Source organism: Girardinichthys multiradiatus, chromosome 4, assembly GCF_021462225.1.
Source record: "Girardinichthys multiradiatus isolate DD_20200921_A chromosome 4, DD_fGirMul_XY1, whole genome shotgun sequence".
NCBI lineage: Eukaryota > Metazoa > Chordata > Actinopteri > Cyprinodontiformes > Goodeidae > Girardinichthys > Girardinichthys multiradiatus.
The window spans coordinates 37407796-37696153 of NC_061797.1; the positions used below are offsets into that span (position 1 = coordinate 37407796).

General features: G+C 39.2%; 5 protein-coding genes and 1 long non-coding RNA gene across 6 annotated transcripts; 4 read left to right on the forward strand and 2 right to left on the reverse strand.

Annotated features, from left to right (window-relative positions):
* The first annotated feature begins 1218 nt into the window (after nt 1-1218).
* Nucleotides 1219-73753, forward strand: LOC124866626 (AT-rich interactive domain-containing protein 3B-like). Its single transcript, XM_047362503.1, has 9 exons — nt 1219-1254; nt 3478-4110; nt 42466-42540; nt 42703-42775; nt 64788-64971; nt 67436-67695; nt 70875-71135; nt 72817-72909; nt 73008-73753. The coding sequence occupies exons 1-9, from the start codon at nt 1219-1221 to the stop codon at nt 73205-73207; spliced, it is 1815 nt and encodes a 604-aa protein (XP_047218459.1). The 3' UTR covers nt 73208-73753.
* Nucleotides 73754-83200: 9447 nt separating this feature from the next.
* LOC124866588 (semaphorin-7A-like) lies at nt 83201-109868 on the reverse strand. The gene is made up of 14 exons (XM_047362440.1): nt 109569-109868; nt 107040-107167; nt 106889-106933; nt 106706-106798; nt 106498-106594; nt 106005-106112; nt 105066-105208; nt 104784-104962; nt 104235-104346; nt 102906-103092; nt 100222-100337; nt 99902-100047; nt 95946-96025; nt 83201-83780 (listed from the first exon to the last, which is right to left on the reverse strand). The coding sequence occupies exons 1-14, from the start codon at nt 109660-109662 to the stop codon at nt 83446-83448; spliced, it is 1863 nt and encodes a 620-aa protein (XP_047218396.1). The 5' UTR covers nt 109663-109868; the 3' UTR covers nt 83201-83445.
* Nucleotides 109869-124150: 14282 nt separating this feature from the next.
* LOC124866481 (synaptotagmin-4) lies at nt 124151-155181 on the forward strand. The gene is made up of 5 exons (XM_047362282.1): nt 124151-124246; nt 127420-128423; nt 141789-141960; nt 153067-153233; nt 153339-155181. Exons 1-5 carry the CDS (start codon nt 124225-124227, stop codon nt 153486-153488), a joined length of 1515 nt encoding a protein of 504 aa, XP_047218238.1. The 5' UTR covers nt 124151-124224; the 3' UTR covers nt 153489-155181.
* Nucleotides 139817-140592, reverse strand: LOC124866482. Its single transcript, XR_007037834.1, has 3 exons — nt 140381-140592; nt 139979-140280; nt 139817-139899 (listed from the first exon to the last, which is right to left on the reverse strand). It is a non-coding gene; the product is annotated as an uncharacterized LOC124866482 (long non-coding RNA).
* Nucleotides 155182-180552: 25371 nt separating the features above from the next.
* LOC124866474 (collagen and calcium-binding EGF domain-containing protein 1-like) lies at nt 180553-222949 on the forward strand. Its single transcript, XM_047362272.1, has 11 exons — nt 180553-181004; nt 183510-183590; nt 213806-213858; nt 215818-215952; nt 216201-216338; nt 218194-218327; nt 218537-218645; nt 218858-218997; nt 220235-220270; nt 220713-220748; nt 221521-222949. The coding sequence occupies exons 1-11, from the start codon at nt 180784-180786 to the stop codon at nt 221701-221703; spliced, it is 1266 nt and encodes a 421-aa protein (XP_047218228.1). The 5' UTR covers nt 180553-180783; the 3' UTR covers nt 221704-222949.
* A 45681-nt stretch (nt 222950-268630) lies between these two features.
* On the forward strand, nt 268631-272281 carry LOC124866438 (cytochrome P450 1A1). The gene is made up of 7 exons (XM_047362217.1): nt 268631-268780; nt 269113-269982; nt 270089-270215; nt 270318-270407; nt 270638-270761; nt 270899-270985; nt 271169-272281. The coding sequence occupies exons 2-7, from the start codon at nt 269143-269145 to the stop codon at nt 271464-271466; spliced, it is 1566 nt and encodes a 521-aa protein (XP_047218173.1). The 5' UTR covers nt 268631-268780; nt 269113-269142; the 3' UTR covers nt 271467-272281.
* The last annotated feature ends 16077 nt before the right edge of the window (nt 272282-288358 follow it).

The following is a 288358-nucleotide window of genomic DNA, read 5'->3' on the forward strand; positions in this document are numbered from 1 at the left end:
AACGCGATTTACCAGAAAAATAAGCTACACTCTCATCTATTCAGGAAGCCAACAGAGTGAGCATCCATTGTTTTATATCAGTAATAAAAAAGTAGAAATAAACACGATGTGTTGGAAAACAGAGTTTGGTGGCTGACTGATGTCCATCAGGTTAAAGTGAACATGACACAAGGTGGAAAAGACATGGATTCTTTCGGCGAAACAACACGAAACTGTGCAAAAACAACCTCACAAAACCAGGTTCATTTTGTATTTATTAATTTTTTCTAGGAGCTGTTGATTAAAAATTAAGTAACAACATTGACATGAATACGTTTCGTCGTTTTACCGACAAATCGATCAGAAAAGCTGTGAAGACAGTCGGATCCGCCTCTCTGGCTGCAGTGCGCGCTCCCGACACAGGGGGAACAGAATATTTCAGGGGAACAGAATTTCGCATAACACCTGGTTTCCGGAAGGCGGCGGCATAGAGCTGTGCAGCATTCCTCAGCTACCTGTTGCGGTAAACACTTTCCACCAATTTTTGTCACATTTCGTTTGAAAGATCTTTACATATGCAAAATGTATACAGCACATGCATTAAAATGTAAAATTGTAACTGCTAGCTTTTAAAATATACACATGATTGCATCAATACTTGTGGCAGAATTTATTTTTCGTTAGGTTCTAATTAACCTAGTTAAAAATTATATTTTATTATTGCATTGATGTTCTCCCAATAACCATAAACATATTCTTTCTGGTCCTCAATGGGTTAAGGAATAATACAATTACTCACAGATAAAATAATTTAATAACTCAATTATATCGAAATGGTAGAGACTTGTTGCTGTCGCTGGGCGGGCCTATTGCGGGTGTGCGCCATGTGAGGGGGTGTCAACTCAACTGGAGTAAAAAAAAAAAAAAAAAAAAAAAACGACAGGGAGTTACCTCAGCGCTTTCCGAGACTTTAGATCGGCTCATTTACCAGCCTGTTACCTCACCTATTAAAGAAGGAAATCACGAATTTCACAAAGGCAGGGGGGAAACAGACAGAAAACACGGACAAACCTGGAACTGGTTCAGGAAAAACGGCGGACAGCTCCTTTTCTTTCCTTCTGCCGCCGGACCAGTCGGAATCTGAGGGGCGTGCAAGCGTGCGTGCGTGTGTGTTTACAAGTGTTTGAAGGAGTGCCAGAAACGAGGGAAGAAGGGAGGATAAAGCCCGAGGAAGGAGGGATGGTGGACAATTCCAGCAATAGCAAGGCGCAAATGGTGAGTGGTGGCTGTGCTTGTTTGTGGCTCTGCGTTTCTCTGACCTGGCAGCGAGCTGAAAAAAAGCCATCCGACAGTTCGTTTTAACGCTTTTATTCACGCTGCCTGGAGAAGGAGGTGGCTGCTGTGCGCGTAGTTTCCCAAAGAAACAGGAGAGCAAAGTTTGGAGAGGTAACTTGACCTTATAGTTGGTTACATTTCACTCGTGTCTTATTATTATAGCTCTGTGAGCCAAGGCCAAAAAAAGATAATACATTATATATATATATATATATATATATATATATATATATATATATATATATATATATATATATATATATATTTGGCATGTTTGCATGTTATCTCGTCCTTATGTTATCCACATTATTGTGAGGATGTGGCAGCCAACTCGCCCTAATAAGGAAGAGGTGCTTCAACAGTGTCTGTTTTTTTTCTCCACTTGGGTGGTTGTTTGATTTTAATAATAATGTTAATCAACAACGAGCAATTAATAGTACTCTTCACGTTGACGCTGTATAAAATTGGCATGTTAAGCGTCCACCCCTTAATGCTTTCACGATAATATTTTTCCAGTACCAGTCCTACGGTCCTGGTCGTTTCACTTCTTTGCCATTTTTTGCTTTTTAAAATTTGGCTGTTTTTTTCGGCACTCCAGGTCATTTCAGTTTGAACCTCCATTTCTTCTCTTCCTACATCAATATCATACCTGTAAACAAGTCCTCACGTACCCATATTATACCTAATTTATGGCGTGTCCGTTTATTTTTCATCGTAGTTAAATATTTGTATTATTTATATAGATGAATGGTCAAAAATTCCTCAACTCTCACATCACAATTTTTTGATCACTCCCTGTTTCCACTGAAATGTTTTCTAATCCCAGTTTGGGGCAGATGACTCTTTGAAAACCTTACCTCTGATCAATTTAAACAATATTATTTCTTTGTGAACTCCTGCTGGTAGATATTATTTGCTGAAGTTATAATTACATTTCCTTCTAGAAGACATTCAAAGTAGTATAAAACAGAAATTACAGAAAATAATTTGTTGTCAAAGCAGGTACAAAACATGCCCCGTACCAGGTAAGAATTTAACTATGGTGGATCTGAGATACCCTGCGGGAGGCGTGACAATTCCCAAAGCTGCAACAAAAGGGGGAAATGACCAGCACCCTTGTCAAGTGTCCACCCCTGCTTTGACAACCATTTTTCAACACCAGTCCAGCCCTGATGGGTGAGGGTCATTGTGCCCATTCACCCATTTTTTTTTTTTTTGCAGTTTTGGTCGATTTGTAACACATTGTTTTTGGACATGAGAAGAAACCCGTTGCCATAAACCCCTTTTGTTCCTGCTTTGATGAATGAAGCTTCATTGATTGTATGAAAATTCTTATCCATTCAGGGAGCATGAATTATTCTACAATCAATAAAAATTAAGTTTCTATTATCTACTTACAGTTTCCTGTAAGGAAATGCAGTTATGAATCGAATAATGATATTGTCAGCACGAGGAAGTTAGAGTTGTCTTGGTTTGATCCAAACATAATCTGAAGGGACATAATCTGTCCTATTACCAAAGATTTAACTTGTGGAAGAAAATGTTCATAAAGTGGAATAGTCCACACCGGGATATAAGTAGTCAACAATAGGTGAAAATAGGATGCATCATAAAGTCCTAAAATAATATTTAACATTTTAATTATTATTTATCTATATAATTCATTAAAATAGCTATTAAGAGAGATTTTTCATGGTTAAGAAATCAGGGACAAGTTTACGAGGAGTCTCTGCCCGTGTCCTAAAAGTCTTAGATGTTAATATTTGTCTCCTTTGTGTATATGCTGTTTCCTATTTAACATTGATTTATCATCATCAGTCATTTTGTTAACACCAAGTATTTTGTAATGAGCCTAGTTTATTAGTTTCTATTATTTAGTGTCTGCATTGTTCTACTTCATTATGCAAAAAAAGAGAATAAGATCAGAGTGGAAATATTTTTAGTTTAGAATTTAGCATATGAAATTTTATTTGGCACTAAGGGACATTTATTTTTGACCCCATATAATAAAGTTACTACTACTAAAAATCTTTCAAAGCTATGTTTTCAGATATTTAGGATTTTTTTTTTTTGTATTTGTACAAATTTGTTGACATTTCATCTTTACAGAGTGATTAGATTTCCGTATCTGGTACTTTATGACTCTTTCTCTTCCCTCCACAGCCCAGCATGTCTCAGGAGCCCAGTGTGGCCTTCCCCCAGAGCACCCCTACCGGGGGGATGAAGCTGGAGGCAGTGATGGAGCAGCTCCAGCGCCAGCAGCAGGCCCGTCTGGAGATGGAGAGGAAAGAACGTAAGCTACGAGAGGCCCACATCATGTACGCTCAGCAGGTCGCTGCCCAGCAGGCCATCCTGGCGGCGGCCCGGGCCTCCGGGGCAAGCTTCATGGGCAAAGGTATGGCCGGAGGCGTTCCTGCTGGCGGCTTGCCTCCTCGAGTGTCCAATCAGAGCAGTGTAGACTCAGAAAGAGAGGAGGACGAGGACAGAGGCCGGGATTCTGCCGACGAGGATGACGACAACGAGGTGATGGAGGGGGACGAGGGCAGTGACGAGGACGAGGGAAATGCCAGTGGTCTGGAGTTTCTCCGCAAGCAGACCCTGGCTCTGCAACAGAACACCTCCCGCATCCCAGCCCGTCCATTGGCAGGCTACTCCATGTTGGCCCCCCAGAGGGCTGCTTCTCCACCTGTTAGAGTGAAGCAGGAACCTGATGAGGGCATGTCTCCTGCGGGACCAAACTCATCTACCTCTCCTAATGGACAGGCCGACTGGGGATTTGATGACCACTTCAGACAGGTTAGTTCCTTTCACTGTGTGGCTCCTCATACTGTGATTTTTATTTAATCTTTCCTTATGGCATATTGTGTTTTGCATTTTTCCTAGGCATGCCCACTAAATATTAAATGTGCTCTGCTAATATTGGCTCTCCAAACGTGTTCCTGTCTTTTGTTAGATTCTGTGAGCTTAGTTTGATTTCTCTGCTAACCCTCCTGCTAGGAAAGACTGCTTAATCTTGACTGTGCCGTGCACTGCTCCAGGAGTATCTTTGTAAAACGCTTGAAATCTCTACGGGGGGTGACCGCCGATTGGCTTTTGTGGTGGGTAAAAAAAAGGCTTCTTGAATGAGTCTTGGCAGACTGCCAGGCCAAGGTGCAATTTGTTCACGCTCACCAGTTTTCTCCTCTTGCACTCACATTTTAAGTGTGTGTATCTTGCTTTTTATCCCTACTGGCGCTTTGCTCGGATTCTGGTTTGGCTCTGGTCCAAGCAGTGCTGCTGCTGTGAGGCTGTGGGTGGCTGCCTGGGTCAGCTCGATGATTTTGGGTGGGTGGAAAGGTTGGATGTAGTACACAGTAGCAGCCACCCCGAGAGGTTCGGCAATGTGCCAAGTGAACTTTCCCTTCAAGGTAAATATCGCCTCAGCACAGTATTACAGAACACTGACAAGTCAAGAGGGAACCGAGCCAAGTGCCATGTGGTTGAACATCATAGCTGCAGAGGGAGCAGGTTAAACCGAGAGCTCAGGAGCCTGTAAGTGATATAAAAACCTGTAGCTGCGCAGAAATGGATACTGTAACAAGACATATCTATGATTGGACAGTGAGCTAAGTTGATTTAGCTCCCATGCACTGGTATTTTATTACTATCTATTTAAAGGCAAATATGCCTGACCGGTTTAAAGGCAGTAGCCATTTACTCCCTTTGAGAAATAGATTTTTCCATGGAAGCATGGGCTGGTATGACATTCTAATGGTATCATAACATTCAGTAAATATATCATGGTTCCATGATATTTCCACACACATTTGAAATAGGAATGTATTGAGTGTTCTGAATACTTTTGATTTATAACAAAAAAAACTGAAATTATTCCAACTGCTCTTAAAATAATTTCACATATTGATTATTACTCCTGTAATAATAACTGTTACATTTATTGTTATTCTGATTTAGATACATAGATTTCAACAAAGGTACAGAACAAAAACTTAATTTTATTGTTTTCAAGTTCTTGCACAATATTATACATTTATGCTGTTCCGCTATTTTTAGATTAACAATGGTAGAATAACAGGCTGATTTTGGCTTGTTATGTAGTTGAGCTTCCTGCTCGGTTAGCCAACCTGCAGTCTGCTACTTAAATTAAATTTAGACTGAGCAGACTTTTCCAGCTAATACTTGTGGTTTGGTGTTTGCAAACTGAAATATTTCTAAACAGCTAAATTTGTCTCCCGTGTGAGTTTAGGAGACATGTGTTAGCCTTTTTTCAGCCAGCTGATAGGCGGTGCATAGAAACGAGTGGAGACAGGGGCGTACATCACTGCATTACTCTACTCCATATAGCCAAAGAAACCTCTGGTCACTGTGGCATGCTCTCTGGCCTCCTGTTAACAAAAGTTTTAACCCTTGAAATGGGAGGATGAACATTTTAGGGGGTTTGAATCTGTAACCTTTATTAAAACCTTTCATGTGGTTGTTATGGTTTAAAGTGACTGAGATCCTTAAAAAAGTCCTGTAGTTACCAGTGTTTTTTGGGCTCCATGGAGCATAAAGTAATTTGGTGCTGCCCCTCCCCCAACTGTTGCTGCTTACTGCTAATCAGCTGAATAAGAAGGCTTCTGCACAAAAAAGACTGTCCTGGCCGTTGAGACTATACAACTGGTGAATATTGCAGACTATATAGAATTTGGTGGTCTTATTGAGATAAAGGTAAGTGTTGTTTGGAATACATCTGTCACTGCAAACGGCCAGACAAACACAGTTCTAAAAGTAAAAATGATCCATTATCATATATGCTACTTTAAGGCAGTGGTTACATTAAGTATCACAATTGTACCACTTAAAAGAAAGCAATAATTACATTCAATCATGGTTTTAAATATATTGATATTTATTTATCCCCACCTGGGATAATAAATACTGTGATTCTGTGAAACTGGTATTATTGCTCAAGGTTATCGCAGAGGGAGAATCTCCTACCTGCCCAACCCTAAAAGCAAACCTTACATTGGCTCCTTGCCATCTCAGTGTGACTTGTTAAAGAACTGAGGTGGGCTCTGAGCTGCCAATGGAGGTAGTCGCAGAGCTGAGTTGAGAACTAGCTGTGAAGTGTGGGAGATTGCGTGAACATTGCATTATTATATCCAACAATATTGCTGCCATTTGCTGCTTCTATAAGGCAAACTTCACTTGCTCAAGCACATTGTCTCAGGGTGAGCTACAAACCTTGCATGTACACGAAAGTGCTATGTTCATACTATTGAAAACCAACGAGGTTAATTGTTTGTGTTAACAGCAATTTCATTTGACGTGTGACTGAATTGAAACTTTTTTTTTTACTCTACTCCTAGCCTGATATTTGAGTTTTTTTTTTTTTCATTCTTTGACCTGTGTAAAGAGGGTTTGGGATTTTGATACTTTCCAGATCTTATTCTACGGATAACCATCGTTTTTCAACACTGGTGTCAGAAACAGAATACTAATGTTATACTTTGTTGCACAACGAAGACTGTGAGTTTCATAAAATTGTGAGAAATGGAAGAATTCATTGAAGAGCAAAACGACAGTTCTTCACAAACAGCAGACTTCCTTTTCTTTAAAAAATACCCTACTTTTTCAACACATTTTCTCTCTACAAAAGACCTGATTCTGATTTTCTTTATAAGTACATACAAATTCATTTTTGTACATTTGTTCTAATTCAAGAATTTGATGGTTCTGTAGTGGAGACAGCAGACTATGAACGGATTATAAAACTGTTGCCATTTTGTGTGTCAGAACATATGCTCCTAACATCTAACTGACAAAAGCCAAAAGAAAGTACATCAAAGTTCAGTTTGCTGCTTTGCCTAATCATACACCAGTTTTATACCTGCATATTACCATTTTGTCCCTTTATACTTCAATTTTATACCTGTAAGTAAACCATGTGCTTAAACTATAGCATATGATTTTCCCCCACTATTGTAGTTTAGTGCTTTAATTATTTATGGAGATGAAAGCTGTAAATTTTTTTTGCCAATATTTTGTCATCCAAATATCAGTGTGTGCAATATTCATATAGCAAATATACTCCTTGGAGTGCAATAATTGTTAACTAATATATTCCAATGGTTATGAACTTGCATTTACATGCAAATGGAATATTTAGCCATTGGACACAGTCTCCAGATGTGACAGACCAAAATGCTAAAGGTCACACAGTGATAGAAGCCCAGATGAGAAAGAGACAAAAGAAGAAAATAAGCATATATTGCAACTGATATCATCGTCACAATATTTATTGCTATTGCCATCGCAAAGGTTTCAAATATCATGCAGCCCTAATGGAGATGAATTGTCATAAAAGTTAGCAAATCTTATGTATAATTAAAATTTTAGTAGGTGTTATTTTTGAAGTCATACAACTACATTTTGATTGGTCGAAACAACTCAAACTGGAAAGGTATGAAATGAAGGTACTGAAATGTTTGTGGATTTACAGACCAAAGAATAGCAAGATTTTTCAGTTTTGATGTATTCAATGATCAGGGGACAATTTGTTTTCTTTTATTATTGAACGTATTACCAGTCAGAGCTGACCAAGGGGAAATTGCCCACTTATGATAACTGGCTGACTAATTAGTGTCTCTCTAGTTTAGACATACTTACGCAAATCTTGGACTAGTCTCACTTATCCTTTAAAATATGTGAGCTCATATAAGACCAATAAATCAAGTGTCTCTTTCACAGCAGAAGAGCTTTAGGTGAGTTTCCGTTAAAAGTTTTGAATTGTTGTATCCAGACAGATAAAATACAACGTTTTAGATCCACTAATGTACCCATTGTAACCTCTGCACAGCTGTTAAAATAAAAATGAAAACTGTTACAAACTTTACACTTGGCATCTGATCCATAGCTCCAGTTTTCTAAACAATTTTTGGGCCAGTTTTTTGTGGTCTGTTCATCCATGTGGGTGTGTTGTTCTCGCATGCTTGCAAGCACTGGGAGATTAATGTTTGTGGTCGCAAGCAGAGTGCTTAGGGGGAAGATAACCACTGCTCTTAACCATAATTCCAAATTTAACTTTGGAGCATAGACAATAGATAATGGGTCATGGTAGCCCTGCAGTTCAAAGAGTTTAAAGAAAACAGGTTTACCAAATTGGTCGGACTGGTCCCTGTTTCCCTCCAGGTTAAATACTAGATTATTATTTTACTGTAAGCTGGCCATGTTTTGTCTGAGCATTCCCTGAACAGTAGATTGTACCCGCTAACTTGTAGCTGACCAGTACCCTATGTGTGGCCTGGTGTCTTTTATTAGGAGAGGCGGCCAGGGCCTGGGGGTTGGGGAGGCTTTATGGGACGAGAATTGGTCTGGCCTTTTTTTGTTTCCTCTCTTTTATCTTTCCTGTCATTATGTCAGCTCTGCAGTATTTAATGACGGTTCATCTCTTCAGGCAGTTTCAGGTTGCACCACTGTAGGGGGAAGGGATCGGTGTAAGCAGAGGAAGTGTGTGTGTGTGTTTCTTTTTTTATGTTATCATCTTTTAGAGGCCAGAGTCAAATCTGACAGATGCCACAAATACCAAATATCTAAAATAATAGCAGATGATATTTATAATATTTTGAAAGACAAAGGAGAGATACAATTACTTGCTAAGGAGAGATTTCTTTATAGATTAACCCTTACTTTAACACGTGGGTGTGTGTCTCATGTAACCCGTCACATTGGATGGAGACTTTTATCAGAGCCACTTGGTGGATGAATGCTGTCCAGAGATATTGCCATGTTGCCGAAGCCAAGCCAATTATATTTAGAAAAGTCCTGATGTTATCCAGAACAAATGGGTGATTAAAATTGGTGAGAAGCATTAAGCAAGACAAAGTTTAAAGGGCAAATACATAATTGTTTTTTCCTTTTAACTTTCCTTAGACTTGTACTTTATTATAGTTCTATTAATTTCCATGACCAAAATTGAGAAGGTTGTGAAAGAAAAAGTGTGAAAGAGAAAAAAGAAAGCGCAACTCTGCCAAGAAAGTTGCTGAAGATTATGATACTCTTCAGTGATGCTGAAGATTATGATACTCTTCAGTGATGCACTGCAAACTCGGGCATAAACTCGGGCATAAATGCCAAGACAATGGCCGTCCAAGATGAGCATAGTAATGGCAGTCAGCAACTAGAATTTCATAAGATAAAGTGAAGTTTTACAACATGATTTATCCAGTAAGGAGGAGGCGGTCAAGAGAAATTTTGTTAGAGAGTAGTTCCCTGGAGACCTAACAAACTGGCACCCTATGGTGGGATTTAAAGGCACTTAGTCAAAAGCCCAGTCTGTCTGAATTCACAGTGGCAAATGACTCTTTGTGACAAAAACCTAATTCAAAATACTAAAATTCCAGGATCATTCAAATAGACATTGTAAATTCTGCTTTGATTCTGACTATCAGTGTTACCCTCATGTGCACAGGCATGCATCACCAAGTTCCTCTGAACTACTGTCTCCAGTATATCCTATTTTATATTGAAAGCAGAGTGATTGTTCAATTCACATTTCTCCACATAATCAGACTGTGTTTTACTCAAAGGTTTAACTTCACTACAGTGATGCAACTCTGAAATACATTATTCCAAGGACACAATTTGTCATGCAACTCAGACTCTAAGCCCAGTTAGTTTCACCTACAACGTGGTTTGGTCCTAAAAAGTCACTTCATGCTAATGCTTCAAGTGTCGTGGATAGAAAAGAAGTTAAACTATATGATATAAACTCAGACTACACCTGCAATCTAACACTCTCTCCTTCCATTGGCTTAAACACAGATAAGAAATTATTAACAGTTGAAGCTAATTATCATGGCTTAATATGCAGGGGGATCTTTTGCCGAGAGTGGTTATGGATTTAATGCAACATACGAACATCACCAGACATTTTAGTACTGACAAAAAACACTAACATTAATTCTGAGTAATAACTGCTCCAAACTAAAGCATTTTCTTATCTGACTTTATGCTCAAAAACAGGAGGTGCGGGTCCCTTGGTGGTCTGGTTGTTGACTCCCTGCTTGCTCTATCTATCCTAGCTGTGGCATGAACTATTTTGCTTCCTCTTCCCTCATATTTGAGTGGTTCTTTCCCTTAAAAGATTTTAAGTATTTTCAATTGAAAAACAGTTGTTGGTGGTGACGTGCAATCAGATACTGCGGACACAGAAAACACCATATATGATATCATCATCCATATATGGTTCTCAATTCCCGTTGTTAAGAGGCATGGCTCTTAAAGCCGTTATTAACTATCAGAAAATGCTTCTTAAACTGACTACTGGTTTTGGAAAAACTAAAGGATACGTCGATTCCGATTTCTCTGTTTCATACTCAATAGTTATAGGTTTTATGAGTTTAAAATGTATTTGCCTTGTAACTAAATTTGATGATGATATTGTTTTTTAAGACACGTTCCAACTGAAACAGTTTTTGCATGTCGAAAGATACAATGGCGCCCAGAGTTGAATTAGATTTGCCTAATTCTTTGAAACAATTTGACTGACAGCCATTACAAATAATCCATCTTGTAGCCAAGTAGTCCTGCCTATTTGAATGGATGTGAATGTCTTATACAGGGCAGCTGGGTGTGGACAGACATGTTAACCAGTGTTTCTGTGTCAGTGATGTATGAACGGTGACCTCGGCCCTCTCCTAAACAGCAGAGTAAATGAATGTCAAACAAGGGGATAGACAACGGTGCAGTGTAGAGCGAGAGATGGGCTGTGCAACCACAGCACCCAGTCTCCTCTGAAATGGGATTAAGGCTACGTGACCTTTGTAATGTACCCAGCCACATCCATGAGAGAAAAAAAGGCCACCTCTTCTTGCTATAATTTTTGTGTGGTCATAAGTATTTTTATTTTGCCTTTCCACATACAGATTAAACTAGATGTTAACACATGCAGTATAAAAAGGTAGTATAAAGAAACATACCCTTTATTTCTCACTGTCTGATAATATATCGCACTAAACTTTTCCTGTTTTAGTTAGGGTTCCCAAATTTATTTCTATTTGCTGGATACCATAATAATGACAGAAATAAGTTACTTTATTTAGAAATGGTTTTGTTAACATTTGGACATTTTTTATCCTGTTGTCTCAGATGGGTTAACCACCCATTTATGAAATTAATCAAAACTTAGACTCCCACCTTGTTTCAGTCTGTAAGTGTGAACACATCAAAAAACAGCATGTTCTTTGATGCACTGTTTTGAGGTTAGTAAATATCAGATAAAGGCCAACATAGGGGTTGGTAATGTAATATTTTTGTCATATCATCGTTTCTTTATTATAACATGACAAATACAATTATTTATAGATAGATAGATAGATAGATAGATAGATAGATAGATAGATAGATAGATAGATAGATAGATAGATAGATAGATAGATAGATAGATAGATAGATAGATAGATAGATAGATAGATAGATAGATAGATAGATAGATAGATAGATAGATAGATAGATAGATAGATAGATGGATGGATAGATAGATAGATAGATAGATAGATAGATAGATAGATAGATAGATAGATAGATAGATAGATAGATAGATAGATAGATAGATAGATAGATAGATAGATAGATAGATAGATAGATAGATAGATAGATAGATAGATAGATAGATAGATAGATAGATAGATAGATAGATAGATAGATAGATAGATAGATTTGAACACCCTGCAACTTTTCAAGTTTTCCAACTTAGAATATGGAGGAGTCTGAAACTTTCATCTTAGGTGCACGTCCACTGTGAGAGACAAAATCTAAAAAAAAGCAATGACTTTTTAAATAATTTATTTGTGTGTTACTGCTGCAAATAAGTATTTGAACACCTGCCAATCAGCAACAATTCTGGCCCTCAAAGATCTGTTAGTCCACCTCTAAAAAGTCCACCTCCACTCCACTTATTATTCTAAATTAGAAGCACCTGTTTGAGGTCGTTAGTTGCATAAAGACACCTGTTGGCTCATCTTCTCCAGAATTGTCCTAATAAGCAAAAAGAAAGAGGGAAAACCAAAAGAAGTATGTTAATCACTGGATGGATATTTATGAAAGTTAGAAAGATAGGAGTTTTTGAAACTGGACAGAAAGTGACTGCAAAGAATGTTGTTATTGTACCTCCAAGCCACGGTGGCTGAGTTTTTAGCTCCAGTAAAAAGGTGGTGGTTCTCACCCCTGAGCTTAATAAACTGGCCCGTCTGCTCCTTTGTCCATAAACAACAAAAACAAAACAAAAAAACCCATCTTGCTTAATATCAGTGTAAAAATAGCCTTTTTTTAATTTTACATTTGTCTTAATTTGCAGAACATATTAAAATATTTATATGCAAATGCCTAAAACAAGCTCCTTCAAACTTTTCACTTCTTTACTGAGATTTGCTTGCATTTGAAAGTGTATTTCTCTTCAGCTGTACCTGGAATCACAAATTATAATGCTAGCTGAATTATAAATACACTTTTAAAAACACATATAGCACATTTCTTCATCAAAAATGAATATTTAAAAGCTTATTTATTCTCAATCACACTCTCCAGCGATACGGTCAGATTACATAAAATTGTCCATTTATTCAGGTTAACTTTAATATCACCTGTAATGTCAAATCAACTTACATGAACAAATGACACAATAAATTAAAATAATACTAACACAATCTGTTAGAAATCACTTGTGTTTAAAGTTCACTGTGATGACTGCCAGCAGGAGCTCACTGCCGACAGTCCGGTCAGATTTCTCCGGGGAGGCTGGCGAGGCAAGCTGGCAGTTACAATCGGACTGGAAAACTCCGAACACGTCGGAGCACATTTGAAATTAAGCGATGTCTTAATAAATCAAGCAGATTTTTCACGTCTACACAGTTATATTCCCACACTAAAAACACTATAATAGTTAATTTGTGTCACAGAAAGTGTAATTTTTCAGTTTACTCACAGCTTTTGCCAGTGTGGTCCGCCATGGCTGCCCCTGCTTGACCAAACCGCTTCGACCCGCAATGAATCATGGGAAAAGATGGACTGCAAAGGATACTCACAACTCATCCTTCAAATCGGGCAAAAGAAGGACACATTTGTCGGCCGCATTTGACAGACCTTCTGCGCCGCGCTGTGACGTAATCGGCCCACAAGTACGGACTTGGAAGGATCCAGCCCCTGAATTTGGGACGCACCCTCGGCCTGCATATGGATCCTCCTCCTTCCTGTTTATTGACCTATAGTAGAGGAGCTGGAAAGAAGAAGGCAGCCCTCCTCATTTGTATAATGAAGGAGAAATGCATACGGTAAAGGAAAAAGAGAGACGGGGAAATGTAAAAAAAAAACAAAGGCATGTCTAAGGAAAAGGAAAAAGGAAATATATACATTTCTTGGTGAAAACGCATGTCTAAGGAAAAGGAAAAACAAAATATATACATTTCTTGATGAAAATGCATGTCTTAAGGAAAAGGAAAAACGAAATATATTTATTTCTGCTTTTATTTTTAATTTTGTCAGGATCGGTCCTCCATATTGTATTTGTGTTGTGGCTTTTGTATTTGGGCTAAGACCTCTGGGCCACCGAAGTTCCATGCAAGAAGACCCAGGAGGCATACAATGTAAGACAAACACAACGTACTCACACTTAAATTCCCAAAAATGCACATATACAAGCCCCAAAGTTTCTGGGAAGATATCCTTTCAACTGATAAGACAACCCTCAAGTTATTTGGCCAGCCACATCAGCTGTATGGTTATGGAACAAAAAACAAAGCTTTTAATGGAAAGATCACAGTACCTTTTATGACATGTGAACTTATTTAGGCACCAGGAACCTTGAAAGTGCGCATGGTACAATACAACTGAAAGTATAGTGAGGCATCCTAAAGCAAAACATACAGCCCTGTGTCAGAAAGTGCAGCCTTGGTCATAGGTCATGGGTCCTCCAACTAGATAATAAGGAGAAAAACAGACTATTCTAAATGGCCCTTCATGAGCACAGTTAATCGTGAACACTATAAAACAATTATGGAAAAGATTTGAGAATTGTATTGTGGAAACAACCCTTCAAACCTGAGGCATTTTGAACAGCAAACACCTCACTGCAAAGTACAGAGATCACTTGTTGGTGCTTATCCTGTTGTCTCAGATGGGTTAACCACCCATTTATGAAATTAATCAAAACTTAGACTCCCACCTTGTTTCAGTCTGTAAGTGTGAACACATCAAAAAACAGCATGTTCTTTGATGCACTGTTTTGAGGTTAGTAAATATCAGATAAAGGCCAACATAGGGGTTGGTAATGTAATATTTTTGTCATATCATCGTTTCTTTATTATAACATGACAAATACAATTATTTATAGATAGATAGATAGATAGATAGATAGATAGATAGATAGATAGATAGATAGATAGATAGATAGATAGATAGATAGATAGATAGATAGATAGATAGATAGATAGATAGATAGATAGATAGATAGATAGATAGATAGATAGATAGATAGATAGATAGATAGATAGATAGATAGATAGATAGATAGATAGATAGATAGATAGATAGATAAGTATTTTGCAAATTCTCCAACTTAGAAATTATGGAGGAGTCTGAAACTTTCATCTTAGGTGCATGAGAGACAAAATCTAAAAACAAAACAAAGACTTTTAAAATAATTTATTTGTATGTTACTGCTGCAAATAAGTATTTGAATACCTGCCAATCAGCAAAAATTCTGGCCCTCAAAGACCTGTTAGTCCACCTCTAAAAAGATATTTTCTCTCTGCTCTGTTCTTTCAAGCCCCATCAGTCGCAGCAGATTGTTGCTCATATTGAGCCAATTTCTGGTAGAGGTCTCTTCCTGTTAAAATGGAGTCTGTCCTTTCCACCTTCTCCGCATGCTTACTCTGGTTGCTGCATAATAAATTGAATTTTGCTGATTTGTGTTATAACAAGAATTAAATTGAAATTTAGGCATCTGCATTTGATGTCTATTGGAGCGGATTAATTTTATTATATATTACTCTTGGATATATCTTGGAAATTGGATATGTTTGCCATGTAATGCACGTGTTCTGAATGGGTGATGTTTAAATAAGCTGAAATAAATTGAACAGTATTGTAACTGTAATATCTTGGTAAATTCAAAACTACAACCTCTATCAGGAACCTGCATCTTTATGTGCTGCTATTCTTTTTTTTACGGTGAATTTTTATTTCATTAAACTGTTGAATTCACACTAAATGAACACTAAATTTCGACTTGTTGTAGTTCTTAGGAAGAAGATTGGACTCTGTTGGTCAGACCTTAAATAGAAACTGGAAATCTGTATTGACTAGTAAAAGCCTGACTGATGCATCTCTGTTTTAAACTGGTATCAGTAAATGTCACATAACTCACAGTCTTAAAGTTTAAGAGTGTTGGTTTTGCATGTAAGATTAAGTAATTACGTTTTTCTTTCTTTTACATTATGTGATGTAATATATGGAAGCATAAAGACATACTATTATTATTATTACACAAATTCATTGTTGGTTTGTATCGTTTAAGTAACCAGGTACATTAGCACTAGCTTTTCCAATCAGATCTGTACCCTGTCTTTCCGCCAAGACAAGTTTTTGTTTTACAAGAAAGCTATAAAAAGAAAACTAATAGTTTTATTGCTATAAAATTAACAAGTGCAACATGAAAAACGTTCTCCAGGAAAGACCTGTTGTACAACTCGGGTGAGGAATACATTTAAAGGAGAAAAAAACTCTTGGCCAGCAGGCCACATTGGACCAAATCTATTACGAGCCGCGGGAACACTTGGCACCCCTGAGCCTTGCTTTTCCTGTTCAGGCACTAAAGCCCGTCTGTGGAGACAGCAGCATTGCATAATTTAGCTGTCGCCCAGCAACACATCAGTCAGGAAGTGAGGAGCTGCATGGCTGCAGCATAGAGATCGATAAGGATTGTCTGTAAGCTTTAAGAGGCAGGAATGTTTGGCATTGTTTTCAGCTCATTTTCCACAAATGGGGAGGAAATTGCATTTAGGAGATTGACTCAATGCTGTTATTTTGACAATAGAAAGTGGAACAGTTCTGCAACTAGTGCACAAACACATAATATTTGGATAAAGCATTGTATGTTTTTTTAATACAACTTTGTCACAGTCTCTGTAGTTGTGCTGCAGGAGCCAAGAGGCCCTACTTGATGCAATGTAGACGAGTCAACTTGACCTGGTTTCTTGCTCTCCGAATGTTGTCTCAGATGCCATTACTGTCAGTGGCTTTTAAATGGGGTACTTAGTATTACTCTGTTTACTGCACTTCCTGTTATGTTGATGTAATCAGACTAGAATTACTGTCTGGCCTCTGCTTGTACAAATTGCCAGCAAATGGAGGCCGTTCATATGAGGAATAATGAGGAGAGCTGCGGTCCATTAAAACCTGTTGCAGTGCTTGTTCAGGACAAAGAGTGGCTATAATGTGTGAGACCTGGAATATCTTTTTTTTGCAAAACTGCTGAACCACACAGAGAATTGAAAGTCCTAATCCACAGTATTTACTTCAAGTACAAAAACACGACTGAAGAGAATATGTGCATGTAAAAGAGGTAAGTATACCAAGCATTGTAAGTATTATACATTTGTTCATTTCTTTTTAGGGAATATAACATAATTTCAAACTATAGGTAAGTGGGGAGATTTAAGTGACTTCACTTCACACCTGGGAGTCTATATGCACCTTTTTGATGGCTATTTAGATTAAACCAGTCCTTGTCTCAATTTAGCCTATTTAATATGTCGGAAATGGGACTTTCTTTAAACCACAGCCTGCGCCAACTTTAGTTTAAATAAAGTCAGGCTTTGTTAGCCCATTTTACCAACCCCCAACCACCATTCAACCACATTTAGATTTGATTAGTCATTACATGGATGCATTTTCACATTCAATCATCATTCAGTCTTGTATTTTTTGGACTCTTTAGACAGGTTTGAACATTTTAACTGCTAATCTATATGGGCGTTTTTAAACACTGCCATCTTTCAGGTTTACAGAAAGTTTTCCAAAACAGAGTAAATATATCGTTATGTAAATAAAATGCCTAGTTGATGTCTGGAGTTGAATGGACCGTCTGGTGGTGGATGATGTAATAGCAAAAGTAGCTCAAATAACCACTGGTTAAAACCAAGGTAGGGCTACACAATATTAGAAGAACATGTGAAATGGGATGATGTCGGTGAATGTTGCAATAACAATATGACATGGTGATAAATCAATAAATGTTTAACTCAATGGCGCTTTAAGTTCATTGCAGACATAAAGCCTAGATAGTGATTAGCCTATTCAGCTTCTGGAAAGAAAAGTCAAATTCTCTTTTCCCATCTCAACAATAAGGTTTTGTTGAAAGACTTACCTCTGGCTTTGTCTGTTGTGTTAGAAATGAAACAGTTTAGTTTCTGTTTAGTTTCTTAATGACTGTATCAGAACATTTTAATGCCCTCCTAAAATATTTGTTTGTGTATTAGCATTGAGAGCTTTTATGCATAGTGACTATATAATTAACTAATATTTATCGCAGTCCAAGCAATTCTTTGCGATTATTGATATTGTGAAGAGGGATATTGTGATTATGCTAAATGTGCAATATGCCGTGCAGCCCTAAACCAGATATGTTGCAATAGTATTAAATGCAGAATACCATCTCTAAATGCACATTACATCAAACCTTAAACCAGGTGGGCTACAACAGACCACACCAGGTGCCACTCCTGTCAGTTAAGAACAGGAAACTGAGCCTGCAGTTCACAGAGGCTCACCAAAGTTGCACAATAATAGATTGGAAAAATGTTTTCTGGTCTGTTAAGACTCAGTTTCAGCTGCAATATTCACATGGTAGATCTTGAGTTTGCTGTAAACAAAATGAAAGCATGGATCCGTCCTTCCTTAGATCAATAGTTTATGATAGTATAAAAGTTCAAATGATCTCAAACTGGTTTCTAGATAGATAGATAGATAGATAGATAGATAGATAGATAGATAGATAGATAGATAGATAGATAGATAGATAGATAGATAGATAGATAGATAGATAGATAGATAGATAGATAGATAGATAGATAGATAGATAGATAGATAGATAGATAGATAGATAGATAGATAGATAGATAGATAGATTTTTTTTATATATGGTAGTGTTGAAACTGAGAATGATATTCCAATATTGCTGGTATTCCAATATATACAATAGGCTATAGGCTTTCAAACAATGTGTAATTTAGGTGTAATCTTAGCTCTCTGGAGTGAAATGGGTGCCGCCTTCTGTAGAGTCTGGAGGGACCTCTCTGGAAAAGACATTTTTTGCAGCTCACTGCTGCTTTAACTTTTATAACTTTTTCTTATTTACAGCAGACATCAGCTGGTTAATCGCAACTGAAATGGGTTGGATTTTAGCTAAGCTCTGGTCTGCCTCAGGTGTCTGCAACTTTTACAATCCAAAGGGCCATTTTTGTCCTCAGTCCAGCTTAATAAAATTCGTTTAGTGCCACAAATATGACATAAACTTTCAAAGAAAAGACAACTTATTTTTTTTTAAATAAATACATACTTTAGGAAATTTGTCATTTATAAAGAACTACAATTTAATTTCTATTTCTTGATTTAAAAACACTAGCAAGTAGTCTCCAATCTAATGACAAGAAACATATACCATAAATGTTACTGGTACTTTAATTGTAATTTTGTTGTGGAAATTTTATTTAATTATTCCATACCACTTATACTTATTATTAGATCTCTATTTTAAAAAAAACAAAAAACACATATTTGATTCTTTTTACTTTTTATTTTTTAAGTTCGTTAGTGCCTTTGTGGACGATCCAAAGAGCCACTTGTGGCTCTAGAGCTGCAGGTTTTAGATTTAGCCTTTTTATCAAAAAGTTTAGTTTTTGATAAACTGTGTATTAAATTAAAAAAAAATGCATCAAGTGTTATTTTTAAACTGAAAAAAAGTATTTTTTTAAGTTGATATGTTAAAAACAAATGCAATCACACTGACATCAAACAGCTTCATCTTGTGCTGACCTCTTAACAGGCAAGTGTGGCTCCACTCCCCCATTCCAGAAATAGAGGTATTGAATTTAGTAGGGAGATGAAGGGGGTGTAGAAGTGTGGTTAGTGGTCTGGCTCAGCACGCTACACTGTCCCACCCAGAGGAAACATTCCAGACAGAATTAAAGAGTTAACTCTTCAAACAGTGAACATTCCCACTGGGGGCTCCCAACAAGAGACAGGGAGTTTGATGGGGGTGGTTGGGTGCATGTTCATGTGGTAGTTGTGCCTCTCATTGGTGATCTTTCAATTTATTTCAGCCAGTGTTGCAGGGGCTATAAAAAGAAGAAAAAAAACCAAAGTGCCTGAATGGGAGGAGCTGGATGGGAGTACCCCACTGCTGAGGGCAGAGAGTTGGTTTTTTTAGTGTCTGATCTCTAAAGCACACATCTGCTCACAGACAGGGGGAGGCTTCTCAAAGTGGCCGCAGTCCTTTAACCTCTGTCACACCATGCCCTGGTCAAGCTCGGCACTTACTGGCCATGTCTGTTTTTCCTGTGATGACTCTGCCATATGTACATAAAACTGCAGGATTCATAGAAAGTATACCTTTATAATTGCACAGATGACTGCACTGTGTAAATACTTATTTAGCATGATCTGAGAAATGTTTTTTTTAATATCTTTTCTCACATCATTTAGTCTTACTTTTGTATTTTGTATATTTGACAAGAGCTAGTGCTGTTCTTTTTACTATACAAACAAAAATGATCTAGCCCTATAAGCAATATGACTGACATTCATTGTAATGTCTAGTTTGATGTGATTTCAATATATTATGCTTTGAATCATTGTTGAAATTTCGTACCAATCATAAAATAATCCCATCTCTGTGTATGTCAAAAGATTTTGATAGCATATTGACCTTTTGAAAATAGTGTCCCAGCTCCCACATGGGATTTCAAATTTAGGAGCACATTTAATTTCTAGAAGTAGAGGTAACCTTAAAAAATAAAAAGATTTAACCCTTAACCTCCCCTCCCATAATTGGTAAATGTTTGCTCCATAATAGAAATACAATAAGCAAAGTAAGCTAAATATAGGTAAAATAAAATGCAAAAAGCAGAACAAAAAACAGGTATTACTGGTTGCAAAGTGTACCAAGGTTTTAAAAAGTTACTATTTAAAAACCCTTAAAATTTGATGTAATAGTGTTTTTATGGTGTACTTCATTTTAATTACATTGCCAGATGTGAGAGTAAACAGAGCTGTGTGGCACATAGAGCGCCCCACACCTCTTACTGCACACTGCCAGGCAGCTGGCTAAAAGAAGGCAGCTACACTTATCCCTCCCTGAAAGAAAAAACAAAACAAAACAAAGGCATTAATTACTCCAAAACTAAAAGAGAGCCATCCATCACTCTTATTAAGGTAACAGTATTTTAAAACAACAATAGCATTTTACCCGTGTTAGTCTATACAGAGCAGAATGCCAAATCAGTATAATATTCTGCTCAAGAAGCGATTGAAGATTACTGCTGAATATGGCTTGTGTTTTATCTATAGCTATAAAAATCTGTAAAACAATACTAAAACAAGTAAATGCTAAACATAAAATTATTTTAACCTATAATCTCTATGTTAGGTTATTTTAGCATTAGTAGCAACAATTGTTGCTTTTGTTTTAAATAAAAGCAGTTGGGTCATCTTTTGCAGTTTTGTTTGATCCTCTCGTGCTGTGACTCATCAAACTTGGTGTTTTCATCATGTTGTGAGAATATCATGCCAGCCCATGCGTAAATAAGAATCAATAAATAAACTGTAATGTTTGTACAGCAAAACCTAGCTAACAGAATAAATAATGACCTACAAGTCATGTATTTCGTGTGTTCATTTGTGCATTCAACCCTGATGCTAGCCACTAAAAGGACTTGAACTTACACTACCAGCAATTTACTCAACAATTTGGCCACACCTTCTCATTCAAGGGTTTGTCTTTAGCTTTATTCCTACCTCTAGGAACTCATTCAAGGCTGTTGGAAAACCATTTCAGGTGACTACCTAATGGAGAGAATGCAAACAGTGTGCAAAGCAGCAATTCAAGCAAAGGGGGGCCTTTTTGACGAATCTAAAATATTAAAGATGTTTTCAGTTATTTCACAGTTTTTTGTTTGCTACATACTATTATATATACTTTTGCTTGATGGTTTTGATGTCTTCACTATGTATCTACCATGCAGAAGGTAATAAAAATAAGGAAAAATCATTGAATGACAAACATTGGATTGGTTGTGTATACCAAAAAAATTAATGTGACGTCAGTATTACTCCTCATTTGCTAATTATTTGCTCAAAATGTGATCCTATTGTGCTTAATCTGTGGATGCTGTGTGGAGCAATATTAAGACCTCAGCTAGAGGTCTTAATATTGCTGTGCATGTTAACGCATCCTTTGATGCAGCTTGAAGTGATGACCTCTGAGTGGAGAGGGACAGTCCCAATAAAGAATATCTCTACAGAAATTAAAAACCAAAATATTCAGTCTCAACCAGGAAAAGGACAACATAAGACCTGAAGCTGAACTCACTCATAGTGTCCACCTTTTTATATAAAAAAAAAAAATCTCTTTACATTACACCATGCTATTGTTTGTTAAAAAAAAAAAAAACACGAGGAAAAGGCTCTGCGTGGGGGAGAAAACCAAACTTAACCCACATCATGATTCAGTAGCTTGTAGAAGCACTTTTAGCTGCAATAACTTAAAGTAATTGTCTACTGCATGACCTTATCAGTCTCTCACAATGTTGCAGTGGAAATTTGGCCCCACACTTCTTAACAGCATTGCTTCAGTTGCTACATGATTTACAGGCATTTGTTTAAGGTTCCGCTCCGCCACAGCATTTCAATCAGTCTTTCTTTCCAGTCTTTCCTAGATTTGTTAGTCATGTTAAAAAACCTTTTTTCTGTAGTAAGCCACAAGTTTCCTCCTCACATTTGACTTTATGATACTTTTAATAAACAGAAGAAGTATAAATCAACTTATTGGCATATGAGCTCAGGGCCTGTGGCAGCAAAATAAAACCCCCAATCACTGCTCTTCTACCACTGTTTTAAAAGCTGCTATGACTATGAAAACCAAACCAGTTGAGACTGGTCAGTGGCCGACGGTCCAATGCTTGACGCTCCGCCATTATTTTCAGACCTGTTCTAATCAGAACTGTCGACCCTTCTAATGAAACTACCCATGGCTAAAGTCAAGTAATCTGTTCCCTGCTAATAGTGCTTGAATCATTTAAATACACTTAAATTTAGTCTCATTGTTGTCCCCTGTCTCAAATAAAGCCTTTTTCTGCTGCATCAGTTATGTGTAACAATGCAAATTTGTTCTTGGCATCTGACAATATATATCATAAGTTTTTTTTTTTTTTTTTCCTTGTTTTCTTTTCTGAAAGGTTCGCACCCATTTAATACATCTCTTTCCTGGTTTTCTGGCTTTAGTATGCTGTAATATATGCAGTTCACAGCTGACATCAATGCAATCTAATGGGCTTTTGGTCTATTTTTTTAAGGAGCATTTGCATCCTTGTATGGGGGGTTAGCGAACGAACATTTTTGATTATCACAGCTTTCCTCTTAAGGGTTTGGTAACATGTTTAATACAGGTAGCAGCACCAGACAGGTGACATTTTCCTCTTTTTTGTAAAATGGATGGTAATCTTGTCATAAAAAGAGTGGTTATGCAACCATATAGTACAGCACATCCACTGAGCATTATCAGTCAGTAACATTGCACATCTCCTTTTCTGGCTAATCAGTTAACATGTTCATTATCCGGTATATTATGATTGGTTATAAGTCACTGTAATGATTAATCATTAACATGTGGTTTATCAGGTTCAGATGGGTAAAAAGATGAATGTGAACAGCAACACCTTGCAATTTTGTGTGAATACAAATTGCTTTTAGCTTTATGTTATACAAAAAACATAATGGATGATGCAGTCAACCTATTCAGCATTGGTCAGGTGTTGGAGGAGGTGTTTTCCTGTGCAATCCCTCCATTCAACATGCAGATAACTTATTTACCTTGCAGTCTTGATGCAAAGTAAGCAACAAATCATTTCAAGACACTTGAACAATAACATAATATGGGGCAAAGTCCATCATTTACAAGAGAAGCTTATTGTCTAATCTCTTTTTTGTTAGTATCTTTATTTCATATTTATTTTTTCAAAACTGACTGACTGACTATTTATTTTTCCAAAACTACAAACATATAATGCTTCTTTTAGGCCATTTCCCTTTTCCTAGAAACCCTTTAGTTTTTTTTAATGAATGTTAAAGCCTTTGATTTTTGGGAAAGTAAAGATGGATACTTTCACCTGTAATGGAGAAATGCATAAAATTAAGATTCCTGTGGATGCTTAATGATAGGTAGACAGCTCCTTTTTATATTTAATTAGGCTAAAAGACAAGATGTATATTTACTTGAAAAGTTGTGGATTTACACTTTAGGTGTTTTTTTTTCCACAAACAGATTCTTGGGGATAGACTTCCCTTTAATAAAAGTTGAGATACTTGGCTCCACTGTTATTTGATCAGTTTGTAGTAAACCAAAATCCACCTCCCTTACCTCTCTCTCTCTCTCTCTCTCTCACACACACACACACCAGCACACACACAAACAGCTACGCCAGTTTCATGCATCCTTTACAACCACTCCCACTAAACGTGTCTCAACACCTGCTCTTTAATGAAACCAACCAGCAGGGGAGGGGAGGGGGGGGGGGCAAATGAGAACCATTTGGCAGCTGCAGTGAAACATGGTCAAGGTTATGTGACCCATTATAAAATTGTTGCTCATATGCTCCTTGAGTTTTACATAGACTGATGACATTGTGATATATACAGTCACATTCTACTAGTGTAAACTCTGTTTGTTGTAGCAAAGATATTACTGGCATCTAAAGCCTTATATTTACTAACCTGGTGACCATAACGACATTGTGCATGATTAATTTTCTGTGTGAGTCTGATATGAAATGAAACAAAAAAATAATAATAATTGAAAATGTAAAAAACAAAATGTTTGCTTTTCTAGAATTAACTTTCTAAAAGCTAGGGATTTTTCATAACATAATTGTAGGCATGTCTTAGAATAGTAATTACATTTTGTACACATATTTGACCTCTAGTGTTGATACTTTATTTTTCAGCAATGTAAATAACACCTTCAGTTACTTTTTAAAGTACTTTTAAAGTTCACTTTTTTCAGCTGCAATGTCTTAAGATAAGGAGTGATGCGTTTAAAAAAAAAATACAAGACGTTTGCTAGATTTGGTAGTCTCAAGCTATCCAAATTTTATTTGAATTGGAAATTAGCTTTTGACATTTGAGACTTTTCCCTTTTTACTGTTTGAACAAGGTAGGCAGACAGGAGGTGGTTGCCTTCATTGTTGATTTTGCTATCTTGCATTGGTGCATTGGAAGAAGTTGTACTAGACATTTGAAAATGAAAGCCTTAGTGCTTTATCAGAGTTCAAACTGTAAAAGTATTAATGCTCTTTGGGGTTTTTTACATTTTACCATCTAACAACCACAAAATACAAGCTATTTTGTGGGGATTTTTTGAGATAGGACAACAAAAATTTTGAATTTTGTTTCAAATAAAACTCTTTAAGTGTGATCAGCATTTGCATTCTGCCCCTTTTACTCTTCTATCCCTAAGTAAAACCCATCGCAATCAATTGCTAATAAAAGTTACCTTATTAGTAAATAGGGTTCACTTGTCTGTATATTTAATCTCAGTATAAGCAGATCAAATAGGTCAAGGAAAAAGTAGTGGAGAAGTTCAAAGCAGGGTTTGGTATTCAAGTATCCCTGTTTAGTCCACCATCTTAAACTGGAAAGAATATGGCGCAACTGCATACATACCAAGCGATGGCCGTCCAGCTACACTCGCAGGCTGAGCGAGGAGTGTTGAACAGAGAAGCAGTGGTCTCTGGAGGAGCTACAGGGATCCAGTTCTCAGGTGGGGCAATCTGTCTGGACATATATTATTTGTGCACTCCACATGTCTGGCCATGACATAAGAATGGCAAGATTGTTGAATTATTTAAAGAAAACCAAAAGAATTGTAGCAGCTGGCTGCGTTGAAAAAGGAGTTTGAAAACTAACCAAGCTAAATGAAGGTGTGAAATTTTTCTGCCTTCCCCACCCAAAAAGCCGAGTTCCTTGGAGTAGTCTAGTGTGAAAGCCCCCTGAAATTGAAGTATTGGGCCATTATGGAAAATTACATGTGTGATGAAAAAAATAACATAATGTAAGCTGACCAGAGTGACTAGAATAATGAAGAGAAATGCATAACAATCCTTGAAGAAAAGCTTAGTGGCTGCAACAGACTTGAGGCTAGGGTGGAGGTTCACCTTCCAACAGGACAACAATCCAAAACATACAGCCAGAACAACAGAATGATTTAGATCAAAATATTCATTTGTCGGATATGCCCAAATGGGCAACAATTTTACTCTCTAGATGTACAAAGATGATAGAGACATACCCCAAAAGACTTGAAGCTTTAACTGCAGTTAAAGGTAGTTCTGCAAACAATCAAATCAGTGGTGCTGAACACAGATGTGTGCAACACTAAAAAAAACTATTATAATTTTCTTTCTACTTTACAATGTGCTCTACCTTTTTGTCTGTTGCTTAAAATTCCTGTAAAATACACTGAAGTATGTGGCTGGTACATAAATGTCAAACAGTTTGAAGTCTATTAATGCCTTAGCAAAGTGCTTTGCATAAAACACCATCCCTAGTGTCCATAAATTTGAAAATGGTCTAAATAACTGAACAACCTAATCCAAAAATATCACGCAGTAAGTGTTTCAGAAACACAATCCACCTAGGATGAAGGCCACATCAAGGAGCAAAGAGACACTTAAGATGTTTTTTGTAGCCTCACCAACTTTGAATAGAAAACTTTAATTTGTTGGTAAAATATTTTTTTCTTTAAGTTTGAACTGTTTTTGCACCCTGCGAAAAGGGGCCAACTGATTAAGAGGTTTGTGGAGTGAGAGTTATCTATTGTTAGTGGCTTTTTTTGGTTCCTCTCTGCTACTGCATTGGGTCAATTCCTGGCTGCATTCATAGGCCTGTAAGTGCCAACTGGGACACTGTGTCAAGGCACTTGGGTAAACACGGCAGCTGACTGGAATCTGGCACAAAGCCACACAGAGAAGCAGTTGGAAGTGCTTCAGAATGCTTTCCTTGCACTGTTGCCTCCTTCCTTTCAGTCAGCTTTGTACTGGCTGCCAAAATGTCCTGCAGTTTATAGTAGCATGTGGCCATGTTGTTTATCTTCGAACACAAGCTAAATGTAATCAAATGTTGTAAGATGAAGAGACCACCAGAGGAGGAAGGAAGAAAAAGAATCTACTGGCTCCAACCCAGGGAACGTCACATTACACTAACAGCAATGCTCACTTCCTGAATCACAGACAAAGAAAAAATACAATAAGTGAACTATAAGTGGTGTGTTCATCAAACATCATGTTATACTTCTGCCTAAATAGAATAATAATGAACAGTACAATTTTGTCATTAGTCTGATTAAATATTTTCAGGTAAAGATAATTGCAAAGCTGAGGGAAGTAAAGGGATCTTTACTTGTGTGTTATGTATTTTTTGGGGATTACATTTTGAGATTTAAGATTTCTTCACTATTACTGCAATAAATACTTAATATAAACAATGTAGTTTAACCTTTTGTCGTTTTTTTTCCATAATCGGTTTTAAAATGGCTTCTAATAGTGATATCTAAATTTTAAAAAGTTGTTTTATGTTTTTGATTTTAATGTTCATGGCTGTTAGCATTGTGCAAATTTTTAGGTTTACAACTCGGAGTTAAAAACTGCATAATTTTTAAATGTCCAAAATAAACCCAACTTTATCTGACCTTCAGGTTTTCCGGCTAATAGACAATCATGCCGTATGGAACGATGAACTACGTAAACTTTAGTCAATAATTTCAAAGCCAAAGTAGTAAATGATTAAAGATTGACATACAAATTTCTTATTTGAACCTCAGATTCAACACTGAGTTTATGCTTTTGACAAAAGAGATAAATGTTGGAGCTTTTATTATCCAGGTGCTGAGCAATAAAAAATATTTTATTAATAAAAGCTAGAAAAATAAAAGCTTACCAGATGCATGTTAAAGTTGGTCTAATAATGTCTGAAGCAGATTTTGATGCCTTCACCCCCCTCCCTCCCAGCGGAGCCGGCCTTGATTAGTCAGCCATCTGGTCAACAAAGACGTCTCAGGTTTTCCTGCTCTATAAATGTGATTAGAAAAACCTAAGGCTTCTCAGTGCTCTCAGTATAAATAGAAAACACAATAAGATTGGTTGTTTAAAGGTAGTTGTAATAACCCGTATCTAATATTTGGATATTTTGTTTGATTGGATAAAGTGGACTTAAATGTAAAATAATTGTATGTCTTGTCCTAATATAAATACTACATACCCATTTTATCTTTCATTCATAAAAATATAACCCTCTCCCCCGTAATGATTTCTTTTGCAACCTTAAAGCTTTGTGCACAATTTTGAATACTCAAATTGCAATATTTTATATAAGTTTGGTTAACGCAAACTCTGTACTGCAGATGCACCTTAACTGTATAATTCTTCTTTTGCTGCTGAAAAAGCACATTCTCTAAATTCTCTGTATTTTCTTCTCCTTTTACATTCATTGCTGCTGTAATAACCCTCCCTCCTTATAAGCCTGTTTCTGTTTCTCTTTTTAGGCCGGCTGAAGTGCTGCATCAGATGCTGTAAAATCTCTACGACCACCTCAACACTTTCCTTTTAATCCATTTTCTACAAATATTGATACATAAAAAAAAAAAAAGGTAATAAATAAGAGAGGCACCAATCAGTTAGCAATAATCTGCAAGTTTTCTCTCAATTGGCTCTGACAAAAAGAAATTCATTTTTATTAAATGCCCCCCAAACTTAGAACTGTGGTTTACATATGCAGTAACCAACAACACTTGCTTTGATGCATGCACTTTGTATTCTGCATAATTGAGAAAGCATAATTGGTAATCTTTTAATAACTTGATTTACCATTGAATTCAGAACTACTACTTCTATCAATGAACCTGTAGTGTATTTCTATTAATTTTGCTATACTCTTTAAAATTACCAAAATCGTAAACTGTCAGTGTGGAATCAGTAGGCCAGGCAATAAAGAAAACTGGACTTTGGTGTCAATCACGCAAAGCCTGATTGCTCTACCATCTAATAGATACATAGTTGTTAATACTACCTCGCAAGATCAATGTCTTTCACCCCACCTCAAGGCATGCAACTGCTTTTAATTTCTTCCCCTATGATGGAGGCTATGCACCGTGTAAGAGTAGTGGTGTCTTCAGTGTCTTTTTCCTTTGTAAGTTGTACTTTTACATGTATATAGTCTCTGTCATCAACAGACGTGTGGAGCTCAAAACACATTGAGATCAGTTCTAATCTCCTGTTGTACTCTGAGCATCCAGTAAAGATGTTGCTTCTTGGTGCCTCTGGAGATGAGCTCCAGATGCGTGACGGCCAACAACATCCAAACCTGGTTCCCTGGGGGGTGCTGGCTTGTCAGGATTGGAATGCCCCTGTACACTTAACGCTCGCTGAGAGGAAACAGATACCTCTTGCTTTATGTGGAGAAATTGCTCCCTATCGATTTAAACTCCTGAGAAAAGCTGTGAATTGCGCTTATGGTTTGAACATTTGATACTCCGGATTCATAGAGGCGGTCATAACACTAACTTTTCTGAAAGAGGAAGTTCCTCCACCCCCAGCACTTCTTTACCATGTCTCACAAAGAAGCCATTTACCCATCTGACTCCAGGCGCTGTGACCTTTGTCATTTTATATGTAATTAAAAGTTTTTTGTTGATTGTGAATGTATCAAGTTCCTGGCACTGGCAGTGGACTGAGAATGTATATAAAAACCTATCAGGTCTGTGTGATGTCTCCTGCTGCTATTAACTTTGGGGAGGGGTGGATGCTTGCCATTTGAAAGCTGTGAGATATGCAAGGTATTTTCAACGAAAGCTTTTGACAAAAAGGAAATTTATAATAGCAGCTTTAAATGCAGGGAGCCTGAAAATTTTGCGTTTTTTCTGCTTTGATGAACAGTGAGGTCATAAATTTGACTCTGTTGTAAAATGACTACTTTAAGCATTCTGGAGGGATTCTTATATCTGTTACTGTACACTTCACAGAACAGAAACTTAACATCCAAACCAAATTAACCCTAAGAGGGAACCGTGAGGCTGCTTTCTTGTTAGTAGTTGAAAAATCTACTCCCGTCGGTCTAGTTTCTGATGGCCCTGAAACACCAGTGAACTTAAAGAGCACCGTATTTGATGGCACAGATGTGATTCACTAAAATATTTGCTCTGCCTGTGAAAGGATCTTTGAACCAATGAGTGTGAACTCCTGGCCACACCACCCTATAAACGTTGCATTTGTGTGAGGCAAAGAAAGGGGCCATCTAGTGTAATGGGGGATGGGGCCTCTGCCTGTGGAATGTGGTATCTTGGTGAAAGGGTTGGAGCTGAACAAACGCACTTAGTTTATTTGGCAAACCAGACTTACAGGTTACCAGCAGAAGTGTTTACTCTGCAGCTAAATATCAAGATCTAGGTTTTATTATCATTCTGCTTGGTTGAATTTTTATCCTCTTCGTGTTTGTGGTTTAAAAACGGAATAAAAACAAACATTGACAAATTTATATTTTTTATTATTTTTCTCTTTTTTTATTCTTTTGTATGGTTGTCTACCTGCCCATTTGCCCGTAGGTGTCTCCTGTCTGCCCCCTCCCTCTTTCCTATGTCTTTCCTTTTTGGCTTTGTAATTGGAGTGATTAATGGAGGGAGGGGTGGTCTTGCCTGGAGGCTTGTTTTTTCAGTGGCCTATTGAGAGGTGCAGCACCACTGAGGCCAAGACAGGTAGCAACATGCTCCGTGCTCCGCTCCTGGACTTTTAGCCCTTTGTCCCCGACACTTTGTCTTTTCCCTCTAAAGTCAGAAATCTCTCATAGCTAAAAACATGACTGGACACTCACTTAGGTCCTGTTCCTCCCTGATCTTGGCAGCCTAATCTCATGGAATCTGTGGAAATTTTATATTTCTTAATATTATAATGAGAGTGTACTACCATGAACACATGTGACTGTTCATAGAAACTGAACCATATGTTCCTGGCTGCCATTGAGATTTGCTTCCTCCTTGTAGCACATGGGATCATGATTGGCCAGAGCCTTTAATGACTCTAGGGTATGGCCAGCTCACTCTGAAATTCTTTGCAGTTGTTAGCAGATAAGGGATGCCATCCGCTCAGGCCTGCTCCCTTCTATGCTTACCAGTTGGAATAGGTTCTATAAATGATTCCCGCAGAAATATTAAACCCCAATAATTTGATTTGCATGAACTATTTCTGACACCATTTGTGCTACTTTTGCCAGGCATGCTGTGAGAGAAACCAGATTTCCTTTAGCGCTGTGGCTGCAAATATTTACCAATTAATCTATCAACAATGTGGTTTATTAATAAATTACTCTAAATGACATATTTTCCTCCAAAGGGCATGATTTATTATATTTATTGATTTAATAATCCTTTTTGAATTATTTCTACATATAGAATGTTATAATTGCTCTATAACACTGGAAAAAACATAGATATGCCTTAGAGCTATATTCAAGAACATAATTATCAAATAAAAACAATTATCAATTAATAAAACTGGTAAAAATGTTTCCTGCCCATATGGATAATAGGACTGCCACTAACAGCCACAACTGTTTTTTGATTAATCAAAGAATTTTGCAAATAATCAGTTAATCTGAATGTAATTTTATTTATTTTAGTTTATGTTTTATTTAAAAACAAATAGCCATATATTGCATACCACAAAATAAAATGTGGACCAAAATGTTCACTTTAAATTATGAAATATGAATATTGTGCCAACTCCAGAATAAATGAAATGAAACACTTAACATTTATATATCAATACATATGAAAAAACCTGATTATGCAGATTTTTAAATATGATGCAGTAGATGAAGTCTACTGAGGGAGTTAGACTCCATTCAACAGGCTGACTATTTTACTAGCATGCAAAATGTGTTTTCATGACCCTTGGAATATCTTAGCTAACAGCTACTACATTTCGAGCATTCATTTGCAATATTATAATGATGCCCACTGATATTGTGAAAGTGTTAAATTTGTGATATATAATGCAGTGTTATTTATTTAAAATGGCAAAATGAGATTGTTGGCTTCACATTGTGTGAACATTAACACACAAAGCCACAGCATTAACCAAACGTGTGAAAACATTTCCTAATTCAGGAAAAAAAACAGCAAACAGACAATGTGTCTAAGTTAATAGAGTACATTCAGCATGATTTGAAAAAATTTAGGAAGCTTTGTCTTCACTGTCAGCTCTTCAGAAGCCCTTGCGTTTTGTCTCTTAAGCTGTGTTGCTGTAGTTCGCATTGAAACCTTGCAGGGGGTCCAAACCCCACTTTTTTCATCACCTAACTTGAAGTAGTCCTATTCTTTAGATCACTTTCTTCTGGGAAGACTTTGAAATACTTTTATAAGCCGGCTTATTTGACAGTGAAGCAGATGGTTTTATCTGCCATGTTTGTGGCTCAGACGAAGCCAAACAATGTCTGGAGCCAAATGCATGCAACACGCACAAACAAAAGGCTGCTGACTGCAGCCAGAGGATTCTCCTCACACACAATAATTTGGACGGAAACAGCTGTTGGTTTTGTTAAAATGTTTAGAAAGTCATATAAACATAAATTCTTAAAAAGTGTTGCCTACAAATACAGATTTTGAAGGCTACACTACACAGATGAGCGTTAACTGAAGTTGACGATATAAATGTGTTTTTGCTTTCTTTCATGTTTGTCTAATTTGCTGTAGTAGGAGTAATTAGCTTAAACTACAGATCCTATTTAATAGAAGTGGAACCTTCTTTTTAGATTTATCTTGAATCTTGTGATGACTTTATAAACCTTTTTACCATGTATAGGTTTTAATTGTAATTTAGCCTCTAAAAGTAGCCTGTTTTAGTTTGTTTTTTCATTCCGAGCCATTGTTATTGGCTGTGGTCCAGATATCTTCTGAATGCCATGATTGTGATTTAATGCTGCTGTGTCTGTTTGAAAGGTTTTCCTCACTGAGCTGTTTTGACAGGCAGCAATTTGGCTTAAAAAGATTAGTCTAGGAATGAGATGTTAGAGTACCTGTGGGATGAGCGGGGCTATCCTGTTATTGCTAGATCCTGTTTCTGGCGTACAGGAATGTTGGAGAATTTTACTAAAGTTGTTCTCCCACCTGAGTCCATTCTGCCGGAGCCCACACTGGGAATACAGCAGCTTTTGGTTAACTTGGATTTACTGCCTATGGTTGCTATAGCAATCTAGCTTGAGTGAGCATGAATTGTGTGTTCACTGAGAGGTGTGGCTGTTTACACTCTTTGTTATAGATGGCTGCAACTTGATGAAGGTTTCCCTTGGAAACCTTAGCCGTGTCACTTTAAAGTAAGGATGTCTTGTTGGAGGCACGGCAGTTAGGTCACCCTGGGAGCTATGATACAGCCCTCATCTCAGTTTCCCTGGTGTAGCAGTAGATGACTGAGGATGATGAATATTGACGTTAGCAGTGAGATTGCGTCCGGCGGGGGGCTGGGGACTTCCCTGTGTTTGCACATCCAGGGCTATTGATTTGAGCTGTGTTGAATAGCTATGGCCAAGGGGATTTGGTATGTAGCTCTGTAGGGTGGGGTACAGAGAGCCATGACAGTAGCCTGGGATAGTAAGCTTTAAGTCCTTTTAGGGTACGGCTAAGGGCTAACATGGCCTTACATGGCAAATACTTTTTTTTGACTTTTTTTTTGGGATCACAGGATTAAAGTGGTGGGCTACTGAACTGATGTTTTAAATCAGAGACGGTATCACTTGTTTCTACCATTTCTACTTGTTTAACTGTAGTAAGAAACTTCCTTGCTGCTTACATACTGTGCCTGTGGATGGCAACTTTATTTTAATAAAGTGTTTAAATCAACATGGTAGTGACTTTTTATCTAATTTTCTTGTTTCAACATCATTTCCTAAGTGAGCAATGGATGTCTCCTCATCTCAGTTGCTGAGCTGGTTGAGTGAAGGCAAATCATGTGATGCTTTTATTAAGAGTAAGCTTCTAGATCTTATAACAGCTGCACTATCAAATTGGAAAAGTGCTGTCAACATCCTGAACAATCAATGCCATCCAACCCCCTCTCTCCAAGCAGCAGCCATTAACCCCTCTTGTTCCAGCATGTCTGGCCTCAATAAAATGGTGGCTCTTCTCTGGACATTTTTCTATAATGGCAGAGTTCAATTACCTCCAAGAAATGCATCAGCATTCACGTTGGAGGGTATTGTATGGATTGTCTGATGGAGTGTGATCCAAAGAAAGTCATCCTTCTAAAGGTTGTTCACAGTAAAACATCCCAATAATGGCACACAAATACACAATGCAGTTGTCTGCATTTCACAGATATTATTTTAGTAAGTTCAACAAAGTAAGTATGTTATCACTGTGTGGCTTTCTTTTGCAGTCAGAGATGGTATTGCAAAAAAAGAGATGGTCTTACATCATGTAATGCACAGGAAGGGAACTAATCTTTCCTGTCTTAAATAGAGATGCAACAATAAGATTTTTCTTGGGTGACTCTGGTCTCCATTTTTCTTTGAGGTTTTATCTGCTGCTTTAGATTTTTACCATTTTTTTTTTTTTTTTTTTTTTTTGTGTTGCTAAAATCTGTTAAACATAAAAGAGGAAGTAGAGTCAAACAGAATACAGAATAAATTACAAGATTTCCAATCCCAGTGTATTAATCAATGCAGATGTTGCTAACCATCATCTGATTTATCTGAACTCAAATGTAGGTCAAAGTGCTTTCTTTATGTTGCTTCCTTAGACTAAAAATTGCGGGAGTTTTTGTTTTGTAGAATTCAATAGATCCGATCAATTTTGATATCCAGTTTTGATTGGCTGATCGATATGCTTATTTGGACTTAAAAAATGAATCACATGTGTATAAATACTTTTATCTCTTTTTTTCATCTCCTCCTATTGATGGCCCTCTCCAGCTAACATTTAGTGCTCTATGTTATTGTTATCCCTGATTTGGCACTGAGGTAGTTGGTCACGTATGGCCATAATGTAATTAGGCTACCCACCGCCTGACCAGTAAACCCTCTAACAGCACAACAAAAACAGAAGCTATGTGAACATTCGGCATTCATATGCATAGATACAAGGCATAGACTGCTATACATAGACTTAAAAGACATAGTTTTCAAGTGCTTATTGTGTAGAAGATTATTCCTTTTTGCCTTTTATTCTCATTATAGAATAACACTGGAAGTAGATGGTATTACCATTGCCATAACAATAGTGATGAGTGGCCCTTCTTTAGTTTCAACATTCTTGCATTTCGTGTTTTTTGCGAATGCAAATATTTCTAAAGACCGAATTTGTTTTATTTCTAAGTAAGTGAAAAGTATAGTAGATATCTTTCAGCCACCTGGCTGGCAGTGCACAGCAAGGTGGCATTAGCAACATAGCATTATTTAAAGCTGAATATAGCTGTAGATAATTCAAGCCAATTCAACTCTTCCTTTTCATTTCAATAAAATACCTTTTAAATCTTAGAAATATAAATGTAATGAAAAATCTTTCTGGTTTTTTAACTAACTCTTTAAAAAAAACATATATACTCTATTACCGGATAACCAACACACAACCAATTAATACTACATCTTTATATGGGGCTGCTCGATTATGTAAAATAAATTATAATCACATTTATTTTGGCCAATGCTGAGATTATAGTTAATTGGGAAATTACTAAATCAGATTGAAAACTTGTTGCCTAAATTGTATTTAAGGAACAAAATGAGTATCTGTTATGTTCATGTCCCTAATTTTACAAAAGCTACATGAGTCTTAACAGGACTGTTGAATGTTAAATGTTAAAGTTCACCACATTACAGTAAGAATCAATTAGTATAGCTTATTTTAACAAGTAATCAGTTAAAAGCCTATTCTCTCAAAGAACATGACAGCAAGACTTAAGTTTGCAAGTGAGAAACTGAATGAAACATTTAACTTCTGAAATAATGTCCTTTTGGACAGATAAGACCAGCGCAAAACTGTTTTGCCTTAATGCACCTCATACCACCTGAGTGGGTGATGGTGTGGACTTGTTTTGCACTCATAAGACCTTGGTACATAGCATAACAGTCATTGAGCCAAGCATACGCACGCACACACACACACACACACACTCTTGTTTTGCTATATGTAGTGAGGACCATGTGTTGACTCCCATTGACTTCCATTGATTTTCAGTCATTTTCAACCCTTTCAATGCCCTAACCCTGACAATAACCCTAAACCTAACCATTACCAGTGCATGCCTAACCCTAACCTTAACCTAAACTCAATTCACATCTTAGTCCTAAACCTAACCGTTATCAAAATAGGTCGTGAGGACCAGCAAAATGTCCTCACTTTGGTACAAACGGTCCTCAATTTGATGGTGAAATCAGGAAAATGGTTCTCACTGTGATGCCAAGACAGGAACACACACACACACACACACATATATATACTAGTCACACCCATACTGATTCTAAACTCTGAGTTTGTGTGTGTACATTAAGCTGAGAAGTTGTGTTCTGATGAGCGCAATTCAAATGTCATTACAGTTTTATTTGTGATTGATATTTGACAACGCTTGCATTAGGTAACCCACCTTTACTAAAATATTTTGTTGTGCTGCCTTCAATAAAACGGTTACTAAATACATCAGGCATGTCAGGTCATGTACATCTTCCATTAAACATGGAAAGGTGTGGGAATTGTTTTTTTAAGTCATTTCTGGGTGGAGCGGTGGATGTGATGAGGGGGCTCAGGTGACTGATCATAAGGAGCGGTCCAAACACATCAGTAGCCACTCTTAACTTTACAACGAGCAACATGGTGTTAACATTCCTCAGCTGACCAAGGTCTCATTTCAAGAGCCAACATGTCTGTTCCTAGTTAATGGCTCCTGTTATAATTACTTTGTGCATGTGAGCGTTTTCCACACAAGCTAAAGAAACAGAAGTTTCTTCTATAACACAAATTTAATATAATGTAGCGAACCATTAGCCATAATAAAGGACTTTATTGTCCATAAATCACCCAATGTGACTGATTTCTATATCTATTTACTCACTTATCAATAAAGTTAATTTCATCTGAAACATTCCAGGGATTTTTAACTGTTGTTACAAAAAGAATAAGAGATTTCTCATATTTTTAAGCTATTTGTTAAAGAAAGTAAGCACTGGAAATCTAAGATTTTACTTGATGGAAGAAATATCACGTCTAATATCAGTCAATGTTTACTCTAAACAAGAGAAAATAAGATAAAGCACGTCTAAAACTCTAATAAATACATTTAATTGTAACCACAACGTACTCATGAAGTGAGAATTAAAGCTTAAACTATAAGAGTTTAGGAGTGTGTTTATTTCTCATATGTCAAGAAGAAAACTTTTTGGCCGGTCGTCTTACGAGTTTAATGACCTGATAGTAATTTTGAGGAAGTTTGTAAAATCCATTAAAATCAGCACCTGCTCTGGACCAGAGTAGAAAGTGTCGATTGCCTCCCTTTTGTAGTGAAGTATCATTGGCTCACAGATATGTGGATCCGTTATCAACCATTTTTTTGGCTTTGAAATAAATTTGGACAGTTCTGCTGTGGACCTTTGGATTTGGAACAGTGTTGTTAATGCAAATATTTCATGATCATAAAGGTTATGTCAATGGGTCAATGGGAGTCAACACATGGTCCTCACTACATATGTAAAGGTTAAGGACACAAGATGAGCAAAAAATATAACAATTGTTTCTTACAGAGCTTTAATGAAAAGAAACAACACAGTGTACAATGCAAAACAAGCACTAATTTTGAGTCCAAACTGGTTGATTAATTCTTCTTGACGCAGTTGGGTCCTGCCTCTTTGTTGGATAAAATCTCTTTGTTAGTTTGGTTGTGAGGATCGCTCTACAGCAGGACTCGCACCTCCGGCCAGATCAGGTCAACCAAGACCAATCAGATATTAAAAGTGGACCTTCGGACAATGTGGGTGTTGGGTCCCATCTGAAGTTAGCTAGCCATAGATATTTCTTCTACTGAGACACCAGATAGCTTCACAAATGTCGCATTTTATCCACAGTATTTCCTCATATCATAAACAAACCGTCTAGGACTTGCTTTGCACATTGAAGGTATTTTATTTACTAAAATCAGTTTCACATTTAAAACTTTTACCCAAACAATCTGCACTGAAACTTATAATGATTTAAGTATGGATTATATGAATTGAAAGAAAATAAAATTGCTAACCTACATGGTCTCGTATTTGAGCCCAGGGCAGCTGCAGGTGGTTTTCATATAAACAAAATGATACAACACAAGATTGAAATGTCATAACAATATTATTTTGATGGACTAGCTTGATACTTTGAGAACAGTTCTTTTTAGTTTTAGTTTACAATAAATTGTTATCACAAAAGTTGGCAGACTTAACACTATTATGAGCATAGTAAATCTGAATTAAAATCAACAACTGCCAAAGAAGGATCTGTCCTAAAGTAATAAATCAATAATTGGCATTTGGCAAGTTTCTATTTTGGTTATTGATTGCATTTAAAAGATCCAAAGAAGAAAAGGTAAATGCACACAGTTAGGATTAAATAAAAAGTTAGACCAACACCAGTGTTCAGTGAACTCAAATGACTGGCCTGCATCTTTCCTTATGTGGTTAAGTGTTTCAGATATCCTGAAATACTTGAGCACATGAGCACAGGATAAAAATGATTCCTGAAGAAAAGCTAACAGTTTTCTTTTTCTTGATGTTCACCTCAATCATTGTTCAAAAGGGTTATCGTTAATTTCACCACAGGTTGTACAACCTGTCTCTTTCTAGACCACACAATCAAGTGTGTTTTAACCACTTAATAAAGTGTATGGGGAAAAACATCATTTTAGATGTGCTGTACATGGGAATTGAAGCTAGTTTTTCTTATCCAATTGCAACCACAATTCCTTATTTTTTGGTGGAAATTATTCACTAAATCCAACAAATACATGGACCAATTAGGCTGTTCATGGCTGATTTAAAAAATAAATATCCTGTTTTTCTTTGAGGCCTGACCTGCCAGGTTTTCTTTCCATGGTCTTTAGAATTAAAAGAAAAATATGCTGCAGGTTCTTTGCTGATGGTAGTGTTTTGAATCCATCAGAAAGTTAAGGAATTACAGGATTATTCTCATGTATGCATCAAAGCATATGTCCTTAACCTTTACATACATTCTAAGAAAACTCAAAAATGCATATCAAATTGCAGGCTTTTTGCTGGTGCATTTATAGATTAAACTTTATCTTACTTCTGACACATTTAATGAACTTGGAGTAAAAAATTAGTTTTTAGTAGCAGCACTGCTCAAGTCAAAAGTTGCAGATGCCAATCTCTGACCAATTGATTGGTGCTTAAAAATGACCAACTCCTTTAAAGAAATTACACAGCTTGGTATTTCTTTTAGCTTATCTGTAATGTAGTTAATGTGCAGTGAATATTTATGTGTTTAGTTGCATGTAGACTTGCTTTAACAGGCTTAAACGTCTGTTTCCCTTTCAGGGTCTTCCAAGAGTTAAAAATTAGGTTGAACTCACTTTTCACACCAGGTTCTTATTTACATTGCTATCCTTTTTAACTAATTAAACCAATTCAGTTTAAAACGTTAACTTTTACAGACAGCTTGGAAAAATCCTGAGTCTGACATTGACTGCACAGTAATACTCGGTCACTTTAGACCTTTGTTCTCATTTGATGTCACAACACCTTGACCCCTGCTCTCCCACAACAGTGTCCCTCAAGGAAGCATGATTGTGTATGTGTGTGCAAGTGTGCATGTGGTTTATGTATAAACACATTTGTGTTTCCTTAACATTTTCAAATCCAGTGACCCGGTAGCTACTGCCTTTAGTTTTGGACCTGCATTTGGTACTAATCTTTAGTTGCATGTTGGAATTATTATTGTATTCAAGCCAAGATTATGCCTTTGGTTTACAGAATTAAAAACAAGTCCTCAAAATTGTATGTCCTGTAGTTGTTTAATAGAACATAAAGCTACCCCCTTTTGATTACAAAGTTTACTGTGTGTAATAATAAATTTCCAGCAAGCATATTTCCTGTTCCTAAGTTTTCTTAATTTAGGGTATAAAAATCAATGACACAGTTAATACTTCAGAGTAAATCAGAGTAAGTAACAGCTAGATACGGCTAACTGAATAAAGGATCATCAATAAATAGATAAAAAACAATTTTAATGGTCTCCTTCCATGGAGGAAAGACTTCAGCAGTGATGTTAAAGTCCAGAAAGTGCCTCGAAAAGTTTTCATACCCCTTAACCTTTTTCACATTGTCATGTTGCAACAATAAACTTCAATGTATTTTATGTAGCAGATCAACGCAAAGTAGTTCATAATTTAGAAGTTGGAGGAAAAGATAGTTTTCAAAATGTTTACAAATAAAAATCTTAAGTGTAGTATGGATTTGTATTCGCCCCTAGTACTCTGACACCCCTGAATAAAATTCAGTGCAACAAATTGACATTAAAAGTTAATTAGGAAATGGAGTTCACCTGTGTGTAATTTTATCTCAGTATAAATCAAGCTGTTCTCTGAAGGCCTCAGAGGTCTTTTTTTCAAGAACATTAGTTGACAAGTAGAATAATGAAGACTAAAGAACAAAGCTTAAAGCACAGTTAGCTTTTAAAATGTACAGTGGTACAACTGCAAACCTACCTAATCATAATCAGACGGCTATGAACAGCAATAATAACAGAAGGAGGCAAGCAAAGACAATAAACATGTGGAAGTGCTTTTGGGCAGACATGCAAAAAGCTATGTGTGGCAGAAAACTAATACTGCACATCACTCGGTACACCATTCCCATGGTTAAACTTGGTGGTGGCAGCATCGTACTGTTGGAATACACTTCCTCACAGAAAAAAAACTACTATAAAAATAACTTTTCTGATTAGTTTCTCATGGTCTGATCAGTTATTACTTTCATGCTCAGCATCATACACTAGCTTGCTAACTATCAGAGTGAAAGGAATCTTTAGTTTTCCTTATAACTTAAAGGGTTCTCATTCGGTTACTAATGTGAGCATACAGGAGCAGAAAACCTCTTGCTTAGGAGTCGCTTTTTGCAAGTTTTTTTCTTATGCAAAAGTAAAAAGAATTAAGAATATGCATATCATTAGACTCATAGCATAATTGCCTAAGTCATTTTTAGACTTACTCCTGCCTTAGCGCTAAAAAATATAATGTGCTTGCAGAAAAAAAAGTGTTTTTCTTTTTTCTGAAAAACTTTAAATATGACTTGGGTAATTTTGGTATGAGGCTAACGATAGGTAAAAAGTGAAGTATCGTCTGTCATAATTATTTATAATGGTTAAAGTTTAACATAGGTGGTCAGATGCACCATAATGTATCTTTTATGTTTATGTGGTCAGCCGTTTGTAATCTTGTCACAATTATCTAATTATCTAAAACAATTATCTAAAAAAAGCTGTTTTTACATCAGGAAAGTAGCTTTTTTATTTACTTTTTTAAGACTTACACACTAGGCATAAAAATATTTGTCTTTCAAACATATGTTGAGCGTCTATATTTTAATTCAGATTTCTTTTTTAGGAAAACTAACATTATATGTAAGACATTGTTGGTTATAAAAAAAATACTTCCAATGTGTTAGGGGGCCGGTGACTGCTTTTCTTTCGCAACTCTTCATGCGTTTATCTGGTAACCTTGAAACACCCCATTTGCAGCGGTTGTCCACGTTGATGGCTGATGAATATTTGTTTAGGGAGCATGAATGTTGACAACAGTTAGACACACGAGAGTGAGAGGGTGAAAATGACTTGCTCTCAGAGGCCTTGACAACCTCTGCCCTCCTGGCTCTCATTTCAGAGCCTGTAATTGCCACTGACCAATAGGCTCCTGGTTGAAACTAGACCCTGCACTGCAGCTATTAACGTCACCCTCAAAAGGATCTTGTTTTGATTCCTGATGCTTTTATAGGTTTTGTCTTTAGGAGACATTCCTGGCCTGCACATGCCATGCACTCCTACCTGCCTTTTCTTTCTTTCTTCCTGTCTTGTGGGGCCATTTTGCCAATGCTCACCCCCCATCCCCCACCCCACCCCCCGCCCCTTCCTGCACTCACAAACATGAACCCATTGATGATTAGCCTTTGCGCATTTGTGTCTGCGTATGTGGGCGTAGGTGCATGCTTGCAGAGATGCACGCTAGGGCAAGTGACCAGCCCACCCTTCTCCGGCCCCTCCTGATAGCTAGCTACACTCTATGAACTTGGCCACCCGTCACAGCTGCGTTGAGATTGAAGGATGGGGGGCCCGTGTATCCAGCTGGGTCGGAAGACATAGGTGGGGGCAGGGCAGGCCAGATGCAGATGGTTTAGGTCAAATGGAGATGTTTGAGGATGAAGGGGGAGGGGATTTAGGAGATCAGGGGCACAATAACTCCAGACGTTGCTCTTTCAACCCCTGGATGAATGCATTCTTTAGCTTTGATGTTTGTCTTTAACTAGTTTTTTGTTTGGTCTTTTTTTCCCTTCAGTCCAGCACACACATTTTGCATTTTGATCTGCAAAACTAAAAGAATCAGTAACTCCAAAGATCATTTACAGCAACTAAAATATGCATCTATAGCACTGAGATGCATTGTTTTACTTCTACTCTAGCTTGAAGTCATTGAGTTTTATTCTTCTTTTTTTCATTTTCTTCCTTCAGTATATTTGTTCATACAAACAGCATTCTCTGCTTGTTTGTTTGGCATCACTTCTTGTCTGTTTACTGACCTTCATATGTTTTTTTTTACTTGTGTGCTGCAGAATGGCAGTGCTGGATGGACAGATGAAGCTGACAATAACAGAGGAAGAGGAGAAGCCTCCAGAGACTTTGCTAAGGTGAGCTTGTCAAAGTCAAGACAATGTTGGCCTAAAATGACACAATTCACTAAACTTTGCATTTAGACATCCTTGTTTTCAGTAGCAATTCAACATGCTAAAGAGACTGCACAAATACAACACACTTGTAGTGCCCTGATATTTTTCTGTGTTTTCCTGCAGCTGTATGAGCTGGACAACGATCCGAAAAGGAAAGAATTTTTGGATGATCTGTTTACCTTCATGCAGAAACGAGGTAAGAACAGCACATTAGGCAACAGCGACAGACAGGAATCAAATATTGTAATCTTTGGCTACTATCCTCCTAAGGTTAAAGGCCTTAGGGTGTCAGCAGGTGCCTCAGTTGATCTGGCATTATCAGAATGAAGTAGATCTGGCATTGGTAGAACGTCGTTGCCTGTGAGTCAGGCATTCAGGCTAGGCTGACAATGCACTGCTTCTGCATTTACTACAATACTCTTCAGATCCGCACCGATGATACAACAAGGCTTTCACACAAACCTGTTGCTAAGTAAGACATTTGGCTTAAGTAATAGCTGCCAAAGTGTGATTACACTGTGATTACAGTGGTGCATACAGTGGTGCATACTTTACATAAGGTTTTGGCAGACTGTGATGAGGGATAATGGGCTCTGGATATGCGGTTTATACCTAAATAGGAAAGTTGTGTTTGGTGAATATATATGTGTCTTGTAAAAGTAGTTATACACCTTGAACCTTTAACATTTCATCATATTATGACTATAAACATTGATGTATCTTATCAGAAATTATCTGAGAAGTTTTCTTTGCGTTTGTATTCATCCCCCTTCACTCAGATACCTTTAAATAAATAATTGTAGGTACCTGTCCACCTGTGTGTATTTTAATTTAGGTCTAATGCAGCTATTCTGTGAAGTCCTCAAAGGCTTCTCAGAGATCCGTAGAGAAAAAATAGCATTGTGAAGAACAAGGACCAGACAGGTCTGGAGTAAAATTATGGAGAAGATTAAAGCAGAGTTTGTTAACTATCCAAGCTTTAAACATCCCACAGAGCACTGTTCAATCCATCATCCAAAAGTGGAGAGATAATGGCAGAGTTGCAAAAGGCATGACTGTTTTTAATTATAGAATCTGAAGGAACTGCAAACATCCATGGCTCAGGTGGGAGACACCATCATTGACACCATCATTGACAGAACCCTTATTAGCTGTGCACTCCTTAAATTTGTAGAGAAGGCCTTGTTGGAAGCAAGCTATAAGACATTGTAGCGGATACAGCAAACACACTGAAGAAGGTTCTTCTCTCCTCAGATGAGATCAAAATGAAAGTTTTTGAACTAGAAGCAAAATGCTATGTGCGGTAGAAAATGAAAGCTGCGCATCACAATGAACACACTATTCTAACTCTGATTTATGGTGATAGCAGCATCATCCTATGGGGATGTTTTTGTTTACCGGCATGGGGAAGTTGGTCAGAGTTGATTGGAATATGGATGGAGCTAAATACAGCACAATACTTGAATACTATTTGTTAGAGGCTGTAGAAGACTTGACATTTCTAGCAGGACAACACCCTTAAAGGTACATCCAGCGCTAGAATGGAACGGTTTAGATCAAAGAATATTCTGGTATTACAATGGCCCACACCTAGAACAAATTGAGAATCTGTAGCGAGGCTTAGAAATTGATGTTCACAGATGCTTTTTTCCAAAATGATGTGGAGTTTTTGATGAACGAGTTCCAGAACAGGCTATAAATAAGGCTGTTTTGGAGCTCAGTCAGAAAATTAGCTACAGGCTACGTAGCTATTTTTTCAGCTTTGAAGCGTACTGCCCATTTTAAGCCTGGTTTTCCATTAAGAGTGCCACAAAAATTAGTTTTGGACCTCGTTTTATGCCAAACACTGATTCCCCCTTGGTGAAAGCCAGATGCCAAAATCGGTATGCTAATAAAGTTGTTTCATCATACAAACCTGTTGCCAAATAAACCCTAATTTACGAAAGTGGCACCCTCTGATCTGATGTTGACGCCCAGAGCTCTTGTTTGGACGGTCATGGATTGAGCACAGACAAAGGGACGAAGTCTGTCACGTCTCTTCTAGCATCTTTTTTCTGTGATTCAGAGTGTAGTTCCCTTACCATTTCCCTAAAGCTGGTTAGATCCTTTACACTTCTAAGTTTAGATTTAAAAAAATTGACTTGTGATATTTTTGTTGTTCAGAATTTTGAGTCAAATTACATTTCTGGTGTGTGTTACAGAAACTTTAGTGGAATCAGCTTGCATGGATCACGTTCCTGTATTTTCTTGTACAAGTGTTAGGTAGTGAGTAAGTGCAAGGGTCAACAGTTAGTAAAAAATACTACAGCTTCTGAAGATTACCTACAGTTTAACAAAATTGTGGGCAGACTTACATTTTTTATTATTTAGGTTTCATATTTTTAAGAGATTTGGGGTTTCTCTCTCTAAAGTAACATATTTGGTTTTAATCACAGGTAGTTCATTTGTTGAATAAACTATTTTCTTCCTTCAACTTCTCTGGATTCAAAGTTTTTAGTTTAAAATCACAAGATTTTATCACTTAAAGCTGTTTTGGAGATTTCTTTAAAGATGACATTTGCAAAAATAAATTATTGTTAAGTGAAGGTGAAATGCTTAGAAAATACAACTTTATTTTGTGAGGTTAAGTAAAATTCAGTAGACTCAAGACGGGAGAGACAAATGGTGAGGTGATTTTCCCACCTTCCAAAGGGCCTCTGAGTCTTGAAAGGAAAGCAACAGCGGAAGGAAAAATTACGAGGGATTCCCATTTCCTGCCTCTGCAGTTTAAAAACATGTGTGTGTGTGTTTGTGTGTGCGTGCGTGCGTGCGTGCGCGTTAATGGTTGAGGAATTTCAGCAGCTGTCCTAAATCGTGTCAGTGAATGAGGGGGGCTTTTGATGGGCTTTCGATCTAGATAAAGCAAAAGACTTCTACAAGTAGCCTCTTCAACCTTCACCTTTAGAGAGCCTTTCACAATAGTTCTCATCTTTTGTTGGGTACTTCTTTTGCATTCACATCTGAGCTCAGTTCTGTTTGTTGTTTGTAATTATTGAGCATGATCTCAGCCTTAAACAACTAGAGGAACTCATGTATAAATTAATTATTTGTTGCAGGAGCAAACATTAGCTAATGGCCTGACATGTACTTGTAGTATAAATGCATTACAGCTGCCCATGTTGGAAGAGTGTAACCCTGAGGAGTTACGGCGACTGTTCATTAGATCCCTTACAGGTTTTCTTGTCTTGATTTACTCTGCATGGAAAGAAAAAGCTTCAATCTGCCTTGTCACTATTAACTGCCTTAAAGGGTTTGATTAAGCTGAAGATGGATTGTCATGCTTGGATAGCTGGTTGCTGTGTCATTGGGCAGTGGGGTTTGGAGCAAGGAATGGGGGTGCATATTAGGGTTGGTGTAAATTAGTTTGCTGGATCTACGGGAGCATGATGAGGGAAAAAAAGACTGATCCTGCCAATTGCCTGTCAGCGCTGTCCACTCGAGATGATTAATGGCCACAGACTCTGATGGACAGAGCCAAAGAGGGAGGCTCCTGTTCATTGAAATCACCAGTCAAGAACAGAGGGGTGTGCTGGGAGGGGTAAATACAACAATTCTCCTCTTTCCTCTAGCCATAAAAATCCTTGCATGTCACTGCTTATAAAGGCAAGAGACTTCTCTTCCTTTTAGGGGGATGTGCAGGTTTAGATTAAGCTTAAGTTTTGTAAAGCCCTGATCTGTCGATGCCAATTTTTTTTTTCCAACTGTGATTTCACTTTAAGAAGAATAAATAACAATTTTCTTTTCTTTCAGGATTTTTTTCAGGATTCATTAAAAAAATACCAGTGAGTTACATCTTAATAATTGGGAGGAACGAACTGAGAACTTATTTGTTTTAAGTTAGGTTGTTAAAAACCAAATCTATTTATTGTAACTGCAAAGGAGCTTAAACAAGCCTTTTATATCATGATTATTCATTAATTATTTATATTAGGAGCAGAGCCAGCAAAACACCATGTGCTAGGGAGAGAGCAGTCAACGTTACACAGCACTGCAACTAAAAAAGGATTTAATAATTTTTTCAGTAAAAGGCCCTGGGATTACAGAGTTGCTCCATGCTCTCAGCCTGAATGAACTAAAACGGAAATAAAATTTCCTTTTCAGAATCTTCTTACACCCTTCTGTATTTCCTCTGACTTTATCTTTAAACTCCTCACTAATACTAAAAAATAGCAAGCTAAGTCTTCATCCTTCAGTTACTACTCTAACTTTGAAGAATGTCATTGCCCTGGTAGAGGTTATGTATGGTGTGTTCACTGACTGAACAAGATCGGATTTTTGGTTTCCAACCAGCTAATCAACAATTAGAGCTGTTTACATAGGACATAAGATGGTCTGGTCAGTTTCTATTCAGAAACTGATTTCTTCTACTTGGATTGTCTCTCTGTACAAATTTACTATGAGGTCAGGCCAATGTCAGCTTTTTACATTTCATTTTACTTAATTTACTACCGGACTGAAAGGTAATCAATGCAATTTAGAGGTGAAAATATTGCTGCATTCACTAAACACGTACAAGCAGCTTTACTCTGCATATAGATGTAAAAAACTCTTTATTGGTTAACATGGGTGAAATTAGTTTATCCCGTTCATTTACTGTGGTACTAGGAGATGTGGGTCTGTTCAAAGTTAGTTAAAAGCAGGATTTGTATGTTTTTTTTTAGGATAAGTAAGTGATTGGCCTGCAAAAAGATTTAAGGGAATACAAAGAAAAAATAGGGCAAATGGTAGGAGAGATAACAAACTTAAACAATTATGGTCTTACTTAATTATAGCTGCTGAAAATTTTTGTAAGAGTTGCTGTTTTCTCTCATAAAGGTTGCAGCAATGGCAAATGAGCAGGTCTTGTTTTTATCTAGAATCAAAATGGTGTAAGTCAGTTAATTGGTATATCAATAACCCTTGCCGTATAAGGTAACAAACAATGCCATGTTTTAAATGTAAAATAAAATTTCTTAATGACAAATAAATGTTTGTTTACCAATTTTCCAACATAGAAAAATGTGTTCTTTAGTCCAGATTTAGATTTTTTGTTGCAGCTGTAATAGGATTTGTAGTGTGGGAAAAGTGGCCTCCCAACAGGACATTAGAGGAAGTTCCCCAACTGTAGCCCAGAGACCCAGAGCTCTGTCCACACCAATTACACCATAAATGGGCTTGGGGGTGATCCATGTATGCATTATATTACTCCCCTGGTCAGCCTCACTCCGGCCCTTGTAACATGCAGGCTCTCTGCACAAACACCAGCCCACAATAGGAACATTCTCTGGCTCTTTGATATGGCCTCATTTTCCTTTAGTTAACACCCCACAACTTCTGGAAAGTGGCAGCACCTGGTTGGGTTCTACAATAAAAGCACAAGGTATTGTGAGTGTGTTGGTCCATTTTAGATGAAGTGTTGGTTTTTCATTTAAACTGTTTTCTTTTTCTGAGAGACTAATTTGATTGGTTAGGGGCAGCTATTAGGTTTGCAAGTTGGGGATCCAATATTCTGTCATAAAGGTAATCCTGGTAAGCATGTTTTACTCAGAGTGCAGCAATAAAATGTAATGAGAAACTGACATTTTCCTCTCTTCTTGACTTGTGTCTCCAGCCCCTTCTACCTCTACCCCCTCCAAATTCTGCTTTCCCCTCCTCTGTTTATTGTGCTACAGTTACAACCACTGAAACTTGATAACACCATGGGGGATAGAGGCTGCACTGCGGTCTGCTTGGTCAGACTCAGGATGTAGTGACTGGATTAAAAGACCTCCTCTCCTACACAGCATGATTAATGATCTCTAAATAAGTGGGGTCCAACGTTTTTGATAGGGCACCCCTGATGGACAGCAGACAAGGGAGTGACCGTCATGTGTCTAAATGTGTGAAAGGAGAGAAAACGGAGAATGAGGGATGAAGACGGCAGACGTGGAAACCACAGTACGAGACAAGGACAGACAGGGTACCAGGGTGACCAAGCAGAGGTTAAAGGAGACATCAGCCAGCCTGAGCAGAAACAAGGCCATGCGCTTTCATTTCCCTTTCAAAGCACTTTTGAAGCTCAAGTCACTATCAGTCAGACAGAAATATAATCACGCAAATGCAAGAAAAGCAGAAGTTGGAGTAGAGGTGTCCTACTTTAGGTGACTGTAGCTCAGTAGGAAGAGTAGTGGTCTTGCAATCAAAAGGTTGTGGGTTTGATTCCAGCTTCCTCCTGCCATATGTTGATGTGCTCCTATGCAAGGCACTTAACCTCAAGTTGCCTACCGATCTGCATATCGCTGTATGAATGTGTGAGCATTAGTGAGTGCGATTGGGTGAATGTGGCACTAGTGTAAAGCGTTTAGAATGGTCTGTGTGACTGGAAAGGCACTATATAAGTTCAGTCCATTTACCATTTACTTCCAGACAAGGGTGGCAACCTTAATGATACACCGACGCCAGCCACCACTTTTTAATCATTCCTCTAAGGAAAACTCCAAAAGAAGAGACAAACCGTCTCTTTTGAACACATCCTCCCCCTGCATTTGTGATCAAACATATTGTGGCTTCCATCTTGATATATTTGGGTGCTGACATTATCTTTAACTCTGTGGCACTCCACCCAGTGGCTGGCAAATTACAGCCCAGTCTTTGTGGAGCTTACATCTGCAAGTTTACGGTCTTCCTTCAAAACAAAAGGAAATAGTTTTCCTGATTTTGTTTTGTTTTTATGCTTGTGTTGGCAGAGGTTAAATGGAAATGGAAGACTTTTTATTTTCTGTTTCTTTACAGCCAAGGCACTGCTGTTTATATCCTTTCCGTTGTTTCCCAGCCCCCAATCCTATGCACCTCCTTGCTATTTCCTTTGCCATTTGGGCGGACATTTTCACAGGCACAGATTGCCTTAGTGCTGTTCATCTTTAATTGTGTCCATAATGTAAGGGTATTTTAGAGCTCACGCTGCAGAGCTAAAAGATTCTTAATCGCCATACACATAAGTCAGCAGAGAACAGGACCACAAGCAGATCCTGGCATGCCGCAATGTCATATAGTTTATTTATGCTTCCTTTTTTTATTTATAGTGGAATATGTTTGCAATCAATCTAAAAAAACATTTAAGAAATGGTCTTATTTAAGGCTTTCATAAGCTGCTTTCCCTAGAATACCTCCTCTGATAAACAAATTCCCAAACTTCTGCTATCTCTGCATATCTGCATGTCTTGCTTCTCCATCTGTGTCCTGTGTGTGCTCTTAAAGCAATGTTTCCTGCCCTCCACACCCCTGTGATGGATGGTATGAAATGCATTACAGCCCCCAGAGGAGCCCTACACCAGTACAATAGCTCTGAGCTCACTTCCAGTGCGAGCTCTGCAGCATCGTTCCATAAGCCGCACAGAAACTGAGATCTGAGTGCAAAGGAGACTAATGGAAACAAGGGCCCAAGTGGATGTGATGCACAGATGCTACAGTCTTTGCTAGGGACATTTACGTTGATGTGGAGTGATTTTTTTATTTTTTGTTTGTTTGTTAAACAAGGTTTGACAGTGCTGATCCTGTAGCTCTTAAATCGGTATTTAGAATTTGTCATTTAAAATCTGCCACAACCCGTGTTCCTATATTTATTTAATGTTTATTTTATAAAAAACAAAATCTTAACATTATGGTAGACTTCTGTTATACTTGTTCCTGTGCATTTTAAGCACCAGTGAATTCACCAAAAGATAAATGCATTGCACATTGTCATAGATTCCAGAAGTCAAAAGTAATTTGCATTGATGGGAGTTAAAATTTCCTCTATGATTGTGTAACCCCCACACCCCCTTTCTTTGTTTAAATATATTTGTCTTTCCCCTCAACATATAGCTGTCGATGTCTCTCTCTTATTGATCACTGCTGCAAATAAACCTGATGGCTTTATTTGTCAATCTGGGTGGTTATTGACTGGTGCAGTTAGCTGTTTTATGAAGCCAGCTTTAAGGAACCGATATGTCTCTCTCCTGTGTCGTGAAATAATCAGTCTTACCTGTAAACCCCCACTAGTGTTGGCAAAATAGAGTTATATTCCCATTGAATATTTTAGTTTGACCATAAATTTACATTTATCTCTGTGCAAGGTTGTCTTATACTTTGTGGGTTTTTCCAGACTTGTAAAAAAAAATCTGGTGCTACTGCCAGAGTTACTCCCATGATAATACATTGTTGCTGTCAAATAGGTTTTCACGATATTTTCTGATTCATCGTCAAAGACGGCCGTTTACAGGGTCAGGCTAGAGGGCTATTTTTCTCTCTTGATTTTCCAGTTACATGTGATTATAGAGCAGAGGTCTTTTTTTTTTTTTGCTTCTGAGAAACAAGGTAAAAGCTAAAAATCTGCACATAACGATACATACACACAAAAACAGTGAATGCATTCTTGCATGCGTGTTTTATTGGCAATGCAGCAAACAGAATTTCCCTGCCCTTTTTTTTTTTTTTGCATGTCCTGTCCATGACCTGCCGAAAACTAGGGCTGGACAATACTAGAAAAACGTGTGATGTGCGATTATATTTGTGAATGTTGCAATAATGATATGACTTGGGATAAATTACCAAGTAATTAAAGGGATAATGTTTGTGTGCTGTGAGTTAATAGCAAACAAGGACTCAAAATAAGTCTACCCAGCTACTTGATAAAATGAAATTCATTATTTCCATTTCAACAACAAGGTTTCTTAAGAATTTGAAACTTTTTTATGCTGCATTAAACAAATATATTACAGGCATAGAGAGCCTGAATGCTACGTATTTAAATAAGAAGCTAACTGATAATGCATACTGGGCAGTTGTTCACAATATGCATATTGCATATAGTAATATTCTGATAAACATCAATTTACAATATATTGTGCAGCCCTGCCGAAAACGGATAAGAGAAAGGTGTACTTCATGTTCTTTTATACAGCTAGCTGTTTGAGTCAAGCAGAAAGGAAAATACGAGATTATTCCTGGTTATGTGTAGGAAAGATGAGCTACATGAAATCACACAGTTGAAACCACACATAAACATTGACTAAAAATAGACACCTGTTTTTTTATTCCTCGCTCTCTGAAATTAAATCAGACTAAACCTTTCTTGTTTTAGGTCAGCTGTGATGATTCAAATTGTTTCTATTTCCTAAATGGCAGAATATGAGTTTTTTTCTTCAAGAAATATTTACTTTTTAATTTTAGAAGTTTACATACTATTGCATAGATCACATTATGCCTTTAAACAAGCCGAGAAAGCCCAAATGATGAACTCATCGGTTTTTAAGCTCCAAAATACATCACAACGTTTTAATATTGATCCCAGAGCACACCACACAGTGTCATTTGCCAGCCGCACCATTAGCTTGGGGTATGTTTTTTGACACTCAACATGCGTATGCGTACAAACAATTCCTGCTTCAAAAAAACAGGTAGAAAAGAACACTTTCTTGGAGGATCATCCTTATATTTAAGAGTCAGCAGCACAAACGGTACTCTGCAATCCATCATTTGTATTGTTAATATCTTCTTTCACTGTGGGTTTTAAACTGGTCAGCAACCATTATGCTGTGCACGTGCACATTAATATCAACTGATTGCAGTCATACTGCGAATGTGCCAGGTGCTTCCCCATATAGGAAGATTTTTAAAAACAGAGACAGACATGTTTTTAAAACCTTACACTCAGGAACCCATTTTCAAATCATGCCATTGTGAAAGAATGTGCAACTTTGTGGGTGTACACAAACAGCAGAAACACAACAAAACTTTTCAGTTTTCGTCAAAAAAAGTTGTCTATGTACAGCACCTAAAGCAACACCTCAAACACACTGCTTTCTTATGTGACGTGGAAAAGTAAAATAAATTTAGTCAATTCGATTCAAAAATACTTTATTGATCCCAAAGGGAAATTAGATGTTGTTGTAGCTCATATTATGCAGGTTTCTTCAAAGAGACGTTGTAGATGCTGATGGCTGTGGGCAGGAAGGATCTCCTGTAGCGCTCTGTCTTACAGCAGATCTGAAGAAGCCTCTGACTGAAGACACTCTGTTGTTGTAGGACAGTCTCATGAAGAGGATGCTCAAGGTTCTCCATAATGATCTTCATTTTATGAAGAATCATTCTTTGCACAATTATCTCCAGAGGTTCTAGAGGAGTCCCCAGAACAGAACCACTTTATTAGCTTGGTGAGCTTTTTTAAGTCCCTGGCTCTGATGCTGCTTCCCCAGCAGATGATGGCAGAAGAGATCATACTCTCCACAACAGACTTATAGAAGATATGCAGCATCTTGCTGCAAACACCAAAGGACCTAAGCTTCCTCAAGAAGTACAGTCTGCTCTGTCCCTTCTTGTAGATGGCTTCACAGTTTGCATCTCCACTCTAGTCTGTTGTCCAGGTGAACATTGAGGTATTTATACTCCTCAACCACCTCCACTTCTTTTCCCATGATGGAAATAGTGTTTGACTTATTCCTGGTTCTCTTAAAATCTACAATCATCTCCTCTGTTTCTACACCATGACGCAAAGCGGTCCACCGCTTCTCAGCTTCTTGTCCATCTCTGATCCAGCCCACGACTGCAGAATCATCCGAGTATTTCTGCAGATGACAGGAGTCTGTCTCGTACTGGAAGTCTGAGGTGTACAGAGTGAAAAGGAATGGTGAGAGTACAGTCCCCTGTGGTGCTCCTGTGCTGCTGACTACCTGGTTAAACACACGACCCTTCAGTCTCACAAACTGTGGTCTGTTTGTCAGGTAGTCTTTGATCCAGGAGATTGTTGAGGCCTCTTCCTGAGTCTTCTGGAGTTTCTGACAAAGCAAATCAGGTTGAATTGTATTAAATGCACTGGAGAAATCAAAGAACATTATCCTTTCAGTGTTGCTGGCTTTGTCCAGATGACAGTGGGTTTGTTGAAGTAAGCCTATGATGGCAATTTTAACTCCAACTCCACCGTGATAAGCAAACTGAGGGGGGTCCTGATAGTTTATTGTTTGTTTACTCAGGTGGGCCAACATGAGTCTCTCTAGGACCTTCATGATGTGGGATGTCAGGGCAACAGGTCTATAGTCATTGACGACGGATGAATGAGTTTTCTTTGGTACTGGAACAAGACTGGAACCTTCTTCTGGGCCAGGCTAAGGTTAAAGAGGTGCTACAGAATCCCACAGACCTGATCTGCACAGCCCTTCAGGACTCTAGGGCTGACACAATCTTGACCTGCATCCTTATTCTGGTTCAGTCTTTCCAGTTGTCTCTTCACAAGATATCAGAAAGAGAATTGTGGACCTCCAGTCTGGTTGTCTCTTGAATACAATTTCCAGATGCTTGAAGGTATCATGTTCATCTGTTGGCACATTCATGTGCAAGTATAAACAATAGAGCTGCACAATATATTGAATAAAACTGGCCATCGCAATATCAATGTTTGCAATATTGCAGTTGCGAAGGACTGTTTGGATGCAATATTTAGTTTTATATCATATTCAAAATTTCATGCAAGGAATAATATATTTTTAATGCTATAAAAAAATGCATCAAAGCACATGCAGTGCTAAATGTATTTATAGAATAAATAATGTGAGCTTGTAATGCATTGATACAATTTATGAAGAAGAAAAAACAAGCTGTTATTTCAGTATTTCAGATGATAAAAAATGCCTTGTTCTTACCTTATAAAGGGACTTAATGTGGTTCTCTAACCATGGAAATGGTTCCAAATTTTGTATTCGTGTATTACATCAGAATTTCTAATGGGTAGAGCAGATAATAAAGATAGGTAATGCAAATAAAAAATGCAACATATTTAAACAACCAATCACAGTTGGTACCCCAACCCTTGCATTTCATGGTAGGTTTTTGTGGACGTTTACTGCACCAAACTGTTTAAAACTTTTTCTAAACATAGTATTTATCTATCATATGATTGCTTTTGCAGTGACGTTAAGTACATTAATTGATTTTAAAGTTCCTAAACAAGTCAGTCTCGTAATCTGCCAAAATCAATCTGGAGTGGGAGTTCTTTGCTTTTCCAGGGAGCAATCTCTTTTACAGAGTTAAAGAGGAATCTAAATATTTTTGCATGTTTCTCAGGATTAGAATTTATTTAGAATCAACAAAAGATCAGTCAAATTGCAAATAAACTAAAGTCTTTTTCTTAAATAATTTCTTAGAAAAAATGCACTTCTGGGGGAGAAGCCGTCATGAAGCACTGATCATCTAATCATAGGTGGACTTAAGGTATGAAAAGAGCTGAAGCCAATAATGTATATATTCTATTTTGTTTAAAAAACCCCTCCTTTAGACATCAGAGAGACCTGTCCCTTTCAGAAATGTCAACAATCTATCACTTTAGTCATAAGGACTGTCATGACTGAGGCTGTTGTCAGATTCAACCTTTTTAAACATATATTTAGTCCACTGAATAAAAGACTTCACATTCAAAGCTGGACTTTTAATATTATCTATCACTATTTAAAGCTACGTCTAATCAAAGTAATTCCAAGCTAAAGATTTTATGTTTTAAAAAATCTTGGGATGTTAAAATGGTGTGGGTAAGAAGTTTGCTCTGACTAGATTTCTAGTCTGGAGAAACATTTCACTGTGATCTGGAAATAGAGAGCTCTGCAGAAGGTCTAATTTGAGGTCTGTCTGTTCGCTACCTTGGTGTCCAAAAATGGTGAAGGTTTCTGTAAAAAATATGCAAGTTCTTCAGAAAAAAAATGCGATCCTATACAGGGTGGAAATGTGCAATAAGGGAAAAAGAAACATCTTTCATAAAAATTATGTGTGCCTCATGCATGACTGACAAAACGAGTTTTAGTGGTTTCTGCAGGCTATGTCAAGGAATGAAGTTCTTTATAGTCTGTACTAAGGTTACACACCCATCCCGAAGGGTTGTTCTTAAGATAATTTAATTACCTGACATTATTGCAGATTGCTGAAGTTGCAGTCATACATGTAAAACACTGACACTTTGCCAGTTAATTCACATTCAACAAACTGTCTAAGACCCGTTTTAGTGTAAGTACTGTATGTTAAGCAAACTGGGCAGTAAATGTCCTTTTTTAGTCAACTACAAAAAGCAAACATTCCCGGGAGGAAACATGCATTTTTTGTAGGTTCCCTTACACCTCAGCCATCCTTCAGTATGTCCATCCAGCCATGCATTCATCCATCTCTCATTTGGCTCCATATCCTCTGCTGTTGATTGGGGTCGTGTCAGTTGATCTGCTGGATCTCAGGGGAACGAAGGGACTTGGGTTACAGTTGGGAGAGGCCATCTCACTTTTCGTGCCATCCAAACCTTTTCAGTCTCCCTCCCCCTCTATTTCACCAGGTGACCCATCTTTATGACCCATGGAGAAGGAGTCATGTTTCTCTTTTTCACTGTTCTTTTTGTGCTTTTAATGCAGCTAGAACTATTTAAAATAGCTATTTGGAAACGCTGTAAGGGTTTCACTGCTTAAAGCATTAAAAAATGCAAACCAAACTTATCCTCTTTATGGGTAAGAATGATTTACTGCCAAATTGCAGTGGAAAAGCTTCTAATCATGCAATTCAGTTGCTAATGGTGTCATTGTGTGCAGGCTGACAGGCTTCCCAATGATTTTACTAGACACAGTGAGATTTGCAGTAGCTGACCTTTGTTTGGAGCCTGGCCAGTTTTTCTCTCCTTTACACCACACAAGACAGCTCTTTTATTTACTGACTGCCGGCTCGTTGTAATAACTCCCAGAAAGAAACTCCCTGACTCATCATTCAGTTAAACAATTCACTTTTAGATTCTTTGCCAACAGCAATTTTAGGATTAATGTCAGCTCATTGTTAAAACTGCAGTGGTGCTTTCCGATTATACGATGTGGCACAAGATGGCTTTGTTTGGTTTGCCCTTGCTTGGGTCTCCCTTGCAACTTTTCCAAGAAATCTATCAACTAATTATTCAATTTATTGATTATTCAGGCAATCTAAATTTTTTGGAGCATATTTAATTCCAAACTATTGCTTAAAATTGAAATAATGATATTGATTAATGAACATTTTCTGGACACTTAAACGTAGTGAAATATTGTTTTCTATTCAGTTTTATTGGCTTAAAAATGTAAATGTTTAGAGGTGGACTTGCAGGTGTTCTTTGGAACATTTTCTTTATACATAACCAAATTGCTCCTCTTCTTAAGGCCATGAAATGACAGCTGGACTTTCTCCTTTAGGTTTTTACCCCCAGGAGAACAGAATTCATGATTTAGTCAATTATGGAAAGTTGTCCAGGCCCTGAAAAAAAAGCAGCAAAGCAACCGGTTTCCCTCTTTAGTATGCTCTGTTTTTGTTTTTTGTTTTTTCTTCTTTTCCAGATGTAATGGGAGGGACGTCTTCCAAAAGGTTTTTCTTTTATTTTGACAAGCCACAGAATACTTTCCCAAAATATGTAAGGGGGTAAATACTAAAAATTCAGCACTGTACAGTGACAAAGAATCACTCCAGGCTGCTTGAAATCATCAAAACCTTAACAACAATTTGCACGCTTAAACACTTTGCTTTATGAAGCCATCTAAAAATCTGCTGCACATCTCACAACATAAATTACAGGTATCTCATTTGTCCACTGAAATTGAATATTTTCTGCATGACTAATGACCATGAGCATGTTTATTAACTGCAAACATGGATTTTGAGATCGATTCTTTTTTTTCCTCTGCTGTGCAGAGTTCATCTCTTTTGCAATCAGAGATTATAAATCACTTACAAAATATATTCTAAACCTAATGTGATAAAAACCTGTCACAAACGTGTTAAAAGAGCCTTTGTGTGCTCTTCATACTTCAACTTATAAGCAATTTTGCAGTGCTGAATCAGTTTAATGTAATAAACCCGCGCATACAGCCAGATTTACAGATTGGTGCTTCCTACTTTAAGGAGATCTGCAATGTCTGCTGTGAAAATGAAGAAACTTAGAACAGCTAAGTGGAACCATGTACAACAGTGAGCTTCTTTTATTGGTACATTTATACATTTGCTGTTCATTTGTTCATAGGACTGTAGACCAAATGCTGACAGCTTTATTCCTTAGAAGTATAAAAAATTGTGTTTTAAAATATTTTAGTCATAAAATTCAGTTTCTTATTATTGTTAATGTGTGCAGTCTGAAGACTTCAGTGTTTAAAAAATGCACCGGTTTGGAGAAATTCCAGCTTTTCTCAGTTTTTAACACCCTGAAAAAAAAACCACCATTTGTGGGGTCTGTTAAGTGTAATAACTGGCCGTCTTTTTAGTAAATGCAGCTTTTTCCATTATTGACTATGTACCATTTCCCTCCTTAGTATTGTCATTGTTGACACAACTTGAAGTAAAAAATCTGCTGGATTTTATTCTTGAAAGAAACCCACATTGGAGCTGACATTCCTATTTATTTGATAAAATCAATATATATTTGAGGGTGCTCATGTGTAAACGTTATTTTATCTTTGTGAAGTAGTCTGGCATGTTGTTCCCGTTCTACAGTAATGTAAGTACACAGTACTACCTCATAATATCTTAACCTTTGCATCTCATGTCTACGTATTCATGTGGCTGTAACATTTCTAGGGTTGTTAAACCCGTGTGACCTGCTTCAATGCAAATTAAAGGTCATAAGGTAAAGGATTTGCTATTTTTGAGGGTTTCTTATCTTAATGTGGTTATTATTCAACCATCAACACACACACCTGTTATTTTCTTTTTTGTTTCTCTCACTATTTTCTCTTTGCCTTTACCCACCTTTGTACCTGTGTTAGTAATAAAAAAATTGTACATATTGACTGTAGCCCCTGTCACATACAGCCAGATCCTGGAGATTATTGACTGGCTTATATTGAAGAATTTAAGAGAAGGCCATTCCTCACCTTCTATGTGTGTGTGTGTTGCTGTGTGTGTGTTAACCAGCTGTAGCTTTAACTTCATGCTCAGAATAGCGATGTATCTATATAGTGTTACATTACATTTAACTTACCTTATGTGGAGGCGTGGATTTCTTAACACTTGATATGAATTGGGTTCACATGCAAGTGGTGGCTCTGGCTCTGCCTGCACTAAAGATAGCAAATTCCATGCACTCAAGGTTTTTTTTACCTTTTATGTCCTCAGTCATGCATTATAAATAAAACAAATATGCCCCTGGCATATAGCAGGGTCCAGACAATATGCTGGCCCAACGTACAAACATATAAACATAACAGTCGGGGTATGCCAGCATAAAGTAAACTCTCAGCATGTGGAGCCCAGACGCTCGTCTCTCCTGTCAGTGTCTCTTTGCTTGGTGTTTGAAGGATCTGGGCTGTTGTCAGTGGGTATTCTCTAGAACAACAGTACACACCCAACAGTAATTTTATGAATATTTTTGCAACATGAGGAAAGAAAAGTTTTTATTTCTTTTAACAATTCCTGGTATTGAAAGTAGAACAATGGGATGGATATAAGATGCCAAAACGCATCTTTAATAGCAGATGATTTTTAAGGGGCATATATCAACAATTTTACAACTTCTCCTGATAAATCTTCTTCAGGCTTGTAGCTCACGAGATTTATTTCCATGTCCAAAATTCAAAAATATGGTAAAAGCATGAAATGGAAAAAGCTTGCACAAAATTGATGATGTTACCTTTGAAACTCTGGCATCAATGCATAATACAATGGCCACTCAAGTTATAAGTAGTGATAACAAAGTGTCCAAATTGTTGTTCAAAAAGTAAAGATTTATATGACCTCTCCAGTCCTAAAAATGTCCAACAAGGAAAAAGGCAGGGGAGCTGTTCTCTGAGAGCAGTAGCTTGAAGACATAATAAACTAGCTCCCTAAGGAGGGACTTGGAGCTCTGAAATGAACATTTTATATTAGAGTTTATATTAGAGAGCCATGCAGTGATTTTGTAAATCTCACTTTCTTTCACATAATCAGTCTGTGGGACTTAAGACAATCTAAAAGATGAGAGACATTTTTTTTAAAATGGAAGAAGCTATCTGCTGTACTTGCCTGGTTTACAGGGAAAGATGAGAACGTTTGTCTGACGAATCAGTCTAGATGACAATTGAACAATTTGGTTTAAGGCATCTCTCATTGTAAACATGTGTGGCCAAATTATGACGCCACTGTCAAAGAGTCAACAGATTCAATAAAAGCATGATATAACATAGTCATTATGGGTCAGCCGATATGACAGTATGAGGAAAGGCTACCATTCATGGTAGCACCATCCTGCTCTTTTTTTCTTTTCAAAATTACTTATCTAATTTGAAAACCAATGGAGAATCCTATTTTGATTTAGATATATTTCACACTTAAAAATGTTTTGTTTTCTGGGTCCAAAATATAATGATGATAAATGTCCTTTCAAGAGTATATTAGGAATGCACTGACTTGAACCATGTAATGCAGTTTAAATTAGCAGCAGTGGCTTTGTGGGTGGTTATTCCTTCAGATAAATAATCCTGGAGACTGACAGATTTTGAATGCAGAAGGTGTTGCAAACTGCAACAGTTTTTGTTTCTCATGACAGGTTGGATTTGTAAATAGATGTGCATGCTTATATGATTATGGTTTGGTTTGATCTGCTTGTTGATGTAATGATTGGTGTGTAGAGGAAGAGGAGGAGGAAGGTGTAGATGGGTGGTGGGGTGTCGGACACTGCCATGAGGCCAGGGGCCGTTTGTGTTGGTTGACATCTTTCTTACAGCCATAATCCAGTCTTTCTCTAGCTGGCTAACTACTACACCTCCCCCTTTCTTTTTCTTTCATCCCTCTTTTCCATCCCTCGTTTCCTTTGCTGTAAAGGCAGCAAAGAACCCATTTTTTCTGTCTGATTTATTTCTGTTTTTCTGTCTTGGTTCTGACATAAAAATAATAGGAATGTATTATATCGATTTTTAAGTCTTTCAACGAGGTGAGACAACCAAACACCACGGAATGATTTGTTTTGTTTTCATTCACTACCTTTTTTTTTTCTCTTGTCGCTCTTCACAGTAGATGGCAGTGAAACCTCACACCGGCCAGAGCTCTCATTCAGTAAAAAATTCATTTCCTGTGTGTTGGCCGCTGTAAGGCTGTCGCCCCGTCTCTTAATTATTTAAGGAATGCCCATCAAGTGAAGTCAGCAATATTTAATTTACCACCACTGGCGTCGGGGGCGCTCCATATTGATTTATTATAGTGTCCATTTTAATGGGAACATCTGTTTTCAGCTAAAAATAGGGCATGGGTCAGATAAAATGGCCTTGTTTTTGATGGGGTCCCTATATAACATTTGCTTTAGTCGAACTGCTAACTTCTTTTGTTGATAACAAATTTCTTGAGAACTGATAAATGTAGTCATTCTCTGACTGACAGAAAGGCTTTTTACCTGGTTACATATTTTATGTTTTTCTGAGTTGTAAATACATTATATAAAGCAGTTTGAAGGCATGTATCATAGGTTAAGGGTATTGATCATTATCACACCCACGTACTTCCTATTATGAACCTTTCGATGGTCTGCTGCCTACTTTCTTCCTGAAGGCCAGCCCTGTGAAGACCAGCCGTGTGGCTCTGGTGCTCACCGTGGACGTTTGAGGAAGGACTGAGGGAGTGGTTCAGGGGCCCTCAGCCTCTGCACTTCCCACCAGAGCGAACTCTAACCCCTGGTGCCATTAATCACTAGGCTCCTGATGGTCCTGTCCCTGGGGGAAAATCAGTCCGGGGCAAAGGATGATGGGAGGTGAGGCCTGCAGCCAATTACAGATTGGCTCAGAGCAAGCGGCTGGACAAACCAGTGCTTCACAGAGAGAATAAGAATCCAGTAGTTTGCCTTCCAGAAGCATTGATGATCATATTGAGTTTCTGGCTTTTTTAACAGCATTTGGTACTTAGTTTTATGTGGGAACAAAAACAGCTATTTAGAGTATATACAGGCCATAGGTGGTGTATTTTAGTGATCAAAAGACATGTTTTGGGCTGGCCTAATTAGAGCTGAATGTCTCCAGGGTTAGAAACAGCAGATGTTGGACAGCAAAGCCCGGTGGTGCACTGGCTTTTGCAAATAATGGAAGTTTCACTCTAATTGACAAAGTGTTGCAAATGTGATTTTTGGTCAATTACGATATTACTGTAACTGCTTTTTTCAGGGCTTTCACATGGAGTAATATCAGGATTCAAAATGTGAATCTTGTCTGTCTGTTTGAAACCACTTTAGAGAAAAATATGCAGCAGCTTACCATACACACATTGCAAGCCTTGTTTTGTTTTGTATAAATTATGAAACTCTCTCTGTATGGTTACGGCCTCTTGAATCAGCTGAAAATGGATTTTGATTTGACAGCAGATGGTGACAAAAGCACAGGCATGAATTAAAAGCTAACTAACTGCTGGCCTGTCACTCTGGGGCCAGCGCTCCTGTGTCACATTTGTTGTTCTGTCATTGTTCACGAGCAGGCCAGTATGAAAACATGGCTTCCTGCTGACCTGCAGTTTAATTCACACATCAATAACCCGTGGCTGATCTCTGACCCCTGTAGTTGTACTAATTGTTTAATGCAGGATTGATGTCCAACGCTGCATTAGATAACTGACGAAGCACTTGCACCTTAAAGCTGGGTTTGTTCTGGAAATGTTATGTATTCCCGGATGCAAAGAGTGGTAGCTGTTCCTATCTGCCTAATCTTTCTAGCTTTACTGGTCACTGATGAAGCAAATTTTGCAACTAGCAAAAGAGGAGGGCATTATCAGAAGGAAAGATTTGTTGTAAAGTTGATTCAACATTAACATTTTGAAATATTGTTTTTTACATACTTCAAGGTCCTTTCAAACTATTTTGTTGAAGATTGTTTTATTTAAATCACTAGCGCTAATAAACCAGTATTAACATATTCAACAGCTTAAAGTAGTAAGTTATTTCTCCCATGAAAATGAACTTGTTTTGCTGTTGAATATATTTACCATTCACATTAACAACATCCTCATTCAACTACTATTCTTCTTCCTAGCTATATTTCTCTGATAGTCCAATTTAGGTGGTATTTATTTGTATAAATGAAACAACTACAGACGTTAATGTATTTTATTGGAATTTTCAACACAAAGAGTGGAAGAAAACGTATGCAATGTTTCAAGAGTTCTTAGAAATAAGAATCTAAAAAGTGTGATATGTACTTGAATTACCCTCCTTTACTCTGATAACCCCAAATAAATTCCAGTGCAAGCTATTGTCATCAGAGCTCATCTGATGAGTAAATAGAGCCCACCTGTGTATAATTTGGATCTCAATATAAATACAGGTGTGAAGGCCTCAGACGTTTGTTAGAGAACATCAGTGAACAAGTAGCTTCGTGAAGACCAAATAACACTGCAAGAAAGGTCAGGGAAAAGGTTGTGGGGAAGATTATAGTGTGGTTTGGGTCAATCCACCATCTAAAAATGGACATAGTGGGACACAACTACAAACCTTCAAAAACATGGCAACCCTAATAAACTGACAGGCCCGGCAAGTAGAGCATTAATCAGAGAAACCTTTTGGAAATCATGCAAAACACTCTGCTGGGGGGAAACATTAATGCATGCTGGTGACAGCATTATGGTGAGGGGACACTTTTCTTCAGCAGGGACAAGGGAGGGAAGACTGATGGAGGTAAATACAGGGCCGCAAGAAAACCTATTAGAGGCTGCAAAAGATGGAGATGAGGTGGAGGTTCTCCTTTCGGCTCTAAACCAGTGGCAAGTCTTGAAGTGTGGTCTTCACTGTTCTCTATTAAATGTGACTGAGCATTAGCTTTTTTGGAAAAACAAATCTGTCTCTATATGTGCTTATAGTAGAGTCATCCCCCCTAAGAGTTACAGTTGGATTTGCAAGAAAAGGTGTTTGGTTTCTGCAAGGTTCTGATTTTGACAAGGGTGTGAATACAAAGCAGAGTACATTTCAGAACTTTGCTTGTGAGAAATGTGAAAAGCATGCATCAGTTTTCTTCCACTTCATAATGAAGCACTATTTTGAATTAGCACATCATAAAAAAACTGAATAAAATACACTAACTTTTTTTTTTTTACAATTTATGTTACAACCACAAACTTCAAAGGGCTCTGCATTCTTTTACAAGGCACTGTTTGCATTTCCTAATTTTTAAATTGCATCTTTACTTTCTTGTCTGTTTGAATAATTAAACTCCATGAACTCTTTCCAAATACATCCAACACAAACAAACTAACTTCAAGTTAGTTTGTTTCCCCCAACACTGACTTTGTCTAAGGCATGTTCAGAGGGTCAACATCACTTTCCTGATCTTCAGTCCACATGACCATTTGCTCACCTTGGCCTCGGCATATGGCTTAAAGACATGTTACTAATTTAAGAAAATGAATCAGGGCTAATCTGTATGGCCTGATCTCTCTGCTATTTTGTAATGTCATTAATGAGTCCAGGGTAAGAGCAGCCCAAGGAGGGGCTAAAGGATTGGCTTGGCATTACCTATGAGAGCAAATCTGTACATCTCCCATGCGCTGGGTCTGGCACTTACACAGAGGGGTATGGATTTACTTGGCAAAATCCTTTAAATGAGCTTCATTATACCAGCCTACCCTATACACCCCCCCACCCCACCCCCCCCACACACACCCCAGCCACTGCTTCTTAAGGATAAGCAAGTTGTCACAATTCCCTGTCCCCTCCTCCCATTTAATGCTTGCACTATTGCACATTGCACTTTGATTTGATTCCTTCACATATGGGAAGCATTCAGTGCTCCTCCCTCCTCCCCCTCCTCCTCCTCGTTGTTGTCCCACTGCACACATTCCCTGCAAGCTTCACTGCAGATAAGCTGTTGACAAGATTAATGCATCTGTATCAAAAGTCCAGAGCCGCTTTGCTTTGTGTTATTTGTGAATCCCCTTTTCCAGGTCAAGCCAGATTGCCTTAACGGAGCTAATTTGTTTTCAAGCCAATTTTAATGGACGTGTGGCCAGCCAGCTCACCACCCTCGTCTTGTCATCATCCCCCCAGCACTTAGATCAGGACTTAGAGGTCAAACATATACCATGGTGTTTCAGCATTGATTGTTGAATGAACTAATGCCTGATGATTCTCCATGTTCTGCCATTCTGGCTGTAGAACAAGCCTAGACGTCTCCTAAACCAATTGCTATTCCTCAATACATTCTAAATTACATTAATATTTGATGCTATATTGATGTACTTTGTTTATCTACTTTCTGTAGGAACCCCGGTTAATCGTATTCCCATCATGGCCAAGCAGGTCCTGGATCTGTACATGCTTTACAAACTGGTGACGGAGAAGGGAGGCCTCGTGGAGGTGATCAACAAGAAGATCTGGAGAGAAATCACAAAGGGACTCAACCTGCCTACCTCCATCACCAGCGCTGCTTTCACCCTGCGCACACAGTAAGTCTTTGTCTGTGTAGAAAGGAAACAAATTACATTCATCTGCTGGAACTCAGTTAAGAACGTCAAGTGAGTAACCTTCAAACTGGAAGCAACACCTTTCCATGTTTGTGTACAGTATTAAGGTTCTCTCACGTGTGTCACAAGATCTTGTCCTGTTTTAATCAGTGCAGCTGTCTGCACAGACAACAGAGTGATCCCTGCTTTGCCCTGGTTAATTAATGGTCCTGTACAAATCTAAGGAACGGCTCTACTTACACCCTGCTGAAGTATATGCCTGTTTATATGTTTATATGGGAAAATGAACTCCTGTCCTAGAGTTTATTCGGATCTTTTTGACATTACATTGCACCCAGAGCTTATTGATCCTTGTGATCTATTGATGTTATTTGGGTCAGAGTACGCAGTGACTAAGGTAGGATTGGACGGACAGCTTAGCCAAGACTAAACCTCATGTTCTTTTGATGGAAACCCGTCAGTAGAAGTAACACCTCCGTCTCTTCTCCAGCAGTAGATATTCTTGAAGAACCTTCATGTATTCTTTATGTTGTCAGGTTGTTATACAGCATTGCTCCCCTGCTACTGGTTTTGCTTTTCATTGATCCTCAGCTCAGATATTGCACTATCATGAAGTCAGTGTGCATATTCCAGTGGTTCCTTTTATGGGATGGAAAACACAATAGAGCTCATATCTAGAGCTGTTGTGATGTGATCCAAGTATGTTTCTAGTTCTGTACCAGATGTTGCAATAAAATTAGTTGTTCTGGGAAATAAAATCACACTTCATCAGAAACGGAGCTTAGTGCAGACAAATTGGAGAAGAAAAAAGCCAATGGGGAAGCTTTTTAAGGTTTGATAACTAAGTGTGTAAACTGTGTGGGAAATGTTTCTTTTAAATTCATTGTTTAATTTAGATGATCAAATTGGGAGAGTAGAAAAACAGTTGATAGACCTACAGCCCCTTGCAAAAGTATTGATACCCTTTGAACTAATCCATGTTCTGTCACTTTACAGCCACAAACTTTGGGTTGACCTCTGACAGACTTCAGATGTTTCATAAAGAAAATTAGTAAACTAACGACATCAAGAACAAGGAACCCAGGCGGCTGGTCAGGGATGAAGTTGTGGAGATGTTTATACCAATAAATCCTCAATATCCCAAGCTTTGAATATCTCACGGAGCATTGTTCAATCCATCATCTTAAAATGTAGAGAATGGCACAGCAGCAAACTTGGTGAAACAGGACTGTCCACCTAAACTGACACCCTGATCAAGGTGAGCATTATTAGGATAAACAGCCAAGAGTCCCTAGAGGAGCAACAGAAATGCACAGCTAAGGCGGGAGAACCGGTTGCCATAAAAACTATTAACTGAGCACCCTACAAATATATCATTTAACAAAGGATGGAAAGAAGAAAACCATTGTCTAAAGAAAGGCATAAGAAGTACCCTCTGCAATTTGTCACAAGCCATGCAGGAGACACATTAAATATGTGAAAGAAGGTGCGCTGGTCAGATGAGACAAACTTAAGTTTTGATCTTTGTGCAGAATGCTCTGTGTCCAGAACTATCTCACCACATCATTCTAAATATACTTTTCCCACACTGAAACATTGTAGAGGCAGCAACATGCTGTGCAGATGCTTTTCTTCAAACAGGATAGGGAAGCTGTTTAGATTTGATGGGAAGATGGATGGAGCTAAATGCAAGACAGGACAGGAAAAGACTAAAGACAGGGGTGAAGTTTCAGCCTCTAGCAAGACAATGAGACTAAACATTAAACCAGAGCTACAATCGGATGGTTGTAGGTCAAAGCATATTCATTTTTAAAAATGGGCTAGTCAAAGACCAGAACTAAATCCAATTTAGAATCTGTAGCAAGACTTTTAGCCAACAAATGTATGTTCAGATGCTCGTCATCCAATCTGACTGAGAGTGAGCTATATTGCAAAGAGGAGTGGGCAATAATTTTATTATCTAGATGTGCAAAGACCTGCTGCTGATATAGCAGGAAAAGATGGTTCTACGAAGGTTAATACTCTGTTGGTCAATCACTTAACAGCCCAATACAATGCCAGATTCCAGTGTTTGTTTAGACGTTTATGGTGGTAATGTGACAAAATGTGAAGAAAGAGGTATGAATATTTTTAGCAAATCAAGTTTCCCTAGGAAGAAAATTGCTTTACCCTCTGGTGGATTGTGTTTTTCACCTCCAAAGCAACATTTTAGAATTGATTGAAATTATTGTTACTAGACATACTTTTTGTAAAGTTTAAGGAAATTGCTTTTTACTTACATTCTGTGGACAAGCTCAATAAGTTCTTTGTGGTCATAAAACACATTCTTTAAAGAAATATACTTGTGCTCCAAACAACTTGCATGCATGAGTGCATTTTTCGCATTCTTGTTTTTGATTCAGGGTTTTCTCTCAGTCTAACAGTAACTTTGTATTTTCTTGATAAGGTACATGAAATACCTGTACCCGTACGAGTGCGAGAGGAAAGGTCTCAGCTCCCCAGGTGAGCTGCAGGCCGCCATCGACAGTAACCGCCGCGAGGGTCGTCGTCCTAGCTACAGCAGCAGTCTCTTCCGCTTCTCTCCTTCTCCAAGCACGGCTCCCCACATCCTCTCTCCTCCCAAGATGCATCTGGCAGGCCTGGGCGCAGGGACTTCAGTGGCCCTCAATGGATTGCAAGCTTCTCCAGGATCCTCTCTGAAGAAAGGTTGGCATTTTCAGCTTGCACAAAAAAGCAGTTCTGTATTTTCAGTTATATACCAAGACAATTTTGCTTTAACTTCCACAGTATAAATCTGAGAACCTTACATGGGAAAACTAAAGAAATAGGTGTAAAAGTTATTTGAATTAGATGTTTTCTTTCTGTAAAAGGCCTGCCTCCAAACAAACGGGCGTATTTTAAACGTACATGTGTATAACTCTGCTGGAAAGGGAAGATGCTCTGCACATCAGGTAAGACTTTATAGGTTGGGTAAATGACTACTTGGGAGAGTTTAGCTGCTTTGATGTGGATAAGATTGACTGAAATGCTCTAGCTGGTCGTGTGCTGAGAAGATGCCTATTGATAGATAAATACTGCCCTCTATCACTGTGTTTGATAACTGCATCTAGGACAAACCTGAATAGACAGGCGCCCATATTGCCTCTCACATACAGGTCCTTCTCAAAATATTAGCATATTGTGATAAAGTTAATTATTTTCCATAATGTCATGATGAAAATTTAACATTCATATATTTTAGATTCATTGCACACTAACTGGAATATTTCAGGTCTTTTATTGTCTTAATACGGATTATTTTGGCATACAGCTCATGAAAACCCAAAATTCCTATCTCACAAAATTAGCATATTTCATCCGACCAATAAAAGAAAAGTGTTTTTAATACAAAAAACGTCAACCTTCAAATACCATGGTCAGTAAACCATTTACCAGTGGTTTTGGCACTGTGAGCAGGTGCCAGGTCGTGCTGAAAAATGAAATCTTCATCTCCATAAAGCTTTTCAGCAGATGGAAGCATGAAGTGCTCCAAAATCTCCTGATAGCTAGCTGCATTGACCCTGCCCTTGATAAAATACAGTGGACCAACACCAGCAGCTGACACGGCACCCCAGACCATCACTGACTGTGGGTACTTGACACTGGACTTCTGGCATTTTGGGATTTCCTTCTCCCCAGTCTTCCTCCAGACTCTGGCACCTTGATTTCCGAATGACATGCAGAATTTACTTTCATCCGAAAAAAGTACTTTGGACCACTGAGCAACAGTCCAGTGCTGCTTCTCTGTAGCCCAGGTCAGGCGCTTCTGCTGCTGTTTCTGGTTCAAAAGTGGCTTGACCTGGGGAATGCGGCACCTGTAGCCCATTTCCTGCACACGCCTGTGCACAGTGGCTCTGGATGTTTCTACTCCAGACTCAGTCCACTGCTTCCACAGGTCCCCCAAGGTCTGGAATCGGCCCTTCTCCACAATCTTCCTCAGGGTCCGGTCACTTCTTCTCGTTGTGCAGCGTTTTCTGCCACACTTTTTCCTTCCCACAGACTTCCCACTGAGGTGCCTTGATACAGCACTCTGGGAACAGCCTATTTGTTCAGAAATTTCTTTCTGTGTCTTACCCTCTTGCTTGAGGGTGTCAATAGTGGCCTTCTGGACAGCAGTCAGGTCGGCAGTCTTACCCATGATTGGGGTTTTGAGTGATGAACCAGGCTGGGAGTTTTAAAGGCCTCAGGAATCTTTTGCAGGTGTTTAGAGTTAACTCGTTGATTCAGATGATTAGGTTCATAGCTCGTTTAGAGACCCTTTTAATGATATGCTAATTTTGTGAGATAGGAATTTTGGGTTTTCATGAGCTGTATGCCAAAATCATCCGTATTAAGACAATAAAAGACCTGAAATATTTCAGTTAGTGTGCAATGAATCTAAAATATATGAATGTTAAATTTTCATCATGACATTATGGAAAATAATGAACTTTATCACAATATGCTAATATTTTGAGAAGGACCTGTAATTGTGGACGATTTGTGTCTCTTGTTTAGAGAGGTCATTGAGTTTATCTGTTTATGCTATGTTCTGAGCTTCAGCTGCTAACTGAAGTCAGAGGAGTTTAACTTGGAGCTGTCCTAAGGTTCATGTTGGGGGCCATGAACCTTAAGACACCTTGAGACCACCGTGCTTAACGATTGGTATGAGGTGGTTGTGCTGATGTGCTCTCTGGTTTTCATCATTCAACCCTTCCTAAAAAGCTATACACCAGTATTGTGTTTTCCAATTGTACTCTTGTGTACTTTAGTTTTAACGAGTCAGCTAAAACCAGTAGAGTCTAGGACGGAGCTCTTGGTTATTTTTATTTGTTTTTTTGACATTTCTTTGAGCATTGCAGAGTCTAACTTTGGGGTACATTTGTTAGAATATTCACTCCTTAAATGAGTGACAGCTGTTTAAAATATTAACATTGATTGGAAATGGCTTTATAACACTGGGCAGCAATAGTTGCTTCTCCAAGGTCAATGCTGTGTTAACACACCCCTAAATTCCCAAGACCAGCTGACTTTTACAATCCATAAAGGTCATAATGGTCTCAATATACCTATTATTTTAAGATAGGATATATGAATAACGTCACATTTGTTGTTCTGTATATTGATCAATCTTTAAACGTGTATGTGGATTTTTTGTGTTTTAATATGACTTTGTCAGTGCACGTTGGTGTCATCCATCCAGGTGTTTAGGACTCCATGTGAACCAGTTCTGCCCAAGGCTAATGGGAGCCCCCTCCTATTTAATGATAAATAACATGGTTCCCACACAGGGGAGGGCACTGTATGAACTTTGAAGCTTGCGTTCCACATTAAGAGGACTCCTGTTGATAACTGTCATTATGCTGTTGTTTTATTTGATGTGGCTTAGCCTTGGTTGGAATGTGACTCTGTTGTTGACCTCTAACAGCGTCTATGGTTTGACTTGAGTAATGGGCTGTTTAACTTGTCCTTTATTTTAAGTGGTTACGTATGATGAATATTTGTGCTTCTGCGATGCTCTGTGTGACAGAAACCGGTACTGTTGTGTCTTAAACTCTTTGGTTTTACATTTGGATTTCATGAACTAGATGCCAGTCTAAAATAAGTTGCAAAGCCCTCATAAGCAGCATAAAAATAATTTATTATTAATTGAAACAATTGTAAAAACAAAGGGCTTGAAGTATCATTTTATTCAGGATATTCAGTTTGTGGTCATTTCTTTGTAGTCCTACACCCCGAAACGAAACAGAAAGCTGCTGCTCACAGTGAACATGGATTTCTGTTCTTGTTTTAGCTTTGCAAAACTCAGGACTATGATAGACAGTTAGGCCTTTTGAAGTGTTTATGTCCTCTTGTTTTTTCTTCAGAAGACCTAACTCCAGCAATCATGGCAGTGAGACCTCCTATTGCGCTGTCTCTGGGTCAGCAGCAGGTGGCTGGTCTGGCCAGAGCCGCCACACTGGAGCAGCTCAGAGAGAAGCTGGAGACCAGTGGTGGAGGAGAGGGACCCGAGAGAAAGATGGCCCGCCTGGCGGAGGAGCAGCAGCGCCTCATGCAGCAGGCTTTCCAACATAACTTGCTGGCCATGGCATCCCAGATGCCCATGAACCTGCGTTTGGGAGCGCCCAGCATCACCACCAGAGGTCAGCGTTTCCAAGGTTGTGAAGAATATTTAGTTCATAAATGAATTTGTATTATGTTAAAGTTAAAAACTTGTAATTAGACATAATCCATATGCAGCATTGATATTCTGCTGTAAACTATATTAATATACATCAATCTCATAATAATTCTCATAATCTATCACATATCAGTCTGAAGAAAGAATGCTTTCCATCCTATTGAATGATTTTTCTCACAAATAAAAAAAAACAAGGATATTTCTCTTTATTTAGTATCAGTCAAAAATAATTACAAGTAAAATTTAAATGAAAAAATTTCAAGAATTCCAAAGAATTAATTAATTTTTTATGTTTAATTTCACAAGTTTCTATTTACTAATGATTAAATTGGGTAAAAAGAGACATAAACAGAGAATGTTAATTCTATTCTACACAGTACCTGTTAAACCTAAAAGAGGAAGTTAATAGCTGGGGGATTTTAATATTCAAAATATTAATTACATTGATTAAAGAACTAATAATTATTGGGGTTTACCATCCTCTTAGGAGAATAAAGAAAACAGTACTGGTACTAATAACTCCTGGCACTGACATTTGGATGTCTTGATTTTCTTCACTTTAGATTAAAAAACTCAGGGAGCTTAAATGGAGTTACTAGGTGATGCTGAACATGACCAAGGCATCGAGAAACAATGAAACATAAAAAATCTTACACTAAATTGACAAACTTAGCAAATACAATGCAAACGAAAACATCAACTTCTTACTGGTGGCTGTTTTTTTTTTAGTCCCCAAGCACAGCTTGACTCAGCTCTCAGCAGCCTGTTCCTCTGGGAGAGGAGTCGTTATCAGGCACTGATCAGCCAATCACAGTCATAAAAATCAAATTTAGGATAACAGGCATGCTATGCCATGTTACACAGCCAGGTAGACATAGATTCCATCATCTTTCTAAACCACACTATTTAGGGAGATACCAGAAATAAAACTAGCAGAGAAAGTAAAACACGATCTCATGACTGAAGCTGTTTTTACATTGAAAGTTTGAAATATAATCACTCTACTAAATCAAAATACAGGCTTTTTATTTGACCATTAATTGCATTAATCAGTAACAGGGTTCCACATCATCAGTAAGACAACTAACTGTGATTGTATTGTTGAGTATTGTGATGATGATGATGATGATATTGATCACAATCATTTCAATGTCCCTCTGTGCTATATACACTTAAGCATCTCTCCCACTAAACATATAAATCCAGTGTGGTCCTCTAAGACAGTGATAGTCTATCTAACAAACCCAAAATATTATTGGCATGTAGAATTTGCCTGCATGACATAGGAAAAAATTATTTCCTGGCATATTTTTCATCTAAGCATTTCGCTGCGATTGTACACACTGATATTGCCAAACCAACTGCAATTTAATATACTGTGCACCTATAATCAGCAAATTAGCAAAATAAGATTAATTACATTTGAATGACTCTTACATGTACGACATTCAGACACATTTCTTTTGAGCATTAGACCTAAAGGTCACTGTGACTTATTTGGAGACCCCTTAGAGAAAAACAGCAAAATGAATTGAAAAGAGAAAATCTGGTTTGAGTGTTGGAAATGAAACGATAACAGAGTTCTATGAATAGATGGTAAAGTAATCTGTGCTTCTCTGTTTGTTTAGATGAGAAGCAGCAGGACATGTCTCTGAGCATCTCCACCAATGGGAATGCCAGTATAACTGTATCTGTGGAGGTCAATGGCACCATCTACTCAGGTGTGTATGGGTGAAAACAGATCCTATGAACGTTTACCCTGGTAGTGATAAAAAAAAAAAAAAACGTGTTATCCAGGACATTTCTTGCTTTCCTTTAGGAACCCTTTTTGCCCAGAAATCCAGCGGGGCACCAGGGCCTGTTGTTGCTGCTAGTGCTGCCTCATCATCACCTGCTGGAACCAGTACAAGCTTTGGCTTCTCTGCTCCCCAAGCTCAGACCCTCAGCCCCACGCCCTCTTCAACCTGCTCCTCCAAGGGGTCTGGCTCTGCTGAGCTCGTCCCCGGGGGGTCCCCCTAACTGGAGTTTTCCTTTGTAGCTGCTCCCTTGGCCGCTATTCCACAGCAAGGCCCCAGCATGAATATACAGTACAATGAGAAACCGATAAGAATAAGAAACTGTTGCACAACAAATACCTCAACGACCCTGTCAACCTTTTGGCTGTCCAATCATGAACAGAGAGCCTCAGAATATTACACATACTCACATAAACCAATTACTCCTGCATAAATTGAACCATACAAAATCACACATTGTCATATACAATCTACATACTCATACACTTGTTAATCCTAGTGTACATGCTAAACACAATCAGCTCAGCCAAAACCCATTGACAGGTGTATTCACAACTGAACTTGAAAAGTTTTATTCTTAGGACATTGTGTTTGTTTGTTGCCATTTTGTTGTCCTTTTGATTTTGTGTTTTAGAATGATTTTGTTTTTAGTTTTTCTCTTTTTACATACCTCAAATCAAGTAACCTGCAGTGGTGTCTTTACCTCAGGAGCTGTAGAATATTTAACCTGAATCGACTTTATTTTTATATTCTTTTCGACCCAGTTGCAATCAGGAGAAGTCGGGTAGCTCTCACCAACGGAACCTCATGTACAGAGCACTCACCTCACAGCAATAGGCTTCCAACTCTGCCCATTCAGATATTTACCACACTGCAGCCTCGTTTGAACTCAGACTGGTGAATGATAAGATGATGCTGTGGATCGGCAGATTAAATACCTCATGTCACAACTACCCCCAGTAAAAGTTCTTTAGAAAGGTTGGAAGCACCAACCTATACAGGAGCATCTAATTAAATTCAAATATATTTGAAAATGTAATTTATTGAAGTAATTTAATTCAAAAAGGGAAGCTTACCAAGTTTCTAAACAGAGCAATATATATGTGAATTTAATGATTATGGCTTGTGGCTAATGGAAAAACCTAATTCTCGTAGAATCAAATGTTTTGAATTTCATCCCAGCCATTGGCCAAAATCATCAAAATTAACGGAAAGAAACACTTGAAATATATCAGTTCTTAGTGTAATACATCTATATGGCATAAGTGGGCTTTACTTTTTGAATTGAAGTGCTGAAATAAATAACGTTTTGATATTTATATCTATTGTGATAAACGTTTAATTCAGTTACTCACAGATCTGTCTTTAATGATTGAACGCACAAAGTTTTTGGGAACAGCAGCTCCTGTCCACCAAGACGCCCAGTATACCCTGTGCTCATGTCTCTACTCACAGACCTACTGAGGCATTCCAAAAACCTTCCACCTGAATGTCCAATAGGACGGCGTCATCATCAGTAAGTAGCTCCCAGACCTCACACTGGCCTCTCTCTGCTGGAGGCCGTCTCTCTCAGGAAGCAAAGTGACAACCGCAAGGAATCACTGTTAATTTAAAGAAGATTCATTCGTGAAGAATGCACAAGACTACGAGACTGTTTCAAAAAAAATACCTCATAAGACTCTCAGAAAGCGAGAGCGACACTACATACCTCGGCTGTAAAGCCAAATCCTGCCTGAACTGAAACTGACATGGATGTACTGACACACTGCGGGTGGATTTTGGGGAGAAAAAAAAGAGTTGGGAGGGGTTTCCTTTCTTTCTGCTGTATTTAATCATAGACCTTTTTTCATGCATTCTTGCTTTTTTCTGAGGGTGGGATTTTCGGGGTGGTCTGAGGGAATTGTTATATGCATTTTTTTCAGGGAAGAGGAACAGAAATGTTCGTTCCTCATTGTTGTATAGATTTGCAGGATTGTGTTAATCTGAGATTTGATTGTGAACAAAAAAATTGCAGTTAATTCTTTCTTGGCAGTTTTCGAATGAAATGCATGTGTACAATCAAGTGACCAGTGTTAGAACATATACATTTTCTGGTTATTGCACAGCTAGATACCAAAGACTGGTCCAGCTGGTCATTCTTGTATAATCCTGGTTGCACGTGCTGAGGTGCATTAAAAAACAGATCTGAGTGTCTGTTGGACTGCAATACCCCACCTAATCTTTCAACCTAACCTTTGAAATCTTTGAGAAAACTACATTGGTCCTTGTTTTTTCCACATTTTATTACATGCCTTCACTTCCTGCTCACAATTTAAACTACATTAAATCGAATCTGAACATGAAACAAGATTAAAGTGTTATGCAGAACAAAAACCGGATCGCATGTTACCTTGAGCTTACATAAATATAGATATTTTTTGGGCACTAAATGCAACACCTGTCTACAAGCTCAGGCAATGGCCCACAGTTTCAGTCCCTTCCAGCTAAACAGATGAATTATACTATACCATATTTTAAGATATATGTTCTCATTTGAATTACTTTTTCTAAAATATTGTAACATCAATAACGTTTAAAATTGATTTTCCAGCTTCACCTATGTTTAATGTGAGCCCCAGCTTTGATGCTTGGTTGTATTTTAGCCACTAAATGTGAGGTCCAGCATCTTTTGGTCATGCAGTTCATTTTATTTGACACACATAACTAACTCATAAAAGAGGGAATCATGGATGCTGCCTTAATGTAGTTGCTGGTGAGATCTGGCCAGTACAGGTTTCAGGCCGGTAACATTTGGTGTTTTTTATCACCAACTGTTTGGATCGATATTTCACATCATTTATACTGTTACCAGCTAAATCTTTGATATTTATTTGTATTGTTTTGTTTGTCCTGGTTAATCTTGTTTAGCTTAATCATCTAAGCTGTTTAACCAAAACATTTTTATCATTAAGTCCAATTAGTCAGTTTGCATAGTTTTTGGTTTGTAATAGTTGTTTGATAGAGTAGCCTCACTGCCTTGGTATGTCTCTGTTTTTGTTTGTCTGTGTTTGTGTGTGTGGATTCAGGTTTAGTATATTATTCAGTGAGCATTATTTGTAATAACATTAAAGATACTGCAGATTGCGCCAATGTTATATCTGCTAATTCATGAAAAGATGATCGGTTTGCTGAAAGATGAATCATTTTAAAACTTTTCTCCAGGTTGACACAGTTCCAGTTTGTTTACTGGGAGCTGCCCAGCACAACTATAATCGTTCCTGTGCTGCTTGAGGTTTCTGATCAGAGAGTGGAAAGTGTTGAGGGTTGGTCAGTCATTTTCCCCTCTCCAGTGGGTTAAAAACTTCCTGGCTCCTGAAAAGCTGGAGAAGTGTTCTGCATGTGATGTGCCTGTGTCATTCAACAGTACCTCAGGGCAAAGCTGCATCGAGGGACGAGTACAGACGGAAGCTGCGGTCATTTTGCTTCTTTGGATTTTGAGTTGTTTTTTGGGGGGTTTTTTTTATTTTATTTTTGGCTTTCTCTTGTCACTGACTGGAGGCGACTTCTCATCACTCAGAAAGCTGTGAAGGTGAAAGTCTGAGGAACCTTTAGTCTCTTGCTTTTGGTTAAAAAAAATACACTTTTCGAATGTTTAAAGACTAACCTGATCTGTGTTAAACAGGTGCATATGCAAGTGGTTATCAAATACCTCATTTATCATTTTTATGTTGTTTTGGCTTGTACAATGCTCCGTATATTAAGTCAACTGTGGGGTTTGTGCATATTTTTGTACTGTTATTATTATGGACATGATAATAATGATATTACTGATATTATAGTTTTCTTTTTGATTAATGCAAACAAAAAATGGAACAAAACACAAGAATGCTTGTAAAAACTGGTTTGTGCTGATTGTATTTAAGAGGAGCACTTTTCCAAAGTGGTTTTCACACATTCAGTTTTGTTCATATTAGTTAATATAAAGATATGGTTCTCAGGGCTTTAAACTTGTATGTCATGATAAAGTTTTACTTTATATCTTATTTCTGTGTGGCTGTTTCATTTCTTCTATCAGCAAATATGTTGCTTTTTTTCTAGATTATTTACACTTGCTGTTTATTGATTTCACCTATATCTACTTGTACATTTTTCTGTAATCAGGTCTCACACAGAATATAGAATCATGGGAAAAAAGTACACGATCTTTGAAGACTCATGGGGCTGCATCTTGAAACCATGTTAGACTAGATTTCCATTTATTTGGAGAAATTGGCTTGTAAAACCAATTACTAACCTTGAACTTTTTCCACATTTTGTCACTTTTCTACAAGCTGTGAGAACATCTTGTCTTTGTCGGTTTATGACAGGACTGTTTTATAAAAGAAGCTTTTGATTCCACTCAGGAGGTTCTCACAGAGATGGGACATATAAAAGTGTAAGCTGGAACGTGTAATGTATTGATAAGCAAAATATGTCTAATCTGGGAAATATCAGCCGAATCTGATACAGATATAAGCTCATGCGGATATTGGGTAATGGGAAAATGGCCCACACACATTCACATTGCGCTGGACAATGTTGCTAATTGATAAGAAAGACATGCTTTCGTGGTACTGCAATCCTGACTGCGTGCTTTGAAAGCATACAGGGCCCTGTAATTTGGCTAAACTGACTAATGTACATGATCTAAATGACAAACTGATCTTTAAAGAGGGGTTTGTTTTTATCTATTTATCAGACATCAATGAAAAGGTCAAAAACTCACTCAAACCATCGTGACTAGGTGCTACTTTGTTATGCAAAGAGAAGTGCAGGATGAGACCATGGATATGGGCTTTGTTAAGTGGCTCATTCTCAGCTATGATAAAAGTATTATTGTCACTCTCCAGCACCTTGTGAATCCTACCGTTTACCTGGTACACAAGGAAAATAAAAGATTATGACATACCAAAGCAGTTTTTTTTAAATGTACAAGATATTTTTAATGAACCAATAAATTGCAGGCTTTTGAACAAGAAGGGTGTGCTACACGGTTGCTAAAAAACATTTCTCAATCAATCAAATTTGTAAAGTAAGGTTTTGTGAAGTTTTTGTCTAAACACTAACTGGAAATGTACTGAAATATGTTATAAGTCTAATACTTCAGCAAACAGGAGCAAGTTGTATGTTAATTGAAGACGAGCTGTGTGTCATGAGTCAGATATATCTTTAGAAACTAAAGATGAAGCCAATAAAACCTTTCCTTTTGCCCCCTGAGAAACCAAAAAGCTCATTTTAATTATTAGATTTTTAATTAGCTTTAATGACTTTTTTGCATGACTGTTTTGCATGTTCAGCTCCATCCATCCATGTTCAGTTCCTGGTTATTAATTCTACCTTTATTCAGTAGTATGTAGGTTAGGATTAGTGTGTTTTGTGTTTGTTTGTTTGTTGGTGTTTTGTGCTTTATGTTTATTCCCAAGTTAAAAAGTAAACTTTACTTATATAGCACCTTTCACAAATAAAAATCACAAAATCGCAAAGTGCTTTACAATAAAATACGTCCATTCATTGCCTACACCCACTTATCTTTGCAGGATTGCTAGGGGGCTGGTGCTTGTCTCTAGTGGACTTTGGGGCAAGAGTTGGTCACCACTCCATCACAGGGCAACACAGAGACACACAAGACAGACAACCATGCACACACACACTCCTACCTAAGGGCAATTTAGAATTATCAATGACCTAACAGTCATGTTTTTGGACTGTGGGAAGAAGCTGAAGTACCCAAAGAGAACCCACACATGCACAGGGATAACATGTAAATTCCATACAGAAAGACCCCATGTCAGGATCCGAACCCAGGACCTTTTGCTTCAAGGCTTCAGTGCCACCAACTGCACCATGCAGTCCACAATAAAATACAAACAATGCAATAAAAGTACAAAAATGAAATCAAGATATAAATATAAAAATTAAAAGGAAATACATAATAAAATAACTAGAAGCTTGCCTGAATGAAGGTTTTCAGCTGTGTTTGAAAGGAATCAGTATTGTCAATACAATGTAAAGACAAGGAAAGCATATTCCACAGTTAAGATCAATGTTGCTAGGCTGACAATACATTTGATTCTTGCATTTATTGCTAATCAGCTAGATATTGGGCAAGAAGTGAAAACGCCCTGTACATCACAGGGCAACACAGAGACACACAGGACAAGCTACCATGAACGCACACACTCATATGTAAGGGCAATTTAGAGCAACTAATTTAACTAACAGTGATGTTTTTGGACTGTTGTCTTAATGTAGATGGACGCAAGGTCTGCTCAGTGCAGATTTCAAATCTCTTCAGCCTTCAAAAGCTTGTAACTTTTGGAGAGTTATCACTGTTTGGATTCAAATTGTACACCTTGTATAGAACTAATAGCTAAATGTTTAGGTTTATTTCATTGATTTGTTTGTTAATCTTGTTTTAAGGGAACATTTCTGAATTTCATTTGGGCTGTGTAACCGAAACCTTCTTATTTTAAATCTTACACCTGAACAGCCAATGACATACAATGTTGCCTCACTGTTCTTGAATGTTTTTTGTGGTAACTTTAAGGAGGCAGCAGATGGCGATGGTGCGTTATCCACAAATTCATAAAGAGATGATATGTTAGCAGAAATATCAATTTTAGTGACGATTAATCAATTTAAAACTTTTCTCAAGCCCGAGTGTATTTTCCTGTAATTGTGCTACACTGCTCTGCATTTTAATTCAGGTGTAGGGTTTGCACATATTTTGGTACTAATATTATGAATAGGGACATGGTAAAAATGATATTACTGTTGTTTTTTCATATTAGTTAATGTAAAAATACGGTTCTCAGGGCTTTAAATCTGTCAGGATAAAGTTTTACTTTACATCTTATTTCTGTGTGTCTCAGCTAACAGGATGTATACTGTTGTTTCGGATTACTTACACAAGCTGGTGCTTATCTTATATTTTGGCCTGTAGCAACACAAAGATAAGTTTGCTGAAACAACCAGATTACACAGCATCCTATCTGGGGTTGACACATTTTTAGTTTTAAGGTCAACAGGAAGTTTTGTGTAACAGCTTTATTGATTTAAGAGACAACAATATCTTGGTGCTTAGTTATAGAATATTTAAGAACATAATCAATTCTATGAATTTCTCAGTTTTTATTGTATTCATGTTTACTCTCTAATAGCAAATAAAGAGAAGTAGTCTCAACAACTTCCAACCATGTGTGCAATTAGCTAACAAAGGTATATTTCCACATTAAAGAAATTTCTTACCAGAACCAACCAAGGGTGACTCTAAAGCTTTAGTAGGTTCAAGTGGACTAAAATTAAGCATAATACTACGAAGCTACAATTACTGAAGTGATGCAACTCACAACAGCAAAATGTGAAACATTTTAAATTTTATTTCATTAAGCACATCTTTATACAACTGTGGCAATTATAAAGTGGCAATTATAGGAGACAATTTCTTCATTTTCTTGCTCTTAAGGATGTTTCACCTCTCATAACATGTGAAGAAAGCATCTGAGAGGTGAAACGTCTTTAAGACACATATCCTGGAGGCCAGCATAAGAGACAAGGTAAACATGACAAAAAAAAATTAATTCTGTTTGGATCGATATTTTACAGAAATTAATTCTGAACATTACTGCTTCACTACCATAATAGCCACAAAATGACCAAAGACGACAGAAAATATCAAGCAGTAATGGATATGAAAAAAAAGTTTTTCCTTTTTTTGTCTTTGTAGAAGAATAAAACTTTTGACACTTTAACACTGAAAAAATACAACCAACTCTTTAAAACCAAGACACACATTCCAGCAAAACAGCAAAACTTTGCATAAGGAACACAGTGGCTGTCCCATTATTTACAGCTCTGCTATCATAAACTTTGCATGAGAAATATATGGGCAGGGGAACAACATGACAGATAATAAATGATGCTCTTCTTTCAACTTCCATCATCCATTGAAATAATCTAGACTAGTGGTGACATTCAAAGTTAATTATCAATGAGGTAGTTTCTGCTTAAGTGCATATTTGTCCCGTTGCCTTTTCAAGCAAGAAATACTGAATCATCTTGACTACAATTTGAATATTAAATAAAGTTCAGATTTCTCAAGAAATTCTATGTTATGGCCTACACAATCATTACAATCAGCAGCTCAAGTACATCGCTTTGTATATGTAATGAAACTATAATATGTGTGTTTCACATTGTTAATAACATTTCAAACATTTCTAGAAATTATTAAAATCTGGTAAAGGTGCATTTGACATCTAGCAAAGACTTCCCAACCACTCAAACCAATAAACATCTTGTTTTGTGACAGGCTCCAATTAAATAATAAAAGACATAATTTACATGTGATTCCTGGTGACAGATTAGCTTGTATCTCTATTTCAAGTTCTGTGTGAATCCTTGTTGGAAGATTTGTACATAAATTATCATTGCCTAGTTTAAAAAGGTTCTTTATCCTAAATGATTTATCATTAAAAGACATTTTCATTTATTTAGTTTGGTGAACTTTGATAGAAGTGGTTTGAATACTTTTCACATTTATCTTGTGTGTTTTATGAACTATTAACAGAATTGTCATCTTGTCTTAGAGTTGCATTCGTGTGGTTGCTATGCAGAGATATAGTTGTTGTGTGAGTGGGAAAGTTGCTGAAGAGGAACTTGTGTGCGTGCAAAAAGCTCTGAGATCTGTTCGCACCCCAGCCAAACTCTAATGGTTATGAATAGTTTTGGAAGGCACTGTACCCTTTGTTACAATGAAAATGTGCAAAAGTGCACCTCAACTTAAATATCCCTTAGCCACTAAGATATATATACAACCATAGCATAATTTGGTCTTCTGTGCTTTTTCAAATGCATCTGGGATTATGCCAAGACTTGTGCGAGAAATATGCATACCATTTGGGTGGGACGATTTTCCCCAGACCCAACATTTGACTGTGGTGAGATCTTTAACAGATGGTGATGTTTAGATTGTGCAGTCAGAGGTCAATCCTTAAACTTATTCTTTGTTATATTCTTTCTCATTCTTTGTTAATATTTCAGACTGGGCAGGGTGGTGCAGTGATGTAAAATACATTCTTTTTGTACTGAAATGATGGACAGTATCTGCTAGACACAAACTTGACTAAACATTTTAGCATTGTCACATCAATAATGTCCTTCATCTTGGAGAAATATTCATACCACATTAAATAAATATATGGTACAAAGCATAAAGAACCTCTAAAAATAAACAGACTGGGGCTGCTACAAAAAGGTACTGTTACGTCTGTTTCACATTCTTTCAGCTCAGCATTTGCAGGATACATTCAAGAATTAATTGGTTATTATATAAAAAATTATCGCTCTATAGCTACGTTTACATGGACATAAGTAGCCGGAATAAATGGCCGATCGGACTGAAAATGTGTCATGTAAACATGTCAGTCGGAATATTCTGATTGGATTTGGCAGGATTGGATTGAAATTGTAATCCGACTGAGAGGGGTGGTTTACACCGATTGACAATCCGATCGACATGCATGCCTGTAGACGCTTGACAGGATCAAGTTATTCTGAATAAGGCAAGCTGACCTGAGTGCGCATGTGCCCCCCATGTTCCCCAAGAGAGTTTAGTAACGTGATTAGAAATGTGATTAGAACCTGGTGCAATTCCATCCTGGGCGCTCTGAAGACTAACGGGCGAATTGGTGCACTACTGCTTTGTTTGCAATTTTTTGCAAGACATAAGAAGTACTTCTGTTTTTTTTTCTTTTTTTGTGTGAAATTTACTAACTCTGCACATCTCAGTGGTTCTATTCTGAATAAAGGCATGTGCATATAAACGCACATCATGATCGGATTGATAGATGGAACTCGTACTCGTACTCTTCCGCTTATCTGGGACCGGGTCGCGGGGGCAGCAGACTCAGCAGAGACACCCAGACGTCCCTCTCTCCAGACACCTTCTCCAGCTCCTCCGGGGGAAGCCCAAGGCGTTCCCAGGCCAGCCGAGAGACGTAGTCCCTCCAGCGTGTCCTGGGCCGTCCCCTGGGCCTCCTCCCGGTGGGACGTGCTTGGAACACCTCCCGAGGATGGTGTCCAGGAGACATCCGGTATAGATGCTCGAGCCACCTCAACTGGCTCCTCTCGATGTGGAGGAGCAGCGGCTCTGCTCCGAGCCCCTCCCGGATGGCCAAGCTCCTCACCCTATCTCTAAGGGAGTGCCCGGCCACCCTACGGAGGAAGCTCATTTCAGCCGCTTGTATCCGGGATCTCGTTCTTTCGGTCATGACCCAAAGTTCATGGCCATAGGTGAGGGTAGGAACGTAGACCGACCGGTAAATAGATTGATAGATTGTGTGTCCATATAAACGGTGCAACCTGATTTTTGTTTTTTGTTTTTAGTCCGAATACATTTCAATCCCAGATTTTGTGCATGTAAACATAGCTAATGACTCAAAACTAAAACCAGATGCTTTTACCGAAGACAGCTACAACACACACCCAGACTGTTGGACCAAATGTCCGCCCTGCAGAGGTGATCCTTAGTTGGAACTGTGTCAGGACTTTTCGATAGCCCATTTCCTCTGACTCACATGTATACTCTCCCTCCTGTTTGGGAGTCATTCTGTCAATCAGAAGAATGCATTTGCTCTCCCTCAGGTTGCAGGAACTGGAGCCTTCAGGACTGTGCCAGGTGTACTGGGCATGATGAGATGATATTGGACATTGCAGGAAGTAGCTGGACTGAAAGGTAACAGTGACATCAGCATTCTTGGCTGCATGTCTTGCACTGCCTGAAAAAGAACACAAGAAGATCAGATTGCCATTAAGATGACTGCCTTTTTTGCTTTTTTTTCCTTATGCGATCTATTATTTATCTTGGAGCACAGCCTGTTTAGGGAGTTGCATCCTCTTTCAGGGTGGAGTGGACTAACAGGAGGAGTGAGAACAAGACATGTAGTGTATCCACAGTTGCTTTGTTTTAATTGTGTGGTCTTTTTACTTAGCATTTTACAGCTTTACATTGACTTGCAAAAGCATTCATGCCCTTTGTACATTGTCATATTTTGTCACATTACAACCATAAAGTCAGTCAATTAAGTCTCTTGCTCTCGGTGGAAGACACGTGTTTTCTCTCCCTGCTGATCCCTGCTTCTGCTTTTTGTCTGTGTTTTTCTCAGAGCCTCACTTTGCATATCCTCCAAACTTATAAATTATGGATTTGGTCAGCTGGTCTCTCAACGTACTTGATCAAAATATTTCGACGGGAAGACAGGGTAAAGGAGAAGCTTCTATTTGGATTCACAATTGAGACATACCAGTAAAACTCTTAAGGTGTTTGGAAATTCACAACTGCCTGAACCACAACATTTATTGTTTTTCTATACAATAAATGTCTGTCGCCCGAATGAGGCCTTGGCAACTTCTGCTAACTGACTATCGACAAAATATCTCCTGGATGTTATATAAACACGACGCTGTTCCCCAGCAGTCCCCTACCAGCTGTGTGCTGATAGGACTATGCGGCCGATTGTTAAAACTTCCACCTCTCTTCTCAAGGACAATGGCACTTCTATCAGTGTTGACAGTCTAATTCTTCCAAACACACTCAGTCTTATATATTCACATCTTCAAGATTTCACAGTACCTTTGCTAAATCTTTACTTATGTGTGTGTTGCTTACCCCTGGTGATGTTTTTTGTACTACTTCAGACTCTATTCTGCTAAGAATAGAGTCTGAAATATGATTTTTTTTCCTCCTCCTATCTTACTTTACCTGAATATGGGATTTCATTACTTTTCAAAGATTTTCAGATATCTCACAGGGATTACCAGTGAAAGCCAAATATTATTAGTATTTTAAAATTTGGACTAAAGGTGTTTTTACACCAATGACCCAGTTTCTTTAGTTTCAGCACAAGACACTTTCCATTACAATAGACTTTTAGATTGCTTAGAAGGATTCATAGACTTTTGGATTTCTCAGAAGGATTGTACAACTATTTCATACTAGTAAAAGCCAAACATTATTAGTATTTGAAAGTTTGGACAATAACTGTTGATCCAGTGATCCAGCTTATAGATTTTTAGACTATTAGAAAGATTGGATTAGCACCAGCTCTTACCAGTAAACTCCCAAGGATTACTAATGTCATTTGATTTGTTTTTCTGTTGTTGATTTTCCGTATCATTGTAATGTTTTTCCTTATGTACAGCGCCTTGAGTGCCTTGTTGCTGAAAAGCGCTATATAAATAAACTTGACTTGACTTAACCATAAACTTCAGTATATTTTATTAGGATTATACAGGATATACAAACACAAAGCAGAACATATTTATGAAGTTGAAGAAAAAAATTGTTATGGTTTGCACATATATTTACAATCTATTATTCTGATACAACCAAATAAAATACAGTGCCAACAACAGCATTTAGAAGTCAGCCTATAAGTAAATAGAAATCATTTAGTAATTTAATCCCAGTACACAACGATCAGCATCATGGTGACCAAGGAACACGCCAGACAGGTCAGGAATTGAGTTACAGCTGAGTGTAAAGAAGGGTTAGGTTATAAAACAATATCCAAAGCTTTGAATATCTCCTAGAACATTGTTCAGTCTGAAAAAAAGAATGGCACAATTTCAAACCTACCAAAACATGGCTGTCCACCTAGACTGACAGGCCTGGCAAGGTGAGCTTTAGCAAGAGAAGCAGTCAAGAGGCCCATGCTAGCTCTGGAGGAGCTGTTGAGATCTAAAGCTGAAAATATTACCCCAGGAGGGTTAAATTAAAATATTAGTATACAGTACAGACCAAATGTTTGGACACACTTTCTCATTCAAAGAGTTTTCTTTATTTTCATGACTATGAATATTGTAGCTTCACACTGAAGGCATCAAAACTATGAATTAACACATGTGGAATTATATACTGAACAAAAAAGTGTGAAACAACTGAAAATATGTCTTTTATTCTAGGTTCTTCAAAGTAGCCACCTTTTGCTTTGATTACTGCTACGCACACTTTTGGCATTCTGTTGATGAGCTTCAAGAGGTAGTCACCTGAAATGGATTTCACTTCACAGGTGTGCCCTGTCAGGTTTAATAAGTGGGATTTCAAGCCTTATAAATGGGTTTGGGACCATCAGTTGTGTTGTGCAGGAGGTGGATACAGTACACAGCTGATAGTCCTACTGAATAGACTGTTATAATTTGTATTATGGCAAGAAAAAAGCAGCTAAGTAAAGAAAAACAAGTGGCTATCATTACTTTAAGAAATGAAGGTCAGTCAGTCCGAACAATTGGGAAAACTTTGAAAGTGTCCCCAAGTGCAGTCGCAAAAACCATCAAGCGCTACAAAGTAACTGTCTCACGTGAGGACCGCCCCAGGAAAGGAAGACCAAGAGTCACCTCTGTTGCGGACGATAAGTTCATCCGAGTCACCAGCCTCAGAAATCGCAGGTTAACAGCAGCTCAGATTAGAGAACAGGTCAATGCCACACAGGGTTCTAGCAGCAGACACATCTCTAGAACAACTGTTAGGAGGAGACTGTGTGAATCAGGCCTTCATGGTAAAATAGCTGCTAGGAAACCACTGCTGAGGACAGGCAACAAGCAGAAGAGACTTGTTTGGGCCAAGTTTGAGATCTTTGGTTCCAACCACCATGTCTTTGTGCGGCGCAGAAGAGGTCAACGGATGGACTCTACATGCCTGGTTCCCACCATGAAGCATGGAGGAGGTGTGATGGTGTGGGGGTGCTTTGCTGGTGACGCTGTTGGGGATTTATTCAAAATTGAAGGCATACTGAACCAGCATGGCTACCACAGCATCTTGCAGCGGCATGCTATTCCATCCGGTTTGCGTTTAGTTGGACCATCATTAATTCTTCAACAGGACAATGACCCCAAACACACCTCCAGGCTGTGTAAGGGCTATTTGACCAAGAAGGAGAGTGATGGGTTGCTGCGCCAGATGACCTGGCCTCCACAGTCACCGGACCTGAACCCAATCGAGATGGTTTGGGGTGTGCTGGATGGACTGCAGGGTGAAGGCAGAAGGGCCAACAAGTGCTAAGCATCACTGGGAACTCCTTCAAGACTGTTGGAAAACCATTTCAGGTGACTACCTCTTGAAGCTCATCCACAGAATGCCAAGAGTGCGCGGAGCAGTAATCAAAGCAAAAGGTGGCTACTTTGAAGAACCTAGAATATAAGACATATTTTCAGTTGTTTCGCACTTTTTTGTTCAGTATATAATTCCACATGTGTTAATTCATAGTTTTGATGCCTTCAGTGTGAAGCTACAATATTCATAGTCATGAAAATAAAGAAAACTCTTTTAATGAGAAGGTGTGTCCAAACTTTTGGTCTGTACTGTATATTAATAATACTAAACATAGTAGCAGGTTGCACATTTCAGTGCGTTTGCCTGCTTAGTGCTGTAACATCTAGGCTTGCTGTATAACTTTTTTCATTTCCACTTATGTTACTATACTTGTTTTCTGTGAAAAAAGTAATAGCAAAATGGTCTCTACTTTGCATTCAGATGGCAATTCTGAGAAGACGGAGGCTAACTTTGTAATACGAAACACCACCTATTAAAGTATGGTTTTCTTATCAGACATGAGTCATGTTACTGTTAGGACATGTGACCAGGGAGTTGACTGACTGTGTACAGTGTACACAGCCAACCATAACAGCAGAAGTATCTGTCTCTGGGCTTCTGTTTACTGGTCTCAGTTTTATCCCACATTTCTTGTTCCTATAAGTTCTGTGTTCCGGTTGACACAATTTCCTGTTTTATTTAGACATCAATCTTTCTTCCTTTTTTTTTTGCCCTACTTTCAGTTTAAACATGTCTTTGTTAATTGCCTACCAGAGTTGCCTAATTCACTGATTACCCCCGGTGCATATTTTGCTTTCAGTAGTTCTAATGGTTTCCATTGTTGGCTATAGTGAATCAAATCTAGTCAGAGCCACATTCAGGTTTCTATTTTGTACTCTTGATAATTCACCTCCTACTTTGGAGGCAAGCAACTCCAGTCCTCTGGAGCCTTTGTCCGGTATGTTTTACATGTGTGCCTGCTACAAAAAATAAATAAATAAATAAATGAGGTGCATGAAATATTTCCATTAGCCTGTCTCAAAGTTATTCAAGGGCATGCAAATAACCCACTCATGTAAATCGGGTGTCTTCAAGGGGAGAAAAATGTGTAAATAAGCAACTTGATCAAAAACAAATTGGTTGGAAGGTATTTTTCCGAATCTTTAAAGCTGCCGGTACAGTTGGTGAGCAGCTCTGCTCACAAGAAGCTCTCTTAACACCACAAACTGTTAAGAGGATGAGAGATAAATTTATCTTGCTCAGGGCAGACACACGCTACACTTAGATATTCGAAGTCAAAACAGAGACCATTTTACAGAGACCATTTTGCCGTTATTTGTTTTTCAATTCAATTGAATTCAGTTTTTATTTATATAGCGCCAATTCACAACATACAGGTCCTTCTCAAAATATTAGCATATTGTGATAAAGTTCATTATTTTCCAAAATGTAATGATGAAAATGTAACATTCATATATTTTAGATTCATTGCACACTAACTGAAATATTTCAGGTCTTTTATTGTCTTAATACGAATGATTTTGGCATACAGCTCATGAAAACCCAAAATTCCTATCTCACAAAATTAGCATATTTCATCCGACCAATAAAAGAAAAGTGTTTTTAATACAAAAAACGTCAACCTTCAAATAATCATGTACAGTTATGCACTCAATACTTGGTCGGGAATCCTTTGGCAGAAATGACTGCTTCAATGCGGCGTGGCATGGAGGCAATCAGCCTGTGGCACTGCTGAGGTCTTATGGAGGCCCAGGATGCTTCAATAGCGGCCTTTAGCTCATCCAGAGTGTTGGGTCTTGAGTCTCTCAACGTTCTCTTCACAATATCCCACAGATTCTCTATGGGGTTCAGGTCAGGAGAGTTGGCAGGCCAATTGAGCACAGTGATACCATGGTCAGTAAACCATTTACCAGTGGTTTTGGCACTGTGAGCAGGTGCCAGGTCGTGCTGAAAAATGAAATCTTCATCTCCATAAAGCTTTTCAGCAGATGGAAGCATGAAGTGCTCCACAATCTCCTGATAGCTAGCTGCATTGACCCTGCCCTTGATAAAACACAGTGGACCAACACCAGCAGCTGACACGGCACCCCAGACCATCACTGACTGTGGGTACTTGACACTGGACTTCTGGCATTTTGGCATTTCCTTCTCTCCCAGTCTTCCTCCAGACTCTGGCACCTTGATTTCTGAATGACATGCAGAATTTGCTTTCATCCGAAAAAAGTACTTTGGACCACTGAGCAACAGTCCAGTGCTGCTTCTCTGTAGCCCAGGTCAGGCGCTTCTGCTGCTGTTTCTGGTTCAAAAGTGGCTTGACCTGGGGAATGCGGCACCTGTAGCCCATTTCCTGCACACGCCGGTGCACGGTGGCTCTGGATGTTTCTACTCCAGACTCAGTCCACTGCTTCCGCAGGTCCCCCAAGGTCTGGAATCGGCCCTTCTCCACAATCTTCCTCAGGGTCCGGTCACCTCTTCTCGTTGTGCAGCGTTTTCTGCCACACTTTTTCCTTCCCACAGACTTCCCACTGAGGTGCCTTGATACAGCACTCTGGGAACAGCCTATTCGTTCAGAAATTTCTTTCTGTGTCTTACCCTCTTGCTTGAGGGTGTCAATAGTGGCCTTCTGGACAGCAGTCAGGTCGGCAGTCTTACCCATGATTGGGGTTTTGAGTGATGAACCAGGCTGGGAGTTTTAAAGGCCTCAGGAATCTTTTGCAGGTGTTTAGAGTTAACTCGTTGATTCAGATGATTAGGTTCATATCTCGTTTAGAGACCCTTTTAATGATATGCTAATTTTGTGAGATAGGAATTTTGGGTTTTCATGAGCTGTATGCCAAAATCATCCGTATTAAGACAATAAAAGACCTGAAATATTTCAGTTAGTGTGCAATGAATCTAAAATATATGAATGTTAAATTTTCATCATTACATTATGGAAAATAATGAACTTTATCACAATATGCTAATATTTTGAGAAGGACCTGTAATTGTGGACGATTTGTGTCTCTTGCTTAGAGAGGTCATTGAGTTTATCTGTTTATGCTATGTTCTGAGCTTCAGCTGCTAACTGAAGTCAGAGGAGTTTGACTTGGAGCTGTCCTAAGGTTCATGTTGGGGGCCATGAACCTTAAGACACCTTGAGAAGGTTATTCAATGTAGCCACCTTTTGCTTTGATTACTGCTACGCACACTTTTGGCATTCTGTTGATGAGCTTCAAGAGGTAGTCACCTGAAATGGATTTCACTTCACAGGTGTGCCCTGTCAGGTTTAATAAGTGGGATTTCAAGCCTTATAAATGGGTTTGGGACCATCAGTTGTGTTGTGCAGGAGGTGGATACAGTACACAGCTGATAGTCCTACTGAATAGACTGTTATAATTTGTATTATGGCAAGAAAAAAGCAGCTAAGTAAAGAAAAACAAGTGGCTATCATTACTTTAAGAAATGAAGGTCAGTCAGTCCGAACAATTGGGAAAACTTTGAAAGTTTCCCCAAGTGCAGTCGCAAAAACCATCAAGCGCTACAAAGTAACTGTCTCACGTGAGGACCGCCCCAGGAAAGGAAGACCAAGAGTCACCTCTGTTGCGGACGATAAGTTCATCCGAGTCACCAGCCTCAGAAATCGCAGGTTAACAGCAGCTCAGATTAGAGAACAGGTCAATGCCACACAGGGTTCTAGCAGCAGACACATCTCTAGAACAACTGTTAGGAGGAGACTGTGTGAATCAGGCCTTCATGGTAAAATAGCTGCTAGGAAACCACTGCTGAGGACAGGCAACAAGCAGAAGAGACTTGTTTGGGCCAAGTTTGAGATCTTTGGTTCCAACCACCATGTCTTTGTGCGGCGCAGAAGAGGTCAACGGATGGACTCTACATGCCTGGTTCCCACCATGAAGCATGGAGGAGGTGTGATGGTGTGGGGGTGCTTTGCTGGTGACGCTGTTGGGGATTTATTCAAAATTGAAGGCATACTGAACCAGCATGGCTACCACAGCATCTTGCAGCGGCATGCTATTCCATCCGGTTTGCGTTTAGTTGGACCATCATTAATTCTTCAACAGGACAATGACCCCAAACACACCTCCAGGCTGTGTAAGGGCTATTTGACCAAGAAGGAGAGTGATGGGTTGCTGCGCCAGATGACCTGGCCTCCACAGTCGCCGGACCTGAACCCAATCGAGATGGTTTGGGGTGTGCTGGATGGACTGCAGGGTGAAGGCAGAAGGGCCAACAAGTGCTAAGCATCACTGGGAACTCCTTCAAGACTGTTGGAAAACCATTTCAGGTGACTACCTCTTGAAGCTCATCCACAGAATGCCAAGAGTGCGCGGAGCAGTAATCAAAGCAAAAGGTGGCTACTTTGAAGAACCTAGAATATAAGACATATTTTCAGTTGTTTCGCACTTTTTTGTTCAGTATATAATTCCACATGTGTTAATTCATAGTTTTGATGCCTTCAGTGTGAAGCTACAATATTCATAGTCATGAAAATAAAGAAAACTCTTTTAATGAGAAGGTGTGTCCAAACTTTTGGTCTGTACTGTATATTAATAATACTAAACATAGTAGCAGGTTGCACATTTCAGTGCGTTTGCCTGCTTAGTGCTGTAACATCTAGGCTTGCTGTATAACTTTTTTCATTTCCACTTATGTTACTATACTTGTTTTCTGTGAAAAAAGTAATAGCAAAATGGTCTCTACTTTGCATTCAGATGGCAATTCTGAGAAGACGGAGGCTAACTTTGTAATACGAAACACCACCTATTAAAGTATGGTTTTCTTATCAGACATGAGTCATGTTACTGTTAGGACATGTGACCAGGGAGTTGACTGACTGTGTACAGTGTACACAGCCAACCATAACAGCAGAAGTATCTGTCTCTGGGCTTCTGTTTACTGGTCTCAGTTTTATCCCACATTTCTTGTTCCTATAAGTTCTGTGTTCCGGTTGACACAATTTCCTGTTTTATTTAGACATCAATCTTTCTTCCTTTTTTTTTTGCCCTACTTTCAGTTTAAACATGTCTTTGTTAATTGCCTACCAGAGTTGCCTAATTCACTGATTACCCCCGGTGCATATTTTGCTTTCAGTAGTTCTAATGGTTTCCATTGTTGGCTATAGTGAATCAAATCTAGTCAGAGCCACATTCAGGTTTCTATTTTGTACTCTTGATAATTCACCTCCTACTTTGGAGGCAAGCAACTCCAGTCCTCTGGAGCCTTTGTCCGGTATGTTTTACATGTGTGCCTGCTACAAAAAATAAATAAATAAATAAATGAGGTGCATGAAATATTTCCATTAGCCTGTCTCAAAGTTATTCAAGGGCATGCAAATAACCCACTCATGTAAATCGGGTGTCTTCAAGGGGAGAAAAATGTGTAAATAAGCAACTTGATCAAAAACAAATTGGTTGGAAGGTATTTTTCCGAATCTTTAAAGCTGCTGGTACAGTTGGTGAGCAGCTCTGCTCACAAGAAGCTCTCTTAACACCACAAACTGTTAAGAGGATGAGAGATAAATTTATCTTGCTCAGGGCAGACACACGCTACACTTAGATATTCGAAGTCAAAACAGAGACCATTTTACAGAGACCATTTTGCCGTTATTTGTTTTTCAATTCAATTGAATTCAGTTTTTATTTATATAGCGCCAATTCACAACATACAGGTCCTTCTCAAAATATTAGCATATTGTGATAAAGTTCATTATTTTCCATAATGTAATGATGAAAATGTAACATTCATATATTTTAGATTCATTGCACACTAACTGAAATATTTCAGGTCTTTTATTGTCTTAATACGAATGATTGTGGCATACAGCTCATGAAAACCCAAAATTCCTATCTCACAAAATTAGCATATTTCATCCGACCAATAAAAGAAAAGTGTTTTTAATACAAAAAACGTCAACCTTCAAATAATCATGTACAGTTATGCACTCAATACTTGGTCGGGAATCCTTTGGCAGAAATGACTGCTTCAATGCGGCGTGGCATGGAGGCAATCAGCCTGTGGCACTGCTGAGGTCTTATGGAGGCCCAGGATGCTTCAATAGCGGCCTTTAGCTCATCCAGAGTGTTGGGTCTTGAGTCTCTCAACGTTCTCTTCACAATATCCCACAGATTCTCTATGGGGTTCAGGTCAGGAGAGTTGGCAGGCCAATTGAGCACAGTGATACCATGGTCAGTAAACCATTTACCAGTGGTTTTGGCACTGTGAGCAGGTGCCAGGTCGTGCTGAAAAATGAAATCTTCATCTCCATAAAGCTTTTCAGCAGATGGAAGCATGAAGTGCTCCACAATCTCCTGATAGCTAGCTGCATTGACCCTGCCCTTGATAAAACACAGTGGACCAACACCAGCAGCTGACACGGCACCCCAGACCATCACTGACTGTGGGTACTTGACACTGGACTTCTGGCATTTTGGCATTTCCTTCTCCCCAGTCTTCCTCCAGACTCTGGCACCTTGATTTCTGAATGACATGCAGAATTTGCTTTCATCCGAAAAAAGTACTTTGGACCACTGAGCAACAGTCCAGTGCTGCTTCTCTGTAGCCCGGGTCAGGCGCTTCTGCCGCTGTTTCTGGTTCAAAAGTGGCTTGACCTGGGGAATGCGGCACCTGTAGCCTATTTCCTGCACACGCCTGTGCACGGTGGCTCTGGATGTTTCTACTCCAGACTCAGTCCACTGCTTCCGCAGGTCCCCCAAGGTCTGGAATCGGCCCTTCTCCACAATCTTCCTCAGGGTCCGGTCACCTCTTCTCGTTGTGCAGCGTTTTCTGCCACACTTTTTCCTTCCCACAGACTTCCCACTGAGGTGCCTTGATACAGCACTCTGGGAACAGCCTATTCGTTCAGAAATTTCTTTCTGTGTCTTACCCTCTTGCTTGAGGGTGTCAATAGTGGCCTTCTGGACAGCAGTCAGGTCGGCAGTCTTACCCATGATTGGGGTTTTGAGTGATGAACCAGGCTGGGAGTTTTAAAGGCCTCAGGAATCTTTTGCAGGTGTTTAGAGGTAACTTGTTGATTCAGATGATTAGGTTCATAGCTCGTTTAGAGACCCTTTTAATGATATGCTAATTTTGTGAGATAGGAATTTTGGGTTTTCATGAGCTGTATGCCAAAATCATCCGTATTAAGACAATAAAAGACCTGAAATATTTCAGTTAGTGTGCAATGAATCTAAAATATATGAATGTTAAATTTTCATCATGACATTATGGAAAATAATGAACTTTATCACAATATGCTAATATTTTGAGAAGGACCTGTATGTTATTGCCCTCAAATTATTTCCCTCCACTGTGTTTGTCTGGAATAATGAGGAATTGAAAGTGGAACCGATTCTTTAAAGGTTGTTACAGCATTGTCTGATAATGCTCTACTTTAATGACATTTTCACAGAAAACAAGTATATTAACAAATGAACCAAAGAGGATTCCCTTAAGACAAAACCAGAACGATTACAAAAATAACAGTAGTTTTTCTTTTTGCAATAAAAGACAACTTGGAGGGAAACTGCTCTAAATGATGAATGGGCTTATTACTGGAGTCTAGCACTCGCTAAAGTTGAAACAGATATTTCAACCACTTTGCTTTGTATTATCAACACAACCTGTTTTTTTTTACCTAGTTAATTTCACATGAAACTCTCCAGACTGTTAAATGACTCAAACAACATGCCCTGTAAATTACTACTACAGCATGATAACAGTGTAGATAACCCAGTACTGGATCTCTATAATCAAAAAAAAAAAAAAAAAAAAACCCAAGCTGACAGAGGTTTACATCATTTAATCATTGCTTAGGAATGTTCAAGAATGATTCTGCACACGTTCGCAGTGGTCTCTCCAACTCCAGGAAACTTAAAGTTTATTTTCGGTTCCATGCGTAACAATAAAAGTTTTTTTTGTTTTGTTATTTTCTTCCAGTTTTTCATGGCGATAAGGGTGGCCTTTGATGCTATATGGATGTTGGGGGACAGCTTGTTATGAAGGAGGAGCTGCATAGCTAACTGCCCAGAGAGCAGCCCGGCTGACCAAGTTTGTAGCATTATGAGACCAGGAATCTGGCTAGAACCAAGAACCTGGGCAGCAGAACCGTTAGCCAGGCCCAGCATGGAGCTGACCTATGGGAAAAATAGCACTACCGCTGCTTTATCATGCTGATCTTCATCCGCTGGATAACAGGATGGATTAGTTACAGGTAGAAGTAGACATGAAGTATGTTTACCCACAACAATGCTGTGGATAGACAATAATGTTGAATCAGCACCATGCCATGACATATTAATGTTTTAATTCATGCAAAAGGATCCTCGACCAGTATGACCATGTACAGTACACGGTCATACTTCCAATAGCTCTGTGTTTGTTCACATACTTGTTAATGTTAGCTCACTGGTAGCTTTACTTTTCAAACTGACAAGCTGTGAGGCTGGCAATAAATCAACCAGCACACACCGCAATGCCAAATTACAGAAGTTGCTCCTGGCTGATCACATGAGCATAGATATGGGGAACCTTAAATAACCTAAGGCCGTATCCATTTGGATAAGTTCTGTTTTTTTTTAACAGCTTCTGGTTGAAGCTTGCTAAAAAAGAGAAATAACACTGTATTTTAACTTAAAACACCAATAGGCATATTTCTCAACTGTTTGTTTCTGACAAGTTAAATGAATTTAATGTTAAAATATTAAAAATACTTTTTTTAATGTGTCCACACCCCAGATCACTTGAACACAAAGCCTTGCTATTTTGTACATTTACACATGTCAGTTGTGTTAATAGTAAATAACACAGGGCAGTACCCTCCTAAATATGTCAGTACCTTCAGCTGAGAGTTGAAGTGTTGATCCTTGGTCTTCTGAGCAAATGGTGAGGTTCCCTCTGACCACATGAAATGTCCCACTGCAAAATATGTTATAGGACAAACTCACCATCTTTATTAAAGCAAATTGTAATGTACATGTTTCAGCTGCTGCTTTACACAAGGAGGTTGCTACTGTAGGTCACAATAATGTGCTTTAACAATATCTGTCCCCTAATGCTTTATGTTAATCATAGCCCTTCCTTGAGGTGGCAAACAGACTCAGTGGCTGAAAGTCAGCTCAAAGTTGTTAATAATCACAACTTCATCTAACACCCCCCCAGTCCCCTCCACCAGAGAGCTTGCCACAATCAGTTGCACCACATTTAATGAGTGCAGGTGTTCCTGTGTGGTTTCAGGGGGTCTCGCTCCATATATATACATAGACCGGAAATTACTATAGCTCCCCATGTTTGCACCATTGCAACAGTGCAAAGACTTCAGTTAAATTTTTGCTGTCTTACATCCAGCAGTTTAAAGAGCAAGAGGCAGCAAAGCTTGATTCTTACATGAACGTTCAAAGTATAAACTAAAGGAATGAAAAAATAACAATTTGTTTATTCTTAGTATGACATGAGTCACATGCAGTCACATTTTGTGGAAAACTCCAAGCTACCACATGATAAAAAAGGCCACAGTATTCATATGCCAGGAATGAATGTATTGCAATAAAAATCCCTTCGATCAGGAGTTGTTAATAGTGTGTACTTGAATAAAGTCAAGCGTTTGTTGGTTTTAGGCTTACATATTCTATAAGCCAATGGCTTATAGAATAAAAAGCATTGGACTGGATTTATCTGAACTGATTTTAGACCAAATTGGATTCCATTTACTTAGCTGTGATTTGGACCTGTTTGTGTTGTATTGTGTAATGTTTGTAACATTTGAAGTTTGTATATACAGGTCCTTCTCAAAATATTAGCATATTGTGATAAAGTTCATTATTTTCCATAATGTCATGATGAAAATTTAACATTCATATATTTAAGATTCATTGCACACTAACTGAAATATTTCAGGTCTTTTATTGTCTTAATACGGATGATTTTGGCATACAGCTCATGAAAACCCAAAATTCCTATCTCACAAAATTAGCATATTTCATCCGACCAATAAAAGAAAAGTGTTTTTAATACAAAAAACGTCAACCTTCAAATAATCATGTACAGTTATGCACTCAATACTTGGTCGGGAATCCTTTGGCAGAAATGACTGCTTCAATGCGGCGTGGCATGGAGGCAATCAGCCTGTGGCACTGCTGAGGTCTTATGGAGGCCCAGGATGCTTCGATAGCGGCCTTTAGCTCATCCAGAGTGTTGGGTCTTGAGTCTCTCAACGTTCTCTTCACAATATCCCACAGATTCTCTATGGGGTTCAGGTCAGGAGAGTTGGCAGGCCAATTGAGCACAGTGATACCATGGTCAGTAAACCATTTACCAGTGGTTTTGACACTGTGAGCAGGTGCCAGGTCGTGCTGAAAAATGAAATCTTCATCTCCATAAAGCTTTTCAGCAGATGGAAGCATGAAGTGCTCCAAAATCTCCTGATAGCTAACTGCATTGACCCTGCCCTTGACAAAACACAGTGGACCAACACCAGCAGCTGACACGGCACCCCAGAACATCACTGACAGTGGGTACTTGACACTGGACTTCTGGCATTTTGGCATTTCCTTCTCCCCAGTCTTCCTCCAGACTCTGGCACCTTGATTTCCAAATGACATGCAGAATTTGCTTTCATCCGAAAAAAGTACTTTGGACCACTGAGCAACAGTCCAGTGCTGCTTCTCTGTAGCCCGGGTCAGGCGCTTCTGCCGCTGTTTCTGGTTCAAAAGTGGCTTGACCTGGGGAATGCGGCACCTGTAGCCTATTTCCTGCACACGCCTGTGCACGGTGGCTCTGGATGTTTCTACTCCAGACTCAGTCCACTGCTTCTGCAGGTCCCCCAAGGCCTGGAATCGGCCCTTCTCCACAATCTTCCTCAGGGTCGGGTCACCTCTTCTTGTTGTGCAGCGTTTTCTGCCACACTTTTTCCTTCCCACAGACTTCCCACTGAGGTGCCTTGATACAGCACTCTGGGAACAGCCTATTCGTTCAGAAATTTCTTTCTGTGTCTTACCCTCTTGCTTGAGGGTGTCAATAGTGGCCTTCTGGACAGCAGTCAGGTCAGCAGTCTTACTCATGATTGGGGTTTTGAGTGATGAACCAGGCTGGGAGTTTTAAAGGCCTCAGGAATCTTTTGCAGGTGTTTAGAGTTAACTCGTTGATTCAGATGATTAGGTTCATAGCTCGTTTAGAGACCCTTTTAATGATATGCTAATTTTGTGAGATAGGAATTTTGGGTTTTCATGAGCTGTATGCCAAAATCATCCATATTAAGACAATAAAAGACCTGAAATATTTCAGTTAGTGTGCAATGAATCTAAAATATATGAATGTTAAATTTTCATCATGACATTATGGAAAATAATGAACTTTATCACAATATGCTAATATTTTGAGAAGGACCTGTACACACACAAATAACTGTAAAATTATTAGATACATTTCTGTTAAAAGCTTGGCATTTTATCCTGATATGAAATTATATGCCAATGTAATAACAGCAGTTAAACTTTGACTTCACCCAATCCCTCCCCATCATCATGCAGGAGGGGTGACTGCAGATGGTGATATTTAAGTGGGGGAAAGGTGACAAATGTAATGTGGGTTTTCCCCAGAGAAAAGGGTGTTGCAACAAGAACCACAGTGTTTTCTGAACAAACTGAAAACCATACCCAGTTCTTTGTTATTTACATTTTGAAACTTAGGTAAGCCATAGTAACCGATCTATGGAAACATGTTGAAAGTGAGGATGTTAAGAAAAGCCATGACGTACTGAAATCAGGAATAAGAGAAGTAAAATGTACCTGCCCTACCTTTATCTGTGCATGCTTTTATTGTTATTTCTGGTAGGTTCTGGATTTGTTTCACAAAATGTGTTGGTGATGAACACCAGAATTATACTGCCAGTGTTTGTCAAAACATTAAATCCTAGGGTCAGAAATCAGAGCCCATTCACATAAAAGACTGGATCTGTGCAAGCAGAAATTCGGCATGGTGTTAAAACAAAGCTTCCCCTGACAAACTGCACCCTTTTCAAGTCTGCTACACTGCATTTGAGTGGCAAACTTCAGGGTAGGTACAGAGTTGCATCTGCAAAGTGGTTCAAACAAAGTATATTACAAGAACTGACTAAATAAGAGCTAGATAATTTGTCATCATCACTGATGTTGAAATACTGTGCAAGAAGGATTCAGTTCAATGTGAATAACTGCTCCATGGAGCATGTGAGCATTGGTCTGATGGCACAATAACCATCATCTAAGCACACTGCAAAATGCAAGCTTGGACTCCTGTGAAATGTACACAGTACAATTTTTGAGTTTTAGGTGGGTCACGTGTCAAATTTGAATTGATGCAAAGTTATGGGATATGTAGAGCAGTTCTTTGAATGGTTATATTCATTAATTGCATAAGCAAAGCTCTGCAGCAATGGACATTGAAAACATGGAAGAAGTTCTACCTGCTGGTTAGTATACATGTTTGGTACCAATTACCACTTTTAAATCCTGCCACATGTGTACAGCTAATCGTCAGGCATCCAGTCTGATCTATTCATTTTTTAAGATGGAAACAACCACATGACAATCTCTGTAATATTGTCCTTGGTCAATAAAGTGCATATTTGGTAAAATACCTTTGTTTAAGGCAACAAAATATTTACTGTTCTGCTTGGGACTCTGTAGAGTTAATTAGCCATTGTCTTTGTTTACTTTCACTCCAAAAGACAAAGAGGCTTGTGGACCAGTAAACAATCTATCCAGTTGTTTTAGTATGGTCAGAGATCAGAAGTTTCATTAAGCCTTGAGGTCTTACTTTGTGTCAGAGGTACACTTGTTACTTTTCCAACTGCAGTATGGATCTCTGGACAGGACACAGTCTTGGCAGGTTTTTCCATACTGGTCACAGTTTTCCACATTAATTTGGACCAGCTCAGTTTTTGAGTTTACATACAGCTTTCTCTGTAACAAAAGTTTCACCAGACTTTTTATTAAAAAACAATCACCTGGAAAACAGTTATTTCTTTTCAATAGTCCTCTCAAAACTGTAATAATTTATAAATATTCTCTTCCAATAAATAGTTCTCGTGCTTTTAGTGACTGAAATAGTTGTGTGTGTGTTCAATTGTTACTCACAAAGGTAGGGTCAAGGATGACACTGAGGATGTGGGTAGAGTGGTCAAAAGGTTGATACTCAGCGATGATGAAAGAATGATTTTCCAAGTGTAATGCCTTGTGAATAATACCGTTACCTATTTTAATGGCAAAAGAGAAAGGTGATACATACATGCCATCACACCCACTAGTTATTATTTCCTTATGGCCTGAACTAATCTTAACATTTGACTTCAATGTTCTTTAACACTTCCCCTTCACAAAATTGCAAAACCATCGTGAAAACACCCAAAGGTACATCAGATCCATTATTTTGCAATTTAAGAAATAACCTGAGTGAACCAAACTACTGCACATGTCGTGAGGAACAACATGTTGATAGGCAAGGATAAAAGAAGAGAATGAACAAATGAAAAGAATGTACAGCCATATTCTTTGAATTAGAGTATGTGTCCCGATGAGCCTCGCTTGTCAAATCAGAAGTACCTTCTGAAAATAACCTTTAAGCGGGTATTTACCACGCTTTTTGTTAGGCCCACATGACTTTATAAAAATTTTGTTATTGGTCTGTCATATATGTATGTGTGTATATATATATAAGTATATATATATATATATATATATATATATATATATATATATATATATATATATATATACATATATATATATAGATATACATATCTATATATATATATATATTGCTTGTAATACTCAGTACAGCTATTATTTACTGATTGTGGTCATTATGGCACCTCACCCACCCCCTCGATGGTCACCTCTGCCCTAATGCCACATAGCCGATTAGACTCTGCTCAGATATTTAAAGAAGTTACACATGAGCAATATAGCAGTTGATTTTTTGAGTTGGCTCAAATGAGTATTTGTGTGTCACGGATCTAACAATAGAGCCAAAAGCAAGCATAAATGTTGGATCCCTGTTTTTTTTTTTTAAATGGTACTTTAACTTTAATTTAAAGCCAGGAAATCAACCAAACATCCATAAAAAGACATTACATAAAACAAATCAAATAATATGTATGTTTTTCCTAACATACATAAACATATAGTTTATGTATGTTAGTAAAAATACAGTATTTGAATCCCTACAACCCAGCCAACATTCTGGTTCATATTACCTGGTTTTGTGACACTGTGTCACACAACCAATCAATACAAAGCTAGGCTTTGTGGTCCTATGCTATGGAGCTCCTGATCTTGCTATGCATATAAAGCACACCTGTTGACTGAATCATATCTTCTATTCCAACATCTACACTACAGTGAAAAGACACAAGAGGTATCAAAGGACATCGTGCACAAGAAAGTAGACCTTCACAAGGCTGGAATGGATTTGAAGACCATCAGCAAAAGCTTGGTGAGAAGGTGTCAACTGTTGGTGCAAATATACATAAAAAGACAAAAATCAAATGCCCCATACTGGAGCTCTGTGTAAGATTGTGCCTCATGAAGTGATGATCACGAAAAAGGTTATGGATCAGCCCACAAGTACACAGGAAGAGAATATTAATGATCTGAAGGCAGTTGAGACCACAGTAATCAGAAACACCATTGGTAACACTACACCTTTAAGGCCACTTTGAAGAACATTTGCTATAAAGGGTAGATGTACAGATCAATCTTAAGTTTGCCAGGGAAAATCTAAATAACACAGAGAAGGCTTAATAGAAAATGCCATGGTCAAAAGAGACCAAAATGGAGTTGCTTGACATCAACTTAATCCTCTGGGTTAAGAGAAAGAGAAATGTTGGGTGTAACAGCATCCAAACAATCAAGCACAGAGGTGGAAGCAACATTATTTGGATTGTTCAGGGCAAAACAACTGCACTGAGATGCCAATGGATGATGCCATTTACCCTAACATCTTAGATGAGAATCTTCCTCCCTTTGCCAGAACACTGAAGATGGGCCTGGTTGGGTGTTCCAGCATTTCCCTGCTCCAAAACATGCCCTCAAGACAACAAACTAGTGGCTGAAGAAGATTCAAATTAAGACCAGCCTAGCCTAGCCAGCCACCAGACCTAAGTCGTATAGAAAATCTAAGGGACCTAAAGTATTTAAATAGTTTATGTACACAGAGGTCAGCCAAAATCCTTTCAGACAACAAATGTGCTAGACACCATGAGTGGTTTCATTTCAATTGGGAGTTTCTTTATAACTGAGCAAGTTTGCAAAAAAACAGGAAGCGATCTGACCTTTGTTTTCCTTAGAGTAAAAGCAAAAGAAACTAATCCCAGAAAGAGTTGGTCATACAAGTCAAATGCACCTTTGTTCCTATATATAGGAGTGTATCATCATGATGTGGAGTCATCAAGGCCAAAGTGGGAATATGTGTGCAATCTCACATTCCACACATCATTTTAGGTCAAACTACAACTGCTATTACTAGACAAGTGCATGACTGTCAACCTGAAACCAATAAAGGGGAGTTGTACCAGTGAACAGAAAACTTCCAAGATGTAAGACAGAAATTTTCAGCGTAGTTGAAATTGATCAATTTTATGAAATGGGAGTGGTTAGTACCACATTCATCTCTATAGCTCAGCCTAACTCTATTATGTTTTGTTGATTGACTTATCTGGACTTTTTAAACCTACAAAATCCCCAAATGGTTATGAGTGCACTTTAAGGTTGTTTAAAAGCTTGGCCTCTTTTAAAAACTAATTTAGGAAACTTCTACTTACTTAGAGAGAGGAACATGACTGTGTGTGGATTGCCCCGGAAAGCATGAACATAGATTCCCGTGTAGTTGAGGTGCTTAAAGAGAACTGGCCCAAACTTTTTCTCTGGCAGCACCCACTCCTTCATCTCTGAAACCTTTTCGATCTCCATCAGGACCTCTGGAACAATCTTGGTGCTGTCAGGAACACACTGAATACACAACGTTCATACTTTAGAAAAATCATGCACCATCATGGCTTCTCCTTAAAGCATGCTTCCGTGAGGTTCTGTTAAGCTTTTTGTTACCATATCTAGAATAATACCAAAGTATTTGCAATTGGAATAATTGTCAGAAAATTTGAATACATTTGAATATCATCAAAAAGTGGATATCATTAACTACACAGAGTGATGTAATTCATCAGTCATTTAATGTGGTAATTTTGAAAATTATGTCTTTCAGCTAATGAAAACCCAAAATCAAAAAACATCAGAACGTTGGAATATTACTTAAGACACTAAAAGAGGAAGCATGAAGAGAGGTAAAATTTCCTAGAGGATGGTTGTGCTGATTTAAGACATGATAAAACATAGTGACTATCAAAACCTCACATTTGACCCACAGCAACTTGAATTCTGTGCCTCTACACTATCCGTCTACACTGTGTGACACTGATATCCAAATGAAGTGCAAAATGTACTTTCATCTGAAAAGTGAACTTCGGACCATTGCACGGTGGTCCAATCCTTGTTCTGGTTATGCAAGATCAGATGCTTCTGATATTGTTTCTGGTTCTGGAGTTGAGTTAACTCAAGGAATAAAACAGTTGTATCCCATGTCCTGGATATATCTGTATGTGATGAATCTTGAAGCACTGACTCCAGCTGTGGTCCACACCTTGCAAATCTTCCTCAGACACCTAAAACAGAATTCACTTTACAATCCTCTCAAGGCTGCAGTTATCCCTGTTGCTGGTGAACCTTTTTCTACCACGTTTTCCTTCCACTCGATTTTCTAATAATGTGCTTGGCTACAACACCCTGAATGAACAGCTTCTTGAGCAATGACCATCTACTGGACAATTGTCAAGTCAGCAGTCTTTCTTGTGATAGTGTAGGCCATACCATACCATTTCTGCATTAAATCTTTTTTTGTTATGTTTCAAACACTTGAAACACTTCAAACACTTGAAATATATTACTCTCTATGTAATGGAGCCATACAATATATGTGTCACTTTTTGAATTTAATTACCAAACATTTTTGACAATATTAAAGTTGAGATCAACTTGAGATATGCCTGCACACAAGATGTTGCATTTGTTATTACAGATTGGTTTCACTTATATACCTTTTTTCTCTGCTTATCCACATCATCGTCCACCTTTGAACCAGAGAAGGGGGAGGTGGTGAAAATGTTGTCAATGTCTCCTATTGTGTAGACGCACACAGCACTTATGCCCCTGCGTAAAAACATGACAGTCAGTAGAGTTACACAGGGACACCCGATGCAAGACGAAACTTCACAAAGGTTAAAAAGGATTGCAGAACTGAATGTGGTTCAGAAACTGAAAATTCAACTGTGCACAAATGGAACAATTGCTATTAAAAACATGTAAAGCACATAGATGATGTTCGGTAAGGGAACGTCTGTTGCTTTAACACAGAAGTCACATTTACTTCAGTAAAAACAACGATTTGATGATTGTATTTGGTTTGTTCATGACTGTTTACTAAAAATACACAGCACATTATTTGACTTAAGTTCATTGCTAAACGTTTGCCGTTTAAATTGACGTGATGTATCTGATTTCAGTTGACACAAGGATATGAGTATTTCATTTCAGCCATGTCCTACAATGTGTCTCCCCCTGCATGTTCTTGCACATTGACATCTTACCATTCATTTCTGAACAGTGCGTAAACTCTGGTATCCTGCCAACGGTCTGAGTGCACAGTAGCCACATCTACCAGCTCTGAGAAATGCTGTTTTCCATCTGGGTGACCACAATAGAGCCTCGCATTCATCAGTGATGTCCAAATTAACTGCAGCTTCTTCTTGGGACCCCCAGCATCTGCCTTGAATCAGCAGCCAGAAACATAATCATTCATCCTGATCCAGATTGTGATATTTGTAAGCAGTGAATCTGATTACAGTATTTTCTCATTCTGAGGATCTTACCATGCAAACTTGGCTGACATAGGGGAGCCACATTTCACTGTCCAGCCGAGTGTCTTTGTTTTTTTCCTTATAGAAAGCATAAACTTTGTTCTGTGATGCATCGTGTTTTCTTCTGCTGAGGACCAACCCCACATAGTACTGCTCTACGGACAGAAGTGAATATAGACTTTGTTTAAATTAAAAGACAACTTCTCCACATGTTATCATGTTACAATCACCAATTTCAATATGTTTTATTGGGATTTTATGTGACTGCCTAGTACAAAACATACAACATAATTGTGAACTGTATGAAAAAGGATGCAAAGGTTTCAAATATAAAAACAAAACAAAAATGTCAGATGCATATAGTCAATCACCATATTATAGAACAATGTCTTGTAATTAAAGCTACTGGTCTTTTGGAGTTTGTCTACCAGATTTGCACATATAGAGACAACATTTTTGCCCAGTCTTGTGTGTAAGATCAATCAGATTGGATAGAGAGCATATATGAAAAGGATTTTATAAGTTTCCCAATGAATTCACAATTGGTTTTAGGTTTGAACTTTGACTAGAGCATTCTACCACATGAATATGTTTGATCTAAATATAGTTTGATCTAAATAATTATATTGTAGCTCTGGTTGAAGGGTTGGGATTGTTGTCCTGGTGAAGAATGGACCTCAAGTCTTTTGGAGCTAAGATACTAAGATTAAATGACATACAGCCGACTCTATTTAGTAATTGGTTTCATTGTATTGTATTTAGAGGTATCTTGTTAAAGGGGTTAAATATGAAGGCAATTTTGAAAATCATTTATCATTTTCCTTTCATTTCATATTTACTTGTTCTGTGTTAATCTAAGCTCATAAAACTTCTAATATAATACACTGAATGTTGTAGATCTTATATGTGAAGTTTAAGTACTACAACTACTTTTGTACTGTATGTAAATACCTTTATTATGGATGGGTGGTGTCACTCTTTTACTTCCAAACTTGTGGATGCCAACGTGCTCTTGAGCTCCAGAGTATGTAAGATAGAGATCTGTACTGTTCTCAGTTTCTGGGAGAAATAGGTGCACATTATAGGTCAGATTTAAATTGGAGGTATCAACTGAGAAATATTATGAAGCAGTATTTTGTTATTACATAGTAGTATATAGTAGTATACTACTATATTATATATAAGTATATAATACACTAGTATTTTAGAGTAGTAGCACAGCAAAAGAGAATACCATCAGAACCAAGCTAAGAGAAGCAGGTAGGTAATTTCGATAAGTACAAAGATGTTGATCAAATACAGCTCTTGGATGAATGAGGAGAATAAATGCAGTTGTAAGAGATTAAATCTGCCAACATGGGTAAAAAACCCATAAAGCAAAAAGCAGAAACAGATCAGCAAAGGAAAAACGACTGATTTGTAAAAAAAAACCCAAAAAGCTCACCAACAAGAAGGGAATGTTCACCTTCCTTTATAACAAATTCCCTTACATTATCAATTTTAGCAGTGGGGACACATGTGAGTGACTCCTTTGATAAATCCTGTAAAAAAGGAGAAGGTGAGCTTCACCTGTTGTAAGCAATTTTGCATGATGGTTTACAGTAAAGCAAGTGCGTGTCAACCGTTCTTTCAACACTTCAGCAGTTTCCTACCATTTCACAGCACTCTGTTCTCGTGCTGCTGGTTTGACACACAAACAGCAGCTTTCCTTCCTTCTTCTGAATGACCACTGTGATGTTGCAAACCTAAATGATAAAAATAATATATTTTCTTTAAAACTGTTGGGCCGATACCAGATCATACCGACTTTGCTGTAGTGATTTTATGAAGCTCACATTGTTGGGGCATTCCTTCCACACCACCTTCTTTTCTTTAGGGACCTGTGTAGAAGCATATGGGACTCTTACTCTGCTTCTAATAAAATCTTAATGATCGTATAGTATTCGAACTGTTCAAGTTTTATTAAGATGTAAATGCACTAACTACCTTCTCAGTGTATGTAAAGTTGTAGAAATCCAGGTGATTCTTTTTAACAGATATAACAACATCCCGTTGTCCTTCCAGGGAAATCAGCAGACTTTGTTCATGTAATGTAAACCTTTTAAATGCAGACTCTGTAGTTAAGGACAGGTAGGGGAAAATGTCAGCCTTGGTATATATCTGAATCCACAGTGATCTACTTTATTGTCTATTTTAAATTAAAATATGTTACAAAGTTTAACAAGAAGACCAGGAAACTACAAACCAGGCTTTTGATGTGGAATGAATATAAAGAACATCAGTGGGACCCTTTGTGGGGTTCCTTGAGACGACATTGTTGTAAATAAGCGCCATTTAACTAAATAATCTGAACTGAAACTATCTGTGTAGTTATGCTGCTATGGGCTTAGGCTGCTGGAGGACATAATGACCACTTTCACCCTCTTCACTACATTCTCACACTACTCTCCAATTTTGCATTATTTGCTGTTATTTCCTCGTTTAACTTTGTTCTCTCTCTTTTCTCTTCCTAGAAGCTACACCTGGCCTGACTCTGTGTCCTCTGTGACACCTTTCTGGAGAAGGGAATCGTCCGAACTTCTGCTGGCAACAACTTAATGCTTACCCTCTACCAATGATCCACATGGCCCTGTCTTTTAGTGTTTAACCTTTCTCTCTCCTAGACATGGCAATTGACTGAGCTTTTACTGTGACTAACTCTATGTGCTCTCTTTCAGACTCTAACCTTGAAAACTGGCTCAGAGTTTATCTGTTCTTTCTTTCTAGGTGAAACGACTAAAGGAGCTACATCCATCAACATTTACTTTTCCTTCCCATAGAAAGGACTCCTGGATCAGTGCTTCTTTGTTCTCTTTGTGTCTCTGCTCTGTTCTCTCTAAACCCCAGTCGGTCGTGGCAGATGGTCGCTCACACTGAACCTGTGTTCTGCTGGAGGTTTCTTCCTGTTAAAAGGGAGTTTTTCCTCTCCACTGTCGCTACATGCATGCTCAGTATGAGGGATTGCTGCAAAGTCAACGCCAGTGACTGTCCACTGTCTCTACATGCTCATCTGGGAGGAGGGAATGCTGCAAGTCACTGACTGGATGCAATCTGCTGGGTTTCCTTAGACAGAAAAACTTTTTATCCAATTTGAATAAATAACTAACTCCGACTTCACTGTTCAATGATTAGGATTAATTGGAATGTATGTATCTGACTGTTGTGAAGTGCCTTGAGACAACATGTGTTGTGAATTGGCGCTATGTAAATAAAATTGAATTGAATTGAAAAATCAAAGCTTTTTTATATACAGCAGCTACATAATTCCTCAAATCTGCTGGCTCTTTTCACATGTGATCATGAGTTTTGTTTTACTGTGAACTTTTGACACACACTAGAAAGGTCACTATTTAATCACAAGTTTGTCATCATATGACACACTTCTTCAGACACAGGAAAGGCTACTGAATAAACAACATAAACTACAGCACTAGATCTGTTGATGTTCACCTCACATTCGCCAATTATGTTTGACTAAAGCTGAATTTATTCTTTTTCTTATTATTGCAAAAACAAACTCATTCACAATCATAAATGCAGTGCCTAGCAAACGTTTTTGGGTGCACATCTTTTTCGGTCCCCTTTAATCTGATACCCTTTACTAAAATGTCATGCAACCAGTTGCCTTATGAAGCCACCTAAATAATAGAGTCAGTCTATTATAAATTATTGTTGTTCTATGATCATTTGTTCAAGAAGCATGCTGTAGACCAAAGAGCACACCAGACTGATCAGGGCTAAAGTTGTGGAGGGAAAGCAGGGTTAGGTTATGAAACAGTATCCCAAGATGTAAACGTCTTAATCCAAGCTCGGAACATCACATATTACACTGTTCAATCCATCATCTGAGTAGATATGCACTCCATAAGTCTAGCAATTATTTAAGAGTGGCAAGAAGAAATAATTGGTAAAAGAACGTCCCAAGAGCAGTTTGCCAAGTCATGCAGATGACACAAGGACATGTTGAAGATGCTCAACTCAGATGAGACCAAAACAGAACTTTTGGCCTCAAGGTAAAACGCTATGTGTAGTGGACGCTATACAACAGCCTGCACATACCTCCCCTATGGTTAAACAGGGTGATGGCGCGGCATCATGCTGTGGGGATGCTTTTCTTTAGCAGAGAGAGGCAAGCTAATGAGAGTTGATGGTAACATGGCTGAAGCTAAAGAGGGGACAATCATGGAAGAAAACCTGTTAGAGTTACAAAAGACTTTGTTTAACTTTTAGCAACATCAAAAATGATGTTTAAAAATGCCCTCAATTCCAGTTTTAATGCGTTTGAGGTAATTTTCACAAAAAAGTTGGCAGACATTTCTGTCTTCAGATGTGAAAAGCTGGTTGGGACAGCTGTAATTTCGTTGTTACTGTAGCACAATGTGTTTTTCCCAAAGTATTGGATAATGCCAATGCATCGATATTGATATTCCTTTATTTTAGGCTATATAACGGGAAAAAGAGAGACGTATCTCTTACCTTTGTATGTGAACACCAGCCTTGGTATATGCGAGTTGGCTTCAGTCAAACAAACGCATAAACAAAATAAATTCAGCAGCAGTAAAGGGGACATTTTATCTAAGCAAACGAGTTAACTAGTAAAAAAAAAAAAACACCCAGTCTGCTCTGGCAGTAGTGGGCGGATCGATGCAAAATATAATAATATAAATACCAAGTCGGATATATACTTGCGTGGTGAGATCTATACTTTAGTTTCAGAATCTTTTCTATATATCCAGCAAATTACCACCATTGCTCCACAAAGCTAAATGTGTTGTCCTTATGCAAACACAAAAAGTTTTCTCTGCTGCTCAGTGCACCTCCTACCCTTTTTGCGGTCAACCCAACACTCCTGATCGAAAATACAAAGTCAAATGCAGCCCTAGACATTCATATTAATTATTATTATTATTATAAAAATTAATGTCTATGGTATGAATTACGGTAGGGGCGCTTACTGATTTCTATCAAGGTAAAAGCAATAAGCTTTATTGACTCGAGGTAGTCCATGTCATTCTTGTTGTTATTTATATTAGGGTCTACATTATGTCCACCCGCGAATATGTAGATATGACATTTTTATTTTTGTCACTGTTTTATGTGGCCATTTGTGCGTTCATAATTTGAGAATGTTTATTCATATTCCGTAAGCTTCAAACAAAAAGATTCGGCTTTTCCGGATCAATAACTCATCAGCGGAACATTTCTTCTACAAAACCAACACCTCTCTGCAACCATAGCAAGGCAGACAGTGAGCTACAATCATATTTTCCTTAAAACGAGCCACCCACCGCGCTTGGGGGACATAAATTGGCCTCTATGCAGAGCTCGCTGCTCCTCTAATGCGCAGAGACCGTCTGCAAATTGCAACACCAGAAACATCTGTTGGAGAAATATTCAATAGTGTCGCCAAGGAGAGGTGTATTGTCATTAAAATGATTTTATGTGTATGTGATTTCACGTTTTTCATATTTCTTAGATTGGAAAATAATACTTTAAATTTAGGAATTTCCCAAAGACTGTAGCCTAAATAGCCATTCAGTAACATCTCTTTTGCTAGATTTAGTACAGAAAAAAAACAAAAAAAACATCACGAATACCAGTTTGCTCTATCAATCAAATAGCTTTGGATAATGGGCTTTTATTTTAATGATGTTACAGTAAGCAATAAATTCACTATAGCACGTTGTAGTGTCATCAAACTCATAGCACACAGAAAGTACCTAATCTTGATTATACTACAACTCTTATTATGGGAAAATGTGCTTAAACTTATTTTTTATGATTTTTTTACTCTCAAAATAAGTATGAAATGGTCAATAACTTCACTATGGCATGTTGTAGTGCCATCAAACTCATAGTACACATAGAGGACATTATCTTGACCATACTACAACTCTTATTTTGAAAAAATGTGACACAGATATTAACAATATTCTCCACGTACCATTATGGTTTTTTTTTTAGGTATTATTATCTACAAAGACACTGTTAGAAGTTGTAGGGTGACATAAAAATCTTCACATCTACTCCATATCACGTTGTTTACACTGCAACAACTTTGTGAACTTCGACTGTCTCAGTTCTGAGGAAGTATTTTAACTCACAAAACAACGTAATTTCCTTCTCATCAGTTTTTAGTAGCAGTACTCAGTTTGAACTGTAGGGGTCTCTTTAAGCCAAACTATGACACTTCTTCTGTAAACCGTTTTTGAAAATTAAGTTGTTTTTTTTTTGTATCTTTCTATCACTATAGAGTCCAAAACATTCCTTTTTGAGTAGTTCATGTATTGTCTTTGATTTTTACTTTATTTCATTAATGTTTGTGGTTTTGTTAGTTCTCTAACCTATTTGATAAATTGTGCTGGTATTAAGTTATTACCTCATGACTGCCTCATGGCCACTGCCTTCCAACTAGACAACTAGACACAATCAGACCAATCAGATGCATAGTGTAATTAAGTACCAGCCAATCATGATCAGCCATCAATTAAATTCAGTACAGCAATAATCTTTTAGAGATTAGTGTTAAAAACACGCTTAGTAGATTTTCAGTAGCTTTACTTTATATTTATTGGAAATATGAACAGAATTTCATTGGTGTAAGTCCAACCATTGTTCTTTTCCTTGTCATTTTAATAGTTGTAATGAATGAGGTATGTTTATATGCCAGATTAATATTGAGTTTCGATTGTGAGCTGAAGCTTGTGACTTGATTCCATGACATATTCTTTTTTAACCTGTCTTTTCAGATAGAACGCGGTTGCCGCTGGGTTCAGCGAGTTTGCACTCTGCGCCACGGTTGAAGTTGAACTATTATGGACTTTGACCGCGGCATGCGCGGGAACTAGAAAAGCGCTGTGTTGCGCTCCGGTTGCCTTTTTAACAAGACGCAGTCAAAGTTTAGGATGGTTCAACTTTGACCGCGGCGGAGCAGCGCAAATGCGCTGAACGCATCAACTGCGTCCTATCTGAAAGTCTCGGCGCAGTGAAAAACCGCCCTTGCGGCGCAGACATTGAAGACAATTGAGCGCAGCAGCGCGCGCAACGCACCCTGTGTGAAAGGCACTTAAAAACAAAAGAAGCTCTTACTTTTTATCCCACTTTTGTTGGGTTATATTTTCATACTTTGTTTAATAATGTAGTTTTAAATCCTTTCTTCGAAATTGTATCACGTCCATGTAGGGTCTCAGCTTTGCATTTTCCTTTCCTTAGATTACAAGCGTTTAAGACAATGGGGAGAGTAAAAAAAGGAAAGATTTATGGGAAAAAGCTGGTGGAATAGCAGCCCTAATCAATATAATGACGAGTAAAGACATTTCAAGATAATCCAAAAAAACTTCATTGGCTCTGGGTTGTATGGACCAAAACTCACAGAGGAGTCAGGGATCTGATAAGCTCACAACACAAAAACTCAAAAGAACAGGAAAACAAAGATGTATAAAGAACAGAATTGTGTTTGGAAATTTTGAAGACACTAAAAAAGAGGATCAGGAGAGGACAGACAGCAATGGCACAAATAAAGACCCCCAAAACACTGAAGGAGATGAACTAGAGAAGACTGAACAGATACATTTAAAAGCAGAGGACGATGTCATAGATGAAGACCTTCAAAACACAGAAGAAGACCAACAGGAGAAGACCCAACAGAGCAATATGAGAGCCGAAGAAAATGTCCCAGACCTGCAAAACACCAAAGGAGACGTAGACGAAGACAGAACAGATACATTTAAAAGCAGAGGACAATGTCATAGATGAAGACTTGCAAAACTAAAGAAAATGTCTGTACAAACTGAAGCTCTGGCTCCAGAAAACATTGACGAATGAAGAAAGCTACCAACAGTATCAAAAAATCACAATTTTAATTAAACCAGATAAATGGCAGACAATTCTTCCACTTAAAGGTTCAGTGAAACTGAGAAGACCTTGGACCAATGTTGTATATAACAGCTACGGGGAAAGAAAATCCCTGTTGTACTCTTGTTTTCAAGAGTCAGCACATTAAACCAACACACAGCCGAAAAATCAAAAGCCCATATTTAAATATTAGTGCCATTCGTACTTTTCCTTCCTGTAGTGCAAAATACTTTTTTAGACTGAAAAGAAAACCAAGGGGCAATGCTGGAATCAAAATATCTGTGCAACCAAAGGGTGAAATCAAACACAAGAAAAGTGAGAGGCAATTTAGACCAGCAGCGAAAAGGGAGGATCACAAGGGCTCTACGCAAGGAAGTGAGCCAGCTTTTCTATACCAAACTTAAAAATACCCCTGTTGCTAAACTTATTTCTGGGAACATAAGCCGAAGTTTGAAAAATAATGTTCTGAAAGTGATTAACCAGCAGGGGCTTCAGCTGCTCAGTCGTGCTGTTGATGCTGGCATTGAAGTACATCTGTGGGGAGAGACATGCACAGATTGGTAAAAGACAGACAGCTTAGACAAATGGAGACAAGGAGGAAGAACAAAGGACAGTGAGGCACAAGTACAGTGCTTTGCAAAAACATTCATACACAGCCAATTTTTTTCACATTTTTTCAGGTTGTTGGGACCACAGCCATGGGTTTCAACACTAAAACTCCGGTACATACTTTCCTGGAACTTTTCAAAATAAAGTGCATTAACCTTCTTCCAGCACAGCCAGGAAAGGGGGTAACTGCGGACTTCCTGTGGCGCCATTTGGGCCTTGGGCCCCACCTTTCCACAAGTCTTTCTCTTCCATACGGCCTTCCAGAGGGACCGGTCAGGAGAGAAATACAGCGCGCTGAATGTCCTTTGCTGGCAAAAAGACATAAATTCAACTGGATCCAAGGAAGCCATACGATAAGTTATTTGCCAACTGCCAAAAAACAACACAGAAGAAGAAGAAGAAGCCATACGATCATATGCAAAGTTAAGTAGAATGAAATACTGTCTGTGTATCTGGTATTTTCATTCATGAACGGGGAAATTAAGGTGTAAGAGTTGCTTACATTTTCTCTTCGTGGCCCCACAGAAGCAAACGGTGTTCGAGAGAAGCCCCGATGGAGAAGCTGTTTCGACAAGCCGAGTCTGGAGGAAAGACTACGGCCCGCAAACGTGTTTACGGTAACGAACAGCTGGTCACCTTCTGATCGGGAGAAACTGAGGAAGTTAGCGGGAAGCTAACCTTTGTTCACGACGGATATCTTCTTCAAACTTCGCCCTTGGACAACATTCCCTCAACAGTTTCAGAGGTTGGGTTTGGGCAGATTAACAGTTAGGATTAAATGATCTAAACGTTTTCATGTTATGAAGTTTGTTTTGTGGAACTCGGCTATCTTGGTGCTAGCATGCTACCTGTAGCACACAGGCCGGTTCGTGTTCTTTGTATGTTTTAAAGCTAAGATAAACTTTATTTAAAGGGTGGTTTTAACCAGAACATTGCTCATAACGCGCCGTCAGCGCTTATGCATTTTAACCCTGGTATTTTAAAGGTATGTGTTGATTCTGGCGCTAAGCTATCTCTAGCTTAGCACTTTAGCTAGCTTCTTTGTTAGCCCAACGGCCAGCCGGTAAGAACACGTGTGCTAGCATTAAGGCTAGTCAACAGAAAGGTTGTTAGTTTTCAAGCTAGTGAATAATAGTCCCTGAACATCATTTGCTAGAGTTGATAACTAAGTAAACACCATTAAGGCCCATTTCTCCAGAAAGATTTGGCTCTTTTCCAAAATACTCAATAATATTTCTTCAAATATTATTTTAATAAATGAAGGCAGTTAATTAGACACCGTTGAGAATTAGTCATCCAGGAGGTTGGTTTTATTCAGCAGATCATTATTTAAAACATTATTTTATTAAAATAATAGTTAATCTGATCTTGCATTGTGAAGGGTTGTCTAAAGGTTGCTGATTATTTTCTAAGTTAGTTCCAAAACTAACTTAACTTCACTTCCAGATTCTTCAAGATAATCCTTGGTTCTCAAACATAAACATTGCATGGTAATGTTGCATCACTCTTTTTGGTCATGATTTCTAATCATCTTTAATCAACTTGTTTATATTGTACATAGTTCATTAGTCTTCATTATTCTTTAATTCTGCTTGGTAGTTTAGTTGGATTGTTTTAGCATAGTAAAGAGTTGGTTGATTGAAATATGTTTGACTTTGAGTTGACTTATTTTTGTTAATACATTCTTGTATTTTAAGAAATTGTGTGAATTCATTCCATATATGTGCAGAGTTTATGCTGTTCAATAATGCCAGAGCTCGTCTCACACCTTTCTATTCTGTCCTAATACCATCGCCTTAATGGGGTTGGTATTCACAGGACAATACTTAACAGACCGGAATATTATTTGGTAAAATATTAATATTAAAATATTAATATTAAATAATAATCTCAGATTCATATTTACAACAAGGTTAGACTCAAATGTTTTTATCAGGATTTCCTGTGATAGACCAACCCAAAGTAGCACATAAATGTGAAGTGAAAGGAAAAGGATGGATGGTTTTGAATGTTTTATTAATAAAAACCTAAAAAATGTGCCATGCATTTGTGTTTAGCCCCCTTTACTCTGATACCCACTTATAAAATAATGTTTTTAGTATAACAATGGCCATCAGTGGGCTCTAGATGGACTTTCCTTTTTGATAAAGCTTATAGTTAGAGTGGCTTAGGTTATCCTGAGCTATCTCTGTAGTTATGACTCTGTGTCTACCTGTGACACCTTTCTGGAAAGGGGCATCGTCCAAGCTTCTGCTGGCAACAACTTAATGCTCACCCTCTACCGATGATCCACGTGGCCCTGTCTTTTAGTGTTTAACCCTTTCTTTCTCCTAGACATGGCAATTGACTGAGCTTTTACTGTGACTAACTCTATGAGCTCTCTTTCAGACTCTAATCTTGAAAACTGGTTCAGAGTTTATCTGTTCTTTCTTTCTAGGTGAAACGACTAAAGGAGCTACATCCATCAACATTTACTTTTCCTTCCCATAGAAAGTACTCCTGGATCAGTGTTTCTTTGTTCTCTTTGTGTCTATGCTCTATTCTCTCAAACCCCCAGTTGGTCGTGGCAGATGGCCGCTCACACTGAGCCTGGTTCTGCTGGAGGTTTCTTCCTGTTAAAAGGGAGTTTTTCCTCTCCACTGTCGCTACATGCATGCTCAGTATGAGGGATTGCTGCAAAGTCAACGCCAGTGACTGTCCACTGTCTCTACATGCTCATCCGGGAGGAGGGAATGCTGCAAGTCACTGACTGGATGCAATCTGCTGGGTTTCCTTAGATAGAAAAACTTTTTATCCAATTTGAATAAATAACGGACTGCACTGTTCAACGATTAGGATTAATTGGAATGTATGTACCTGACTTTTGTGAAGTGCCTTGAGACGATATGTGTTGTGAATTGGCGCCATATAAATAAACTGAATTGAATTGAATTAAGTCAGAATTCAGCACCTCACGTCATTACCTCACACAAAAAATCATCAAGGAATGTGATACTCAATTTAACAGAATTCCTGGATACATTCAGCACCTACAAATTGATCTATTTGGTGTACATATGTACACAGAAACTGGAATCAACATTCTTGTACAACATGTGAGAAAGAAAACCCCACTGGCCTTGTACCTAGATCATACTGGTAATGTTGCATCCAAAGTTCCTGGGCAGACCAAGAGACTTCTTTATTATTCCCTCACTCTTCCTGGAGGTGGTTAGGGTGCACCTCCCTTTCCAGTCTGTGAGATGCTCACTACTGAACACTCAATACCACCCATCACATTCTGGCTGATGCAGTTTCTGTGATACCTGTCACAGTACACAAAGTTAATCCGGTTGACACTGACTACAGTTGGGCACTTATAAAAAGTGTTCTTCTGGCCTTCAAAACGGAAAGTATTTTCAGCTACCTGGACAGGGCTCTCACTATATGTTCAGGACAGATGACATCGAAAGACATGAAGTTCACTGTGTTACACATGTGCTCTGCACAAGCGGTTGCTCATTCCATTGGAAGAAAAACAGATGATAAAGGTTTGAAATCTTTTGCAACTTTTGCATTTGCCAGGTTACAAAACACAACTTCACTGACTGCGGCCCTTAATATTTTCTGGTCACTATGCAATGCTTTTTGGGGGAAACACAACAGCAAAACTGTCCTTTTCAACCTAAAAGTCATGCAGGAACTAATATAGAAAGGCAAGACACCTGACATGGACGAGACAGAAAAGTTGGAGGACAGGCAACAAGCGCATGAGGAAGGTGATGAAGAAAAAAGAACAGCCTGCACAATTATTGGCAGATCTCCCTTCACATCCAAATTCAAGGAGGTTCTGGAGGAGGTACGAAGTGACTTTGGAAAAGAGGATGTCCAAACTAAACAAACTGGAAATCCATATTACTGTCCTGGGATCGTTGACATCCTTTTTGAAAGCTTGGAATTTTTCCTCTTAGGAGTGACCTGTTGTTTGATTTGAAATGCCATGCATCAGACAATGATGAAAAGAACTTTGACCAAAGGAAAACCAGGGACAAAAACTGCCATGTTGAGAGATGGTTTGGTATCATCAAGCAGTAAATACTAAAAAAACAGAGACGGCTGACACCAGCAACATTCATTCAAAACTATATGGGGTTCTACAAGGAAGGTACAGAGAACATATCATGTGTCATAACCTCTCTGAAAAGTTACTCCTCAAACAAGGGATTTCCAAAGACATTGCACAATCCCAGGAAGGTTGGGCAAAGAGAGATGGGGACAAGCCCCATACTGGAAGCTCCACATACTTCTCGACTCCTTCCACTGCTCCAGTTCCAAAAAGGGGAAAATCAGCTAAAAACAGTGGCAAAGGACAAAAGACCAAGGAGAGGAAGGGCAGCAGCAATACAGCCGCAAGTGATTGGCCCAAGCTTACAAAGGAGATAATTTGTGCAGATTTATAGCAGCTGATAAAATTTCTATTCACTGTAATTTTACAGCCTAAACTTTTCAAAGGTAGCAAGTGAATCATTGTAATTCAGTGACAGAGGTTTGAAAAAGTTACCTTCAAATGACTTGGTGAATACTGTTTGAAGTGATAATAGTGTCGTTTGTCATATGGGTTGAGTATCTTTGGACCGTTAAGCCAAGTGAAGTTGTCGTGGCTGTTGTGAAAAATGATGAACAGAGGCACAAGGTAAAGCTCAGACACATGGAATTCCAGAGATTGAGGCCTCATGAACTTCTCATGGGAGAGGTAAGCTTCTTTATGTGTTAAAACAGTGTTTTAATATTGTGCTGCAAAGGTTTTAAACTAGATTGCCTTGTAAGACAGTATGGAGTTTTACTTTAAATAAAAAACTTTTTGTTGTTTAAAAGTTTAATTTATTGTTGCTTAAAAGTATTAGGCTGCAGGGTGGCGCAGTTAGTAGCACTGTTGGCTTGTGGCAAGAAGGTCCTGGGTTCTACTCCTGGCCGGGGGTCTTTCTGCATGGAGTTTTCATGTTCTTAACTGTTAGGTTAATTGGTCTCTCTAAATTTCCCTTAGGTGTGAACGAGTGTGTGTGTGGTTGTTTGTCCTGTATGTCTCTGTGTTGTGATTGGCGACCTGTCTAGGGTGTACCCTGCCTCTCACCCATAGACCGCTGGAGATAGGCATCAGCTCCCCTGTGAACTACTATGGAATAAACGGATGGAAGACGAATGAAGTATAATCTATTTTCAAATATATTGAAAATATACATATTGTATTAGACTTTTTTCTCAAAATCATCAGGCATGTGTCCTAATTAATTTCATAACCTTTCTTTAAAATATAACAGTCATCCTCAATGCAAAGGATATTGCCGGCCGATTGTACCAATTAAATCACTACACCATAGGTGTAATATTATATGGCACAAGAGAGCAGGTGGCCATGCAAGGGTTAAACAGAGTGAGCACAACTCTTAATTTCTAGAATAAGGGCAGTATGTTGTGTTGCAGTTGGGTGGTTTAAATTTAGCTGTACAAATATTCTTGTGTTTGATGGTCCTTGATGTGATAACTGAACATTACTTGTGTATTTCTTCGAACTCTTTGAATGTGCTATTTAAGGTTACCCATACTGCTATTGCATAGATGTTGTATATATAATTTAAAGTTAACATAAATAAACTATATAATGTATAATGTAAGTGTCAATATTGGCCCATAAGGCGCAGATGGTCAAGCGGTCTAAGTCACGCCCCATGACGTTTTCCCCCAGATTGGTAGCCCTGGTTCAAGCCCAACCAATGGCCTGCTACCCGCTTGTCATTCCCCACTCTCACCTTGTCTCTCACTCTATCTACTGTCTTTTCTCTGATTAAAGGCATAAAAATTCCACAAAAATAACTGAATAAATTAACAATGTGTTATTTGTTATATTTTGAGGAGCAAACAAGCAGTAGAAGTTCCATTACAGTCCAGTTTTAAATGACCAAATCATACTTTGGGTTTATTTTAGACATTGTTTTACATTTTCAATGTCCTTGTGGTTTCCCTTTCGATTTTAAGTGATCATTTTTTAGTAGCTTAATATTTGGTGTATCAGAATTTATGGAGAGCTTTCCAATTCCTCAATATTAAGTACTATGTTTGATACATTTCCTTCATGACTTGTAACCATAATTTTATTATCACTGTAAAACATTGTTTCTTAGATACATTTCAAAGTTGAGTTAACATTGATTTCACAAGTACTATGGTGTATTAATTAATACTATGTGCTTATATAACATTGTTGCCTTTTTTTGTAACTATTTGAATATGATTTTTGTTCAGTGAAATGTACCTTGTTCAAACAGTATCTCCATGCCCTGTCAAACGACATTTTTGTGATCGATCCTCTGCAAGGGTCAAACAAGGCTGTGGATTCCATGAAGGCTGGCTACAGAAGTACTTTTTTCAGTATTTTTAAAAACTGACATTTTACACCAACGTTTTTTACAGCAGAACAATACAAACCTATGCTTGATTCCTGTAGACAGTACTTCAAGATGCGCCGGAATAGACTTGGCAAAGAAGACTGGGTTAACATCAAGTGGCAGCCTGGCACGATAACCCACACCTCCCAGATAGATACCACCATCTGTGGGTTTTTGTCATGGAGGTAATTATGCACACCATTTTTGATATTGTTGATAAATAAATATTTGACTGTGTGTGACCAAACATAATGCATGAAGACACCCCTGGGATTGTGTGTTGTGCAACAACTAGAGAGTCTCTAGGTAACTTTTGCTGACTGTAACCAAATACTGAATTATTTATGTTTGAGAGTGTGGGAAGTTTTGTTAAAACTCAAAGATGAACAATATGAGAATATGAATTTTGCATGTTTGGGGGCATGCTATATTGTGTGGCCTTTATGGGTTTTTCTTTGTTGACGGAACTAATGTAATCCTGGATAAGTTGGTAGTACATAAGTAATTTGCGTCAAGTGATTACATCAAATGGTTTTGGTTATTCATTTAATTTGTTTAGGTATAGTCAACTTAAATTTACAATAGTCAGAACATTTTAAGTTGTATAAAGTCAAGTTTTTTTAAGTTTTCAGTAACAGAAAAAGTGAGTCTACTTGTGAGTGTACTTAAGATTACAATATTCCAAATGTATTATGAGTATACTATACATAAAATCATAGTTTAATTGAAAACAGTAACTATAACTAAAATGTCATTCCCGTTAAATTATTTTGTCAGTGAGCAAGTTGGAGTGATGTGGAGCTTGCAGGCGATTCTCACTGCAGTCTCCCTCATTATGATGCAATAAACAAGACAGAAAATGGTATTCAGGTGAACAGGATTTTGTGTGCAGCTGTAAGGGCTTCTTTAATATTGGGATTTTTACTATACATTGTGATTTTATTTTATGTAATATTGCATGAACAAGCTGTAAGACTTTTTTTGTGTGCTCATGTAATGGTGTCTGATCTCATGTTGTGACACAATGCAGACGGTAAAGGAAAAGTTAAATATTATTTGGTTGTAATACAGAGTTATTATCAGTATAAGCATGTCTGCATCAATAAAGGCAATGTTATGTTTATTCAAAAGATTCAAGATGAGGTGCTCTCTGTGTGCCATGAGTTTGATAGCACTACAACATGCTATAGTGAAGTTATTGACAATTTTATACTTATTTTGTGAGTAAACAAATCGTAAAAAATTATTGTAAGCACAGTTTCCCAAAATAAGAGTTGTAGTATGATCAAGATGAGGTACTTTCTGTGTGCTATGAGTTTGATGGCTGCACAACGTGCTCTAGTGAAGTTATTGCTTACTGTAATGATTAAACATCATTAAAATGAAAGCCCATTATCCAAAGCTATTTGATTGATAGAGCAAACTGGTATTCGTGATGGGTTTTTTTTCTGTACTAAATCTAGCAAAATGTTACCGAATGGCTATTTAGGCTACAGTCTTTGGGAAAGTCCTAAATTTAAAGTATTATTTTCCAATCTAAGAAATATGAAAAACGTGAAATCACATACACATAAAATCATTTTAATGACAATAGACCTCTCCTTGGCGACACTATTGAATATTTCTCCAACAGATGTTTCTGGTGTTGCAATTTGCAGACGGTCTCTGCGCATTAGAGGAGCAGCGAGCTCTGCATAGAGGCCAATTTATGTCCCCCAGCGCGGTGGGTGGCTCGTTTTAAGGAAAATATGATTGTAGCTCACTGTCTGCCTTGCTATGGTTGCAGAGAGGTGTTGGTTTTGTAGAAGAAATGTTCCGCTGATGAGTTATTGATCCGTAAAAGCCGAATCTGTGAATATCTTTCTAACTTTACCGAAGTGTTTTACTGTGACAAGTCTCACTTCAGGTTGACAGAACACCTCCAGATGTCATCAACAAACTTTACCAATATCTGATATGGAATTTCAAAATTAAAGCCCTTAAAAATAAGACCTTATAAAAATCCAATGTAAGCAACTCGAAAAACCTAAGCGTTAAATTTTAAGTCAACCATCTCAGCAAAAACAGCTCGAACGTTTGATTGCATGAAGGACTTTGTGAATATAAATTTCAAGCCTTCACAATCAGATTTATGGTACGGCTTTGGCATCCATAATACTGTAGTCATCTTAAGGTCCCTTTACAGGACGTGTACACCGGAACATTTGCAGTTCATGAGTGGTACACTGCCGTATGTAGGAAAGGCCTCCCCGAATTTAAAACCTGTTCAACTTCTGCCCTCTGGTGGCAACTGAAAGTTAGCAGACAGGTTGTAGGAATAAAACGCATCTCCATCAGTCTTTGTTTCATGTTTTAAATCACAGTGAACAATGTCATTTCTGTGCAGCTAAACGCATTTGTTTATTGTTGGAGACACAATCTGAAATATTGAACATAAAATGATTTACTGTGATGAGCAAATAAGTGGGAGGCCAAACGTCGGGCTTGCTTATATTCTTAAGTGTAAGATACGAGTTCCTAAATTTTGTGGCAAATGAACAAAAAACTAGAAAGTGGCTTGAGTGCAGAAAGACTACAAATTTAGAACTGAACATCTAGTTCCTTGCAAAAGAATTCCCACCCTTGAAGTTTTAAACATTTTATTTTCATGTTGCAACATCAAATCTTTATCATTTGAGTATACTTTGATTTGAAGCACTTCATATACCTCCTGCTATGTTGTTACTATCTTGCTGCAAGGTGAACCTCCACCCCAGTCTCAAATCTCTTGCAGCCTCTAAAAGGTTTTCTCTCAACATTCTCCTGTATTTAGCTCATTTCTGTTTTTCAACTCTAACCTGCTGCCCTGTACCCATGTCAAGAAAAGCATTGTCATGGCATGATGCTGCCACCACCATGTTTCACCATGGGCATGGTGTGATCATGGTGATGTACAGTGTTAATTTTCCTCTGCACAGTGTTCTGCATGCAGGCTAAAAAGTTCCATTTGGTCCGTTTCTTCTATATGTTTACATTAATCTGATTTATTACACTTTTGAAATTAATGGCCTCTTTATTACCACTCTTCCATAAAGGTCAGATTTGCAGAGTGCACAAATAATATTTTTCCTGTCAGAAGATCCTTCCTCCTGAGCTGTGGATCTCTCCATCTCCTCCAAAGTTAGAATGGGCCTCCTTATTTATTTAATGCTCTCCTTGCCCAGCCTGTCAAGTTAAGTTATTCCGTAATCTTTGCATTTGGATTGAACAGCACTTTGTGAGATGGCCAGCTTTGAAAATTATTTTATAACTTCAGTTTTAGAATATGACCCACCATAAACTTCTCCACAACGTTATTCTGTTTTACACACACAATACATACAAGTGGAACATATTTACTAATTAGCTGACTTTGATGGCAATAGGTTGCACTGAATTTCATTTAGTGGAATCAGATTAAAAGGGATAAAATAATCAATGTGTAAGTAAAGAAAAAAATTGCACAATTATTTATTTGTAAATTATTTTGAAAACCATGCATTGTTTTCCTTTCACACAGTTATTTGCTACTTTGTGTCATTTAAAGGTTCGTGCTTGTATGGGTCAGTAGGTTGTATATTTTGCAAGGCACTGTGGTGTAAATATATTTGCAGTAACAACCCGTTTTAAGAATTTAATTCAAATGGTTCCTTCCATATTGATCAAACATAAGTTAACACTATTTAAGATTTTGGAAACCTACACTGTATTTGTGAAAACAAAAAGCTTTCTTGGAATTACGGCTACTTGGATGGAGACAAGCATTATATTCACATTGAATAATGCTGCAGATTGCGAGTAAGAACTATATGTCTTGCTTGAATCCTCTGAAAGAGTTATACTGATGAAACTCTAAAGGGAAAATAATAATAATAAAAATGAAACTGAAACACATTCCATTAAATCAGGCTTTCCACAAGTGCAATACATACATTTTTCACTTGATAGCATGTCCAGCATATAGCAGCGCCTGGTCCGACCATTTAATTATTCAGTTTGGAGCGTAGTGAACATCCAAGACTTATTTAGTAACTGCAGTCTGAAAATGACCGCTAATAACAGAGCTCTTAGAAAGAAGGTGGGACTTCTTCAGCTCCATCCAACTCAGGTTCAGGGGATAAAATAAAAACGCTCCCCTGGCAGATGAAGCAGTTGCTGGAAGCTTTTCAGATCGTTGCACACTCGGGACGGTCCGCTCACACTGATCCAGCTTTCATTAGACACTGAAGATGTCGCAGTATTCTCTAGGAGGTAGGACATGCTTTCTATGTAAGACTTTAACTCATATTGTTCACTATGTAACAGGAAAAGTAGGCTGTTACAAAGATATTAACGGAGGCTTCAATTTGGGAAATAAAAACGGGCTCGTAGCCAATTTCTCATGAGGATATAACTAGAAAAAAACGGAGACTTCTATGTATAAAAATGATCATCAATGAATACTGTTATTTTTTTTAACACAATAGCTACAACAGCCTAATAACCTTAAAAGTCTCTTATGAAAGCAAATGCATGTTTCCCATGATTACTGCCTGGATTAGCACTGCTCAGATCAGTGTATTCATTTAAAGCGTAATGTTCAATAACTGGTCCTTAATAATAGTTTTTCACCATTACCATTATGTTACAAAAATATGAAGTTTTAAAAAAAAATGGGTAAAGGAAAAATAGTGAACATCTAGGCCACCTGATGTCACCAGCTTTCCTAAAGGCTAACACTAGACTCCAAGAATTGTAATAAACAACTACGATTGTCACAAAAAGAGCATGGATTCAGACATATTCTCTTCTAGTCTGATGGTCAGATTAAATCCTTATTTTATCACTTGTGCATAACTAAACTGGGTGCTGCATTATAAATGGTGCATTCCTCATCCCCTACAACGTGCCTCACTCTTTATTTTGCAATTAATAACCTTTAGCCATATTTCATATGGTAGCAGGGTAGTGATGGCTAATTGCTTAAATTGGACACTTCGTAGGTCCGTCTGCTTGGTGATGATTCCTGGCAGTGTATGCGAATGATGGAGCACAAGATATTGGTGATTGTTGAAAACAAATAAGGCAATTTCAGTCATTCCTGGTGCTCTTCACAAACGTCCATGTGCCTTTTTGCCAAATTTTAAATGTGAAATAAAATACCAAAAACAAGCTGTACAAGCAGAAACTAAAACCCTCCATGACATCTCTAAGTGACACAAACTGAATGTAGAAGTAGCTTTTTTGTAAGAGTTTAGTTTATCCAGTTAAAAGACAATGAAATAGCACAACAAACTGACAAACTGATGGATATATTTTGTTTAACAGAGAGTGAATTAAAGGTAAAGTCTGTATGATTCATTTTTGTAGCAACATCCGGGATGTTTAAGTTCATATCAAGCTTTAAGTAGTTTAGCAGCAGCACTAATGCTAAAGTCAAAAATGGTTTAAACTTGGTTTAAATTATATAATATTTATTCTAACAGCTAATCTAAATGAAATTTTTTTTCATCTGTGTAATTCAATGCTTCTTGGTAGATCCATCTCTTAATGGAGGGTGGCTGCCAGCTATTCTCTCTGATGGGACTTCTGGGTCTGTGCCGGGAGAGTTAACGCTCTCTTGATGAATAGTGATCTCATCTTTATGGATCATGGTTGATTTCATGCTCAAGAGCCTTTATGGTCTGATGAGATTATCATTTTATAGGAGGAACACACCTCAGGTTACACCAGCTTAGTAAATTTATTCTTCATCATGAAGATGTACCTTAACTTTGCTATTGACAGAGTAAATATCTCACTATTTGTTGACTTCAACATGGTCCCTGGCTGATATCTTTTTCATGAAAATCCAATGATGGCGGATGAGTCATCTTAATACATCCCCACTGCGTGACGTTAAACTAGCACAACAGCTTCTGTGGCCCCAATCTATTTTTATTCTAAAACCAATTTACAATTGAAAGCTAATATAAATGACTGTGAAAGATGCCAAAGATAGGGTTGGGAAAAATTATTCAAAAACATGCGTGGAAAAAATGCTATATTGAACTTTATTCTTTAATTCTTGGGATTTGGACACCCCAAATGATTCAATCTTGATTTTGTATGTGTAAATTGAAATGCTTCTCAAAGATAAAAACATAAAAAAACAAAACATATACACAAATGGTTTGCTAGAGTGAGCAAGTAACTCTAGCTATATCATTTCTACAATTACTTCAACATTTCCTCTTTGATTTCATCAGGCACACAGATTGCAGATGAAACAAGATAACGGTTTACAGCAGGATCCTTTTGCAATGCATTTATTTTCATTAGGAGTCAAACTCTAAAGATGATTTCATTTTTCAGTCTGTGATAATCTCAGTGGTTGTTTCCTTGCAGCATTAAACCTATGATACCACAATTTGGGTTTGTCATGGTCGGCTTTTCTGTGACATACAGTGCCTTGTAAAAGTATTCACCTCTTTGGCATTTTTCATGTTTTGTTGCCTCACAACCTGGAATTAAAATGGATTGTTTGATCGTTTGCACCATATCATTCACAGAACAAGTCTATATCTTTATGATTTTTATTGTTATTATTTTTATTGTGAAGCAAACTACAAATAGACCAATGTAACTAAAAACTTCAGCCTACATAAATGTTCGCCCCACCTAAAGTTGATACTTTGTATAGCCAAATTTTGCTGCACTTACAGCTACAAGTCTCTTTACAAAAGTCTCTATGAGCTTGCCACATCTTGCCGCTGGGAATTTTGCCCATTCTTCAAGCCAAAAGTATTCAAGCTCCTTAATGTTGGATGGTTTTTGCTTGGGAACAGCAATCTTTAAGTCTAACCACATATTCTCGACTGGATTGAGGTCTGGGCTTTGACTAGGCCATTCCTACACATTTAAATGTTTCCTCTTAAACCACTTGAGAATTGCCCTGCTGGAAGGTAGACCTCCATCCCAGTCTCAAATCACAAGCAGACTGGCACAGGTTTTGCTCAAGAATATCCCTGTTTTTAGCATCACCCATATTTTCCTTAACTTGGACAAGTTTCCCAGTCTGTGCTGCTGAAAAAAACATACCAACAGCATGATGCTGCCACCACCATGTTTCATTGTGGCGGTGGTGTTCTTGGGGTGATGGGATGTGTTGGATTTGTACCAGACATAGTGTTTTCCGTCATGGCCAAAAGGTAAAATTTTAGTCTCATTTGATCACGTGACACATAGATTGCACACAGATGCACTTTATTTCACTAATTATATGACTTTTGAAGGTAACTGATTGCGCCAGAACTTTTAATGAGGAAACAGTGAAATATATCATGTAGTTATGCAAGGGTTGTGATTTATGTTATTATACTATAATACTTTTAATTTGATAAACTGAAGCACTGTGTAACCTTCTTTATCATGCCTATATGTAAATCTGCCTTTTTGTTTTCTAGTCCACCTGCAGGTTGTCCTGGCTGTGGGTCTGGCTGTGTTCTGCTACTGTCTGGTTCTTGGTTGCATCCTGTGGTGTCGCAAGCAGAAACATGTTTCCTCTGAGGACAAAGAGGCAGTTTTCCTGTCCCCTCGTCCCACTGAGAGTGTGACTGTGACATTAGCTCATTCGCTGTGTACTCAGCCTGTCAAACAGCAGTATGAAGAGCTAGACGGGGACGTGTTGGAGTTCCCTTCTTCTAAAAGCAGCTCTTCCCCGTCTGAAGATGACCTCAGCACTTTCCCATTCAACACCACCCCTTCCAGATCAACTGAGCAGGTGCAGTCTTCCAGATCTTCTTTCCCAATGCGGCGCCTCAGTACTCCTGCTCTTTCATGCTCACCCAGTAAGGCTGCTAGTCACGGCAGGGCCTCTTTGCCCTCCCTCACCAAGCTCAGATTTGTGTCCAAATCCTGCCAGGTGATGGGAAGACGAAGAACCGTTAGTGGAGAAAGTTATGCTTTCAATGAGAGTAGTCGCCTTACCGCAGGTGCTCCTAGAGTTCACAGCCAGCAGATGGAGCAATTTCTCCCCCAGTATGGCTCCAGGTCTCTCTCTGTCTCCCCCAAGCCTACTCCTTTCCTGCACTATTCTCTGCTCTTCAGCTCTGCCTGTGGCACCTTGGTGGTCAACATCCTGGGGCTTTCCGGGGACAGTAGAAGGCGCAGTGGGGTGTTTGTTCGCGCCAGCCTCCCTCCACTTCACCCCTTGCCCCAGCAGACGGCTCCACGTTGGCGGAGCCTCAGCTCGGACTTCATTAGCCAGAACTTTGTGTTGAGGGTGGGCTCTGTGGAAGAGCTCCGCACCTGTACCCTGAGGCTGGCCGTCTACAGCAGAGACTTTTCTGGGCTAAGAGAGGCTGCTCTGGGGGAAGTGGAGCTGGCCTGTGAGGAGATTGAATGGGAGCCTGACTCTACAACTACCTACACCAAGCAGCTTATAGCAAGTAAAAGCAAGCTGAAAAAGGTAGATGTAAGAATAGCTTTTTGAAATTGTTTTAAATGTTTGTTACAAATAAGAAAATAGTTACCAAAGACTACAAATTTCTTGCAGTAGTGTTCGTGAGCATTGACAGTGTTACACAAAAAATTGTTCTTTCTCTTTTTCAAAAGTGAAAGAAAGAAAACTGCTATAAAAACTGTTATTTCTTAGGGAGAATGTACAGTGCCTTTTCAAAGTTGTCATACAACCTGAACTGTTTCCCTTCATTAAGTAACCACAACAACATCAATGTGTTCTATTGGGATTGTTTGTGGTTTCATAGAATTGAGAAGTGGGATGAAAACATTTTGCAGATACAAATCTGAAAAGTGTGGTGTGCATATGCATTATGTCCCTTTTACTGTTTTACACCCAGAAAAAAAAAACTGCCGCAACCAATTGCCTTCAGAATTTACATAATGAGTAAATGGGATTCAGCTATGTTTAATTTAATCTCACTATAAAAAACTGTTTTGTAAAGGCCTTAGTGGTGTGGTAACTCTGCAGGAGCTGCAGAGATCCAAAGCTCAGGTGGAATAATCAGTTGACAACTAAAAGCCATGCACTCAAAAAATCTTAAGATTGTTGAATTGTTGAAAGAAAGTCATAGAAAGCCCCACTGCAGTTTGCCACGTGGCCATGTAAGGAACATGGCAAACATGGTTAGGTGGTTAGGTGAAACCGTAATTATACTCATTGTTTTATATATGGAAATGCTGTGTGTGGTGGAAAATCAGCACTTCACAATAACCTGAATGCATCATCCTTACTGTGAAACATGGTGGTGACAGAACCATGGTTTGGAGATGCTTTTCTTCAGCAGGGACAGGGACGCTGGTCAGAACTAATGGGAAGATAGATAAAGCAGGAGCACAAATCCAGGGCAATTCTAAAGAAAACCTGTAAGAGGGTACAGAAGACTTAAGACTGGGACAGAGGTTCGCCCTTTAGCCTAACAATGACTGTAAAAATACCGCCATATAGTTACAATGGAATTAACATCAAAGCGTGTTCATGTGTATGGATGACTTGACCAAAATCTAATTGAGATTCGGTGGCATTTCTTGAAAATAGATGTTAACAAATGCTTTTCATATTATCTGACTAGGCTTGAACTATTTGTTACTGAAGAATGGGCAAAAATGTTAGCCTCTAGATCTGAAAGCTGGTAGAGACATACCCACAATAAGTTGCATCTGTAAATTAACTCAGGGTGGCTAAATACACATTTTTAGCCTAATAGTCATATTTGCCAAAATATGAGGCTGATGATATGCAACATGCGACACGTTTCAGATTGCCATCCATCTATTCTCTATACCTGCTATGCCTGCAGCGTGGCGGAAGGGAAGGGTCAGGAGGTGAGAGGAGGGTGGACCCTGGACAGTCCAACAAAGGGCATCACAGAGACATGCAGGACATACAACCATGCATTCACACATTCACTCCTTATGTGGCAAATTTTGAAAACTTTTAAGGGGTTATGAAAACGTTTTGAAGGCGCTGAATAACTTTTTATTTATTTTTTTTATTTTATGGCCCACAGAGATGCCAAAGAGAATTTACTGATAATAGCATTTAAAAAGCATTTGGATAATGGCCTGCCATGATGAAGTTGGGTTGGAGGCTTTAAAGTAAAGTATTATTATGCCTCTCACTGAAATAAAAACTCACACCCTAGGGAAACCTAAGTGAATTGGTTGTTGCTTTGCTTATTCTTTGATTTTGCTGACATCAAAAACATTTTACCATTTAATAAAAAAATAGGCAATCTTTCACATGACAGACATTAAAATCAAAAAAGCAATTTGGTGGCTCAAAATGCAGAGATAACAGATGTAAATTAATTTCAAGTATATCTAAAAGAGAGACGAAATAGGATAAAAAATACAGATGATTCAGCTTGGGACAAATGCTAAATACACGTAGATTCACACCTAAATTTGTTTCACACTAAAATTCGTATACATGGAGATGTGTACAATGTCATCCACACATATTGACACCCTTGAAAAGATGGGAAATAAAAACAAATAATATCATTTTAAATTAATAATTTTTAATACCCCACACTAAAAAATAATAGTTCTTGGTAAATTCACTATCTTGCAGAAAGACCCAATGACAGATTTGTTTTTAAATGTCATGATATTTCAAAGAGATCATCGTACTTTGCACTTTAACAATGTGATATCGGAAGAGAAAGATTCCCACGGCATCATAGGTCCTCAACCATATTTTACAGTGGGCATAAGTTGCTTTTCCTCATATTCATCATTGTTTTATTGCATTTCCACCTGCAGTGTTTGTCACAGAAAAGCTTAATGTTAGTCTCTTATGACCAAAGCACACTCTAGCTAAGGTCTGAGCAAACTCCACATATTTCTGTTTGTGGTATGATAGAAAAGGCTTCTTCCTGGCATGTAGATGGTGTCTAATGATTGTTTGGGAAACTATGTGACCCCAAGATACCACTCTTTGTTTCAGCATCATTTATCACAGTTTATCACAGCATATCATGTTCATACCCCAAGACAACTGGAAGTCATGGATTACTGAACAGTGTTTTAGAGAATTTGATTAATTTAAAAAATAAAGTAAAGTAAGTATTGTCAAGGTTATTTGTCCCGAGAGTCACACAATCACAGAAAAAAATTTATTTTTATTTTAGCATCCCCAATCTGGGATAACAACCAGCTCAACAGACTGTGGACAAAGTCAGACTCTGTAAAACGGAAGTAAATGAACAACTTGTGCATCCCCTCAAAAATACGACAGCAGCCTTTTAAACATTGAAGATAACAAATATTAACTGGCCTTGTTAAAATCTCCAGAAATGCATTTGCAGAACATGGGCCAAAATTATAAAAGGCATGTTTGATACAAAAGAAGAAGACCATATGAAGTACACAAAGAAGTATGGTTGTGGCAGCATCATGATCTGGGTTTGATTTAATCAGATGAAACAAGGATTTTATCAAGGTGGATAGAATTATGGATAGTTCCAAATACCAATGAGCTTTGATGTAAATCTTTCAGGTGTCTGCTTGAAAGCTTAAAATGAAGAGATATTTCAATTTTCTGCATCAGTTTGAGTCTAGCCTTCATCCAAATCAATAAAACATGCTCAGCGAGATTCTCCTACATTCAAACCAAAAAAAGACTGAATGCTCTAATTGAATTAAATATGGTTTTGAAAAGCTATAGTTTAAGGGCATGCACACCTACACAACCATTTTCTGACATTTTTCTTTTTCAGTTGAATTGCACAAGATAAATATCACATTATTAGAAACAATATAGAAGAAAATATAAATAATTTATTATTGCCTCATTTTTTAATTTAATAAAAACCTGGCATTTTAACAGGTGTGTAATTTTTCAGAGTCACTGTATGCCTGCACATTTGTTTTTTTTCTGTTTGTTGTTTACTTTGTGTTTCAGTGAATGCATTATGGATTCCCTGAAAAAAAGTCTTCTGAAGGTCTTTGCAAAGTCTTTATAGTTGATTTAAGGGATAGAGAAAGTTTTCTTTCCCCTCTTTGAATTACATATTTAATCTATGATCCCAGTTAGCATCAAATCAGCTATGCCATTAGCCAGTTTCTTAGAGATATTAGTCATGGTGACTGTGTTGTTAGTGACTGCAGAACAAACAGGCCAAGTGAAACAAATTGGAAGAGCGCCCACACAGTGCTCTCTGTGACTCAGCTGCAATGCTGCCAAAAGGCATTAATAACAGCCTTTTGGAGGAAGGTGAGTCTGAGGTTTCAGTGTAATTTATTCATTCATGAGCTGCACTGTTCTTGTTGGGAAAGCTAGTTTCCTGTCCCCTTCCTATGTCCAGTGATGGGTTGTCCCTTTCATTCCACAACATCATTTTCCACAGTCTTTGTTAGAGCAACTGCTGGATATAAACGTGTGGATATGGACCCGCTATAGAAAAAGCAAAGTTGCTCAGCATCCTGGAAAAGAGATCGAGCTCTGTGGCTCCAAATTTAGTGTGGGCTTTTTCTGAGTAAGGACTACGACATAATTTTCCCTTTTTGAGAATGTGCTGATCAAAAAGAATGATTGTCATTTTCTGCATGATCTTTACTTTTTAATATGAGTATCCATAATCCACAGCAAACATCACGTTTACTCCAGTCAGCAAAGGCAGAAAAAAACATTACATTTATTTTTGCAAATTAAGCAATCCGTTATTCACTTTAAAAAGCAGCCAGCTTGTAAACAGGCAGGCACATTGCTTATACCTAAAGTCACAGGTTTAGCTTTTGATGACCTGCATACAGAAGCGCGTGTCATGCTGAGGCTTTGATCAGTGCTGACCTTTAGCAAAAAATTGGCCTTTAGGTTTGAATAAGTTACTGCAGCCCAGGCTCCAAAGCACATGGTAGTCTGCTGGTGTCAAAAGAGCAGCAGCCATCTAAACAGATGAATTAATTGGGTAAACAAAATACCTACAGCTCTGTATATAGTTCCTTTGAAAGTACTCATACCCAGGGGCTTTTTTAGGGTCTCAAAACATTGAGGGCTTTAGCCCAAATCCAAAATATTTAGATTTCAATAAGACAATTTATAGGTAATTTAAAATAAAAATAATATAGGACATATTGTACCAGTTCTGTCAGGATCTGTGCCATGTCTGTTTGTTTGGTGCTGTTTACTGTGCTTAGCCTCTAGATGGCGTGGAACCTGGAGGAGAGGTGACGGGTGTTCTCTATCCCCCTGATTAAATGCTGAGGAGTATTTAAGGAGGAGGCTGCCAGCAACTCACTGCCAGAGTGTTGCCCTTAGTGGTACAGCTCAAGCCACATTACCTTTGTCTTGACCTTGCCTTGTACTTTTGGTAATTTTGAATTTGTTACCTTGCAGGTTTACCTGAACCTGACTTTGCCTTCCGCATTGAACCCTGCCTGGATTACCATCTTCTGGAAAGAAGCTATCCAGCTCCATGAACAAAGACTCAAGCCTCTTATTACTTCGTTGGATCACACCGGCTGGCAGCCTCCGGATTCCTTCGTTCCTTGGATCTCCTTCTTCGAACTCTGTCCACCCTCCTCCATCCACTGCACCAACTTCAGAAACTCTTGGACCTACTAAGCATCCTGGCACACCAGTATTCACCATCTCCTGTCTCACGGGTAAACAACCCCTTGGTCTCTCCACCCCTATCTGGTGGATCGCTCCATCAATCCAGTAAGGCAGAATTATTATTTAAGAATTTAGATCCAGAGTTATCCCTTGCTTACCGTTCTGTTTATTTTACAGTTGGTGTCCCGGTTCCAGTTCCCTGCACATTTCATTAGACTGTAAATAAACTCATTACCGTTAAACTCAGTCTCCTGAATTGCTTTCTGCATGTGGGTCAAATCTGTTCGAAACAATATGACAGAACACTCTGGCCAACCCGATCCAGCAGAAGCATTCAGGAGAACTCTTTCTGAACAACACCACCAAATCATAACTCATGACTCTTCCCTCCGTTCTCTTTTTGAACAGCAGAAACAAGCCAATCAGCAAGTCAAACAACTAGCCTCCTTGTTTCAGCAGACCTTGAGCAATTTTACCGCCCCGGCCGTAGAGGGAGCTTCAGCCTCTCCAGGCTCTCAGCAACTTCCGCACTCTCGTGATGTCACTTCCCCAAATCCTGAAAAATTCTCCAGGGAGAAAAGGGATTGTAAGGATTTCCTCCTCCAATGTACTCTTGTTTTCAATCGCTCCCCACAATCTTTTCCACATGATTCAGTAAAGATTACCTTTGTTCTGGGGTTACTCACTGGAAAGGCCCTGAGATGGGCAGAGGCGTGTTTTTCTAATTGTTTGGACTTTGGTTGTACATTCTTTGAGTTTGAGGAGGAGTTTCGACAGGTCTTCTCCTGTGAAAAAGATTTGACCGCTGATGCTCGAAAATTATGGTGTATCAAACAGAGAAACCAGTCAGTTGCTGAGTTCTCCATTGATTTTCGCACCCTTGCAGCAACCTCTGGATGAAATGACTGTGCTCTCAGAGCCGCTTTTTTCCAGTCCTTAAATGATCCGTTAAAGGATGAGTTAGCATTAGTCGACGAGCCCAAGACCTTGAATGGGTTAATCAAGTTAGCCGTCAGACTAGATAACCGAATGAGAGAGAGAAAAAGATCCGGGTTAGAACAGAGCGCAGTTAGGACCCATCTCTCTAGCCAAACCACTGAAACTATTCACCTCACCTCAGTTTCACATAATTCTGGAATAGAACCCATGCAGATCGGGCGTACTCGACTTTCCCCTGAGGAAAAACTGAGATGCCGCCAATCTCACCAGTGTTTTTACTGTGGCTCATCTGAGCATCTTCTTGCTAACTGCCCTATTCGTTCCTCGGGACCAAAAGGGCAGGTCCGTCAGTAAGTGAGGAGAGACTGACGGACCGTCCTCTTACCCCCAGACTTAGTTTGCCTGCCACATTAATTTCACGCCGTCCTTTTCAGAATTTTTCCGCTCTTATTGACTCGGATAGCGACCAGAACCTTATTGATCAGAGGTTGGTTAGTGAAGCTCAGATTGAGACTGAGCCACTCCCAACACCTCAGTTAGTTTCATCGTTAGATGGACAAAAATTACCACGAATCACTCATAGAACCAAACCTTTGACTTTAATTCTTTCCGGAAATCATAGGGAGGAGATTTCTTTTTTTGTTTACCATCTCATTAAATTCTATTGTTTTAGCTTTTCCTTGGCTCAAAAAACATAACCCTCACATTAACTGGGCAGAAAGCCGAGTTGAATCCTGGTCCTCTAACTGTCTTTCTTCTTGTCTACAGTCAGCAGTAGCATCACTCCCCTCTGAGTCAGGTCCTGCAGAAAATGAGATTTCCGATCTCTCTAATGTTCCTCCAGAGTACCACGATCTCAGGTTAGTTTTTAGTAAATCCAAGGCATTATCATTGCCCCCGCATAGACCCTATCACTGTGCAATAGATTTGCTTCCCAGTGCCCCCCTGCCTTCCAGTAGGCTCTATAACATCTCAGGACCAGAAAGGTTATGGAGGACTATATTAATAAGTCTCTGGTGACTGGGTTAATTTGCCCCTCTTCATCTCCACTCAGATCTGGGTTTTTCTTTGTGGAAAAAAAGGATCACTCCGCCCTTGTATCGACTATAGGGGGATAAAACCTAATTACAGTAAAGAACAAATACCCTCTTCCTCTCCTTTCCTCGGCCTTTGAACCAGTTCACAGTTCTGCTATATTTTCTAAGTTAGATCTCCGTAACGCCTACCATCTAGTTAGGATCTGCCAGGGGGACGAGTGGAAGACTGCCTTCAAGACCCCGTTAGGCAATTTTTAATACCTTGTCATGCCTTTTGGGCTGAGTAACGCACCAGCAGTATTTCAGTCCCTTATCAACGATGATCTTAGGGATTTTTTGAATGTTTTTGTCTACCTTGATGACATTTTGATCTACTCCAAGGACATTAAAGAGCACACCCGTCACGTTCGTCTAGTTCTTCAAAGACTTTTGGAGAATAGACTGTTTGTAAAAGCTGAGAAATGTGAGTTCCATAAAACATCTGTCACATTTTTGGGATACATCTTGGAGGGTGGACAGGTTCGCTCGGACCCTGAGAAGATCAAGGCAGTACTGGAGTGGCCTGTTCCGGACTCCCGCAAGCAGCTACAACGGTTCCTTGGAGTTGCGAACGTTTCTCAACGGTTCATTAAGAACTTCAGCTTGATAGCCGTACCACTCACTGCCTTGACCTCCACTAACATTGTGTTCACCTGGACACCAGAGGCTGACGAGGCTTTTCGGACATTAAAAGAGAGGTTTTCTCAGACTGCCATACTGGTTCATCCTGATTCCTCCAGACAGTTTATTTTGGAGGTTGACGCCTCTGATACAGGTGTTGGTGCTGTACTTTCTCAGCAGTCTCCCACAGATGGAAAGCTCCACCCATGTGCCTTCTTGACCCGTCGGCTAACAAACACTGAACGGAATTATGATGTGGGAGATAGAGAGCTGCTTGCAATAAAGTTAGCTCTCGAAGAGTGGAGACATTGGCTGGAGGGTGCAAAACACCACATTTTAGTATGGACCGATCACAGAAATCTGGCCTACTTGCAATCAGCCAAAAGACTGAACCCATGGCAATCACGTTGGTCACTGTTTTTCTCTCGTTTTGATCTCTCTATTTCTTACAGACCTGGCTCCAAGAACCTCAAACTGGATGCTCTTTCCCGGCTTTACTCACCAGACTCCACCGAGAAAGAAGCAGAACCCGTTGTGCCGTCCCATTGGACTTTTGGAGCTTTAGTTTGGGAGGTGGAGGACCATATAAACAATGCCCAACGAAACGAGCCGGACCCAGGTACAGGTCCTCCCAACAGGAAGTATGTCCCTACGTCTGCTAGGTTTAGGCTAATCCGTTGGTTTCATACTGCTAAATTCTCAGGTCACCCAGGGGTTAGCAGAACCATCTCACTCATTTCCAGGCGATTTTGGTGGCCATCCCTTCACAAGGATGTTAAAGAGTATGTGCAGGCTTGTTCGGTATGTGCCAGACAAAAATCGAGCAATCAGCCTCTCTATGGGTTACTCCAGCCTCTCAGTACGCCCAAACGCCCTTGGTCTCACATAGCTCTTGATGTTGTAACTGGTTTACCCATATCTAAAGGAAATACGGTAATCCTTACGATTGTAGACCGTTTTTCTAAGTCCTGCCACCTTGTACCACTAAAAAGACTTCCATCTGCTTTCCAAACTGCCCAGCTGTTGGTTCAGCATGTTTTTCGCCTTCATGGCATATCTCAGGACATTTTGTCAGATCGTGGCCCCAATTTGTCTCTCGTGTTTGGAAACAGTTTTGTTTGGCTCTTGGAGCCAAGGCCTCCCTGACGTCTGGTTACCACCCCCAATCTAATGGACAGACAGAACGCATGAACCAACAGATGGAGTCCATTCTCAGATGCATGACCGCAACTGAACCTCTTGATTGGTGTATTTATCTCCCATGGGTCGAATATGCACTCAACTTTCAAATCTCATCTGCAACTGGCCTCTCACCCTTTGAGGTTTCTATTGGTTATCAACCTCCTCTATTCCCCGCAGATGAAAAGGACATAGCTGTAGCATCTGTTCGGCACCACATACGCCGTTGTAAACGGATCTGGGGAAATGCTACCAGAGCTCTTCTTCGTACAGCGGTCCAAAACAAGAAGTACGCTGACCGTAGGCGGCGGCCTGCTCTGGCATACCGTCCTGGCCAAAAGGTTTGGTTGTCCTCCCGGGAGATCCCATTGAAGGCTATGTCCAAAAAACTGTCTCCTCGCTTCATTGGTCCCTACACTATCGACTCAGTCATCAGTCCCTCTGCTCTTCGTCTACGCCTGCCTTCCAGCCTATGTATCCATCCTGTGTTTCATGTCTCTCAAGTCTAACCTTTCATTTCCAGCACAACTGAAAAAATCAGATTGTTTTTAAATAAAAATGTGAAGTTCAATGCCATTTTGTGACTGCATCTTTTTAATACTTCTAAATTTCTTCTATCAAGAAGTCCGGGGCTGTTCAGAAAACATCCGGGGCTTCCAACCCGAAAGCCCAGGTCTACCTACGCGCCTGCTCATACCCCTTAAACTTTGTCACATTTTGTCATGGTAAAAACACAAAGTTCAATTATGTGATAGATCAACACAAAGTAGTGCATAATTGTGACATTGAAATAAAAGGATAGGCTATATGATCTTTTTTACAAATAAAAAGTATTTGAAGTGCAGTTTGCATACGTATCCAGCCTCCCTGACTCAACATTGTAAAACCACCTTATAATCCAATGAGACCTGTATGTTTTTTGGGTATTCTTTACAAAATATCTCATTACCCTGATTAGATGAACAGTGTCTATGAACTTCCATTTTCACATGCCACTGACCACTGTCATGGTATGCTGGTTTTATGGTGGACTAATGTGTAGACAAGGCCGTGGGAGCCACAAAGTGAGTTGAATTGTCTTTTGATAATCAAAACTGGTAGACTCACATGTGGAGGCAGGACATGGAATACAGCCAAGTTACAGACATGAAGCAAGCTAATTAGCAGCAGGAACCAGTGGCGGGCAGTGAAAACCAGAGACTTTAAATACAGATGCAGGGCGGAGAAATGACCAATGGACTAGAAGGGCTAGTCAGATGAGATGTGGATCAGCTGGTGGCAGGGAAATGGAGAGCAACTGAATGAGGGAGGCTAATTAACACAGATGAATGAGAACACTTAGATACCCATTGAAGTAACAAATATCTAAACACAGTAATGGACCAAAACCCTAATCTACCATAAATAAACTGAAATAACCACAACTAGAGAACATAAGAAGGGAAGTGCCGAGAAACAAAGAAACTCAAAACTCAAACAAAGGGGAATCATGACAGCCACAGATCCTCAGATGGATTTAGGTCTGCACTTTGACTGGGCCATCCTAACAGATGACTGCAATATGCTCAATGTGCTCAAGGTGACTTAAAATCATAGAAAACACCAGATCAGTACTGAATTATATCATATTTTTGCCTCTGTTCTTTGTCAGTGGCAGTGGAGTTGATGAAATATAGAAATTTACATGATAAAATGTGAAATATAATATTGTCACATGATTTTTCAAATATTAGCTCTGCAAAAAAAATAACAACAAACATTTGTTTACTTGTAAAAATGCTGGACCAGAAGTTGCAAACATAAATATGCTATGCATCACAAGATCCAGGAATAACATGGGTAGAAAATGCTTTTTTTATTTTTAAACTTAATGACCACTGTCATAGCAGAGCACTTCCTCAAATATATGTGCTTAGTAAAGTAAAGTCAGTATTAGATTACTTCACATTAATGATAGACTGTCAAATCAAGTAACAATGCTCAGTCAGTGGAGCCACATTTGACATACTTCCCATTCATTACTTCCTTTTGTTTTTTAGATTGTTGGACTCTACTGGATGAGTCATAGTATCAGTCAGTTGTTGTTTTTTTCAATGATGCACACAGCATCATTTAGTAATACGTTTCTGTGGTCTATTTGTGTAAATCACATATTATTTGTGTACAGAGTAATACATATTTGTACTCTAGTAGGCTTTAAAGATGATGTGGCTGCACAGCTACTTTGCACACTGCACCATAATATTCCACAACCACACAGGAGGAGCAAAATATCAATTTCACTCACTCAAGGTTTGTTTACTATTTTTTGTTGCTGCTGACACAAAGATTGTTTATTTTTTAGAGCTGTTTAAGGTGCTGTAAGACTGTTTCCTGTCTTGCCGTGTATGTTGCTGTTTTGAAAAATGTTGTCATAATGGGCATTTTAATTTCAACTCTGAGAGGAACACAACCACGAGAACAGGACAGCATTTAAAAAGGTTTATTTAGATAGAGGAATCTGGCAGGACTGTAACTCTGACTGGTAGGGCAAGGAATCAGGATCTTCGCTGGGGAGGAGAGGATATGGGTTATTTTGGGTCGGGGAAATGGAGATGGTTTAAAAGGAAGGAGCTGAGCCCGACTTACTGTCAGGTGGTGTGGAGAGTCTGTTGGAGGGGTTAGTCCGTCCACAGTGACGAAGGCAAGCAGAGAGTGTGAGATCCGGTGCTGTTGATGTTTCTTCCCTATGATTGGGTCCTTGAGCTTGAGCGTCTTTGTTGGGGCGTATAACGCCGAAGGGTGGACAGGCAGGTGAACAAGAGTTAGGTCTCTTCCGAGAGCCGTTCTCAGAGCTGCGAGGCTGGAGGCAGGAATGGTAGGGAGACTCACGGCGGGATCGGTTTGATTCAGTGTCCGATTCTCGCTTGGACAGGACGTGGAACAGGAACCTTGGATCACCAGGGTCGGTGACCGAAGAAACAGGAAAAAACAAACACGATGAGAACAGGGCTTACAAACATGCAGAGAGCTGCACACACGGTCAGTTACCACACTGGTGAAGAAAACGAGCTGACGCCTCCCTCCAGGTTCCAGCTCCTTTTTAAGCCCTGTTGATCAGCCACACCTGTGAGGAAACACCTGCCAGTGACGCCCTGAGCAGAGGGAAAAAGAGCGCACACACACTCCACACATACACTGTGTCCATGGCAACTGCATGTTAAGCTGGTGTAAACGTGAGAAAATTAAGCAAATTTTACATCCTTGAGGTACGTATTTGACGAGCTTCCAGTTTCAATAGTGCATGTATATAAAGACTAAGACCGTGCATTCAATGTCCAACTTTATCAGGATGGGGTAGGTTACATTTATAACTTTGCATTGTATTTCTTGTTGTTTCCTAATTTACCGGAACTTTGGGAATGAGATTCCAATGCTCTATGAGTGCCACAAAGTAGACAGATAATTGCGAGCTGAATTTCACATTCAAGCGTCCTACATCCCAAGGTGAATGTATCTTCATCAGGACACAGTGTTTGCATACTCTTGCATGCGTTTAGGTTTTGTTAATGTTGGGTCATGCTGCAACATTTTAGGTGCAAGCTGTGTAAATGCTTTAGCAGAGGTGCACATGTGTGGTATATGCTGTGAGATAGGTGCAGCACTATAGATGCTGAATTTTTCAACATGTCCCAGAAGATAGCAGCCTGTCTAGCTGGTGATCAAAATATGTATGTTCCAGTGTGTAGGAGGGCGATGCTGAGGCGCTGTTAACTTATGACATTGCATCTTCCTACATCCTTTAAATGCAATATATCTTTCGATGAGATCAAAACACGTTACATTTACATTCACAGTGAAAAGGAAACTCGTCCTTGCTGAGTTAAAACTGTCACTTAAGAAGATGTTGTACATTTGAGTAACATTCTGTGAGGTGAAGTGATAGTGACAGCAGCAGTGAACTGAAACACACTTGTTGAATAAAATCGCCTCTGCTTTCTAGCTTCAACCAGTCCCGTGTGGGCTCACACTCATTTAGCTCACAGCAGAAAGTGATTCACATGGCTCTTCACAGTTCAAACCGATGAGAGTTGACATGAAATCAGATGGAAATTATAGTGAGAGTAACACATCAGCTGTTGATTTTATTGAAAGCGACAAACAGTATAAACATCTATAACTTTTGATGGGTACTCAAATAAAAAACAAAACAAAATAAACTGAAAAATGAGGGCTATTAGATTTAAGTGGCTCATAATTTGATACAGGTGTGGTCAGACTGGCAAGACTTTTTTTTAAATACATTTTTGCTTGAATCAGGACTTTTACTTTTATTCTGACTTCAAAAGAATATACAGTGAATATTTGTAGAGAAAAAAATAAGTTGTTCCATCCCACTAAATATGTGACATTTTCGTTTTTTCTTAACCTTCAGATTTTCCCTATTTTGTTTCCTCAGAGTTTCAGTTCTCAGGAGACTGTGGGACGCAGGAAAAGCTCAGTCTGCGTGCCACGGATTTTAGGACAATTGTTCATCCTGCTGCAGTACCAGGCTCTGGCTCAGCGAATCAAAGTGATGGTTCGAAAGGCCGAAAATCTGGTCAAGCTGACTCGAATCCCGGGAACTCCAGGTAAAGATCTGCTTCACACCCGACCTACAAAATGTGTGTCTCGGACACTTTAACTGCTCAAATATCCAAATGTTCACTTACTTTATCAGATTTTTAGAAAAGGTTAATAAGAGAAGTAAAAAATACCTAACTATGCATGATCTTTATGAAACAAAACTGAAAAGAACATTTTACGTAATACATTTTTGATGACTCTTAAGTTTTCATGGACACACCAGATCTAACCTTTGACATACATACTGTCAAAGGTTATATATATTGATTGACCTTTTAGCTTAATGATAACACAGCCAAAATTATTTATAACGCTGACACAGTTATTACCATTCACCCAAGAAGGTTGTTTTATAAGATGAGCTTCAAGTCTTTGAGATAGGAAGGTCTCAACCTAATCTTTAGCTCAGACTACAGTTTCTTTGTCAGATTCAAGTTGGGACTTTGCCTGGGCCACTCCACAACATTAATATCACTTCTGGTCACGAAGAAACATGTTCATAAAATTCAAAGCTACATTAAAGCTAAATGTGCCTGGGGTATTAAGAATTTAGGACATACCTGTATCTTTATATGAAAGACCTTGTTTTAACTGATATAGAAATTCAGAAAAAGCTTTTTAATAATCCATTATTAGTTAAATTCAACTAATGATAAATGTGTTAAACCTGTCTATTTATTGAATACATTGCCTACGTGTCTAAATGTAAAAGTAACATTCCTGAGATTTTTATGTCTACAATGATGTTGAGGTTTGTGAGACTGTAAGGCAAACGTTTAGTTCATATTCTTTATTAGTAAAGCTAATATTAACACTAAAATTTGCTTAAATGTGTGGCATTTTCCTGTTCAGTCCAGTTGCTGTCAGGCTGACCAGTTCCTTGTTTTGCACGTAACATAATCAGATCAGAAACTGATCAGCCCAGAAGTAATTTCCTCTCTTCTCTGTGCAGTATCTCACTGCATCTGATTTTCTGCTGGTTATGAGAGGAGGAAGCAGGAGAAGCTGTATAAAGAAAAATGTTTGAAAACATACGTAATAGAACCACAGTTTTCTTCTGTAATAGTAAATTGCATTAGTTTTCATAAATCGATTATCAACAGAGATTATATATTTCCAAGTGATGTCGGAGATCTGAAAAGCAGAGCTCAGCAAGTGCTATGAGGAAATAAACAAGCTTGGTTAGATTATATGTGAATGTAGCAACAGAATATTGCAAGGAGTTTCTGTGCATGAACAATAATTGCAAATAATAAAAGTAAAGAATTGTGTTGGGGTTTTTTGTATATTTATTACTGTTGAAGGAAACTATAGACAGAAACAATGTAATCTAATTTTTACTTCTGAATAAGATCCAGCATTAAAAACAATATTAATCTATTAATATTAATCTAATATTAATCCATCTCAAATGAGAACTTGACAGAAAGAAAAGTGATTTATACCACCAATTTAGCAATCATGGCAAACTTCTCAGTTGAGTTCAGTGTCACTAATGATTTAAAACCTGAATTAAATCAAGATGTCTGTCATATATATTAGATTTTCAGGCATTAAAATGTGACTGGGTTTAAAAACATGAAAATAGCCAGAACAGACAAAACAAACATCAGAAAAGATGTAAGGGCGTTTACTCCTATGTTTTTCTTTATATGGGCCATGCAAGGCTATGGGGACTTACCATAAACCAAAAATATACCCAAATCCACTCAGAAAGGGCAGCAGGAAAAGTACATTTGAAACTGTAAAAACATGAAAATTATTAAGGTAAAAATAACAGAATACAATTAAACGTAAAAATTATTAAAACAACAACAAAGTCTACCCTGGACCCTCCCACGTGCAGCTTAACAAAAGAAAAAAACATCCTCTTATTGTTTTGTGTGGCCATATTCTAACATCCTAAAATGGAAATAATAAAAAATAGGTACCTGCATCCATTTTAACATACCACTCAAACATTATAAATATCTAATATTTTACCAAATACTCCAACATCAGAAGCTTAAGTCACCATAAACCTCTAACAAACATTTCTGTTTATACCGCATCTCCAGTTTTTTATATGGTTTCTTTTTCAAACAGAGAGCTGGTTACATAAAAATACTTATCAATGAAAGATTAATAATCATTTAATGAGCGCTTAAGCCAAAGCTGATTGACTGAAAAGTTAAAAGTTAACAACAGACAATTGGTAGAAGCCACAAGAATAATAAATCATGGCATAATTCTCAATATTAACTACTTTACTGTAAGAGCAAAGAAAAAAGTAAAGAAAACCACCACGGAAAGCCTACCTTTTTGGAACCTTCAGGATAATCCATCATCTTTTGGTGTTAGACTGCCAGAAGTAGCAAAGTGCAATACACATTCCTTTCTGTCGGGGCTGGAGTTTCTGTTGTATGTTTTTGTCTGTGTTTTTTGACTCCTAGTAGGCACTAGTGCTCAGCAGTGGTGGAGACAGGTGTTTTCCATCTTGGTGATTGAGTCCTGGAGTACTTAAGCAGGAAGCAGCCAGCATCTTGTCGCTTGAGTATTAGCCTCTGTTGTAGCTACTCAGCCAGCCTCGTATTAATTAAGTTTATATGTACTTTGCCTTTGACAACGTTTAACTTGTTCTTTGTTCTTCTTAGTGAACTGAACCGGCGACTACCTGGAGGTTACCCAGGCTGGCCCCGGTGACTTCGTTTCGCACTAGCCTCGCTCCTAGGATCTCCCCAGGAGATCCACACACACCTACCCGACGCCGAACTCTGGAACTTCCCCAGCTGGCTGCTTCCAGACCCGGATTTTCCAGAGACCATTCAACCTAACCTGTCCACCCTCCACCTCTCCGCTGACGCTTCGCCTGCACTCTAAGTTCTAACCCAAGTAACTAAGAAATCATCGGACTTACCATTGTCTCCATATTCACTTCTTCTCCAGTTTGAATCCCTCTCCTCCTGGCGGATTGCGTACTCCCTCCTACTTAGAGACATTTCACATTTAAGTTCCGGTTTCGTTTATTGTGCCACTTACCTGTCGTTTTTCCTTACAGTTGTTCCTGCACACCATACCGATCCATTCTCCTTAAATAAACCTTTTTCAAACTTGTACCCGTTTCCCTTGAGCGTGATTCTGCATGTGGGTCAGAGCCATACGTAACACTATGACAGAATACTTGAGCCAACCCGACCCAGCAGAGGCGCTCAAGGGAATTCTTTCCGAACATACTCACTATATTCAGTCTCACGATTCCACCTTATGCTCTCTAGCTGAACAGCCACATCAGATGAATCAACAGCTCGAACAGGTAACCGCCATGTTGCAGCTATCCTTGAACAAGACCCCCACTCAGCCGTTAGAGGCCGCTGCAGCCAGTTCAGAAACCCAGCGTCTTCCTTTCATCCATGACGTCATTTCCCCCAGTCCTGAGAAATATTCAGGTGAGACCAGTGACTGTAAGGGTTTCTTGTTACAATGTTCTTTAGTGTTCAATCGTTCCCCCGACTCTTTCCCCCATGATGACTCTAAGATTTCTTATGTCATTGGCCTTTTGTCAGGAAAAGCACTAAGATGGGCTGAGTCCCGTTTTCCTAGTTGTGTCCAGTTTGGTTGCACATTTTCTGATTTTGAGAAGGAGTTTAGGAGAAATTTTTCTTTCTGTATTGATTATGTGGCTTCAGGTCGAATGTTATGGACTATTAAGCAGCGGGGTAGACCGCTAAGAGACTTTGCAGTAGATTTTTGTATCGTTGCAGCAGAATCTGGCTGGGACAGCCAGGCCCTTAAATCTGTATTTTGTCATGCCCTAGATGAGACTTTAAAGGATGAGCTTGTTTTAGTGGATGAGCCAGAGTTATTGGAGAATTTAATTGCTAAAGCTATTAGAATAGATAGCCGGTTAAGGGAGAGGAGGAAGCCCAGAAATGAATGCAGTTATGTTAGGACCCAGCCAACGCTTTTGCCTACTGTTAACCTCAAGCCCCCTTCCCAAGAACTGGCAGGAGAAACTGAACCCATGCAGATGGGTAGGACGCGCCTCACTAGTAAGGAAAGGCAGAGGCGCTGGAAGGCTAGGCAATGTTTTTATTGTGGCTCCATAGAGCATCTTGTAGCCAATTGTCCTACTTGTCCAACTTGGCCAAAAGATCAGGTCCATCGGTAGATAGGGACATACCAGCGGACCAGACTGTTTCACCCGAATCCCTCAGATTTTGTTTGCCAGCCACGTTACTACTTAACCAACAGGTCCACAATTTCTGCACTGGTTGATTCAGGAAGTGAACAGAATCTTATTGACTTGGATCTAGTTAAAGCAGCTGGGATCGAGACTGTGGCTTTAGCAGCACCACGTCTTGTGACAGCCCTCAACGGTCAGGAATGATCTCATATTACTCACCAAAGTAAACCTATAGCCCTCTTGTTATCTGGCAATCATCGAGAATTAATTTCCTTCTACGTTTTTCCTGTAGCTACGCACGCTATGGTGCTGGGTTTCCCTCGGCTTAGTAAACACAATCTGCACCTTGATTGGGTTAAGGGCAGAGTTGAGTCCTGGTCCACCAGTTGCCACACTACCTGCCTTCAGTCTACAGTCGCTCCCGTTTCCCCTGACTCAGTTGATGAGGAGAGTGATTTTCCGGATCTTACCCGGGTACCTTTTGATATACCATGATCTTAAACAAGTGTTCAACAAAGCTAAGGCACTTTCGTTACCTCCACACCAACCCTGTGATTGCGCCATTGACTTACTTCCTGGAGCTACCTGGCCCACCAGCAGGTTGTATCCCATTTCTACACACGAGCAGCAGACTATGGAGAAATATATTAATGTGTCCCTGGCTACCAGCCTTATCCGCCCTTCTTCATCACCCCTAGGGGCAGGTTTGTTTTTCGTCAACAAGAAGGATGGTTCTTTAAGGCCCTGTATTGAGTATAGGGGGCTTAATAACATTATGGTTAAGAACAAGTGTCCCCTTCCTTTACTTTCTTCTTTTGAACCTGTCCGCGAGGCCACAGTTTTCACTAAACTTGACCTTAGGAATGCCTACCACCTAGTTAGGATCCGCCAGGGGGATGAGTGGAAGACAGCTTTTAAGACCCCACTCGGACATTTTGAATTCTTAGTCATGCCCTTCGGCCTCTGCAATGCCCCTGCTGTCTTCCAAGCACTTGTTAATGATGTCCTCAGGGATTTTTTGAAAATGTTTGTGTTTGTCTACCTAGACAATATTTTGATTTATTCTAAGGACTTGAAGACTCACCAGCAACACGTTCATCTGGTGTTATAAAGACTTTTAGAGAACAAACTGTACGTGAAAGCGGAGAAATGTGAATTTCAGCAGACCTCTGAAACCTTCTTAGGTTTTATTCTAGAGGGTGGACAGCTCCGTGCAGATCCAGAGAAGGTTAAGGCTGTGCTGGAGTGGCCTGTTCCGGACTCACGGAAACAATTACAGAGGTTTTTTGGCATCACCAATTTCTACTGCCACTTCATCCGGAACTACAGCCAGACGGCAGCACCTTTAACTGCACTAACTTCCACTAAAGTGCACTTCCTTTGGAACTCCGCTGCGGATCAAGCCTTACGTGTTCTTCAGGAGAAGTTCGTCTAGGCACCCATCTTAAAACATCCAGATCCCTCCACACAGTTCATTTTGGAAGTTGAGGCCTCCGACACTGGGGTGGGAGCAGTACTCTCACAACGTTCCTCTGACGACGACAAACTGCACCCTTGTGGGTATTTTTCGCATCGGCTGAGCCAAGCTGAGCGGAATTATGATGTGGGTGACAGGGAACTCCTTGCTATTAAGCTAGCCTTAGAGGAGTGGAGACACTGGTTAGAGGGTGCCGTTCACCCTATTTTAGTCTGGACCAACCACAAGAACTTGGCTTAATTACAGACTGCTAAAAGACTTAACCCAAGACAAGCCCGTTGGTCTCTTTATTTTTCTCAGTTTAATCTAACCATCTCTTTCAGACCCGGGAGTAAGAACTCCAAGCCTGATGCTCTTTCCCGGCAGTTCGCACCAGAAGACTCTGAGGAGCTACCTGAACCTATTGTTCCCCCTGCCTGGACCATCGGATCTGTGTCTTGGGAGACTGAGGAACTGGTCTCCCGAGCGCTAAGGACAGAGCCTGATCCTGGTAACGGGCCTACCGACCGTACGTATGTCCCTGCTGCGGTAAGGTCTAAGGTTATTCAGTGGTTCCACACAGCTAGGTTCTCTGCACATCCAGGGGTAAGCCGCACCATTTCCCTGATTAACAGACGTTACTGGTGGCCCTCTTTGCACCAGGACGTCCGGGAATGGGTGCTTGCTTGTACAGTTTGCTCAAGAAACAAGAGTAGTAACCAACCTCCAGCTGGTCTACTGCAACCTTTGAGCATCCCTAAGCATCCCTGGTCACATTTAGTTTTAGATTTTGTAACTGGGCTACCCACTTCCAAGGGTATGACAGTCATTTTGTCTATTGTTGACCGTTTCTCCAAGGCTTGTCACTTAGTGCCACTTAGAAAGTTGCAAACTGCCAAACTTTTGGTCAAGCACGTTTTTCGCTTACATGGTATACCACAGGATATTCTGTCTGACCGAGGGCCCGAGTTTATTTCCCAGGTTTGACGACAGTTTTGCTCTGTTTTAGGAGCCAAGGTATCACTGACTTCAGGCCACCATCCCCAATCTAACGGACAAGTAGGGAGACTCAACCAGCAGCTCGAGTCCACACTTAGGTGTGTGACCTCCTCTGCCCCGTTAGACTGGGCCGAGCATCTCCCCTGGGTTGAGTATGCTATCAACTCACAGGTCTCGTCTGCTACAGGAGTTTCCCCCTTTGAAGCCTCATTATGGTACCAGCCACCTCTGTTCGCGGCTGACGAGGTCGACGTGGCTGTACCCTCTGTTCGCCATCATGTTCGCCGATGTGAACTGATGTGGAGACAAACAGTTCAGGCGCTCAATTGGACTGCGGCCCAGAACAAACATATCGCTGACCGCAAGAGACGGCCAGCTCCTGTTTATCAGCCGGGACAAAGGGTTTGGTTATCCTCGTGGGACATCCCTCTCAAGGCCATATCTAAGAGGTTGTCACCTAGGTTTATTGGGCCCTACGTTATTGAGTCCTTAGTCGGTCCCTCTGCTATTCGCCTCAGGTTGCCTTCCTCTTTACGAGTACACCCTACCTTCCATGTATCTCGGGTTAAGCCCATAATGGACTGTGGTTCTTGCCCTCCGGCCAAACCCCCTCCGCCCACCCTGGACCAGTCGGGACACCTGGTTTGGACTGTTCGTCGCATCCTTGACTCCCGTCGCCAGGACTGGCAGTTTCTGGTGGATTGGGAGGGTCATGATCCCAAGGATCGTTCTTGGGTTCCTCAATCTTTCATTTGTGACCCCACTTTGATTTCTGATTTCTTTGCTTCCCATCCTTCTGTTTCTGGACCGCCAGGTGGCGGTCATTGAGGGGGGGGGGTAATGTCGGGGCCGGAGTTTCTGTTGTATGTTTTTGTCTGTGTTTTTTGACTCCTAGTTGGCGCTAGTGCTCAGCAGTGGTGGAGACAGGTGTTTTCCATCTCGGTGATTGAGTCCTGGAGTACTTAAGCAGGAAGCAGCCGACATCTTGTCGCTCGAGTGTTAGCCTCTGTGATAGATAGTCAGCCAGCCTCATATTAATTAAGTTTATGTGTACTTTGCCTTCGACAACGTTTGACTTGTTCTTTGTTCTACTTAGTGAACTGAACCGGCGACTACCTGGAGGTTACCCAGGCTGGCCCCGGTGGTTTTGTTCAAACACTAATTACGTTTTCAAGGACCTTCCAAGGATTATACCGGCGACTGCCTGGAGGTTACTGTCAGGTTTAAACAACCTAAAATACTTATAACATCACAAAAAGAAGAGAAAGACAAAGAATTAGTTATTTACTCGCTGCGAGGAGAACGGATAGAGATGTGCTTTCAGTTAGAAATCTCGCACCGCTCTGAAAACCATCTGTCCGACCCTCTCTTTTTATTATCTTTTTGGGGGTCCCTAATTACAAAGAACGTCATTCTCTAAGGATGGGAAACAACAGTTGCACTGTAAACAGGTCATAAACACCATTATCTTTCAACAACACACTTCCACAGTCTCTCTATCTTAAGATCAGTGCGTCTTCTGTTCAGTGCAATCAGCCTTCATCTTTATGACCTCCTCAACTGCGACTGCTTCCTTCTCAGCTCCATTTATGACCTTTGCCTGCAGACAACTCACACATCCTTTACTCACACAAACATCATGAAAGGTTATAAGATCAAATAGTCAAGTTAAAGAATAGGAGAAAATATAAGATAAATCTATATTAAATTATTCCAACAGTTACCCAGTCTGGCCCGGGTTGCTTCGTTTCGCACTAGCCTCACTCCTAGGATCTCCCCAGGAAGGATATTCCACACACACCTACCTGACGCCAAACTCTGGAACTTCCCCGGCTGGCTGATTCTGGACCCAGATTTTCCAAAGACCATTCAACCTAATCTGTCCACCCTCCACCTCTCCGCTGACGCTTCTAACCCAAGAACTACAGGTCCTTCTCAAAATATTAGCATATTGTGATAAAGTTAATTATTTTCCATAATGTCATGATGAAAATTTAACATTCATATATTTTAGATTCATTGCACACTAACTGAAATATTTCAGGTCTTTTATTGTCTTAATACGGATTATTTTGGCATACAGCTCATGAAAACCCAAAACTCCTATCTCACAAAATTAGCATATCATTAAAAGGGTCTCTAAACAAGCTATGAACCTAATCATCTGAATCAACGAGTTAACTCTAAACACCTGCAAAAGATTCCTGAGGCCTTTAAAACTCCCAGCCTGGTTCATCACTCAAAACCTCAATCATGGGTAAGACTGCCGACCTGACTGCTGTCCAGAAGGCCACTATTGACAACCTCAAGCAAGAGGGTAAGACACAGAAAGAAATTTCTGAACAAATAGGCTGTTCCCAGAGTGCTGTATCAAGGCACCTCAGTGGGAAGTCTGTGGGAAGGAAAAAGTGTGGCAGAAAACGCTGCACAACGAGAAGAGGTGACCGGACCCTGAGGAAGATTGTGGAGAAGGGCCGATTCCAGACCTTGGGGGACCTGCGGAAGCAGTGGACTGAGTCTGGAGTAGAAACATCCAGAGCCACCATGCACAGGCGTGTGCAGGAAATGGGCTACAGGTGCCGCATTCCCCAGGTCAAGCCACTTTTGAACCAGAAACAGCAGCAGAAGCGCCTGACCTGGGCTACAGAGAAGCAGCACTGGACTGTTTCTCAGTGGTCCAAAGTACTTTTTTCGGATGAAAGCAAATTCTGCATGTCATTCAGAAATCAAGGTGCCAGAGTCTGGAGGAAGACTGGGGAGAACAAAATGCCAGAAGTCCAGTGTCAAGTACCCACAGTCAGTGATGGTCTGGGGTGCCGTGTCAGCTGCTGGTGTTGGTGCACTGTGTTTTATCAAGGGCAGGGTCAATGCAGCTAGCTATCAGGAGATTTTGGAGCACTTCATGCTTCCATCTGCTGAAAAGCTTTATGGAGATGAAGATTTCATTTTTCAGCATGACCTGGCACCTGCTCACAGTGCCAAAACCACTGGTAAATGGTTTACTGACCATGGTATCACTGTGCTCAATTGGCCTGCCAACTCTCCTGATCTGAACCCCATAGAGAATCTGTGGGATATTGTGAAGAGAACGTTGAGATACTCAAGACCCAACAATCTGGATGAGCTAAAGGCCGCTATCGAAGCATCCTGGGCCTCCATAAGACCTCAGCAGTGCCACAGTCTGATTGCCACGCCGCATTGAAGCAGTCATTTCTGCCAAAGGATTCCCGACCAAGTATTGAGTGCATAACTGTACATGATTATTTGAAGGTTGATGTTTTTTGTATTAAAAACACTTTTCTTTTATTGGTCGGATGAAATATGCTAATTTTGTGAGATAGGAGTTTTGGGTTTTCATGAGCTGTATGCCAAAATCATCCGTATTAAGACAATAAAAGACCTGAAATATTTCAGTTAGTGTGCAATGAATCTAAAATATATGAATGTTAAATTTTCATAATGACATTACGGAAAATAATGAACTTTATCACAATATGCTAATATTTTGAGAAGGACCTGTATATCCAAATTCACTTCTTCTCCAGTCCGAATCCCTCTCCTCCTGGCGGATTTCCTACTCCCTCCTACTAAGAGACATTTCACATTTAAGTTCCGGTTTCATTTATTGTGCCACTTACCTGTCGTTTTTCCTTACAGTTGTTCCTGCACACCATACCGATCCATTCTACTTAAATAAACCTTTCTCAAACTTGTACCCGTTTCCCTTGAGCGTGATTCTGCATGTGGGTCAGAGCCATACGTAACACTATGACACTTTCAGTCTGACAAAAACCTGTTGTTTGCTACTATTTTCAGAAATTGATTTGATTTTGGAATGTCCCGGCTGTTCCACACTTGGGTAATGTCAGAGATTGATTGATAATGCAAAGAGGACACACTTCTTCAAATTTACTGAATGCTTAACACATGTCCCAGATGTCAATAATAATATAGGAGTCTTGCAGAGCTTCAAACAAAAAACTACAACTTAGCGTAGTATGTGATGCAAACCATTATTACCCACAGCTGCATAGGAAACAGAGTGATCACTTCGGGGTTCTGACTCCGCTGGGCAAAACGTCATATAGAGTTTTCTGGTTCTCTGTGTGTGTCTTTCTGCACATCACAGCATCTTGGCAGCCAAAGCTTCCAGGAGAGGAGTCGCAGCATGGGACTGGTCAGCCAATCAAAACAGATTTGGGTATAACTACGGTGAAAGGTGGACAAGGGAGGAAATATTATGTTTGCCAACTCTGAGCTCTTTTAGGTGCCTGAGAGAAAGAGATTGTGCAGAACAGAGGGTCAGTGCAGACCTTAGTCAAGATGATAGTGTATTTTTCTTTCATTTGAGACAAATAGAACATTTAGCACATCATAAAATCCAGCTAACCACCTGACATGGGCCTAGAAGAAAGAGTCGTTCTAAGTCAAAGGTCAAATTTAAGAAGTGTGTGTTACTACAACAAGCTGAAACTGCTTATTTCTTTCCAATAGATCACTATGTTATCATCAACTTACATCTGGATCATAAAATAATTGATACAAAGGAGACCAAAGTGGCCAGTGGCCCTAACCCCATCTGGAATGCTCCTTTCCTGTTTGACCTTCCTCCTGGTGACATCACCCAGCTGCCACTGACTCTCGAATTCATCGTCATGCAGGTTTGACTTATAGAAAAGTGGAAAGGGTGCTCTAAAATAAATAAATACTTTATTGATGAAAGATATGATATTCATTCCAGTAACTGAATCTATTTATTTTTGTAGGGCCGTCTCTACACTAAGAACAGTATTCTGGGGCGAGTGCTGATTGGCAGCGATGCTTTAGATGCAGGACGGGAGCACTGGAGGGAAACCTGCTGTCCGGGACAAACAGAAACCACTCGCTGGCACACCATCCAGTCAGATGCAGTGTAGGAATAACAACATAAAAAGATTTAGGTGGAGCAGGATCACAAGTATCTACAGGATTATAGATGGTGAAACACTTATTACACTGGGGTGGTTGGTCGTCTCACCCTATTACATTAGTGATTACTTGCTCACTGTGATTCCTTAATACTGTAGTTTGTGAAAGTGTAATAACTTGGATGTACTGTGAAACTTGTAGTATTTTACTGTTGTAGGACAATTTTTCTGCTAAGAAACTCACATGTCAAAGCTTGCTGGATAAGAAAACTAACATACATACTGTGTATTTGGTTTAACACGGTGTAACTATTTCCTGGGATCTCAGATGTCTTTCACACCCTTATCTATCATTCTGTACAGACCTGCTAGAGTACATTTGTTATGTTTGACATACCTACTGATTTTACATCATTTTCTTCATCTCCAGTGGAAAATATCTACTTTTTCTATTTATCTAGTAGGATTCATTGGCACAGAAAGTGCAAGCTGCCATGTTGCAGGTACCCCTTTTAGTTTAAAACATAAATATTTCTAGCAGTACCACTTGAATATACCCTCTTCACAATAGATTACAACAGCTCTAAGGTCTCCATGACATGCATGACTATTCAAACTTGGCTAAATTGTGGCAAATCTGGAAAACCTTATTACATGAAAGCAAACACTATTAGGATTTTAATCACACAACTTATCAGCAGCATGAGCGGATGCATCTCAGGAGGGTTTCTGCAAAGAGCACGCCATCCTGCACAAATATATTAATCTGACATGGCGCTCTGTACTTAAGAAGGAATAATGAACCATCACTATGTCACCACAGAAGTTTTGTGCATGCTACCAGCATTTGGGTAGCCCTTTTTCTCTATTATCTGTGATGGGAAAGAGACTCTGTTCTTGGTAGACTTCAGATAACCTCTTTAGGTCCCTGCAGAGATTTTTTTAATAGCCTGAAATCTAGTATTGTCAGGGTCCTTGACCTGTTTGAGAATAGGAACAATTCAAAACTCATAATTAAATATCACACATCATATAAAGACTAGTATTTAGAGGTTAGACATTTTGCATAGAAGAAGAATGTCTCACTGGAAATCCCAAATTGGCTTATATCTATTGGATTTGTTTCTTAATTATGAACAGCCAAAACAAACAAAACAAAAATTGCTATATCTAAATATTATTCCTTGATATTACACTTGAGTATCAAATATTTGTATGTTTAGAATCATCCTAGTGTACTTTGTTCAGCTGTGTAATAGACAGTGAATTGTGGGACAAAATTGTGAGATTACCTTCTACAATCTCAATTTGCAACAGATATAAATGATTGTACTATTTATTCCCCATCATATTTACATATTTCTATTCAATTATAGCAGCGGTGTCCAACTCCAGTCCTAACGATTTTATATGTGTCCTTGCTCCAGCACAGCAGATTCAAATAGCTGAATTACCCCCTCAACATGCCACCTAGGTCTACAGAGGCCTGCAGAGAACCATGCATTTGAGTCAGGTTTGTTGAATCAGGACAACAGCCTGAACCTCCAAGACTGCCACTGAGGACGGAGTTTGGACAGCAATAATTTATAGCAAGCATAAAATAACAGGTTAAGACATCCTCTTATTACTGGATTAGTATTGTGATGCTTTTGTTTCGTATTTTGACTAGTAAAAATGAAATAAATATAACAAGAAAGCTCAACTGACAAGTAATTTATTGTAATTCTCTGTACATTCACTGGCCATTTTAAGAGGTACACCTTGCTAGTATCAGGTTGGACCCTGTTTTGCCTTCAGAACTGCCTTAATTGTTTCGGTCAAATATTTACCAAAGTGTCAGAAACATGTATTAGAAGATTTGGTCCACACTGACATGATGATGATGCAGATTTGTCTGCTGCACATTCGTTATGTAAATCTCCCGTTCAATCACATCTTTGTATTTGGGTCCTCAGATTGCCATATGACACACAGTGGCTTCATTTGAAAGTCTATAATGCTCTGTCCCTCCACTGTGGCATATTGTGATTTGTAGTTATGCAGCGCCTGTGAGTGGGCAGCAAAGCCTCGGTGACCCGTCCCCCCTTGTCTTGTGTATGTTTGGATGGGTTGTACTGGAATTCTAATTTCCCCTCGGGGATCAATAAAGTATCTTTGAATTGAATTGAATTGAATTAAACATTTTCACACCAAAAGACACATTGCTGCTCATGGATCATTTCACAGAGCTGCTGTCCTCCAAATCAGTAGTTTTTCTTCATGTACCCAACTGTTCCCACTATAAAAATCACTGTCTAACTGCCCTTACACTACAGAATCTCATGTAATGCATACAAATTAATCATAAACACATATCACCACAGCTAAAAGTTTATGTACTCTGAATGCAAACTGACGGAGCTTTAGCATTTTGTCTAATTTGTAATTTTCTGTAAAGGGAATAAAACATTTTAAGTTAAAAGCCCAAAACAACAAACCTGTGAAGTGTAAACAATATATGAAAAGAATCTGTAAAACTGCTGTAAAGCTTTTGATAGTAACATTCCATCCTGTTTTGACTCCTCTGATGTTCCCACTCTTCTGTGGGAGGCAAAGTAAATAAGATGTTGCCAATGCCTATGCAGTCTTGTCGCTGTGTAGGCATGCAGACACTCCGCTGCTGCTACAACAATTTCAGCTCCCTTGACCATTTGCTTGGAGGATGAACATTAAAGTTTGTCACTGCAAACATCCACATTTAGGCATTGGTTTGTGTGTGGAAGTCAAAGTCACAAAAATTCTAAATAAAAAATAAAAAAGTTATTCTGCTACTCAGAAGCTCTGCCTCAAAATAAAAAAACATTAAAAATCCAAAAGTAAATCCAGAAAAAAAAGCTGAAGCTACATTTACTGTCTTGGGCACAAAAAATAACTAAACACGAGCCAACTATGTCAGGTTTAAAAATCAAGAGCACTCTGTGTGTCCAGCCACCACAATGTCCACAGCAGCTATATTGATCCACAGCTTGTTTTTCATCTCACTGAACTCCAGGTATTCACATATAAGCTCATAATGAACAACATACTAGCAAAGTTTTATAATTTAGGTGACAGAATGTACCACTGATGGGAAAACATGTTATTTTGACCATTTCATGTTTGTAAAGCTCCAGCTTTGCTGACATCTTCCACACAGGACTGCAGGGCACATTAATGACTTACACCAATTTTGTTTCTTTTTATACAGTCTGACATTTTCTGCCTGTCAGTGGGCGCCTGCTTTCATCTGAAGAGACAGCAGGGTATTCTCTGTTCAGGGGAGGAGGGGACACATTCTTCTCTGAGATTTTTTACATTTTGTCTCATCACAACCAAAACCTTTGAAATACTGGGATTTTGATGTGCAACAAAAATAAAAAAAATAAAACTGTGGTATGCATTTCTGCTCAGCCCCACTGACTTAAACTTTGTATAACCACTTTTCACAGCAACTACAGCAGCAACTCTTTTGGGATATGTCTCTACCAGCTTTGCACATTTTTTAACTGTTTTATTTTGGCCATTATTTGCATCTGAACGCAAGCTCAGTCAGATTGGATGGAGGGGATCTGTGAGTATCAGTTTTAGGTCTTCACCCATATTCACAATTACACTTTGGACTTTGACTGGACCATTCTAACAAACATATACTATATGCTTTGATCTAAACCATTCCATTGTAACAATGCTTCAGTTTTTCGTAGCCTCAAACAGATTTTCTTTCTTTCCTTGTATTTAGCTGCATTCATCTTCAATCAATTGTGTTGAACTTCTACTTCTGACGAGAAGTATCCCCACAGCGTGATGCTACAACCGTCATTTTTTACACAAACAAACACACACACACACAACAACACACACACACACACACACACACACACACACACACACACACACACACACACACACACACACACACAGTGTTTTGAAAAACAAAAAGGTTGGTCTGATCAGACCAGAGCATCTTCTACTGCATGTTTGCTGTATAGTATGTAAAAGTAAATGGGCTGTGATAAACTGCACACAGCATTTAAGGGGTTCTTTTAACAATATATTTATTTTAGCCTTGCTTCCATATGACAAGATTTTTTGGGGTGGGCCACTAATTGTTGTCCTTTCAATAAATTCTCCCACTTGATCTATGGATTGTTTATGCTCCTCCAGAGTTGCAGTGGACCTTTCTGCTGCTCTCCAACCTGTCAGTTTAAGTGAACAGCCATATCCTGGTACAGTAGGTTATCAAATGCTCTTTTAATTACTGGGTGATGCATCAATGAATTTAACATTTACTTCTGACATTTAACGTCAATTGGTAGCACTTTCTCATTTTAGGAGTGTCAGATTAAAGAGGGCTGAATACAAATGTAATCCTCAAAGGGTCTAAAAAATTTGCATTAGGAAAAACATTTCTGTTGAGAGGCCACTGCCCATAAAGAGTGTAGATAGTGTTACAAACACTGTCCCACACCTAAAAGCTTTCTGAAATGTTCCTGTCAATTTTTAAAATTACTCTAAAATCTGAACCGCTTGAAAAGGCTAATACTTGTCAGAGAGAAACATTAAACTTTGTATCAGTATTTATTCATACTACATTTTAAGTGCTGGTAGCCTTTGCTAAGACTATTGATGTCATTTTTTCTGCTGGCAGACATTTGATAAATTAAAACACTTTGAATACTGGCATCTAGTGGATATCTGAAGTAAAGCATCTATTGGCTGAAACTGCAGTCATATTCAATAAATTAGAATATGCATTCCAATGAGGCTCGTTCGACAAATTAAAAGTACCTTTTGAAAATACCAACTTTTAAGCAGATATTGAACATACTTTTCTTTGAGCCCACATTTCTGTATGTTTGTGTGTAATTAACCTATATGATGTGTTTAACTCAACGCATGACTTTACTGGTGAGTTTGAGATTGCATCAGCTTGAATCGAAACTGGCTACATCTGTGTGTATATATTGCAGTGTGAGTGTTTGTATACACCCAATAAGAAGTTATTAGACAGAGGAAAGTCTGCCGAAAAGCATTTCCAGGTCAGAGCCACAGCCTCTTTATTTGTTTAGTGCTTATTTAAAAGAACCTACACATGCATCACTGTGCCCCCTAGCAGGGGACTTGATCATGGTATTTGTATGAAGTCTTGTTGAGATGTATGTGTGGGTGTGAGTATTTAACTTCACAGTCAGAGCCCACATCTGTACCCTACCCGACCTAGAGGAAGATCAGAGAACCACAAATGAGATCAGGTCTTTCTTCTTTCCATTGTCAGACGTTTGTGTGGCTGTGATTAATGGCTGCTCCATCATCATCAGACAAGTTTTCAAGCCCCCCTGTAATGGCTCAGGTTGCTGTTACCCTTGAAACTGCAGCCCGGTCAGAGGTCTTGAGTCCAACTGTGCTGGATCAAATGGCTGCTTGATGAAAATGGACAAGAGTGCAGCTAAATTGACCAGGACCGTAGTTGGCAGGTGGACAAAACATGTAAACACGTTGACACCTAATTGTGCAAGATTTTAGGGAGCCTAAGGGAATATCCAGACATTATTATCAGGAAAGGGTTGAAGCAGGCGCTAACACATTCCCTGCTTTTAAAATAAAAAGATTATTAATATTGTACACTTTGTTTATGCATATATCTGAATAAGCACTATTTGTGCAGAGAAAATATGAAACAAATGCATCCTAAACTTCATAATAAATTGTGCTTCTTTCCATTCAGCAATCATTGACACAGTTTTTTTAATTTTCTTGATGCCAAACATGTCAAAATATGTCAACAGTTCTTTAATCATTTTCCTGCTTTAAAAATATTGCAAAATGTTTTGCCATTGTCATTTTAGCTTAGCTTTTTCTTAAGAAATACATCAAAGAATAAGATTTTATAGCCTCTTGACATTGTACCTTTTAAATATAGAAAAAGAAGATGGGAAACGCAACAAATCAGTAACAGACGGCCCCTGCCGTGCAACCTGTGGGACGGCATGGTGCATGGTTACAGCTGCAGAAATATTTCAGAACAGCTGGACTCAGTGTGGCTCTCTCCTCTCAGCGTAAACAATGGAGCATGCACCATTTAAGCAATAACACATGGGATTATTTTGCCCAAAACAATCTCTATTGTTGTGTTTGCTTGTCAGGAAACCTCAAATAATCTTGGGAGGTTCTGGAAACAATGTAAAAGAGTACCATTAGTGGCGTTACTGCCAGATGATGTCAAACCCTCTGAAGACCACATATCAATAGCAAAAGCCTCATTTTGGGTATTAAAAAAATAAAAGGTTATATAAGTGTAACAAAGTATTTAGAAAATATTATTTGAACAGTTTGAACTTGAACTGCTTCCTCCCACAGTCCAAAGACATGCCTGTTAGGTTAATTGGTCTCTTTACATTGCCCTTAGGTGTGTGAATGAGTGTGTGTGGTTGTTTGTGTGTTGCCTTGCGATGGACTGGCGACCAGTCCAGGGTGTACCCTGCCTCCCGCCCATAGACTGCTGGAGATAGGCACCAGCTTACCCATGACCCACTATGGAAGAAGCGGTAGAAAATGACTGACTGACTATTTGAACAGATCTTCTGAGATAATCTTGCAGGGGTTGAACATCAGTGTTTTGCAAAACTATTCACAGCCCTGAACTTTTTTAAGTATTATCACATTACAGCAACAAACAACAGTGTAATTTATTGGGATTTTATTAGGTTGACCAACTCAAAGTCATGTAATTACAGTAAAGCTCAATAATTTGAAAAATTACATTTTTCTGCAGTTACATTAGCAAGTCTTTGCAGTTACGTTTCTACTAGTTTTGCACATCTGCAGACTTTGGTCATTATACAAAGCAAAATACCTCAATCTATGTCAGAGCTTGTCTGGAGAGCACAAATTAACAATTTATATGTCGGGCCCTGGATTCTCCAATTCAGACCTGGACTTTGATTGGGCCTTCTAAGACATTGTGTTTGCATTCAAACAATTCCATTGGTACTCTGGCTGAATATTTAGGGTGTTGCAGTTGGAAAGCTAGCCTCCCCCTCACTTTGGAGGCTTTTGTAGTTTTTAACAGTTTTTCTAACAGAATTTCTATGAATTTTGCTCCATTCATCTGTCAATGTCATTACTAAAGTAAAGCATCCCTACAGCATGATGCTGCCATCATCATTTGTCACTGTGGGGTTGGTGTGTTCCCTCACACAAAGTGTTTTGCTCTTGGCTGCTCTTTTAAAAATTGCTCCACTTGCTAAGCCTGGCAGTCTAGCAGGATGACCATGTACACCAAACAGAATAATTTAGGCTGAGATGCTGTGATTAATTGCACACATTTAATTATTTATTCAGCCACCTCTGAGGGGAGTTGGTTACATTGGATTTTATGTAAACCTATCTCAATAAAAAAGGATAAATATAAACAGTATGCATGCCATATTTGTTTGTATTTTTACTGGTAACCACAATGAAAACCAAGTTTTTTTTCTTACACTTATAAGTTATGCAATACTTTGTGTTTGTACCGTATTTTCCGCACTATAAGGCGCACCGGATTATAAGGCGCACCTTCAATGAATGGCCTATTTTAGAACTTTTTTCATATATAGGGCGCACCGGATTATAAGGCGCATAGAATAGAAGCTACTGCAGTCAAACGTTTGACTGGGGTTGCGTTATGCATCCACTAGATGGAGCTGTGCTAAAGAGAATGTCAACAAAACAGTCAGATAAGTCAGTCAGTCAAACTTTATTAATACACTACAAACCAGCGTTCTGATAACTCCATTCACTCTCATGGTAAGGTCTCCTCTACATAGAATTCTATTGAATAGAGCCAACCGCACGTTAGGAATGCATTGGAGTCTATGAAGTTGAAATCAAACGTTAGTTAAAACGTGAAAGGGAACTTTTCCCTGATTCAGTAAACACGTAAAAGAAACAGTTTGATGCACTAAATCAAACATTAGTACTGTTAACCTTTCCTGTTTCTGTCCCCTGACCGTAGTCTGATGACACAGGGGAGACGCTTTCTCCAGGGCCGAAGTTACTAGTTTCCTCGTGGTTAACTCCCTCACTCATACGTTGCTGAGTTGAGCATGAAGAAACAGCATCAAAACACTGAGTTGTTGACGAGATTCGGGGTTCTTTTTAATGACTTTGCAGCACGTAAAAACACAGGGCTTACAGACTCATACACCGCTGCTCTGGTCGCCGTCTCTACCCACCCCACACACACAATAATACCGACGTCACTCCTTCACTCTTGATTCTCAGCTACGGCAGCACACAGCGCCACCTCTGTCCGGAGGAGTAATGTCAACATCTTCCATACACACACACGAAACATACACCCCACACACTGAGCTTCTAATCACAAATAGTTCAGGCAATTCCTGCAAAAGTACATTCAAACGTTATACACACACAAGTGGTGTTGGACTAGGAGTAAGCACAGTACAGGTGTTTACCGCTATTACTTCGGCGACACCCCTGACTACAGTAGCCGTAATGCTGCAAGCGGTGCGGCTTTGTAGTTTACCAGTCGTACTGAAACATTTTAACAGAGCGCCGTGTACAACCAGTATGGATCAACCAATTAACCAATTGATCCATATATAAGGCGCTCCGGATTACAAGGCGCACTGTCATTTTTTGAAAAAATTAAAGGTTTTTAAGTGCGCCTTATAGTGCGGAAAATACGGTACTCGTACACGTACTCAGGTCGCGGGGGCAGCAGACTCGGCAGAGACACCTAGACGTCCCTCTCCCCAGACACATCCTCCAGCTCCTCCGGGGGGAGCCCGAGGCGTTCCCAGGCCAGCCGAGAGACATAGTCCCTCCAGCGTGTCCTGGGCCGTCCCCTGGGCCTCCTCCCAGTGGGATGTGCCTGGAGGCATCCGGTATAGATGCTAGAGCCACCTCAACTGGCTCCTCTCGATGTGGAGAAGCAGCGGCTCTACTCCGAGCCCCTCCCGGATGGCCGAGCTCCTCACCTTATCTCTAAGGGAGTGCCCGGCCACCCTACAGAGGATGCCCATTTCAGCCGCTTGTATCCGGGATCTCGTTCTTTCGATCATGACCCAAAGTTCATGGCCATAGGTGAGGGTAGGAAGGTAGACCGACCGGTAAATCGGGGGATGTTGGAGAACATGGTCTCCAACATCCCCCGGAATCTGGTCAAAGCTCTCCCGGAGGTGGGAGTTGAATACATCCCTGGCCAAGGGCTCCGCCAGACGTTCCCAGCAGACCCTCACTATGTGCTTGGGCCTGCCAAGTCTGTCCGGCTTTCTCCTCCTCCAGTGGATCCAGCTCACCACCAGGTGGTGATCAGTGGACAGCTCAGCCCCTTTCTTCACCCCAGTGTCCAAAACATGCGGCCAAAGGCTGATGATACGACAACAAAGTCGATCATTGACCTCCTGCCTAGGGTGTCCTGGTGCCAAGTGCACTTATGGACACCCTTATGTTTGCAGATGGTGTTCATTATGGACAATCCGTGACTAGCACAGAAGTGCAATAACAAAGCACTACTCGGATTCAGATCGGGGAGGCCATTGTGTTTGTCTATCCAGTTAAATCTCCATAGAATGCATTGAAATTTGTGAATACCTTTGTGAAGTACCGCATTGTTTTGGCAAACACTGGCACAAATCACAATAATAATCACGAACCTTTTTACATGTTTTATTCTTTTTACCCAGATTAGAAATTGTATACATTGATATTTCAAAAAGGTTCTGTTTAAAATAACAACCTTTTTTCATATTGTTAGTTTAGTGCAATTGTTATATTTAAGAATGAACGCTATAGCTGAAGAAAAGACAAATTGCAGCAAAAGATTTATTAATTACTTTGCCACATTTGTTTGTGCAAATGTACTTTATCTACAGCTCATTTTATTCTTATGTTGTTTCCAAACTGCTGAATGAACTTCTGAAGTTGAGCAGGCTGTTGCATATATATACACAGCACTTCCAGCCTGCAGACTGTGTCACCTCAGTTCTGGTCGACTGCCAGGGGACAGAAAAATATAAACAGCGCTTAACCAATAATGGAAGTCAGATGATTATGGGACAATGATGTTAAAGGAAATATATATCTGATAAACAGGCATTACGTTTAACAGTATCTATTATCATAACAAGGAGAAGTATCACAGTAGGAGAATAACATAAAGTACAGCCAAAAACACAAATTTATAACCACTTGCACACTCCATTCTCATTAGAAACAATGTTTATGTTGTAAACTTCTTCCAGCAGCAATCTAAACTTGATAACGTTATCTCAGTTTGGCTGAATGGATACATTTTCTCTGCTATGTTGCTTTTTCTTGCTGCTGGAAACATAATCTTCTTGAGATGCTAGATTTAAATTGGAGTTTAAACAGGGACACAAACAACCAATAATATGAGAGCCATTTATAGTGCCAGGTTTAGAGGTTGAAGCACAATTTTAACAGATAAATTAACTTTATAGGCCATGTGGTATTTACATGCACTTATGTGGGATGTAGTTTCCTTGTCAAAAATGGACACATAGGCATGATTTGGTTTTTAGCTAATTAGCATTATTAAAAAGAATGAGCCCAGAAAAGAGATCCAGCCATTTTCAAACCTTAAAAGTAGCCACCTGGGTAATAAATAAAAGGACTTACGGGATACCTTGTATTAGATTAAGGAAATAAGCAGCCAACCAATTCGTCTTGTTATAGTAGTAATCAGAATCAGCTTTATTGCCAAGTTCGTACATACAAACAAAGAATTTGACTGCGGTACACTTGCTCTTCTGTTTAAAAAAAAAAAAAATGCGTTATAAGATATATTATGCATATATCTTTGTGTCCTTAAATATACAGGGGTTGGACAATGAAACTGAAACACCTGGTTTTAGACCACAATAATTTATTAGTATGGTGTAGGGCCTCCTTTTGTGGCCAATACAGCGTCAATTCGTCTTGGGAATGACATATACAAGTCCTGCACAGTGGTCAGAGGGATTTTAAGCCATTCTTCTTGCAGGATAGTGGCCAGGTCACTACGTGATACTGGTGGAGGAAAACATTTCCTGACTCGCTCCTCCAAAACACCCCAAAGTGGCTCAATAATATTTAGATCTGGTGACTGTGCAGGCCATGGGAGATGTTCAACTTCACTTTCATGTTCATCAAACCAGTCTTTCACCAGTCTTGCTGTGTGTATCGGTGCATTGTCATCCTGATACACGGCACCGCCTTCAGGATACAATGTTTGAACCATTGGATGCACATGGTCCTCAAGAATGGTTCGGTAGTCCTTGGCAGTGCCCATCTAGCACAAGTATTGGGCCAAGGGAATGCCATGATATGGCAGCCCAAACCATCACTGATCCACCCCCATGCTTCACTCTGGGCATGCAACAGTCTGGGTGGTACGCTTCTTTGGGGCTTCTCCACACCGTAACTCTCCCGGATGTGGGGAAAACAGTAAAGGTGGACTCATCAGAGAACAATACATGTTTCACATTGTCCACAGCCCAAGATTTGCGCTCCTTGCACCATTGAAACCAACATTTGGCAATGGCATGAGTGACCAAAGGTTTGGCTATAGCAGCCTGGCCGTGTATATTGACCCTGTGGAGCTCCCGACAGACAGGTCTGGTGGAAACAGGAGAGTTGAGGTGCACATTTAATTCTGTCATGATTTGGGCAGCCGTGGTTTTATGTTTTTTGGATACAATCTGGGTTAGCACCCGAACATCCCTTTCAGACAGCTAGCCATGAAACCTCCCACACTAAAATGACAGGTGTTTCAGTTTCATTGTCCAACCCCTGTACATATATACAAATATACATTTATACAAAGGTGCATTTGCAACTTCAGTATGCAGTTGTTTGGAACTCTATTAAATGTTCATCAGAGAAACAGCCTGGGGGAAGAAACTGTCTCTGTGGTGGCTGGTTTTAGTAAACAGTTCTCTGTAGCAACGGCCTGAAGGTAAAACTCTAAACAGTTTATGTGTAGGGTGTGTGGGGTCTGCAGAGATTTTAGCAGCTCTTTTCCTGACCCCAGACCTGTATAAGTCCTGGATGGAGGGAAGGTCAGCCCTGATTATTCTCTTTGCAGACCGGATTATTCGTTGCAGTCTGGACCTGTCCTGTTTTGTGAATGAGCCAAACCACACTGAGATGGATGAAGACAGGACAGATTGAATGATGGCAGTGTAGAAGATGACCAACAGCTCCTGTGGAAGGTTGTACTTCTTGAGTTGCCTCAGGAAGTACAGTCTCTGCTGAGCCTTGTTCCGAACAGTGTCTATGTGTGAAGACCATCTCAGGTCCTCAGAGATGGTGGTTCCTAGGAACCTGAAGCGGTCCACAGCTGACACAGTGTTGTTGAGGATGGTGACGGGGGTGTATGGGGGAGGTGTTCTCCGAAAGTCCACCACAATTTCCACAGTCTTGAGTGGGTTGAGTTCAAGGTAGTTCTGACAACACCAGTGTACCAGCCGATCCACCTCCTGTCTGTATGCAGACTCATCACCGTCCTGGATCAGTCCAATGACAGTGGTGTCAACTGCAAACTTCAGGAGTTTCACGGACGAGTCCGCTGAGGTGCAGTCCTTTGTGTACAGGGAGAAGAGGAGTGGGGATAGAACACACCCCTGGGGGGCACCAGTACTTATTGATCTGCTGTGGGAGAAGATGCTCCCCAGTATCACCTGCTGCTGTCGGTCCGTCAGAAAGCCTCCCACCCACTGACAGGTGGAGGCTGGGACGTTGAGCTGGGTGAGCTTCTGGTGGAGGATGTCTGGTATGATAGTGTTGAAGGCCAAGCTGAAGTCTACAAACAGGATCCTGGCATACGTCCCTGGACGGTCGATGTGTTCCAGGATGAAGTGTAGACCTAAGTTGACAGCATCATCTGCCGACCTGTTTGCTCGGTAAGCAAACTGCAGGGGGTCCAGCAGGGGGCCTGTGATGTCTTTCAGGTGCTTCAACACCAGCCGCTCAAAGGATTTCATGACCACAGATGTCAGGGCTACAGGCCTGTAGTCATTTAATCTAAGGATGGTGGGTTCCTTGGGCACTGGGATGATGGTGGATCGTTTGAAGCAGGAGGGGACCTCACACGTCTCCAGTGACTTGTTGAAGATCTGGGTGAAGATCGGAGCGAGTTTATGTGCGCAGGCTTTCAGGCATGATGGGGAGACGTTATCATGTCCTCTAGGTTTCTTTGTTTTCATGCGCTGAAAGAGCCTATTTACATCTTCCGCAGAGATCATTAGTGCAGGCAGAGAATCTGAAGGTAGGGGGTTGGTAGCTTTGTGGGAAGAACTTGTTCCTGGATGGGATGTGGAGGAGATGGTTTGAGGTGTAAACGGTTTCCTGTCATGTCTGCAGTAGAAGCCATTCAGACGGTTCGCCAGGCGAGGATTCTGTTCAGGATGGGTGGTGGGGTTCCTATAGGCAGTCAGGTTTCTCAGGCCGGTCCATACAGCCGAAGCATCACCGGTAGAAAGGCTGTTGTTTAGCTTCTTGCTGTAGCTTCTCTTGGCTGCTTTGATCTCCTTTGTTAGTTTGTTCCTGGCCTGCCTGTACTGCACCCAATCTCCACTGCTGTGAGCTTCTTCCTTATGCCTGCGCGGGTTCCTGTGATTTGGAGTAAACCATGGCTTGTTATTCCCAAAGGTGCAGAATGTCTTGGTCTGCACACACATGTCCTCACAGAAACTGATGTATGATGTCACCACATCAGTTAGTTGGTTTAAGTCAGTGGCTGAAGTTTCAAAAACAGTCCAGTCTGTGCATTCAAAGCAGGCCTGTAGCATCTGCTTTGATTCCTCAGTCCACTTCTTCACAGTGTGAACCTTGGGTTTGGAAGCTCTTAATTTCTGCCTGTAGGTTGGGATGAGGTGGATAAGAGAATGATCCGAAAAACCCAGAGCAGCCATGGTAACAGCATGATATGAGTCCTTTAAAGTTGTGTAAAATTGGTCCAGTGTGTTTTTGTCTCTGGTGGGACACTTAATATGCTGTCTGTATTTGGGGAGTACATTGGAGAGGTTCGCGCTGTTAAAATCTCCCAGTATTATGACGAAAGAGTCCGTGTATTTTTTCTCCACGTCTATAATCAGCTCATTGAGATGTTTTTCAGCGGCAGAAGTGCAGCCATGCGGTGGAAGATATGAGCCAATTATTATAAACGAGGAATACTCTCTCGGTGAATAAATGGTTTACAGTTTATGGAAAATGACTCCAGATCAGGACTACATGTTTTCCCCAGCACTTTTATGTCTCTGCACCAACCTTCAATTATAAAAAAGCAGATTCCGCCTCCTTGCTTTTTTCCCGATAGCTTTGCGCTGCAATCCGCTCTGAACAGCTGGAAGCCCGGCATCAGAAGTGCGCGGTCTGGGATGTTTTCACTCAGCCATGTCTCGGTAAAGCAGAGAACCGCTGATCTGTGTTTTTACAGGTGAGAACAAGCAGCTCGTCCATCTTGTTACTTAGAGAGCTGACATTTGCAGATGGACTGAAGGCAGTGGTGTGCAAAGTCCTCTTTGGCGGAGCTTTACCAGCGCACTTTCCTCTCCCGAAGCTTTTGGCGCAGTCCGCGCCTCTGCTCGCCAGAAGCTGAGTGAAGCTCGGATCAATGAACGATGGTGAAAAAATCTCTGATGTTGAGAAGTTCCTCTCTGCTGAATGAGACCACAGAATTGTGGCCCGAGACCACAGTACTATGGCTTGAAAAACATAAAAACACACAAAATACAAAAACAAAGAGAGAGCGAAGCTCCGAGGCGGCCATTGTCGTCGCCATCTTGGTTTGCATTTGGTTTACATTTATTATCAGCACACTTCCTTTTATATATTTTTGTATTAATGTATTATGGACCTTATGGTTTAACTGGAAATAAGACATAGCAAAGAAAGAAAATCTTGTTGAAGAATAGTTATTAGATTAACTCAACAAAGCTATTGCTAATATGAACCAACAGACTCTTATAACTGATGCCACCCATGCATACTATTCTAATTAAACTTAAAACATTTCTTATTATAAAACTGATGTTCAGTGACATGTATGGTAGATAAATACAGAATACAAATTTTGAAAACACACAATTATTTCACTAGAATTTACTGGTTATTATCAGAGTTAATTTGGGTTTCTCTCCTAACAAGCTTAAAAGATATCAGAGTGTTTTATCAGAGTCAGAAGGCTAGCCCTGTTGTGATACAGATCTGCTTCATCTTCTAAAAGCTGTTAAAAGCCTGTTGGTCTTTAGGAGCCAAAAGTTACCTCTTCAGAGCTCTCTCCCTGCAGCAGACCAACTGTCTCTCCTCATCTTATGGTTTTGATTAAGAAAATTGAATGATTTTAATCTATGCCAAACTTGTTTGTTAATGACACAACTTCCTTTTTACTTGCATTCCTCATTTTATTGTGATGACGGCATTCACAGAGAACAGTGGAAACAGCCCAAGAACATAACTAAACATTTACACGTCGTCTTGGCCCGCAGATCATGGAAGATTTGTCTTTTGTCCTCATCTGCTCCTGCCTATTTGTACCTTTATGATTTTAACTTCTCCTCTATTATTCGAATGCCACTTTAAAACACAAAAAATTCCGTGTCTAAAAAAATGCAGAAGACATTATCTGTTATCTTAGGTTTAGTGTTTAGTATTTGTTTATACCACATTTGACATAAATATGGTGGGCATACAAGCCAGGTTTGACCTGTGACACTGTGGGTACCAATGCTTAGCTGTCAAGCCAAATATGAGGAGCTGCCTTTAATTTGGGTCAGTGATCATGAGAACACTATTAGTCGGTTTTCTCTTCGACGTGTGTGCTGGTAGCTGTGTAAGTGAAAGGAAACTGTAAAACAACGGGAAGTTTTAAACAAGCACTTTGATTGGTTAAAGACCTGCTCTAGTCATACTGTTGATCCCTCATAAACATGGCTGGTGTTGCTTCATAAATAACAAAGTGGGGGTCCTGTCAAGTCCTGTGATAACTAGAAATTCTGGGTTTGTTTGTAAATCTTGATTTGGATCTGCTACCATGTTGTGATCTTAGTAGCAATAAAGTCTGATGCTTTGATATGTAATGATAAATAGAAGATTTGTGCTTTGCACTTGGGTCAGCTCTTAGGTTTTTATATTTAATGATCAGATTTAGTTTTATTGATTTGCTAAGAATACTTTTAGGGAGTTAAAATAAACGTAAACGCATAATGGACACACATATTATAATTTTTTCTCAATTCATTTGATTTTTCTCTAAAAATATAGAAATACAAATATGAATCTGATTGGCTTGATTGTCAGGGCTAAAACCTGAATGAAAAAAATATGCTGGTTTAACTGGATTAAAAGGAATTATACATATCCACGTTCTTTATCAGATGATCTTCCTGACAGAACCTTAAACAAAAGCAAAGCTCTTTGTGAATGTAGTAAATCTGTGTATTCATACGTACCTGCATTAGCAAATAGGGGAACAGCCAACAAACAGTAACACATGCTGGATGTTTTGTCATGCTGTATGGAAGAAATTAATGTGTCAGCGGACCACCAGATAGTTCCCTAGAAGTTGTCTGTGAAACATTGCGGCTGATGTCGGAGAACTCTGTCACCTTCCGCTAATATAAAGTAGGCTATTATGTTAACGGAATAACAGAGTGGTTGGGGTGCTGTTAGTTGCTGGCGAATCCCTGAGTACATCAGAGTAAAAATGTTGGTTAGAATTGGAGTAGAGGTTGAGTTTGTCACCAGCTAAAGATTTTTCTCCCACTACTATTGTCTTGGGTAGACAATCTGTGATGCAATGATACTACAGTTCAGCTCTTCAAATGTGACACTATCTGTCTTTGGCAACTTTTGGCTGCATTCCTGGCTGTCTCATCCTTGCGTTTTTTTTTTTTCTTACATGATTCTCGATTTTGTCAATCAAAATAATAGAATTCCAAGAAGATACAGACCTGAACAGGAACCGCAAAAGAAAAATTACAAACAAGTAATGTGTGTACTGCAATAACATATATTTAATGCTAATATTGATGAAGAACATTAATGTACAACTACCAACATCTCCCACCGTACTTCTGAAAACCTCTGGAAAATCATGCAAATGCTCTCCGCATACCAGTGTGAGCGATGTCCGGAGTTGTAAGAAACTTCTTAACGGCAGCAAGAAATATTAAATGACCAAATACGAGTAAAGCTTTTTTCACCCCTTTTTTCTTTCTTTAAATAATAACAAATATGTGCTCATAATTTAGTAAACTGAACAATGTTGACCAGAATTGTGTTCTAGAACATTCCTTACCTAACAGATGTATTATTATATTTTCACTAATAATCAACAGATTCTTTATATCTGCCTGCTATTTTCCTATTGTCTACCATTCTCTCACATAAAGTAAAAAATTTATTTAAGATAGTCTCAGTGGGTATTAGTTAATTAATCACATTTGTGTAGTTTAACACCTTAAATCAATGTTCTCTGTGAAACAGTGATAATTGAATGCATAAAGCCTGCAGCTGCCTTAAAACAATAATGTGTGCACTGATTATTTTCCTCTCACGATAGTTACAGCTTATTGCAGCACTTTACCTTGTTTGTGTTCTTCAACCACACACATACAGAACACATGCTCGCATTGTGTTGAAGAAAGACCTCACATGGGGCATGAGATTTCATGAGCAGCTATAATTGGCTGTTTGTGGGTTTCTCAGATATGATTAACGTCAGGTCTGTAGGGAGCACTTTTATTAATTTATTTATTAATTAAGGGCAGGGATTCTGCAGTATTGCCAGCTGCAGTGTGGAAATTGATTTTGAATGTGTGTTTAATCACAGAAAAACTGCCTGGAATTCCCTCTGTATTTTCCATCAAGAATGTTCCATCAACATTTCTTTGTCTGACTTACTGTCTGTTGTAATATTTCTGTCAGGCCACACAGCTGTGCAGTGTGATCTGAATTATGACAAAAGGTTTCACATTATCCTCCCAGAGTTTGCAGTTTCAACTAGGGAATGCACAATTTTTTTTCAATGTGTACCCCACTGGCAGAATGTAATGAAAAATTGGTCTAGAGAAATGAACTTCAAACTTGCAAATTTTTTGTCTTATCTGACATTTGTCTGCATGTGGTGTAATTTAGCTAATGAGGCAAGATTCTGAAAGGTGCACAGCTGGAAATCCTGCCGCAATGCTTCAACTTTAGTTCAATCATACTACAGCTGCTGTCAAAAAAAATAAAGTTCTAAGGTTTTACTTAACAACACCGAGATACAAAGAAGTAATAAATACTAGTGTTTTCTTTCCACCACAAATCTAAAATATTTGTATTGCTCTTTAGACCGTAGTCAATCAGTAAGTCTTTGTAAACATCGTAAACCTAGTTAAGCCTGATTGTGCAGAAAAGAGTAAAGGCCAGCAACAAACAGTCCTGATCTTTCAGGCTGTGACCCCATGGGCTTGGTGATCAGCAGTTTTTAGGATCTGCCCACTGTGTAAGGAAGGGTCCGTCCTCTCCCACAGCTTGTAATCCCTCTCATCCAAGGAGGTCACGGCCGTGTTGGGAAACATTCCAGACGAAGTCACACTCTTCGCCCCATTAAACCAATCACTGAACACACACAAAGTGGGAGCTCTTTCTGGATCGTTCGGTGGTGGTGCTAAAGCAGGGGATGCCACCTCTATGGCCTAACTGGTCAGGGTGTCGAGTAGGGTTAACCCCCACATCGGTTTGCACAGCTTTGCACTTAAGCCACTTACAATGGCACTGGCACAACTAACAGAGGTCACACAGTACGGGATCTGTTTGTTAGAAACTTGCAAATACTTTTTACAAGTCCCCTTGTTAAATTGCATTAAAGTTTGTTGATAATGATACTTTTATCCCTTTTCGTGTCTGAAATTAAAAAATACATCTAAAAAGTACAAGGAAAAAAGCTAGCACATGGCAGTCGAGAACACATCTAAAAGTTGCAGAACAGAGATAGGATTAATTTTGGAATGCTGAGCATCACTGCATAATACAATGTCCACCCAAAAATCAAGATAGCAGGGGTTAGCTTAAGACTCTAGCTCTAATTCATAAAGTAAATATTTATATGCCAATTCATCCAGTGAGGAGGAGATGGCCAGAAGAAATGTCTGAAAGCAGTGGCTTAGAGACATAAGAAACTAGCAACCTATAGGGGGATTTAAAAGGGCTGCGTTGCAATCCCAGCCTGTGTATTATTTACAACAGTGATTAATGATTTAAACTTTAACTTAAAACTCTAAAATCCAGTTTACATTTAAACAAAAAAAGTGTAGAAAATAAAAAAAATCCAATGATTAATCACACACAAATAGATAGGCTGATCATCACTTAAGGAGGTGAGGTCTGTTACACCAACTTTATATGCAACTATTGCATAGATTTTGCATTTTTGTGACATATTTTGCATGTGATTTAACTCTGTAACTTAATCCCTTGAACAGTAAGCATTTGGGCTAATCTTGCAAACCGTGTTTTATCTTTGCAGTTGTACTTTCTGCTTTTGACATTTTTTCTCAAAAAATTACAATAACAGGCCTCAAAGTCTTAGGCCATTGCTCCTAGTATTTATTTCCATGACCTGTCTCTAATAGCTGATTAAAAACATTCAGACGTCTCTCACCTGCCACAACTATTTGCATGTTGCCTCATGATCTATCTGTTTTTATTTTGTCTTGCTAATGCAGGCTACCTTATCATATCTTCAGTAATTAGATGGTTTCCTCTGTAGTGGACCATTCAACGTGTTGAGGTTTAAGTCAGAGCCAGACTAGTAAGAGTCTGTGTTCTCAGCTGCTGACTGCTGGGTGCACCTGTGAGACCAAGAGAGCCTCTCACTTTCAAAGTGTCTCCCAAACTATAAATCACACAAAATTGTGCAGCTATAGTAGGGGTGGGAGTATTCATGGGGGCAAAATTGGGCTATGAATACCCAATAATGAATTATGCTTTCAACCAGTGACCAGCTTTTGATGATGGCAATTTGTTCAAAAATGATTGCCTGAGGGCTAGGACAACAGTGCAAGAGGTTTGTACAATTTTTCCACCATAATTATGTTATTATATTAATATTATGTTAAGACTGAGGTTTTTACCGTTTAACGAGACTGAAAGGAGTAAAAAAAATATATTGTTTTGTGTGTTATATATACTTTTTTCAATGCCTACTAAGATTTTATCAAATTATGTAGTTTGCATCATTTTAAGTGTCCGAGCAAAACAAGAAACAAACATAAAAGCAAGACAAATTAATCAAATCTTACAGACCGTAAAACTCAACCAAGTAAGAAAGACCTAAATATTCGTCCTGGGAATGACATACAAGTCCTGCACAGTGGTCAGAGGGATTTTAAACCATTCTTCTTGCAGGATAGTGGCCAGGTCACTACGTGATACTGGTGGAGGAAAACGTTTCCTGACTCGCTCCTCCAAAACACCCCAAAGTGGCTCAATAATATTTAGATCTGGTGACTGTGCAGGCCATAGGAGATGTTCAACTTCACTTTCATGTTCATCAAACCAATCTTTCACCCGTCTTGCTGTGTGTATTGGTGCATTGTCATCCTGATACACAGCACCGCCTTCAGGATACAATGTTTGAACCATTGGATGCACATGGTCCTCAAGAATGGTTCAGTAGTCCTTGGCAGTGACGCGCCCATCTAGCACAAGTATTGGGCCAAGGGAATGCCATGATGTGGCAGACCAAACCATCACTAATCCACCCCCATGCTTCACTCTGGGCATGCAACAGTCTGGGTGGTACGCTTCTTTGGGGCTTCTCCACACCGTAACTCTCCTGGATGTGGGGAAAACAGTCAAGGTGGACTCATCAGAGAACAATACATGTTTCACATTGTGCACAGCCCAAGATTTGCGCTCCTTGCACCATTGAAACCGACGTTTGGCATTGGCATGAGTGACCAAAGGTTTGGCTATAGCAGCCCGGCCGTGTATATTGACCCTGTGGAGGTCCCGACGGACAGGTCTGGTAGAAACAGGAGAGTTGAGGTGCACATTTAATTCTGCCGTGATTTGGCCTGCCGTGGTTTTATGTTTTTTGGATACAATCCGGGTTAGCACCCGAACATCCCTTTCAGACAGCTTCCTCTTGCGTCCACAGTTAATCCTGTTGGATGTGGTTCGTCCTTCTTGGTGGTATGCTGACATTACCCTGGAGACCGTGGCTCTTGATACATCACAAAGACTTGCTGTCTTGGTCACAGATGCGCCAGCTAGACGTGCACCAACAATGTGTCCTCTTTTGAACTCTGGTATGTCACCCATAATGTTGTGTGCATTTCAATATTTTGAGCAAAACTGTGCTCTTACCCTGCTAATTGAACCTTCACACTCTGCTCTTACTGGTGCAATGTGCAATCAATGAAGACTGGCTACCAGGTTGGTCCAATTTAGCCATGAAACCTCCCACACTAAAATGACAGGTGTTTCAGTTTCATTGTCCAACCCCTGTATATCTCCAATTCAGTTCAGTCGGTCCAGTTCATATCAGTGTAAACTAATTCAGAGCAGTCAGATTAAGATTTAGACCCAATTATTTTGAAGTGTCAACTGGTAAAATGCTGTCTACTTGAGAAAACCCAGCTGATTGCATTGAGTGGTTGTTTGCAGCAAACCCTCCTCTGGAGCAAACACATCACAACAGTGGACAGGGGACACACACTTTTAACAGTTTCAATATAAGCAGACATCTTTGTTCAAATATCTTCATCAACATCAGCTTCTAGCTCAATTACAAGTATATATGTTAGCAATTATTTTGCTGATTTCAACTTAAAGCACTTAAGACAGTGGACGTGAGAATTTCTTCATTCACCATCCTCAACAACACTGTGGATCACTTCCAGTTCCTAGGAACCACCCTTTTCCAGTACCTGGGGAAGAAGGCCCAGTAGAGACTGTAATTCATGTGGCAACTCAAAAAGTACAATCTTCCTAAGGAGCAGCTGGTCATCTTCTTCACTGCCATTATTCAATCTGTCCTTTCATCACTTTGTGGTTTAGCTTATGCAATAAACAGGACAGGTCCAAACTTCAACAAACAAGTAGGTCTGCAGAGAGGATCATCAAGGCTGGCCTTCCCTCCATCCAGAACTTTTACAAGTCTAGGGTCAGTAAAGAGCAGCTAACATCTCTGCAGACCCCATACATCCCAAACACAAACTGTTTATATTTATAAATTGGCTGTAGTTACACATACACATACATAGTGTTTCATTATCTTTATTTTATTGTGATCCCTTGAAACTGAAGTCAAATTCCTTGTTTGTGCACACAGTCTTTCCCAATAAAGCTTATTCTGATTCTATAATAGCCTGAGGAGATGAGTCAAGGCTGCACTGTTGGTGCCTTGACTCATCTTCCCAGTTGAACTGTATTTAAGCACTTGGGATAGTCATTTCCTGGATGACTGAGAATCGACACCATTGTGAAGCTCAGTGTGAAGACAGTTTCCAGGCCTCAATCCACAGAAAAAACTTTGTAGGGAGCTGAAGGTTTAAGTTGCTTAGCAAGAGCCAATAAACCTAAAAGATTTAGAGAATTTCTATATATAGCAGCGAGTCCAAATTCTTCCAAATATGTGTGCAAACCTAGTGGCTAGCTGTAGAAAATGTTGTGCCAGTATAGGCTTTTCCAACAAATGCTGGGTCATGTTTTATATAATGTTTTTTCAGAATGTTTGCTTAATATTCAGTTCCTTTCATTTTTCAATAGAACAAAGATGCCACATACTTGAATCTTGACTTCAGCATTTGATTAAAGAAAGACATGATACGTTACAAAAAAGACACAAACAAAATCTTTGGATGTTAAAGAGTGGAAATGTGTTGCTGGCTCTAAAACTAAATCCAACAGACTGAAATACTGAGAGAAAGGAAGTCAAATAATTTATTCAAAGGTCAGCCAAATGTCAGTTTAATAACTTTTATTTCTGCCAACTATTTATGTTGTGTAAGTTTTATTGCAAAACAGGTTCACCATTGACAAGACCTGTTACGATTTTCAAGGACCATTTGTGTGTTTGGTTCTGGTTCAGGTGTTCTCTCTGATAAGAGAGGCATACAGCCATCTGTAACCAAGCTACAGACATGCGATAAAAACCGCAGGACATGTTTCGTAGGTGTCCCCATCAGATAATTAAGACAATATTACTGATTGCTGTGGAGGAGTGCAATTACAAATAAATCAAATAGGCATACAAAAAGTTCTGATGGGATACAGAAAGATCAAAGATCTAGTTGTCTTCTGTGCATTAAAAAAATTGCTTTCACTGTGGCTAACTGCATCTGCTCTCTTTCATACTCTAAACTTGAAAACTGGCTCAGAACTTATGTGCTTAGCTGTGTTTCTTTCCTAGATGAAGCCACTAAAGGAGCTACTACTGCCTTTAATGTTCCACATTTCTGTGACATAGAAAGTACTCCTGGATCAGTTCTGTGTTCTTTTGTGTGTATGCTCTGTTCTCTTAAACCCCCAGTCGGTCATGGCAGATAACTGCTTACACTGAGCCGGGTTCTGCAGGAGGTTTCTTCATGCATGCTTGGTATGAGGGATTGCTGCAAAGTCAACGCCACAGTGGATAACTAAAATATTTTTACAAACACAGGTAGATACTGGACAGAGATGACTTTGCACCATGTGGTGGTTTTAAAACATTTTTACAATTAACAACTTAAAAAGTTTGGTTTGCGTATGCAATCAGACCCTCCAAATCAACGCTCTTTTGACGTGTTATAGTAAAGGGCTATCTTAACCATTTCTATTTTATACATTTTAGGAGAATTCCATTTTTGCTTTAATGTTTTTCACAGATAAGCTTTAAAAAAATTTGTTTTTAAATTGTTAGCATAGCAAATGTATCCTCACCTCTCCGTGAAATGCACATTTCCTCCCTGAGGCCTATACTATCTAGATAGATACTACATAAAAGCCACAAACCAAGGAAAAAAGAGACTCTCCTTCATTGGAACAAGAGAAATCATTGCATGTGTGGTCATAATAATGAGGCAGAGCCCTCCATTTCAACAGCTGCCTTTTGCTGTGGTTCTTTAATGATGTTGCTTTATGTATTTTATGAATTTATTTGATTCTGGAGGGGAATGGAGCCAAAGGAGTCTGCACCGTTTAATTTGACATGCTGGATACCATATGCAGGTGTGTACACAGTACATGCGTAATTTCAGCAATATTCTTTTTCGCTGAATAAAGCCAGATGTTTTTTTATTTAATGGCATGTAATAATACCATCCACCACTAAGTACAGAGTACCTAGAATCATCAGACAATGCACTGACCACTGTGCTATTCTGTCCTCAAAGAGTAGGCTATGTACTTTTTTCTGCTTTCTTTTCTTATGTTTTCATCAAGCAAAGCACTTTGAATTGTGTTGTTGCTGAAATGTGCTATACAAATAAACCTGCCTTGCCTCATCATAAATGTGTGAGAGAACTCTGACCAATCCCATTGGCATAATAGAAGAAAGTAAAGAAAAATTGGACTACAGACTGAAATAAATGTTTCAGTTAATAGTTTAAATTGAACAGTCAAAGGCAACCCAAAACAAATGGGATTTTATTCTTGATTTAAAAGAACTCAGGGATTCAGCGTTTTGCAGTTTTCTGGAAGCTTGTTCCAGATTAGTGGAGCATAAAAACTGAATGCTGCTTCGGCATGTTTGGTTCTGATTCTGGGTATGCAGAGTAAACTACCAGACAACCAGAACATCTGAGTGGTCTGGAAGGTTCATACAGTGACAACAAATCTTTAAACTATTTTGGAACATTATTGTGTCATCTGTTATTAAATTGATTTTTTACCTTTTTATGTTTCAGAACATTTGGCTCTGATTTACTCCTTTTGCTCACTAGATTTGGCCTTAACATTGATTAATGTTGCTTTTGTTAGCTACATATCACACAGCCTCTTTTTAGCTTGCTTTACAGTAATGTTTGAGATCTGGGTGCCAAATAAGAGCCATTTTTCACAACAGTAATTAAAAAAACACACAGTACATACGGGTCTACAGTTCCCCAGCTCACATACTCCAGTTCTTCATTGTGTTCATTGTGCATATGGTAAGCTAGGTTAATCAGATTGCACTGTGTTTGGTCAAAGGCAAAACCCTATGGCAAACTTACATCTCAAGCAATCAGGCTGTGATTGCATGTTTGCTTACAACAACAATGATAATGACTGGATAATTATTATGTATGAAAAAGACCTCTACAACTAGGTTTTTTTACAAACCATGTCTTTTTTTTTCAGCCAGACACTTTCACCCTCCACCTTCAATAGCTTTTCCAAGATAAACATAGATAAGTGTTCTGCAAAAGGGTTTAACTTGTTAGTTTAAGACTGTTAGTCTTCCAAAATGTTTTATTGAATCATTTTGTCTAATTGCAAATAAAACACAAGCAAATAACTGCAATGTAGTGCACATCGGTCCTTAGAGAGAACCCTGTTACACATTCTGCTTAGGAACACTTCAGATTATCATATTTCGAATCATCCCGCGCCTTTTAAGAGCCTATGCTTATACAGGGAACGGCTGTAACATTTCATAATTAGTTTTTTCTAAGACAACACCCCACTCTTTCCCAACTTTTCCAGTGATCAAGTTTAGTTTTACAACCAGATGGCAACATGATTGTAAAGTCCCCTTCTTACCATCTCCGGAACAAAATGTAACAAAACTATCTAAATGGATATGATCTAGTAAACAGCCCCCTTGAGATGTACTGACGCCCCTGCTAAAGATGTGTGAAAACCTTTTAAATAAATCAGTCTTTTCTCACATCAATAATTGTTTCAATAATTGTTTGACTAAAAACTTCAATGCTATTGAAGCATTTTTCAAGCAAGTCGAGCATCAACAACTAACTAGTAAAACTATGATTTGACAAAACAGCCAAATTCTCTAGCCATTCCATCAAAATGGGAAAGACCAGAGCACACGTTGTTCAAGTAAGGGAAATGTAAGTTCATCGGTCAGGATGAACTTTAAAGCAAACATCAGCCTGGACATTAAAACAAAATATAAAATGTGCCTCACTCCCACTGCTGAGTATGTTGGGAGATGCTGTGGGGCCTTTATCTTTTTCATGATGGATGGCATCATGATTATTTTAAAACACAAGGGAATTTTAAAGAAAAATATGACCTACCAGTACAGGAAAATGGGTTGTTATTGGATCTTGTAGTGGGATAATGATCAAAAACATATGGTCAAATAAACACAAAAATCAATCAACAGATACAAAATCAAACCACCTCTATGATTATGCACGATCAGAAATAAATCATGCAGAGAACCCATGAAGTAAGCAGAGGGGTACATAACAGAGGAATGGTCAATAGTTTTTCTCTCTGTAAATGCTCTATTCTTTTGAAATACAAAAAAAAATTAAAAATTGTCCTGTAATATTAACACTGCCTAAAACAGGACAACAAAAGATTCAGAAGTATCTCTGGAGTTCCACTTGTCGGATTTTTTTTTAAATCTGAACATTTTTTCCAACTCAGATTTCCGTATTTAGATCTAAATACATCATAGTGTTTCTTTTACATCAAAACACATAACAAAATATATTAAGTTGTGTCAAAGAAAACTATGGAATCCAAACACATTTTAATACATTTTTTATTATGCTTAACAACCTTTTGAAGTATTTTGCTATAGGCAAAACATTTTCAGTTAGTAAATAAATAGCCTACACTAAACAAACAATCAAAAAGGGAGGAGTAAATTCAATCTTTATGTAGTTTCATTTTGGAAGCCGTATTGGTATAAAATATTCACAGACGTCCGGGGGCGCTGAAGAAAGGCAGTCTTGAATAACGCTAATGAGATTAAAATTCCTAATTTGCAAATAATTTGTAAGTAAAGAAATAAAAGAGAGAGACAGAGACTTAGGCGATGAATGGCTTTTGCATCATCATAAAACTCCCAACATTTTTTCATGTATTCTTTTTACGTCTTGGCTGTGACGCCACCACCATTACGCAGTCAGGCTGTATACTCAGTTGCTGCTAGTCTCTTTTTTGGAGGCAGGAATGTAAATCCAGAGGGATTAGTGGGAGCGCAACGGGCTGTGAAGCCTTCAGTAGCTCTCCAAGGGGTCTGTCTCACTGCATGAAGTTAGGACAGGGAGTCCGGACGCGCCGCGCACTCATCCTACAGCCTCTGTGCGCGCCATCTCTGCGGGACACTTGATTACGATTTCTAATATTTATGTGCTATGAATTGCACTACCTACGAGGGTTACTGACACAAGGAGACATTTGGCGGATGTTAAGTGTTACTTCAGCAGATCATCTGTCCCGGAGCGTAAAGAGGGACATGGGTCAAATTAATGGGGCGACTCTTCTACCGTTTGGGGCTATCTGTGCTGTTTTCCTGTGGGAATCTGGGGCCAGCTCTATCAGGACGACGATTTCAGTGGACACATCAAGGTAAAGTGGCAAATCATTTGTGCCTAACCAATCCATTCAGTTAGGTTCACTAAACTTTTATTACCTTTCATCCATTCTTAAATAAAACACTTAAAAGCACGTTTTCCTTAACTCGCGTGGGTTGACTAAACTTGGCAACGTTCTTGGCTGAATAGCCAAAATTGTATCTAACTTAAACTCCAAACAAGTACTCTACCGTCAGGGTTGCGCACAGAGGCAATTCCCTAATAGAAATTACTTTGTTTTATTGGTTTCTTCGAGCAAGTTGTCAAAGAGGAGTCCTGTGGATGAGCCACTCTGGTGCGTCTAATCTGACTTCCAAAAAGACGCAGCGAGCAGAACTCAGGGTTGTAACAGATTTTTTGCCAGACCATCACTTTTGGCATAACTCCGGCAGCTTAGCTGCCTGCCAAATGTTGCCTCTGCTTATGCATAACATGACGGATGTTATTCAGGTACCCGTTGAGAGCAGGTCAGGAGGTGAGGAGGTGGATGTCAGTCAGGACCTGCTGAACATCAACTTAAACCACTAATGATTTGTTTACCCACTGATGAGAATCTGGTTTCAGATAGAGAGGAAAATGAAACGGATTACAATTTAATTTACAAATAAAAAGCTGAGAAATTCAGCTTGCATTTGTATTTATCCCCTCTGATTACTCTGACACCTCTAAATAAATTCCCAACTGCTTTGGGAAGTCACCTAATTACTAAACAGAGTCCCCCTATGTGTAATTGAAACTCATAGTATGTGAAGGTCTCAGAGGTTTGTTACAGAACATTAGAGAATGAATAGCATCATAAAGACCAAGGGAAACACCAGAAAGTCAGGGGTAAAGTTGTGGAGAAATATTCAGCAGGATTTCTTAAGCTTATACAAGCTTATGTAGCAATACTCAAGCTTTTAACATCTCACACAACACCAATCAATCTATCATCAGAAATTGGAAAAGGTATGGCACAGCTGTAGAAATGCAAAGACATGGCTGCATCAACCTAAGCTCGCAGAAAGGGGAAACTGCATTAACCAAAGAATCAGCCAAGGACCCATGGTAACACTGAAGGAGCTGCAGAGATCCACAACTCCAATGGAGCAGCTAGAAGAAAACCATTGTTAAAAGAAAGCCACGAGAAGTCCTGCTTAATGACTTTCACAAGCCATCTAGGGGACGCAGTAAAAAAAAATCAAATAAGGTGCTCACCTCATGTAAGACCAACAATGAACCTTTTAGCCTACATGTAAAGTCTATGTGCAGTGGAAAATTGTAAATGTACAATCCTCATGGTGAAACATAATGGCATCACGCTGTGGGAAATGCTTTTCTTTAGCAGGGATAGACAAACAGGTCTGAGTTGATAGGAAGATGGATGGAGCTCAATACAGGGCAATCCTGGTAGAAAACATGCTAGGAACTGCAAAGGATTTTGAGACTGGGCCGGACATTCACCTTGCAGCAGAATGAGCCTAAACATACAACCTGAGCTCCAATGGTTTAGATCAAAGCATTTTCATGTCAGACTGGCCCAGTCAAAGTCCAGAGTCCTAAATCCAATTGAGAATATGTGCCAAGGCTTGTAATTGGATGTTCACAGATGCTTTTTTTCCAATCTGACTGAGTTGGAGTTTTTTGTAATGACAAATGGGCAAAGATTTCAGTGTCTAGATGTGCAAAGCTGATGGAGACATACTCCAAAGGACCTGCAGCTGTAATCACAGTACAAAAGGGTTCTCAAAATATTGACTTAGGCAATGTCAGATAAGGCCAGGTTACAAATGCAGGCCATCTCATAAGATCCTACAATAATACATTGACATTTGGGGCTGTAATTAGACAAAATGTAAAAAAAATAAGTTTTGTAAGACTCAGGCTATTTGCTTTGTAATGCGTTGAGATTTTTATGTAATATATATCATGGTCTTTAAAAAACATTTATTTTAGTTTAGACACATCTGAAATGTTCACACTATGATCACACAGTAATGCAAGCCATCAAATAACAAACAAATATCAAAGTTATTGTATTAGAAAGAAAAGAAAGCAAAGGGACTTGATTCTACTGCTGCTATGTATCATATGGAAGTGAGATGATGGATTTCTGGTAAATTATTTTTTAAGTAATTAAATGTGTGTTAAAGGTGTGTTTAATGACAAAGTAATGACAAGTTTGGAAGTTTCAGGTTACAGATCTGTATTCACTATGTTCAGTATAAATCACCAAAATAAAAATACTACAGTGATTAACTTGAAAAATAAAGTATTAGAGTTTAAAAAACTCATTTTAAGATATCACAATCAATCAGTTTTAGGGCTCTGTGTCAAAAGGTCATAGTTCAAACTATAAAGATTGAACAAGTCATAAACATGAACTTCTCCTGGACGGTTGGTGCTCAGTTTTCTCCTAATCTCGTCTCCCTGTTTAAAAGGATTTATCTTTTAGCACTGCTTTAAAACAGGGAGGGTCAGTCATATCCATTCTTCTGTCTTTGTGTACTCCGTTTCTTAGGATGGAGTGTCCAGATAATAAAATCCTGACTGTGGAGTATTCCTGTGTCAGAGCCGGAGGGAAGAATGGCACTTGTTTCAGGTACGTTGTATAACCTTTCTCTGCATCGCTGCTGACGTTTTCCATTAGCTGTATATGTCTAGACCATAATACGCATTTACATTCAATTATTTAGCTCACTTTTGTTTCCCAGAGCAGAGATTTGCTCAAGGACAGTTTGGCTGAACAAGTGGCTGTCGATGTCTGCTGGGAGCACTGATTCTGATTTATTCCAGGGTTATGGAAAGGTTTCAGCAACCACTAACCCACCCTGCTGTGTCGTTTCCACAACTTCACAACAGATCCTTGACTGGAAACTGTAGTACCCTCTTGGGAGAAAAAAATGCTCATTTCCTGAGAATGAATAATAATTCCGAGTGTCTGTAAATGTGTCATTATACTTTATACATCAGCCAACAGCAGTGCCTCTTTACCTTTTTTTAGTTATTCATCACTCCGGTAACATTACCATTGAAAACAGGAATATTCTTAGCCTTTAGCACATTATTATTCCTTTCCGTGGCTTTCTGTTTCCACATGTGCTGGCTCTGAAACAGCAAAACAGTGCTTGGACCTGAATTTTCTCAGTTTATATCCAAAACTAAAGGAGTTTTGGGAAGGCATGTCCCTCAAGGGGTCAGGGCTTCATTCTAACCTAAAAACCAGAAGTGTGACAAGAGAGAAAAGTATTAGGCTCAAGAAAAATAGTAACTAAACCACAACACAGAAACATCAAATTTGGTTAAGCTGCTGAATCATTAATGGAGAGGCTGGTTTTGAGCGACTTTAAAAAGATAATGTGAAACATACAATGGTTTAAAGGTATGGCATATAGAGTTTTAGGCCCCATTTTAGCTCCTTCCTCTAAATTAAACAGTTTCTGAGGTTTGAATTTAGTAACTGACATTTAATCACAGACGTAAATATACCCCCTCTGCCAAAATAAAGACATAAAGACAATAAGACATTATTCAATATACAATATAAACAGGTCATAGGACTTTTAGCTTGTGATACATCACATATGACTGTGAGATAAGCTTAATTTGAGGCCACACTTTGGCTTAGATTGTGGTTGTTGGCCTAAGAAGATCTTTAAATAAATAAGGCACCAGGTCTGGTGTGATGCCAGGCCATGACGTAGACCGTAATGGCCTCTGAGTTTAATTTCTGACTTAGTAGGAGATGTGTGGTGCTGGAGGAAGCCAATTAGATGAGGTTCTGTTTTTGTTGCCATGTTTCCTTTGTTTGCCATTCCAAACAGACCAAGATCAAATGGATTTTGCAGATGACTTCATGTTAGACCATATTGATATGTAGCATGTGAACACAAATATTACTTTCTTTTTCATTTTAGTTCGGCCAGAAATTTACATTAAAGCACTGCCTCATAGTTCTAAAAGATGCAATTAAATTTTGCAATCCATTTTTTTCTAAGAAATTAACAGTAAAAATGTGTTTCATGTTGGAAAATTAAGGGAAAGGTCTCCTGAAATCAGAATTGTGGAAGGGAAAGTCTGAGCTTCATAACCAATCCTCAAAATCCAATATGGCTACCTTGCATAGTAAAACAAATTGTAAAAGGAGCAATATATTGTAAAAAAAGAAAAAAAAAAGTCTGCTCACTGATTAGCAAATTCCACTAGTTTTCAAAAACAACTAGAACAAGTTAAGTTAGGCATGATGTCATTCTCAGATCCAAGTTAGATACTGTATGTACAACACATACCCAGAAAGCATATGTTCCAGATTCACTGTTGTCTGCATCACTTAACCGTTCTGTGTGTTTTGAATAGTATTAACACATAAACAGTTTTGCATTGTAAAGCTGGATGGACAAGTCTTCTGTTGTTGACAACTGTTGATTAATTTGAGAATGAAAATTTCTGCGGCGCTATATAATTGTATCTGTTATCAAAACATTGCAGTTCCACTTTATATAGACCACAACTGAATGATTTAAGTGTGAATAGGAAGGATTTAAAAGCATGATATGTTCCCTTTAAAATTGACCAGTTTGTTGTGTTTTGTCATAAAGACTAATCACATTAAGTGGCACAGCATGCTTGGTTGAATGTTGTGGTTTAACTCAGTTTAAAACTATTTATTTGCACTTTTGTTGGTTTGTATCATTAAATCGTTCATCATCCAGAGTACTGTACAACTTCTGAGTTGTAGGGAACCTGTTCTTACAGTTTTAAATAAATAAAGTATAAAGAAATATATAATTTCCTTGTATTACTACTAGTAGTTAGTCTGATCACTTTGTGCAGTTTGCAAAAAACTGATATTTGCAGATCCTCTTTCTAGTTCTGGGGTGAATTGAAAGCAGCATATTTTGCATTGCAACCTTTTTTTTCAGTAAATTGTGATTGCAGGAAAGAACGACATGCTTGAACACTTCATCTTTTGGCTGGTTGTGCCGATCATCTTTAAACACTGCCTTTCTTACAATGGTGAATTTGCTTGTAAATATTCATAAAAAGATAATACTAAAATTGGACTGCACTCAGTTGTTAGCACTGTCCCCTTGCAACAAGAAGATCAAAGGTTTGCATCCCAGTCTGAGGGTTTTCGGCACAGAGTTTTCATGTTCTCCCTTTGCATGCATGTGTTTTTTGCTTAGTTACTTTAGTTGCAGGCCTTTTGGGAGTTTCATTAAGACTAATTTGTGTGTATTTACGAATGTACTGGAGTTACTGAAGTGTAACCTTCTAAATACTAACAATGTGCTCTGAATTCACAAGCTAGAGAGGAAAATCTGTGTGTTTAATCTATATATTACATCCATAGTTGTGCTTGGAGATTTGCAAGAGGGATTAAAAATAAATACTTATCAATTGTGAGGTTTTTTGCCTTGAGCTCATATAAACCAAGAGACATTTGGAGAAACCTGAAGCTTGACACACCTGCCAGGTCCAATTATTGTTGCTGACCTGTGGTTTTCAATTTTTCAATTTGTACCTACAGCATTGCTGTCTTAACATCGGCTTCACATTGTTTTCCTACATTATGGGTTCTCTTCTTTTATTTCTTATTCTGGCATGAAACTAGTTTTGCAACAAAGTAGTACTGTGAGATTTTGTTAAAGGTTTTATTAAAAAAGACATGCTAAATGTTTGGAAAAGTTCACACCTTCCCAGACAAAGCGGTCTTAACTGCAATCAAAACTATGAAGCAAATGGTACTTAAATAGGTATACACTCAGCATGACCTGCTTCAAGCAGGGTATTTGACTTGTGAGTGTATTGTGTTTTTTATGTTTATGGCTTTGCTTTTACCTTTTTTCTTTGTACTAAGTAATATGAAAATAGGCTTAGATGCTGTCTTTGAGGGAAAATGAATTGAAATTTATATAAAATACCTCTGGCTCATAAGTGTTTGTGGGTTTGTACAAAAAGATTAGCTCTAAAGGCAAATGTCAAAACAAGCGAGCAAATATACTGTGAAGAGTATAAGGGATATTGAGTGTCTATGAGCTTGCATGTTTATATGTGAATTGTTTCGGCATTGACTGTGCTACTGGCAGCTACAGCAGGTTTGTGATCAGAGTTAATTTACTGCCCTCCCTCTAAACACTCTCAGCTGCAGAGTCTGATGGAGAAATGATGGCCTTGCTAAACTATGCTTTCACTTGATTAACATGTTCTGGTTAAAAAACGCTGCCAGGCTCAAATGTGCAAAAGATAAAACCCTATAACATCTTGAATGAGAGATCAGGCTATGGCTAACATTAAAAAAGGAATAATTACTAAATGTAGAGACAAATCCAGTTTTACCCTGGCTTCATTCTGTTCTTAACATTTTTATGCTGTATTTAGTGTTTTTTGTTTTTGCTTTAATTACCCTTTCTCCCAGGAGGATCATTGTGTTTTTTTTTTTTTTTTTTTCATATTGTAGATATTTAAAAGGCACATATAATCATTTTTACATTTCCTTTTCAACTGTCTTTCAGTTTGTTGCTGTCAACAGTTACATTGAATTCAACTACCGAAATCCAGAAGTATGTCAAAAAAATTGTGAAAGAAAAAATTGTTTAAAAGGAAGCCAAGACGCAGGCAAAGGGTTACAGAGGAGTGATGAGGACCTGAAATGCTTCATTGCACAACACAACGCAAGATACATTTTGCAATAGCATAGTCTCCAGCTTGAAATGGAGGTCATGAAATGATAATTTATATGGTGACTGGTCCAGTGAAGAAGAGAAAGTCAGGAGAATAGTTGTCAAAGTGCAGTAGCTTGGACACTTAACTCCCAGCAACATATGGAGGGATTTATAAGGGCTCTGTGGTGACTTCTTTTGTCAACAGATGTTACTTTAAGATAGAACATCAGATGTGGTCTTTTTTGCCCCAGGTTCTGATATCTGGAGATTCTCTGGATTGGGTCATGTTAGAACCATCTCATTACAAAGAGAATGGACTCCAAAAGTAACAGATGAAAGCTTTCTAAAACGTATGTGTCTGGACCAGTCTTCTAACAAAACTTGCACATCCACCTGGACTCAGTCAACAAGAGTTGATCAACCAATCAGGGACATGAAAGTTGCATATTATATGTACAGACAAAAAGTTGACAGGGGAGGAAATACTATACTAGCAAATTTGGACTTCCTATATCACATCTGAGAGACAGAGGTTGTAAAGATGCATGATCTATGTCTCTCAGAGGTCACAATCATGATGATGTTTATGTTAGCAAATTGGTAACACAACACAGCATAAGGTCAGAAAACCATTCATTACTTTAAAACACCAACTACAGGTCCTTCTCAAAATACTAGCATATTGTGATAAAGTTCATTATTTTCCATAATGTAATGATGAAAATTTAACATTCATACATTTTAGATTCATTGCACACTAACTGAAATATTTCAGGTCTTTTATTGTCTTAATACGGATGATTTTGGCATACAGCTCATGAAAACCCAAAATTCCTATCTCACAAAATTAGCATATTTCATCTGACCAATAAAAGAAAAGTGTTTTTAATACAAAAAACGTCAACCTTCAAATAATCATGTACAGTTATGCATTCAATACTTGGTCGGGAATCCTTTGGCAGAAATGACTGCTTCAATGCAGCGTGGCATGGAGGCAATCAGCCTGTGGCACTGCTGAGGTCTTGTGGAGGCCCAGGATGCTTCGATAGCGGCCTTTAGCTCATCCAGAGTGTTGGGTCTATTAACAGACTATTCGTTCAGAAATTTCTTTCTGTGTCTTACCCTCTTGCTTGAGGGTGTCAATAGTAGCCTTCTGGACAGCAGTCAGGTCGGCAGTCTTACCCATGATTGGGGTTTTGAGTGATGAACCAGGCTGAGAGTTTTAAAGGCCTCAGGAATCTTTTGCAGGTGTTTAGAGTTAACTCGTTGATTCAGATGATTAGGTTCATAGCTCGTTTAGAGACCCTTTTAATGATATGCTAATTTTGTGAGATAGGAATTTTGGGTTTTCATGAGCTGTATGCCAAAATCATCCGTATTAAGACAATAAAATACCTAAAATATTTCAGTTAGTGTGCAATGAGTCTAAAATATATGAATGTTAAATTTTCATCATTACATTATGGAAAATAATGAACTTTATCACAATATGCTAATATTTTGAGAAGGACCTGTATACTAAATACTCATTTTAGCTAAATCATAGAGTCTAGCTGGCAAACTTAGAGGGTAGGAAAGCAAAGTGTGTTTGCAAGCAAAAATTCCAAATTTACAGGTTGATTTACACTACAAAACTGTTGCACACTGTAATTAAATGTGAAAAGAACTAGCATCCAAACATATTTTCCTATTAGGCAAAGCTTGATTTTGCCAATGGGACTGATTTCAAGAAAGAGGACTTGCTCAATTATTTAGATGAGGAAACAAATTGCATAATGTCTTATTGTTCCAATATCAGTAAAAGCTACATAGGGAAAGTGTTGCTCACTGTAGCTAAATCTTTCCTACAGACAGAAATATAACTGAAACACATTTTCCTATTAGGTAATGCTTGAATTTTTTCAATCGGACTGATTTCATGATTGAAAGCTTGCTAAATTATTTGAAAGAACAAATAAAGAAAAAAATAGTTTAGCATGTACTATGTTCTGTGATCCAAGGGTGAAAAAGTTTCTTGCATTTTTTGCCAAGAAACCTTCAAGGCTGAGTCATGCAGAATTGGTAATTTTGCCTGGAGTTTAGCCTCTGAAGCATCTTTGCAGGGGTCTAGTATCATTTTACTGTTAGTCACTTTTTTTCATTCGTTCTCAAAAAATGTATCTGATCGTTTTCTGCAAAACAACTTCCCTGATTTATTCATTCACTCTCTTTGTTGTGCATAAGTATAGTTTTGCTTAACTTGGCTACAGTTTAACCACTATCACAAGGCTTTAGGGCTTTCAGTAGTTGACACAGAGAATCTAAGAACGACCACGAAAAACAAGTATACTTTTCACACCTGAGGCTTTTACCAAAACCTATCTGTTGTAGAAATGACCTTCTAAATGTATTTGATCATGGTATGCAGGTAAGAAGGGGTAGCAGACAAATAAAATGAGACAGGTTTTTCTTTTTTTTTTTTTTACTCCGTTGACCCACGATACTGTAAAAACAGAGCTTGAATGCTCAAGGCCAGAATATTGGTAAAGGTTTACATGACAAAGATTTCTGCTTGGACACATTTTACAACTTGTGTAAGGCTTGTCCCTGTGAAATCATTGGACATTAAACCTGACATTCACATATATCTTGTTAGACATTAAACTGCATTCTGTTTAATTTTTCAAAATAAACTGTTCTGCTTTTATTACTCCGAAACCTTTACCATGCATGATGAGGTTCTAAAGTCAGTCTGAAAATATTTTGTTCTACCTTCTGGATTGGATTGCATTGAACTGAGTGCTAAACTATAGCGTTACTGATTCTTGTGATCATTTGGCTCCTATCAAGTGTTTGCTTTCACCTAACTGGAAACGATCTAGTGAAACATTTGTGAATCCCAAGTAAATACATTTAGTGACTGCCAAGAAGATCTGGCTGGAGATTCTGAAAGAGAACTCACCCCGTATTTTCATTTCAGTTCAATTAAAAAGTACTTTATTTAATAATGAAAGGTCATGCCACATTATTACTATATCGTTCCAAGCAAAAGTAATGATTCCTTACTCTCAACAAGCTTTTACAGGAAATCTCCCCAAGCACCAAGTCCAATCACCCCCTCTTACCACCGCCCAGTGCGTCAACCAGAAACATCTTATGTGTTCATAAGTGAGACCTGACCCAGACTGACTCCGCTTAAGGCCTGGACTCCATCTCAACCTGCACTGTGTAGTTCCCGTCTCTGTGGCTGGACTCCGTGTGGCTCCAGAAAGACAGAAGCCAGATTTCTGTCTTGTAGATCAGGTCTGGTGTAGGCTGATGACCAAGAAGTTTCAGATATGCTAAACGTTGGGATTGGAGAGCTTTGTGGTAAATCTGTCATTTCAGAGAGGTTAGTGTTGAGGTGTTGATGCTTTATCTTTGTCAAAAGTGATTATGACTGTTCCCTGCAGGGCAGAAGAAGTGAGTCTGACTGGAAGCATGGAAATGTTTTCGATTTGGCCTAGGACCCTTTGCTTGCGCCTGCCTCTCTAGAACATTATTACCAGGAATGGTTATCAGTTGGTTCCACATGGGAACACCTTTGTTGATGTGGTCTCTCTGAGATTTTAGAATATGCATTATTTTTATAAATACTGAACTGGGAGCTAAAAAGGGTTGCTACCAGAGTAAATGCCTTTCTGGTGTACAACCTTTTAAAGTATAAATAATGTTGTGTTAGACTTAACAATTAACTGACTAACTGACTTGTTAATTTGAATGGCTGCCTGACACACAAACAGTCTGACTCATAAAGCTTTCGTGTGCAGGCAAAGTTTGTAACGCCCTCTCAGTTTGATTCCAGATAAAGGAGTGTTAGCATGGTGTTTAATGCTCAACTCATATCCTCCATCAGGACTGGCTGCTCTTCATTTAAGTCTGGATGGCCATTGTATAATACTAAGCTTGTAAGTATGCACAAACCCTAAAGGTAGAAGTGAATAATTATTTAATTTTACATGATTCAAACGGGTTTAATTAGATTTTCTTTAATGTAAAGTAGTAAAATGATACAAAATAACCAACAAAATTGCCATTGCACATGAAGAATACTGTGCTCTGAAAAAAAGTATTAGCCTCCTTACAGATTTCTTCTATTTTTGCCACACCTAAATGTTTTTGATCAAACTAATTTCAATATCAGACAAAAATTACCAGAGTAAATACTTCATGCAGTTTTCTAATGAGGATTATATTTTTAGAGGAAAGAGCTATGCAAATCCATCTAGGCCTATGTGAAAATGTTAAATCAGGAATTAAGCAACATTTGCTAAAAAGTTTAATTCAGTTTCACCAAACCTGATAATAGTGGTAAAACTAAATTACAAAAAAAAATTTGATTTATGTTTTTATTTACTCTGCTTATCTTTGTCAGATATTAAAGTCTGATAGTTGATCTGAAACATTTAATTGTGACAAAAAAAAAAAAAACACCAAAAAACAGAAGGAATCTGTAAAGGATCCAAATGTTTTTTCACATCCCTGTATATTTATTATAATTCCCATTAGGCACATCCAGTCACAAGTGGTTACATATATCTACAATAAATCTTTATCAAACTTTCCAAATTCTCAACACCAACAGTTGAAAATAAATATAAATGAAAATACTACTACTAATAAAAAATATAAAACCAGGGGTGCGGTTCTGGCACAGCGGTAGAAGAAGAAACCAAAGACAACTCTGAATGCAAGAAACTTAATCACCCAAACATGATAAACAAAGTTGCATACATGACATAATGTGTGCATTGGGGTCATTAGCAGAATGTCTATGGCTCTTAGAAAGATTTGGCTTCACAGTTCTTGACTGAGGGAATAGGAATTGGTTTATCCTTTTTGATGTTCATTGTCTCTTATGGAGGCAGCCTGAGTAGAGGTCTCTTAGGTTTGTGAGTGGGAAGCCAAAGAATCCTCTGTGCAGTCTTGGTAGCAAGCTGCAGGTCCTTCCATCCTGCTTCAGTACAGTTGGGGTACCAGACTGTTTATTCATAGGTTAGTGTGCTTTTTATAGTGCAGGAGTAAATGTTTCTCAGAGTCGGTTTCTCTAAAATGTCTGAGTTATACAGTGATTCATTTAATTGAGACATTTTAACACTTTCTCAAAAATTGAGAAACAGATTCCTCTCACAAACAGCTTCCTTTTACATTACTCTACTACTGTTACTAATGAAAACTCAGAATACAGTGTTGATAGATGATGAGAGAAACTTTTTACTCAGTCCTTTTCCCAGTAATGATTTTCCCTGCTATTGTTACTTGCCAAAAAGTAGTTTTTGATCCACTTTTTGGGGCTAAGGGTGCCAATCGGTGCCAATGCCAAACACTAAATGGTATTCAGTTTAGATGAAAGAAATGTAAAATGAACACAGATGAAGATAATAGCAAAGGATAGCTGGGAACCTAGCAGGTTCAGGAGAGTGCATGAAAATAACAGAGCAGAACTGCAGACTCAAAGAGTTGGCAAGAAACACAGAACAACTACATCTAATTGGCAGACTGCCAAGTGGCAGGCAACTTTAAACTTAAAGAAAAAGACACAAGAAAGACAGCAAACTTAAGAAAGATGTTGGAAACTCCTAGCATTAGTTCTACAGTGATGGACTGAATTATCTGGGTCGACTGCTTCGTTGTCTAAATGCATACCAGAGGTGTGGCTATTTAGCAGGTACATTACACTTTGGCCACTACCCAAACCAAAAGTCTAATCTGCACCAAATAGTTGATGGAACCATCACTGATGCCTGGAGACCAAGAAGAAGTGTTGTTGTACTTTGATGAGAAAGAAAATGTTTTGTCACTTTGTTCAAAAAGTGAAACTAATAAATCATATAGATGCATTATACATAAAGTGAAATATTTCAAGCCTTTATTTCTTGTACCTTTGATGGTTATGGCTTAAAGTTAATAAAAACCCAAAATTAACTGTGTTAGAAAATTAGAATATTACATAAGATTAACAAAAAATGATATTTTAAACAGGAATGTCAGGCTTCTGAAAAGCATGTTAATTTCTTTGCACTCAATACTTGGTCAGGCCTCATTTTGCATGAATTACTGCATCTTTGCAGCGTGGCATGGAGGCATTCAGCCTGTGGCACTGCTGAAGTGTAATGGAAACCCAGGTTGCTTTGATAGTGGCCTGCAGGTCATTTACATTGTTGGTTTCTGGTGTTTCTCATTTTCCTCTTGACAATTCCCCTTACAGATTCTCTATGAGGTTCAGGTCAGGAGAGTTTGCTGGCCAGTTAAGTGCAGTAAAACCATGGTCATTGAACCAGCTTTTGTACCTTTGGTAGTGTTGGGAGCTGCCAGTCCTGCTGCAAAATAAAATAATCATCTTCATTAAGCTTGTCAGCATGAAGGAAGCATTAAGTACTCTAAAATATCCTGGTAGGTGGCTGCGATGACTGTGGACTTCAGAAAACAAAGTGGACCACACCAGCAGATGACATGGCACTCCAAATCATCACTGACTGTGGAAACTTCAACATTGGATTTCAAGCAATGTGGGTTCTTTGCCTCTGCACTTTTCTTTTGCACTCTGTGACATTGATTTTTAAATGAAATGCAAAAGTCCGTTTACTTTCATCTGAAAGACGACTTTCCATACCCTAGGTAAGACTTTTTGATGTTCTGTCTTGTTCAGGAGTAACTTGACATGAGGAATGTTACATTTTAACCCACATTTAGGATTCTTCTGTGCATAATGGCTCTTGATATGCTGACTCCAGCCTGATCCTGAATGGATTTAGCTTGACATTTCTCTCAAGGCAGCAGTTATCTCTGTTGTTTGTGTAACTTTTCCTACCACCTTTTTCCTTCCACTCAACTTATTATGACTATGCTTGGATACAGCATTTCAACCAGCCTCTTTTGCATTGACCTTTTGTGTCTTACCTTATTTGTGGTGGGTGTCAATGCCTTCTGGATATCTGTCAAGTCAGCGGTCTTCCCCATGATTGTGTAGCCTACTGACCCAGACAGAGAGACCATTTAGAGCTTGTGGGGGACACACTCCAGTCCTCGAGGATCAGTGTCCCACAACTTTTAAATGTGCCCCTGGTCCAACACACCAGTATCAAATGGTTGATTTACCTCCTCAGTATGAATACGTTTTCCCAAATTCTGCTGATGACTTAATTATTTGATTCAGGTATGATGAAGCAGAGACACATCAAACATTGCAGGACACAGACTCTCAAGTTTGACACCTCTAATTTAGAAGCTGAAGAAACCTTTGCAGGTGTTTTGAGTTAAATAGCTAATTAGGGCAGGACACCATCTGTTTCTAGTATTTAACTTTGTCTTTGAATTTTTTTACAGCACTAGAGGCCTTTATTTTTCTTGACAGTAGGCAGACAGGGAATAGGGGCAGAGAGAGGGGGAAGACATTAGACAAAGGGCTGCAGGTCCAGGACTCGAACCCAGGACGGCTGCTTCGAGGACAGTAGCCTCTATATATGGGTGGTGTGCTTAACCCCTACACCACCAGTGCCATGCCCTAGTATTTAACTTTTTCGCAATATTCCAATTTCCTGAGACACACAATGTTGGGTTTTATTATTTGTAAGCCATAATTATTAAAATTGCAAGAAAGAAAGGCTTAAAATATATAACTTTATGTGTAATGAATTTATATATGAGTTTAACGTTCTGTACTAAGTGACAAAAAATGTAACTATTTTACAATATTAAGATTTTGTAAGTTGTACATGTGGAAAATGTTGCTCCATCTAGAAATCAATTCTGTGATCAATACAAAGTCCATCTCAGTGTTACTCACAGGATGACAATACCTCCATCTTAACTCTATACACTCCGTAAATTGCTTGGTTGAAAACAACATACTTTTGCTAATAAAGTCCTGGTTAAAATATGGACTGATCCAGTCTTGGGCATAATGGGTTTTGGATTACTAGTAATATTTGGATTAAAATTGATTATCCACCCATCTTCTTCTGGTGGGCTGATGATTATTTCCAGCAATCAATGGGCTGACAACCTGCAAACTCTATGCCAGGTGTGCTCGACTCCAGTCCTCAAAAGCTACCATCCTGCAACTTTTGGATTTAATGAAAAACTTTGCTCACTAGAGAAAACTAATACAACCCATAGACATTAACCTTAATATACAACATTATTTTCCACCTTACCGTTCCTTATTTCATTCATTGGAAGAAGTTCAATAAGGTCTGATCTAGTTGCTTTGTTCTTCAAAATAGTTGTCTTTGAAGTTTGACCAAATATTTGATTAAAATTAACGTCTGTTCCAACAACATGAATCTTTCGATATAAAAAATAGTCCAGCTGTTTTTTGTGTTTACCATTATCACACCAAGATTAAAAAGATAAGTGTCTTGACCCAAAATGCCATCAGCTATATAATACAAAATTCTTCATAACACGCACTATTTACAGGAAAAAGGATATTTCCAATTGGTTTCTCTTTTACTAACACATGTCCAAACTGCAAGGGAGATTTACCTGATATCTTTTTACATGCTGTCAGGTACTGTCTACCTCTCTATGGCTTTTGGCTAAAAGTATGTGAAGGCCTATCAATATGACTAGAGTACACAGTCCCAGTCTGCCCCTCAGACTGGCACCCCAGGGCATATGGTTGAACTGGGGTGGCACCCTGTGTAAGTCTTCCTTAGACTTTTGCAGCCTTCTGGAGCCTGGCTCGCCTGTCCACATTGATGTCCTTACCATTAATCAATGTGGCCTGCCTATTTCGATGTTGGATCCGGTGTCGATTAAATAAAGTTAATCACGCAATAAGCATTCTATCTAGCAATATCCTTTTTGTAGAGCAAATGTGCCCTGCCAGCCAATGTGATATGCCTGAAATGCGAAGACAGGACAGGACACATAAAAAAAGAAAAAAAGTATGTTTCTTTACAAAAACAATAGTTTCCTTTTCTCTTCAGATGATGCCGTTCTGTTCTCACATATTTGTGCTTGCCTCAATCTCATCAACTTCCAATTACTGGAATATGTACAACAAGAAAAGACAACAGGAAAACACCTTTGGCATGTAAGAGTGACATAACAGCAACAAACCCCTTTAGATGGCCCGCTTACCAAGATCTATAGCAGCGATGTAAACATCAAAACTTAAGAGTTTGCAGTGAACAATGAGAAGCAGGCAGAATACATCAGTCATGTGTAATTCATCTGCTTGTGATTGTGGAGAGAGAGAGGGCTGCTTTCTGTAACAGGTGATGAGAAGCAGACGTGTACATACATTTAAGTGTTCGTGTCCACATGTTTTCTCTCTTCTGGGCTACATGTCTGCATGTGTTGCTACCAGACTTCAGTGCTGAACATGCAAGGTCTGCTGGGATCCGCAGTCAGAGTTCCTCTCTGTTACAGGCTATAAAACAATCCATTATATTGCATCTGTTACTGACTAAGGTATTTTGTTTTGCACATTTTACACAGATTAAAAGGATTAGCTGTGAGCAATGTAACAAAAGGGGTAGGGACAAATTATTTTTATTGTCATTATTTTGAATGGGGAAATGTGTTTCCAAATACAAATTTTCAAGATACAAACTGCCTGTTGGAAGAAATTACATTTTTAAAATTTCTATTTATTTATTACATGTTGAAGCGTGTATAAAGTGTGCTGCAAAACATTTTCACAAGCCACTGCAACGACAGGAGAATATAGTCTAATCTAATGAAATCAGAATTCGAGGTGGAAATCTGCCTAAGATTTACCCAAAAACAACATATCCATATTGAAGTTTGAAGGTGAGCATATCATGGTATGAAGGTGTTTGTGAGGAAAAAAATACTGTCAGTCTTTATGTAATTGTAAGAAGGATGGATGGATGGAAGAATTTATCTATCACCTGATTTGAATCCAATTAAAAATCTATGGAAAGAACATATTAACAGAGTGCATAAAGCAAGCCACCAGAACCTCCAGGATTAAATCAGTTTGTGGTAAGTGATGGATAAAAATAACACCTTGCCAACCCTTAAGACTAGTTTCTCTTCACAGGAGATGTCTTGAAGTTCCATAGATTTCACTAAGAGTATTTAATATGCATTCTATTTTCATTCTACTCTATAGAGTAATATCTTTTTAATTCATTGTATATGTAGATTAATTGGGGTTGTTACCAACATCTGGTGTGAATGTAAACCATTAGAAATGTATTGGAAAACCATTGACATGTTCAATACTTATTTTCCAGACTTTAGAACTGACTTGCATCCACAGTGACATAATTAGTGATAGTTACTAAACCAACATAAACAGTAAAAAAGTCTGACTAAAGAATGAAACAAGCTGGTTTTAGTGTACTCTGAAGCAAATAACAGATGCAGCCATGAATTCGCATCTTTAGACAGGTGTTTGAACACTGTTCACCTTTCCATGTATATATTGTTACAATTTGTGGATGCCTGGACTGAATATTGCTACATTTGATACAGTGTATCTGCTTGTTTGTGTCCACAGGTGCACGTAAATGAGATCACCTTCCTATTCTTGTAAACCCATGTTCACATGGATAAATCGCTGCCAAAAATGCTGTCCTAGTTTGTGGATATCTGGTTGCAGTGAGTGGGACCAAATTTGATAAACTGTAAACATATGTGCACTTATGTGCTTTTCACATATGATATACCAGCATGTGTGTTCTAGAGGTTTAGTTTCACTTACCAGCAGTCTACTGTTAATCAATCTGAGGGGACTTCAGAGAGGCAATGACAGCCCTGAGTTTAGTTCAGTCTGCTTTACCTCCTGGCCTCAAACTGTTGCCTCACTGCTGTGTGAAATCTCTCGAGTGGAAACTAATAGTCATTCAAACATGATATACTTAAAGATTGTTTACATTCCACTGGGCATCTTGGCATCTTATTTCAAACCATAACTCTCCTGTTATCCTTTTCTCTCTTTGTATACTTTGGATGGTGATCAGTAAATGTCAAGCTGTGGGAACCCTAACAAGCCTGTTTTTTTCACACTTGGACTTGACACAAGAGTTCTTTTAGCAATGTTACAATTCTCTCTCTTAGTTTAGGCCTTTCCCTAAAACCTCACATGGCTCTTCATCTTTGTTTTCTCTGTGAGGACGTTTATGAGGCCTTTGTGTTAAGCTTCCTGTGTTAAATAGTTCTTTAATTGTCTTTGTAGGGCTGCAGTCTCAAAGTCAGACCTCCCCAACAACTTTAGCATCGTCGTCCATCTTTTTCTGATTAGTGCGCACCTGAAATCCCCTCTGGACAAGTACATTTAATGTTTCTTGAAACAATCTGCCCCAGATTAGCTCTTTTCAACCCTTTTATGGCTGCACAGTCACTGTCGATACCTCAGCAAAACAAATCACCAGCCAATTGATAACAGACTGGAACTGTATTGTTGTTGCAAGTATTGTTTGAAGTTGACAAGTACTGCCGGGAGCATGAGCCTGCACATGAGCCTGAAATATGAGAATAAGGGTCCTTGGCACTTAACAACCAGGGAGTTAAAGATGAAAACGGCTATAAATCTTGCAATACCTCCAGGATTTTCCAGCATCTATGCAAAACTGAGGCCATCTGCAAGAGTTGGAAAACCTTCCTTGTCTTATCAGTACATCACTTTGAGCATTGGTTACATTCTGTAGTAGACATGTTTGCCAGAGTTTTATTTTTTTTTTGTCTTTCATAAAAAACTCAGCCTCACAATTCCTCATAAGGGACCTCTAATTAGCCTGACCTCACTGCTCAGTTACCTTTACTCACCTTGGTATAAAACCTCTGTCCAAGTTCACCACCGACTGAATGTAACTTGGTTTCTATCAGACATTCTGCCAGTCATCCAACTGGGTTTTTATTCATTTACTCATGCCAGTATGTTCTTCCAAAAACTACTTCAGCTCCTGACGATGAAAACATATTGTTCTACCAAACAGCTATCAAGCGTTTTACACTGGCTTCCCAAATACTTTCATTGTGCCTTGCAAAACTGTTCATATACCTTGAGATTTTTTGCTTATTGTCACGCAACAACCACAAACTTCAATACATTTTATTTTTTATTGGGATTTTATTTGATAGATCACAAAATAGTGAATAACTGTGTAATGGAAAATGATACAAAGGATTTTAAATCAAAGTCTGAAAACTATTGCCTGCATTTATGATCAGCCCCTGAGTCAGTACTTGTAAAACCACCTTTCACTGCTGCTACACCTGCAAAACGTCTCTACCAGGTCTGCCCAACTGGAGACTGCGACGAAGAGCCCCTCTCTTCACCTAAATGTCCAAAACATATGGCCGAAGGTCTGACGATACAACAACAAAATCGATCATCGACCTCCTGCCTAGGGTGTCCTGGTGCCAAGTGCACTGATGGAAACCCTTATGCTTGAACATGGTGTTCCTTATGGACAAACCGTGACTAGCACAGAAGTCCAATAACGAAACACTACTCGGATTCAGATTAGGGTGGCCATTCCTCCCGATCGCGCCTCTCCAGGTGTCACTGTCATTTCCCACGTGGGCGTTGAAGTCCCCCAGCAGAATAATGGAGTCCCTGGGAGGGGCACTATCCAGCACCCCGACAGGGACGCCAAGAAGGCTGGGTACTCTGCAGTACTGACCAGCCGGTAGGCTGAAACGACAGTCAGAGACCTGTCCCCAACCCGAAGGCGCAGGGATGCGACCCTCTCATCCACTGGGGTAAACCCCAACAGGAGATGGCTGAGCTGGGGGGCAACAAGCAAACCCACCACAGCCTGACGCCTCTCCTCATAGGCCACTCCAGAGTTGAAGAGAGTCCAGGCCCTCTCGAGAAGATGGGTTCCAGAGCACACGCTGTGTGTGGAGGTGAGCCTGACTATTTCTAGTCAATATCTCTCGACCTCCCGCACAAGATCAAGCTCCTTCACCCCCAGTGAGGTGACATTCCACGTCCCTAGAGCCAGCCTAAGCATCCGGGGATCAGGTCGCTGAAGTCTCCACCTTCATCTGCCGCCCAATCCTCTTTGCACCGGTCCCTCACAGTTCCCCTTGCAGGTGGTGGGCCCACTGGGGGATGGCCTCGCATCTCTCCTTCAGGCTTGGCCCGACCGGGTCACGTGAGGAGCAACCCAGCCACCAGGCGTTCTCTGACGGGTCCTGACCCCAGGCCTGGCTCTAGGGTGGGACCCCGGCCTTGCCATACCTGGCGACGTCACGTGCCTCGATCATATAGTCCTCATGAGGGTGTCTTGAACCGCACTTTGTCTGACTAGTCACCTAGAGCCTGTTTGCCATGGGAGACCCTACCAGGGGTATTTAAACCCCAGACAACATAGCCTCTAGGATTATTCGGGCACTCAAACCCCTCTACCACGTTAAGGTGGCGGTTCAAGGAGGGGTCGATGCTGCTGCCCATAGCTGCGGCCATAAGGTCTGCGGTGCCTGTTGCAGCGGCAATCCCCAAACCCGCTGGTGGACATCGGCAGTAGGGGATGCTGTCAAGCTGAAGAAGGAGTCGTATCAGCTGTGCTTGGATTGTGGGACTCCTATGGTGGCTGACAGGTGCCGTGAAACCAAGAGTGCAGCGGCCCGGGCTGTGGCAGAGGCAGAAACCTGGGCCAGGGGGGAGTTCGGTGAGGCCATAAAGAAGGACCACCAGTTGGCCTCGAAGCAATTCTGGCAAACCGTCCGGCGCCTAAGGAGGGGGAAGCAGTGCTTCGCTAACAGTGTTTACAGTGGGGGTAGGAGGCTGCTGACCTCGACTGGGCACATTATCGGGCGGTGGAAGGAGTACTTTGAGGATCTCCTCAATCCTGCCATCACGCATTCCGTGGTGGAAACAGAGGCTGGGGCCTCGGGGTTAGACTCTTTCATCACCCAGGCTGAAGTCACTGAGGTGGTTGAAAAGCTTCACGGTGGCAGGGCTTCGGGTTTGGATGAGATCCGCCCTGAGTACCTCAAGTCTCTGGATGTTGTAGGTTGACACGCCTCTTCAACATTGCGTGGCGGTGGGGGACAGTGCCTCTGGACTGGTAGACTGGGGTGGTGGTCCCCCTTCATAAGAAGGGTGACCGGAGAGTGTTTTCCAACTACAGGGGGATCACACTCCTCAGTCTCCTTAGTAAGGCCTTAGCCAGGGTATTGGTGAGGAGAGTCCGGCCGATAGTCGAACCTCAGCTTCAGGAGGAGCAGTGTGATTTTCGTCCTGGCCGTGGAACATTGGACCAGCTCTATACCCTTTTGCAGGGTACTCGAGGGTTCATGGGAGTTTGCCCAACCGGTCCACATGTGTTTTGTGGACCTGGAGAAAGCATTCAACTGTGTCCCTCATGGTACCCTGCGGGGGGTGCTCCAAGAGTCTGGAATCGGGGGCCCTTTATTAGTGGCCATCCGGTTTCTGGACGAGCGGAGCAGGAGTTTGGTCCAGATTGCCGGCACTAAGTCAAACCTGTTCCCGGTGCATGTTGGACTTCGGCAGGGCTGCCCTTTGTCACCGGTCCTGTTCATAACTTTTATGGACAGGATTTCTAGGCGCAGCCAAGGGCCGGAGGGGGTCTGGTTTGGGGACCAGTGGATTTCGTCTTTTCTTTTTGCGGATGACGTGGTCTTGCTGACCCCCTCTAGCCAAGACCTACAGCATGCGCTGGGGCGTTTCACAGCCGAGTGTGAAGCGGCTGGGATGAACATCAGATCATGTCAGAGGCCATGGTTCTCGACCGGAAAAGGGTGGCTTGTCCTCTTCAGGTTGGAGGGGAGTTCCTGCCTCAAGTGGAGGAGTTCAAGTATCTCGGGGTCTTGTTCACGAGTGAGGGAAGAATGGAGCGGGAGATCGACAGACGGATCAGTGCGGCTGCCGCAGTAATGGGGGCGCTGTGCTGGACGGTGTGGTGAAGAGAGAGCTGAGCCGAAAAGTGAAGCTCTCAATTTACCGGTCGGTCCACCCTATCCTCACCTATGGCCATGAACTTTGGGTCATGACTGAAAGAACGAGATCCCGGATACAAGCGGCTGAAATGAGCTTCCTCCGTAGGGTTGCCGGGCGCTCTCTTAGAGATAGGGTGAGGAGCTCGGCCATCCGGGAGGGGCTCGGAGTAGAGCCGCTGCTCCTCCACATCGAGAGGAGCCAGTTGAGGTGGCTCGGGCATCAATATTGGATGCCTCCTGGACGCCTTCCTCGGGAGGTGTTCCAGGCACGTCCCACCGGGAGGAGGCCCAGGGGACGGCCCAGGACACGTTGGAGGGACTGTCTCTCGGCTGGCCTGGGAACGCCTTGGGCTCTCGCTGGAGGAGGTGTCTGGGAAGAGGGACGTCTGGTTGTCTCGGCTCAGTCTGCTGCCCCCGCGACCCGGTCCAGGATAAAGCGGAAGACGGCGAGTACGAGTACCTTCTTTGCATGTTTGCTGTGTCCCATACATGACTTGTGGTAGGTTTGCAGTTGTCCCACATTGTTTCTACTTTGGGATGATGGACGCTTCTGTGTGAGATGTTCAAAGCTTGGGATATTGTTTATAATCTAAACCTGCTTTCAACTTCTCCACACCTTTATCCCTGGCCTGTCTGATGTTTTCCTTGGTCTTCATGATGGTGTTTATTCTCTAATCCATAACAAAGCACTGAGGCCTTCACAGAACAGCTACATTTACACTGAGATTAAATGACACACAGATGGGCTCTTTTTACTAATTAGGCATCTTTTAAACGCAATTGGTAGCAGTTTTTTGACAGGATTTTTGCATTTCTTTCCTTCACAAATCTGTGTTATTTTGAGTTGGTTTGTGACATACAATCCCACCAAATACACAAAAGTTTTTTTGCACATAAATGTAAAGATTTCAAGTTGTATGAATACTTTTGCAAGGCACATTAACAATCATTTTGTCATTATTATAAAACATTATAGTCCTTCTATGAGAAAGATATGTTTCTGCACCTCCATCAACAGGTGAACGTACTCTACTGAGATTTTATTTACTTTAATCTTTACCTTTAACTGTAATATTTCATGAGATTTTCAACCTTTACTTGTTGATCCTGTTAAAGAATAGCTGTAAAAGTGATATACAGTATATGTTATTTTCCTTTGACTGCTTCACATTTTAAACATTATGTGTTTACAGATTGATTGTAGGCTTGGACAGGGAGGATCATAGCTCAGGGGGTCATGAATGCCAAATTCCTGCAGAAACATGGAGTCTGGATGGGGTCACAAAGGCCACAGACCACAAGGAGAGCTGTGTCAGCCTTCTAAACCCCACAATAATACTTTGGCTCATCTCACTTTCATTATATTATTGATGGTTGTACAAGTGCAGTTCTAATACAAAGCCCACCTAGGTAAATCTAAATGCCTGGACGGATTTTGACTGTACGTAGTAAGAGAGGTCACACTAAGGGGAATGATCATGATCCAATCCTGTAGCACAATCTTTCCATCGTGCTCCAAGAAAGCTAATAAATGTTTTGCTTGCACATTGGCATAGTTCTTTCCAGCCCTAAAACCACAGCAGTTTAATAAACCACCGTGTTTTGTGAAAACAAAACAGCATTTCACAGAAATCTGGTGAACATTTCTTAGGAAATCATGCATGAAATAAAATACACGATCGTTAGCATCACAATAAAGTGGTGGAGACCTGCATCATTCCCAGTCATCAGCATTGTTTGATTGTATGGTTTGTGGTGTCTGAGGTTAGATGTGAGACGGCACAACCCAAAAAAAGGAAAAAAAAAAGGAAAACAATGGGGCCTGGTGTAGAAACTCTTTCACGTTTATGACCTTTATGTAGAGGCATGGACATGCAAAAATGAAAACTTTGGAGAACGGTGGGAGAGATGACGATGCAATTTTGTGAGAGCTGAGGCAAAACACAGAGAAGAAGGAGCACAGGTTGTTTTGTGTCCTGGTCAAAGTGGTGCAGGCTTCATCTGATGAGCTCGCAGTCAAAGCTTTCTCTTGTTTGGCGGCAGATCTGATGCTTCCCCTGAGGCCTTGGCCCTGGAAGTGGACTGGCAGAGCAAATAAACAGAGAGGAGGTGCTCACACTCAACACCTTAACACATGTGTACTAATACGAGTTAAAAAGAACTTCCACGTATTCCTCTAATAGTGACCTGCTGCTGTACTAACACCCTACCACCCTTACAAAGAACCCAGTGTAAAACCATTGCAGAGTTTCAACAAAGGTGAACGATAATAAAAAAAAAAAGAGATTTTAGCATTTACGGTATTTTTTTCCCTTAGGGTAAAACATTCCTAATTCTTCAAGTATAAATGATAGTTTTCTAAATATGCTTTGAGTGAGAACTGTGACAACACGTTATAAAATTCTCTTAAAAGTTCAATCACCTCAGAACATGCAGAAAATGAGCAACACGTTAAAAGGATGTAAACATAAAAATTTGTGTATGAAATTAATACTGACTTCAACAAGGAATATGAAGATGTGGCCTCCCTCCAAAATCCTGTCTTATTTGTCTGCCTCATCTTGCTAATGTGTTTCAGTATAATGTATCACCCCATAACCACGCACAGTACAATGCAGCCAGCCAAGTTTAACAGCTCTCTTCATCTGCAGAGGTTTTATAACAAATAAATCAGTTACAGCTCAGCTGATGAATACAACGTGCCCTGACTGTAACACGTATGAGCTTCATTAGTTAGATGTATCCACCGAAGTGGCACTCACACAAGCAAACACATGGCCAGGCCCTTGTCCTGGTGTGTCAAGAGGACGTTGACCTCAACTGAGCTCTGCTTCCTGTGTTCCTCCCACTGCAGTCCCACAAGGGAACACTCTGAGCTCATAACAACCTTCATCCCTGAATCTATAACCATCCTCCTCCACCTCATGCCAATGTCCCCTTTTACATTTCTTACTTTAATTTCCCCTTCCTCCTCATTTTAACATCCATATCTGATAAGACCCAATCTCTGTAGGTTAATATGTTAACCACTTAAAAGCATGGTATAAAAGAAACAAATAAAATACAGATATTAAAGGTAAATTTTATTCCAAATTTTAATTGATATTTAATTTTACAGGTACATTCAAATCTAATCTTCAATCCTTTGCTTCAGACAGGCCAATTGTTTTTAGTCATATTCTTAGGTCAATAACTGCAGTAAACAACAATATTTTCAGTCCTGCTATTGAGGAGCCAACAGTTTTTCCACATATCAGGTTTTCGGGGAGTTTGTTCCAGAGCTGAGAAGCATAGAAACTAAAAGCTGCCTCATCTAATTTTGTTCTGGTCTAGTGAACAGTGAATAAGCAGGTTTCTAAAGAGGGGGTCTACATGTGTCGTACTTGACAAGTTAAAGCCAGTTCCAACCAGAGTGATTTCTGTGGTTTCTGTTGAAGTTTACAGTGCACAGAGGTAATTTAACTATGTAGATCATACTAGTTATTTCAGCATCTCCACAAACAGACATACTAGTATCACCAGGTTTATTTATGAATGCTGTTAGAAAATGTTTCACATCTCTGATGTGTACCACCAGCACCACAGAGACATGTTGTACAATGGCCAAAGGAGGGGTGGTTAAAGTATTGACAGAAGGTTTTCCAACATGTCCTCAATTAAGGTTAGATTTTATTTTACATTTTCCAGTGACAGGTTACACTACTTTAATAAAATATTATTTTGTGATTTTTACGTATTTTTGCCAAGTGCACCATTGTATCTCTGTCTGGCAGTTGGGCGGGATAATTGGACTTGTTATGCACGGTTAACACAGCAGCATCCATGGAAAGCTTCACCCAGGCTGTCAGGACAACTGCAATGTGTACTGGGTTTAAATGCGGGGGGGTTACTCTGTAATATCCTCTTTAGCACATTCCTGTCTGCAATTGCTCAAATAAATCATGGCAAAGCTGTAGCAGAAATCATAATAGAGAGCATCTCCTCTGTGGGAGAAGACCACTTTCTAATGTAGATAATCTTCAGTGTAAAGTGATCCAGGCCCATGCCTGCCTCTGGATCTTGTCTTTGTGGTTCTAGCTGTGCTTTCGAGCTGATTTCGGCTGGAGCAGCACCAGCAGAGTGAGGTTATACAAGGGGCTGATTATACCTCTTAGTGGGTCAACTCCATACCAACGGAGATGACTGATGGAAGATATTGATTCAACAAAGGCCAGATCAGGAGACATACATTAGATGCAAGTTGGTATACTCTGAACTGGTCTGGGCTAGAGTTACACCCACCATAAAAATTATTGAACAACTGTCTGTTTAGAGATTTGATTCAAACAAACCCATAAAGAAAACCTCAAAGTTCAGATCAGGCTACTTTTTCCCACCATAAATCAAAAGGATTATTGTGTCTGCTGCTATCAGTGTATGAGATTTCTGTGTTATTTGTATGTATCAAAGGTAATGGTAGGCTTTTAGTGCAGTGCTCAGTATGAGCACTATAATATCCCCTCCTAGGTTCTGTTTATTATAATTTATTGGTTCTGGGTACACAAGCTATCAGACAGAGCAGCTAACTGTCACGGTTGATGATATCTATACTCACTTTATCAGTAAAGGCCAAAAAAGGCTGCCTGATCATGTTCGTTCTACTTTTTATTATTAACATACTTTCAATGGCTCATCTATGGTAAAACGTGTGGCTTAGCGCTGCAAAATTTTAAAAACAGAAACACATAAATAACTTCGAAATGGGAGCCATTTTAATTCAATACACTTACAGCAAACAATTAGTAAAAGGAAAGGCATCTAAAGACTGCAGTGCTGTTTCATTATGTTATGCAATAGACACTGATCAAAGAATAATTTTTCGTGTAAAAGTAACATAACCATGGATGTTAGAACCAAAGGTTTCCCAGCTGAACATCACCTAAGTTTTTATTTATTTATTTATTTATAAATATCAAGGTTGGCCTGTTACTTTGACTAAGTTTTTTAATTTTGTCCCACTATGCGATTCTAGTTTGTAGTTTGCTACAAGCCATGACTTAGACTCCGCAAACATGTGGAAGGAAGTGCTTTTGTCAGATGAGACCAAAACTGAATATTCTTGTCTGCATGCATGTGTGTCAAAAAAGTGCTGCACACTACCTTCAACACACCACACCAGAAGTAATCTGTCTGTTGGAGGTGAGCTGCTTTATCTGGCTCCGCTCCAGTAGTAACATAGAGATACACGATCAGACTGAATGCATTCCCTATAAATACAAAGTCATCCAAACAAAACAATGAAACAGTCTGAGGTTTCTTGAAGCCAATGGGATCCTTTAAGAGTAAAAATGTATACAAAAGGTGACATATATAGTCTAGTTAAGAACCACATTGGCTTTTAATATCTACAGAACTTCTGTGAAAGCAACCAATCAGATACATTATCTTACATCCCAGCCTTTTTGGTGCAACTATATATGGCAAACAAACATGAAATACTAAAGTATCTCCAAATTGGAAACTTGTATCACATAGAAGGAAACATAAAAACCAGCTCAAGCCTAATTTAAACTCATATCCAACAAAGACTCTTTTATAAGCAGTTGTTAAAAGTTGGAGAGTTCCTGGCTTCTGTAAGTCTCAGTGGGCTTAATGAATATTACGGTGAATGATAAGGTAAGAGCCATCAGGTTGTCATGAACAGAGAGCAATATTAGGCCAATAATATGTCAATCAGAGCAGAGGAGTGGAGAAACAAATGGAGAAAAAGATATTATGTCAACATCTAGTTTAAATATAGAATGATCAGAGAAATACAAATCTGATGTTGGCCTTAATATATGTATGTATGTTTCAAATCTTAAATATAATGCACTGAGAGGATGTGAAAAATGACACTGCACTTGTTAGAGTTATTTGTTTAATTAATCAATCTTGACTGACATTAAAAGGTTGTACCTTGTTACTTGATGATATCCCAGCCCTCACAAATCCCTTGGCTGTTGTTAGGAACCTGGAGTATTGTATGTTTGCTATTAAATGAGACTAATAGTCTGTATTCAATGCCAATAAATACTTAAAGCCAACACCAAAGCATTATACCTTCTAAAACTATAACAGACAATGACAAATTTCCAAAACAGTAACCTTGTATTTCATCCAAACTCTTTTTCACAGCTTATGTAATGTTGACTAGGCCTGCCTGCTCTCTCACTGGCATACAATCACCTTCCAAGAGCAAAACCATATGGGGTTAAACCTCCTTGTATTTCTTGACCCTGTCCTCGCCCTTTTCATCAGAAATTCATGGGGAAGCTGTGGGGTTTGTCTCTGAGGGTTTTGCACATCTAAAGACTGACATCTTTGCCCATTCTCATTGAAAAAGCTCAAGCTCAGTTATATTCAATGAAGAAAATTAGTGAACATTTTTCACATCTTATCAAAAATTTACAATTGTATTTAGGTCTGGACTTTGACCAGGCCATTCTTACACACAAAGGCTGCATGATTGGAGTTGTTGTCCTACTGTAAAGCAAACCTCTGATCCATTCTTAAGTCTGGTGTCAAGTCTTTTGCAGGTTTTCCTGCAATATAGCCCTGTGTTTAGCTACCTCCATCTTCTCATCATGCATGTATGTAGATCAATAGTAGTAGTTTCTAGTAAGGTTTGTCTTTGTGTTGATATTGTTTTATCCACATAACGGAGAGGCACAAGCCTAACAGGTGTGTAGTTGGCATCCAAAGATTATCTGCAGTAGAAATGGTTTAGATAATCCGTATTGGCTGAAAACAAAATATTTTTCATGGAGTCACTTTGATAGTAGAACATGAACGAACAAATGTAAAATCGTTTAATAAATTCTACTATTCTACTTGTCATTTCATTTGTGTATAACATTTCATAGTATTTAGTATGTTTCACTGAGCTGTAAGTTTTTAAATGTATCTAGGTATGTAATTATTTTTGTGCTGGCTCTGAATAAGGTCCAAGGATCACAAGTGTAAGCTATATTTATCTGTAATGTTATGACAGAAAAAAGCCAGAATGTGTTGTATAATGAAGCTAACATCCCTTCTTACACATTCAGATGTGTAATTCTATGAATCAACACAGAATCAGCCCTATGTGTTCATTCTGTTGTCTTAGGCTTGGATTCTTATGCATGACTTCTTTGATATCTTGGTATGTGGCTTCCTCTTTTTACCCAAGCTAACAAAACGAAGCGCCAAAGAGAATAAAATCTCTTTAGCAATTTTTTTTCCTTTTTATTTTTTATTGCTGTCTTTGAAATTATGCATGTACACAAAAACAAGTCAACAGTACATAAAGTCATGCCACCACACGTAAGAGTGTCCTCATGACCAACACTAAATGAGAAAAAGCTCAAGAATTTCAGGGAGGATTATTGTGGGGAAGAAGAAATTTAGACAATTCAAACTCAAACTCAATGGGTCAAAATGACCTTTTGTATAAGAGTGAGGCAAAGCTTTTTGTACAGTTTTCCTGTTCTCATAAAACACTGTTTTCCCTTTAAAATGAACCAATCCATTAGTTAATGACACAATGGACAATTAGATGCATTAAAAGGGTGGCTACCACAAACTTTCATGATGATATCAGCGAAATTATAAAAGTCAAAAGCAGACTTGTTAGTCTCTAAACAGGTTAAACCTTTTTTTTTGCTTGCACACAATAATGTAAAGTGAAGAAGCACCTGTAACACATTAATCCATCTTAAAAGACCAACTGGCTGACTGATTGACGGATTGACTGAATGAGTGGCAGTCTTAATCTCTGCATTCACTCCCCTTTCTCCACCTCACCTCCATGTCTGGCCTTATCCAACCTTCTCAACACTTCCAGCTCCAGGCTGAAGATTAAAGCTCCTCTCATCTGGATCTCATCATTGTGGTCCAGCCTCTGCGTTTTATAGGTTATTTGTCATTCACAAGAAGGAAGCGTAGAGGGGGACTCGCTGTGATTTAAAGTTACAATGTATCTAGGTTGGTGGAGAATAAAAGCAACTTTCTATTTAAGAGGGGTCTGTGAATGAGGCAGCATTTTAAATCCCTTTCTGCCTTTTCCTTAAATGTCAGTATGACATTCATGTGTGATATTTGTACTGTGGCCACTTCCTGAGTCACTTCCTTGCTGTTCTTTCCAGTTGTAATGTCTGTAACATGTGGTGGATTGTTGTGGGTTGGCTGGACAAGTGTCCCTTCCAAACACCATAAATCATTTGTGGTAAAAAACTGTAAAAAACTCAGTCATCTTCACATAAAGCCCATTCCCCCAAAGATCTGTCAGGGGAATATGCATTTATGCATTTGCATCATATACAATCTACACCAAATCAGAGGAAAAAGTTAAGATCTTCTTCCAACACCCAACATCTATGATGCTTTGCATAGCTATTTATCAATAATTAATGAAACCACATTAGCAAAGGTTAAAATTCAGGAGCATTTCTCAAGCACAACTCTACAGATTTACATTTAAATCTACAATATAAAATATGTGCTTTATCAAAAGACAAAAAGAAAAAAGATGTTACATTATGATTGATCCTTTCCAGAAAAAGTGATAAATTATCTGGAATAAATTTTGTTCAATACAAAACACATCACATGGTATCATCTAGTATCATCTTTTATTCGTGAAAAGGACTGGAAACATTCATTGTAAATGTTTTACTGTCCCATTGTGTTTTAGGCTTGTAAAAATGAATTGGCCACCAACTTATGTGAACAAAACTAAACTTTTATAAGGACTGCAAAGAAATAAAACAAACTGTAAGGATGATAGCAGCTTTTTTTATTAATTTCTATTTTAAAGAGCACTGTAACTTTTCTCATGTTAGACATGAACAAGCTGTTCTGTAGAATGTAAACTAAAGCACAAACATAACAATGTGGACAATCAATGTGCCTTGTTACAGTGGTCAATTTGAAAGTTAAAAGAACACATACCATTAGTACAACAGTTATGACTCGGTTTAAAGGTGAGTGAACTGTGCTTGGTGCCCCAGACCTCCAGAACTTCACTGTATCTTATAGGTCACTCCATTCAGCTGCACACATTCCTCTCTATGGTCTGTTGTCCTCTGGCTTCCAGATGTGAGATGTCAACACTTCTCTCTACAGCTATTCTTAACACAAGTGCAGTTTGTAGCACAGCAGTTTACTCTGTTTATCTTTTATCCACCAGCTTAAAAACATGCTTCTCAGTGGGGTTTTGTTTGGCTTGAAGGAAGTCTTTATACCATCATATGATGGCTCAGTTGTTGCACACTTTTATACTTTGAATTGTTGTGCTGTGACTGACCAAGTTTGAACCTCAGCAAATTGCAATTTACTGAAATATTGTGTGTATCGTGTGCAAATAAATGCAGTGGTTAGAGAATGAAATGTGGACATTTTGTTTCATATACAGATTCAAATCTATATAGGATATCTCCTAAAATACACTGCTCAAAAAAATAAAGGGAACACTTAAACAACACAATATAACTCCAGGTACATCAAACTTCTGTGAAATCAAACTGTCCACTTAGGAAGCAACACTGATTGACAATCAATTTCACAGCCGTTGTGCAAATGAAATAGACAACAGGGGGAAATCTTTGGCGATTAGCAAGACACACTCAATAAAGGAGTGGTTCTGCACTTCTCAGTACCTATGCTTTCTGGCTGATGTTTTGGTCATTTTTGAATGTTGGTGGTGCTTTCACACTTGTGGTAGCATGAGACGGACTCTACAACCCAAACAAGTGGCTCAGGTAGTGCAGCTCATCCAGGATGGCACATCAATGTGAGCTGTGGCAAGAAGGTTTGCTGTGTCTGTCAGTGTAGTGTCCAGAGCCTGGAGGCGCTACCAGGAGACAGGCCAGTACACCAGGAGACGTGGAGGAGGCCGTAGGAGGGCAACAGCCCAGCAGCAGGACCGCTACCTCCGCCTTTGTGCAAGGAGGAACAGGAGGAGCACTACCAGAGCCCTGCAAAATGACCTACAGCAGGCCACAAATGTGCATGTGTCTGCACAAACGGTTAGAAACCGACTCCATGAGGATGGTATGAGGGCCAAACGTCCACAAACGGGGGTTGTGCTCACAGCCCAACACCGTGCAGGATGCGTGGCATTTGCCAGAGAACACCAGGATTGGCAAATTCATCACTGGCGCCCTGTGCTCTTCACAGATGAAAGCAGGTTCACACTGAGTACATGTGACAGACGTGACAGAGTCTGGAGACACCGTGGAGAGCGATCTGCTGCCTGCAACATCCTTCAGCAAGACCAGTTTGGCAGTGGGTCAGTAATGGTGTGGGGTGGCATTTCTTTGGAGGGTCGCACGGGCCTCCATGTGCTCGCCAGAGGTAGCCTGACTGCCATTAGGTACCGAGATGAGATCCTCAGACCCCTTGTGAGACCATATGCAGGAGCAGTTGCCCCTGGGTTCCTCCTAATGCAGGACAATGCTAGACCTCATGTGGCTGGAGTGTGTCAGCAGCTCCTGCAAGATGGAGACATTGAAGCTATGGACTGGCCAACCTGTTCCCCAAACCTGAATCCAATTGAGCACATCTGGAACATCATGTCTCGCTCCATCCACCAACGTCACTTTGCACCACAGACTGTCCAGGAGTTGGAAGTCCAGGTCAGGGAGGAGATCCCTCAGGAGAACATTTGTCGTCTCATCAGGAGCATGTCCAGGCATTGTAGGGAGGTCATACAGGCAGGTGGAGGTCACACACAATACTGAGCCTCATGTTGACTTGTTTTAAGGACATTATATCAAAGTTGGATCAGCCTCTAGTGCGTTTTTCCACTTTAATTTTGTGTGTGACTCCAAATCCAGGCCTCCATTGGTTAATAAATTTGATTTCCAATGATGATTTTTGTGTGATTTTGTTGTCAGCACATTCAACTTTGTACAGAACAAAGTATTCAATGAGAATATTTAATTCATTCAGATCTAGGATGTGTTATTTGAGTGTTCCCTTTATTTTTTTGAGCAGTGTATATTTTCTGTTATTAAGGAATTTAAATATATCTTGTTATGTGTTGTATTTCTGTTTGTGTCTACCAACTTAACAGACTTTGCACATATATTATTTATATTGAGTAAATATTTTTATTTATGTGAGGAACAATAATGCATCCCCCCAATACAAATCTGTTGTTTTGAATAAAACCATTTGCTTCCTGATCATGTTAGATTTGTTAGAAAATTGATAAATATATAATTTTTTTTTTATATATATACAGGAGGAAGTGCTGTGATGGATTCAGGTTTGTGATGGGCCAGTGCATACCTGAAAGTAGGTAAACCATACTCTGATCTGTTTATAGATTAGAACAAGTTGCACAAAACACAACCTGGGTGACACATTTGCCACTATGTGGGTAACCAGTTTATCAATCATGGGTTTAGTGCTGCTATATTTTTCCATTAATATGATCCAAAATTTGACTTTGCAATATTGTGGGAAATTTATGCGCAGACATGAGATATACTGCACCTGGCAAAAGTATTTATATACACGTTTTACACACAATTTGTCACAATGCAATGTAAAGTAGAAGCCCCGCTGAGTAAACACTTTAATCACCTTTCACTGCAATGATATCTGTAAGTCCTCTGGGTTGTGTCTAAGAGCTTGGCACATCTACAGACTGAAAGATGTCCCCATTGCTCTTTGCAAAATAGCTCAAGCTCAGCCAGTCAATTGGACTTAGGTCTAAACTTTGACTGGGCCATTTTAACACATGAATATGATTTGATGTAAACTACAGACCCTTTCAAAATTGTACATATTATTGAAAAGTTCATTTATTTCAGTAACTCAGTCACTAAGTGAAACACGTTTTCTAGATTCATTATACACAAACTGATGTTTTCAAGCATTTATTTGTAATGATTTGAATGATTTTCCTCTTATAGTCAATGAAAACACAACATTTAAGATCAGAATATTAAAGAAATGTGGGCTTAATAAAAAGTATTTTTAATACCTGCTTAAAGGTTGTCATTTTCAAAAGGAACTTTCAATCTGACAAGCGAGTTTTATTGTAACACACATTCTAATATATTAAATATGATTGCATTGTATTGTAGCTCTGGCTGGATATTTGTGGTTGTTAAAGGTGAACCTCTGCCCCAGTCTCTGTGTCCCATACATGGCAGGTGGCAAATGGGATCTCTTATCACTTTCTTTCAGCAATGACTGTCTTCTTGTCACGTTTTCCTAGTCTTTATGGTGCTGTCTGGTCTCGAACCTCTAGAGCCTCCACAGAATAGCCACATTGATCCTGCGATAAGATTAAGTTGAAAGGATGAATATAAAAACCTCTGCAATAGAAATTTAGCTCTGCCAAATTGTTAACAGGTCTTTGCAAATCACCCTGCTTGTGCTAAAGCACAATTTTCAGTTTGTCAGACTAGGGTGTGATTTTAAAACCTTTGTTTTGAAAGTGGTTTTTAATGTGTAGTCTAGTTTTTGTAGTCACAAAACTAGCATTCCTACATTTATCATCTTTTTTATGCCTGGATGGTGTGAAAGGTAGACGTAAAGTGGATTAACAAACTAAAACAACCTTGCTCTTACAAGAGAATTATTTTTATTTTCTCTGAAAATAGTCAGAAAATAAATGAAAACATTTAAAACGTTCAGATGCAAACAGTGGAAGACTTGCAGAAATACTGGTGAACTTTTAAGCATTATAAGAAAATTGGCTCCTTTATATTATATTTAAAGGAGACCAATTTAATATACAGTAAGTTAAAAAATAATTTAACTGTGTCGTGCACTTCTTTACACTAACTATAGCTTACATTAGCCACCAGAGTGTGCTGTGCCTCCATGGTGAATATAACACCTTGTAATGGAGTGATTTAAATAAAAAATAAAAAATTAATTGATCCACATTGTGTTAAATCTAAGGTTTATGGACTCAAAACAGTAGAGATTTTTTAAAGGAAGGAAACATTACTGTGTTTCTTTGTTACACAAAAACTAAAGAGTTAAGTGCCTTCAGGGATCAGATATGAATGTAGATGTAATGTTCTCTTTGAACTTAAATGACACAACTCAGTTCAACAATGGGATGAGAGAAAAACAAGATTTCAAAGTATGCTACAGCAGGTATGACCCGTTGATATTCCTCCCATGAGCTGCTGGAGCACTCACAGCTAAACCTCACAGAGTTGGTTGCTACAATGTTTGAACAGAAGTGTTTCCCAGCAGTGAGAACAGTGGGTCTTCTCTTATTTTTTTCAGGTGTGGATGTGTGTGCCGCGTCACCCTGTGAGCAGCAGTGTACTGATAACTTTGGTCGAGTCATCTGCACTTGCTACCCCGGTTATCGCTTTGACAGGGAAAGACACCGCACTCACAAGTCTCCCTACTGCCTGGGTCAGTATGGTTCGCTCATGGGAAGCATGATGGTGCCATCATCACTGTTCCTATAATGTATTCCCTTTAATAGCAAATAGGCAATGGAATTTTAGCACCTTTTATTTTAGCCTCCACAACCCCTTCTGTATAAAGCATGTTATGTTTGTAACATTTTGGATTGCATGCAGAGTTTTATTGGTTTTGGTGTCACCATTAATAGCTGTGCCTTCTTTCTTTGTCTACATGCCTGTTTAATCTATCAACAGACATCAACGAGTGTGAGGTCTCTGGTAAAAGTCTATGCGACCATGAATGTGTGAACACAGTTGGCAGTTTTCTGTGTAGCTGCCGCACCGGTTACATCCTTGCCCCAGACCAGCGGTCCTGCATCCCAGTGCACAACTGTGAGTCTGTGTGTTTAATCTGAAACTTTTTGCCAGCCAGTGAGATTTTGAAACATATTCAGGATACTTTTTTTGTAATTTTTCTGTCACTTCAGCATAATAATTGTTGTCTACACTCATCATCCCAGTGACGACGTTTGATATAAGTCACCACCCGGGGTGCTATTTTGTTGTGGAGTCGAACAAGCACATGGGAAGAAAAGTTAGATTTCAGTTGTTACCCGATTGAGGTTTCTATTATGTCTTTGCATGTCCAGTCAGTGTTTCTTGATTCTTTTTTATTTCCTATTTATTGACCAAAAACGTGGTCGTTTATTGTTCTGGTGCACTCAGTGAAAAGAAATAAAAAGTATGGTTTGATTTGCCAATGGGGCAGTATGGTGGTGCAGTTGGTAGTACTGTTGCCTTGCAGCAAGGAGGTCCTGGGTTCCATTACCGGCCTGGGGTCTTTCTGCATGGAGTTTGCATGTTCTCCCGGTGTATGCGTGGGTTCTCACCGGGTACTCTGGCTTCCTCCCACAGTCCAAAGACATGCCTGTTAGGTTAATTGGTAACTCTAAATTGCCCTTACGTGTATGAATGAGTGTTTGTGTGTTGCCCTGCAATGGACTGGCGGCCTGTCCAGGATGTACCCCGCCTCTCGCCCATAGACTGCTGGAGATAGGCACCAGCTCCCCCGCGACCCACTATGGAATAAGCGGTAAAAAATGACTGACTGACTGATTTGCCAATCACGAATCAGAGCCAATCATTCAATGAAAAATTGTCTGACACCCCCTTAGTGTTATGCACCATTTCAGCATTGTAAGAAAATATAGTTACTTAAACTAGTAATGATGCAGAAGTTTGAATCTGATTTAAAGCTTCTTATTTGGTGCCAAACTAAATGACTATTTCCCAGTGTTTTGAAGAATCTGCATTTGTCAGTCAACTTGGACAATATAAACTGAACATGGATCCTTTTGTGATTAAACCTTTATTATATTTGTGAAACACAAAGATTTATATTTTTAAATTTTTTTTTTGGGCACTTGAACCACCTTAGGGGACAAGCATGATAACTGCAATATATAGATTGGTTAATTAGGAACTGAAGTAATCTGCATTGTTTACAGATTCATTAAAACACAGTTAGTGATCTCTGAAACCTTTTACTCTATTACTATTTGTGACAAAAAACACATGGGGATTCTTGGTTTTCTGGGGAAAACTTGCTCAAGTCTGGTCTTATTCTCATGACCCAAAATCATTTTTACAATCGCAGTAGTGGTGAAGAATGCGAAAGATTTTAAAATCCAGATTGTGGAAACATATAATGAAGTTGTAAACAGTAAATATCACTGCATTACTGAAATATTTTAAATTAGCTTACAGTATTAATATTATTATTATTATTATTGGCACAAGATCATTTTTTATAAAGACACTGTTCTTATAATAATACTTATAATAAATCTAGAATGAAAAGTTACATCTTTTTTGCAAAATAGAATTTCTTTTTGGTTAGGGGTCATAGAAGGAGGAACTTGCCCAGAGCAATATTTATGATTGAACCACCAACCCTAACCCTGCATCGAGCAAGACAAAAGCACTGAAAGGAACAGATTATCTCTTTTTAAGAGATTCTCTGCACGTAAATTATTTATAAACTCTGTGTTTAACAGATGTGTAACAGATTGCTTTAGATGGCCAGTGAAACCAGACTACATTCAAACTTTTGATCTTGTATGTTGTTATTTTTAAATTTAAGCATTGAACAACTGGCTTCATTAAACATCCTAAGTAAATAGACAGTTTTCAGAAAAGGTATTATGCTAGACGCGAGATAATAAAGAATTTTTGTTTTGTTGTGCAGTGAGTTCTTCTGGAAAGTCCGACACCTTGATGAGTGCTGGTTCCTGCTCGTTCACGTGTCAAGATTTCATGAACATGAAAAGCAGCCTGTTTCAACTCAAGCTGTGCCTGGGAAACACACAGTCACACAACCAGGTAAGAAATCCTTCATGTTTAGAGCACTTGAACCTGAAAAAGAACATTTTAGTTTGAATTTTAGCGTTATGCTGATTTATGAAAAGTGATTTTAATGTCATAGTTCTAAAATATATCCCCATGAATGAAGTCAGCAGAGTTCAGCTTTAGGCAGCAGACACAGCAAATGTCTTCAAAAACATGTCTGTGTTTCTCTGGTGTGTTTGTAGGTTTCTGGTCTGGCTAACAGCAGCGACAAACCGACTCGAGCAGGAAAAAGCACAGACAGCCCCTGTCTTCCTGGATTACCTGGCCCACCAGGAGGTCCTGGTCTCCGAGGTGAGAAAAGATGAGCAGGATATTTGTGACAGCTAAAATGCTACATGCGCAAAATGCTTTGTAGAAGAGATTGAATCTGGAAGGAGAATTTGCCCAAAACAAAAGCAGTTATCATTTATTTGGACATATTAGAGTGTTATTTTGCTTTAATAATAACCCTCACTCCCCCCTAAGAAATCCTCTATGAAATATAATCTGTCTATCTTCACCAGGACACCCAGGAGAACCAGGAAGCAGTGGGGAGCCAGGGGAGAAAGGTCCACCTGGTCCAAGGGGTCCACGGGGAGACATGGGGCCCATGGGACCAGAACCTGACCTCAGACACATAAAAAGGGGTCACAGAGGGCCAGTGGTAGGCCAACAGACATTAGATCAAAACCTAAATCCAACATACTTGCATCTCACATAACTAGAGTACCTGATGAGTTTATGAGACAAAATACCCCAAGTCTATGTTGTTTTCTGCTACAGTTCTCATGCATTACTTCATATTTCAATAAAAGGTTTGCAACATTTTAAGGGTATCGCATTTCACAAGACACATTGTGGAGTTTTCTCTATGAAAACACACACACCACTGCAGGTGCAATAAAAAACTTGCATATCCGAAAAACATTTTTATCTGAATTGAGATTTAAGACTAGTTAGCCTAGTCATTAAGTAGAGATGCACAGATCAGGCTTTTTCTAGCTGATACAGATTTTCTGAGTTCTTTGAGTTCTGAGCTGCTGTATCAGATTTGATTTCTCTCAGGAGTATAGCACGCGAAAGAGAACAAATGCTGATCTTAATTTAATAGATGCATTAGTTTAGTATCTGACAGAAAATTACATTAAAGGTATATCCCCCTTCATGCATCAATCTCTAACCGTTGTCCGATTTATATTAAAGTAAAAAATGTTCAGCAAAGTAAATGCTGTTGGATGGAATGCTATTGACTAAAAATGGTGGGAGATTTTATTTCAGATGCATTTACTGATTAAGGAAATCTCACTGATTAAGATTTTTCCTTAATCAGTAAGGTTTCCTTCCTATTTGACCAACAGAGCCACATACTTGTCCCATTTCGATCGGGTGGTGTTCCTCTATCAAATTCAAATTCAATTCAGTTCACAAATACTTGATTAATCCCAGAGAGAAAATAAATATATTTGTCTTTCCCCACTGATCTTCTGTTTAAGTGTGTCAGATGAAGTAAAGATCAAGATGCTTGAACAATTACTGTAACAGTACAATTAATCCAATCAAATACATCTTGTAACCAACTTATCCTTTGAGCACCTCTAATATCAGCCTACATTCAACTTGTACCACATTACCATGGCTCTAAACATTTTAATGTGATGCTTAAACAAAACGTTTACATTTGTTGACATCTTCTAATACAACCAAATTTGCCATGAAGACAATGAAAGTCATTGCCCTTCTTGTGTGTGATGTTTCCCAAACAGAAAAAGCAGTGTTTCTGAAGCAACAGGACACAGTTCCTCTTATGATTAGAAAGCTTGCATCATCACATTTGCACCATCAGATACAGTAATTGAAATTAGCCTAAAGACCTTATTTTCATGTCCTAATCACTATTACAGGGACCACCCGGGGCTCCAGGAAGAGATGGATTAAAGGTTGGGAAAGTACATATTTGTTTTTATCTTTGTGTCTCTTAATTCTGCTTATATGTGTAGCTGCTGTCGCCATTTGGTGTTTGTGTTGCACTAATGCAAAGCTGACAATTAACTGTATCATTGACTCCTTGTGGTATGCTAACATGTATCTACAGCACAATTAACTGACTTTTTTTCACACTCTATAACCTAAACACTGATCACAAATGCTCTGTTTACTTGTCTGTTGGATAGCATAAGTTGCAGATCCTTAATTAGCATCCGTAAGTTTCATTTTGTATATCGGATATACAAAATGTATGGTTTTGTATTCTCCACAATTTTGAGTCACTTTAACCCTCAAATCCATGAGTGAAGCTCTGCATGTGTGATAATATATTCTGTGCAACAGGAACTTTCTATTTTAAGAAAATTGTTATTTTGTTATGTTTCTTGCCAACAGGGTGATAGAGGAGCTCCAGGACCCAGTGGTCCACCTGTGAGTATAATCAAGTGAATTCCTTGAGCTATGCTTGGAGGCAAATCATTGGTCTCCTCAGCATCTGTAGTTACTTCCAAATCTAGATCTCAAGCATTCACTGCATCTTGTATATCCCAATCCTTCCTGTTTTTAAAGACATCTTGAGACCCTTCATACACATTTGTACTTAGATATTAGTTCCACTACTTTCCCTGCAGGTGTTTATATCATGTACCATACATAAGATTAAGAAAGTAACTGCTACTGAAGTTTGTTGGTAAAATGTCTGACAAAATCTTGCCAGTGATGCACGATGTCCACTTTAAGGGACAGATTATCGATTGGGATTTCTTCCCAACATAAAGTCAATACTTCACAATTTTAAAAACCATATTGCTCCTTAGTTCTTTATTTATGTTGTTTTATATACTATAAAAGGATTGGGAAGAGACAGTGTTGTCTCAGTCCTTAATTTACAATCGTTGTCCAGAAGGTGTCACTATATGCAACACCACTTCGAGCCAAACAAAGTAACTTAAATGCAAGTAAACACTCATGTACAAGACACTACAGATGATAACGTTAAAACCATGCATACATTCACATTTAAAATAATTATTTACAGAGTAAGACCCTTATATTACCAGTAATCTTAATTTAATGTGCTATGCTTTTTAACTAAATAATTTGGGTTTATCCCTGTTATCTCTATTTTCTGTGTGTGATACCTGCGACGGTGAAACGTTAACCACTGGTCACGTTAACCAGCTTCTCTTTTGTGTGAATACAGGGACCACCCGGCTCTTTTGACTTCCTTTTGCTAATGATGGCGGACATCCGCAACGACATCATTGAGCTGCAGGAGAAGGTGTTTGGTGAGCGGAGAGGAATCTCCCTGGACAGTCCTCCTAATTTCAGCGGGGAGGAGGATTTTGTAGAATGGGCCTCTGGACAAGCAGATCTCCAAACCTGACCCTTTGATAGCCTGCTTAGACTATCATTCACTCACTCGAGGCTAGCAGACCAAACACAATGCCTACCTTTTAGTTTTGCTTGTGAAACATTAGCATGTCAATAACCGCTCCGTCTCACAGCTGAACTGAATGGAGCAACGAGTGTTGTTGGAACTCTGACAATGGCTCAAACTGTAAAGCTGAGAGAAAACAGACATTTGAAATCTCTCTTAATCCGCTGCCAGCACAATATTGTTGCCTTTCATTGCTGTGGGTGGGAGTGGGCCCTGTGCGTGCCGTACATCATGTGAGAAAGATACAACATTATCCCTTCTGTCTGAGCCTCTTCTGAGCTCTGCCTTTGAGCTGAACCACTTCAAACGATGAATTTTATCATCTACATCTCTTCCTTTTCCTGTGTCCATCCATGGAAGCTCCGCTTTGCCACTGATGGATTGCCTGCAGGGGCATTGGTTAAAAAAAAAGAAAAAAAAACAACCCAGGACCTGCACTGTTTGCCTTTCCTGCACCTGCCTGCAGTGTTCAGTGCTGAGGCTTGACCTTTGCAGCTGTTCTCTGAGGCAAACTCAGAAAATATTTCATGAGATTCATGAGCATTGTGTTGTAATTGTACAATCAACAAACAGAGCTTCAATTTTGATTAGAAAAACTATGTAACAAGTAAAAACTGCTGGCATCTGTTGCTTTAACAATATGAAATGATACAAGAATTAATTACAAAAGATGGTTACTGACATTTTAAATATCATAACACAATTTATTTAAGGTGTATTTAAATTACACTTTTATAGTCCACATTTTACCTTAATTTGTAAACATATTGTTCATGAAAACAGATTAGAGAGAACATATTCTTTCTCATACAAATAATCCAAATCTGGAAGACATACAAAAAGAAAACTGCTTTAAAAGAGTATTTTTCTTTTTGTCTTCAAAGCAGTAGCAAGGTAAGAGCTAACTTCCCATTTAACTTTTAAAATCAGAGAGATAAGAGGGGGTGGAACTGTAAAAAACATTTAAAAACATACAAAAGGATTTTGCCACTGGGGATTTAGTTAAGAACAAAACAAGTGAATAAATGTACTGAAATCGAAGTTTTGAACTTTGTTAACATTTTCAGTGTGAGATAATGGTTCTGCAATAAAATATCAATTTATTTTACAGCTTTTTACACAGTTTTTTTTACCCTCATCTGTTTGTATTTGCTGAATATTTAACAAAGTCAATAAATTGGATAATGCAACAGTTCTTGCTGTTATGCAAACATGTAGATGTTCCATACAAATAGTTGGAGATTGAAAATCCTTTACTATTGAAGGAGCAGAATAGCCCAAATCTTTGAGACCAGAGACCACATGCTTGAAAACAATCCCTAAAATTACAGGTCATATACGTAGTCACACAGCCAGTTGGAAAGGCTTTGTAAAGTAAATCAAACAGTAATACATTTTCACCTTCAACAGCTTATAAAAGTTAATGCACTCAATGCTGCCAGCAGAGGGTGCTAAATAACTAATGAACTCTCCAAAAATCCCTTTTATCAGTTACATTTCATTAATTTTCCATGTATTATAGCTATAAATGAATATGGAGTTTCTCAACACCTCACAAAGAACTAAATATATCAAACAATTCATATTTATCATGCCTTTATACTGATATAGCAGTTACTTCTTGCTGCATGCAGGTGAGAAGTCAAAGGTCAGGGCTTGTGGACATTTAAAAGTTGATACGCATTAGCAACAAGCTGTCAGTGAGGGTCAGTTTGGGCTTCAACCCACTACCAAGTAATGACTAAAGAAAATAAAATTAAATTCTTTAGACTGATTCCATGATATGGTTCAGACGGTGTGTCTAATGTTGAGTCAGAGTGCTTTTAAAGTTTTGATCCTAATTAAATGTTCCAGTAAATTATGTTTTGGTTTTTCCTGTAATGGAAACGAAACACATTCATTTTCACATAAACTTTGCTAAGATGAATTATGCAGGCACAGTATGTGTTCGTGTCATAGTACCTTTGCGTGCATCTTACAGGTTTCTCACCTGACAGCTCCGCCCCCTGTCGTGCGGTCACAGCTCTCGGTACAATCCCAGGCAGGTCAACAGGGATCATGAAAAACAACGCGAAACAATTTGAAAACCGTGTCAGTAAGAGAAAGGCAAGTGACTGAAAGAGATGATCTCATTTCCTTCACTGCTTGTCATGCTATGGGAAACTTTGCTTTCGGTCTGTAGGGGACAGCAAAGGCAGAGACGAGTTCAGATTGCACAGTACACAAAGTTCTCATAGCATTGGGATTAATACACCTGTTGCATCTATCAACATGAGGAGAACAGCATGAGAAAAAAACAGACCTATATTTAATTAATTATTCATAGGAGCAACAAGAATATCATTCAAAAGTTAATTTATTTCAGTGATTTAATTCAAAAAGTTAAATTCATACATTAAACAGATTCCTTACACCCAGACTGATATAGTTCAAGCATCCATTTCTGCTAATATTGATTACTGTGGCTCACAGTTAACGAAAACATACGATTCAGCATCTCCAAAACTGTAATTAGTCCATGAAACCAATAAAATTGTTTTTAATACAAAAATGTTATGTCATAGCTATGCTATGGCCTGTACAATCATGGGCAAGAATAACAGATTGATTTGGCAGTAGCCCAGCAAACGTTATTGAACCCCTCCACAAAATAGGTAAGCCCAAAATATCATTGCTAATAAAGCTGGTTGTTTACTTTAAAGTTGTTTGTTCTTTACCCGCTTTTTACCCAGAGTTGTCCTTCATCGACCAATAAAGGCAATTTAAATGAGATTGCTACGAAACCTATTGACAATCTCATTTCAGACCAATTTTTAGCCCCTTTTCATTGTTTAAAAGCTCCACACATAAATGTTGGCTATGACCTCAGCATTTAGAGGAAGGTGAAGCAAAAGCCATTCAAGAGTTAAGGGGAAAATGACAAAGGATGGATGAGGCTTGAGTCAGTGTCACTACTGAACTGGGGACATCAGAGTCAGCTTATCTAGACTTGTCTGTTTTAGGTTCATTGTGAAGTTTACACATTCAGATTGGTTTGGGAAGCCATGTTATCTGCTGGTGTTGGTTCACTGTTTTTTATCAAGTCTAAATTCAGCACACCCATGTATCAGAAGGTTATAGAGCACGTCTTGCTTCCTTCTGCTGACAAGCTTCATGGAGATGCTGCCCACACAGCTGAAAGCACCAATACTTGGTTTACATCACTGTGCTTGTTTGGCATCCAAATGTGCCTAAACCTCATGGCAAAACTATGGGGAGTTGTCAAAAAAGAAGAGAAAAGACACTAGAGCCACCCTGGACTGCCACCCCAGACCACCAAGGTCACTATTAAACCACAATGGGCTTGCTTAACACTCTGTATTTTTTATTGGCCTTATGTAACATTCTAAATATTTCAATATACTTGAAATATATAACTCTGTATGTAATTAGCATGTTTTGAATAGAATTACTGAAATAAAAGTTAATGATTTATGGAGATGCACCAATATTTTAAAGTGTTACTGTGCATCTTCACGGGCTTCATTAACACTTATGGCAGTCAATAAAACAGTGTTTTTGTTGTAACTCATAACATTAAATTCAACTCTTTTAAAATTAAATTAAAATCTACCTCTACATGGCTGTTCCTCTTAGACTTTAAGCCACCAATCACTACTCTATTAAAAACTGAATTTATCAGATTTCAAACTCAAACTCATTGGATGCCAGACTCCAGATACGTTGTACAATGAGCTAAGTTGTGCAACTATGTGCTGATATATTCAGATGACAATAAAGATACAACTCCAAAAGCTTAGCCAGATGTTTCCTAGTATGAGAGGAATTTCTGCACTGACATACTGCGGCCACCCATAATGCATCTCTTAAATGATGGTTCTGCCGCTCCAAATAGTCGGATTATGTTTGTGTGTGCATGTTTGTGTAAATGTATGCAGTTGAAGGTACATGTTTTTAGGTGAACATCCATAAACTTAGAGTGCTTTTGAATGTGTTCTAGTGGATCAACGAGAGTTACATTCAGTTTTAGCCATGCTTCCCTATTGTTTTTTAGGTAATCAGACCACACAATGTAAGAGCCAACTTTGCCATATGCCATAATTACAGGAACATAATGGCGCTTTTATGACTTTTTATTGGGATGTCATCACAGTGAACATCATAAAAAATATGTGGACATAATTTTGAAACTACTAATAGCCTGGTGGCAACAATACCAGCGGCCTTCATTTTTTCGAAAGCGTTCTTTGTTTTATGCCGTACCCAATCAATCATGCTATATTCCCTGCTGTCGTAAAATATTTGTTATATAAGATGTTTCAAAACCATTTTATGCACCTGCATTATTTATCAATATAAATAAGAAGCTTCCTCCTATTCATAATTCCTATTCATATTTTGTCTAATTTTTAGCAACAGTTTCATTGTTAAAAGGCAGTTAAGGGAAACCCTTCTGTATAAAGATTTTTTCTGTGCTACAAATCCAGTCAGTTATCACATGAGATGAAACTCTGCTGGTACTTCAGCTTTTTAGCATGTAGTCACGTACATATTAAAAATAGCACATCTTGTTTAACTTGTAAAAAATGTAAGCAAGCTTTAGATGCAGGCTCTCATAGAAGTTTGACATAGCTGCGATTTTATCACTTATCTATTTTTTTTCACCACGAGAGGGGACACACGTATAAAAGGAATTTCTTTTTTTTAATGATCCTTTCTTTAAATAACACAAAGGCAGCAGGTGTTTGGTACACATAGGCCAGACAATAAGGTATATTTTGGGAAATGCTATCTAATCTGTTGCAAAAATATTTGAAGGTTGTAAGATGGTGATAGAACAACGTAAGGCTGTACATAATTCTGAAGTACAAATAAAAGGATACACGGTTTTGACATTTTTTTACAAATAGAAGTCTTAAATGTTTGCTATGAATTTGTGTTCAACCCCCCTGAATTTAACTGCCTATGTCTGCAACTACAGCTGTAGGTCTTTTGGGGCGTGTCTCTACCAGCTTTACACATCAGGAAAATTACATTTCTGCCAATTCTTCTTTGCAAAAAGAACAGCATGGACCCCTGGCTCCCACGGTGGAGACCCACAGAGGGCCCTGGGACAGTGGCGTTGGGGGTGGGGGGTTGCAGCAGGGGGCTGCCCACCTTGGTGGGATATTGTCTATGTGGGTGCTCAGGCGACCGCCTGGAGGGGTAGGACCCCGTCTGGTGGCTAATGGCTCCAGGAGGTGTGTTGGGCTGGTTGGTTGCTGTGGGGGCTGCATGTGGACAACCATTTGCTAAATATGGTATGTCAGAAACGCTGGGACAGGACACATACAAAAAGGCCTCCTTTTCCAGTGTTTTGCTCTTTCCACAGTACAAACAGCATCCCTGCAGCATAATGACACCACAATGTTTTGCTGTGATGATTGTGTTAATGGTGGTTCAATTCAATCTACACCTTGCTAGTACCAGATTGGACAGCCTTTTGCCTTCAGAACTGCCTTAATCCTTCATGGCATAGATTCAACAAGGTATGGGAAACATTCCTCAGAGAGTTTGGTCCATATTGACATGATAGCATCACACAGATGCTGCAGATTTGTTGGCTGCACATCCATGTTGCGAATATCCCGTTCCACCACATCCCAAAGGTGCTCTATTGGACTGAGATCTGGTGACTGTGGAGGCCATTTGAGTACAGTGAAGTCATTGTCATGTTCAAGAAACCAGTCTGAGATGATTCATGCTTTATGACATGGCACGTTATCCTGCTGGAAGTAACATCAGAAGATGGGTACAATGTGGTCATAAAGGGGTGGACATGATCAGCAACAATACTCAGGTAGGCTGTGGTATTAACACAATGCTCAATTGGTACTAAGGGGCCCAGGGTGTGCCAAGAAAATATCCCCCACACCATTACACCACCACCACCAGCCTGAACCGTTGATACAAGGCAGGATGGATCCATGCTTTCATGTTGTTGATGCCAAATTCTGATCCTACCATCTGAATGTCACAGCAGAAATCGAGACTCATTAGACCAGGCAACGTTTTTCCAATCTTCTATTGTCCAATTTTGGTGAGCCTGTGCAAATTGTAGCCTCAGTTTCCTGTTCTTAGCTGACAGGAGTGGCACCTGGTGTGGTCTTCTGCTGCTGTAGCCCATCCACCTCAAGGTTCGACGAGTTGTGCGTTCAGAGATGCTCTTCTGCATGCCTTGGTTGTTACGAGTGGTTATTTGAGTTACTGTTGCCTTTCTATCAGCTCGAACCAGTCTGGCCATTCTCCTCTGACCTCTGGCATCAACAAGGCATTTGCGCCCACAGAACTGCTGCTCACTGGATATTTTCTCTTTTTTGGACCATTCTCTGTAAACCCTAGAGATGGTAGTTGTGAAAATCCCAGTAGATCAGCAGTTTCTGAAATACTCAGACCAGCCCGTCTTGCACCAACAACCATGCCACCTTCAAAGTCACTTAAATCACCCTTCTTCCCCATTCTGATGCTCGGTTTGAACTGCAGCACGTTGTCTTGACCATGTCTACAAGCCTAAATGCATTGAGTTGCTGCCATGTGATTGGCTGATTAGAAATTTGCGTTAGTGAGCAGTTGGACAGGTGTACCTAATAAATTGACCGGTCAGTGTATCTAGTGCCAATTGACAACACATGTCGACTCAAGGCACTTTACAAAGTCAATTCAGTTGAATCATACAGAGTCTGGTACATACATCCCAATTAATCCTAACTATCAAAGAGTGCAGTCAGATTCAATTTATTATTCAAATTGGTTACAATGTTTTCTATCTACACGGTGGCGCAGTTGGTAGCACTGTTGCCTTGCAGCAAGAAGGTCCTTGGTTCGATTCCCGACCGGGGGTCTTTCTGCATGGAGTTTGCATGTTCTCCCCGTGCATGTGTGGGTTCTCACCAGGTACTCTGGCTTCCTCCCACAGTCCAAAGACATGCCTGTTAGGTTAATTGGTCCCTCTAAAGTGTATGAATGAGTGTGCATGGTTGTTTGTGTGTTGCCCTGCGATGGACTGGTGACCTGTCCAGGGTGTACCCTGCCTCTCGCCCATAGACTGCTGGAGATAGGCACCAGCTTCCTTGCGACCCACTGTGGAAGAAGTGGTAGAAAATGACTGACTGACTGTTTTCTATCTTTCTATATAAGGAAAGATGATGCATGTGGTTACTGTTCTTCCATAAATAACATTTTGCATGGTGACCCAAAAGGTCAGTTTTGGTTTCATGTGCCCAGAGCACCTTCTTCCACATGTTTGCTATATTTCCTTGGGGCTTATTCAAGCTGCAGACTGGACTTCTTATGGCTAACAGGACAACTGCTGATGTTTAAGATACATAAAATAATAAAAGGAGCAGAATGCATATGTTTTAAGCTTTTGTTAGTAAAAACTAAAATCTGAAATAAAAATTGTTCCATTTGACTGTCCTGCACTAATTTGTGTTGGTCTACCAGTTAACGTGCTAAGACCATACACCAAGGTTTTTTTCTTGTAAATACTTATGCAAGTCACAGTATTTTACAGATTTTATATGATCTTATTTTACAGGTATTCACATTTAGACTGGCGAAAGAGTTGGTGGCAGCATATCATCAAAACTACTAAAAGTGGGACTTATTTGTTTTGTAAACTTAATAACTTTGACTTTTTAGTTTGGACTTCTGTCAGTAAAATGCAGATTAGCCTAGTTAATATCAAATAACCAACTTCCCCAGCGTATAATAGGGCAATTCCTTAGCATGATGTAGTTAATAAATTTTTTTTTGGTGCAGTGCGTCTTTACTTTGCATTGACTCTGCATCAAACAGTCACTGTCATGAACTGTCATGTTCACAGAACCCTTTAAGGGAACATTGTTTCAAGTTTTTGTGTTCATTGTTTATCAACTTAGCAGTCTGAACTAAATTCGCAAACAGCATGCAGAATCATTCATCATTTAAATATTTCCCGTCATGGGCCAATATGCATATTACTAATGAAATCTTGTAGCATAGGCTTTCCTCACTCATTGATTTTTGTTTAATTCTCTCCTGTTCTCTTTGCTCACATCAATGATTTTATTATAGCACAATTCTTACTAAAGCTGTTATAATATAGCAATATATTGTAACAGTTACATACACCCCTACCATAAATGTTGAAAATCAAATAAGTCTGAAAGTTTTACATAAAATTACCCTGTAATCCCAGTAGTACATTTTTAATCACGGCCACTTTCAATGCACTATGAGATAAAATACTGACAAAATTAACACATAAATTAAAGACATCCGTGCTCTTAAATCACTTGTATTCATATTTGTATGATGACAATTTAGAAATGTTAGAATGCATTATTCTCATCTGCGTTGCACCCATAAAATACACCTGGTCTCCCTGCCTGAGGCAGGTCCACACATAATAACAGAACCAGTTTCACATAAAACCTAGTTTGGTCTTGAACCTTTAGTTTGCATTGGCAAGTTAAAGCAAGGAGAGAGGCATTTCTTATCAATAACTGGTCCCCACAGTGATTGATACGTATGCGTGACAGCCTAAACCATGCCCGCACACAGACATGAAAACAGTAGACGTGATAATGTTTCTTTGAAGGAAATCGTCATGACTTTTTTCTGCAAAAAGAAATGTCTCCATAGAAGAGCTTCATTTAATCATAAAGAGAACAAAGCTTATTGACATCTGGGAGAGCTGTTCTTCATAACAACAGCAAAAAGAGTCAGGTGATCCTTAATAATGCATTTGTTTATCAGTTATTTCTTTTGGAAGGCTATATTCTTTAGTAAATGCTACAAGAACTGTACGTGAAGATTCCATAATAATAAACTCCACACAGAAAGGCCCTTGCCGGGGTGCTGAGGAGCTCAATTGGTAGAGGACACGCGCTACGTGCAGACGATACAGTCCTCGACAGAGCTATCCTAGGTTTGATTCTCAGGCCAGCTGTATGTCTTTCCGTATTCTCTCTCAACTGTCTTTCCTGTTCAGTAAAGGTCAATAATGCCAAAAAAAACTACAGAAAAATGAAAGGCCTTGGCTGGGATTTGAACCCACCTACCTCTTTGATTCAGTATCATGAAAAGGTTTTGGATGCTGTTCTGTTATGTGAGTACTTTACAGTATTCAGAGGAATGATATTTTTGTACTTTTAAAACCTTTGACTTAAATGGATGACAGAAGACTCGCCTATGAATTGATTATAAATTTGATCTAAAAATGCCTGTCTGTAGCAAAAACACAATTTGTCCTCAATGTTTAGTTGAATCTATAAAAAATATAGGTTGACTAAGAGAAATTTTTATTTTAGCACCAAGTAATTCCCAAAAAGCCACAGTATTAACCAATAACTTGGACTGGGACTTGTATATCTCTCAGGTCTGATGTCAGATGTTTTGATTTTTTTATAGGTATTTTAAGATCAACACTTTTTAAGAACTGACCTTTCTTTTGTCCTCCACATTTCTTATTCTTTAAGCACACACACACACACACACACAATATGCTCCTATAGTCAATTTAAAACACTTTTACAGACAATTTGTGGAAAATCTTTAAAAGACCTTCAGAAAGCCCTGAGAAGCACTGATCAGGGTAACAAAGTTTGAATCAATGGAAGCAAAATGTAAAGAAATGTGTGTGGTTTAAAACCCTTAAATCACAATATAGATCACAGTTTAGACCATAATAACAATGTGATATGGCTAAAATGCACCCATTTTGCCCACAATTCATTAAAAGATTCTACAACAGACAGTACAGCTTCTGTGTTTGTTAGATTCCCTTTTATAATCATGCATTTGACCAAACTGTTAAGTTTAGGGTACTAAGCTTAGTGTACTGAATGTCAAACAGAACATGATAAATAAAAACCACAAAAAAAATTAAACTGCAAGAATACAAGCATGCATAGAAACAACTGAAAATGAAACAGAAGGTTTGGTTAATCAGATTAAATTTTTCTGCTCCAAAATGAAGAGAACCCCTCATCCAGCTTGTGAACCACTGCCGTCTTTGATATTACTTTCTGTTTGTAGTTATGGGGATGTGTTACAGTTGCAGACATTAGGTAAAATCACCTATGCCCATCATCGCTGGAGTACTCGGATGCATGCAACAAGAACACGGAGCATGCACACATATTGCATGCAGCCACTCATGTACACAATCTCCCTCACGAAACCCAGGCATACCACAGAACACCTGACAGGTGCAGGCGTGGTCTGCTGCAATACACGCTATCTTGACACGCTAACTCATTCTTAAATCTGAGCTACGTGCCTGAGGCCATGAGCTATAAGCACCCAAGTTTACTCTCTGAAGCCTGTTCCTCCTCTAGTCCTTGCCCTTGGACGCACCCTCTTCCGATTGTAGGCCGCCTACTGTCACTTTGCTGGTAATAGCTCTGCTAAGAGGCCTGAGAATTTTGCTTTTCTGATGAGTAATGAACCTATTAGCTGTGACAAAAGAATGTCACCAATCCCATCCACCATTAGTCTGTTCAAAAAGCCGCTGGATGATGATCTCACTGAAGCGCTCATCCTTTGAAAATAAACCTGACAGCATGTTCTGACTCTGAAGTGTATAACTGAAAGTTAAGCTTTAGGTTACATAAATGCATATAAAATGAATGTAAAAAGAAAACATTTAAACCCTTGCATATCTGAGTTGTTTAACAGTAAATGGTGATTTTAAAACTCAAATGAGATAATCTGATACATCACACAAGTGACTCCAGAAACAATATCACATTGATCATAAATGTATTTCAAGCCTTTTACTTTGCTACACGAGAATGTTGAACCTCACTGACATGGTTATAGCAGAGACAGATTGAAAAAACAGAGGGTGGATTAATGGCAACAGGCTGTGTAAACTCCCATGGCCTGAGGCATTTGATCTTAATACACCTTGGCTTCCTGTGTCATTTACAAGTTGTTCGCATGCACACAGCTCAGCAGAAAGTGTGAAAAACCGGATGAGCAAGTCCTCAGTTCCCTTTGTCTCTTTTGAACAAGTACATGAGTGCTGCTTGCAGTTGAAGTGCTGCTTTGCGTGAGGACAAGAGATTAATCTTCTTACTTGACCCCCAACTCTGGTCAAAGGCATGCTCTCTCTCTCTCTAATATATATTAAATTAATTTGAATTAATTAGAATATGTATCCTGATGAGCCTCATTTGTCAGATAAAAAATTCCTTGTGAAAATAACAACCTTTATGTAGGTAAGCCCACATTTCTTTATTAAAAATGTTGTTTTGAAAGACCACCCAGAGGGGGAGAACCCATTACTTGTTGAAAACAACACAAAGCCAGGTTACAGTTTGCAAATGGACACAGAGACATTTTTGAAATGTCCGTATGTGTGTGTTTGTGTGTGTGTGTGTGTGTGTGTGTGTGTGTGTGTGTGTGTGTGTGTGTGTATGTGTGTGTGTGTGAGTGTATGTTTGTGCTGTACACTCATAAATAACAAGCCAAATCAGGACAAGATAGAAACCCAATGAAATCAATGAAAGGTTCAGCACCTACTACCCCCTTTGCATGTGTCTGTGTGTGTGTGTGTGTGTGTGTGTGTGTGTGTGTGTGTGTGTGTGTGTGTGTGTTTGTGTGTGTGTGTGTGTGTATCTTGTAATGTGCTTAAATCGACAATGAGGTGTTTGGCTATAATGACCTTAGAGACTGCAAAAAACTTCAGATGTTTAAATGTTCACCTTCCAATAAACTGATGTGAAAAGCTAGTAGAGACATACACCAACAGATGTGCATCGCATTATTCAGATTTATATATTTTAAGATTTTTTAAAAAACCATGTATCGTTTGACATCACATAAAATTCCCCCTGAAGTGCACTGAAGTTTATGCTTGTAATATGACAAAATTTAAACATGTTCAAGGCTTATGAATATTTTCCCAAGGCAATAATTAATGTAAATCTTAATAGATCCCTTTGCACTTATTTATAGTTGTGATTCTAATGGTTGGGAATGTTCTGTGCCTAGTGGAGATATGAATTTGCAACAACTTGCATGCTTGTTTGCTGAGGGTTTAAAAAAGGTCATTAGAGACGTTCAGATTTTAAAGCTGAAGCAAGTGGTGACATGTTTGTAAATTAGTTCACTCTTTGCCTCTTCTTCAGGCATGTTCACATATGTCTTGTGTTTTATCTCAGAAAGCCCTGAAGATTTTCCATCAGGACAAAATAATTTTCCCCTCCTTGAACCACCACCTTAATGTGGTGGAGGGGTTTGAGTGCTCAAATGATCCTAGAGGCTATGTTGTCTGGGGCCTAAATGCCCCTGGTAGGGTCTCCCATGGCAAACAGGCTCTAGGTGATGGGTCAGACAAAGAGTGGTCCAAGAATCCCTCATGAAGAACAAAATATCGAGGCACGTGACGTCGCCCAGTACGGCGGAGCCGGGGTCCCACCCTGGAGCCAGGCCTGGGGTCGGGACTCGTCGGAGAGCGCCTGGTGGCCGGGTTGCTCCTCGCGGGACCCGCCGGGCCAAGCCCGAACGAGAGACGCGAGGCCATCCCCCAGTGAGCCCACCACCTGCAGGGGGAACCGTGAGGGACCGGTGCAAAGAGGATTGGGTGGCGGACGAAGGTGGAGACATCAGCGGCCCGATCCCCGGATGCTTAGGCTGGCTCTAGGGACGTGGAATGTCACCTCGCTGGGGGGTAAGGAGCCTGAGCTTGTGCGGGAGGTCGAGAGATATCGACTAGAAATAGTCAGGCTTGCCTCCACGCACAGCGTGGGCTCTGGAACCCATCTCCTTGAGAGGGGTTGGACTCTGTTCTACTCTGGAGTGGCCCATGGGGAGAGGCGGCGGGCTGGTGTGGGTTTGCTTGTTGCCCCCCAGCTCAGCCGTCTCGTGTTGGGGTTTACCCCAGTGGATGAGAGGGTCGTATCCCTGCCCCTTCGGGTTGGGGAGAGGTCTCTGACTATCATTTCAGCCTACGGGCCGAGTGGCAGTGCAGAGTACCCGGCCTTCTTGGCGTCCCTGTCGGGGGTGCTGGATAGTGCCCCTCCCGGGGACTCCATTATTCTGCAGGGGGACTTCAACGCCCACGTGGGGAACGACAGTGACACCTGGAGAGGCGTGATCGGGAGAAATGGCCTCCCCGATCTGAATCCGAGTGGTGTTTTGTTATTGGACTTCTGTGCTAGTCACGGATTGTCCATAACGAACACCATGTTCAAACATAAGGGTGTCCATCAGTGGACTTGGCACCAGGACACCCTAGGCAGGAGGTCAATGATCGACTTTGTTGTTGTATCATCAGACCTTTGGCCGCATGTTTTGGACACTCGGGTGAAGGGAGGGGCTGAGCTGTCCACTGATCATCACCTGGTGGTGAGTTGGATCCGCTGGAGGAGGAGAAAGCCGGACAGACTTGGCAGGCCCAAGCGCATAGTGAGGGTCTGCTGGGAACACCTGGCAGAGCCCTCGGCCAGGGATGTATTCAACTCCCACCTCCGGGAGAGCTTCGACCAGATCCCGGGGGATGTTGGAGACATAGAGTCCGAGTGGACCATGTTCTCCGCATCTATTGTCGATGCTGCTGCCCGTAGCTGTGGCCGTAAGGTCTGCGGTGCCTGTCGCGGCGGCAATCCCAGAACCCGGTGGTGGACACCGGCAGTAAGGGATGCTGTTAAGCTGAAGAAGGAGTCCTATTGGCTGTGGTTGGCTTGTGGGACTCCTGAGGCGGCTGACGGGTACCGCGTGCTGCGGCCCAAGCTGTGGCAGAGGCAAAAACTCGGACCTGGGAGGAGTTTGGTGAGGCCATGGAGAAGGACTACCGGTTGGCCTCGAAGCGATTCTGGCAAACCGTCCGTCGCCTCAGGAGGGGGAAGCAGTGCTTCGCCAACACTGTTTATAGTGGGAGCGGGAGACTGCTGACCTCGACTGAGGACATTATCGGGCGGTGGAAGGAGTACTTCGAGGATCTCCTCAATCCTGCCATCACGCATTCCGTGGTGGAAACAGAGGCTGGGGACTCGGGGTTGAACTCTTTCATCACCCAGGCTGAAGTCACCGAGGTGGTTAAAAAGCTCCGCGGTGGCAAGGCTTCGGGGGTGGATGAGATCCGCCCTGAGTACCTCAAGTCTCTGGATGTTGTAGGGCTGTTATGGTTGACACGTCTCTTCAACATTGCGTGGCGGTCGGGGACAGTGCCTCTGGACTGGCAGACTGGGGTGGTGGTCCCCCTTCATAAGAAGGGGGACCGGAGGGTGTGTTCCAACTACAGGGGGATCACACTCCTCAGCCTCCCTGGTAAGGCCTACGCCAGGGTATTGGAGAGGAGAGTCCGACCGATAGTCGAACCTCAGCTTCAGGAGGAGCAGTGTTGTTTTCGTCACCGGTCCTGTTCATAACTTTTATGGACAGGATTTCTAGACGCAGCCAAGGGCCGGAGGGGGTCGGGTTTGGGGACCAGTGGATTTCGTCTCTTCTTTTTGCGGATGACGTGGTCCTGCTGGCCCCCTCTAGCCAAGACCTACAGCATGCGCTGTGGCGGTTCGCAGCCGAGTGTGAAGCGGCTGGGATGAGGATCAGCTCCTCCAAGTCCGAGGCCATGGTACTCGACTGGAAAAGGGTGGCTTGTCCTCTTCAGGTTGGAGGGGAGTTCCTGCCTCAAGTGGAGGAGTTTAAGTATCTCGGGGTCTTGTTTACGAGTGAGGGAAGAATGGAGCGGGAGATCGACAGACGGATCGGTGCGGCTGCCACAGTAATGGGGGCGCTGTGCCGGTCCGTTGTGGTGAAGAGAGAGCTGAGCCGAAAAGCAAAGCTCTCAATTTACTGGTCGGTCTACGTTCCTACCCTCACCTATGGCCATGAACTTTGGGTAATGACCGAAAGAACGAGATCCCGGATACAAGCAGCTGAAATGAGTTTCCTCCGTAGGGTGGCCGGGCACTCCCTTAGAGATAGGGTGAGGAGCTCGGCCATCTGGGAGGGGCTCGGAGTAGAGCCGCTGCTCCTCCACATCGAGAGGAGCCAGTTGAGGTGGCTCGGGCATCTATACCGGATGCCTCCTGGACGCCTTCCTCGGGAGGTGTTCCAGGCACGTCCCACCGGGAGGAGGCCCAGGGGACGGCCCCGGACACGCTGGAGGGACTATGTCTCTCGGCTGGCCTGGGAACGCCTTGGGCTCCCCCTGGAGGAACTGGAGGAGGTGTCTGGAGAGAGGGACATCTGGGCGTCTCTGTTGAGTCTGCTGCCCCCGCAACCCGGTCTCGGATAAGCGGAAGACGACGAGTACGAGTACAAAATAATTTTTTCAACAAAGATAAATTTACATTTGAAGACACACATGCTCCACCATTTTGACAGGTTTCAAGACAAAACAATGATTTAATGCTCCATCCATTGATCTCAAACCTCAGATATTGCAAATGTTTGTTATTTCATCCTAACAATGAAACAAGAAGGTTTATTCATATTCATTGATTGGTCTTTCAGGCTTTGAACTTCAGTTTTATAAATGTTTTATTTGTGTATATTTAATATGTATATCTTCAAAAGGCAGAATAAAGGAACAGTCTTTTTGTGATTTATTACTTCTGGTCAGTGAGGTCAGTACCACTCCTTAACGAATGTCTACCTGTATAGAGACATTCATCTCAAATATAATTTTTTACATTGATCTGACACATTGAGGATGACATATTTGCATGTCTACACTGATTGTGTAAGTGTCCATGTGTGTTGATTTGTTTGGACACAGACACAGGTCTTTTATCTCTGGCTGTAGTGCTAACTGTGGGATCTTGCTTCTTAGTTAAAAAAAAAAATATATATATATATATATATATATATGTATATACACACCTTCTCATTCAAAGTGTTGTCTTTATTTTCATGACTATGAATATTGTAGCTTCACACTGAAGGCATTAAAACTATGAATTAACACAGGTGGAATAATATACTGAACAAAAAAGTGTGAAACAACTGAAAATATGTCTTATATTCTAGGTTCTTCAAAGTAGCCACCTTTTGCTTTGATTACTGCTCCGCACACTCTTGGCATTCTGTTGATGAGCTTCAAGAGGTAGTCACTTGAAATGGTTTTCCAACAGTCTTGAAGGAGTTCCCAGAGATGCTTAGCACTTGTTGGCCCTTTTGCCTTCACTCTGCGGTCCAGCTCACCCCAAACCATCTCGATTGGGTTCAGGTCCGGTGACTGTGGAGGCCAGGTCATCTGGCGCAGCACCCCATCACTCTCCTTTTTGCTCAAATAGCCCTTACACAGCCTGGAGGTGTGTTTGGGGTCATTGTCTTTTAGAAAAATAAATGATGGTCCAACTAAACGCAAACCGGATGGAATAGCATGCCGCTGCAAGATGCTGTGGTAGCCATGCTGGTTCAGTATGCATTCAATTTTGAATAAATCCCCAACGGTGTCACCATCAAAGCACCCCCACACCATCACACCTCTTCCTCCATGCTTCACGGTGGGAACCAGGCATGTAGAGTCCATCCGTTCACCTCTTCTGTGCCGCACAAAGACACGGTGGTTGGAACCAAAGATCTCAAACTTGGACTCATCAGATCAAAGCACAGATTTCCACTGGTCTAATGTCCATTCCTTGTGTTCTTTAGCCCAAACAAGTCTCTTCTGCTTGTTGCCTGTCCTCAGCAGTGATTTCCTAGCAGCTATTTTACCATGAAGGCCTGATTCACACAGTCTCCTTTTAACAGTTGTTCTAGAGATGTGTCTGCTGCTAGAACCCTGTGTGGCATTGACCTGTTCTCTAATCTGAGCTGCTGTTAACCTGCGATTTCTGAGGCTGGTGACTTGGATGAACTTATCATCCACAGCAGAGGTGACTCTTGGTCTTCCTTTCCTGGGGCGGTCCTCATGTGAGACAGTTTCTTTGTAGCGCTTGATGGTTTTTGCGACTGCACTTGGGGACACTTTCAAAGTTTTCCTAATTGTTCGGACTGACTGACCTTCATTTCTTAAAGTAATGATGGCCACTCGTTTTTCTTTACTTAGCTGTTTTTTTCTTGCCATAATACAAATTCTAACAGACTATTCAGTAGGACTATCAGCTGTGTAATGTATCCACCTCCTGCACAACACAACTGATGGTCCCAACCCCATTTATATGGCTTGAAATCCCACTTATTAAACCTGACAGGGCACACCTGTGAAGTGAAAACCATTTCAGGTGACTACCTCTTGAAGCTCATCAACAGAATGCCAAGAGTGTGCATAGCAGTAATCAAAGCAAAAGGTGGCTACTTTGAAGAACCTAGAATATAAGACATATTTTCAGTTGTTTCACACTTTTTTGTTCAGTATATAATTCCACATGTGTTAATTCATAGTTTTGATGCCTTCAGTGTGAAGCTACAATATTCATAGTCATGAAAATAAAGAAAACTCTGAATGAGAAGGTGTGTCCAAACTTTTGGTCTATACTGTACATATATATAATACTGAGACAGCATGTGCAGTGTAATATTCTCTCTCTTGACTTAAACACCTAGAAAAAATACAATGCTGTTATTGCAACAGTTACAGGAACATTTGAAGAGTTGTGTTTGATTTATTTAATATAGGAAGCTGCAGACATCAGCAGCTGTTTTGTACAGACAGGACACATGAGTAAAAACTGCAGTAAAAAGACAATAGCTTCTTGACTGGTAAATGTTCCTAAGCAACATCTGTAGTTGTATTGACTGCCTGGCAGTTTACCTCCTGCTTGACCTAACTGTTATAGCTGAGAACAAACAGTGTTGTGTTCATGTCCCTGAGCTATTGGCTATGGTCATTCCATTTTATGGTTGAAATTGGATAAAATGTAGCACAAGTGTAAACCTACCACAACGCTGTAATCATCTTTTACTGACAAACTGTGTAGGGAGAGTATTAAACTGAGCAGCAGCAAAGGGGTCCATTGTAACTGTTGAGTATCTGCAGAAAAAGAAAGTCCAAAGAAATTTACCATTTTAAGTGTGCCACAAACCATGTAGGGGACACAGCAAACATGCAGAAAAAAGTACTATGGTCAGTAAAAACCGAAATCAAACTTTTTTGTTCTACATGCAAAAGGCTATGTGAGGAGGAAAACTAACCCTGCACATTACCCTAAACATACCACATGGAAGTGGCAGCATCATACTCTTGGGATACATTTTCTTTGGCATGACAAGTTATTGCATCAAAGTGTATGGAAGGATGGATCGAGCTAAACACAATCTGGAGATTCAGCCGTTAAAGACCTCAAAAGACTGGAGTGGAGGTTCTACTTCCTGCAGGACAAAAAACTAAACATACAATAACTGATACCTGGTTTTAAAATTATCTTTCATTTTCAATCCACTTCACAATTATGCACTACCTGGTGATGGCCTGTTATATAAAATCCCAATAAAATACACTGAGGTTTGTGGCTATTAAAAAATGCAGAGAGCACAACACTGGCCTCTTTGGTATTGCACTTAGAGATTGTCCCTGAGCCTTCGTTTCACAACGTTTCACAGTTGGCTGCACAGAAGCCCCCATGTTACTTTTGTATTTCAAATTATTAGTTTTGATTTAAATCAGGTTAAATTGTCTATTTTTTGTGGTAGGAAGTATGGAGTTTACCTTTCCTGAAATGAAGTCCTAATGAAACTTGTGCTCAGAGATTTCTAAAACAAGATCACAGATTGCAAATCTGTGTGCATGATTAATAAATGTGTGCATAAAATCTATTAAACCAAGAGAACTGTTTTCTCTAATCTCTTTTATTCACTTAATTATGAATAATCCATGCTGATTGTTGTTTGGAGACAGTCTGTTCTCACAGCTGCCATTCTCTCTGCAAGGTCCCCCAGTCAGTAAATTCCTTGCCAGCAGCCCAATCACAGCCTTTCACATTGCCTCATTTTATCCGTCAAGAAAATATTAATATTGCTTTGATGACGTGTCCCTGAACTCTTCACATTCTTAAAAACAAGTTCAAGTTGTAACATCTCCCACATTCAAGTTGGAGATTTGCAGTAGCTGGTAATCAGCTGCATCTTTCCAACAATTACCTTTTACATAAATCTGAGAGCATGTTGATATTTTTAGAACAGACCAAAAAAAAAAAAAAAAAGCTAGATAACGGTGATAAAACTTGAATAACCTATAATGGCATGGGTTCAATCTCAACATAAATCATTTAGACAGTCAAGGCTGGTGCGTCCACAGCCACTTATCTTGCCGCTGATGCAGACACGCACAGCACACCACCACAGTGTTGTTTTTGGCCAAGGCCGACAGAGCTTCCTCTCATGACTGTGATATCCATATTGGTGTACATTCAAAGGGGCCTAATTTGGAAAATAGGCTGATAAATGGATTCACACAAGGAGTGTGTAAACATTACGATATGACATACTCTATATCAAAGGACTTCCTCCTAACTGGATTTATCAGTTGTTTGTGAGGAATTTTGGGTGTGTTTTTTTTTTTTTACACGACACCACCAATGTTTCTCTTGTGGAGTGCAGCAGTTTAAAGTACTCCTAGTTTGATTATATTTTGCAAACAAAATACTGGTGATTTAGTCATCCATACATGCCATATAATAGTTTCGTACACAGAATGACAAAAAAAGCTATGTGAAAAGATCTGCATTTAGGCCAAAGTGCACAAAAAATAGCTTAGTATTTTCACAAAATGGTATGTTATATACATAGTACATAGTTCAATGTATTTTAAGTGACAGACCAAAACAAACCATTGCACAATGAATAGTGAAAAAAATAGATACATGGTGCACTTAAAACTGTGCACATATATTTATATTATATTGTAGATATGTTTATACTGTTTAATTTGTACTGTATTGCACCGACTACGCCAAAACAAATTCCTTGTATGTCCAAAAACGTACTTGGCAATAAAGCTTTTCTGATTCTGAAAAAGTGAGGGAGGATTTTTATTCAGCTCCCTTTTACACTGACACTTCTAAATGAAACCCACTGCAACCAGTTGCACAAATAAATTGAGTCTGATTGTGTATAATTTAATCTCAGTATAAATACAGCTGTTCCCTGAGGGTTGCACAGACTTGCTAGCGAGCATTATTCAGATTAAATTTGTGTATAACCTTAAAGCAAGGTTAAGTTATAAAACAATAACCCAAGCTTTAAATCTCACTGAGCAGTGTTCAATCCATTAACTGCAACTGCAAAACTACCAAGACACAGCTGACAGGCCGGGCAAGGACCACATTAATTAGAGAAGCAGCCAAGAAGCTCATGGCAACTTTGGAGGAGCCACAGAGATCCCCAGCTCAGGCTGTCTCTCGACAGGACCTGAACATTACAAATATTTACTTTATGGATGAGTAGGAAACTGAAACCCATTGCTGACAAAAATCCATTTTGATGTTTTCCAGGACGTACTCTTGGGACACAACAAACATAAAGGTGCTGTAGTTGGACAAGACCATATTTGAACTTCACTGTCTACATACAAAACAGTAAGCATAGAAACAGACTAACAACGCACATGTCCATCAGCATACCATCCCCGTAGTAAAACATAGTGGGGGCAGCTTCATGCTGTGGGGCATTTTTCAGCAGGGACAGGGAAGCTGGTCACAGTTGATGGGAAGATGGATGGTGCTTAATACAGGGTAAGGAAGCCTGTTTGTGGCTGCATGAGACTGAGTCAAAGGGTCACCTTCCATCAAGACAACAACCCTAAACATGCAGTAGAACCAAAGCTAAAGTAGAATAGTTTATTATGCACTACTTTGTGTTGATCTATCACATAATATCCTAAAAAATACACTAATGTTTGTGGTTGTAATGTGGAAAAATGCACAAAGGCTCAAGTCAAGTCAAGTTAACCTTATCCCTAAGGGGCAATTTGTAGTGCAGACAGCAGTAAAAACAGCCAAACACACGCACACACACAAAAAAAGAGTGTGAATACTTTTGTAATTCACTGTAAAACGTATCTTAAACATCTGAAATATAAATCCTGACTATCCTCTTTAACCTCAAAATTAAGGTTAAAGAGAATCAGGGCCAACATTTTTTTTTCATTTAACCTGGAACAAGATGCGACACAAAGTAAATAGTTTAAAAACAGTCTGAAACCTTGTTTACTGAAGGCAAGTTTGGAGGATAAAGTTTGATTAATGTTTCCCGCACTACATTATGGACTAATTAGTCTGTATTCAAGATCCCCGATGCATCAATAAGAAAGCAAGTTTCATGCTTAATATACAGTGGCTTATACCACCAGTCCCCCACACAGACATGATCAGCAGTGTGCTGTGGATGAAAGTAAAGCTATGTGTGTATATGGCATGAGTAAAGGTAAGTGACAGAACACGTTAAGGCTGGTAACTTCCTTAAAAAAATGTTTGACTAGTAACTGAAAAGGACTTTAGATTTACAGCTCATCATGGAAGTCAGACAATGTTCAGAAGCAGTGCTGGAATTTTAGTGTTTCTTTTTGATGGATACAGCCTGAGGGCAGAGTCACGCTTCCACTGCAGCAAGAGCCATAAAACATTTTCTCATTAAACTACATCAAAGAAACAAAATAAAAAAAATAAAAAAGGCAAATTATAACGATTTACTTTTCTTTGTTTATCTGTTTCTTTCTTTCTTTCTGCGGCTGAACCATATACTTAAACCTCTGTTCTAAACGCTATAGGAGATTTGAACTCAACCCTCATACGAAAAGGCAAGTTATATTAGTTAAATGTTTTGGGTGCAATCATGCAGACTCATTCTGCTTTCTGACAACAGGCTTGTACTCGTATTGACACTGATGTTTTCATTTTGCTGAAAAGTCTATTTTTGGAGGTGAGTTTGACTTCCCTTAAGTTACCGTGACATAATAATCAACAGACTGTGTTATTCAAAAAGACTGATCATACAGTACTTGGCAAAACTATTTCCAAGAAGACTTTTATTTTATACTGTCAATTAATTCACAAAGACCTATCTGAACAGCGCTTTGCACATCTATATACACGTCAAGTAATATATGTCAAACTTTTGTGATAAAGTACTCATATTTATAGATAAGTATATATATGTACTCAACGGCCACTTTATTAGCTACACCTTACTAGTACCGGGTTAGACCCCATTTTGCCTTCAGAGTTGCCTTAATCCTTCATGGCATAGATTCAACAAGGTACTGGAAACATTCCTCATAGAGTTTGGTCCATATTGACATGATAGCATCACACAGATGCTGCAGATTTGTCGGCTGCACATCCATGATGCGAATCTCCCGTTCCACCACATCATAAAGGTGCTCTATTGGATTGAGATCTGGTGACTGTGGAGACCATTTGAGTCCAGTGAACTCATTGTCATGTTCAAGAAACCAGTCTGAGATGATTCATGCTTTATGACATGGCACGTTATCCTGCTGGAAGTAACCATCAGAAGATGGGTACAATGTGGTCATAAAGGGATGGACATGGTCAGCAACAATACTCAGGTAGGCTGTGGTATTAACACAATGCTCAATTGGTACTAAGGGGCCCAACGTGTGCCGAGAAAATATCCCCCACACCATTACACCACCACCACCAGCCTGAACCGTTGATACAAGACAGGATGGATCAATGTTTTCATGTTGATGCCAAATTCTGATCCTACCATCCGAATGTTGCAGCAGAAATTGAGACTCATCAGACCAGGCAACGTTTTTCCAATCTTCTATTGTCCAATTTTGGTGAGCCTGTGCAAATTGTAGCCTCAGTTTCCTGTTCTTAGCTGATAGGAGTGGCACCTGGTGTGGTCTTCTGCTGCTGTAGCCCATCCACCTCAAGGTTCGACGAGTTGTGCGTTCAGAGATGCTCTTCCGCATGCCTTGGTTGTTACGAGTGGTTATTTGAGTTACTGCTGCCTTTCTATCAGCTTGAACCAGTCTGGCCATTCTCTTCTGACCTCTGGCATCAACAAGGCATTTGCGCCCACAGAACTGCTGCTCACTGGATATATTTTCTCTTTTTTGAACCATTGTCTGTAAACCCTAGAGATGGTAGTGCGTGAAAATCCCAGTAGATCAGCAGTTTCTGAAATATATATATATATATATATATATATATATATATATATATATATATATATATATATATATGCACCACACATTTCATAGGAAAAGGTTCAATAACTATGAATACAAGGCAGAGTGGTTACAATCATCTGTATAATCTGAGATTGATTCATTCTTTAATTGAGAATTTGACCTGAAAGAGCATCACAGTGTTCAATAATGGGTGCTGCAAATCTTGTTATTGAAAATATTTGTGAGGAAGACGAGCCTGAAACCTGTTATAATTTAGATGAAACAAGTACACTGCATGCATATATTGACCAAAATGGGAACATAAGTATGCGCTAGATGAAAATGAACATATTTTTCCTGTGTTGTATGCACGATTGTATTTATGGACAGGTGTCAGTATTAGATAACATGCTCAGAGTTACAGTGAAATGTTATGCTATCTAATGTTTCACTGTACACTGCACTATAAACCACTATATTTTTTTAAGTTGTTGCTACTGCCTGCAGTACATCATTTAGGACAAGTAAGAAAAAATGATGTCTTCCAAATGAGTTATGGTGCAGTCACAGCTAAATGGAGCAAACAAGTCCCATGCCTGTTCTGACAAGAAATTGCCTAACTTCTGCAGCTCCTAAAGAAAACAACTTGGCCCTCAGAATTAAAGATGGTTCTTGTCATTCACAAAAACAAAAATCATTCATCTGTCACAAGGAGTGTCTCTAGGACTGTTTATGTGCTCGCTGTGAAGCCTAAATACATAGATACATATATGCATGGACATTTGAGAAGGCACATAAAAATGATGCAAGTATTTTATTTGCGTTCAGCAAACCATTAACATCTCTGCAGATTGAGCCCACTATCCAGTTCTCTGTGTGCACTCCACATCTTTAATATGAGACATTGTGCACCATAAAATGCTGGAAAGCAAATTCATACTTCATGTTGTGGGAACTGGAAATGCACAGTGCCAAACTTGCATATCTGCACAGTTGCACAGTTGCATTTGTGCCAAAAGAATTGAGGCGTATACTCATAGACAAAGTTGGCACCACACCCAAGCAGGAACATTTGTTGTCTTTTTTCACACCCTTTAATGGTCTGAGTTTCTGTGCATAGTTTTGAAATATGTTTATTTTAGAAAAAAGGGGTCAGAAAGATATGTAATCATATCTAAGCTAGTATTTAAAGGTGTGTAAGCAACCTGCCGCCAATGTTTCCTTCATACAGTATATACCCTGCAGACATGACAGCATCAGCATCTTTCCAAACTTTTAAGCTTAAAGATCCTAACCATAATTATCAAGGTGTAGAAACATGTTTGCATCTAGAGTAAAAACCTCTGCGTGACTGTGATTGGCAGCCCAGGGACACTTTTGACACCTGCACCAAACATTTCATTAGAATATATGATTATATAATGTCTTTGTTTACTGTAATGCTCCATCGTGTGGCTAATTGTCCTGTGTCACGGGTGGCTGACCAGTTACACAATGGGTTACTGTGTCACGACAAAGATCTATGCAGTCATATTTATAAGGTGAATCATTTGTGAATGATAGTTATGTGTGGGAATATTTTGTTTTTGTCATTTCACAAACCAACAGAACTGATTTTAGTGTAATATGGTTCCAATGTTGCAAAAGTTCATTCTTAACAAGAACCAGCTCTTAACTCAGTACAACCATTTTAAAATGAATTGATTCATGTTCATAGTTCACCACTTAAACATTTTGAATTAAGTCGCAGCTACAACTTTAGTTCTCGTTCATTTATCATAATTTGTCTGAAATAAACTAAAAACTGTATTTAGGTTACGACTTCATTCACAAATTAGCATTTGCACCTGTTTGTTTCTGTTATTTTTGTTCAAACTGTATATTACAAGGGTCGAATTTCTGAAATTTCACAGTTTTATTAACAGAAAAGAGAAAGTTGATTGAAAAGCTTCCATTTAATCTACATTTGTACCTGTGGTCACTTTTAACCCTCTCATTACCTTTAAAACAGCACAGATGAGATTTGTTTGGTTTTTTTCCTCTTGGTAAGGAATTCTTGTTAATAAGATGCATTTCAATGAGAATTGCCAACTAAAATCTATATAAAGTCTATTAACCTGTAATTACTCATTAAACTTTTTTTTTTTTTTTGCTGTATAGTGCTTTGTGGCAGTTTATTTTCTGTGAAAGGTCCTCAATAAACAAACTTTATATACTTACTTACTCATTACTGAGCCATTCAGATAGATTAGGTTTAATATAGTTACAGTTACATTTATTAAAAGTCCCACAAACCTGCAAACAATATTTTTAAAACTTTTGGCTACTATGTCAAGGCAGGACACTGTGGATTTCAGGTAGAGATCCTGGTGGCCCAACACATAAGCAAGTTAGTAGAGTCGGAACCACATACTGCTTGTCTTATTCTCGGAACTTTGCCTGTGAGAATATCCAGTAGCCAAAATCTTACAGGACCTGTTGAATAATAGTGCAGAAAGGGACATTTGGGGAGGAATTTGTCAGCCTGTCAGCAATAATAAATTATAGGTACTGGCATTATTAGTGCTTTGTTGATAATATCAGATAAATATAACAGCCTTCTCTTTTTTAACTTCTGATTACAAGTACAAAAAGTATTTTTTTTAAATAGCATAATGAACCTGAACTATTGTTTTTCTTGACTTTTCTCCTATTCTTAGATATAGATGCAGAGGCTGCGAAAATACCATATTTTGTTATAATTAAAATGGTAATTTCTTAATTTCTATATCCAATATAAGCAAGGAAAATAATACATCTGTTTGCAAATATAAGCAGATATGTCACTTGATGTCACAGGTTTGTAAGAGTCAGCAAGAAAAGTAGGGAAAGAGACGTTCGTCCTTAACTGGCCTAACAGGGAGATTTTGTTTCTTACTTACTGTATCTAGCCATAAGCAGCGTCCAGTTTTTGCTGTCGGTTCAGCTGTGAATTCAGCTTATTTGACTATGTGATATTTCTGCACTCCTGCATTAGTCTGAAATAACCTGTTGCATCCAGGAGGAACTTGTGTTCTGGAAAGAAACATCTAAGCTGCTCAGTCTGTGGGGAAAGTGCAGTTTTACAGTGATGAGTTTTTTTATTTGGTTTTATTTGGGTGCAATCCTGATTCTTCATAAATCAGAGCTGCAACTGAATCAAGTCATTTCTCGTCTGGCAGTAATGGACTGTTGGCAGATCTACAGGTCCTTCTCAAAATATTAGCATATTGTGATAAAGTTCATTATTTTCCATAATGTCATGATGAAAATTTAACATTCATATATTTTAGATTCATTGCACACTAACTGAAATATTTCAGGTCTTTTATTGTCTTAATACGGATGATTTTGGCATACAGCTCATGAAAACCCAAAATTTCTATCTCACAAAATTAGCATATTTCATCTGACCAAAAAAAGAAAAGTGTTTTTAATACAAAAAACGTCAACCTTCAAATAATCATGTACAGTTATGCACTCAATACTTGGTCGGGAATCCTTTGGCAGAAATGACTGCTTCAATGCGGCGTGGCATGGAGGCAATCAGCCTGTGGCACTGCTGAGGTCTTATGGAGGCCCAGGATGCTTCGATAGCGGCCTTTAGCTCATCCAGAGTGTTGGGTCTTGAGTCTCTCAACGTTCTCTTCACAATATCCCACAGATTCTCTATGGGGTTCAGGTCTGGAGAGTTGGCAGGCCAATTGAGCACAGTGATACCATGGTCAGTAAACCATTTACCAGTGGTTTTGGCACTGTGAGCAGGTACCAGGTCGTGCTGAAAAATGAAATCTTCATCTCCATAAAGCTTTTCAGCAGATGGAAGCATGAAGTGCTCCAAAATCTCCTGATAGCTAGCTGCATTGACCCTGCCCTTGATAAAACACAGTGGACCAACACCAGCAGCTGACACGGTACCCCAGACCATCACTGACTGTGGGTACTTGACACTGGACTTCTGGCATTTTGGCATTTCCTTCTCCCCAGTCTTCCTCCAGACTCTGGCACCTTGATTTCTGAATGACATGCAGAATTTGCTTTCATCCGAAAAAAGTACTTTGGACCACTGAGCAACAGACCAGTACTGCTTCTCTGTAGCCCAGGTCAGGCGCTTCTGCCGCTGTTTCTGGTTCAAAAGTGGCTTGACCTGGGGAATGCGGCACCTGTAGCCCATTTCCTGCACACGCCTGTGCACGGTGGCTCTGGATGTTTCTACTCCAGACTCAGTCCACTGCTTCCGCAGGTCCCCCAAGGTCTGGAATCGGCCCTTCTCCACAATCTTCCTCAGGGTCTGGTCACCTCTTCTCGTTGTGCAGCGTTTTCTGCCACACTTTTTCCTTCCCACAGACTTCCCACTGAGGTGCCTTGATACAGCACTCTGGGAACAGTCTATTCGTTCAGAAATGTCTTTCTGTGTCTTACCCTCTTGCTTGAGTGTGTCAATAGTGGCCTTCTGGACAGCAGTCAGGTCGGCAGTCTTACCCATGATTGGGGTTTTGAGTGATGAACCAGGCTGGGAGTTTTAAAGGCCTCAGGAATCTTTTGCAGGTGTTTAGATTTAACTCGTTGATTCAGATGATTAGGTTCATAGCTCGTTTAGAGACCCTTTTAATGATATGCTAATTTTGTGAGATAGGAATTTTGGGTTTTCATGAGCTGTATGCCAAAATCATCTGTATTAAGACAATAAAAGACCTGAAATATTTCAGTTAGTGTGCAATTAATCTAAAATATATGAATGTTAAATTTTCATCATGACATTATGGAAAATAATGAACTTTATCACAATATGCTAATATTTTGAAAAGGACCTGTATTTGTGACATCATTTGATGTGGCACTGGAGGGCAGACTGGATGAAGGCACTGTCTTGTCGCTACATGTTGCTTGACATCAGAAACGTTTCCTTGAGAGAAACTGTGTATTTTCTGATTCACTTTATAACTTAAGATGAAAAATCTGCAGATTGTGGATTGCAATTGGGTTTTGTTTCCAGCAAGCATGCAGACATATTGGAAAAGAAGATAAGGTATAAGGGGTTTTGCAATGGTGTTGAGGAGATGCACATGTATCAGAAATAGATGTATGACAAGCAGCGTTGGCCTGGAGGGATCAAAATTTACTTAAGCCATGTTACACCCACTGGCAACAAACAACTAGACTGTTTCCTGTGTCATTTTCACACACTCATGTTATGTCTGCTGTTTACACCCATCTATAACTCTGCAGATACCGGCAGCAACAAAAAGACAAAAGCATTCTAGCATGCAACCATTGTGATTTATTCACAGGCCAGGCGTGGCAGCTCCTTTGGTAGTTTCTGTCGTGTCTCTTGAGCGGTACAGTATCACAATCACGATCTTTAATCTACTAGTGTGAGAGTACACCCTGCTAACAAGCCACTGGATTACTGTCCTCATTTGTCACCTATGCCAAGGTGGCTCACAGCAGCCGGTGATGTTAACACACTTTTTCTACCTGCCTCTGCTATATTGCATGACAGAAATGTTTTCTGCTTGTTCTATCCCTAAAGCATAAATGTCATATATTATGGTTGCAACAGGGTAAAAATATGAACTCAGACTTTTAAAAACATTAGCAGGGACACAGATGTGTGAGACTTCATGCATCTTTTTATCAGCATGTTAAAAACGCAGGGGGATCAGATGTTTACAATGCACATGAATAACATATTCCCTTCCAATGCAAAGGAAGGGGTCTAGTGGCAGTGTAGTTTGCACCTCTGTCCTGCAGCTAAGTCAACACTATCAGCAGCGGTTTCATCATTTTGTCTCTGTTTTCCCACTGCGTGTAATAACTTCAGTGTGTCTGAGCACCTGGCATGCAGAAATTATTAACTAGTGGCAAAGAGAACTGATTAAGGAGATAAAGCTTGGCACACAAAAGCCTCAGTGGTACGCGTGTACCTGTATAACCAGAGCTTCCTCACGCAAGGGTTTTTTTCTTCATCCCTTCTTAGCATTCCATTGGATTCTCTCTGCTTTTCATTTGAACGCAAGGTGTATAAATCAGCATTGCTTGTGATTTTCCATGCTCCATCCTTTGGTGTGTCTTTAGAATTAAATCACAGAGAAGAAGAGCAACTCTGCAGCCAGCTGGAGATAGGCTGAAGTGAAATTTATGAAAGAAGCCATGGGGTGCCAAGATTTTTACAGGGATCTGTAGATAATTCAAAACAGTAGATACTGGTGCAAAGCAATATAAATTTGCTTGATCAAAAATCAGAGCGTGTGCAAGTGTTAACTGAACAAAGTATCTGGTGCAAAGGGTATGGCTGGCCACCTTTTTTACAGTTTTTAACATATATTAACAACATATTTAAATATAAGGTGTGACTTGTTAAATGCTTCTGTGTGAATTAAATTGTGACAATCTGAACAGAAAAGGGAGAGTATAGAACAAAATACGTTGTCACACGGTGCCTTTTCACATTTTATCACATCACAGCTGCAAACCTTAAAGCATTTTATTGGGATTTAATGAAAAAGATAAACAAAAAGTAGTGCAAAAATGTAAATTGGAATTAACGTGATACATGGTTTTATTAAAACAAATTTTTAAACATTCTCATGCATTTGTATTCACCCCCCACACCTATCCTTCGTAGAACCACCTCTCGCTGTGATTTTTAGGAAACATGTCTCTACCAGCACTGCACATCTTTTTTCTGGTATTATTATGAACTGACTTGAAATGGATTATGGGGCTAATTTGTTCAGCCACCTATAATCGGTCTGAAAGAACAAAGCCTGCCTAACCAAAGGTCCATATTAGCTCCTTCAGCCCTAGAAAGTGTATCTTGTGTTGCTAATCCATACCGAGGATACGAGAAGCTTAAAGAAATGGTAAAAAATAATAATAATAATACATTCTGTAAAGGACAGGCCTGATTAAGAGATTCTTGTAATTTTAGCAAAGTTTTGGTTGTATTAGTTTTATGCTTGTGTGTACGTAAGACAAATTATGTGTTTAAGCATTTAGAAGGCTTGAATAATGCAAATAGTAGATACAAATAGTTGTGCTATACTCAGAAATGCAAGGATCCCCTTTTTACTCATTTTTATTCCCTTTAATTTGAGTTTTTGTGCTATAAAAAAAAACTGTTCAAATATTGTTTTGATAGAACAGGGTGACCGACACTTCCCTCACCTCTGTCTGTACACAACCTCCCGACCCTTGGCTCTGTCCGAACAAACACCGTCTGCACGCAATGCACAATGATTAACTCGGAGATTGTCTATTGACAAAGAAACCCATGATGAGGTGTAAAGAAGCTTCATGTCGCTGGTCACAAATTTTAAGCCTTAGATATTGTACAAATTCTGAAGCCTTTCTTCACAACATTGGGGCACACATTTGTTGTTAAAGGGTCTAAATGTATTGCTACATCATGCTTTTTATTTATGATCAATTTTTATTTCGGGTTTTATTGTTTATATTGTCTAATTACTGAATGCACTCACAAGGCATAGTTTTGTAGAGTCTACAGAAATGCCTGGCGTTAAGTCACAAATTATTATGTCTTTAATAATAATAATAATAATAATAATAATAATAGAAAAAAGTCCAGATATTTATCCGGTTTTAAAAGTCGGCAGAAAAGTCAGCGGAGTGAGCCCTCTTCCTTTCAGATGTTCTCTCTGTATTAGCCCGTTGATTGGCCGACTTGCTTTACCATACTGTACGCATTATGAGGGGTTGACTGGAGTGATCTGTGTGCTCGTAAAAAGTGTGTATAGGAGGAGAAAAGGTTAAAATACGTCATGGATGACTTGTGTTGCGTGTCAAGCTCATCCATATATTATTTCCCCACACGAACGAGAGGTTACCTGTAACATTTGTGTTCTATGGACTACTGACTGCATAAGCGCCACTTCAAAGGACATCTGCTTTGAGCCATATTGAATAGTTTTGTGAAATGTTAGAATAAAATAAGAAATAAATAAACTGATATAGAAAGTCAAGGTCAAAGCCAGATAAAAATCAATATTGTATGTTGCAGCAAAATATTTTCCAGAGAATCTCCTCCCTTACAAAATGCAGCAATGGTTAACACTAATGTTTATTTTTGTTATTTGAAACTAAAATAGTTACAAGTTTTCCACCAGAGTAAAGAGGACACTTAGCAAATATTTTTAATTTGCATCAGCAAGCACCTCGTGTATAATCCAAGTTCCAGTCCATTTGCTCTTGGAAGTCAGAATTTACAAAACTGAAAAAAATCGTCTGGAGCGCCCCCACTACCTTCATAACTTGGAAAGTTGTAGGTTGTTCAGGAACCAAGACCTAAAATAAAAATTTTGTGAAATACTTATACCAGCCCTTCTTGCACCAAAAGCTACAATACATTCAAATTCACTTAAATCCCCTTTTTCCACAATTTTAATCCTGGTTTCAACTTCACCATTTCCAGATGCCTAGATGCAATAAGTTGCTGGGAGGTGATTGGCTGATTCATTATAAGCATCAACAACCATTTAAACAGGCGTACCTAAAAACGTGGCCAGTACGTGTGCATGAAAGTTAGTAGATGTTCCAAAAGTTAACTTACTGTTGGACTGATAGTTTGTATCTTTGATTATATCAATCTCACACAGAGTATTGGGTTGCACATTCGTAAAGTTGTGATCACTGTTGCCCTGCAGCAAGAAGATCATGAGTTTAAATCCTGGCCAGGGCCTTTCTGCAAGGAGTTTGAATGTTTAAACATGGCTCCTCCCCAGGTATTGGTTGCCTCCCAGAGTCCAAAAAAATTTAACATTACGTTAACTGGTCACTCCTAATTCTTGTTAGTGTAAGTGCACGGATAAGTGGGTACAGACAATAAATGGACGAGAGAACACACTATACATCATGAACATGTTCTGAGAGTGATAATACATAAAATTGAACCAGATACTTCATTATCGGCTTGTGTTGCTTGCAGTAGTTTGGTGACTTCTCTCAGATTTTTCAACTTGCAACTGGATAATTTTTAAACTGGGTTGGAGATCAATTCTGAGACACCTTGCATATGCTGGTCAGGTTTCATTAGCTGCTATTCCTATTTTTATTTATTTTTACCAGTGTGGGTTATGACTCTACTTAGACACGCTGTCTTATGACTTTTTTGTCCTCTCTAATCTCTTCTTCCTTTGCCTTCCCGTTTTACACCCAGTTATGACACCCCTGTGCTCCACTTTAGAGGGAGAAGTGACACAAAGATAAATGACCAAGATATTTCCGCACGCAACCATTGTTTCTGCTGCAGAGCACGAACGTGCTGGCTTGCATAAGGAAAGAGGAGGGAAGCAAGGAAATTATTAGCTCAGTTACTAATCTGGTATCCACACTTCATAGGGGAGAGAAGGTGATCTAGCAAGCACTTCACAAATCACAGACTTACTCAACACACACACCAGCATGGAAACACATGAAGACTTTAGCGTTCATTGCATGCATATGCTGGTGTTGCCTTGGTTGCGTGAGAGATATATCTTTTGTGGGCTCATTTTTATGAGAAAGCAGCAGACCCACTCTGATCGGTTATCTACTGATTGCATCCTTTTGTTTTGACCCAAAATAACAGTTTAACTCCTTCCTTTACTTCAATGTCTTGTTGTTCCAGTCACTGGCCATTAGACAAAGTACAGTCTTATCTTTTCATAATTATCCCGACATCACTTAAAAGGAGAAAGAGCATGACTGACTTCATTAACCTAAGCATGTTGCATTTGATTCTTAGAGCTCAGTGCTTAACATTTTATTATTTTCTGAAATAATAAGTAAATTTGAATGTAATGGTAGCAATCTCATAAATGTGACCAGGCCATGTTTAACTCTGTTTACAATCTGCACACTTCCTGGAACCAAAGAGACTGGTTACTGTAGGGTTTGGATGGGAAATGTTGTCCCATTCTTGTCTGATGTAGGATTCCAGTGTTCCTGGGTCGTCTTTGTCCGGTGTTTGTTTTCTTGTTTTGCCAAATGCTTTCAGTTGGTGAGAGGTCTAGACTGCAGAAAGGCCAATTCGGCAGCCAGATTATTTCCTTTGGAAGTCATGCTGGTTTAATGGAAACAGTATCTGGTTTATAACTGTCTAGCTGATATACAGCTCTCTCCCAAAACATCGAGACTGCTGCAAATCTTTGAGTTTGCCCTCCAAAGATTATCATGAGACAAGAGACCAACATTTCAGCCATTGTATTCAGGTATTTACATCCAGACCTGATATGCAACACAGAATATGGTGTTATTGGTGACCAAACACCACATATTTAGATGAGCAGAAATGATGGTATGTGTAGGCTAGAGGTGTAACCAACACTGAAAGTAGAGAACTTTATTCTGGTGAATTGCAAGCAATTGTCAAGCTGAGAGAAGATTGGTCCACTGAGCATACATTGGCCACAGTAAGTAGAACCATTTGGATGTCCTGAAGAAGAAAAAAGCACTGGGGTACTACGGAACAGATAATGAATGTAGAGACTCTGGGAAAAATTTTGCAGAAAATTACTGAAGCAAGGTAAGACCTTTGAAAGAAAACTCTGAAACAACTGTTAGTGACTTTATCAACAACCCTCAGCAAGAGTGAATATATAACTATCTACTGTTGACAGAGGATTTCATAGACCAATGTACAGAAGCTGCACCAGAAGGTGCCACTCATGGACAAGAAGACTAGGAAAGCCAGATTGAAAGTACAGAGACAAGCTTCAGAATTTCTGGGGAAATGTTTTATAGACTGAGGAGGCCAAGATTAACCTTTACCAAAGTGATAGATATGGTAAAGCTGGGAGAAAGCAAAATGCTGCTCATGACACAAGCATATCTGTGAAGTACATTGCAGGTAATGTCCTGGGTTGGGCTTGGATGGCTTCTTCTAGGACAGACTGATTTCAGTGATGATTTAATGCATCACTGAACTACTGGTGGCTGCAAAATGGACTCTGAAGTCTACAGAAAAGGTTTGACTGACAATTTAAAGAAATATGCAAACATTTGTGAAGCTAAGAGAAGACTGAGTCATTGAACATGCATCATGCCACAATATAATGTTCCAAAATACCCTTCTGAAACTGGCCAGGTCAGTCTCCAGACTTAAATCCTACTGAGCAATCATTTCCTGCCAAAGAAGGGACTGAAAGTACTAACGCCCAAAAACAAGCAACAATTGAAATGGGGTGCAGTGAAAGCCTGCAAAGCCTCACAGATGGAAAATGCTAATGTTTGGTGACGTCAGTGGGTCACAGGCTTAATGCAGTTATTGCATCAAATGTTTTGCAGCAAAATATTAAAAGTGATACACTTTAATCAACTTTTATTTGATCTGTTTCAATATTTTCACCAAAGTGAAAATGTTGGTGGTTCCGTTACCTCTAATGTTTGTTAGTGTTAGTTGCTTTGTATACAAGCATCAGCCAAATGCATAAACATAAATATAAACATGGAAATAAAAGCTAAATTGTTGATTTCTTGTCTCAGACTTTATCTTTTGTTGTCAAACCCAAATATTTGCTGTCTGCAAAAGAGAGAAAGTGGCTTCAGTGTTTCAATACTTAATGCCTTCCCTGAAAAGAGGTTGTTTTGTGTCAATCCACTTTAAATGAGGTTTGGTCAGGAAAAGAGGCATTTCTGGATGATGCTGATATGTAATTTATTTTCTTCATGATTGAATGTTATGCTCCAATTTTGGATGGTATGCCAAATTGTGTTCACAAGTAATAATTTACTGAAGTGTGTCTGAGCCAAAATATTTGGTCTGAATGATGTCTAAATCACAAACCTTTTTTAATGCTGACCCTCTAAAAGATCCAAAGATCACAGGCGACTGATTTTTTTGATAAAGAGGCTCATTTTAAACCCAGAACTGTTTCTGACTTCATGATAGTATTCCTGTGTGGTTTTTGTTTCTTATTTTACAGCCTTTTGTTGTCACTGTTCCAATTTATTTGTGATGTGTTGCTGCCATCAAATTAAAAATTACCTAATTATTTCTAAAAAAAAAAAAATCTGTACCATTTATTTACATTGGTTACGTCTTCTGTGTTTCATTGTAAATAAAATGTGGATTTGTGATATTTGCAAATTGTGTTTTTATTTACGTTTTACAAAACATACCTTTTTTTGGAATTGGAGTAGTAGATTAGTGATGTAAGCAACATGAACCTCAGTATCAGTTTTCTTTTAGGTTTATGTGAAAATGGAAATGTGCTATGCACCAAAGTTTGTTAATTTCATAGAGAAAGTATAAAACGACTACAAAAAACATTAGTAAAGGAAGAAATCCACTCCAACTCATATCTTCATTTTATTTTATTTATTCACATTTTAACTAGTATAACTGTTGCATATGTTGTTGCTATCAAGAATTGTTTTGCAGTGATTTTAAAACTTAGACTGTGCAGAAAGTTAATTCAAGATTATGTTTTGTAGGTTTTTTTAATGTATTTCTAAGTTATTAGTGTCTCAGCAGTTTTGGACATTGGTAAAGTTTGTACATCTGGAAATTGTGGTTAATCTAAACTGACCAGGAGTGATTCAATTAGAAAAACAGCAAAGAGGTCCCTGGTAACTCTCGAGGAGCTGCACAGATCCACAGCTCAGGTAGGGAATACTATTTACAGGACTACCATTAGTTTTGCATGCTACAAATCTAGCCTTTATGAAACATTAATGAATTATTTAAAAAGTCATAAGAATTCCCATACAGCACACATCCTCCCAACAACCTATTAATGGTCCCAAATTGTGGTGGTGGCAGCATTATGCTGACGGGATGCATTTCTTCAGCAGGAACAGTGAAGCTGATGAGAGTTGATGAGAAGATACACTGAGATAAATAAAAGCAATCATTGGAGAAAACCTGTTAAAGGCTTTAAAGGAATTTAGCCTGGGGTTAACGTTCACCTTCCAGGAGGACAATAACCCTAAACTTACAGCCAGAGCTACAATGGAATGGTTTGCTAATGTGTTAGGATGACATCAAAACCCTGACCTAAATCAATTATGGAATCTGTAGCACCTCCTAAAAGCTGGGTTTCTATCAAATCTAGCTAATTTTAAGGTATTTTGCAGATAAAAATGGGATCCATTTCTTGCCTTTTAACAAGAAGTTCCTGGGTTAGAATCCTGGCCTGTGGTCTTTGTGCTTAGAGTACGCATGTTCTCGCCATGAATGCATGGGTTCTCTCCAGTCACACTGGATTCCTCCCACAGTGTAAAAATATGATTGTTAGGTTAACTGCTCTCTTTCAATTGCCCTTAGGGTGATTGTGGGTGGTTGTTTGTCCTTTGTGTCTCTGTGATGTACTGTGATGGATTGCAACCTGTACAGGGTGTACCTGGACAGGTCGCAGGTTGTCATATGTAGCTTTTTGGGAAATGAGATTTGCTCACAAAGAAAGTTAAATGTTTTTATTTTTTATATCTTTTTATTTCGTGGGCTAGTAAAAACAATCAACTGACCTTTTTGACTCCACATTAATTGTGTGCACACAGCAATTATGGGAATATACTGTGAGTTTATATTAGGTCATGGCAGCATTCATGTGAGGTGTCATGACCTGCCGCGCAAAATAATCCTATTAGCGTTTGCTCGATGGGGCACATGCAAGGCCAGGAGGATGTTAGGCAGTGGGTAAAGCTATTGTTGAGAACAGCCACAATGTAGTGTCTCAGTTAAAGTGAGGTTCAGCCTTCAAGATAGAATCAGTCTGTCAGTTACATATTGTCGACTTTTCTGCTTGTCAAGACTGTAGTTCCTTCATCATACTATGTGCAAAACCAATCTGTCAAGGCATGTTGCATGAGAAGCTTATTACCTTCTATAAAGTAATACATCCTGCTCCAAAGAGCATAAGAACATCAACTCTGGACTGTGGTAAAAAATGAAATAAAATTCATGATGATGTGATTATTATAAAAAAGATTTTTGGCATCACAAACTACTTTTTAAAAGTTTAACTTTATGGCAGTATGAAAAGTTCATTTATTTTGATGCCCAACCCTTAAAATCAATCAGAAAAAAGAAACACTCCTTATAGGGCTTGTATCCACCGGAATAGATTCACACACTGAGAATGTGATCCATACCTGATGTTAAGGTGTGTGCGTGACAACCATTGCACGAATAGACTGACAACCTTCTCAATCATTACACCCGCTTTTATGTCCACAAATTCTTTAAGAGTTATATGAGTGCCGGCACAACTTGTTTTTTTTCCCTTCGTTTTTATGCCCATTTCTGGTAAAACAGACACATGTAAAATAGTTTGGGCTCAGTGTCTGCTACTGTCTTTTCTGCTGCAATTATGTCCACACGCACACCTTCAGATCTGTACAGTGGCACAGATAACTTTCTGTTGAGGCCTATAATCTGTTTAATCTTTTAAAGAATTCATGAACACCATCAGTCCCTTCACTCGCAGTTCGTTTACCACATTCTTCAGTCCTCCTCCAGTCATCATTGGAGACCTCCCACTCCTTCACTTTTATCTTCCAGAAAACAGCTCTTAATTCATATTGTCTTTGAGGCAGAAGTGCACAATACAGGGGAATCTCAGTATGAATACATTACAAAAAAGTTTATTTGTTTTACTATTTCAAGTCAAAGTTAAAGTCACGTATTAGACACAGTGATTTTTCTGGCCTGTTTCATTCTTTTACATCTAACTTTTTATCTCTTAGCCAAAATTACAGAAATATTGGACTAAAGCTACTTCTTACCAGCGACTCCCAAGGATTATTATTATTATTATTTTTATTTTATTTTATTTTTTTATTTTGATGTTTTTATAATTGAACTCGAAAGAAGGACAAGTTCAATTCAATTCAATTCAATTCAGTTGACACCAGCTAATCAGCACGAAATGCCTCCCTTCACCACAGAGGACTTCGACAAACTTTTAGATGAAAATCCATCGACTAGAAGTGAATGTGGAGGTGAATATGGGGTACAACGATGATTCAATTCTGCCTGTGATCCCAAACAGTGACAGCCAGCTCAACAACTCAGCCGGCAATCAGAACACTGAGAATAAACCTACCGGCAGACCCTCCTGGCATGTTTTAGGGGCATGCCCAAAAAATCGAGGTGGACGACTCACTGGAAGTTTTCAGCAATTAAATAAATTAGAATGGCCAGAATTACAGAGAAATGCCCCCGTTTCCCCTGGGAAAAGGAGACTTCGACAGCGAGCTGCTGTCACAACAACTGATAGGAGTGAAACAGCTGGAAATAAAGGAATTCCCCTCCAAAACAGATTTGCTCCACTACAGAATGAAAACCAGAAAAATGATCCATCTTCTGAGAACAATAAAAGGTTTGAGAACAATCTTCACTCTAAACAGTCTCCTCCTAAGCTGCCAGAGAAAAAGCGCCCCACCGGACCAAGAGCCCTAATAGTGGGCCACACAGCTGTGGATGGGATTAAAAACTTCTGCAACAGGAGAAACACAGAAGTTATGATTGGTACCAGTAACGTGGTGTCCGATATCTCAAAGAATATTCTTGCAATCACAGAAAAGTCCCCGTCTCTAGAAAACCTTATTATACACTGTGGAGCCATGGATGACGTGGATAAGAAAAAATCAGAAGGACTGAATGAGGATTTCACTCATCTACTGAATATTGTTGGAGGTCTCAATATCAAGGTGTTTCTCAGCGGACCCTTTGCACCGATTTTCTGTGGAGATGAGGTTTTTTCGAGACTTCTGATGATTAATAAGTGGTTGAAAAAAACATGTGCCACCACACCTGTGAATTTCATCGACAACTTTAATACTTTTGGGGAAAAAGACAACTCTTCAAGCAAGATGGTTTCTGTTTGAACAAGCCAGGAGCCAGACGTCTCACATATAATCTCTTCTATTCAGTAAATAATCCACCAGCAGCTTCGACCTTCAGCAGAGAACATGGAGTATCAACAACAATAACGCTGCCTCCAACAGCTCCAGCAGAAACAGCCGGCCAGTTGGCTGAGAAAGAGAGGTCATCACAAAAGGTTTCCCCGTCGAAATCCACAGGAGAGGTGGATCGCCCCCCCGTTTTACCCTCCTCCCCCAAAACCCAGACCCAGACCGACACCCCCGGTAAACCCCCCTCAACCCGGACCCCGACCCAGACTGCACAGAACTCTCCCATCTCCCCACTGAGCCCGCTTTTTGCTTTACTGGATTCTGATAACATGAAAAGAGCTCTTAAAATCAGGACCCAAATAGCTCTGACCTCTTCTCCATTCAGGATAAGTCATTAAATTCAAAAGGTGAAACTCATTGTTCTGGTCTGGTGCCTCTTATCTTCATCTCATCAATACTTTGGAGTTTAGATCTGGCCAGTTTGCTGGTCAGTCCAACAAAGCAATACCATGGCCATTAAGTTAGTGTGGACAGAGGCCAAGCCAAGCTGGAAAAGGAAATCAGTATCTCCATTTAGCTTGTCAACAGAGGGAAGCATGAGGTGTTCTAGAGGTTCCTGGTAGATCACATTGGACCATTGACAGAAGATGACATGTCTCCCCAAAGCATCACTGACTGTGCCCCTCCACGTTTTCTCAAGACTCTGGGACCTTGATGTCCAAAATAAATGCAATACTTACCTGTCTCCATTTGTTTAAAGATTTATTAGAGTGTAAAAAAGTATTTCTGGGCAAATTTGACTGTTTTAAATATTTGGCTCTAAGAGCCCGGTCCGAACCATGTTCTTGAATATTTACAGGTCTCCTAAGTCCAAAGCAAACTTTATCAGTGATTTTGATGAGCTTTTATCTGTGATATCTGTTGATTATGACTGTTTAATTATTGTGGGAGACTTCAACATTCACATGGACAATCCTGAAGACAGAAGTCCAATAGATCTATGTGACACTCTTAGAAATTTTGGTTTGACTCAACATGTTAAACAGCAAATGCACAAACAGGGACATATTTTGGACTTGATCATCACTAAGGGTCTAAACATTTCCAAGGTGTCTGTAACTGATGTTGCTCTATCTGACCACGTTTCTGTTTTTTTTTAAAGCATCATCTGCAATGACTCAGTTTGCCAATGAGACATGATAAGAAAACGCATCTTTAAGGACGATGCTGCTGAAACCTTTAACCAGATTTACTCTTCTACCTCCACTTTGCCCTGTAACACTGTAGATGAGCTGGTAGATAACTTTCATTCTAAAATCTCGGACATCATTGATTCAATTGCTCCAATTAAAGTGAAAGTCGTTTCCAGGAAGAAAATGTCTCCACGGAGAAGTGCTCCACCAGACAGAAGTGAAAAAAAGGAGTGTCAAAAAGCTGAACGCAGGTGGCGAAAGACTGGACTCCAAGTTCATTATCTATAAAGAGAGACTATACAGATATAACCTACAACTGAAAAATGCAAGGGAATCTTTATTTTCTGAGATCATCAGCAAAAACATGAACAATGCTCGTGCATTATTTGCCACGGTCGACAGGTTAACAAACCCTCCTGTAACTGTAGCATCTGAACTCCACTCTACCAGGGCCTGCAATGAATTTGCTAAATTATTTACTGTAAAAACCCAAAAGATCAGAGAGGCAGTCAGCACATCCACATCAACTCCAGTACCAATGTTGTCTCCAACTAGAACCGATTTTGACAAAATTTCCCAATTTCACCAAATAAACTACAAAAACTTAGAAGAAATCGTACAGCAACTAAGCTCTTTTTCCTACTGTCTCGATCTTTTGCCCACAGCTTTCCTTAAGAAAGCTTTGCCCGTAAAAACATCTGATTTAACACAAATTGTCAGGATCTGTGCTTTGTGTGTCTGTTGGTGCTTTTACTATGCTCAGCTACTGTGCTCAGTCTATAAAGCTTTTTACTGTGCTTTGCCTTGCATTGAATCCTGCCTGGATAAACCGTTTTCTGGAAGGAAGCAATCCAGTTCCATGAACAAAGACTCAAGTCTCTCATTACTTCGTTGGATCATGCCGGCTGGCAGCCTCCTGTATCCTGCGTACCTCGGATCTCTATCTGCGAACCCTGTCCACCGTCCTCCCTCCATCGCACCTCGTGGATTACAAACTCTCCTGGCTTACCATATCCACCAACTTCAGTCTCACCGGCAAACAACTACTTGGTTTCTCCACTCCCTCTCTGGCGGATCCCTCCACCATTCTTTGTAAGACAGATTTATTATTTTCATGAGTTCAGACCCAGAGTTATCCCTGCTTACCTTCTTGTTTATTTCTACAGTTTGCATCCTGGTTCAGTACCCTGCATTATTCACCCAGTTGTAAATAAACTCTTTACCGAACAATACCATCTCCTGAATTGCTTTCTGCATGTGGGTCAAATCCATGGCTGCACGGTGGTGCAGTTGGTAGCACTGTTGCCTTGCAGCAAGAAGGTCCTGGGTTCGATTCCTGGCCAGGTCATCCAGGTGATGAGGACATCCCGGTTGCTTTAAAAAATACCTTCAGCACATCAGCATTGTAGGGTTTGACTCTGGTGTTTGTTGTCTCCTTTTTGATAATAACCTACAGTCAATGGGTTTCAGATCAGTCAAGATCGCTGGCCAGTTAGGCACAGTGATAGTGCTGGGTCCTGCTGAAAAATTAAATTGGTATCTCTCTTGTCAGCAGAGGGAAATTGTTCTAAAATTTCAAGGAAGGCAGCTACCTTTTTCTACCTCATTTTTTCTTCCACTAAACTTTCCATTAACATGGTTGAAAACAGCACTCTGTGAGCAGCCAGCTTCTTCAGCAAAGGGTCTCAGTGTCAAGTAGGCAATCTTACCCATGACTGTGTTTGATCATAACTTAACATTTTTGTAAGAAAAAAAAAATCTTTATTGATCTTATACAACTATCCAATTAACTAGAAACTCAATTTTGGTCTTCATCAGCTGTAAGCGATGATCACCAAAATGAACAGAGATACTGGAAATACTGTTCACTAATTAACTTTTCAATTGTTAACACAATCCAGAAGGAAAAGCCATAAAAGGTCATTCCTAAAGAAACAAGCTGTTCAGGGTGTTACATTCAAGTATATTAATGGAAGATTGTGCGAAAAGAAAAAAACTTTATGAAAAAAAAAAAAAACAAGGATAACCATTAATCATAATTAAAAATAATTACAAATAAATGCCTGCAGTAATGCACTCAGTGTGTAATACATTTTTCTAAAAAGCCTTTTTGAATTTTGTAATTGGAGTGAAGTAATTTTCTTTTTTTAAATTCCATACCCCTGCAAACTCCAATTTTAGGACTTTTAAAACAGTTTTTATAACAGAAGGTAGGTTTTAGTCCAGTTACATCTAAATAAATTAGAATATCAGTGAAAAGTTAACTCATTTTGCTAAATTAATTTAAAAAGTAAAACCAATACATGCATTTATTAAAGGGAGTAACATTTTCCAAGTGTTTATTTCTGTTCACTGATGATTCCAGCTTATAGTTAATGGCAACAGGAATTTCAGTTTGTCAGATAATTATATTACATAAAACCAATAAAAAAAATTATTTTTCACACAGGTAATATTACCATGTGTTGGTTTACAACATCACAGGGAAGATTGCTGACCCAACAGCTGACTAGCAGACAGCCAATAACACCTTTTACAAGGAGGTAAGCCACAAAAGATCATTGGTAAACAAGCAGGTTGTTCATAATGTGGCATCCAAGCATAATAATGGACAGTTCAGAGGAAGGAAAGAGTGTGGTAGGAAAATGTGTACAAGCAACAAGGATAACCATGATGATCATTTGAACAGTAATAAACAACTGATATAAATCCTTCTGTGTATAATGAATTTGTATGATACATGAGATTCACTTTTTGAACTGAATGCCTGAAATTAATGTATTTATTGAGATGCGCCATTAGGTTTGTATGTAAAGGTAAAATATTTTTGAACTCCATTTAAACTTTAGTTTTTCCACGCTCTTACTTAATCAGTCCAATTTGATTAAATCTTGGCCATTTATTTGTTTCAAATTAGCATTTTCAAATTTCTTTTTCTTTTTATATTGTTGTCGGGTTTTTAATGTGCCTTTATTTAGCTTTTCTTTCCCGCAATGAACTGGACTTTGAATCATCTTGTCTTTGAAGGGTGCTTTAAAAACAAACTCGCCTTGTGGGACAAATCTTATGAACACAAATAATAAAAATGTTGGAAAGAGGTAAAGGTACAATTATTATACCTGTCTAAATGATCTGTTTTGAAGTTTCAAATCAAATATTTAATTTATTTACTTAATCTTATTTTATTCTTCTGTAAAAAAAAGAAAAAACATACGCTGATATCAAGCTGAATAATTATGATGCTGAATAATTATGATTTATTAGTTACCCTCTTCACCATCGCAGCAGGCTGCTCTCTGAGACCCTGTAAAGGAGGGGGTGACGAGGTCCAGAGTTCAGAGTTTTCGTGACTTGTTTTGCTCTACAGCGACCTCAGCGCGTTGCATGACTGCTGAAAGTGAAGCCTGAGTGGCAGATTGCATGACTCCAAAGCTCCAACATCCTCGCAATTACAGAAGCTATAGCGCGCAAATATGTGTACCTTCGTGCAGGCAATGAGTGGGGGGCGGAAAAAAACTCGAGCTTTTCGCTCTTTGTTCTACAAGTTTAAAACCTTTGTGTCTTTTCCAGAGGCTACAGCCTTCGCGTGACTTAACCAAGCAGATTTGGGATTGTCCAGAAGACCAAGACCCTCCCCTCTGGACGGTAGCAGGCTTCTCACGCAACCTGCAGCACCAGGGGCGCAGCGCCGGGGCGCACGGATAAAGAGACCCTGCAGTTCAACCCATGCACACCCCCCAGGGGATCTAGAAAGCGCTGCGAAATGCAGACCTAATGGCACTGAATACTGAACAAATTAAGTTTCGTCTGTTTGACTATATTTAAAGGAAAAAGTCCGTTGCCGAGGCGGTTTGGTCCCAGACTGTTTAGGCAATAAATAATATATATATATATATATATATATATATATATATTTATTATTATTTTTATCTGTCATTTTACAACTTTCTGAAGAGAATTTTAAATGTGTTCAAATCAACCAGTAAGGGAGGCAATATAACCCCCTCAGTTGGGAAAAACATAGTTTGACAGCTTTTTCCGAAATAATAAACTCCAAATAAATAAATATTCTCCTCTGATTCCTTATCCTATTTGTGGTCAACCTGCCTCATTGTAAAGCAATGTTCTTTCTATTTAAATAATGTAATCTTGTCAAAATAGCCTTTTTCTACACTACTGCACTATAGGTTTTCTGATTTTAGACGTCATGTTAATTCAAATTATGTTGCTTAACACGCACAAAAAAATCCTAAGAAAAATTGTCCACATATTTAAACAATTACAAGGTTATATGTATCTTGTAAAACAGGAACTAAGAAGAAGTAATTTAGTATATAAATCTTTTCAATGTTGTGGTTTGAGCCACAGAATTCTCCACATAGACAGAATATTTAAGTAACACTTTATCTGAAGGACAAATATATTTAGATTGTCCATATTTTTTGCCCTGCAATGGACTGGCGACCTGTCCAGGGTGTACCCTCTCGCCTGTAGACTGCTGGAGATAGGCACCAGCTCTCCCGTGACCCACTATGGAATAAGTGGAATAGAAAGTGAATGAATGAATGTGTCCATATTTTCTTTACCTCAACACCAAAAAAGTTAATATATGTCAGTAAATTGATTCAGAAAGCGAAACTCATAGATTAATTACACAGTAGGTGGTGTATGAAATGTTTAGTTGTGATTACGAGTTGCAACTAACGATGGCCCAAAATTAGAATATTAGATTAATATAATAAAGGATTATGAATACAGAAATATCAGCCCACTGACAGCTATATGTACTGTATATGTACCCTAACCCTAAGCAGTCAACGCATGGTCTGAACTTGTTTTGCATGAATTTCGGCACCAATGCAGTGTGGCATTGGTGCCGTGGTGCTGCTGAAGTATTCGGAAACCAAGGTTGCTTTATTAGCAGCTATTAGCACATCTGCATGTCTGGGTCTGGTGTTCATCTTCTTCTTGACCAAAGTTTCTTAATAAGGTTTAGGTCAGGAGACTTTACGGACAGTGATACCAGGGTATCAAACACAGTGATACTATGGTTATTAAGGCAGGCATCGGGGAATTTGGCAGTGTGTTCAGGTGCCAAGTCCTCCAGCAAGATAAAATCAGTGTCTCCTTAAAGCTTGTCTGCAGAGAAAAGAATGAAGTGCTCCAAACTTTCCTGGTAGTCAGCTGCCCTGATTTTGGACTTGACAACATCAGCAGATTACATGGCTCCCCGGGTCATCACTGACTGTGGAAATCTCACACTAGACCTCAAGCAACCAAAAGTTGCTTTCATCTGAAAAAAACATTGATTTGAACCACTTAGCAACAGTCCAGCCATTTTCTCCTTAACCCAAGTAAGATACTTATGACAATTTCTGTGGTAATCCCAAAGTTTATTCTTTGGGCACCTTTTTCTACCACATGTTTTCCTTCCAATAAACTTTTCACCATTATGCTTTGATACAGCTCTGTACAAACAGCCATATTTTTTTTGAAATTATCTTTTGTGGATTATCCTCCTTGTAGAAGGTGTCAATGCCTAGTCAAGTTAGCAGTCTTTTCAATGATTGCATAAGCTGGCCATAAAATAACATTTCTTTATTAGAAATCAATTTGTATGGTTCTTAAGAAATATAATTTTTAAGTAACTAAGTTTTGAGTTTTTGCTTGAAAAATGTCTATGTTGATACTTGCAAACTTCTAACGTCTTGCCCAGCACTGGTCCAACAGATAAAAAAACGTGCACTTTTACATCGCATCTCAGCTAAGGGGAGAAAAAGTTTAAATAAATAAAAACAAAAGTAAAGCTGAGAAACAGCTTGATGGTCTTAAAATTCACATTTTTTTAACCATTTACGTTTTTTGTTTTTTGTTTCAAGTTGGAACGGTAAGCCACTCATTGCACATTGCTTAATGTAATGAACTCGTCTGCCCTTGCGCTCCGACAGCAGTGCCGCCTGCTCCCCCTCCCTATCTCTGCCCAGCATCCTCCTCGAAAGGGAGGGAACAGTTTGATCACTGCGCTCTCACGCAACTGGTCAATCTTTAACTCTAGCACAGATCATTCAGGTACAAGCACGCAATGACATCCTTTTTTTTTATCAGCACTGTGTTGCCGTGCATGGAAAAGGCAGGCATACCAAGCAGTCCTGTTCTCACTTCCAAATCTGCGAGGTATGGTAGAAAGTTTTCTTGATATCACTACAATCACAAGCAAATAACCCATTAGGTCCAATTAAGTCAGCTTCATTGTTTATGCGAGAAAGCGTCGAAAGGATATCAAGAAGCTCCTTCATTGGACATGAACTCCTCTGCGGTTATCCTGACAGAAAACACTCGTATGAATAAAGTCTCTGCGTCGGCAAATAGCCTACCTGTACAAGCCGAAGTGCATCCAAGTGGATAAAATCTGCAACTCATACCACATGAAAATACCGAAAAGATTGCACAGAACATATAAAGCAGATACTGCAAACTCTGAACCACCTGCAAAACAAGTGCATGATGATTATGATTTGAACTGTGTTATTGCAGATCAGACATTAATTTGCAGCCTGCCTTTGACATGCGCACCTACACTTGAAAAACGCGGCAGACACTTTGTAATGCACGCAAATTGTGTAATGAAAGGACCACACACAGACACACCCACCAACTTTTTTTCTGTTCCAAACTTCATTCATGGCGGAGAATTAAAGAGAGACGCAGAGATAGGGGAGGGGAGATGATGTCACCAACAGTGGCCAATCAGATTATATTGCGCTCTATAAATTATAAATCCACTCGCGGTTTTGAAGACATCAGCAACATTAAGGACACCTTTGCAAAACTTTTTTTTATGTTGTTGGAAACGCATCTCTGGGATTAGAGTGCTCTTCTTTTTATCATTCCACAACAGGTAAGATTATTACTTGCATGATAGAAGCTATTTCTAAAAAAAGAAGCAAGATTGAGAGGATTCTTTAATACACAGCTGTAGTGTAAATTAGTAATATGCACATACTATATGCAGTTCTTCAGCTTGGAATTTATAAATTATGTCCTAGACACCTATGTAAAACTGTACATAGTCTAAAGGATGCAAAGATATTTACTGTGCAACAGGTCTAGAGTGAAACACATGGCACGGTTCTCACTTACTTCAGTCCTCACCGTGTGATCAATATGTTGCAACACTTCTTTCTTCTCTCTGTCAACACTGATCTAATGCCCCTCCTATTTAATTTACAGGTTAAGCAGAGAACAGAGAAAGTTGTCATCATGGCAATAATGATACTGCCATTCATCGGAGCACTCTCAGTGTCTGAGGGTTTGATAGCCTTGGTGACGGTGTGCTTCGTCTACCTGACGCTTAAGCATTTCCACAGAGAGATCCCTGAAGGGCTTTGTCAACTCCCCGGCCCGAGCTCGCTTCCCATCATTGGGAATTTGCTAGAGCTGGGCAACAAGCCTTACCTAAGTCTTACTGAAATGAGCAAGCGTTATGGGGATGTGTTCCAGATTCAGCTAGGCATGCGTCCAGTTGTCATTCTGAGTGGCTATAAAACAGTTAAACAAGCTCTCACCAAACAGGGCGATGACTTCGCCGGTAGGCCAGACCTGTACAGCTTCAGCTTCATCAATGATGGCAAGAGTCTGGCCTTCAGCACAGACAAAGCTGGTGTTTGGCGGGCTCGCAGAAAGCTTGCCTACAATGCACTGCGTTCTTTTTCTTCACTGGAGGGAAAGCTCCCAGAGTACTCCTGTTTGCTGGAGGAGCACATCTGCAAAGAGGCTGATTACCTGATCAAAGAACTCCAAAATGTCATGACAACTGAAGGCAAATTTGACCCTTTCCGCTACATAGTTGTTTCTGTTGCCAATGTGATCTGTGGGATGTGCTTTGGCCGACGTTATAACCACCATGACCAGGAGCTGGTGGGCTTGGTAAACCTCGCCGAGGATTTTGTCACGGTGGCTGGCAGTGGCAACCCAGCAGACTTCATCCCTGCTCTGCAGTATCTGCCCAACAAATCAATGAAGAAGTTTGTAAACATCAACAACCGCTTCAACAACTTTGTTCAAAAGATCGTCAATGAGCACTATGCCACCTTTGACAAGGTACACCACACACTGAACAAGCTATAAAAAAATATTGACTCCAATCTTCTTTTCACTTTTAAGACATGGTTTACTTAACTAAAACAGCCGAATTAATTATTTCCAGGATAACATTCGTGACATCACAGACTCCTTAATAGATCACTGCGAGGACCGGAAGCTTGATGAGAATTCCAACATCCAGATGTCAGATGAGAAAGTTGTCAGCATAGTCAATGACCTCTTTGGAGCTGGTAGGCTTTACTACATGCTGAGAGGTTTTATTGAATGTAATCATTATTTTACACAACAAAGGCTTCTTCACAAATATTTTGTTTCTGTTTTTGTTGTTCTAGGTTTTGACACCATATCTACTGCTCTGTCATGGGCAGTGATGTACCTTGTGGCTTATCCAGAGGTTGAGAAGCAGCTTTTTGAAGAAATCAGTAAGTTTGAGCTTTTTCCTTAAATTTTATTCATGACATAAAATGACAAAATATTTAAATTGACATAAAATATTTAATTAAAAAAATTACTTCATTACAATTGATAATAAAAAACTTTGCTTCAGAATCACAAAATAGAACGTGATTTTATTTGTCATTAAGAAGACAATTTGTGCTGCCTCTTTTTCCACCCTGATTTCAACTATTTAACCAACTCTTTTTATTTTTAGAGGAGAAAATTGGTCTGGATCGTTCACCTGTTCTCTCTGATAGAAACAACTTGCCTTTACTGGAGTCTTTCATCCTGGAGCTCTTTCGTCATTCTTCATATCTGCCTTTCACAATCCCACACTGGTAAGATTTGTTTCTTCTACTTACTGATTAAAAAGGTTAGCTGGTAATGATATGCAGAGTATTTCATGAAGGCAAAAAAGATCAACAACGAGAAAGGATTCTCAATGGGCTGACATTTCTTTTCGATTTTGTTTTAGCTCTACAAAAGATACATCTCTGAATGGCTACTTCATTCCCAAAGATACTTGTGTTTTCATCAACCAGTGGCAGATAAACCACGACGAGTAAGTTTTTTTATAGTTTTTACTATTCGGTTCTGAACTCTTATATTTTAGTTTCCCCTGCACCAACACAGCTGTGACACCTTACATGACAGGCATTTTCTGCAAGTTGTAAACAGAAAAAAACCCAATCTACATAAATTAGGAGCAAGCCTGATTTTTTATCATTATTTTGTTGCCTTTCAGAGAGCTCTGGAAAGACCCATCTTTGTTCATCCCAAACCGCTTCCTCAATGCTGACGGCACAGAGGTGAACAAGTCAGAGGGAGAGAAGGTGCTTGTTTTTGGCTTGGGAAAGCGGCGTTGCATTGGCGAGGTTATTGCACGAAATGAGGTCTTCCTCTTCCTGGCAATTATCATTCAGAAGCTGCACTTTTACAAATTACCTGGGGAGCCCCTGGACATGACCCCAGAGTATGGCCTCACAATGAAGCACAAACGCCATTACCTGGGAGTTGCAATGAGACCTAAGGATGAGCAGTGAAACTATGCATTATTTAGAATGTAACATTCTAAAGGTGCTCTATATTGATTGTGACACTATAGATGAAGAGTTACATTAAGTGTGAGCGAAAGAAGTATCTTTCTAAGAAAGTAGGGCACTGGGTGGCCTTTATCTATAGAGCTAACGGCATTGAGGCAAGTAAACGAAATTTGCTTGATGCAGATTATAAGAGATGTCTACATTTGGGTCAATTACTTTGTAGTTTGAGACTATGCAAAGCATTATGTCTACACATTGCCTCTGCATCTAAATGAAGAACAAGTAAAAGCATGTTTTTTTTGTTTTTTTTGTTTTGCTGTGTTGTCCTGTAATCTAAAAGCAACCCATGTAGAAGTGATCAACCATACAATAAGAGTTGTTCGTCTTTTGGATGGAGAGTAAACTTTATAGGGCATTACTATGAAGGGCACTGTAATCAATACTTTGTAACAGACGTCTCTGAAGCAAACAGATATTACAGTATGATACCGTTCACATTTGTAAGCTTATTATTTTAATTTCAGTGTACTGTAAATGCCAACCCTGAAGCTATATTTCTATCCCTAAATGTGATTATGTGTATGTGTGTCTGTATTTTTTATAGGTCATTTTTTTTATGATCCAAACATTTGTTTATGTTTGAGGTGAACCACTTATTTGTGCCAAAAATGATTAATCAGGGCAGTTCAAATGATTCTGGAAAAATATCATATTGCTGTACAATTTTATATTTCTTGTATGTCATTTATTGTATAAAAATGTAAGGTTTTGAATTATTCTATGCACAGAAATAAAATAAAATGCTGTACAGATAATGCAGTTGTCTGTCTAATTTTATGCACAGACCATCACGATGTAATAACTGATTAAATGTAAACTTGATCTCTCACGTATTCTAAAACCATTCACATGCCATCAGGAAGGGGACATTTTTCACAACAAACCCACATGGTTCAGAGAGAAAGTGACGTAAAGCGACAACACAACGCGCCACTGACATTCGCTTTGCTTTCATGTTACGTACATATTTTGCAGCTAAAAATCTATATTTTGCCAACTAAAAACACCGAGGCTCATTATATAAACACTCCAGTTGCTTGAAGACAACCGTCAATGATAATGGAGATAAGTAAAAGAAACAAAGCTGTTAACTTGCGAGCTAACAGCCTCTTTGCTAGATGAGCGTCCGGACTGTGCGTCAATTTTGCCGCCATGTTGCGAGTGGCACTTTTGTTGAAATCAATACAGAAAGCTGTGCACTTCAGTTCAAATGTTTTTTTGTATGAACCAATGTTATTGTGTAGTCTTTTGTAATACACTGGGGGTCACATTAGAGAATAAATGTAAAAAGTATTTTATATAATTTTACATGTAATATGTGTCTTTAAACAATTTTTGGATGATTGTGATAGCTTTGTATTAATTTTAAACTATAATTTCAAAATATTTTCTTTAAATGGAGGCACTCCTGTGGATGTATTATGGGCAACCCATCACACTACTTGTGACATGACTGGAAAATAAGATATTGGGAGGAGAATTGTAGACCTCCACAATTATTTGCACATTTTAAGAACACAGAAAGACCCAGCCATTGTACTGTTTAGGAAGGAGAAGGGTTCTATTTCCCAGAGATGGGTGTATTTTTCTGCAAAATGTGCATAACAACCCCTTGACAAAAGCAAAAAACTGGTATGAGAGTACTGGTATTGAGCGTAAACCATGTCCTGTACTGATGTGGGCTGAAAGGCTACACCGAGAGCTAAAAGCCATTATTACATAGGCGCCATAAAAAGCCAGATTACATTTTGTAAATGCACACAAGGACAAAGACCTTTTTTGGGGACCTGTACAATAGTATGAGGAAACAAAGGAGTTTGGCCATTATTACCATTATCACATTTGGAATAAAAAGGGGGAAGCTTGCAAGCCTGAGAACATCATCCCAACTGAGAAGTACAGGGGTGACAGCATAATGTTGCTGGTGTGTTTTGTGTGGGTTGCAGGAGGGACTGGTGCACCTCACCCGATAATGGGCATTATGTGGAAAAACACTAATTGAACCAACTTCTTAGGACACCAGCCAAGAAGTGAAGTCCCTGATCTCAAAAGAGTCCTATTGGAAATTGTGGGCATAGCTAGAATTGTGTGTGTGAGCACGGCAGCCTACAAACCTGAGGGTTTGTAGCCTGCATTACAAATTGTCCACCTCGTTCTTCGAGGGTTGTGAAACTGATCAAATGCCATGTCATTCGCTGTCTGTACAAATCCCAGTGATCTCGCCCCACTAAAAGGCCATGACTTATAGCACCTTTCAAAATTATTCAGACCCCTTGAACAATTTCAAATTAAATTACCTTTATTCTAAGCACATTTGGGGGGTTTGTTGTGACAGACCAACACAGAGTTTGTGATTTTGAAGTTGAAGGAAAATAATTTATGGTTTTTTAAACTTTTTACAAATGAAAATCTGAAAAGTGTGTCATGCACTTGTATTCTTGCCCGTAGATTAGTCCTTTGTTGAACGACATTTCACCTTCAAAGTTTAGTCAGTAAAGTTTGATATCATCTGTGAAAACCAATCTGGTAAAAGGTAACCTCTGCCCCAACCTAAAATCTTTTTCAGCCTCAAACAGGTTTATTTGATAAGAGTTCTTTTAACACTTTTTGAAAGAGATTAAAAGAGCAATGTATTGTCTTCATTGCAGGTTTCAGTTAAATGTGCTAATAAGATCATGCTAATGTGAATGTTTAGCTGTAGGACAGGAAAACTTTGTCCATTTATTGCAGTAAAGGCAAACCGAGATCTTTGTTTAACAATGTTTAGCCATGTGATATCAACTCGTGCTTTAGTCTAAATAAATGAGTGACATTGTGTGCAGTTCAACAGTAGCCCTAGCCAAAACATGCTATTGTTCATATTGAACTTTAGACTGTCCAGTGGAGGGAAGTTTGGACCGGTGCTCTGCAATGGTGCCTAATTTAGTCATGTTGTCATGTCATGTTATGTTGCTGTTGCTTTGACTGCAGACTTCACAAGATCATCAGATAATCAGTTACTATTGATGCACAGTGGAAAATAATTAACTGATAATAAAATGTTCTAATTTGTTGTTTTAAATTGTATTTTATTTTTTTCACCGAGAGTTTTCACTATCATGTTGTCTTTATATTTTCATTGTAGAAAAAAGTTTAAATCGACGTGGGATTTCAAACTATTATATCCTAAATCAAACAGTTATGCTTTTAAAGTTGAATTGAGCAATTTTTAAATCCCAACTGGGTTTGAGTTATTGAAAAAAAAAGTGAAATGGAACGTGATAAATTGCCACAGTCCAGCTGCTTTGACACATGTTGGCAATGGCCTTCTAGGTTGTGCATGTAGCTGTTAAAATTAAAAAGTATAACTGAACTTTCTGATTAAATCAGCTCAGAGCTGTATTTCCTGCCCTCTACATCAGTCAGCAGGAATTCTGTTTGGGCAGCTCTTTGGCCTACAGTATGTTAAAGGCGGTTCACTTTTTAATTCCCTATCACCAAAAACAATAGATGAGTAACAGCAGCTAAGGGACACTGTGTGATTTTCTGCGTTGTAGCAAAATTAATCTTTTGTGCATTATAATTAATTATGATTATAATAATAATTATAATGAAAACACAATAATTTTTTTCTTTTTTATTTAATGACGAAGCCAGTCTGTGTTTGTAACTTTGTGTGTGTGTGTGTGTGTGTGTGTGTGTGGTTCAAATTGAGAAATATTAGTTTGGGACCGAACATGACCTCCCCACCATAAGATTCCCATAGCGTGCTAGAGGCTTGTACCACAGTTCCTCTTTACAATATGTGTGTGACTAAAATCAATAAACATTCCCCCTCCCTCTCTGTGGCTGCTCCTAAAGCCTTGCTTTCTGCCTCTGTGCCCTCATGTCCTTTCTCTCCCTATCTCCCTGCCCTCACTCACTCTTGGCCCACATAGGAAACCAACACTCCCTCCCAGACAGGAAGCCAAGTTGCTTGGAAGGCTGAAGTGATATCAATTGTGGAAGCAATGTTTACCTTTTGAGTTTTTTTTTTTAATCTCTTGTTCACAGGCTGGTGGCCAGGGAGCTAATGCTTAAATTGCATGAGTCCAAAGTGCTGAGTGGCTTGGGCAGGGCTGGTCCTTTCACACGCAATGCCATGCTCCCAAGAAGCCCCCAGCCACAAAGAAGGAAAATGGGGTGGGCTGTTGCTTGTACAACATCACAGATTCCAGAAATGGTTTCTAAATATCAGCCATTGATCTCTTTGAGAGAGTGGAATGGGAGTTTAGAAACTGGCTGTTTTGTTGGATGATCCAAAGGCCCACTGAGGCAGAGGCAAATTCCACCAGACAGGCAAGAACTGGGGTTTTGATAGGGCAGAAGGTAGACTGTAATATCATTACCAGGACACAGGTTTTGTCCATGAAGTTAAAACTATACAGTGCCTTGCGAAAGTACTCGGCTCCCTTGAACCTTTCAACCTTTTGCCACATTTAAGGCTTCAAACATAAAGATATAAAATTCTAACTTTGTGAAGAATCAACAACAAGTGGGACACAATCGTGAAGTGGAATGAAATTTATTGGATGTGTCAAACTTGTTTAACAAATAAAAAACTGAAAAGTGTGGCGTGCAATATTATTCGGCCCCCTTGCGTTAATACTTTGTAGCGCCACCCTTTGCTGCAATTACAGCTGCAAGTCGCTTGGGGTTTGTCTCTATCAGTTTTGCACATCGAGAGACTAAAATTCTTGCCCATTCTTCCTTGCAAAACAGCTCGAGCTCAGTGAGGTTGGATGGAGAGCGTTCATGAACAGCAGTCTTCAGCTCTTTCCACAGATTCTCAATTGGATTGAGGTCTGGACTTTGACTTGGCCATTCCAACATCTGGATACGTTTGTTTGTGAACCATTCCATTGTAGATTTGGCTTTATGTTTTGAATCATTGTCTTGTTGGAAGATAAATCTCCGTCCCAGTATCAGGTCTCTTGCAGACTCCAACAGGTTTTCTTCCAGAATGGTCCTGTATTTGGCCCCATCCATCTTCCCATCAATTTTGACCATCTTCCCTGTCCCTGCTGACAAAAAGCAGGCCCAAACCATGATGCTGCCACCACCATGTTTGACAGTGGGGATTGTGTGTTCAGGGTGCATGTTTGACAGTGGAGATTGTGTGTTCAAGGTGATGAGCTGTATTGCTTTTACGCCAAACATATTGTTTTGCATTGTGGCCAGAGCACCTTCTTCCACATGTTTGGTGTGTCTCCCAAGTGGCTTGTGGCAAACTTTAAACGAGACATTTTATGGATATCTTTGAGAAATGGCTTTCTTCTTGCCACTCTTCCATAAAGGCCAGATTTGTGCAGTGTACGACTGATTGTTGTCCTATGGACAGACTCTCCCACCTCAGCTGTAGATCTCTGCAGTTCATCCAGAGTGATCATGGGCCTCTTGGCTGCATCTCTGATCAGTCTTCTCCTTGTTCGAGATGAAAGTTTAGAGGGACGGCCGGGTCTTGGTAGATTTGTTGTGGTCTGATACTCCTTCCATTTCAATATGATTGCTTGCACAGTGCTCCTTGGGATGTTTAAAGCTCAGGAAATCTTTTTGTATCCAAATCCGGCTTTAAACGTCTCCACAACAGTATCTTGGACCTGCCTGGTGTGTTCCTTGGTCTTCGTGATGCTGTCTGCGTTTTGAACAGAACCCTGAAACTATCACAGAGCAGGTGCATTTATATGGAGACTTGATTACACACAGGTGGATTCTATTTATCATCATCAGTCATTTGGGACAACATTGGATCATTCAGAGATCCTCACTGAACTTCTGGAGTGAGTTTGCTGCACTGAAAGTGAAGGGGCTGAATAATATTGCAAGCCCCACTTTTCAGTTTTTTATTTTATTAAAAAAGTTTGACACATCCAATAAATTTCATTCCACTTCACGATTGTGTCCCACTTGTTGATTCTTCACAAAAAGTTTGAATTTTATATCTTTATGTTCGAAGCCTGAAATGTGGCAAAATGTTGAAAAGTTCAAGGGGGCTGAATACGTTCGCAAGGCACTGTATAGGGGCTGCAGTTTATCACTTACTTTAGAAAATATGTAGGTATATCTATGTTTGTTGAGTATGTTTGTTGATTTCACTCATGCTTAAATGTTCACAGCTGGATTACAGATTGGATTTTATAAGTCAAACAAATATTGGAGAGGCAATGTAGAGCATCCAGATTCATGTTTTCTGCATGATGGAGCAGTTGTTAGCACGATTACTTTTCAGCAAGAAGGTCCAGGGTACAAATCCTGGTGTGGGGCCTTTCAGCATGGAGTTTACATGTTCTTCCCTTGCATTTGTGGTACTCCGCTTTCCTCCTACAGTTCCTCCTAACAATATGCATGTTAGATTAATTGGTCTCCCTAAATAGCCCTTAAACGTGATGTGTGAGAGTGTGTTACTCTGTGTTGCCCTGTCGGAGACTGGCAGCCTGTCTAGAGTGTACCCCACCTCTCATTCAATCACTGCAGGAGATAAGCATCAGGCCCGCCACGATCCTGCAAGGATAAGTGGGTGTAGAGATTGGATGGATGGATGTTTACATTTTGATAGCGGACCCACGTGTCCACACTAGCAATGAACGAGTATCAGATGCCTTCTCCAAGTATTTATACAGGCTTTTCATATTTAGTCACATTACAACCATAAACTTCAACATATTTTATTGGGATTTTATATGAAAGACCTACAAAAAGCAGCACATCATTGGCATGCTTATGTATTTGTCCCCTTTAATAGTGATAGCCATAAATAAAATCTTGTGCAATCAGATGCCTTCAGTTCTCCTTTTTGTAATTTAAACTTAGTATAAGTAGAGCTGTTCTGTGAAGGGCTTAGAGATATTTTTAGAGAGCCTTAGTGAACAAACAGCATCATGGACAAAAAGGGGGTGAAGGGATCAAGGGGTAAAGATTAAAACACGATTTGGTTATATATCCCAAGGTTTGAACATATCACAGAAACCAAAAATAAAAAAGATATTGCACAGCCTCCAACCAAGACATGTAGGGCTCTGGTCAGAGGAGTCCAAAGTGAAACATTTTGGTCAATATGCAACACTCTTTGTGTGAGAGAAAACTAACACTACAGGTTACCATAATGATGGGAAGATGAATGGAGCAAAATACAGGCCAGTCCTGCAACCTGATGTAGGCTGCAGTCCGTATAACCAGATCTATAAAAGGGTTGTTTAGATTTTCTTGTGTTAGAATGGCCCTAAATCCAATTTAGAATGTGTGGCTTCGTAAAAATGTATGCACACAAATGCTCCCAATCCAATCTGATTGAGCTTGATCTGTTTTGTAAAGAAGAATGGGCTATAATTTCGGTCTGTAGATATGCAAAGCTGGTAGAGAGACACACAAAAGACCTGCAGCTGTAACTGAAGTATAAGGTGAGTTTACAATATATTGACTAAAAAGGAAAGAATAAATATTCATGCCAAACTGTTCACATTTTAATTGTAAAAGACTGAAAAGTTTCAAAATGTTGAAATATTGGAAAAACAAATGTTAAAACGTTCATGTGGTAAGGAGAGTTTTACAGGGCCTATTGGTGTATTGTAGGAAATTAATTTTGCCTGCTCTACTTTAAGGAGCTTGCTGTTAGCCCCAACCATTATTCCCACCATGTCATTTCTGCATCTTTGAGAGGAAGACTTTATGGGTATGGGTCATTTCACATCATACATTTAATTGCATTACTGTTTCCAGTGCCTCATCATTGATAAATCCCTGTGCAATATCATCCCATGTTCAAAATAACCATGTTTTTTTAGCTTATTGCATGTAGTGATCTGAAACACAATTTTATCTTAAAGGATGTAACTAAAAATCAAATGTTACATGGAAGAACTACTGGAAAAATACAAGATGAATAAACCAAGACAGAGTAATTTATCACAAGTTTTCTTTGAAGTGCCTTGTTAGAGTTCGAGTAAAATAAAACCTGTTTTATTTTTGCAATTATGTGTTCTGCAGCAAAATTCCATCATAACCCCTGTGTGCTTGTACAAATTTGTGTTGGGAAGGTTGTTTGAAGTAAAATCAGTGTCTGCCTACGGTACATGTTATTCATTATCCTGTTTGACTTGGAGCTCTGCCCAGTTCATTCAGATTTTGATTCATAGCATGACAAAACACTTCCTTGTAAATAAAGACATTGCTGGTTTGTGGTAATGAGGACACTCGTTTCTGTCCCTGTTCACACAGGTGAATTCACTAACCCACCACAGTTTCACTGACATGTTGGAAAGACCTCATTTTGCTTGCTTCTTGTAATTCATCATGTTTAATCAAAAACATCCACACTCTTTACTGTATTAAAAGTGAAATTATGTGCACTGGTTTGTTTTTATTGTTTTTCGAGCATTAATACAAATACTTCTTTCATGTTGACGTACCACCACAATGCTAAATGATTGTGATTTTTCATGTTTGGGGGGAAAATAATCACATACATTTGGTTTGGCCAGAAATAAACTAACAGTTTGCCACCAGCATTGTATTTGCAGTATACAACAAAATAGTTTCTCGGTATCTTGCGTGAGAGAGGCCAAAGTACCTGTCACATTGACAGTAGCGTGTGACTGTGCCTTTCTGTCTCCTGGCTAGCGTGAGAGCTGAGATGATTGGAGTTGAAGGCCAGGTTTTTCCAGTTTTTATTTTTTTTCTCTCTTAGTTCATTTTGCTTTTTTGTTTGTGCTTACATTTATGTAAACTTTACTGAGTGCCACTCAGCCAGCTACTGCATGTTCAGTGTGTGAGCTGGATTTTGCTTTCTGTTGGTAACTATTTGCCTGTTTCTGTGAGAGTATAAAGAGTTAGCAGTCACAATCAGAGAAAGATAGTGACTTAGAATTTAAAACATTTGTATATTGTAATGTTGTTTGAATTGTGCCATGTGTGGAAAAAGATGGTGGTTTTATAATTCATCAACTGGAAAAATGTGATGTTGCCACCCCAAAGCAATGAATAATAAAATTTGATGCTGTTATGTAATTTTAATAAAGATGTTTTTGAGAATACATTTTTAGAGAAAAAAAATATTTTTATTTCTAGATTTTCAATTTTTCTCTTCTCATTTTGAAAGTACTTCTTATGTATTAGTTTATATATTATTTTAGGATCATCATCCATCCATCCATGCATCCATCCATTGTCTATCTCGCTTATCCTTGCAGGGTCTTGCAGCATTCCTCATCATTGGGTTATGACCTTGGGTCTACATGGTACAAACTTGAAAAACAAGTCAGAAATTTAATTTGGCCCTAGACCATTTAGTGATTTATAGACCAATAGCAGAAATTTTAAATCAATCTTTTTACAAACAGGGAGCCAATGCAGTGATTTAAGAACCAGTGTGATATGATTATTTTTTCTGATGCCCTTCAGGACCATAGCAGCAGTATTTAAAATGAAGTGTAGCTGCATGAATGAGAGACCAGTTAAGATGCCATTACAATAATCTAACCTGTTGACAATAAAAGCACACACCAGTTTTTTTGGGTCCTGTTTTGATAGAAACCCTCTATTCCAGCAATGTTTTCAAGATGATTGTAAGCTGATTTAATAACAGACAATGTGGTTAACTCTAAAAGGACACCAATGTTTCTTGCATGTTGTCAAGTTGAGCACTGATCTTTCACTTTGCATTTTTGGAACCAAAAACAATGACTTCTGTCTTATCGGCATTAAACTAGACCTGTTTCATGTTATATACCAGTTGTTTAAAGTTCAGATAAATTGTGCTTCGTGTCATCGAAGTCAGCAGCAGCAGCAATATTTGTTCTCCTGAAAATGAACACAGAATTTATTACCTTATGATAACAAAGCCTCTGGAGACCAGCATTGAGCAAACCATCAGGACTTAAATGAATAATTGCCTTGCAAAAACAAAAACTAAAATCTCCTGATGATTGTGTGTAAATGCAATGCTTTCAAAATACAGAAATCAATAAAAAAAAATAACAGCATATTTACATATATCTTGTTATTACACACAAGTAATTTTTTACTTGACTCTTGGTATTCAGTCTGTCACACATAGGCCAGTTATGTTTTTTGGGATGATATAAAATACTTTCTCTTGTGCAGGTTTATCTGAGAACAGAGGGCTGAAACTCATTGATAAATATTGTCTATATAAGGCATTATTTTTGCATATTATGTTTTTATAGGTTATTGTACTAATGTGCTGTTGCTAGTGAATGTGGTAGAAAATCTAAAAAATATTCAAATGGTTGTTTTTTGACACAGTAATTGATTTAAAGACAGTTTTTAAAGTTGCTGAAAATACAGCAGATAATTATAATTGTATCAGTGATTATATATATGAGCTGTTTCTACATCAGGACTAGGCATGGACCCGCAGGAAATCCTCACAGCATGATTATTAAAAGTGGGGAAATTAATTTTCTTCTATCTTCATCTGGGTCTTTAAAATTATAGAAAAAGGAAAATCAAAAATGGAGAAACGTTCAATTTTGCACACTATTTTCACTCCTACTTTTTCCTCAGAAGGTGCGTTAGATTTTTGGACATACTGTTTATTTTGGATTAACACAATTTTTCCACTGTGTACTGCTGTCCAAAGCTGAACCAACTCTGGCCAAGAGGAACGTCTGGTTATGTAAGAACACTGTTTTGACAAGCACAGTAGGGAAGGATAACTCCATTTCTTGTTAGATGGTGAAAACCTTTTTGGGAGGCACCGGAGACACAGCAATATGTTAGCTCCTATTTCTTTGAAAGAATTATCTGCAGTGTTTTCTATTGAACACAAAATTAAAGAAACTGCTCAGTGTTGTTGACCGTGTTTTGCAAAGAATTTGTCTTCATTAAATCTTTGTAAAGCAAATAAGTTCATTTTGTTCTGTCTTTACCAAGACTTGACTTCAGTGTGACGTTGTGAAAAGTTATTTCTTCCAGGTGAACACATTCACTCTCTCCTTTAAACCTTAGTGAGGATGATAATAATCCAAAGTGTGAAGGGATCCACCTATATGTTTTGAAGCTTCTCACAAAATGAGGCTAAATTGCAGTAGATGCATTGGAGAAATCAAATAATGTGATCATGTAATTGCAGATATATAACAATGCACTAATCTTTAAACAGAAACCACATTTTAGTGAACATAATGTGATGTCGTTTCTTGCGAAAGTATTTTTACTTTTTCACATGTTTTCCTGTTATAACCACAAACTTCTCAGTGTCTAATTGGGATTTCATATGATAGACCAAAACAAAGTAGTGTATAATTCTGACAGGAAAAAAAAAACAAATCTGAAAAGTGTGCTGTACTTTTGTATTCAGGCCCATTTACCTTGACACACCTAAATAAAAATCAGTTCAGTCTTCAGAAGTCACCCAATTGGTAAATAGGGTCCACTTATGTGTAACTATTCCATCTCACTGAGTACTGCTCAATGCATCATCTGAAAAAAAGTATGGCACAGCTAAAACCCTTCCAAGACATGACCATCCAACGTAACTGACAGGTCACGCAAGGAGAGGATTAATCAGAGAAGCTGCCATAGTGCTTCTGACGTATTAGTCCTGCACTCCATAGGAGGTCATGTTTGCATCACCCTGAAAACACCAGCCACAGGGTGAAACATAGCAGCGCAAGCACAATGGTGTGAAGATGCTTTTCTTCATACCTCAAAATGCTTCAAGCTGTAATTGTAATTTACTGTACTTTTTAGATTTTTATTTGTAAAATATAGGAACAAACGTATAATTTTCCTTCCACTGATCACATCAAATCACAATAAAATACATTAAAGTGTGTGGTTGCAACATAATAAAATGTGGAAAAATTTCAAAAAGAGTATGCAAGGCACAGGATGTTAGGACAAAGAGACTATCTTAGTTATTTGTATTATTGTCTTGTTTCTCATAGATTATGTCTCTGTTTCCCTTGAGAGTTGCTTCTTTTTGCGCAGTATGAGGTTAAAGTGAGAAGTATGGGATGATAAACTGATGTTCTCATTTTAAAGGAGGGAAGAGGAATTATAGCCACCTGTAAGGTATGTAGGATAAGTCCAACTTTTTATTTTCTGTAGTGAAGCATTTGATACGCCTTTTTTAAGCATATAGAGTGAGAAGCATGGTTTAAATATACAGGGAATATCCCTGTAAAAGTACTATACTCCTGATTACTGTTTATCATGGCTCAACTACTGATCTCCCATGTCTCTTCTTGTGTAAGCTAACAGAAATGATGGTCTGTCCACTGTTACATAAATTCATTCCAGGATTCTTAAATAAGTGACCAATGTAGACACAAGAGAAGGAAAGGTTACAAAAACACATGCCACAGTGCCAAATCTCAAGGTATGAGAGAGTTGGTATAGCAGAGAAATGTTTGTAGTAATGCAGAAAGGGCTGAGGGCTGCTGTGTCAGCATGTGCAATTCAGACATCACAGCCAACAAGGTTAAAAGTCCTTATATTCTAGAAAATGTTTGTGGATCCAAAGGTCATGTGGAACAATTTGAAGAACCAAATGTATTACACAAATTTCAGTTTTCTTTTGGAGGTTTAAATCCAGTGACGTGCACATCTACCGCTCGGCCTGTAGGCTGAAACAACAGTCAGAGACCTGTTCCAGACCCGAAGGCGCAGGGATGCGACCCTCTCATCTACTGGGGTAAATCCCAACATGAGACGACTGAGCTGGGGGGCAACAAGCCAGAACCGTGCAGGGCTAAGGTAAGTATTGCATTTATTTTGGACATCAAGGTCCCAGAGTCTTGAGAAAACGTGGAGGGGCACAGTCAGTGATGCTTTGGGGAGACATGTCATCTTCTGTCAATGGTCCAATGTGATCTACCAGGAACCTCTAGAACACCTCATGCTTCCCTCTGTTGACAAGCTAAATGGAGATACTGATTTCCTTTTCCAGCTTGGCTTGGCCTCTGTCCACACTAACTTAATGGCCATGGTATTGCTTTGTTGGACTGACCAGCAAACTGGCCAGATCTAAACTCCAAAGTATTGATGAGATGAAGATAAGAGGCACCAGACCAGAACAATGAGTTTCACCTTTTGAATTTAATGACTTATCAATAAAATGTATTAGGACGCACACACACATAGATGTATTGAAACCCTCTCTGTGTTTTATTCAGAGGTGTCTTTTATGCGGGCAAATTTGGCACAATTACAACCAACATCCATTCAATTTCTTGGATGCATTTACTTCACAGATTAAACTAACTATAGCTCCTGTGATGGTGATACTAAAAAGAGGGACATTCCTCCAGAAGCTGCACGAAAAATACTGCTCAGAAAAATAAAGGGAACACTCAAATAACACATCCTAGATCTGAATGAATGAAATATTCTCATTGAATACTTTGTTCTGTACAAAGTTGAATGTGGTGACAACAAAATCACAAAAAATCATCAATGGAAATCTAATTTATTAGCCAATGGAGGCCTGGATTTGGAGTCACACACAAAATTAAAGTGGAAAAACACACTGGAGGCTGATCCAACTTTGATGTAATGTCCTTAAAACAAGTCAAAATAAGGCTCAGTATTGTGTGTGGCCTCCATGTGTCTGTATGACCTCCCTACAACGCCTGGGCATGCTCCTAAAGAGACGGCAGATGGTCTCCTGAGGCATCTCCTCCCAGACCTGGACTAAAGCATCCACCAACTCCTGGACAGTCTGTGGTGCAACGTGACATTGGTGGATGGAGCGAGACATGATGTCCCAGATGTGTTCAATCAGATTCAGGTCTGGGGAACGGGCGGGCCAGTCCATAGCTTCAATGTCTCCATCTTGCAGGAACTGCTGACACACTCCAGTCACATGAGGTCTAGCATTGTCCTGCATTAGGAGGAACCCAGGAGCAACTGCTCCTGGGTTCTTTGGCCGTGCGGCCCTCCAAAGAAATGCCACCCCACACCATTACTGACCCACCCCCAAACCGGTCATGCTGAAGGATGTTGCAGGCAGTAGATCGCTCTCCATGGTATCTCCAGACTCTGTCATGTCTGTCACATGTGCTCAGTGTGAACCTGCTTTCATCTGTGAAGAGCACAGGGCGCCAGTAGCGAATTAGCCAATCCTGGTGTTCTCTGGCAAATGCCTTTCACTTTAATTGGAGCAATTGAATCAATGATGTCCGAGATTTTAGAATGAAAGTTATCTACCAGCTCATCTACAGTGTTACAGGGCAAAGTGGAGGTAGAAGAGTAAATCTGGTTAAAGGTTTCAGCAGCACCGTCCTTAAAGATGCGTTTTCTTATCATGTCTCATTGGCAAACTGAGTCATTGCAGATGATGCTTTCAAAGATTACAGAAAAGTGGTGAGATAGGACAACATCAGTTACAGACACCTTGGAAATGTTTAGACCCTTAGTGATGATCAAGTCCAAAATATGTCCCTGTTTGTGCATTTGCTGTTTAACATGTTGAGTCAAACCAAACTTTCTAAGAGTGTCACATAGATCTATTGTACTTCTGTCTTCAGGATTGTCTATGTGAATGTTGAAGTCTCCCACAATAATTAAACAGTCATAATCAACACATGTCTCAGATAAAAGCTCATTAAAATCAGTGATAAAGTTTGTTTTGGACTTAGGAGGCCTGTAAATATTCAAGAACATGGTATTTACCTGGAAAGCCAAATATTCAAAACAGTCAAATTTGCCCAGAAATACTTTTTTACACTCTAATAAATCTTTAAACCAAATGGCCACCCCTCTACATTTTCTTTGCTGTCTGCTCTCACAAAGAAAATTGTTGTTCGGAGGCGTTGACTCTATCACAATGGGAGCTTCATTAAATTCATGTAACCATGTTTCTGTTAAAAACATAACATCAAGATCGTGTTCAGTAATGAAGTCATTGATTAAAAATTATTTTCCTGGCAGAGATCTAATGTTCAGTAAAGCCAGTTTATATGACTTTGTTGCTGATATTAATTCTGCGTCTGGTTGTACCTGACAGTTTATGGCTTTTTTTGATTGTTTATTACTGTCTCTTATCCTTTTGGGTTTGTTCTTTCTGTCACATATAAACACAGAGATTTTACAACTATCTCCTATTGGGGGCCAAAGTTTTTCCTGGACATGCTCATTTCTGATAGAGTTACCACTGGGGCCCAGACTGTATCACAGAGAAGTGATTTGAAAGTCCTGATTAGGAGGAGATAGTTTAGGAGGTGGTGGAGGTCTGCGACATTTGGAAGATGTCGGTTTAGTAGCAGGGCCTCGGCCACGGGGTTGTTGAATGGAGAAGAGGTCAGAGCTATTTGGGTCCCGATTTTAAGAGCTCTTTTCATGTTATCAGAATCCAGTAAAGCAAAATGCAGGCTCAGTGGGGAGATGGCAGAGTTCTGTGCAGTCTGGGTCGGGGTGTGGGGTGAGGGGGGGTTTACTGCCTTATTGTTGTTGATGCTCCATGTTCTCTGCTGAAGGTTGAAGCTGCTGGTGGATTATTTACTGAATAGAAGAGATTATATGTGAGATGTCTGGCTCCTGGCTTGTTCAAACAGAAACCATCTTGCTTGAAGACTTGTCTTTTTCCCCAAAAATATTAAAGTTGTCGATGAAATTCACAGGTGTGGTGGCACATGTTTTTTTCAACCACTTATTAATCATCAGAAGTCTCGAAAAAACCTCATCTCCACAGAAAATCGGTGCAAAGGGTCCGCTGAGAAACATCTTGATATTGAGACCTCCAACAATATTCAGAAGATGAGTGAAATCCTCCTTCAGTCCTTCTGATTTTTTCTTATCCACGTCATCCATGGCTCCACAGTGTATAATAAAGTTTTCTAGAGGCGCTTTTCTGTGATTGCAAGAATATTCTTTGAGATATCGGACACCACGTTACTGGTACCAATCATAACTTCTGTGATTTTCTTGTTGCATAAGTTTTTAATCCCATCCACAGCTGTGTTGCCCACTATTAGGGTTCTTGGTCCGGTGGGGCGATTTTCTCTGGCAGCTTAGGAGAAGACTGTTTAGAGTGAAGATTGTTCTCAAACCTTTTATTGTTCTCAGAAGATGGATCATTTTCCTGGTTTTCATTCTGTAGTGGAGAAAATCTGTTTTGGAGGGGAATTCCATTATTTCCAGCTGTTTCACTCCTATCAGTTGTTGTGACAGTAGCTCACTGTCGAAGTCTCCTTTTCCCAGGGGAAACGGGAAAATTTTTCTGTAATTCTGGCCATTCTAATTTATTTAATTGCTGAGAACTTCCAGTGAGTCGTCCACATTGATTTTTTGAGCATGCACCTAAAACATGCCAGGGGGTCTGCCGGTATGTTTATTCTCAGTGTTCTGATTGCCGGCTGAGTTGTTGAGCTGGCTGTCACTGTTTGGGATCACAGGCAGAGTTTAATCATCGCTGTACCCCATATTCACCTCCACATTCACTTCTAGTCGATGGATTTTCATTTCCAAAACAGCCAATTTCTGTAAACGTTTGTCGAAGTCCTCTGTGGTGAAGGGAGGCATTTTGTGCTGATTAGCTGGCGTCAACTTGTCCTTCTTTCGAGTTCGATTATAAAAACATCAAAGTCCTTTAAAAAAAAAATAATAATAATAATAATCCTTGGGAGTCGCTGGTAAGAAGTAGTTTTAGTCCAATATTTCATACTGAGCATGCATGTAGCAAGTCGCTACATGCATGCTCAGTATGAGGGATTGCTGCAAAGTCAACGCCAGTGATTGTCCACTGTCTCTACATGCTCATCCGGGAGGAGGGAATGCTGCAAGTCACTGACTGGATGCAATCTGCTGGGTTTCCTTAGACAGAAAAACTTTTTATCCAATTTGAATAAATAACT

Excerpts from the sequence above, each read along its gene's own strand:
- LOC124866626 (XM_047362503.1), top strand. The coding sequence starts at position 1,219 with ATGGTGGACAATTCCAGCAATAGCAAGGCGCAAATG. Across the intron at positions 1,255-3,477 it reads GCAATAGCAAGGCGCAAATG|CCCAGCATGTCTCAGGAGCC; the intron begins GTGAGTGGTGGC and ends TTCCCTCCACAG. Across the intron at positions 4,111-42,465 it reads TTGATGACCACTTCAGACAG|AATGGCAGTGCTGGATGGAC; the intron begins GTTAGTTCCTTT and ends TGTGTGCTGCAG.
- LOC124866588 (XM_047362440.1), bottom strand. The coding sequence starts at position 109,662 with ATGTCCCCTTTACTGCTGCTGAATTTATTTTGTTTATGCGTTTGTTTG. Across the intron at positions 107,168-109,568 it reads GCTGGTGTTCACATACAAAG|AGTCTGCATTTAAAAGGTTT; the intron begins GTAAGAGATACG and ends CCTTAACTACAG. Across the intron at positions 96,026-99,901 it reads AAGTGTACCTCTGACACAAA|TGGGACATTTCATGTGGTCA; the intron begins GTAAGACCTCAA and ends CATATTTTGCAG.
- LOC124866481 (XM_047362282.1), top strand. The coding sequence starts at position 124,225 with ATGTCGCAGTATTCTCTAGGAG. Across the intron at positions 124,247-127,419 it reads GTCGCAGTATTCTCTAGGAG|TCCACCTGCAGGTTGTCCTG; the intron begins GTAGGACATGCT and ends TTTGTTTTCTAG. Across the intron at positions 141,961-153,066 it reads TCGAATCCCGGGAACTCCAG|ATCACTATGTTATCATCAAC; the intron begins GTAAAGATCTGC and ends TCTTTCCAATAG.
- LOC124866474 (XM_047362272.1), top strand. The coding sequence starts at position 180,784 with ATGTGCTATGAATTGCACTACCTACGAGGGTTACTGACACAAGGAGAC. Across the intron at positions 181,005-183,509 it reads ATTTCAGTGGACACATCAAG|GATGGAGTGTCCAGATAATA; the intron begins GTAAAGTGGCAA and ends TCCGTTTCTTAG. Across the intron at positions 216,339-218,193 it reads CTGCATCCCAGTGCACAACT|TGAGTTCTTCTGGAAAGTCC; the intron begins GTGAGTCTGTGT and ends TTTGTTGTGCAG.
- LOC124866438 (XM_047362217.1), top strand. The coding sequence starts at position 269,143 with ATGGCAATAATGATACTGCCATTCATCGGAGCACTCTCAGTGTCTGAG. Across the intron at positions 270,408-270,637 it reads GCAGCTTTTTGAAGAAATCA|AGGAGAAAATTGGTCTGGAT; the intron begins GTAAGTTTGAGC and ends TTTTATTTTTAG. Across the intron at positions 270,986-271,168 it reads TGGCAGATAAACCACGACGA|AGAGCTCTGGAAAGACCCAT; the intron begins GTAAGTTTTTTT and ends GTTGCCTTTCAG.